The sequence below is a fragment of the Lynx rufus genome, unplaced genomic scaffold, assembly GCF_022079265.1.
Source record: "Lynx rufus isolate CCGP_SWC_20201006 ecotype Redwood Valley unplaced genomic scaffold, mLynRuf1.p SCAF_4, whole genome shotgun sequence".
Classification (NCBI taxonomy): Eukaryota; Metazoa; Chordata; class Mammalia; order Carnivora; family Felidae; genus Lynx; species Lynx rufus.
In genome coordinates this window covers 50,970,707-51,249,506 of record NW_025814856.1, presented here as the reverse complement: position 1 = coordinate 51,249,506, position 278,800 = coordinate 50,970,707, and the positions used below count along the sequence as shown (strand labels likewise).

At 46.9% G+C, this 278,800-nt stretch overlaps 15 protein-coding genes, 1 long non-coding RNA gene and 1 pseudogene across 50 annotated transcripts; 5 read left to right on the top strand and 12 right to left on the bottom strand.

The window, feature by feature from the left end:
- The first annotated feature begins 9,780 nt into the window (after positions 1-9,780).
- PRRT3 (proline rich transmembrane protein 3) lies at positions 9,781-14,327 on the top strand. The gene is made up of 3 exons (XM_047097659.1): positions 9,781-10,807; positions 11,019-11,174; positions 11,756-14,327. Exons 1-3 carry the CDS (start codon positions 9,781-9,783, stop codon positions 13,519-13,521), a joined length of 2,949 nt encoding a protein of 982 aa, XP_046953615.1. The 3' UTR covers positions 13,522-14,327.
- Positions 14,328-14,442: 115 nt separating this feature from the next.
- Positions 14,443-23,555, bottom strand: CRELD1 (cysteine rich with EGF like domains 1). The gene is made up of 11 exons (XM_047096927.1): positions 23,483-23,555; positions 22,761-22,954; positions 22,446-22,528; positions 19,032-19,142; positions 18,612-18,703; positions 17,725-17,901; positions 17,545-17,640; positions 16,537-16,620; positions 16,235-16,330; positions 15,886-16,020; positions 14,443-15,076 (listed from the first exon to the last, which is right to left on the bottom strand). The coding sequence occupies exons 1-11, from the start codon at positions 23,553-23,555 to the stop codon at positions 14,862-14,864; spliced, it is 1,356 nt and encodes a 451-aa protein (XP_046952883.1). The 3' UTR covers positions 14,443-14,861.
- Positions 23,556-23,741: 186 nt separating this feature from the next.
- Positions 23,742-35,260, bottom strand: IL17RC (interleukin 17 receptor C). Of its 2 annotated transcripts, XM_047097368.1 has the most exons (19): positions 34,981-35,260; positions 34,671-34,692; positions 34,327-34,479; positions 33,956-34,030; positions 33,755-33,864; positions 32,443-32,554; positions 32,076-32,120; positions 30,422-30,561; positions 30,139-30,198; positions 28,165-28,219; positions 27,897-28,078; positions 27,758-27,808; positions 27,025-27,070; positions 26,732-26,853; positions 26,407-26,466; positions 25,801-25,849; positions 24,642-24,737; positions 24,498-24,536; positions 23,742-24,404 (listed from the first exon to the last, which is right to left on the bottom strand). In XM_047097368.1, the coding sequence occupies exons 1-19, from the start codon at positions 35,083-35,085 to the stop codon at positions 23,785-23,787; spliced, it is 2,142 nt and encodes a 713-aa protein (XP_046953324.1). In that variant the 5' UTR covers positions 35,086-35,260; the 3' UTR covers positions 23,742-23,784. The 2 variants fall into 2 exon arrangements, with proteins under 2 accessions (XP_046953324.1, XP_046953325.1); XM_047097369.1 differs by lacking the exon at positions 24,498-24,536.
- A 187-nt stretch (positions 35,261-35,447) lies between these two features.
- IL17RE (interleukin 17 receptor E) lies at positions 35,448-46,703 on the bottom strand. Its single transcript, XM_047097474.1, has 16 exons — positions 46,527-46,703; positions 46,168-46,183; positions 45,473-45,595; positions 44,744-44,841; positions 44,337-44,520; positions 44,103-44,242; positions 43,172-43,240; positions 42,206-42,272; positions 40,796-40,971; positions 40,663-40,710; positions 40,535-40,580; positions 40,216-40,364; positions 38,403-38,471; positions 37,855-37,906; positions 37,673-37,771; positions 35,448-37,162 (listed from the first exon to the last, which is right to left on the bottom strand). The coding sequence occupies exons 1-16, from the start codon at positions 46,653-46,655 to the stop codon at positions 36,567-36,569; spliced, it is 2,061 nt and encodes a 686-aa protein (XP_046953430.1). The 5' UTR covers positions 46,656-46,703; the 3' UTR covers positions 35,448-36,566.
- Positions 46,704-52,449: 5,746 nt separating this feature from the next.
- JAGN1 (jagunal homolog 1) lies at positions 52,450-55,236 on the bottom strand. The gene is made up of 2 exons (XM_047097103.1): positions 55,018-55,236; positions 52,450-53,392 (listed from the first exon to the last, which is right to left on the bottom strand). Exons 1-2 carry the CDS (start codon positions 55,104-55,106, stop codon positions 52,930-52,932), a joined length of 552 nt encoding a protein of 183 aa, XP_046953059.1. The 5' UTR covers positions 55,107-55,236; the 3' UTR covers positions 52,450-52,929.
- Positions 55,237-67,770: 12,534 nt separating this feature from the next.
- CIDEC (cell death inducing DFFA like effector c) lies at positions 67,771-77,410 on the top strand. 2 transcript variants are annotated; one of them, XM_047096263.1, is made up of 5 exons: positions 67,771-67,847; positions 68,746-68,905; positions 74,006-74,164; positions 74,270-74,457; positions 77,248-77,410. In XM_047096263.1, exons 1-5 carry the CDS (start codon positions 67,795-67,797, stop codon positions 77,408-77,410), a joined length of 723 nt encoding a protein of 240 aa, XP_046952219.1. In that variant the 5' UTR covers positions 67,771-67,794. The 2 variants fall into 2 exon arrangements, with proteins under 2 accessions (XP_046952219.1, XP_046952218.1); XM_047096262.1 differs by having other exon boundaries at positions 67,795-67,847; positions 68,746-68,932.
- LOC124524179 (uncharacterized) lies at positions 74,861-82,002 on the bottom strand. The gene is made up of 4 exons (XR_006965168.1): positions 81,909-82,002; positions 81,036-81,270; positions 80,560-80,644; positions 74,861-75,713 (listed from the first exon to the last, which is right to left on the bottom strand). It is a non-coding gene; the product is annotated as an uncharacterized LOC124524179 (long non-coding RNA).
- A 144-nt stretch (positions 82,003-82,146) lies between these two features.
- RPUSD3 (RNA pseudouridine synthase D3) lies at positions 82,147-89,362 on the top strand. The gene is made up of 9 exons (XM_047095015.1): positions 82,147-82,271; positions 82,595-82,734; positions 83,599-83,643; positions 83,785-83,884; positions 84,612-84,719; positions 84,801-84,885; positions 85,111-85,234; positions 87,588-87,727; positions 88,536-89,362. Exons 1-9 carry the CDS (start codon positions 82,147-82,149, stop codon positions 88,725-88,727), a joined length of 1,059 nt encoding a protein of 352 aa, XP_046950971.1. The 3' UTR covers positions 88,728-89,362.
- Positions 89,025-116,570, bottom strand: TTLL3 (tubulin tyrosine ligase like 3). 9 transcript variants are annotated; one of them, XM_047095004.1, is made up of 14 exons: positions 115,306-116,570; positions 115,069-115,160; positions 112,894-113,301; positions 111,658-111,786; positions 110,408-110,522; positions 109,573-109,671; positions 108,127-108,322; positions 104,765-104,913; positions 101,053-101,296; positions 99,467-99,902; positions 92,392-92,827; positions 91,468-91,691; positions 91,169-91,262; positions 89,025-90,306 (listed from the first exon to the last, which is right to left on the bottom strand). In XM_047095004.1, the coding sequence occupies exons 1-14, from the start codon at positions 115,769-115,771 to the stop codon at positions 90,296-90,298; spliced, it is 3,099 nt and encodes a 1,032-aa protein (XP_046950960.1). In that variant the 5' UTR covers positions 115,772-116,570; the 3' UTR covers positions 89,025-90,295. The 9 variants fall into 9 exon arrangements, with proteins under 9 accessions (XP_046950960.1, XP_046950964.1, XP_046950961.1 ...); XM_047095005.1 differs by lacking the exon at positions 89,025-90,306 and having other exon boundaries at positions 90,969-91,262; positions 112,894-112,991; positions 113,133-113,301; XM_047095006.1 differs by lacking the exon at positions 89,025-90,306 and having other exon boundaries at positions 90,969-91,262; positions 112,894-112,991; positions 113,133-113,298.
- A 1,425-nt stretch (positions 116,571-117,995) lies between these two features.
- ARPC4 (actin related protein 2/3 complex subunit 4) lies at positions 117,996-128,780 on the bottom strand. Of its 2 annotated transcripts, none has more exons than XM_047095020.1 (6): positions 128,766-128,780; positions 125,617-125,735; positions 124,288-124,399; positions 123,000-123,095; positions 121,854-122,024; positions 117,996-119,709 (listed from the first exon to the last, which is right to left on the bottom strand). In XM_047095020.1, the coding sequence occupies exons 1-6, from the start codon at positions 128,766-128,768 to the stop codon at positions 119,704-119,706; spliced, it is 507 nt and encodes a 168-aa protein (XP_046950976.1). In that variant the 5' UTR covers positions 128,769-128,780; the 3' UTR covers positions 117,996-119,703. The 2 variants fall into 2 exon arrangements, with proteins under 2 accessions (XP_046950976.1, XP_046950975.1); XM_047095019.1 differs by lacking the exon at positions 128,766-128,780 and adding an exon at positions 125,865-126,765.
- OGG1 (8-oxoguanine DNA glycosylase) lies at positions 124,343-169,476 on the bottom strand. Of its 4 annotated transcripts, XR_006964942.1 has the most exons (11): positions 169,029-169,476; positions 168,295-168,542; positions 167,562-167,741; positions 165,932-166,113; positions 164,544-164,694; positions 155,193-155,380; positions 154,653-154,743; positions 144,381-144,474; positions 125,617-125,735; positions 124,520-124,694; positions 124,343-124,399 (listed from the first exon to the last, which is right to left on the bottom strand). XR_006964942.1 is itself a non-coding variant. In XM_047095016.1 (7 exons), exons 1-7 carry the CDS (start codon positions 169,133-169,135, stop codon positions 164,008-164,010), a joined length of 1,005 nt encoding a protein of 334 aa, XP_046950972.1. In that variant the 5' UTR covers positions 169,136-169,473; the 3' UTR covers positions 163,770-164,007. The 4 variants fall into 4 exon arrangements, 3 of the variants coding, with proteins under 3 accessions (XP_046950972.1, XP_046950974.1, XP_046950973.1); XM_047095016.1 differs by lacking the exons at positions 124,343-124,399; positions 124,520-124,694; positions 125,617-125,735; ... (1 more) ...; positions 154,653-154,743; positions 155,193-155,380 and adding exons at positions 163,770-164,094; positions 164,354-164,403 and having other exon boundaries at positions 169,029-169,473; XM_047095018.1 differs by lacking the exons at positions 124,343-124,399; positions 124,520-124,694; positions 125,617-125,735; ... (2 more) ...; positions 155,193-155,380; positions 164,544-164,694 and adding an exon at positions 164,350-164,403 and having other exon boundaries at positions 169,029-169,474.
- TADA3 (transcriptional adaptor 3) lies at positions 129,194-141,437 on the top strand. 2 transcript variants are annotated; one of them, XM_047095011.1, is made up of 9 exons: positions 129,194-129,508; positions 130,648-130,880; positions 132,207-132,457; positions 132,577-132,682; positions 134,206-134,347; positions 134,441-134,544; positions 135,756-135,865; positions 138,425-138,610; positions 140,951-141,437. In XM_047095011.1, exons 2-9 carry the CDS (start codon positions 130,674-130,676, stop codon positions 141,141-141,143), a joined length of 1,299 nt encoding a protein of 432 aa, XP_046950967.1. In that variant the 5' UTR covers positions 129,194-129,508; positions 130,648-130,673; the 3' UTR covers positions 141,144-141,437. The 2 variants fall into 2 exon arrangements, with proteins under 2 accessions (XP_046950967.1, XP_046950966.1); XM_047095010.1 differs by having other exon boundaries at positions 129,194-129,682.
- Positions 152,851-163,837, top strand: CAMK1 (calcium/calmodulin dependent protein kinase I). 3 transcript variants are annotated; one of them, XM_047095014.1, is made up of 12 exons: positions 152,851-152,954; positions 154,999-155,113; positions 156,874-157,005; positions 158,737-158,811; positions 158,897-159,035; positions 159,865-159,991; positions 160,086-160,161; positions 160,833-160,945; positions 161,495-161,573; positions 161,670-161,757; positions 163,336-163,453; positions 163,557-163,837. In XM_047095014.1, exons 2-12 carry the CDS (start codon positions 155,031-155,033, stop codon positions 163,637-163,639), a joined length of 1,113 nt encoding a protein of 370 aa, XP_046950970.1. In that variant the 5' UTR covers positions 152,851-152,954; positions 154,999-155,030; the 3' UTR covers positions 163,640-163,837. The 3 variants fall into 3 exon arrangements, with proteins under 3 accessions (XP_046950970.1, XP_046950968.1, XP_046950969.1); XM_047095012.1 differs by having other exon boundaries at positions 163,336-163,837; XM_047095013.1 differs by lacking the exon at positions 152,851-152,954 and adding an exon at positions 153,969-154,351 and having other exon boundaries at positions 163,336-163,837.
- A 1,709-nt stretch (positions 169,477-171,185) lies between the features above and the next one.
- BRPF1 (bromodomain and PHD finger containing 1) lies at positions 171,186-186,781 on the bottom strand. Of its 10 annotated transcripts, none has more exons than XM_047095615.1 (14): positions 186,467-186,779; positions 183,963-184,571; positions 179,495-180,454; positions 178,528-178,690; positions 177,978-178,109; positions 177,424-177,570; positions 176,335-176,644; positions 175,683-176,006; positions 175,079-175,363; positions 174,434-174,581; positions 173,494-173,630; positions 173,273-173,391; positions 172,774-172,928; positions 171,186-172,036 (listed from the first exon to the last, which is right to left on the bottom strand). In XM_047095615.1, exons 2-14 carry the CDS (start codon positions 184,559-184,561, stop codon positions 171,853-171,855), a joined length of 3,663 nt encoding a protein of 1,220 aa, XP_046951571.1. In that variant the 5' UTR covers positions 184,562-184,571; positions 186,467-186,779; the 3' UTR covers positions 171,186-171,852. The 10 variants fall into 10 exon arrangements, with proteins under 10 accessions (XP_046951571.1, XP_046951572.1, XP_046951573.1 ...); XM_047095616.1 differs by having other exon boundaries at positions 175,683-176,003; XM_047095617.1 differs by having other exon boundaries at positions 177,442-177,570.
- A 1,933-nt stretch (positions 186,782-188,714) lies between these two features.
- On the bottom strand, positions 188,715-207,360 carry CPNE9 (copine family member 9). Of its 2 annotated transcripts, XM_047095621.1 has the most exons (20): positions 207,285-207,360; positions 206,714-206,754; positions 206,557-206,603; positions 206,355-206,458; positions 205,839-205,875; positions 205,260-205,336; positions 201,729-201,792; positions 201,509-201,612; positions 201,156-201,260; positions 199,427-199,468; positions 199,050-199,125; positions 198,888-198,941; positions 198,430-198,491; positions 197,666-197,712; positions 196,632-196,813; positions 196,240-196,367; positions 191,799-191,901; positions 191,146-191,203; positions 190,690-190,763; positions 188,715-189,115 (listed from the first exon to the last, which is right to left on the bottom strand). In XM_047095621.1, the coding sequence occupies exons 1-20, from the start codon at positions 207,350-207,352 to the stop codon at positions 188,930-188,932; spliced, it is 1,659 nt and encodes a 552-aa protein (XP_046951577.1). In that variant the 5' UTR covers positions 207,353-207,360; the 3' UTR covers positions 188,715-188,929. The 2 variants fall into 2 exon arrangements, with proteins under 2 accessions (XP_046951577.1, XP_046951578.1); XM_047095622.1 differs by lacking the exons at positions 198,430-198,491; positions 201,156-201,260; positions 201,509-201,612; ... (5 more) ...; positions 206,714-206,754; positions 207,285-207,360 and having other exon boundaries at positions 199,427-199,441.
- Positions 207,361-208,668: 1,308 nt separating this feature from the next.
- MTMR14 (myotubularin related protein 14) lies at positions 208,669-253,482 on the bottom strand. 8 transcript variants are annotated; one of them, XM_047097581.1, is made up of 19 exons: positions 253,213-253,482; positions 250,925-251,073; positions 245,788-245,896; positions 239,248-239,323; positions 238,909-238,969; positions 237,278-237,400; positions 235,909-235,982; positions 231,757-231,827; positions 230,873-230,947; positions 226,269-226,335; positions 224,920-225,005; positions 224,562-224,638; positions 224,262-224,298; positions 221,491-221,561; positions 220,677-220,735; positions 220,365-220,503; positions 219,439-219,615; positions 212,175-212,330; positions 208,669-209,266 (listed from the first exon to the last, which is right to left on the bottom strand). In XM_047097581.1, exons 1-19 carry the CDS (start codon positions 253,366-253,368, stop codon positions 209,083-209,085), a joined length of 1,947 nt encoding a protein of 648 aa, XP_046953537.1. In that variant the 5' UTR covers positions 253,369-253,482; the 3' UTR covers positions 208,669-209,082. The 8 variants fall into 8 exon arrangements, with proteins under 8 accessions (XP_046953537.1, XP_046953538.1, XP_046953539.1 ...); XM_047097582.1 differs by having other exon boundaries at positions 237,278-237,397; XM_047097585.1 differs by having other exon boundaries at positions 209,177-209,266; positions 212,175-212,325.
- Positions 240,116-241,820, bottom strand: LOC124525004 (60S ribosomal protein L13a-like; annotated as a pseudogene).
- Positions 253,483-278,800: the final 25,318 nt, after the last annotated feature.

Below are 278,800 nucleotides of genomic sequence, written 5' to 3'. Positions count from 1 at the left end.
CAAACATATCCAAAAGAGGGAAGAACACATAATGATGTACCTATCACCGTGTTTTACTAAGTGTCAATATTTTGCCAATCTTTCATGTATCTCCCAAACCCATTTTTCTTTTCTGGAGTGTTTTAAAAGTAAATCCCATATTTCACACGTAAATATTTTAGTAAGTGGAGTGCCTGCGTGGCTTAGTCTGTTAAGCATTTGACTCTTGATTTTGGCTCAGGTCATGATCTCATGGTTGTGGGATCAAGCCCTGCGTCAGGCTCTGCACTTAGTGTGGAGCCCGCTTGGGATTCTCTCTCTCTGCCTCTCCCCTACTTGCTCTTTCTCTCTGTCTCTCAAAATAAATATATAAATGTTAGGAAATATATATTTTAGTAAGGATGTCTAACAGATAAGGAATTTTTTAAATATAACCCACAGTACCATTATCTTACCTAATTAGACATTCTTTAGTATGTCCTAAAGCCCAATCGTGTTCAAATTTCCTGTTATCTTAAAATGTCTTTGTACAATTGGTTTGAATGAGGATCCCCAAAAGGCCCCCATGTAGCATTTGATTTCTGTGTCTCATAACTCTTATTTTTTTTCTTTTAACTCTCTTTTAAATAGGTGCCCCTCCTCATCCATTTTTCAAGCCACTTATTTGTTCTGTAGAATTCTGTGAGTCTTTAAAAAAAATTTTTTTTCATGTTTATTGTTTTTGAGAGAGAGACAGAGCACAAGCAGGAGAGGGGCAGAGAGAGAGGGAGACACAGAATCTGAAGCAGCTTCCGGGCTCTGAGCTGTCAGCACAGAGCCCAACACGGGATCGAACTCACAAATCGAGAGATCATAACCTGAGCCAAAGTCAGACACTCAACCAACTGAACCACCCAGGCACCCCTGTGAGTCTTTTTTAAAGTATTCCTATCTAGGGGCGCCTGGGTGGCTCAGTCAGTTAAGTGCCTGACTTCGGCTCAGGTCATGATCTCACAGTTCCCATGTCCAGCTCTGTGCTGACAGTTCAGAGCCTGTAGCCTGCTTCGGATTCTGTGTCTCCCTCTCTCTCTGCCCCTCCCCTACTCGTGCTCTGTCTCTCTCAAGAATAAATAAACATTTAAAAAAGTAAACTATTCCTATCTCGATGGGAAATCAAATCTTCAGATTGTTTTTCACTTCAAGAAAAGATTAAGGAGACTAAACTAGTGATAGATGCATAGATGCATATTTTTAAACAAACAAAAAAACAAGCAATACCCCTGGAAAACAACATCTAACAAAGGAATTGTAATCACAGTACACTTCTTGAGTCAGCTTGATTCATTGTTTCATGGTTCTAGTATTGTAAATGCAGAAGAATAATGACATTAACAAAAGCAGTACAGAAAAACATAGAAATGTGGAAAGCTAAATCTTCATATTCCTTAGTGGTAATCAATAGATGAAAGTCTAAATCTGAAAAAAAAAATAACATGAGCAGTACAAGTCTGGCACTTAGATAATAGATATAAAAACCAGAAGAGGGCCGTCTGGGTGGCTCAGTCAGTTAAGTGCACGACTTTGGCTCAGGTCATGATCTCATGGTTCGTGAGTTCGAGCCCTATGTGGAGCTCTGTGGCTGACAGCTCAGAGTCTTTTTTTTTTTTTTTTTAATTTTTTTTTTCAACGTTTATTTATTTTTGGGACAGAGAGAGACAGAGCACGAACGGGGGAGGGGCAGAGAGAGAGAGGGAGACACAGAATCGGAAACAGGCTCCAGGCTCTGAGCCATCAGCCCAGAGCCCGACGCGGGGCTCGAACTCACGGAGCGCGAGATCGTGACCTGGCTGAAGTCGGACGCTTAACCGACTGCGCCACCCAGGCGCCCCATGACAGCTCAGAGTCTTAAGCCTGCTTTGGATTCTGTGTCTCTCTTCTCTCTCTCTCTCTCTCTCTCTCTCTCTCTCTCTCTCTCTCTCTGCCCCTTCCCTGCTTATGCTCTGTCTCTCTGTCTCTCTCTCAAAAATAAATAAACATTAAAAAAAATTTTTTTTAAGTAAGAAATAATCAGAAATATCAGAAAGAGTTGACAGGAATTGGAAGTGAGAGGGAATGGGCTAGGAAACAGTTGGTTTTAAAGTGTATACCAGATTATCATATTTATTCACACCAAAAATAACTTTTTAAAAGTTTCACTCAGCTGATATCACTGGAGGCTAAAATCTGAAAAAGAATGAGTTAAGACTCCAGAAACACTTGTGGCTTAATTTGGCAAATTCTGTGAAGGAGTGTAACTCTCCACCCAACCCTCTGAGTTCACAGCACAGAGAAGGTTCATCTGGCTGCACCTTCTCCCACCTGTTCTGTCTTTTTGCTGGTGCCTGCCAGAGTGACCAGCCAGAATGAAAATGCCAGCCAACTGTCCTGGACATTGTCTAAGCAGGAGACTTCATCATTGCCAGCCACATCACCTTTGCCTTTTCCTCCTCTCTCCCCTTCCTTAGGAGCCTCTAAGGTACTTTTCAGTGGCTGCTCCCAACAACTCCCAACTTTGTTGGAAGATCCTTCAAAAGAGATGTACTGGAGTCTATTTTCATAGCCCAACACAGCAGGGCCACTTGGAAGGGCTGGGATGTTCATCTCCCTCCCATCTACCTCTCTGAGGTACTTCCTCAGGGATAGGATGGTGCCATCAGTATTAAGAGCACCGGTTCTAGGGGCGCCTGCATGGCTCAGTCAATTAAGCATCCGGCTCTTGATTTTGGCTTAGGTCATGATCTCATGGTTCGAGTCCCGTGTCTCTCTCCCTCCTCTCTCTGCCCCTTCCCCCACTCATGCATACACACATGCCCTCACTCTCTCTCTCTCAAAATAAATAAACGTCAAATAGAAAAAAAAAGGGGGGGTGCCTGGGTGGCTCAGTCGGTTAAGCGTCCGACTTCGGCTCAGGTCATGATCTCACAGTTTGTGAGTTTGAGCCCCGCATCAGGCTCTGTGCTGACAGCTTAGAGCCTGGAGCCTGCTCAAATTCTATGTCTCCCTCTCTCTCTGCCCCTACCCCGCTCATGCTCTGTCTCTCTCTCTCTGTCAAAAATAAATAAACATTAAAAACATTTTTTAAAAAATAGCACTGGTTCTAAAATCAGACATATAGCTTGGTCTCTTATGTGCTGTGTGACTTTGAACAAATTACTTAAGCTCTCTTGAGTTTCAGCTTGCCAGCTGTAAAACGGAGAGCATAATAATACATAGGTTCTTGTAAGGACTTAAAAAGAATAACACGTGTAATAAGGTCTTCATGGCCAATTAAGTGCTTCACAAATGGAGCTATTAACCATCTCCCAGATACTTGAATCATCCCCCACCTATCCCTGCCATCCCAGAGTCTCCAGGATGATGCTGACAGCTCCTTTTGGAGCCAGGATACTCCCCACCCATACCTGTGCTCCCCATGTTCCCCATTTATACTTATCTCCACCCCCAGCCAGTCTCCCCTTTCCATAGAATCAGTTTACATCTTGGCCTCTGGCCAAAGGGATCATAATCTCACTTGCCTTTGTGTAGAATCTCAAATCCCCTACCAATAGATGGTTTGGAAACAATGAGATTGGGGCTCCTGCCTCCAAAGAGAGCACTCAGGGAGCAGTTGGCTGGTCTTTTGTGGATTGTAGGATTGGGCACTATCAGGCCAGCAAGACTGCAGGGATGAATGGGTAGTCCTACTTGGGGGAAACTGAGGAAGGGAACAAGGCCAGCTCTGAACCTGCTGAAGGAATCTCAACATCTCCAAAGAAATCTCACCAGAGAGTTCACAGGAAGCAATGACAGGAGGGATTTGGACCCCTCAGCTTCTGTAGTGGGCCCCTAGAACTACCTTCCCCTTAAGACTGCCCATGGGGGAAAAAACACAGTTTCCTCAAAGGAAGTTAGGATGCTGTCAGGAAGAGAGATGGATCTTGGACAATGCGTTAAAAAATGCCAATTATCTATTATGTATAGAATCAGGATCCAGATAACTTCTCACAAGATCAGAACAACTGGCTAGATCTAACAAGAAAAAAATAAACAAGAAACAAATGTGAAGTCTTACCCTGAGGGTCAAGAAACCAACTGCACACAAAGAGGTGGGGAGGACCTAGTAGACTGATACTGGGCAACAAAGTGATGTGGCTGCCAGAAACATTAATTCAGTGTGAGGTCATATTAATGGAAGAGGAGAATCTGGGAAAGGGAGGTGAAAGTCCAGCTTTGTCACCAACTGGGTTCAGTTCTAAGAGTTATACTTTAAGGGGGACATTGTTGACCTGGTAAGAAGCCAACAGAGGAAGATGTCAGAATGCTGAGAGCCCAGAATCCTGTCCTTTGAAGAAAGGCTGAAAGAACCTCATTCTAGAGGAATGAGAGGTGCCTTTACAATTCTGAAGGGGTTCCCACAAAGAAAATAGTAGAGCTGGTTGGATGATCAGGTGAACTGGGAAAAGCCCAGTTTTTCTCCTAGAGTCAGTTAGAGCAGCTGGATTCTGGGGGCACCTGGGTGGCTCAGTCAGTTGAGCACCACACTCTTGATTTTGGCTCAGGAAGTTATCCCAGGGTTGTGGGAGCCTGTCTGCCTCGCTCTCTGCCCCTCCCCGACTCAGGCCCAGAAGAAGGAGAAGAAGAAGGAGGAGGAGGAGGACAAGGAGGAGGAGAAGAAGGGGAAGAAGAAGGAGAAAAGCTGAATTCGGATTCCACCATTTACCAGCTCTTAGGGACTGAACACTCTTCAAACTGCAACATGTCAGACACAACTGAGGGCTGAGTGTTGCTATTCTGTGAGAGCCAAAGGTAGGCAAACACCGGGAGGAAAATTTCAGCTCGATGCTAGGAAGAATTTTTTTCTTTTTTATTTTATTTATTGTTATTTTTATTTTAGAGAGAGAAAGTGCAAGCAGGGCAGAGAGGCAGAGGGAGAGACAGAATATTAAACAGGCCCCAAGCTCAGTACTGAGCCCTATGTGGGGATCAATCCCATGACCCTGGGGTCATGACCTGAGCCAAAATCAAGAGTTGGATGTTCAATCGACTGAGCCACCCAGGTGCCCCTCTTTCTTTCTTTTTTAAGTGATATTTAGCATTCCTATCTCTGATCACAAAAGAAATACATGGTTGTGTAGAATATTGGTAAACAGAAAAGCAAAATTAAATAAAAATCACATCAACTACTATTTACCTGCTAATAATTAGGGATAGGATAGGTAGGATAGGTACACAGATAACATGGATGATAGATAGATACATCCAGGTAGATATTAACAAAAATGGGATCATACAAATAATTATCTGAGAGAACAGAGTATCGCCACATAAAGATGTATGTATTGGTATGTAAGGATGTTTATTGCAGTATTGTTTCTAGTAGAAAAGAAGTAGCTGTAAACCAGCTAAATACTGTTCAGTAGGAGAATGTTGGGAATGTGCGTAAATGACAGTGCATCCACACCATGCAGCACTCCACAGCTAGTTGAACAAAGGGTGGAGCTAATAAGTATGCATTGCCTTCAGAATGTTTCCAACATATATTGCTTAAGGCCAAAAGAAAGTTAGAGGATAATATGCGTAGTATGATCCCATTTTTGTGAGAAGAATAGCATGCACATACATGTTTTTATAAGTAAAGGAAACAACATGATGCTAACAGTGGGTACACCTGGGGAGGCAGACTTGAAGAGGCCACAAATAAGACATTGAATGTGTTCTTTGAACATTTCTGTGTTGACTTGGGACAATCAGCCTACATGATTTTTACATAGAATGACTGAAATTTAAATAAATAAACAATAATCTACCCTGGAAATTTCTCCATGGCATTAAAGATTTTACATCATATTAACGACCACACGTATTCCTTGTGTAAATTTCTCTTAATGTTACTGAACCCGATGGTGGACATTGAGTACATCAGGAGCTGTCCAAAGAGGGACCAGGGGCATTCTGACAGTGTCTATCAAGACCTGAAAATGTGCAGACTCCTAGATCTAACCATACCTCACGTAGGAGATTATCCGACAGGCACACTAGTGCTTGTGCCCCAAGATGTCTACCCAAGAATGGCCCCTGCCTTATTATTCCTGCCAGCAAGAGGCTAGAAACAATCTACATCTCCAACCTCAGGACTGGATAAATTAAAAGTATAGGCTGAGTGCATGCTTCAATTCTCAACAGCAGATACAAGAAATGAAATGGATCTGTAGAAATTTACATGGAAAATGTGCCAGCACATATTCCACCGTGAAGAGAAGAAAGGCAAGTTACAGAACAGTATGTACAGTATGATCTCATTTCTATTTAAAACGTATATGTGACTGTGCATTGAAAAAGATCTGAAGGATAAACAGCAAGCTGTAAGTAGGATTTACCTCTAGGTATGTATGTATGTATGTATGTATGTATATATGTATGTATATATATATGTATGTGTGTGTGTATATATGTATATATATGTATGTGTGTGTGTATATATGTGTATATATATATATATATATATATATATATATCCCTATAAGGATATAGGTATACAGGTATAAAGACAGTGAGCTCCACGAGGTGTGCAAACCAGGATTGGCTGTCCCTTATTCAGGGATGCTGCGGAAGGGAACCTCGGTTCCCCTCTTAGCCCTGAGAATCTCCGAGAGAGGGGAGGTCAGGACGGGGAGCAGAATCCACCCCTAAGGGGAAAGGGTTAAGTGGGGATGGCTTTCCTGTGGGCGGGCTCGGCAATCGGCAGCGCCGGGCTCTGTTAGCCAAGTCTGAGCATCGCGGAGGATGCGGCGCGGGGAGCGGCTGCAGGGACGCGCGCAAGGTGAACGCGGGGGCTGCCGGCTAGGCGCCCAGGTGAGGAGCTGGCCGAGGGAGGGGGCGGTGACGGGGCCCAGGCAGGGAGCATGGACTGCAGCCCCCTTTCTGGGCGCGAGCGGCAAGGCCTGCACCAGCGCCCACCCCCACCCGGGACACTGCGGGAAGGCGCGGAGCCAGGGGAGAGGAGCCGGAGGAGGAGAGGTAACCCGAGATGGACCAGGTCCTGGAGGCTGCCCTGCGGCGGCCCTCGCCCTGCCCCCAGGCGGGCCTCTCTCCAGTCCCTAGGGCAGAGAGATACCCCCTACCCTTTACCCCATCCCCCCAAGAATCTGTCCTGTAGCGGGAACCCAGGACTGGGCAGCCTCCTCCGTGCCCATAAATGCCTACATCTCATTTGAATTGCGGGCGGTTGAGCAGATGGCATATGCTTATCTCTGAAGGCCTAACTCAACTACCTCCTCTGAAAAGCTTTTGGACCCCCTGTGCAAAATGAGCCATTGCAGGTCTCACAACACCTAGTGTGGCCATTCGCTGGCTGTGTGACATTGGGTGATTTGCGAAACCTCTCTGAACCTTGGTTTCATCCTCTATGAAATGGGTATACCCACACCTGCTTGTGTTGAGAGGGTTGGGTGAGATGGAGGACAGGCAGCTAATCTTAGCGCAGGAGCCTTACTGGGTAAGTGCTCAACACAGGAGCACTATTATTAACCAGGACATGTGTCAGTGGCTGTTCAGTCCTTCCTCCTCAGCTACCCACCCCCCCCCCCCCAATCCTGACACTGCAACTGAGGCTTCTCTTTGGGTCCCCAGCACCCAGCTAGGAGCAGAGCAGAGTGAATGCTTGAGAAATTAACAGGACTTTAAGGCAGAGTCTAGTTTGGGGGATCTTTGAACCCCCTGAAATTGTCCACAACTTTGGATGAACCTTGGCATTTTTCTGGAGAGAGCACCTGGAACTTTCATTGGTTTCTCAAGGGGTCTGTGAGCCACCAAAGATGAGGAGCCAGGGAGTCTTCCCAGAGAAGAAAGGAGCAGGGCTTCTGCCCCTAAACACACCCAAGCCTCTCCTCTCTCACAGTTGCTGTGCCCTGGCCCTGCAGTCTTCTGGCCACCTTCCTGCCTCCCTGGCTTAACTAGGGACTCAAGAAGAGGAAACTTGAGGGTGTATCTACCCAGGGCCAGGCATATGCAGGGGGCCTGAGGCAAGAAATAAAGATGCAAAAGCAGCCCTTGAAAAGCCCCAGGCCAGTGGAGGAGACCTGAGATTGCATTGGATTGACCTGGATGATAGGAAGGGGTGGAGGTGGTGTCAGGGAAAGAAATGTCTAAGCTGAAACAAGCCACTATTATTATCTTACCTGGATTTCTGCACTGGCCTCTCTCCCCCTTTTCAGTACACTTAATTGGACCTTTTTGCTTCCATGCTTAACATCTGCATTGGCTTCCTGTGATACTTAGAATAAAATCCAGGTGCCTTATTGTGGCTTACAAGGGCCCTTGTGATCTAGCCCCACCTTCTTGATCTTATCTCCCTTCCCTCCTTTCTCCTTCCTTTGCTCTGCTCCAGCCACACTAGCCTTTTCATTTCCTGAATTCACCTCATTCATTCTGCTTCAAGGCCTTTTGCACTTTCTGTTCCCTTTGCCAAATACTTTTCCCTCGTTATCTTCAAATGGCTGGCTCCTTCTCATCAGCATCTAGCTTAGATGTCACCTCTCAGAGGTCTTCCTGCTGTACCCCCTGTGTAAAGTAGCCCCCATCAATCTCTTAACCTGTTTTATTTTCTTCAGCGCTCATCTTATTTAAAATTATTCATTGTCTGCCTTTTACCCTAGAATGCCAGCTCAGTGAGGGCAGGAATCTTGTCAGTCTTTTCACTGCTTTATCCCCAGGGCCTGGCAGATAGTATGTGCTCACATATTTTGTTGAAATAGGTCAGGGGGCTGGTGGAAAGAAAGCTTTCTGGACAAAGGGAAAAGTAAAAGGTCTCTAATGCTTATTAAACTCCTATTATGGGCCTGGCCTATATAATGTGTTTTGTTAGGCAAGTCCTTTGAATTAGGTACTTTTCTTATACCCATTTTACTGATGGGAAAACCATGATTTGCAGAGGTGAAGTGACTCACCCAGGAAATAGCAAAGCTGGGATTCAAACCCAGATCTCTCCTCAAAGGCAGGGACATGTTCCTCTCCCTCTTCACTGCTCTGATATTTGAGCCAGGCCTTCAAGAATAGGGTTTCAGGGGCACCTGGGTAGCTCAGTCAATTGAGCATCCAACTTTGGTTCAGGTCATGATCTCATGGTTCATGAGTTCAAGCCCCACATCAGGCTCTGTGATGACAGCTCAGCTCTGTGAGTCTTCAGATTCTGTCTCTCTCTCTCTCTCTCTCTCTCTCTCTCTCTCTCTCTCTCTCTCTGCCCCTCCCCCACTCATGCTCTGTCTCCCTCTTTCTAATAAATAAGTAAACATTTAAAAAAAAAAAAAAAAGAGGATTTCAGCTAGTGAAGAAGAAGGGAGAGGGCAGTCCAGGCTGAGGGGACAGCAGGAGCAAAGGATTGGGGCATTGGACAGCCCAGTGGTTGTTGAAGGGGATGAGCAGCCTGGTGTAGCCTTGGAAGGCTAAGAGAGAAGCTTATATTATTTCCTGAGGGTGATGGGGAGCCACCAAAGGTTTTGAAGTAGGGCAAGTGGCATGACCAGAGATACATTTTTAAAAGGTCACTCTGGGCAGCATGAAGGGGTTGAACAGGAAGGGGTTGGGGAAAGGGGAGCTCTCTTTCTTTCTTTCTTTCTTTCTCTCTTTCTCTCTTTCTTTCTTTCTCTCTTTCTTTCTTTCTTTCTTTCTTTCTTTCTTGCCACCACCCGCCTTGGGACAGCTATGGATGCTCCCAATGCTCACATGTCATCCCCCTTCTCCTTTTTTTAGGCTCATCCAGTGAGGACTGGAAGTTGAGTGTTCTAGGCCCACACATCAGAGTGGACCATGGCCCCCAGCCCATGGGGCCGTGTATGTGGCCCCCTACTGCTGATGCTGCTGCTCTCCCTGGGGCCTGGCCCTGCTCTGGGCCGGCGCCTTCCCAAGCCACTTGAGGACTCGGAACCACACCTGATCCTAGGAGATGACCCCCAGGGCCCTATGGGCACAGAGCCCCATGCCCTCGACTTCCTCTGGCAGAAGTCCAGAGATGAGAGCCCCTGGAACTCCAATATCCCCCAGGTCCCTGCCGAGGAAGCACCTGAGGCGCCCGCAGATTCTCCCCTTGGCCCAGCCCTGCACGGACCTAAAGCAGCCCATAGGGCTCAGAGAGAAGGACTCCCAGTAACTGATGATCTCCAGATGGCTCGAGGGCCAAGTTCTCATGGCTGGACAGGACCTCCTGACTCACAGGAGCCTATGGAGCAAGAAGCACCAGCCCCCCATCCAGTGGGTCTCCCCCATCTCACTTTCATCCCCATAACTCCCAGACTCCAACTCAGGATAGCTACAGTTTCTCCCTCCCCAGGGCCAGAGGAATCTGGAGGCCAAATGGGACAACAACCACCTAAAGATGAGGGTCTGGTGGCCGAAGCCAAGATCAGAGTCTCAGAGATATCCCCCTTAGACCACCAGGGCCCTTCCCAGACTCTTGCCCCCAACTTGGGCACTACCAAGATGCCAGTGCTGGAAGAACAGGGTGGGGACGAGGAGGACTTCCAGGAGGCAGCTCAAAGCCCCCTCTTCACCCAACAAGATCCAGCAGCCCCTCATGTTGGTTTGGTATCTCCAGCTGAGGTGGCATCCTCTCAGGAGCCTGGGCCCCAGCCAGACCTGGCATTGGCCAAAAGCCTTCCTCCTACTGAGGAGCTACCACTTGAGCTCCCCAAGAAGGCTGGAGGTGGGGAGACCTGGGAAGTCAGTCTTCCAAGTCCCTCACCCAAAGAGGCTGATCTTTCTGATGTGAGGAGCTCACCAAGACCCCAGCCCTCAGGTCCCCCAGCCACAGAGACTCCTGACGTGCAACCTAAGCCAGGTGGGTATCAAAGTGGAGGTTTCCCAGTAGGGCTGGGAGGGGACGGTGTTCCAGCATAGCTGGATGCCCCAGTTTCTATGTGACCTCTGGTCTCTCGGGGTCCCATTTTCCTCATTCTGGCAAATGAGCGTGATTGTGCCTCCCTTTGGGGGGACTAGACTTTGGGGACCACTGCATAGTCAGGCAGTGATAACTGCTTTTGTTATTTCAGAGATAGCAGCAATGAATGGAGCAGACCCCATCTCCCCCCAGCGGGTGAGAGGAGCACTGGAGACCCCAGGTACCCCCAAGTCCCTCATCCCTGGCCCCTTGGACCCTGGCCCAACTACAAATCGAACAGAGAGCCCTGTGGGGGCCCTGCAGCCAGGTGAGGGGATGACTAGGGGTTTGGGGGAGAGTGGGTACTCTGTCTAATAATTAAAAACCGAGGTACATGGGGGGAGTGAATGGGAACAAACACTTCCTTAAAGGAACTGGCCAGGACTTCCTTCAAAAACTTAAGGATAATAAACTAATGCTGGGTACTCTGGGACAAGTCATTTGCCCTTTGGGGATAGAATATTCATAAATGTAACTTGGATATATTTAGTGCAGTGTCTCCAACTCCCACAAATCACTGGAGGAGCTTTTAAAAAACTCCAATACCCAGGCCCCATCCCAAGGAATTCTGATTCAGTTCGTCTCCAGGTGATTCTAATATGCAGCCAATGTTGAGAACTGCTGGTATGTTATTAATAAAAGTGATAGGTCATGTCGTTTAACATTACTGGGTGTTGGGCACTATGCTAAACATTTAATCTTCCCCACAATCCAATGAGGTAGGTGCTATTACCATCCCCATTTCACAGATGTGCTTAGAAAAGTGAAATAACTTGCCCACCACACTAGAGAATGTGGGAAATCAAAAGCACTTTTCAAAGGGTTATTCTGATATTGTTATTATTGCAGATGAAGCCGAGGAGTGGCCGGGGCGCCCCCAAAGCCATCCCCCAGCACCCCCAGTCCAGGCCCCCTCGACGTCACGCCGGGGCCTCATTCGGGTCACTACGCAGCGCGCCCTGGGCCAGCCACCCCCTCCGGAGCCCTCAGCCAGCTCCATGGCATCAGCCCCAGCCACCAGCCCCCCGGCCAATGCCACCGCCCCTCCCCTGCGCTGGGGTCCCCTGCGGCGGGTGCTGAGCTTTTCCTGGGAGCTGCACGTCTATGGGGTGGGGGTGCTCTTCCTGTTGCCCGCGTTGTTGGCACTGGCCTCACTGGCAGCTGCCCCTGCGGGGCCCCGGCTGGCTCTGGTGGCAGCAGTGCTGGTGCTCATAGCGTCGGGGCTTCGATCTGCCTACATGCTCGCGGACCCATACGGCTCTCAGGCACGGCTGGGCTTACGCACCGGCCTGGTCCTCTACAACCTGCCCTTCCCCTTGCTGCTCACTGCGCTGGCGGCCCTGACCCTACTCGGGCTGGGCGCGGGGCTGCCACAGCAGCTGCAAAACCCGCTCCTGCTGGGAGCGTTGGCGTTGGCGCACGGCGTGGGGTTGCTGACTACTGACCTGTTGTCAGTGAGGCCTGCGTTCAACCTCCTGGCTCAGGGCTTGTCTTGTGCCTGGGGCGCAGCCGTGGCTCTGGGCACACTCTGTCTGTGCCGTCGCCGCCTGCTGGACGGGCCGCGGGGCTGGGATGCCAGCCCGGGCCCGCGGCTGCTGGCCGTGGCCGGCGCGCTGGGGCTGCTGGCCAGTGGCTTGCAACTGGCAGCGGCGCTCTGGCTATACCCGGGCCCAGGTCGGGTGGGTCGCTTTTCGTGGGCCTGGTGGGGCGTCCACTTCTGGCTGCGCCTGCTGGAGCTGACATGGGCCCTCACCCTTGCGCTAGCCGCTGTAGCCGCCGCGCGGCCCAGGCCGCCCACAGAGCATGCTTGCTGGGCTAAGTTGCTGCGCCTGGCGTGCCCCACGCCCTCGGGCAAGAGCGAGGTGCCTGAGCGACCAAACAACTGCTATGCGGGGCCTAGTGGTGTGGGTGCAGGCAGCTTGGACATAAGCAAGAGCCTCATCCGCAACCCAGCAGAGGGTGGGCCGCCTGCCACGCCCAGTTCAGGCGCCTGGGGGTCGGCTGCGTCGTTGGGCCGCGGTCCCCAGGGTGGCCCTGGACTGTCCCGCAGCAGCGTGGGGCCGGCGCCGTCGATGAGCGAGCTGGACCTGCGGCCGCCATCACCCATCAACTTGAGCCGCAGCATCGACGCCGCGCTCTTCCGAGAGCACTTGGTGCGAGATAGCGTTTTCCGGCGCTGTGGCCTGCGCGGTCTGTCCTCCCCGCCGCCCGGGGGCGCGCTGCGGCCGCGCCGGGGCAGCCACCCCGACGCCGAGCTCGAGGGCGCAGGCTCTTCACTCCTGAGGGGCCGCTGCCGGTCTCTCAGCGACGTGCGCGTGCGCGGCCCGGTCCCACCACATGTAGCGGATGAACCTGACAGGGCGGTTTCTGGCAGCTCCATGGACAGCTTCTCCCGGGGCTCGCTCAAGATCAGCTGGAACCCGTGGCGTCACGGGCTGTCGTCGGTGGACAGTCTGCCCCTGGATGAGCTGCCCAGCACGGTGCAGCTACTGCCTGCCCCAGCCCCTGCTCCTGCCCCCACCCCCTCGCGGTCCGGGGAACCTCAGAGTGAGGTCCAGCCTCGCTGCAAGCCCGGAGACTCCCGCAGCGCCTCCAGTGACACCATCGAGCTCTGAGGGGTCCAGAGATGCAGGACCGGGGCCCTACCCTCGATGGCCATATGGCTTGGCCAACTGGGACAACTGAACATTTGAAAAACTGGCATTCCCGGGTTTCCATCTAACTACAGCCCCTGGCAACATTGGGGCATGAACCTAACTGCCCCCATTTTTTGTTTTTTAAATATCTATTTTTTTCAGTGGGTATTTTGCACAGAGGCTGTGACTTATGCGGAATACAGGGTGGACATGCATGGATTTGGGTGTGGGATATGGGGTCCAGGTACCCCCAAACACCCCTCCAGACTCCGTAGTGTGGAGATGAGGTTTGCTTGCCCAGACTGACTGTCCTCTTTGTGCCAAAGAAATAAACCCTTAGGACTTGGCTCATGCCTCCCTCTGGCCATGCCAGGATCCCGTTCAGAGAAGAGGTAGCAGTCCCCACCCCCGACCCCCAGCAATCCCAAGTCCCCTATATGTTGGGGAGGGGAGGACCCAGAAAGGAAAGGTACCCCACTGTGGGAAGCCTTAAGAATAACGGCTACAGAACATCTATCTGTTGTACACAGTTTTCAGCTCTTCGTATTTATCATCTTCCTTAATTCTATTAAGACTGAGTGGAAAGCATTATCATGCCCATTTTATAGATGGGAAGAGTGAAGATCAGAGACAAAAGCAATTTGTCCAGGGTCCTTTGGCAAATGATAGCTGGCAATGAACCCAGAAACCTCCACTCCAAAGCCTGGTTCCTCCATCCCCTTCTCCTAACACTACTTCAGGGCCAAGCCCCTCTGTCCTCCTTATACTGCTCCTCCATCATGGTAGCCCTCAATTTCCCAGGGTTTTAGAAAATTTCCCCAAGGGTGGGGTGGGGGGGGCTCGCAGTAGCTCAGGCCAACCCATAGGGAGGAGGCAGGTAGTGAGACTGAAGTTTCTCCATTTTCCAAGACCTTTATTTCCTGAGATGAATAAATAATCAGCAGCTGAGGGGCAGGGGTACAGAACAGGAGCTGGCAGCATGCAGCTGGCAGGAGGAGGCTATGATGGGCCCACCCCTGGAGGGAATTCCCCCCTCATCCTGGACAGGGGCCAAAGCCCACTAGCAGCCACCACAAGGAGATACTTTTTTAAAAATTCACACACATTGTGAAGCCTACCCAGTTCCCCCAGGCCAAGATCTCATGGCATCCATATTTAGGGCTACTTTTTCACCCCAAGGGTCTCACCTGCCTAGGTGTGAGGTGTGGTATTTACCCTGCTCAAAAATAAAGCAAGCTGCCTCAAGTGTCCAGGCAGGAAAGAGGCCTGACTTCTGGGGGCAGCCTGGATAGGAGGAGATCCTGCAAATGTGGCAAGGATTATCTGCCCTTGATGAAGCCCTCCAGCACACGGTCGCTGCGCTCTGACAACCAGTAGCCAGTCATGGCCGCCACAGCCCCAATGAAGATGGCGGTAAACACCAAGTCACCCTTGGCAGCTAGTGTGGCCAGTGCACAGATGATGACACCGAAGAACATCTGCTGCAGCACCACCAGCTCATCCTCTGTCATCTCCGAGAAGAAGCCTGCTGACTCTGTGAGGAACAAGAGAAGCACCTGTCACTCCCCCGCTGTTCCTGGAGCTTCCCACGTACCTCATCATTGCTGCCACATGGTTGCCCAGCAAGCCGGCACATGATGTCATTTACTGCTGAGAACAACTCCAACGGGCAGTTATTGTCCCTGTCTCAATAAATGGGAAACTGAGGTTCAGAGCGGTGAAGAGGTTTGCCCAAGATCATGTGGTGGACAAGTCTGGAGACAGTCTGTGTACCAGCCCGGCTCCAGAGCCAGACTGCATGGATTTGACTCGCAGCTCTGCAACCTGCTTGTCATGTGGTCCTGGGCAAGTTATTTCATCTGTCGGCATCCTAGTTTCCACCCTGTAAAGTGAGGATGAGAATAATACGAACAGCACTGGACCTATTATAGAAGCGAAATAACTTAATACATGCCAACAGGCTTGGAACAGTGTCAACACATGGTAAGAGCTGTGAAGTAGTCACCATCGTCATCATTGTGGTTGTCCTTCATCTCAGAACAACAGCCTGCAACAGCTGTCAGCAGCCCAGGGTAAGGACTGGCCCCAATGGACAGATAAGAAGGGAGGTAGGGGGGATTTGACACCAAGTGCCATATTCTTTCTGCCTTGGGAGGTGTGAGGCCGCTAAAAGTCAGCCTGGGGATCAGATGTAGGGTTTGGGTCTCAGTGCAGCCTTATGGGGGATGGGTGGCAGTGGGGATGGGGCAGGGCCTATGGCTGCCTGGAGAAGGGGCTTGCCTGCCCTCCCCCTGGATGAGGACCTCCCTTCCTCAGGTTTCTGGGGGCCACTACAGGGCTCACCTGGGATCTGCTCCTTCACACAGACGCCCTCCATCTGTTTGTAGCCCTCGGCACAGACACAGCGATAACTGCCCTCGGTGTTCTCGCACTGCTCGTTCTCTCCTGGACACACCTCTGTCTCACATTCGTCCACATCTTGAGGGAGGGTGAGGCGGGGTCAGACCCCCACTGCCAGGGTCCCACATATGGCAGCCCTGACTCCATCTCATTCATATCCGGACACCCCTTTGCCCTTGCCCAAACAACATTCCACCCTTCCTTCCCCTGCCCTGTCCACATTCCAGCTCTTCTCAATTTGTGGTGGGCAAGGCACTTCACGGTGTCTGTGCCCCACTGGCAGGAGACTCACCGAGACACTTGGAGCCCACCTGCTGGTAGCCAGGGCTGCATTTCTTACAGCGGCCTGGCCCTGCCCCCATGCAGCCCAGGCAGGCCTTGGCACAGTCTGGAGAAGGGATAGGAGAGAAGAGGGTGAGAGCTGCCCTTAGGCCGGAGGCGGGTTGTGGAGGGGGGGGAAGCCTTGCTCCAGAAGAGGTCTGAGGTGGGGGGGGGCGGTTTCTGGTGCCTGAGAAGGCAGAAACTTGGGGGAAAGGGCACGGAGCAGCCCCTTCTACCCTTCCCACACTCCTTCCTTACAGGATCAGTACTTACCTCGGCACTCATAGGAGCCCTCTGTGTTCACACAGAACTGGTTGGATCCACAGCTGGCTCGTTCCGTGCCACACTCATCGATGTCTGCAGGGAAACAGGCAGGATACGGATTTCAATCCCTATCGCACTAACAGGGAAGCTGAGGCCAAGGTTGTTGGGGAAGGGACCTGCTCAGACTCAAATAGCTTGGCAGAGACTGCCGGCTGTGTGCCAACACGAAGGCAGAGGTGCAGTAGGACTTCGGGCCGCCCAACTAAAGATGACATTTTCCAATCTGCCTTGCAGCTAAGTGTGGCCTAATGATTGAGTTCTGGCCAACAGGATGTAAACAGAAATGATATGCTCCACTTTTAGCTTGGCCTTAAAACAACAGAAGTGGACTCTTCCATGCATTTTCTTCCCTTTCTCACTTCCTGAGTGTTGGTCATGGAACATGGAGGTACCTCAAGCAACAAAAACATCACAAGGGGATGACCACACTTTAAGACAGAAAGTATCTGGGTCCTTGAATGCTTGTAACAGGTGGAACTTCCTTGCCAGCCTGGACCACTTGTTTTAAGACTGTGGTATAAGATAAAAATAAACCTCTATATTCTTTAAGTCATAGTCTTTGGTGACCTTTCTGTTGTAGCAGCTTAGCCTTTACCCTCGTTTATATAAATAGCTACAGAGACCAAAACCAAGTCTTGAACCCAGGCTTCCTGACCCCAGGTTAAGTATCTTCATTTCCCTGGCTAACTCTTCCTCAATTTTCAAGACTTGGCCTAAGGGATACCACCTGCAAGAAGCCTTTCCTGATTCCCCACCTCTACAGAGCTGGATCAGGGGCATCTCCAACTGTACAAAGATCGGTCTGTACTCTAGGTTACTTTTCTGCCTTCCCGAACAGGTTGAGATCACCATGAAGTTGGGAACTGTGGTGGTCTAGCCCAGAGATGTGTGTGCTGATGGGGACCAAGTCCAGGCTGCTGCTTTCCTCCCCAGACCTAGGGCTAGGGCCTCACTCACCTACACACTTGAGGTGATGCAGTGCCCAGCCCTTCTTGCACTGTAAACAGTTGGACTCCTCAGGTCCCGAGCAGCGGGCACAGGGGCCAAAACAAGCTGGGTGAGAAGGGGGAAGTGTGAGGGTAGGCAGGCAGGTAACCCATCTGCCCTTGCCCAGCCCTGTGCCTCTTGGCTACCTACCCGAACATACCAGATGGCTGGCGTTGCGCTCTGCCTCAAAGTAGCCGAGGCCACATTGGCCACAAGCCTCGCCCCCATAGCCGGCCTGGCAGTCACAGTGCCCGCTGCCCCCTCGAGTCCCTTCCCCTTCACACCGCCCGTGGCCACCGCAGGGCTTTTCTGCACCCCCAGGACAGGCTGTGGGCAGATACCAAACCGGGTGAGATCATAAACACAATCGTGAATACGATTATTTCCCCATACCATTAGATATTTTTGGAGAGCAAACTCAATTTTAATGGCAACATAATATTTCATCATAAACTATATGAAATTTACTTAACCAATACCCCACTGTGGAACAGGTTATTTATAAATCTTTTCTCTTATAAAGACTGAATTATCATCTTAGTCACTCTCCCTTTGTTGTTGTTGTTGTTGTTTTTTGTTTTATTTTTTATTCTTTGTGTCACTTAGTCTTTTATCTGAATCTTCCAGACTTTTCTAAAAGGGGCTGGTAGTAGGTTTAGCTCCTCCCTCAGGACTGTGTGATGACAATGGGGGCTTCAAAGCAGCACCCGCCTGTCCCTAGGAAGATCGCCTTAGTCCAGGGGATGGGGCCTGGTCTGATCCATGCATGGGAAATGGGGGGGTGGGTGGGGCCATTTCTCACATACATGAAAAAAACCATAGTCCCATCTGACTCAGTCTAGCCCACTTATCTTTTTTCAGAGCCGTTCCCCACTGATTTGCTCATCTCAACAGCTCTCAAAGGCAGATGAGAACGAAGGTCCAGAGAAGTTATGAGGGCAACCTGAGCTCACACAGCCAGCTATGCGGTAGAGTCAGGACTGGATCCCTGACCTTGGCAGTCCCCTCATCCCCCAAGAGGAGCTTGAAAAACTCACGGAGGCAGGAGGGCCCGAAGGTGCCAGAGGGGCAGCAGAGCTTCAGGGAATCTGAGCAGAGCCACTGGAAGAGGTCTGGGGCTTCCTGCTGCCTGAGGGGGTTAGCGGGTGGGGATGATAGTGAGGGGGGTTGAGACAGTGTCAGAGGTGCTATCCACCCCCCACCCTCCCAAAGAACCTGTGATACAACCCTTCTTGGATATAAGACCCATAACACTACCCAACCAAGACCCTCTCCCCATTTGGCAGAGGGGTAAATTGAAGCTCAGACTGAGAACTTGGGTACCCCCCCAAGTCCTTAGCAGACCTAGGTTTGCAAAAAGGAGTCAAACCAGGACACAGGCCCCAGCATGCACCCCCCTCTTTTACCACCAGGTCCTGCCTATGGCTCCCTCCCTGGGAAGCCCCCCAGTAACTCACTTGTGAAACCACCAGCTCTCCACCAGCTCCTCACTCAGCTCTAGCAGGCGGTGGCACTCAAAGTCCGATTTGCTGCACACATTCTCGAGCACCTCTACCAGGCGGGTCTCACTGACCGGACAGGGCAGGGATCGTATGAATATGTTCTACCCCATCCACCACCCTCCTTAAGGTCTCCTCTCCCCCCACCCTCATGCCATGACAATGTCAAATGAAAGGCCATAGGGCATAATGGAAGGGGTACTGATTAGCGAGTCAGACAGACCTGGGTTTGAATTTAGTTGAGTGACCTTGGGCAAGTCACTTAACCTCTCCTGAACCTCTCTTTTCTCATCTGAAAAATGGAAACAATACCTGCCCTGCACGTTTGTTGTAAGATATCTCAGTTCCTGCATTTTCACAATGGAAGATAATACCCTTGCTGCGTATATGTGATTAAAAATACATCATGTAACAAGTGTTGGCAGGATGTGGAGAAATTGGAACCCTCCTACGTTGAAGGTGAATGGTGAAGGTGAATGGAATGAAAGATGGTGTAGCCACTGTGGAAAACAGTTTGGCACTTCCTCAATAAGTTTAACATGCAATTACCATATGAATCAGTAATTCCACTCTTGGTTATATACCCAAAAGAATGTTTGTTCAAACAAACACTTGTACACAAATGTTTGTAGCAATACTATACACAGCAGCCAAAAGGTAGAAACAACTTGGGGCGCCTGGGTGGCTCAGTCAGTTAAGCGTCTGACTTCAGCTCAGATCATGATCTTACGGTTCGTGGGTTCAAGCCCCGTGTCAGGTTCTATGCTGACAGCTCAGAGCCTGGAGCCTACTTTGGATTCTGTGTCTCCCTCTCTCTTGCTCGTCCCCAGCTCGTGCTCTGTCTCTGTCTCTCTCTCAAAAATAAACATTTAAAAAAAAAAAAAAAGGTAGAAACAACCCAAATATTCATTAACTGAAGAATGGATAAACAAAATGTAGTATCCATACAATGAAATTTTATTAAGTTTTAAAAAGGGGTGCTTGGATGGCTCAATTGGTTAAGTGTCTGAGTCTTGATTTCGGCTCAGGTCATGATCTCATGGTTCATAAGTTTGAGCCCCACACTGGGTTCTGCACTAACATTGTGGAGTCTGCTTGTGATTCTCTCTCTCTGCCCCTCCCCAGCTTGCTCTCTCTCTCTCTCAAAAATAAGTAAATAACTTTAAAACATCATGATAAGTGAAAGAAGCCAGACATAAATGGGTTCCAATGGAATCAGCAATCCAATGGATACAGACAGCAGAGTAATGGTTGCCAGGGGCTGGGGGAAGGGGAGAACAGGGAGTGATTGCTTAACAGGTACAGAGTTCCTTTCTGGAGTGATAAAAGTGGCCTGGAACTAGAGAGTGGTAAAGACTGCAAAACACTATAAATGTACAAAATGTCTCTAGTGGTAAATTTTATGTTATATATACTTTACTGTAATAAAAAAAATTTTTTTAATATGTATACACACACACATATTATGTATATATATATATTATGTATTTAAAGGGTCTGGCATGTGCCTGGCATATAGGAGGAGACGACTTAAAAAACAAAACACAAACAAACAAAAAACAGGAGCCACTATACAGCCAAAAGTGCTCTTCAGGTTATCTTGCCCAATCTCATTCCTAAATGAGGAAACTGAGGCCCCTGAAGGGAAAGGAAAATGACCAATGTTACATGATAACAAAACCTTTTGTTTCTAGTGGGCATCACCGTTTAATCCTTACCACAATCCTATGAGATAGTCAAAGCAAGTATTAACATCCCCATTTTACAGATGAGGAAACTGAGGCTCACAGAGGTTAAGTGACCTTCCCTAGGATACACAGGGTCACAACTGACATCCAAGTCTGTCTAACTCCAAGTCTTTGCTGATTTCTTCTCTTCAACTTGACTTTTTTTTGTTTATGTATTTATTTTGAGAGAGGGAGAACAAGTGCACATGAGTGGAGGAGGAGCAGAGAGAGAGAGGAGAGAGAATCCCAAGCAGGCTCTGCACAGAGCCTGACACGGGGCTTGATCTCACCATGAGATCATGACCTGAGCTGAAACCAAGAGTTGGATGTTTAACCGACTAAGCCACCCAGGTGCCCCTCAACTTGACTTTGAAAAGTGGGAAGGCCTAGGACTCAGGCCTTTCATTCATTATAGTCTCAACTCATTCCATGGTTTTATAATACTGACTATATGCTGATGACTCCCAAATTCATATTTCTAACTCCTACATTTCCCCTGATTTCCCCACAGCTAAATCTAACTCTACTTGGCTGTTTAACAGACCTCCCAGCCCAATATGTTCAAAGAGAACACCTGATTCCACCCCTCCTCTAAATCTGGTCCTGCCTCAGTTTTACCTATACCGTAGAACAGCCGCACTATTCACCCAGTTGCTCAGTCCCAAAACCTAAGGACTTTTTATTCTACTTTTTCTCTCATACCCCATAATGATTCCATCATCAAACCCTATCAGTCCATCTGCAAAATATACCCAGAATCTGACCCGTTCTCACCATGTCCACCACTAGATTCCACACTAGCTCATGCTGCTGTCACACTTAAGACCAGCCTCCCAAATGTTCTCCCTGCTTTCTCCACTCTGGTCCCTACAGTCTTTTTGCTACATCGCAGTGAGTGATCTTTTAAAGGTATAAATAAGACCACATCACTTCCCTGCTCCAAACCTTCCAATGGCTTACCATTACACTCAGAATAAAATCTAACTCCGTTCTGTGACCTTCAAGGCCCTCTGGCTTCACGTTGTACCATTCTCTCTTCTGCTCACTCCCCCCCAGCCTCTTCTCAAATACATCAAGCTCAGTCCCACTCTGTCTAAATCCCTTCCCCGACTGTCACATAGCTTGCTTCTTTACTTCAGATTTCTATTTAAATTTTTTTTAACGTTTATTTATTTTTTTGAGACAGGGAGAGACAGCATGAACGGGGTAGGGTCAGAGAGAGAGGGAGACACAGAATCTGAAACAGGCTCCAGGCTCTGAGCTGTCAGCACAGACCCTGACGCGGGGCTCGAATTCACGGACCGCGAGATCATGACCTGAGCCGAAGTCGGATGCTTAACCGTCTGAGCCACCCAAGCGCCCCCTTCAGGTTTCTGTTTAAATGTCACACCTTGAACATCACACCTCCCACCATTCTGTAGTCTATTCTTTCCCTGATATGACATTATCTATTTACTTATTCACTGTCTCCTCTACTAGAATGTAAGCTCCTTAACAATGGGTTTTTGCATGCCTTATCTACTGCTGTACTATAGATGTTCAGTGATATTTGTTGAATAAGGACTCCCCAAGAGTCTCCAGGCCCCCACCAGTAGAGCAGAGATTGGGAGGTGAGGTGTACAAACCCACCTCTCCAGCCCCTTACCTGTCTTTGTATTTGGACAACTTCTCTTCCTCCCAGGCAGTATTTCCACCTCCGAAGTTGTCCCGGATTGTTCTCTCCAGGCCCTGGAAATGGAGAACATTAGTAATGGCTAAGTACAGTGCCTGACACATTCTAGCACTTTGGTATTTCACTCACCAGGGAACTGAGGCAGAGAGGCAAACTGCCCAAGGCTATATACAACTAGTAAGCAACCAAGCTAGTACCTGACTCATGCAGACTTGCATCCCAGAACTCCTCTCGACCCCTGCGCTATAATGGTTAGGCCGCCCCCCACGAGGCTGCTCATGCACCCACCTTGTTGAAGCTGTCGACCAGTCCACGGCAGGTATGACATGGATGGAGCTCAGTTGGGGGAGAGGACTGGGGAGACAGAGAGGGCTGGAGCCAGACGGGGCCTGGGAGGCTAAGGAAGAGACTTAGGCCCCAGAGCAGAGGTGGGACCAGGCCTCTGGGGGGCAGTGAGGCCATCTCTGACCCAGGCTGGGAACCTGTAGATAGAGGGAATGGGGATGACTCACTGGAGGAGCCAGGTGAGAAAGAAAAGGGTTGGCTCTGAGGTGCCGCGGGTCTGGGAGCCCAGATGTGTGTTATTATAAGAAAAAGAGGCTAGACTCGGGGGTTCGGCTGGGGGAGGGGAGGTGGTGAGGAAGGAGCCTATTCTGCAATTCCAAGACGGTAATAAGTTATCCTTGTCACGGTGGGAGAGGTGGCCTGAGTCCTTGGCAAAGGAGAAGTCAACTCATTGTTTTCAGGCCTGAATATGGGATCTTAGGCCAGGATCAGCAGAATTAGGGAGAATGGGTCAGAGTCCAAGTAATAGGAGAGTAGAGGCCGGATGGGCGGTCTTGGGGGGAGGAGTCCGGAACGGAACCCGGGTCTTGTGGGGAGGAGCCCGGATCCGGATATGAAGAAAGGGGGTCAGGTTAGCGGCCCGCAGGCTGCAAAGACGCGGCCCACTAGTCGACAGGGGACTATCCAGATCCGCATAGGCTGCGGGGGAGGGAGAGATGACCCACCCAGCCCGCGGGAGCCGACGGCTGAGTCTCCCCAACGCCACCGCAGCCGCTGGCTGCGTAAGACGTGCAGCATCCGCCAGCTCCGCAGTCTGGGGGGCGGGGCCTACCCACAGCCAATGGTGGCGGCCCATGTGCCATTGCGTCATCCCACGTCAGCCAACCGGAGGCGGCGCCGGGCTGCACCTGTCCGGGTGTTAAAGGGCCGCCGGTGTGCTGATCGGCTAGTGGCGCGGTCACAGACACATGCCGGAGGCACGGATAGAAAAATAGCGTCTGCCTTTATTCAAGTTGTCTCCCCTGCCTCACGTGCCATCCCTCGTCCCGTCCTCAGGGTCCCCGGGATCCCCGGGAGCCTTAAGCAGCTGGTCTAGGGCAGGCTGCAGGGCCTGAGACACTAGCCTCGCCCTCTCCCTCAGCAGCCCCGGGCGGGGGTCGCCGGGTTCCTGCAGGGTCCCCAGGAAGCCGGGCAGCTGGGAGGGCAGGGAGAAGACTGGCACGCTGCGGAAAAGGGCAGGCACGGCATCTGAGTGGAGCAGTCCTTCGAAGTAGGCCCCGACGTAGCGGCCAGGCGCCCGGCCCTGCAGAAAGTCAGGCAGCACGCAGCTGAGCGAGGCGGCAAAGGCGTCGTGCGGGCCCTGCGGGGCAGGAGTCGAAGCCCCGTCCTGCAGCCACTCCCGGCACAGCACCACGGCCCCAGGTGAGAAGAGCAGCACCACCACGCCGCCCTCCTGAAGGGTCTGGCGCCTCTGCGCGTGGAACCAGGCCAGGGGTCCCTGCGCGCTCAGTTCACGACGGCTCCACAGGTCCACGGCCACGCGCAACGGCAGCTGGCACAGCGCCGACGCCAGGGCGCTCACTAAGCGCTCGAAGCCAGAGTCCTCCGCCGAGTAGAGGAGCAGAGCCGCACGGCCCCTGGTGGCAGCTACCAGAAAAATCGAGGGGAAGGGAAGACGTGAGACGGCCCGAGGCCGGCCCGCTAGGGGCGGCCCCCCGCCTGGCACTTGCTCACACTTACGCCCCGCGCGGATGTCCTCCTTCAAGAGCCTCAGCCACCCTGTTAGGGGAGAGGGGCGGGGAAGCCCATGAACTCGGCTGCCACCTTCTCAAGGGGAACTCCCAGCCCTGTCTCTGGGGAGTGCGGAAGCCCGGAAGCGCTCACCTTTCACTTGGTCCTTTCTGAAAAGGAAGAGAAGGAAAAGCACAGCGACAAAGAGTAGGCAGGCCAGCCACACCAGAGCCCAGCGCTGGTGAACGTCTAGGAGACCCAGGGGAGAGGACAGGCTAGTTAGATACCATACACTTTCACCCCAGTTCACAAAGGAGAAAAACTCAAAGATTTAAAAGATCTCAGGGGCTGCGATATGTGACTGACGGACTCAGAGAAATGGAAAGATTTGCCCGAAGTCCACAGCATGTAGTGTCAGAATCAATATATGAACATAGATCCATCTATTTGGGTGACCTTGGAAAAGTCATTTCATCTTCTGCCTCAGTTTCCACCTTTGTAAAACTGGGTTAACACTAGTACTTATTTCATAAAGTTGTTGTGAGGACTACATATATTAATACTCACAAAGCACTTACAATGCTGGGCATAGTAGGTGTTCAAATGTCAGCTAAGATTGTCTCCTAAGCCTAGTGTTGCTGGACCCTTGACCTCACTCTCTTGATGACTCCACCAACCTTCCAAACGGTGTCCCTGACCTCTTTTTTTGCCTCCAGTTCATTCACTACATGGCAGCCCCAGAGACCTTTTTAAAATACAAATTTGATTATAGCCTTTCAGGAAGCTCCCATTGCTCTTAACATAAAATCCAATTCCTTACATCAGCTCCCAAAGCCCTAGATGACCCTTGCATCCTTGTGATAGAGGTCTGCCCCTCAAGACCCTCTAGCCACAATGGCCACCTTGAAGTTCCTCAAAAAAGCATTTTTCCCCCACTTCACTCAGCTCAGCCTTCAGAACAGGTCAACCTTTTCCCGGCCTCACCCCATCTAAGTCAGGTCCTCATTATTTGCATTCATGGTTTTAGATATTTTATAGCAAATGCTTCAATAACTCACATTTACTAAATGTAAGTGATTGTTTAGCTAATGTCTTTCTAGCTTTCTATGGCTGCGGTGGGGGCAGGGATTGTGCCTTTTTGGTGATGCTAGACTCTCTGTGAGCTCTCATCTTGGCTTTTGAATGAAGGAAGGAGTGTCCCTCTGATTGATCTGAGCCAGGGAAAGACAGGCCATTGCATGTGCTGCCCCTAAGATTGTCTAGATTCCAGCTCCTGGTACGGAGGGGGAAGGGCAATTCTTGTAATACTCACACTTGTCCATGGAGCAGGCCCACAGTGCCCTCAGGTCATCATCCCACAGCTGTAAGACAAACAAAACCAAGACCATGGCCCCACAACACAAGTTCTGGCCAGCCTGATCTCCAAATTTCCAGCTTCAGCTATGCATATTTCACACACACACACACACACACACACACACACACACACACACACACTGTAGTTCCCCACAAGCCTCTCTTCTCTGCCTTTGATCATGCTATGCCTACTGCCTGGACTATTGCCTTCCTCCTTGCCAGATCTGGCACAATGTCCCTTCCTTGAAGCTTTCCATGGAACCCAATGCTTAGCACATATGAATTTGGTTATCTGTTTTCTGGTTTCTAGCCAGCAGTGAGCAACTTGGGAACAGGAACTATGCTTCTTCAACTCTTGGCTTCCCTAGGGCTGGACACACATAAGCACAAATAGATGGTGAGTGGGTACTAGGGGGACAGTGAGGAGGCCCTTACCTAGGAAGAGTGAGAGTTTCCCTGGTGCCCTCTGTGAGGCACAGGAAGAGATGGAAGAAGTTAAATACAGAGTTTTAGGCCCATTGCCCTTGGGCATTGGAGCAGGGCCCTCCTGCCACCTACTCACCTGCAGACACTGGCCTGACTGCAGATCTTGTAGTAATTGTGCTCCAAGGCGAGCTGCCCTCTGCCAAGACAAAAGGGGACTATCACCTAGGGGTACCACATTTAGGAGACCACCAAGCTGCAGCTGAGCAGAATAGTGAGGGAATGGGGCATGGAGATTACTAAGAGGCCTCTGAGAACAGGAACTAGTTCTGAATCACCCCCACATTCCCAGACACCAGCACAGGGCCGGAACCGAGGAGGGGAAATTGAATATTGTGAAAATTTGAGGCCAGGCTTGAGATAGAACTGGAAAGGTGCATGGAGGAGGGTCCCCTAGCCCTCACCGTGGAGGCCCTGCTAAGTAGTGGGGTGCAGCCACTGGGTTCCAAGGCACAGAGTGATCTGTTGTTGTGGGGGTCTCGTGTCTCCACCAACAGCATATCATCCTTGAGGGGCCCAAGGGAGTCTAGAAAGGGTAAGAGCCCAGTCTTGAGTGAAACCCAAACTTGCTGGAGCCTGCCACTTGCCCCCCCCCCGCCCATTCCTGTGCCTGACCTTCACCCCCCAACAGTTGGCACTTCCAGGCTTCATCCCTATTACAGTGGCCCTGCCCCAGCCTTCTCCAGGCTTCACTCACCAACCCACAAGCACTCTTGCAGCTGCAGCTTCTCCCAGCTGCTCACCTGCTTAGAAGGGGCCAAGGTTAGGAGCACAGGAAAAAGCGAGAGCCAAGGCCATAAAGGGTAGGACAGTAAGGGGAGGCCTGTCATGTGGGGGGGGGGGTCTGCACTCTGGACCTAATCTTAGGTAGATCAGGGTTCAAGGCTGGATGATTAGCAAATACTTCATTTTTCTCAGCCTTAGCCTTGTGAGAGTGTCTGTGCTAAAGGGCCTTATGACCCTAAATTAGCTCTTTTCATGTCTTTATACATTCCCTTCTCATCTAACCACCTTCACCAAGAGACCTCATCTGACTGCTCCACTTGAAATTGCAACCCCTACCCTCCTTTATCCTTCCCCACCCTTCCCATAGTATTTAGATACAATTTTAACATAGTGTATAGGTCTATTGTCTGCCTTTCTCCATTAGAACATAAGCTCTACAGGGTGGGAACATGTATTGGTTTTAGCCACTACTATGAAGTATTTACTATTATCATCCCCATTAAACAGACTGACATTCATTCAGAGAGGTAAAGTGACTTGCCCAGAGTCCCATGGCACTGCTAAAATCAATACTGGAACTCCCAGAAGTAACTACTTTGTTCCAGTGACTCAAGGATAAAGTGGGTCCAGAAGACAGTGAATTATCTGGGGGGGTCCACTCTGGGTCCTGCCCCTAGCCCAGAGCTCTTATGCCCCCTTCTTACCTGGACACAGAGGTTGGGGTGGACATTCAGCAACGGCAATTCAAGTGCCTTCTGTGGAAAAAGAGTAATAGGTGGGGTCAGGAAATATGCACCCCTGGGCTTCCACTTCCTTCCAGGAGCCTCCCACAGCTTCACTTACGTTTACAGTGACATTTGCTGGTGGCAGCGGCGGGACCAGCGACTGGCAGGGGCCCCCGCCTGGTGCCTGCCAACACAGAGTGGCCTCAGCAGGCAGCGAGCAGGGTGCATCTAGCCGCCAGCCCCTCGGGGGCAGCAGCTGCAGCCGGGCTGCACGCCAGAGGTTCCGATGTGCCCGGGGGTCTGCAAGGAGAGGGCGGGGTCACTGGGCACCCAGAACTCATCCACCTGCACTGTTACCACCATGGCCCCAGCCCCAGTTTGCTCACCTTCCCTAAAGGGGCAGATGCTTGTCCTGACAGAGTCGGGCTCTAGCGGCCACACCTGGAAAAGAAACTGGGTTCTACAAGTCAGTTCAACTGAGCTGACCCTCCAGGAGCCTAGCCTCTGCTATGCACTGGGGATGCATTCATTCAACTGATATTTCATAAACACTCGTCCAGTGTTTTTGCCCTTTGCAAAGTCCTAGAGTTGCACACATTTATTCTTCCAGCAAGCTCTATGCCAATTATCTGGCAACATTTTCATTCAACAGACTTTTAGTGAATATCTACTATGTGTCTTAGCACTGTGGTAGGCACTAGGGACATTGATAATTAAATCCATGATCACTTTGTGTGAACCTACTATGTGCCAGGTGGTATGGTAGGTGTTAAGGATACATTCATTTATTCTTTCAGAATAAAATATATATATACTCTTCTGTAGAAAAACAGTAAGGCGTATGGTCAGGAAATATGGCCCCCCGGGCTTCTACTTCCTTCCAGGAGCGCATAAATATGTGTGTGTGTGTGTGTGTGTGTGTGTGTGTGTGTGTGTGTGTATTTTTTTTTTTTTTTTTTAGTAAACTCTACCTGAAGTGTGGGGCTTGAACTCTCAACCCTGAAATCAAGAGTCACATGCTGTATCAACTAAGCCCGCCAGGCACCCCATTTCTTTTAATAGACTTTTAAAGCATATCTATTCTTTGCTTAGCCCTGTGCTAAGATATAGAGATAATACATTAATTTACTCAGCACACTTTTAATTAAGACCACCCATATGTAGCAGGCATTGTGCTTGGCAGTAAGGACGTTTATATCACAGCAAATGTTTCATGAACGTCTGTTATGTGTCCTATCACAGTGCTAGTTAGAGAGTTTCATTCATTCATTCCTTTAACAGGCTTAATTAGCACCCAATACATGCCAGGCATTGTGCAAGGCTCTGGGGGAGTTCCTAAATTTGAATTAGGTACTATTTCCTTACCTTCAAGGAAATTATAAATTCTCAGTTGTAGTAAGGATAAGACATGTATGTATATATTAATAAATTGATCCCTCATTTATTGAGCATCTGTTATATGCAAGAAGAAATGAAACAGGTGCCCAAATAAGAAAGGAAGTGACAAATGGACAAGGAAAGACAAGTGCAAGAAGACTGGAAGATAGGAGAGGCCAGGGAATTGAGGTAAAGCTCTGGGAAAGAGGTGGCACTTGAGTTGGAAGGATTTGATTATACAGAAAAGAAGGGGGCGGGGCATTTCAGGTAGAGGGAATGACAGACATTAATGTCAGAGGTAAAACAGATGGGACCTGATGACCATTTAGACATAGAATCAGATATCTTTCAGAGGAAAGAGGGGCACCAAGCTGGTTCAGTGGGTAGAGCATGTGACTCTTGATCTCAGGGTTGTAAGTTCGAGGCCCACGCTGGGTGTAGAGATTACTTAAAAATAAAATCTTAAAAAAAAAGAAGAAGAAGAAGAGGGAAGAGCCAACATACAGAAGCCTGGATACTTCCTTTTATAAGAGTCCTATGAAGTTGGTATTTTTAGTCCTGTTTTACAGACAAAAAATGGGCTCAGAGAGGTGAAGTGACTTGCATGAGGTCACACAGCTAGCAAATGGCAAGAGTCAGGATTCAAATCAGTCTGAGTTCACAGCACATTCTCTACCTCCAGGGGAGCACAAAGAGACAATTGGAAGAGTAGGGGAAGGCTTCAAGGAGGAGGTGACATTTGAATGGGGCCATGAAGCATAAGTAGGAGTCCTGTGGATAGAGGATCAGGAAAAGCATCCAGAGTCTGCAACAGGCAGAAGACAGGACAGCAAAGGTCAGGAGAGGGCTAGTCACCCTAGGGAGCAATAGTTCCCACCTCAAAGAAGAGAGTGGAGGGTGGTAAGACAAGGAAGGTAAGGGGCACCCCCCTCATTAATTCTCCAGTACCCTTCCCCTGGCATCTAGCTGGACTCTTCTCTTACCTGAATACAAAGGCAGGGAAATAGATCTGTATGGTTCAAGGTAATGGTTTGTGGCCCAGTCTGTGGGACAAGCAGAAGGGGGAAAGTTGGAGAGATGAGGAGGAGGAAGGCTGGAGGCCAAAGTCGAGGAAACCAGGCAAGTAGCTATTCCCCCACCAATATTCCTTGCTTTGGGTGGGGGTCACTGTGTTGTATTCAAGGGTCCCTTTTGATAATGCACTCACATCCTTAGCATGGGCATCAGCCTAGAGTGGGAATGGACTTAGGGACAGGGAGGCCTCACCAGGTTTCTGTGCCACCAGGGTTTTGTAGGACCCTGGACCTGGTTCCAGTACAGCGAGAGGCCAAAGCGCTGATCCTCAGAGACGTCCAGCACCAAGTGCACATCATCACCATCGGCAGACACATTGAGCCAGGGCAGGGCTGTGCAGGAGGCAAAGAGACAGAGACCTCCATCACCTCTTTTACATACCCAAGCCTGGTCACACCCCTTTGACTGACCCTTTGGAGTTCCTTCAAATTCCTGAGACTGGAAGGCCCCTAGAGGGCAGAGCCTGTGTCCTCATCTCAGACCAGACTTTGTCCCCAGCAGCCAGCCCAGTATCTTGACACACTCTTCTCCCTCTGCAGCCAGAATGATCCTGTAACCACTGTAGGATAAATCATTCTCTGCTCAGAACCTTCTGATGACCCCCCAAATTACTTCCAGAGTAAAAGCGAGAGTCTTTATAACGGCTTGCAAGACCTTACACAATTTGGCTGCCCTGACCACTCTAACTTATTTCCTAGTACTCTTGTCCTTAATTAATCTAGTGCAGACACCCTGCCCTCTCTACTTAAACACACCAGATACACTCCTGCTTCCAGGCTCTTTGTACTGGCTGTTCCCTCTGCATGTGGAACCCTTTTCCCTCAGACACCCATATGGCTCCTTCCATAACTTCTTTGGGTCTTTTTTCACTTGAGTGAGGCTAACCCTGACTGCTGCAACCCCCAACCTCCTTATCCTCCTTTCCCCTCCCCAAATGTTCTCCAAAACACTAATCAAGCTAACTTACTGCATATTTCACATTTCCTTGTGTTTATTGTGTCCTCCATCACCCCTACCTTGACCCTGACTCCCAGCTAGAATGTCAGCTCTGTGAAGGCAGGGATCTTTGTCAGTTTAGTTTACCAATTAATCTCCAGTGCCTAGGACTATTCCTTGGGCAGAGTAATCACACAATAAATATCTGCTGAATAAGTGAATCATTGCTGAATGAATGAAGATATGAAATGCATGATGTGTATCTGTGGCCTCAAAGCTCTGGTGCTGAGTAGTTTCTAATGAATTACCAAAGAGACAGGCCAAACTTAAGTTAAGGAGCCAAAAGGGAAATAAAATTGAAAAAATTTAAGAGCTCAAGAACATCACTGCTTATAGCTTGACGTGGGTGGTAGTTATGCAAGTGTATACATATGTAAAAATTAAGTGAACTGGACTTTAAAATTAGTGCTCTTTACATACTTTTCTGTATGTATGTTATACCCCAGTTCAAAAAAAAAAAATGAACAAAGCAAAAACAAAATTCAAGTAGTACCTGGGAAAAACCATCAGAGCCTTGACTTTCTTAGCCCTTATTTTATGGCTTAACATTATTGTTATCTTGATATATGGTGTGTATGTGGGGGGAGGGTACCATAATCTTGACAACATTTTGGGCCTCTAGATGTCCCTGGTACTAATAAATAAATTTGTCATAAGGGAGATTCATCTTCATAGTCCCAATGCCTGGCACAGAGTAGGAGCTACTGCAGTTCATGTGTGATGAATTAAATGAGCTCTGTGAGCATTTGGACTGTGGCAAGCCCAGACCTGAAGCCACCTCCAAGGGTCCCTCACACACCAGACCCTGTCCCTCCCTCCTTCCAGCCCCGTTGGCCATAGTCCATCATACCCCAGCAGCTCTGGATGCTGTCCCGGACTTCCAGCCCCTTGCAGTCTGGGGAGAGATCACAGAAAAGCCACCGGTGGGGTTGGGGGCCAAAGAAAGAAGAGGAGTGGTCTGACCCATGGGGAGCACTGGGAAGGGCTCCCTTCCCCTAAATACCACCCCATCTATCCAGGGCCCAAAGCACCTTCCTCAAACACTGGGAAGCAGTATCACCTGGGGAGAGGAGACAAGAGGGATAGACCCTGGGGAGGATAGGAGCTCAGACACCTGCCTGAGAACAGATGGGACAAGGAAGGGGATAAAAGCAGAATGGCAGTGGCCAGACAAGAAAGAGACTGGGGGCAGTGGGGCAGGACCTGGAGCCACTTACCAGGCAAATGCTGGGTGAGGTTGAGTTCCTTCTGGTACCTGGGCTGAGTGTAGGACCAGATTCGCACCTCAGCCCCCAGAGCAGCCTCGAAGCAGTCAAATACTACAGAACCCTGTGAGGAGAGGGGTGGCAGAAGGCTGGTGGTATAGGGCTCAGAATACAGGCCAAGGGCTCTGAGCTCCTGTCCATGGACCACTCCACTCATCCCTTTCCCCAACCAATGATGCTATACTGTATAGCCTGAAATTCTCCCATTACCATTTCCTTTAAAGGCCCTCAATTCTAAACTAAAAAAAAAAAAAAAAAGGCTCCCAGTTCTAAAGCACACCCCCTCAGTAGGGGTGTCAGCAGGGCAGGCATAAGGGCCCTAGCTATTTGAGTCCCTGTGCCCAACCCTGCTGTCCTGCATCACATGGTCAAAGCTAAGATGATCAGAAACCCCTTCTCACACCCAGTGCCTCAGGGGTCCTCATGACTGCCCATTGAGGTGGGCCAGCAGATGTTCTCCGATTCTATAACTTTCCAGGCAAGAGGATATTGGCTGGGAGCTGGGGGCTGGAGGGGAAGTCAAAAGGCTTGAGTGATTTGGCCCGGGGTGGAGATATATCTTCCAAACACATGTGGCCTCCTGAGGTAGGAAGAAGCTCCAACACCCTGCACCACAGTATGTACACGGAGCAGACATGGTACAGCAGGAAGTCCAAGAACTAGATCCAGCCCACAGACTTCCTCTCTCCAAGCCTCAGTTTCTCTCTCTGGAAAATGAGGGTAATAATAATGCCTTGCTCATGGGTGTTTTTTTTTTTTTTTATAAGTTTATTTATTTTGAGAGAGAGAAAGAGAGAGCAGGTGAGCACGGGAAGGGTAGAGAGAAGAAGAGAGAGAATCCCGAGCAGGCTCCGCGCTGTCAGCACAGAGCCCAACATGGGCCTCGATCCCACAAACTGAACCATGAGATCATGACCTGAGCCAAAATCAAGAGTCAGACGTTTAACCAACTGAGCCACCTAGGCACCCCCATGGGTACTTTTAAGGAGTACACAAGAAAGGGAAAATTAAACTTCCTGAGACCCTTTACTGCTGGGCATTACATCAGGTGTTTTACACATACCAACTCATCTATTTCTCACAACAGCCATATGAAGTAGGACTATTCTTATTCCCATTGTACAGACTGGAACACTGAGGCACAAAGGGCTGAAAGGGCTTGCCCACAGCCTTGCCATCAGCAAACAGAGCTAACGCACATGACAGCGCCTCATAGATGTCATATTTAGAAGATGGCTATTGGTATTATCATTATTTTGCATACCACAGACTGACCAGGCTGCACAAGGGCAGCAGGCACTTGCACCTCCAGTAGGACGCAGCGGGCGGTGGGGTAGGCCTGGAAGGAGAGCACGACTTGGGCCTGGAGAAAGGCTGTGAGCAACAGGGCAGGGGTTTGGTCAGGCCCAGGTGTCATGGGCAAGGCCGTGGCAAGGGGCAGTTGGGCCAGCCATCTTCTCCTCACCGTTTCTAGACTCCTCAAGCTCTGGATCAGCTGCTCCTCCAAACTTTTCCTCACCTTTAGGCTCTTCCCAGTGCCCTAGAAGGGCCCAAGAGCAAGACCCAGCTCAGGCCCCAGCTCTGGGCTGGCTTTGGGCTTGGCTTCATTCCAGAAAGCCCAGTGCTGAGAAGCAGGGGCCAGGCCTGGGGGGGAGGGAGGGGGGGCGGGGGGGGTGGATAGACAGAGAGACCAGGCTGACATGGGGATCCTTTGGCCAGTGCTCTCCAGGAGAACACTGAGGATGCACAGGACTGCCTGCCAGACTCCCCAGTCCTTGTGCCCATCCCAGACACACTCACATGGGAACACACACAGTTATGGGATGACATGCTCACCATGCACAGCCAAGTGGATGGCCACACGCACACAGAGGTCACAGTCAGTCTCCTGGTAGCACCTCAGCACCAGCTCTGTCTGCAGGCGTGTGGGCACCAGCACAGGGCCTGGGGCAGACACGATGCTCCCAGGTAGGCAGAGCACGTCACCATCTGTGCATAAAGGGCAGACTGAGAGCTAAAGCTGTTCAGAATCCATAGGGTAGTTGTACCTGACACCCCCAGAGGGCCAAGGGGCTTTGGGCTCTTCCTGGGCTTAAGGTGGGTGGTGAAAGGCATGGGACTGGAACATCCCTTCCGCCAACCTGGGCAGTTCTTTTATTTCTAAAAGTAGGGCTACTCACCCCAGAGGTGGCAGGAAAGGCCCTGAGGAGAAGGTAAAGACGAGTTAGAGTTTATGCCACCGAATGTAGCCATTTTTCCCTGCCTGAGATCCCTGCCCACCTTTCCGGGGCTCCTTGTTCAAGTCCCTTCCAGGAGAAGACAAACTCAACGCTTGCCCCCTCCCCATTCTTCTCTTAACCCATCAGCACCAGACAGACCAGCCAGGGCAGTTCTGGCAGTAGTGACAGTGACAGGAGCCAGGCTAGGGCCCCAATGGGCCGCAGACTGAACCCTGAGCCTTCCCCAACACTCCCAGTGCCCCAGACTTACCGGAGAGCAGCGAGCAGTATCCTGAGGTCCCACAAGCCTCTCCAAAGAGAGGACCATGGGGCTTCGGCCCAGTGCCAAAGACAGCAGGAACCAGGGCACAGGCATCTTCCAGGTGCCAGAAGGCACCAAGGCCCGAGGCCCTGTCCTGCCCCCCCCAGAGGGGGGGGCAGACACGGTACCTTTATTCCCACTCAGCCCCAGGAGGGGCTGGAATCCCTCCTCAGCCTGGGGTCCCAGTGCGGGCTTGAGCACTCCCTCTCCTGGGAGTCCAGAATCCCGTCCCAGACCCAGCCAGAGTGCTTTCGTTTTGGCTCCCGGCAGGCAGCTGGCTGTTCCCGCCCCGCCCTGTCCCTCCCACCAACACCAGGCCTAGGAGCCAGCAGCCTTGGACTGGGGTGGTGGCCTCACCTCCTTCTTTCCCTCTCCTCCTCCTCCTCCCCCTCCTCCTCCCCCTCCTCCTCCTCCTCTGACACCTAGCTGGGAGGGGCCCCTGAAGAGTCACAGCTGAGTAAGGGAGCTCTTACTCACCCTGGGAGTCCCTAAGGAAGAGGGCCTGGGCAATCTTAGGGCATTTCCACTTGCCACGTGAATCTGGGATTTTGGTGCCTATTGAATCTCCTCATACTGGGCACTCCAGGTCCCTTCTCACGTACTCCCTGGGACTAAGTGACCCTTTGTGGGACAGGAGCTCTAAAGGCAGGGACAAAGAGCACCAGAAAGTGGGCTTTTCACCACTTCCTGGCCTCTGCTCAAGTGTGGTATGGAGGAAAGGAACTCAGAGCCAGGCAGACAGGGGGCCCCATTTGTGCTGTTGTCATGGGCTGGCTACATGACAAATGGACCTTCCTGAACCTGTTCACAGTGAGAATTTCCAGGTCCTCCTTTGCCTTTTCAGAGGCATTGCTTGTGAGAATGTGAAATATGTGGTTGTAGGTGTGGACACGCAGGGTTTGGGCCCACAAACTGATGCATAACAACCCCCAGGCAGGGCTGTGCTGACCCTCCCTCCAACTCAGCATCCTGAGCACAGTAGAGAAGCACATTGTGTCTCTTAGCTTATCCATTATATTCACCTTTATTTATTTTTCTTGATCTTAGTCACACCTGTGTCCTGGCCACTCAAGGCTGAAACCTCTTTCCCTGATCAGGCTCTCTCTCTCCCTCCACCCTCCTCTGGGCTGGGCTCCAGTCTGGGAAAGCAGTATCCTGGCTCAGAAAGGGCTTTTCTCCCACCCCCTGAAGTCACCCCTCGCTCAGAACTGCCATAGCTCCTGCCTCCTCTACCCCTGTCCCACAACCTCTCCAGCCTGGACTGGTTCATGTGCAAAATATTCTTTCCGGAATTTTGAAGAGAAGTGGGAAGATTCCCCCACCCCCACAGGACTGGGGTCGGTGGAGCCCTCAGTAAAGACCAACTCTCCCTGCTGGTTCTGAAAGGGTAATCCTAAGGAAGAAGCCAGGCACACGTGGGGAAGGGGCTGGGACAGTGAGGGAGGTGCTCTGCTCCCAGGTTGGCAGACAGCGTAAGGATTTTTGGCCAGTAGTCCCGAGGTGGCACCCCAAAGATTCAAGGGTAGAAGGCTCATTCAGGGGTTCCAGCCAGTACCCCTACGCCTGTCTCTGCTCAGCCTCAGTTGGCAAAATTTGGCGGCCTCCCGTTCCAGCCGTCGGCACAGCTCCAGGCGACCCTGCAGGCACGGACGAGCCCCGAGGCGGCCCCAGCTGGCGGCTTCGGTGGAAGGTAGCGCATCTAACGCCTGCAGCAGCCGCGGCAGGTCGCGCAGCAGGCGGTAGCGTGGCAGGGCGCGCAGTGGCGGGGGAATGTCGCCCTTGGCGCAGAGGCGACTGAAGTAAGCGAGCAGCAGCAGCGGGCGCGGGGCCGCGCGGAGCAGGGCGCGCAGGGGCGCTGCGCCGGAATCCGGACCACCGGCCAGACTGGGGTCGGCACTGCTCCACAGCAGCAGCACGGTGCCCTGCTCCTGCGCCACGCGCGCCCGCGCCGCCCACAGCCACGGCAGCGGGCCCACGCGCGCTACGCGCGTAGCCTCCCACAGGTCCACGATCACGTCGCACCCGCCGCCCAGCGCTGCCCGAAGCAGTTCAGCCAGTGCTCCCACCAGGCGCAGCTGCGCCTCTGACTCCGCCGCGTGCAGCAGCAACACCGGCCGCGCGTGGCTCGGGCCTGGGGGCGGGAGCAGATGAACAAGGTGGGGGGGGGGTAAGAGACACCCCAGCACTTCCCCTCCCCCACTCGCCGCCTTGGGGCTACATCATAGGGTGCCTAGGAACTAGTATGATGTAGGAACCTAGTTCCTTATCTACGCTGTGGATGGGTACCCAAGGCAACTTTAGCCTATACTGTGCCTTTGGGCTAATAAGATGAAAGCTCCCTAGAAGGGGCCAAGTCTAGGTGCCAGGTTTGGCAGGTGCAGAGCAAGCTGGATTTCCGCCCCAATAGTCTCGTGCGCAGAGACTCTTAACAGTAACCACCTGCAGAGGGACCTTTGTTCTGCCTTAACCATTCCTGACCACTAGGGGGCCTGAGGCTCCCCACCCTGGGTAGCAGAGAGCTTGGTGCAGCAGCACGGACCTGACTATCCGAGAAGGGAGTCTAAGCAGGGGAAGGGTGGGGGGCAACCAGCCTAGACGTTGTGCAGATCTGAATCCTCAGGTTACCCCCGAGTGTGCTTACCTGACAGTGGGCGCCGGCGAGTGAGGACCAGAACAATGCCCGAGAGGGTGGTGAGTGCCAGCAGTGCCAGGATCAAGAGCCCCAGGTGTCTATGAGAGACTGAGTCAAGCAGCGTGAGGCCAAGCCAGGGTCCTCAGTGCCCATCCTCCTTCTTACCCCACCCCACTCTCCCAAGAACTTACCATCCGGACACAAAAGATGCTTCCAGGAAAACTGAACATCTGACCTCCACACCTGAAGGCACAGAGCCCCCCCATCCCTGTAAGCCAGGGTGGCCCCTCCTCCCAGGGGAAGTTGAATGGGGACAGAAGGGGAGTTCCCCTGGATAGGGAATTTCTCCAGCACAGGGTGTGTTTGGTCCAGCCCTGGCTGGGCACACAACAGGTCAAGAGTGGCAAACTCAAAAAATAAACTCAAAGTTGGCCAGGGTGTCCATGAGGACCTGGAGGGCACAGGCCCTGAATGAAGTAATCAGATGCCACTGAGCTCAAGCCCATTGTCACCATGCCTGAATGTGGACACAGTACCAGGTTTTCTGATTTTCGAGGAGAAGCCAGAAATCAGCCTTTTAAAATATGAACTCTCCAATATTTAAATGGTGGCAACTAATTCCAATTTCAAACACCATGTTGGCCAAACCAAACATTTTTGCAGACTGGATTTGCCCCATGTGCCCCCTGAAGAGTAGATGCTAAGGGGGAATGTGCAGAGTGAGGGTAAGATTCCTTACCAGGACACAGCTCCCTGGCTTCAGGAAGGGAATGATAAGGTCTAGCGTCACTGGGCTTGACCCCTGAGTCTGTGGGAACAAAGAACAGAATGACTATCCCCATAGAGTCACATCTGGCTCTGTCCAGTCTGAGTCTTAGCCCATGCTCTTCCTCCTTTGTACTCCCCTCTACCCCCACCCAAATCCTACCCAGGCTTAAGGCCAAGTGCCACTGCTGACAAAAAAGTCTTCCCCCTGCTTCATTCTCAGATCCTGCTGTGATCATTCCTGGATCTGAACCACTGAACAGATACATATTAATCAGGCGATCAGGCATTCATCAACAAACATACTATGGGTGCCTACTCTGTGTCAAGCCCTGAGGAAAGAAGACACAGATGTCATCTCTGTCCTCCAGCAGCTCACAAACCAAGGAGGCTAATTATACCCTGCCTCCCTTCTCTGTCCCACATGTCTGAGGGGATGGCTTGTCCATGGGAAAGAACCTAAGTTGTGAAGTCAGAAGACCACAATTTTAAAAAGTGAGGCTTAACTCTTGCCTTTGTGGTTCCTAGCTGTGTGATCTTTGCATGGAGATAGGTTACCTCTCTCCCTGACCCTCAGTTTCTTCATTTATATATGAGGACTAGTAATCTTTATTTTACCAGGTTATTGAGAGCATCACATGTGAGTGTGCATGTGAACACCCTCTATCTTCCACAGTGTAGTGTGTATTCATTTAGTACTGAACTCCTTAGGGGCAGAGACTGTGTAAAATACTTTTCTTGTAGCTCCCAGAGTCTAATACAGGGTAGATACAGAGAAGGGATGTAATAAATACATGTTAAACTGGACAGAATTGATTGCCATCTGTTTACAGGCAGGGTATGGCTCCACCCTACATTCTGGGTGCTGGTTAGGGAGTTGACCAGAGTCTCCATCTTTTGGAAACTCTCTCCACCTCCAACCCCTGTACCACCTCTGTCCTAGACCCCATTCGCCAGCCAGATGTCAGCAGATGCTGACACAGTGACTCTCAAACCACGGCTGAACTCAGTGAAGGTGCTCTTTCCCCAGCTCACAGAGAGAGATGAGTCCATGGCTTTAGCACTCAATCTTAGGTTATCCCATGTGACTTTGTCTTAAATCTTAAGCATGGCTTGGTGTTAAATCTTAAACATTTGCTACCATCTGTCTGCCTGGGAGCCCTCATAGAATACAAAACAAGTAACCAAGCTGCAAGTGAGCATTTAAGAAAGAATTGGAAAAAGCTGACCATGCTTAGTCAGATTGGTGCTATGGTTTGGGGGATATATTTTATTATGGTTTTTATTTTAGATCCTCAGAAGAAAGTCTGCTAGTCAAACTGTTCTCAGTTCACATAATAGAGTTAAATCTGTCAGTGGTTTACAGTATTCTGCAAAAAGGACTTTAGCTTCCAGGGACTCTGTCTCCCAAGACAGTCAGGGAACTTCTGCCAAGTGCCTTGTGGAGGCAAGCAGGAACACAGGGGAAGAGGACAGGGGTTTCCAGAGAGGGCATTGGTATAAAATGTGGCAGCAGATTGACCAGGTCAGAAGACAGCTGGATGTAAGAGGGTCAGCCTCTTGCCTCTGCTTATTCCCTGGAAGTTCAGAAACTAAATGGATTAGACACTGCCCCATTAAAGACCCTGCTGACTGGCAGAGAAACCAGCCAACAAAGGCTGATCAAGTAAACAAATAATCACATGATGTAAGTCAGAGATTTGCTTGCCTCCACCTGCTGTGCTCCTAGCAACACGACCTTGGGTGGGGGTGGGGGTGGGGGACAAACCCTGGCTACTAGGCCATACCTGGCTAATGCTATACACAGGGGGCACCAAGCTGTCCTGCCCCAAGCCTGGATGGCTCCAGGCAGCACTGAAGGTGGCGTGCATCCTCGAGGAGAAGTGAAGGACCAGCTGCTGGGCCTGGGTATCCATGCTCACATTCCAGGATGGGGCTGCCAGGGTGGGAAAGAGCATAATACAAGACATTCTGTTTGTAGGAAGTGGTAGGAGCTGGGTTGTGGTTGATAGAGAAGTCAGGGCAGGGCTAGAGTCTGGCTTGGTCACAGTTGGGTAAGGGTTAAGTGGTGGAAGGGGGTCCCAAAAGGGTCATTTATTGGCTCACCAGTCCCGCGGGGGCATTCAACGTGGCTGCTATTTCCAAAAGAGAACTGAGAAATCCAAGAATGGCAAGTCAGCAAGCTCTAGGCACCACCCATACCCTTCCCCATCCCCTGTCACCCATGCTTGTACCTTGAAGCAGAGCTGGGGGTGCAAGTCTACTCCCTCCAAAACATACCACTGTGGTAGGAGAAGGGAGTTAGTCAGGGAGCAGAGCCCTGGGCCCCAGCCCTGCCCACTCAAGTCCTGGGCAGGCCTGTCTCACCCCCTGTGACTCTCGAGCCGTGGCATTGGGGAGGTCTTCACAGAGGGTATGCCAGCCCTGCCTCTGGCAGAGGGAGGCCTCCAGCTTCAGTGGGCAGCGGAGTGTTAGAGCCATGACCATCTGACTGTGCTGGCTGTAGTCAGTAAAGTACACTGACTTCCAGAAGTCCGAGCCATCTGGGTAGGCGGCAGGCAGGGGCAGAGAGTGAGGCCTGGGGAGGCCTAGGCCCTGCTTCAGCTTCAGCCTCACTTTGCACCCCAATCCCCAGAGCTGCAGGGGATGACTTTTTGAAGACAGCCAGCAGAGTTGCTGGAATGTCTAGGTACCCAATAAATGAGCACGCCTTCTCCAGACCTTTTATGACCTTTTCTACTTAAACTGTCTCCTCTCCTTCCTGTGCCTCCATTCTGGCCAGCTCCCTGCTGCTACCCAAACTCAAAATCCATATATTTTTGCTTAGGTTCCTCTTAGAACCAGGAATGTTCCCCTCCCTATTCTCCTTTTGAAATCCTGCCCACAGATTTCCTTTTGACATCCTGCCCATGGGGATCCTGCTTGGGTGAGCATCAGTTGGTTGAGCATCCAACTTTGGCTCAGTTGTGGTCTCATGGTTTGTGAGTTCAAGCCCTACATTCAGCTCTCTGCTGTCAGCATGGAGACTGCTTCGAATCCTCTGTCTCCCTCTCTCTTTGCACCTCCCCCACTTGTTCTCTCTTTCTCTATTAAAAATAAATAAACATTAAAAAAAATAAAATCCTTCCCATTTTCTGAGCCCACCTCAGGTGTCATCTTCTATAAGAGACCTTCTCTGCTCAGACAGCCTGCATGGGATTCTCCCTTTCCTGAGTTCATGATCTACAGCCTAATCCTTAATTATAACAATGGCTTGGACTGTAGGCTGCTTTGTGCTTCTCATTTATTATGTTTCAGGGTCCTGTCTCTTTAACTTGGGGATAATAACATATATACAGCATTTTAGACATCACCAACCACTTTCACATAAATATTGAATTCAAGATTCATTTCCTCAACAGTTGGAAAGTAAGGCAGGGAAGGTATCACTACTTTACTGACGAAGAAACTGAGACTCAGAGAATAAGTGGTATGTGACCCCAAGATTTCTGGTCCATCCTCTTAGGACACCACCTGCTGGGTCTCATATTTCTGAACCTCTCACAGTGCCTAGTACAATGTTCAATACTGATATATTGGCAGGCTGATTGGTAGATGTGATAGCCCTTTTCCCCCACCAACTCCATGGAAAGTGCCTGCATGGCTTCTGGGGCTTCCTCCACAGCATAGGTACAAAGTGTATGTGTGTGTGTGTGTGTGTGTGTGTGTGTGTGTGTGTGTGTGTAAGAGAGAGAGAGAGGCTGTGAATACACAAGAGTGCATATGTACAGCACTTACAGGCTTCAGGCCAGTTCTGGAAGGGGCATTTTTTGCACCTCACAGTGTCCTCTTGCAGGTAGGATGCCTGCGGGGACAGGGGAGAGCAGTCAGGGAAGGTCATAGGAATGGCTTTTCCTGTGTCACTCATATCTGAAACTCATTCTGGCTTGACCCTTCCCTGATGCAAGCTGCCTGAGCTGGCAGAGCATGGATGAGGGGAAGCAGGGCAGCGTATGGGCAAGGGTAAGTGGTGTGTGACCAGAGTACAGGAGCAAGACCAGGAAGTATGGGGCTGGGGTTGAGTCCTCTTCTCCCTGGAGAGCAGAACCTATCCTCCCCAGAAGAGGAGAGGTCCATGTTCCTCCACTTTTGGCTTCCCTGGCTTCTGCCCTCAGTGATTCCCAAGGTGTCCGGTGCACTGTGTGGACCCCTTCCCCTGGACTGCCCAAACACCCTGGCTGTTGCTTTCTGCCTCAGGTACCTGCCTGAACCTTCCCTTTTGTCTCCTCCTGGTTAACAAGGTCCCCTGAGTTTTCTGTTTAGTTCAAATAAATCTTAACGCCAGGCACCTCAGCTTCATAAGGATTGGAGAGCTGCTATGGAGAGCTTATGGGGACAAGACTTTTGGAGCCACATGAAACCTTGCAGTGGCCACATGTGCCTCCACTGTGACTCTTCAGAACACACAGCGAAGGCAACTGTGTATTCTGTCTCTGTGGGATGAGGCCAGTCTGAACCAGGGAAAGCTGGGTTTGGGTAGGACTAAGTTGGAATCACCCCCCAAAATGTCCCATGTTCAGCAGGACACTTCCATCTCTGACCCAGTGTGTGGCTCACAGTCAGGTTGGTAGCAGTCTTCCCAAGCATCTCATCAATACCCAGTCTTTTTAAGGCCTGACTTACTGGAGATATGCTTGACCAACTGTGCCTCTAGGAGTCCTAGGATTGGAGCCATGGACAACCCATACATTTTCCTCTGCTCACCTCTATGCACAGACACGGCAGAAAGAATTCATAAGGCAGGTCTACAGCATGGCCCCCAGACACAATTTTCTGTTGACAAAGCAGCAAAAGGAGTGAAGAGGTGCCTGCTGAAAGAGTTTAGGCACCCTGGACAAGGGCAGCAGGAAGCTGGGACCTTGGCCAACACCCCCCACTTTTCCTCTTATAGGAGAGTTATTTCTTTCACCAAGAAACTTCCTCCCAGGGAGGAGGAAGGTCCCTGCTCTGTAGTCTATTTGCTCTGGGTATCTCAATATATGGAGTGGGGAAAGGGAGGAAATAGGGAAAGGATTATACATTTCTGGAGACCCTACTCTATGCCAGGTAGGTGCTAGAAGCATTAACTCGATTAATTAAATGCCAGCATCTAAAATGATCTTTGTTTTTATAAATGAAGAGAGCTGAGGGAATCAGAGGTATAGCCTCATTCCCTGCAAATGATACCAAGTGCATACAAGGGCATCCACAACAACTGGGGGTTCAAGTGGGGTATCAGGGCCCAGGTTGAGTGAATGGGGAACAACTCATTCTCTGAGGCGCAGCAACAAAAGGAAGGAGATGGAAGGGTACCAAGACAGATGTGACCACTTCCTGGCGGGGGGGGGGGGTATTGAAAAGCCTTCTTAGTGCAACCTGAATCTCATTAACGGTCTTCTCACTGGGGATAAATGCCATATTCATTTCTCTGCTAGGCGTTCATGGCTGCTCCAGGTGTCTCTGTCTGCCCTTTCCCGTCTGCATTTTCTGTCTAATCCAAAGAAGGCTTAATGCTAGGCACTTCAGAAATGTAGTAAGGTCATAAACGATTACTGTCCCTCTCTGGGCCTCAGTCTCCCCATGTATACAACAGAGAGGTCCTTTTTGCTGCAGTGCTGTGTGATCTGGTTTTTCAAAGGGAGACAACACTCCAAACCTGGGCCTCGAAGGGACTGCTCAGCTCCTCGCATTCTAGTGCCCACTGGTGACAAAGACGCACGCTGACCTCGGGTCCCGGGGGAATGGTCACTCGAATAGCCCGTGCCTCAGGCAACAATTCAAAGGAGAACTCGGGCCCTGGGGAGAAGGAGAACTGGTAGTCTTGTCTCTTGGCCTTAGCGCAGTCACCATTACTTGGCTGCACCCATCTCTGGTCATACCCCATGCCTACCTCCATGCCTTTGTGAGCTGGGTCTGGGGAGACCTTCCATTGCCTTTGCATATGAAGGTTGGGTCCTTTTAGAGCGTGATCCCTTGTGAGAGATGTCTGGGAAGGGGACAGCAATGTGATGACCCTTCTCAGACAGGCAACAGCTATTCAGCAGCTTCCTCTGTAGGCAGAGAACAGGGTTGGCCTTAGGCCAGGAATCGGGCTTCTATTACTGCTTCTGGAACCTGGGGTACCACAGGCAAGTTGCTCAACCTTTAGACCTCAGTTTCCCTAACTGTGTAACAGACAGAATAGTCTACTTCATCACCATGTTCTCTATCTCTCATGTGGCTAGAGAACAAAATGAAAGACCAGAAAGGAAAGGGCTGTGGGGTATAAGGCAGGGCTGGAACTGGCAGGGGGAGTACCTGAGCAGATGCTGGCATCTTGTGTCTCCTACAGAACTGGAACTTGTATGACTTTTTGTATTTCTGCACCAGGAAGTGGATCCAGCCCCCCTGGAGGTCTGCGCAGGAAAGGACACATTGACTGTCCAGCCCTTCACTGCCCCTCCCCTACCTGGAAGTGTGGCCTGATGTTATTTGGAAGTCATTTGAGATCATGGAGGGTAATGATATCAAACTTCTTTAGTCCTAAAAATTATGATATAGTCAAAAAAGGATTAATTCCTTAGGTAGAGAAAAAGCTATATATATGCAAAGATGTCCACTGTAGCATTATTTACAGCAGTGAAAAATTAGAAACTGCCAATTGTTAAACAGTGTCTGGGCATTTAGTATGTGCCAGGCACTAAGCTAGGCAATTAAAATACAGACTTGAATTAAGAAAGATCTTACTTTGTGAATAGAAGGTAATAATAGGAAACTCACAGAACTAAAACACTTTAATGCCAAGAATTGGTACCAGTGGAAAGGAGAAACACCTTCACAAAATGATAAAAGTGAACCCATGAATATCAGTCATGCTATGCTGTTTTAGGATGACCTGTCTCTGTTGAGGTTGACAATAGGACAGACATCTGTTCTAGGATGATAAGTCCCACTTTCCTCAGCCTGCCACACCCCGCCCCCCGCCCCCCGCCAATGCTCCTAATTCCCATCTCCACTGAGAAGGGCCCAAAGGGCTATTTCTCATACCTGAAGGATTTGACATCAGATGCAGGTGCAAATAGCAGGCGGGGAGCCAGAGCTGAGCACACCAGGACTTTAGAGACACAGGAAGGGCCAACTGAGTATGGCAAGGAATATGAGCAGACCTTCCTGGGAAGGATGATAAGAAAATCAAATGATAGGGTCCAAGAAGGTCCCTCTTGCCTCAGACAAGTTGCACTTGAGACTGAGATGTGTGGCTTTGAGCAAGTGACGGATCTCTCTAAGCCTCAGCTTCCTCATTCATAAAGTAGGACTGTTGTCAAGATCAAGTAAGATAATATGTGGGAAAATGATTTGTAAACCAGAATGTACCATAAGATATGAAGGAGTGTTGTATCTCCGACAGGAATGAGGGATCAGTTAAGGGAGAGAGATTATCCTCTGTCTCTCATTTAATCCTCCCCTCAGCCCAGGGGCAACAGTTTTCATGGTACCATCATTTCTACCGCACTGCTCTACCCCTCAGAAATGGAGAGTCAGAGGGACTAAGGGCACTGCTTGCAGCCACATGTGGAGTATGTGGTGGAACTGCAATGCAAATCCAGGCTTGTCTTGATTCTAAACCCCGTGATTTTTCCTTGTTATGCTACTTCCCAATTTGGGAACAAAAATGACTAGCTCATTAGGGATCTGGAACAAAAGGGACAAAGAAGAGAATCAGGGCAGGGAATGAGACTCACCAGTGAGTGCGTCTTCCTGAAGGCACAGGGCCCAGTAAGGGTAAGAAAAGAGAGAAGAATTATTAGTAGAGATTCCCATGGGGGGCATTCTCCCTGAGGTCTTTGGTTCAAATCACCTAATTCTAAGGTCCATAAGCTAATAGCCCATCCACTCTAGCTCTTTTCTTTCTAGCTCAACCCTGCCCAGGCGCTCAGCACACCAGAACCTTGGCTACCCCTTTGAGACCATATAAACGACACACTGGGGCTGTCACCAGGGCAGAGGGGCTTGGGAGGCAGAAGAGGACAGGCCGAAGAGTGGGGACCTTTACCAGCCTGTGGCAGGCAGCTGTCCCCACTGGGCAGTGGGGGTATCTTACCATGTGGGAGGCCAGCAGACAGTGGGTGCTCCAGTGCAGAAGATAGGGGCAGCCAATCCCAGAGGAGGCAGAGAGGCCAATGAGCAGCAGGAGAGGCAGGAGCAGGGCTGCCAGTCTGGGGCTCCCCATGGACTTCCGTGGGGTCAGAGCCCCCAGAACATGGCTGCACAGCCTGAAGGATGGCAGGGACTTGCTGTTCAGTAGCAGAGAGTTCAGGGAGCAGGAGCCCTTGCCTCAGCCTGCCACTGCCCCGCCCTGCCCCAAAGCTCCTCCTCGATCCTAGATCCTAACCAGCCAGCCAGGCCACATTCCTTCCCCTAGCGGAGGGCCGGAGGGACGCTTGCTCGCGCCACCCCCCCACCCCCCCACCCCCCGCCCCCTGCCCCAAATCCTACTGCCCCCACCTGGAGGGCAAGGGGCTCCTGCTCTGGCATAGAAATAACAGGAAAGAGGCCAGCACAGGGTTAGGAGGATGGAGGGCTGTACCTATTTCTTAACCCCTCCTACTGCCGCAACACCCGCCCACTACCGCTCTTGGACTTGGGAGCTTCCTTGGAGACATGCTACATCCCCTCACTTAGAGAATCAATAGAGCTATTAAGCACTGTTCTGCAATGGGGCCTGGAGACAATGGTGACGAAGGCACCACTTAGAGTTGAACCGAACAACAAAAAGTCATTACAGGATGCATATAAATCGCACATGCTCCCATACTCCTCCGGCTCCCTACCTGGGTGACCCTCAGGACTATAGACTAGCTTCCTCTCTCCACCCAGCTCTTCTGGGCAAAGGGCTCCAAGCCAAAGGGACCTCCAGCTTCAAGGATCCTCTAATCAGTACTGCCTGTTCAGGAAGCCCCAGAACTCATAGCTGAGCCCTGGAGCTGAGGGAGCAGGCCCCACACACTGACCTGGTTTTCTGTGGTTTCTGATGCTGACGAGGCTCCAGGCTTTGTGGGGACCCTCCCTATCATCCCACAGCTTCCTCCTGCTCATGGAGCATTTGAACTGCTTTAGTCCTCATTTTGGTGACACACATAGAAAGCAAGTTTGGGGCACACCTACAGGGTTAAGTCATCTTGAGATTGTAGCCTGACTATAACCTTCTTTAGGCCAATTCTAAGTCTTCAGGTCCACAGTCTGAAGACCCATTGTACTCATTATCCTAAAAATACCCTCTAACTTTTGAGTTCCTCAGAAGATAAGGACCCTTTCCTATTAGTTAAGTTCTCCAATGCACAGCAGTGGATGTCAAGAAATACGTGCTTTGGGCGTTCCTGGGTAGCTCAGTCAGTTGACTCTTGATTTTGGCTCAGGTCATAGTCTCGCCTTTGTGAGTTCCAGCCCTGTGTCCACAGCCCTGTGTTCCAGCCCACTTTGAGTGCAGAGCCTGCTTGGGATTCTCTCTTTCCCTTTCTCTCTGTCCCTCCCCTGTTTTTTTTTTTTCTCTCTCTCTCTCTCTCTCTCTCTCAAAAATGAATAAACTTAAAGAAAAAGAGAAATAGGTGTTTTGTAGTTGAATAAATATAAATAATACATTTAAGTAGCATTTATCTGCTTCACATTTCACAAGCACTTTCATATTTGATCCTCCTAATCACTTCATGAGAGAGGTAAGTGAGAATTATTCTTTTCATTTCATAAAAAGAGAACATTTCAGGGGCACCTGGGTGGCTCAGTTGGTTAAGCGCCTGACTTCGGCTCAGGTCATGATCTCGCAGTTTGTGGGTTCAAGCCCTGCGTTGGGCTCTGTGCTGACAGCTCAGCGCCTGGAGCCTGTTTCCGATTCTGTGTCTCCCTCTCTCTCTGTCCCTCCCCTGGTCACACTCTGTCTCTCTCTCTCTCAAAAATAAATAAACACTAAAAAGAATTAAAAAAAGAGAGAGAGAGAACACTTCATAAAAAGGAAACAGAAAGAAGAGTGATTTTGTCAAGGTCAAGGTTTCTAGCCCAGGGAGCTCCAATTCTGCCAGCCTCCCACAGTTCATTTCATTTTCTACCATCCTGTAGTCTTTCTTCCTACTGCCTCATCTCCCTCTGCTCCTGGGAACCTAAAAGAGTTTGCATGGCAAGGATCTGTTTTTTGGCCTTGGAGCCCATCACTGCAAAAACAGATTAGTTAAGGGGCACCTGGGTGGCTCAGTCGGTTAAGCATCCAACTTCGGCTCAGGTCATGATCTCACAGTTCAAGAATTTGAGTCCCTTGTTGGGCTCTGTGCTGACATCTCGGAGCCTGGAGCTTGCTTCAGATTCTGTCTCCCTCTCTCTCTGCCCCTCCCCCACTTGTGCCTTCTCAAAAATAAACAACAAAATAATATTTAAACAAAAATAAATTTAAAAATCCGATTAGTTAAGATACGAAGGAAGAAAAATGTGGTCTGGCCATACTAAGGATAGGTTAAGTAGTTTTCCCCCTCAATTTTTACCGAAACCAAAGTGGTTTAGATCTACATAACTAATGCAATTTGCAACGCTAAGGGCATAAAGTAAGAGACTTGGTTCTATTCTAGAATACTTTTCTTTCTTAACCTCATATCTTCTGCTCTGTCACAGTGAAAATATTTCCTTAATTTCTCCCTGACCCTGGCTGAAGTATGGTAGGAGAAGCAGAAAAGAAACAAAAGGACCCACATTCACACATACAAAGGAAAAAAAGAATAGAAAGGGAAGAACACAAGCACCTAGAAAAGGAAAAAGAATAAAGATGAGTAAGAAAGATAGAAGAGAGAAAAGAAGGTGTGTTTTATTTATTGTCTGCTAGTTTGCCTATTGACTGAAGAGTCTGTTCCAAAAATGATTTAAAGTAAAAAGCACAGAAGGTGAGTTCCAACACATCCTGGGAAAGAGTAGGGAATCAGTTCAAGATTTGCTAAACTCTTACTATCAGGCTCTGGGCCATATCTCATTTTATGAGTACTACAAGCCTTGAGGTCAGTCTTATTAAACCATTTTACCGACTGGAAAACACTAGGAAGATTACGTAATTTGCCCAAATACAAAAATGGAGAGCTGGGACTCACCACCCTATCTTTCTGGCTCTTTCTGCCAGAACACACTGCTTGGGGAGATCTGTGGGAAGTCAGAGGGTTTCTGGGCCCTACGGTCCATGGAAATACTAGATTTAGCAATGTGATGTAGTTAGTAGGGTTAACAATGTGAAGGAAGGATTTGGAAACAACAGGTCTTATGACAGTGAATTAGTGGTCAGACTTCCAGATGAGCAGAGATTGTTTGGCAAGTGTCAACACAGGAGTAACTGGCTGGAAATAAGAGGTAGCCAACTAGAGTAAAAGCCAACTGTAGCACAGAGGCCCTGTCCTCTTGCAAGATGGCTGAGCCTGCCTCATCTGTGGTTTGTGTCTGAAGGAGCAGACCCCAGACTTCATGCTCTAATAACCTTTACTTGGGGACCAAGCTAGCAGCTGAGGAAGTCTTGGCAGGCCCATGAACATGCTCAGAGTACACTGTGGGGGCCGTGGACAGCTGTTTTTCTTGAGCCTTACTCTTATATGGACTCTTGTCAGACCATGCAGCAGCACCTCCAGGCTCTTTCTGTAATGGCTGATTCTTAAAGTCTGTTGGGGCAACTGTGCCTACTACCGTTAGGACACCTTGGATAAGAGGGGCCAACCCATTAGACAAATGTAAACCAAGAGTGGACAAGTGTCCCTTCCTCATTTCTGCTGTTCCAGAAGGGATCAACCTCTAGAATTCCAAGGCAAGAAATTATGCCTAACAGAGAGGTAGGGACCCCCAGTGTGAGAAAGGGAAGTTAACAATGCTCTTCAAGGAAAGGGAACTGGATATTTATTAAGCACCTGCTATGTATTTTATTTAATCCTCACAATCCCGGTAGCTACTATGATTCCCACGTGTCAGATCAAAATCAGAGACTCAAGTATCTTGCTCAAGGCAAAAGGTAGAATTCCAACCTAAGTCAATCTAATATCAGAAACTGTTCACTCCACTACACCACACTGCCTTTCTCATGGACCAGATGCTCTCTAAGGGTCCCTCCAACGCCTATATTCTAGATGTACAAACATTAGGGAATTACCATTCCTTACATTTATATACTGTTACATAGTTCACAAAACATCTTCATAATACTTCATTTGTCTTCAAAACAATCCTGTGAAATATGCAGTGTTGATCCTAGCCATAGGACTAGGTGTGCTGGTACTTGAACCCATCTTCCACCATCCAATATAGTGTTGTTTCCATTAACTCAAGATCTCTTTCAAAGGGGATCTTGTTTGCTTTGGGGAATGCTACAACCTTGAGGCAGGAAAAAAAAAGGACTGGAAAAGCAGATTCCCAATAACCCAACAAGCAGAAAACAAAAATAAACCAAATGGCTTTTTCCCCCATTCACAGCCATTTCCATAATAGGTCTTCAAAAGCACTCTAAGACTATAAAATGTCATTCCAATAATCAGAGAAAATTTTAACATTATTTATTTTTGAAAGTTTTCACTTAAAAGTTTTTATTTGCATCCCAATTCTTTGAAAATAAGCAATTTGTGCCTGATGCACATAATTCCATTACCCACACATTTCCATCTGCTTTCCTTCACTCTCCAAATTCTACTCCTGCCGCAGTCTAATTTTTTCCTCTATGCAATACATCCTGACTTCACTCTACAGTAGGTCAAGTTACTTCATTCAACAGAGTACACACTATGTGTCAGGTACTGAGCAAGGGGTGAGGAAAAGACATGTAAACAAGTAATTCTGTCAATAAGAGGTAAAATAAAAATGCCATGTGGATTCAAAGAAAGAACTCTTTACTTCTCAGATTGAAGCAACCAGAAGGCTCCAGAATTACCATATAAACTGAATCTTGAAGGATAGGCAATAAAGGCATATGAAGGTATAAAGGGGACATATTTAAGCAAACTGGGAAAACATGAAAGCAATATGAGGACTCATGAGGTTGCACTGACTGAGAAAGACTGCGTGAGAGTATTGGGAGATAATGCAAGACTGGTACACTGGAATCACATCTTGGGAATGTCAAGAGATGGAAGTATTTTGATTGTTCAAAAAATAATGGCACAATGTAGACTTGATGATGATCTAGAGCTGTGCTCTTGGTGTACTCGCTTGCACCACAGGGATGCAGGAAGAGGTGTGGGTATGAGGTGGAAGACAAGGAGCTAAGTTTGGTACATACTGAGTTTGAGACGACAATCAGAACATGTAGAGAAAAAGCTTTTGCAGAAGTACTACCAGTATCTAAGAGTGAGAGAGTGTATACCTAATATTTATGGAATAAAACAATGAGTTAAAAAGATGACTAGAACTCTGGAGAGGGCAGAGATCTGCCATTAGAGACCTGAACATCATCCAGAAACGATAATAAAGTCAAGTGGACAAGAACAAAGGGACACACATCTTTCCTGCAATAAATATTTACTGTATGTCAGACTTTTAGGTGTGAAAAGAGCCTTTAGTTCACAGGTCTCTTTCCCATTTCCATTTTTAACTTATCTGTTCCATGCCATCAGATCCCGTGCTCATTAGTTGTTTCACATGTATATCATGCTTCACCCAGATTGCAAGCTCCCTTACATGCAGGGATACTTTAAAAATCTTTTGGATGCCATAATATATTATTAGACACATAACTGACGATCTGTTAACAGTGAATGATAAACATGAATATCCAACCAAAAGAACCCATAACCCAAGCAGGATAAATGAGACTGGACCATTTTACAGGTGGAGATTAAATGTACGGCCCATGGTAGTTTCTGGTAATCAGTTGCAGGGCTGCTACTATGACTTATGTTCCCTATGCCCACTTCACTTCTCTATGGCTATTTCCAGGTTTCTCAGGAAACTACCTACCTCCTAGGGCCTAAGGCCACTCAAGCAACATACCTTTCACACTCTGTCAAATCCCAACACAAGGCACAGGGTGGACAAGGCAGTTCTAACTTTATTGAAGTTCTTTTCACTAAAATGCCACAGCCTGCAGGGGGAGCCTCGCAAATGTTTCCTGCCCCACAATCTATAGATTGAAGTAGAATTTGATTTATTCCCTATCTCCTTCAGTCTTGGTGGCTAAGGGGTAATTGATGAAAGTGGAGAGAATGACCAAGAGGCAAGGATGAGGCTCGGTCTTAAAGAAAACCCCAGAAGGGCTTCAACTTCAACAAGTTTGTTCTACAGTTGTTGATCACCCAGTTCCAGCCAACCAGGAATAAGTTAAATATAGTTTTGCCACCTTAGCTGATGGCAACAGGAGGGGCTTTCCAGAACGTGGACTGCGTTTGCACTAGCTGCCAACATCACAGCTGACAAAATCACCAAAGATTTCAGAGCAGCTCCTCTACTTCTCACTCCACTCAATGGGAGGCCCAGGCTTCAACCCCACAGAGCAGTCCATCAGGCAGGCTTCATTTACGCTTCTTCTCCTGTGTGCTGGTGAACCAAGAGTCTAGGAGCTTCTTGCTGTAGTATAACTGCCAGGCATGCACTTGGACTGCCAGCACCAACACCAGGTACATGACAGAGACGGCAGAAAAACCAAAGAGGAAGCGGTAAGCCTTTCCATGGCGGTAGAGCTGCTGTGCAGCAGGGAACATCTCCATGCTGCCATAAATGAGAGGAGCTATGGAAAAGAGCCCCATGCTGATCATGGAGAGCACCAGGTAGCTAATGTTGTTTCGAGGGAAGGAGAAGAGGCCCAAGAGAGAGGGCACAATGCTCAGCAAATACGGATATTCCCACTGATAGGGCATGGCCACCTGGTCATGCGACAATAGCCTCAGGTGTCCCACACTCATCTTGGCAACCAGCAGCAGCCATATGACCAGATGCACGTAGATCAGCTTCTTGATTTCATACTTGAGGGTCACACTGTGGGGTAGAGCAGAGGAAGAAGCACCTTTCATTCAAAATTTTCTGACCACCAACTATATGCCAGGCAACTATAACAGAACACTGGGATACAAACATGAATAAGATACAGCCCCTGCCTGGAGGCTTGGGGAACAGGAACAAAAGAAAAAATAATAGGAAAATGAAGTGGAAGAGGTCTAGTAAATATATATTGCAAGATATATGAGATCACAGGAAGGAGTAATCAGTTCAGCTTAGGATGGGATGTCTGAGAAGGGGCGTGGGAGGAGAGTGATATTTGAGCTCTGAAGGGTGGGTGGAGCTGTACATACCATTAAGAGGTAATAACTTGCAGGCAAAAAGACATTAGCACTGTGTTCCAGGAAAGCAGGTGGTGCAGCAGGAATACTTTGCAGTGGGAAGGGGAGTAGCAGGATATGAAGTTGCAAAGACTATGAGTCACATAAAAGGCAAAAGAGTAACTCAGAGCTGTGTATTTAGAGAGATGATTTTAACTGCACCACAGGAATATAGCCTAGAAGAAGGAGATAATGGCAGTGAGGAAATCAACTCAGGCTGCTCATTATTTCCCCAGCTAGAGTAGATTTTATATCCAAAGGAAGCACACATATTTCTCTTATTCTTCTAATTATCTCAGGTCCTAAATGTGTCCTCTTCACACCCCTGAGGGCAGTTTCTGCTCTGAACAGTCATCAAAACACTGGTTCGGGTTGTGATATCTCTTGGGCAGGGTCCAAGGATTAACAATGAAAGTAGAGTCCAAAAAGCTTGTCATTCTTCAAAACTCTGGAAGGATGTGAAAAACATTCTGGGAGAGTTTGATGGATTTAAGGAAAGAAAATCAATTTTTCCAGGTTTTTATTTTAAAAGTATTCATTATAGAAAATGATAGAAAATGTGGAAAGGTAGGGGTAAAAAAATCAGTCACCTGTAGACTTCGTGCTCCATGAAGGCAGGGACCAATTTTGTCTTTTTTAAAAGAAACTTTTTTATTGAAGGTATAACATGCATACAAAGACCATATCTGTTTTTGCTTATTACTGTATCCTCAGTGCCTAGCACAATGCCTGATGGGTAGAAACTCAATAAAGATTTGTTGAATAAACGAATGTAAAAACACCCCTTACAGGGGAATGTTCATAAAATTCATTCTAGGCAAGTAAACGGTGGACTCTATGGTCCACATTCCCCAAAACGGCCCGAAAAAGAACAGCTACCATGTATTGGACAGACTCTCTACACGAATTACTAGCTCACTAAATTCTTCACCAAAACTTAAATAGATTACTTTTCCTTTCACAGATAAGGAAACTGAAGTTCAATTAAAAATTGGGTGTCCGAGGTCACAGGAGCCAGGGTCGGAAGACTCAGGAGCCTAGAGGGTAGGGACTGGACCCTCCCAAGGCAAAGGGAAGATCATGGGGTGGCGTTTATGGCAGCAGTGGGGCTTCCCGAAATTGGGGACAGGCCCTAGGCCAACATGCGAGGAGGGGACTTGGCAGGTGCGCACTGGCGGGATGGGGGTTGGAAGTAAGACCCCGAGGCCGGCCGGCGTCTCTTCCCAAGCCCTACGGGTTCCGGCTGGAGAGAAGGGCTCCGTGCTTCCAACCTCACTTTCATACCTCATCTGGTAGTGCATGGCGACGCGCTCCCGGTGCTGAAAGTCGCTGCCGTCGGTACCGGCCGCTCGCGGGCCTGCCCGAGATGCCATTATCCCCGCCCCAAATCCCGGAGCCCCTTACACCGACCCTCGCCGCAACTACCGGGCCAAGAACCCTAAACACCCGGTTACCACAGCCTCCACTCGCCACCCTAACAGCCGCGCGGTTCTGTGGGGACAACTTCCGGCTTCTCTGTCTCAGGAGGACCGACTCTGTGGTCACGTCCTCGCGCACGCGCACGCTCTCTGGACCAGGCCCCATCCTGACTTTGCCCTTTTGGAGTGCGGAAGCAGTTAAGCGGCACGGAAGGCATCTTTTTTCCATCTTTCTGCACCGTATCTTCTAGATTATCAAACACGTTCACCTTTTAAACTCTAATATGAGTTTAAGACAGCAATGTCTCCACTTCACAGATGGGGAAATGATACTTTAAAAAGGTTATGAAACTGTCCCCAAAGCACACATCATTGACACATGGATTACTTAATCATTGCAAAGAGAAAATGGTAACTTTATAGTGGAAAAACCTGGGGTGTACCCCTTAACCAAGTAAAGTTAACTTGAACAGTAATAAGACAAACTGACATCCTGTTACGTTGAGAACACAGCATCACTTCTGTGATCTTTCTGGCAAAAATACTTAATCTGAATCTAATCATGAAGAGATGATAGATTAAATTTAAGGATATACTATAAGATAACTAGATTGTATTTTTTAAAATGTGAAGGCTATGAAAGAAAAAGAAAATCGTGTCTTTTTTTAATGTTTATTTTGGAGAGAGCATGAGCGGGGGAGGGGCAGAGAGAGGGGGAGGATCTAAAGCAGGCTCTGTCTTGACAGCAGAGAGCCAGATGCAGGGCTCCATCTCACAAACCATGACATCATGACCTGTGCCAAAGTTGCATGCTTAACAGGCTGAGCCACCCAGATGCTCCAGAAAATTGTGTTTCTTAAATAGTAAGACTTGAAAGTTGAAACGACCACTCAATCCAAGGGCTGCAGAATGGATGAAACAGGCATGAAAACATTTATCTCCTTACACATCTCTAGCAGAGTTCTTGGATGAGCATTGTCAATGAGCAGTAACATTTAGAAAAAAATGTTTGAGAGAGAGTGAGCATGGGGGGGGGGGGGAAGGAGAGAGAGAATCCCAAGCAGTCTCTCACTAACAGAACAGAGCTTGACATAGGGCTTGATCCCTATGACCTAGGCTGAAACCAAGAATCAGAAATCCAACCAATTGGGGCGCCTGGGTGGCGCAGTCGGTTAAGTGTCCGACTTCAGCCAGGTCACGATCTCGCGGTCCGTGAGTTCGAGCCCCGCGTCGGGCTCTGGGCTGATGGCTCGGAGCCTGGAGCCTGTTTCCGATTCTGTGTCTCCCTCTCTCTCTGCCCCTCCCCCGTTCATGCTCTGTCTCTCTCTGTCCCAAAAATAAATAAACGTTGAAAAAAATTAAAAAAAAAAAAAAAAAAGAAATCCAACCAACTGATCAACCCAGGCGCCCTGAGTAGTAATATTTTGAAAGGAATTTTTTTTTCTGAGCAGTAGGTCTCAACCAGCTTAAAATATTCAGTAAAGCACATTACAAACATCCATGTTATCATCCAGGATTTGTTGTTCCATTTATAGAGCACAGTCAATAGATTCAGTATAATTTTTAAGGGTCCTGGAACTTTTGGGGTGGTAAGTGAGCACTGACTTCAACTTAAAGTCACCACCTGCATTAGCCCCTAACAAGAGACGCAGCCTGTCCTTTGAAGCTTTAATGCCAGGCATTGACTTCTCTCCAGCTATAAAAGTCCTAGATGGCATCTTCTTCTAATAGAAAGCTGTTTCATCTACATTGAAAATCTGTTGCTTAGCATAACCACCTTAATTAATTATCTCAACTAGATCTTTTGGATAACTTGCTGCAGCTTCTACCTGCTGTTTTACCTTGCACTTTTATGTTACAGAGATTCCTTAAGCCTCATGGACCAACCTCTGCTAGCTTCACACTTTTCTTCTGAAGCTTCCACACCTGTCTTAGCCTTCATAGAATTGAAGAGAATTATGGCCTTGCTCTCAGTTAGGCTTTGGCTTAAGGAAATGTTGTGGCTGGTTTGATCTTTTATCTAGACTACTAAAACTTTATATCAGTAATAAGCCTGTTTCACTTTCTTATCATTCGTGTGTTCACTGGAGTAGCACTTTTACTTTCCTCCAAGAACTTTTCCTTTGCATTCACAATTTGGCTGTTTGGTGCAAGAGGCCTAGCTTTCAGCTTACCTTGACTTTCAACATGCCTTCCTCACTAAGCTGAATCATTTTTCGCTTTTGATTTAAAGTAAGAGACTTGTGATTCTTCCTTTCACCTGAACCCTCAGAGGCCACTGTAGGATTATTTATTGGTCTAATTTCAATCTTCCTGTGTCTTAGGAAATAGGTAGGCCTGAGGAGAGGGAAGGAGATGGGGAGAGAAATGGCCAGTTGGTGTAGCAGTCACAACGCACACACTTGTCGGTGAAGTTCTCTTTCTTATATAGGCATGGTTCATGGTGCACGCAAGCAATTATAATAGTAACATCAAAGATCACTGATCACAGATCACCATAACAAATATAATAATAATGAAAAAGTTTGAAATATTGTGAAAATTAACAAAATGTGACCCAGAGACATGAAGTGAACAAATGATGCTGGAAAAATGGTGCTGATAGAGTTGCTCAACACAGGGTTGCCACAAACCTTCAATTTATGAAAAATGCAATATCTGCAAAGTTCAGTAAAGTGAAGCACAATAAAGTAAAGCACAATGAGGTAAATTATGCCTGTATCTGTCCCCTCTCCCTATACTCTCTAGAATGTCTTTTCTTGCCCTATGGAAATCCTGCTGACCCTTTAGAATCTATCTCATTACTCCAGCAAAAATCACCTGCTCCCACATCAGTTCCCATGGTTCTTGCCCAGTATGTTGCAGTGTCTGTTAAGCCTGGTCTAGGACCATCTGTGATAGAATCACCTGGGATTCTTATTAAAAACATGTATTTCTGGGTCTTACCCTTACCCAAATAAATCATTCTTCAGAGTTGGGCCTGTGATTCTTTATTTTTAATGTGAAATGTTGACTAGATAATGCATTTATGTGGTCTAGAAATCAAACAATATAAATAAATTTATGCACAATGAGCACATGAAAAGATGGTTGGCACCACTAGTCATTAGGGAAATGCATTTCCAAACCTCTATCAAATACCACTTCACACCCACTAAGATGGCTAAAAAAAGACAGACAATAGCAAGTGTTGCCATGGATGTGGAAGAACTGGAACCCTCAAATATTGCTAGTAGGAATGTAAAATGGTACAGCTACTTTGGAAAAATAGTTTGGCAGTACCTCAAAAAATTAAATATAGAGTTACTGTATGGCCCAGCAATTCCATTTCCAGATATATACCCATGAGAAGTGAGAACATACATCCACACAAAAATTTGCACACAAATGTTCATAGCAGTATTATTTAACAGTAGTCAAAAAGTGGAAACAACCCTATGTTCAACAACTGATGAATGGATAAAAATGTAGTGTGTTCATAAATGGAATATTATTTGGCAGTGAAGAAGGATACATTCTACTACATGGGTGAACCTTGAAAATATTATGCTCAGTGAAACGCTAGTCATAAAAGACCTCATATTGTATGATCCCATTTATATGAAATATCCAGAATTGGCAAAGCCATAAGACCAAAAGTAAAGTAGTGCTTAACAGAAGGAAACAGGAAGTAATTGTAATAGGTATGCAGTTTCTTTTTGAGAGTGATAAAAATATTCTAGAATCATAGGTGTGTGAGCCCTGCATTGGTTTCTCTGCTGTCAGCACAGAGCCCACATCAGATCCTCTGTTTCCCTGTCTGTCCTTCCCCTGCTCGTGTGTGCTCTGTCTCTCAAAACTTAATAAACATAAACAATATTCTAGAATTATGTAGTAATGATCATTGGACAACTTTGTGAATATACTAAAAACCTTTGAATTGTACACCTTTTTAAAAAATATTTATTTTTGAAAGAGTGCAAGTGGGGGAGGAGCGGGGGGGTGGGACAGAGGATCTGAAGCGGGCTGTGCGCTGACAGCAGCAAGCCCGCTGTGGGGCTTGAACTCATAAATCAGAAATCATGACCTGAGCCAAAGTTGGATGCTCCACTGACTGAGTCACGCAGGTACCCCGAGTTGTACACGTTAAAAGGGAAAACTTTATGGTATGGAAATTATATCTCAATAAAGCTGTTATTTTAAAAATACAAATGTATTTTAAAATACAAAAACCTGGATGGTTTAGTTGGTTAAGCATCTGACTTTGGCTCAGCTCATGATCTCATGGTTCATGGGTTCAAGATCCACATCAGGCTCTCTGTTGTCAGCACAGAGCCTGCTTCAGATCCTCTGTCCTCCTATCTCTCTGCCCGCCCCACCCCACCCCACCCCCGCCCCACATACACACAATGGTTCTCTCTCTCTTTCTCTCAAAATAAATAAATAAACTTAAAAAGTGTACAAATGGTCAGAAGGGAAGGGCAATGATTGAAAAGCATGATCATTTAGATCAGTGATTTGTGACTGCTTTTGTGCAGCAGTCTTCCTTGGAAGCCTGGGGATCCCTACTCAGAATGAAGTTAAAAAAAATTTTTTTATACATTTATTTATTTTTGAGAGACAGAGCACAAGTTGGGGGAGGGGCAGAGAGAGAAGGAGGCACAGAATCCGAAGCAGGCTCCAGGCTCTGAGACATCAGCACAGAGCCCGATGCGGAGCTCGAACTCCGTGAGATAAGGACCTGAGCTGAAGTAGGACGTTTAATGTTTAACCAACTGAGCCACCCAGGCGCCCCCAAAATGAAGTTTTTAAATGCACAAAATAAAATATATAAGATTACAAAGAAAGCAAATTGTATCAAAATGAAGTTCTCCAATTTTTAAAACATGTACAGCAGTGAAAACTCCTACCCTCAACTCTGCTCCACATCTTCCCAGGTCTCAACCCAGTCCACCTGACTCTACCCGACAAAGGAAACATTTTGTGTTCATTTTAAAGTTACTGTATGTATTTCCAGAGTTTAAGCACATACAACCAAATGTAAAGTCATATTCTTATTTTACCCTTTTTAAAATACAGAGGCACTGTATTATACACACTATGAAAGACCTTGGTTTTTATTTTCACTTAATAATATATCTTGGAAGGCGCCTGGGTAGCTCAGTCAGTTAAGTGACCGACTTCGGCTCAGGTCATGATCTCGTGATTAGTGAGTTCAAGCCTCACATCGGGTTCTGTGCTGACAGCTCAGAGCCTGGAGCCAGCTTAGATTCTGTCTCCCTCTCTTTCTGCCCCTCCTCTGCTTGCACTCTGTCTCTCTCTCTCTCTTTCAAAGATAAATAAACATTAAAAATTAAAAAAAAAACAATAGATCAAATTAAAAAAAAACAATAGATCTTGGAGATTTTGCCCAGATCATTCTCACTTATTTTTTTTTGTAGCTTCCTAGTGTTATTCCATTATATGAATATAAGATAATTTATTTAACCTGCCTCTCTTGTAGGATTTTTGTATCATTTCCAATATTTTTCTATTACAAACAGCTTCAGTTAATAACCTTATGCACATTTCATTCATGGGCAAGTAGATCTATAGTCTGGAATCCCAGAAGTGTTATTGCTGGGTCAAAGAATATATGGTGACTGTAATTTTGATAGATCTGACCATATTGCCTCCCATAGCGGTTAGACCAATTACATTCTCACCAACAATGTGTTAATCTGTCTGACTCCTTGCTTCCCCACAGCTTTGCCAACATTTGCTAGTCTGATGGGGGAAGAATTGCATCTCTGAGTACTTTTGTGTTGTATTTCTATTTATTTTTTTTTAATTCTATACATGGGATTAAAATGTCTTTTCATATGTTTAAAGGTCATTTGTATTTCATTTCCCTAAACTACGTTCATATCTTTTGCCCATTTTCTACCGTGTTTTTGGTCTTAGTTTATATATAGATAGACGAGGAAGGAGAGAAAGAGAGAGAGAGGAGATCAGCATCTTGCCTATATTAGTTGCGATATAGCTTTCTTTTTTTATGTCTTTTGACTCTGCTCAGGTATGACAAGTTGAACATGCAGAATACTTTTTAAATGTAGTTGAATGCATAATCTTTAATGACTTCTCAGTTTTGAGTCATAGGTACAGTCCTTCTCCACTCCAAGGCATCACAAATGATTTCTAGGCACTTCAGAGTTTGAGAACTGCTCAGATATTTGCCTCTCCCACTGGAATGTAAGCTCCCCAGACAGGGACAAGAACTGAGTCATCTGTGTCCTCAGCAGCCCATAGTGCCTGGCTTAGTATAAATGCTCAAGAAAATGCTTGTTGAATAAATAAATGCCAACGGGCTCCAAACCATCCTCTTCTCCTGAGCACTGTGAAGAATTCTCAGGTCCATGGAGCCATCCTCCACCTTAAGGCAGATGCTCTTGGGCTTTACCTTGTGACTATCTTTTTCTATAAATTTTTTTTTAACATTTATTCATTTTTTGAGAGAGAGAGGGAGAGAGAGAGTCAGAGTGTGAGCGGGGAAGGGGCAGAGAAAGAGGGGAGACAGAATCTGAAGCAGGCTCCAGGCTCTGAGCTGTCAGCACAGAACCCAGTGTGGGGCTTGAACTCGTGAACCATGAGATCATGGCCTGAGCCGAAGTTGGAAGCTCAACTGACTAAGCCACCCAGGTGCCCCTGTGGTTATCTTTTTCTTATCTGTGTCTGCTTTCCATGATACACAGGGATTCATCAGGGCCAGACTGCTTCTGAGTCATCCATTGGCCTACCATGGGACAACTAATCACATGTTAGACATTCAATAAATGTTTGAGGTATGAATGTCCAAAGGAGGGGCCCAATCCATTTCCCAGTACAAACTACTGTTTGTACTTTTCTTCCAACTCTTGGACTGTCTTTTTTTTTTTTAACATTTATTTTTGAGCCAGGGTGGAGGGCAGTGCGGAGAGATAGTGGTGGGGAGGGCTACAGAAAGAGGGAGACAGAGGATCTCAAGTGGACTCTATGCTGATGGCAGTGAGCCCGATGTGGGGCTCAAATTCATGAAACATAAGATCATGACCTGAAATTTAAGATACAAAATAGATGAATATAGGGAAGAAATCAAAAATAATATAAAAACAGGGAGAGGGACAAAACATAAGAGACTCTTAAATACAGAGAACAGAGGTTTGCTGGAGGGGTTGTAGTTGAGGAGATGGGCTAAATGGGTAAGGGGAATTAAGGAATCTATTCCTGAAATCATTGTTGCACTATATTCTAACTAACTTGGATGTAAATTAAAAAATAAATAAATTATTAAAAAAAAGAAAGATCACGACCTGAGCTGAAGTCAGATGCTTAACCTAGTGAGCCCATCCAGGCACCCCGACTCTTGGACTGCCTTAAAGTTTAGTGACCCATGCTCCTGTCTCCTCACCCTGCTCATTCCCTTTGCAAATCCTTTACACTGATGTTTCCTTTGCCTCGAATGTTCCACCAGGACTTCAAACAGATTGGTTCTTATCAGTAGGATTTAGCTTGAAGTTCACCTCCTCTGAGGCTTTGCCTAAACCCAGAGACCAATGTAACTTGCCAGCCATTTGTTATCATACCACTTTATTGAACATCATTATCTGAAATTCTTCTGTTTATTTTGCATATTCATACATGGTCTGAGTGCCCCTTGACCCTGGGAATGTCCACTCCTTGAAGCATGGGACAAGACTATCTTCTTCCCTGCTGCATTCTCAGCTCCTGGGAGGACTGGCATATAGTAAGTGCCTAATAAATATTTGCTAAATGAACGAATGAATTACTGATGGCTGTCTGGGAGCTCCTCTAGGAAAGGATTTCGATAATAATAATAATAATAATAATAATGATTTATTGAGCCTGAAGGATGCACTAAGTTTAAGTTTTTTAATTTATTTTGAGAGAGAGAGTGAGTATACGTGTGAGAAGGGGAGGGGCAGAGAGAGAGAGAGGGAGAGAGAAAATCCCAAGCAGGCTCCATGATGTCAGTGAGGAGCCTGACACGGGGCTCAAACTCATGAACCATGAGATCATGACCTGAGCCCAGATCAAGAGTAGGTCGCTTAACTGACTGAGCCACCCAGGCACCCCAGGAGCTATCTTTAATTCCCATTTATCAGATCCAACTGAAGCCTAGAAGAGTTACATCACACAGCTAATGCTAGACCTCTAGTTCTCAGAGTGGGGTTCCTGAGGAGTCACACCCTCAAGATCACCTGGGAATCTGTTAGAAGTGCAGTTTCTTAGGCTCCACCCCAGTCATACTGAGTTGGAAACTCTGGGATGGGGTCTAGCAATCTGAATTTTAACAAACTCTGGGTGATGATACACAATGTGAACACTTTTTTAATTTAATTTTTTATTTTATTTTATTTTGTAAGTTTATTTATTTATAAACTTAAAGGGGAGAGGAGAGAGAAAGGGAGAGAGAGAATCCCAAGCAGCTCCATGCCCAGCGCAGAGCCCTACGTGGAGACATGGGGCTCGATCCCACTACCCTGAGATCATGACCTGAGCGAAAAGCAAGAGTCACTCAACCTACTGTGCCACCCAGGAACACCTGAACTCTTTTTTTAAAAAGTCTTATGAATCACTTATAAAAGTAGCAACAAACAAACAAATAAACAGCTTTATGGAGATATAATTCACATACCACACAATTCACCCACTCTAGTGATCAAGTCAATAGTTTTTAGTACATTTTCAGTTTGTGCAACTATCATTAAAATAGACAGTGACTAGGGGTGCCTGGGTAGCTCAGTTGGTTAAGCATCTGACTTCGGCTCAGGTCATGACCTCACGGTTCATGAGTTCGAGGCCCACATCAGGCTCTGTGCTGACAGCTCAGAGCCTGGAGCCTGCTTCAGATTCTGTGTCTCCCTCTCTCTCTGCCCCTCCCCTGCTTGTTCTCTGTATCTCTCAAAAATAAATAAACATCAAGAAAATTTTTTAAATAGACGGTAATTAGATTAATTTATTAGAACACTTTTATCTCTCCTGAAAGAAACTCCACTACTCCCCATTAGAATCATTCCCCATCCCCCTTCCTCCCCAGCTCTAAGCAGCCACTAATTTATTTTCTGTCTTTATAATTTTGTCTATTCTGGACATTTCATACAACAGGAATCATGCAAATATGTATGTGGCCTTTGTGATTGGCTTCTTTCACTTTGCATGTTTTCAAAGTTTATCCACGTAGTAGCATGTATCCTTTTTGACAAATAATATTACATTATGGATATGCCATATTTTGTTTTGTTTCAAGTTTTTATTTAAATTCTAGTTAGTTAACATATAGTGTAATACTGGTTTCAGGAGCAGAATCTAGTGATTCATCACTTAAACATAACACCAACGCTCATCATAACAAGGGCTCTCCTTTGTGCCCATCACCCATTTAGTCCATCCTCCACCCACCTCCCCTCCAGCAACCTTCAGTTTGTTTTCTATAGTTAAGAGTCTCTCATGGAGCACTTGGGTGGCTTCGTTGGTTAAGTGTCTGACTTTGGCTCAGGTCATGATCTCATGGTTCGTGAGTTCCAGCCCCCAGTCAGACTCTGCGCTGACAGCTTGGAGCCTGCTTTGGATTCTCTGTCTCCCTCTCTCTCTCTGCCCTTCCCCCACTCATACTCTGTCTCTCTCAAAAACAAATAAACATTAGGGGCGCCTGGGTGGCTCAGTGGATTGAGCATCAGACTCCGGCTCAGGTCATGATCTCACCTCACGGTTCGTGGGTTTTAGCCCCGCATCAGGCTCTGTGCTGACAGCTCAGAGCCTGCAGCCTGCTTCGGATTCTGTGTCTCCCTCTCTCTCTGCCCCTAACCCACTTGCATTCTGTCTCTGTCTCTCTCAAAAATAAATAAACATTAAAAAAATTTTTTTAACAAATAAACATTAAAAAAAAAGAGTCTCTTATGGTTTGTCAGATATGCTACATTTTTATATTTTTTACATTTTATATTTTTATTGATAAAATCCATTCACCAATTCATGAACATTTGAGTTGTTTCTACCTTTTGGCTATTATAAACAATGCTATGAACACTCGTGTATAAGTTTTGGTGTGGACATACGTTTTCATTTCTCTTGAATACATATATATATGGAAAGAGGAGTTGTGTCTGTGGCAAGCAGCACAGAACAGAGAGGAGAGCATGGGAAAGTGAATAACTTCTCTCTATATATTTATATGGACCAATGTGGAAGACACAAAGACTTGTACTCATGTTAGTTGCCCTCCCAGCACGTGCATGATCTCTTCTGCTGCCCTCAGGTTCCGTGATGCTCCCTTCCCAGCCCTCAGTCGCTGACTCAGCTGCTCTCCCATAGTTGGTTATTTTTTATTTGGGGCTTTAGCCATGTATAGGGAGGGGAGGGTGTTCTTTCCAACCTCAGGTCCCAACTGTCTTCACATTATTAACTCCATGTGCCCTCCTCCAATAAAACTAGCTAGTTGGGTGTGGTTATTTTATATATATAAAATAAAGATTGAATGAGATACAATGAATATATATAGGAGTAGGATTGCTGGGTCAAGGGTAAGACCTTATACTCTTAACCACTACACATTTCAGCTAGCTTTAGTCTCTACTATTATTATTATTATTATTATTTTGTAGTTTATTTATTTTTGAGAGAGAGAGTGCAAGCGGGGGAGGGGCAGAGAGAGATGGAGATAGAGGATCCAAAGCAGGTTCTGTGCTAACAGCAATGAGCCAGATACGGGGCTCGAACTCATGAGCCATGAGATCATGACCTCAGCCAAAGTGGGACACTCAATTGAGTGTCCACCCAGGCACCCCTCTACTATTATTCATTAATAATATTACAACACCAATACTCACTTCTACCTATTATGTGTCTCTGTTGCAAAGCCCTTTACTTTTATTATCACAAATCCTCACCTCAATCCACTAACACAGGAATGATTATCCCTGTTGTACAGGTGAGAGAAATGGGTTCACAGAAGTGAGATAATTGGTCTACACTCAGTGAACTCAAGTGGAGCTGGGAACACAACTCACATCTGCCTGTTTTCTGTGCCCTCTGTGACTGATATCACGTCCTGAGCCTGGCCCACTGCTTACAAAACATGCCTTTTCCCCTCCTTTCGGGCCTTTTCTGGAAGTTAGGCTGGCCCGAAATCCCAAGGGAAAGAACTGCACACTCATTCCCCTGCTCTTTTCCCCAGCTGGGGCTGAAGACCAGGGGAGGGGCTTCCCTGGGACCTGGAAATAAAATGGAGGGAGGGCTGGGCTGGGCTAGGCAGTGTCTTAAGGAAGTAAGGAAGCTGTGAGGGGGGAGGTAAGTTTTTGGGTTCTTGATGGGGCAGCTCCTGGAGAGCAGGTGAAGTGAACTTGGCAGAGTTTGGCTTTGGACGGGGAGTGAGGAGTGAGGCTGAAGCAAACGGACTTAGGTAGTGCTAGTTGGGGGGTTCACAGATAGGGCTGGTCTAGAGAATCCCCAAGTTGTCAGAAGGAAAGACTGATTTTACCTGACTGGGGAGGGGGCTCTTTGTTCCATGACCACTCCTTAAGCCCCTTGCACTGTGTCAGGCCCTCTCTGAGCTGGGAATAGGGAGAACATCTCAGGGAGAGGCACCCAAGGATCAGTGGGGGGAAGGCAGAAACAGACAATGAGGCACACTTGACTAGGAAGTAGGAAGGGCAAGATGAAGAGGAGACTGTGTGAGCCATCTAAAATGGCTTTCCAAAGAGTGGAATATAGGGAAATTGGGGTTTCAAGGTTGCATATGTTTAGCCCTGGGCCAGAGGAGTATGTTGCAGGTGGAAGGAGCTGTCTCCACAGACAGTTGGAGCTTGAAAGAGCTGAAGCAGAGAGGTTTAGGAGAGAAAGTGTCAGGTGAGCCCAGGGCTATCAGATAGCTGGATCTCTACTGTGCAGTCTGGTTGCCAGTAGCTATAAGCCACAGTGGCTATTTCAATTTAAATTAGTTAACATTAACTAAAGTTAAAAATCTAGCTCCTCATTTGTACTGGCCACATTTCCAGTGTTCAATAGCCACATGAAGCTCGCAGCTCTGGGACTGGGGAGAAAGGATATAGAACACATCTATCATCCATCGTCACAGAAAATCCCTCTGGCCAATGGAAAGCCTCAGGAGGGGTTCAAGGACACACGAAAGAGAGAGTGGGCTTAGACTGGGCTGCCTGGCCTGTGTGAGCCTGGCCCGTGAGGTCTCTGGACTGTAGGTGAGGAAACAATCCCCAGAAGACGGAGGTGGTGTGACTCACCTCCTGCCAGCGTAGCATGAACTCTGCTCCCAGGGGCAGGAACTAACCAGATAGGGCCTCTTCAGACCCAATTGGGGATCCCTGATCAGTGTGACCAGAGACAGGGTCGGAGAAACATGGAGTGAGTAGTCCTGGGGAGAAAGGAGGAGCTGCCGAGTGGGGCCGAGCCTGGGTCCAGAGGGGCTTTCCAGTTTGGTCCCAGTTGGCAAGCATGGGATTGGACAGGAGGGCTGGGAAGGCATGTGTGAGTTGAGAGGAGAGACCAGAGTGGAGGTTCACTGGATGGAGGTGAGGCTGCACTGTGTCGAATGATGAAAGGGACCTTCTGTTCCCACCCTAACTAGCTTTTCTATTTCGTTCTCAGGCCCAACACTATCCAGGTGACAAGGATGGAATATGCCATGAAGTCCCTCAGCCTTCTCTACCCCAAGTCCTTCTCCAGGTGAGGAGAGCCAAGGGTAGAAACAAAGGGGAGCTATCTGTGAGCTATAAGGCAGACCTTCTCAAACTTCAACAAGCTCCTAAGTCACCAGGGCATCTTGTTAAAATGTAGATATTAATTTAGGAGGTCTGGAGTAGGACCCAGATTTTGCACTTTTGACAAGCCCTCAGGTGACTTTAAGGTTGGTATCCTCTGCCCACACTGCTACCACATATTGAGTAGAAAAAGGTAGACACTGTGCTTGGACCTTCATTCTTGATCTCATTTAAACCTCATCACAACTTTGGGAAGTGGGGATTATTACACCAAATTAATAGATGGGGACACTGAGGCACAGAAGGGGTGCTCTTCATCACCTAACAAATGGGTAGTAGAACCAAGATTCAAACTTGGGTCTGACTCCAAAACCGAGGTTCCCCCTCTACTCTTCTGGTTCTACGTCATGTATATCAGAATTCAAAACTATCTTACATTGACCTCAGCTTTGCCACTTCATTTCACTTTACGGGTGGGAAGAAAGAGGCCAAGAGAGGAAAGTTGGTATTGGGGAACGTGGGATGGGTCTCCTATCACCTTGCTACTCATCATGGTCAGTGTCAACCAACAGCATCAATGCCACTCCGAAACTTATTAGACATATAGAATCCCAGCTTCCACCCGGACCTCCTGAATCAAAATCAGGTCTCTTGAAGACTTAATATGATCACTGAAGTTTGAGATGCATTGATCTAACAGGACTTTTAGTGATACCGGTAAGTCTTAGAGCAAGCCTGGTGGGTGATAGAGGAAGAAGAATATGATGAGCTCAACCTACAGGGGTAGGGGAGTGAGTTCCCTGAGAGGGGTGAGGGCTGGGAGGCAGCAGGCTGCTCATTCTGATGCTCCAAATTGCCCGCAGGCATGTGGCAGTGAGCACCTGCACCTCAATGGTGACCCAGCAGCTACTGACCGAGTCCAGCCTGGAAGCCCCCAAGGCCCGGCCCTGCAGAGTAAGCACTGCTGACCGGAGTGTGCGGAAGGGCATCATGGCGCACAGTCTCAAGGACCTCCTCCACAAGGTGAGGGACAGGACTACCCTCAGCACAGTCCAACCACTGGGACTGTGGCTGAGTGCTGGCCCTGCTGGCTTCCTCTGTCCTCTGAGTCATGAGCTGGGACTTCAGCAGGGATGGAGTTCATAGGTTAGATGGTGAGATTTCCTTTCTGATGCCCACTCTAATGAGTTGGTAATGCCTGCCTGGAGTGCTGTCCAATGGATTAATGATGTCTGTCTGGTGACAAGGGGAGGGCAGTATATTGCAGCAGAATACCTATAGGATTGCCATCCTATATCTACAACAGTAGATCAGTGGCATTTTCAGAGCATATTTTTCTTTTTTTTTTATTTTTTAATGTTTATTTACGTTTTGAGGCAGAGTGCGTGCAAGCTGGCAAGGGGCAGAGAGGGAGGGAGAGAGAAATCCCAAGCAGACTCCACACTGTCAGTGCAGAGCCCAACATGGGGCCGAACTCACAAACTGTGAGATCACGACCTGAGCTGAAACCAAGAGTTGGAGCCACCAGGCGCCCCTGAGGCATATTTTTCTTACTGGAAAGACCCTTAGGTTCTCTTTTCCATTGTACACATGCCTGGAAGTTGGGGAAATAGGTAAGATTTTAGAGATTCTCTTCCCCATTTCCTCCCTTCAGCCAGGGCAGTTCTTCCATCCATCTCCTACACTGGCTTTCCATGGCAGGCTTTGTTAACCGCTGTGGAAGACTCTTCAAACTATTGATCAGGTAAGCTTCTAGAGCAGGAAACAAAAGACACACAGCTCTCATGGATGGTAGTAACAGCCGCCAAGAATGACACCCTTCCCCGTTTCCATGTTCCCTCTCTACTAGGCTGGGGGTAACTTCTCCCCAGCCTCTCCTATAGCCTCATCTAATCTTGCTCTTTATTAGTCTTGTGCCTCACTGCCTCATTAGCTTATGCACTCTAGGGGATGTCCCAGTTGCCTGGCACAGATTACACATTTGGATTAGGCTTCTGATTACTACAGTCTGTTTAACATATAGAAATCATAGCTTACCTAAGCCTCTATTCTGGAGTCCCTCCCCTGTTTCTGTGAATTAGGTCTGTTCTTCTTCATGGGAGCCAATCTCCCCTCTCTTGTGAGGCTTGTGGCTGTGACACACCAATTTTTTATGCCCTGAATCAAAAGGACTTTTTCACACTTGAGTCTAGACTTGGTAGTGTTTTTTCACCTGAGGGCTGGGGACCACTTCCAGTGCTAAAATGGACTTGTCACACATGGCTTCCCAGAATGCACGCCCTGGGACTGATTAGGTCATGAGTGAAGCTGAGGTGTTGTCATTTTAAGCAGTTGCTTCAGGAGATTCTTATAGCCACTGAGTTTGGGGATCCCAAGTCAGAATCCTAACTCCAAAGGATGCAAGGAAAAACAAGAGTGAGTGTCCATCTTTCCAAGATGGAACACAGGTCAGAAGTGAATCTTACTAATGGAGCAGAGAGGACATCAGCCTATCTGGACTGCTTTTCCAAGTTTGGCAATATAAAGAAAGGAGCAGAGAGTGAGGGAAAAAGGGTAAGGTGATATGGTTGGCAGTGACCAGAGTATAAGTCCCTTATTGGCCATGGAAAAGAACAGAGGGATTTCATTTTAAAAGATAACAATAAGCCTTTGAAAGATTTTTAGTTTATTATTATTTTTTTAACGTTTATTTATTTTTGAGAGAGAGAGAGAGAGGAGGGGCAGAGAAATAGGGGGATAGAGCATCCAAAGCAGGCTCAGCGCTGACAGCAGAGAGCTGGATGAGGGGTTCGAACTCATGAACCGTGAGATCATGACTGGAGCCGAAATCAAGATTCAGACACTCAGCCGACTGAGCCACCCAGGTGCCCCTCAAAATTAATTTTAACAAATCTTCCAAAGGGGCACCTGGGTGGCTCAGTCAGTTGAGCGTCCAATCTTGATTTTGGCTCAGGTCAGGATCTCACAGAAGACTTAATGTTAAGATGGCAATACTTCCCAAATTCATCTGCAGATTCAGTGCAATCCCCATCAAATTCCAGCTACTCTTTTTACAGATATTGACAAGCTTATCCTAAAACTTACATAGAATTATTTCTATGAACCAGAACCAAAATAGCTAAAACAATCTTGGAAAAAGACAAACTTGGAAGACTCACACTTCCTGATTCCAAAACTTACTACAAAGCTACAGTAATCAACTCTGTGGTATTGACATAAGGAAAGACGCTCTATTAGTTTTCTAGGGCTTCCATGGCAAAGTATCACAGACTGATACTTAACAGAAATTTATTTTCTCTCAAATCTGGGGGCTGGAAGTCTGAGATCAAGGTGCTGTCAGGGTTGGTTTATTCTAAGGCCTCTGTTCTTGACTTATAGATGGCTGTCTTCATGTTTACATGGTCTTTCTCTGAGTATGTCTCTGTATCCTAAACTCCCCTTCTTATAAGAATACCAGTAATATTGGGTTAGGGCCCATCTTAATGACATCATTTTAATTACCTCTTTAAAGACTCTATCTACAAAGACAGCCAGATTCTGAAATCCTGTGACTTAGGATTTCAATATGTGAATTTGGGAGCTCATAATACATACAAATCAATAGAATGGAATTGAAACTCCAGAAATAAGCCCATGTATCAATGGACAATTGATTTTTTGACAGAAGAAAGAATAGTCTTTTCAATAAATAGTGCTAGGACAATGGAATATCCACATGCAAAATAATGAAGTTGCATCCCTACCTCATGCCATGAACAAAATTAAGTCAAAATGTATCAAAGAGTTAAAACTATAAAACTCTTAGAAGTAAACAGGTGTAAGTCTTCATGACTGGTTTCTTAGATAAGGCATCGAAGCACAAGCAATCAGAGGAAAAAAATCAATCTTCATCAACATTAAACACTTCCGTGTATCAATATGTGTTATTAACAAAATTAAAAGACAACCTACAGAATGGGAGAAAATATTTGCAAATCTCATATATGATAAGGATCTAATATCAAGAATACATAAAGAACTTCTATAACTCAACAATAAAAAGATAACCCAATTAAAAATTGGCCAAAAAAACAGGGTGCCTGGGTGGCTCAGTTGGTAAAGCATCCAACTTAGGCTCAGGTCATGATCTTGCGGTTTGTGAGTTCAAGCCCCACGTCGGGCTCTGTGCTGATGCCTCAGAGCCTGGAACCTGTTTCGAATTCTGTGTCTCCCCCTCTTTCTGCCCCTCCCATGGTCATGCTCTGTCTCTCAACAATAAATAAACGTTAAAAAATTTTAATAAAAAAATTGGCCAAAAAAATGGAATAGACTTTTCTCTAAGAAAATATATAAATGGGGTGCCTGGGTGGCTCAGTCAGTTAAGCGTCTGACTCTTGATTTCAGCTCAGGTCATGATCTCACAGTTCGTGAGTTAGAGCCTCATGTCAGGCTCTGCACTGACAGCACAGAGCCTTTTTGGGATCCTCTCTCTCTACCTCTCCTCTCTCTCTCTCTCTCAAATATAAACATTAAAAAATTAAAGATAATATATAAATGGCTAATAACATATGAAAAGATGTCCAACATCATTAGTCATTAGGGAATTCAAATCAAATCTGCTTCATACCCACTAGAATGGCTAAAATAATGGACAGACATTCCCTCTCTCTCTGCCCCTCCCCTGCTCATATTCTCTCTCTCTCTCTCAAAAATAAATAAACATTAAATAAGTAAATAAATAAATAAAGGACAGACAATAACAAGTACCAATGAAGATGTGAAGAAATTGGAATCTTCACACATTGCTAGTCGGAATATAAACTGATATAGCTGCTTTGGACAATAGTTTTGCAGCTCCTCAAAAAGTTAAACATACAGTTAATTATGTGACTCAGCATTTCCAGTCCTAGGTATATACCCAGGAAAACTGAAAACATATGTTCACTCGCAAACCCATACATGAATACTCATAACAGCAGTATTCATAATACTCAAAAAATGGAAACAACCCAAATGTCTATGTTAACTGATGAATGGATTAAAAATGAGATATACCTATATAGTAGAATATAATTTGGCCAGAAAAAGAAATGAATCATGTTACAACATAGATGAACCTTGAAAACATACTGAGGAAAAGAAGCTAGTCTAAAAAGACCACATATTATATATGATTCCATTTATATGAAATGTCCAGAATAGGCAAATTCATAGAGACAGACAGTAGAGGTTGTCATGGGCTGGGGGATGGGGAATGACTGCTAATGGGTACTGGGTTTCTTTTGGGGTGATGAAAATGTTCTGAAATCAGATAGTAGTGATGGTTGTACAACTTGGTGAATATTCTAAAACACAATGAATTGTATACTTTTTAAGTTTACTCATTTATTATTTTGAGAGAGAGAGCATGAGCGGGGGAGAGGCAGAGAGAGAGGGAGAGAGAGAGAATCCCAAGCAGGCTCCACACCATCAGCACAGAGCCTGATGTGGGGCTTGAAACCACAAACCACAAGATCAGGACCCCAGCTGAAACCAAGATTCTGAGCCTTAGCCGACTGAGTCACCCAGGCACCCCATTAATTGTATACTTTAAAAGGGTGAATTTGGGGGTACCTGTGTGGCTCAATCAGTTAAGTGTCTGACTTAGGCTCAGGTCATGATCTCGCAGTTCATGGGTTCAAGCCCCACATTGGACTCTGTGCTGACAGCTCAGAGCCTGGAGACTGCTTTGGATTCTGTGTTTCCCTCTCTGTCTGCCCCTCCCCTGCTCGCCCTTTGTTTCTCTCTCTCTCTCTTAAAAATAAATATTAAAAAAATTTTTTAAGGTGAAATTTATGATACATGAATTATATTCATGTATATTATATTATATTCTCAATAAAAAATTACATATGTGATTCCCATTATATTTTTTTGGACAGCACTGTTCCAGAACATAACCATGAAGCCAGGTACCAAGAAGGACCATAATACAGAATCTTTGGATTGTGATTCCCACAGCAAGAGCCTGGATTCCAGGTCTTTTTCCCATAGATCCTTATCCACTTGCTCTTTCCCTGGCAGCTGAGATGATGTAATATGGATTTTCCTCATGCTCTGTGGCTGTATGGGGATGGCAGAAACATCACTGATCTTATTCTCCAGGTCCGGGACACCCTGATGCTGGCAGACAAGCCCTTCTTCCTGGTGCTGGAGGAAGATGGTACAATTGTTGAGACAGAAGAGTATTTCCAAGCCCTGGGGGATGACACAGTGTTCATGGTCCTCCAGAAGGGGCAGAAATGGCAGCCCCCATCAGAGAAGGTGAGGTTCCCACCTGTGTGGTAGGGAGAACATTGGGAGTCTGGGAGAAGTCCTTTTTTGGGGTGTGGGGGGTAGGTTGCCAACCACAGGCTTCTCTTGATACAGAGTACTAGGTACCAACTCTCCCTCTCCCGTAAGCCCGGCAAGAAGATTGATGTGGCCCGTGTAACCTTTGACCTATACAAGATGAACCCACAGGACTTCATTGGTTGCCTGAATGTGAAGGCCACTCTGTATGGCACCTACTCCCTTTCCTATGACCTGCACTGCTACCGGGCCAAACGCATCATGAAGTGAGTGAATTGGGATTAGCTGGGGATAGGGTGGGTATTCAGCAATGAGAGAGTCCCTCTCTGTTCACATGGACCTCAGCTTTCTAGGGCCTTGGACTAGTGTTGATGCTGACAAAGCATGGCAGCATTTTCGGGAACTTTATGGCTGAACTGGTGCTTTAGCAGATGCCAAAGGGGTACACATATCTCCTCCAGGTGGAACTGGGATACATTATTTTTCTAATTACCTTCCACCATAACAACTTATTTTTTCACCTAAAATAGTAAGTTTTCCTAAGTAGTCTTCTAATTGGTTTTTAAAAAGTGAACACATGTCAAAGATTTTATTGAACTCTTTAATTAAGGGGAGAACCAGGAAGAAGTTACAATCAGTTCAAAGGAGAATTCAATATACACAGCTCCATCAAGACAGATAAATTCACAGATACAAAACTGGATTTTTCCATGGGGGTGGGAGGGATGAAATAACTGTTCTTCCATAGATGGAATTAACTTGCAAGTCTGTGGACAATACTCATTTGTATTGATGAATGAACTTCTTTCAAACTTTCTACTTTACTGTGGAAGTCTAATCAAGTAACATGGGAAGCATGAGAATATGTTAAATCATAAGACAAATACTGTTAGGTACAAGTACTGTTAGGGTGATGTTTCCCAATTTCAGCTGCTCCACTGGTGTTCTAATGAATTCCTACCCCATCAGGCAGATGCAGCCACTGATGCAGAGGCATCCAACGATGCCAAAGCCACAAAGCTAGGGAGTAGCAGAGCATGGCTTCTTGCGAGTTTCTTCTGACAGATTCTAGTCCTCCCCAATTGCTTCATTTAGCATCTACTGAGCACACACTGTGTGCCTGGCCCTATGTGGTAAGCTTAAGACCCAGAGATAAACAAGATGTCAGAACAAGCTCCATTGTTGCCCCCAGTACCTTGATGAATGCCGGCACATAGCAGTAATTCGAATGAATGATAACGCGTATGATCCTTGTTCTTAGAGGCCTTCTGAGAAATCCTGCTCAGGGTCCCCAGAGCTCTGTCAGAACACACGTAGCTAGAGCACACTAGACCTTTTGGCTTTCTCAGTTAATTCTGTGCAAATCCAGTCTGCAGATGAGGGACCTGAAGCCTTGCCAGAGATGACATTCAGTGACAGGCTTGAGCCTAGTTCTGTGGCTAGAAATCCCATATTCCTCCTACACCATATCATGCCCCATCTTGATCTGGGCTTGCTGCCGGTAGTTTGCAGATTTCAAAACCTAGAATAGAAGCTTCAGCCTTTAAATTCAGTGCATTTAGGGGAAATAAGACTCTCAGACCTGAACCCAAAAAAACAAAACAAGCTGAAGTAGGTGTGGTGACTTAATGGTGTCAGCTTTTTATTATTTTTTTAATAATAGTTTTATATTTATTTTATTTTTTTATAATAGTTTTATTTTTGTTGTTCTGTTTTAAAATACACGTAACATAAAATTTACCATTGTAACTGGTTTAAAGTGTACAATTCAGTGGCATTAAGTACATTCACAATGTTGTGCAACGGTTACCACTATCAATTTCCAGAACTTTTTCATCATCCCAAACTGAAATTCTGTCCCTGTTAAACACCAACTTTCCACTCCCCCTTCCCCCAGCCCCTGGTAACCTGTGTTCTACTTTCTTTTTCTTTTATGTGTGTGTGTGGGGGGGGGTTCTACTTTCTATCTTGTTAAGTTGCCTAGTCTAGAGATCTTACACAGTACTTGCTCTTTTGTGACTGGTTTCTTTCACTGAGCATAATGTTTTCAAGGTCCATCCATGTGGTAGTCTGTGTCAGAATTTCCCTCCTATTTATGGCTGGACAGCTGGTTTTAAGCCTTAGTACTCTAATTTGAGAAATGGGTATACTTCTCAGGTATAGCCTTTAACATTTTGAAGAATTTTCATGTGTAGATGTTTAGAGTTCTGATCATCTTTGTCTCCCTATACCTTAACCATAAGTTCATTTATTGAATGAAGGTTAACAGTTTGTAAGTTTTAATACCAGCCAGAAAGTCTTTATTTTCCTTTTGTTTTCCCCTCCCTGATCTCCCCTAGGACTAAACACCCCTAGTGACTCTTCCTCGTCTATCTCTTTTAAATAGATTTGGACAAGAACTTGGTTGAAGTAGTTAAGCATTCCACCAGCTACTCTTGACCACACGTTTACCCTACTCATCTACCTATTAGGCTCCACATTAAGTGACTTAGGTTATTTCAACCTCAGAACGCTGTGAGGGATCAAAATAGTATGATCTTATTTTATGGTTGGGGAAGCAGAAGCTCAGAACTATAGCAGTTTGCCAACCTTCACACAGCTGATAAGACTGGATTAGAACTCTGGCCTATTTGACTCAAATTCTGTTCTCATTACACTGCAATACCAAGCATGAAGATCTTCATGTCCAGCGCTCTGAACATTAGCTAGACTACACATGACTTGGAAAGGTCTCAGAGTCTAGAACAGACGTCATGAAGGACAGAGCCATGGGATGGAGATTAATCTGGCTGGCCTAAAGCAGTATTACAAAAATTAAAGGTCTTATTAAATGAGGGTGAATTTTCCATGAGAAAATAGGGAGGTGACGGACATCTCAGTTAAGGCATGATTGCAGGCAATGTCTGTAGACCCTTTCCCATTTGCTAAGGGAAGGCAGCATCTGTTCCTGTTGACACATCACTCTACAATTTATGAAATTATGGAGGTAGCATTTAGAGGCTGTAGGGAGGGGTTTTCTTTGTGTTTTGACTCTAGTGCCTTTTTCTTCCACCCAGGGAAGCTCTTCGTTGGGCCCTCTTCAGCATGCAGGCCACAGGCCATGTGCTACTTGGCACATCGTGTTATATGCAGCAGTTCCTGGATGCCACAGAGGGAGGGCAGCCCCCTGAGGGCAAAGCCCCATCGCTCATCCCATCCTGTCTGAAGATGCTGCAGTGAAGGCCCAAGTCCTTGGAGGCATTCCCCAGAGAAGGAATAGACGGGGGGCCCCCATGCTCAGCTAGTAGCACCTACAAACCCAGTTAGGCAGCTTCTTATCTTGCCACACCTTCCTCACCTCCCAGGACCTCGAATGAAGAAGGCTTCCCAAGGGAAAAGGTCAGAAATCTGGGATAGGCCGGGAAAGGAGAACTGAGCGTTCTTAGCCTGGCCCAGCTACTTCCTGTCCAGGGTAGTTTAGCTGACCAAGACGGGTCACCAGCAGGCTAGCATGAGGTCTGCCCCTCAGCTACCTGTTTTCACATGCTCTACTTTCATCGCGCTCCCCACCTCCTGGTCCCTCAGCCCTGATACTCCTGAGTGAACTGTCAAGTCCACTAGTGTATGTTACTAGAGAGTTTGCATTAAATTATTTATGCTAATACATCTTTGCCTGTGTTCTTTGGGGGTGAGGGTGGGGTTCTGCCTGGAAGGTTGGAAAGGTCTAAGGGAGGAGAGGAATCTACTGTCAAACCATTCTTCAAAATGTGGGGTTATAGGTACAGGACTTTTTCTGCCAAAAAAAAAAAAAAAAAAAAAAGAATTGCAGTTGATTCTGGAACTAATGTCTGCTTCATCAGAGACTTGAGCAGACCACATAACCAAAACAGTAAAGGAAAATTTCCAGAATAAATCTGCCTATCAGAAGGGCTTTGAGTGACAGGGTGGGACTAAGGCACTCTTCTAATTTCTCAGTATTACATTTTATTACACCCTTTTAAGTGTTTAGGTGGGAACATACTAATCAGGCTGTACCAGAACCCTCCATCAACGCTCTCCGTAGCTTGCCAGATAGTTTACCTTTCATGTTCAGCACTGTCAACTTCAGGATTTCAAAATAAGCTGTTCTGTAGCCACAAAAAATATTAGTTTCTCTTCAGTGTGAGCTGGCATTTTTCCACAATAGGGCAACTCAAACAAGATAAGCATGAAAGGCAAAGTTTGCAGGTGACTATGCTTTAGTCTATGACTCTCACATTCAAAAATGTGTCATTTATGACCCTGAATATAAAGCCTAGATGGGTTTATTAAGTACAAAGGCCTGTGTTGCCAAAGCTAGAGTCTGGAGAGTTATTGCTGGCAGCTGATCCAAACCTGCAGCCATGTGTGGGAGGGGTGCAGAGCTAACAGGAAAATAGTTTCTATTCTGGGCTTTCCTGCTCTTGCATTTATGGCTAGAGGCCTGGCTCAGTGCTGTCCTGGCTCTGCAGGGTAGGCCTTTCCATGTGGAGGCACCATGTTCATACAAGCACATGCAGAGGCTACAACCAACTTGCCCTTCTTCTTTTCTTCTTTTTTTAACATTAATGTATTTATGTATTTAATTAAAAACATTTTTTCTAATGTTTATTTTTGAGAGAGACAGAGTAAGAGTGGGGAAGGGACAGAGAGAGAGGGAGACACAGAATCTGAAGCAGGCTCCAGGCTCTGAGCTGTCAGCACAGAGCCCAATGTGGGGCTCGAACTCACAAACTGTGAGATCAACACCTGAGCCGAAGTCAGACACTTAACCGACTGAGCCACCCAGGCACCCCTATTTAATTTTTAAGTAAACGCTACACCTAATGCCCAATCTGGGGCTTGAACTCACAACCCTGATATCAAGAGTTGCATGCTCTACTGCTTGAGCCAGCCAAGTGTCCTTTTTTTTTTTAATCTTTTTTTAATTTTTTTTTAAGTAAGCTACCTGCCCCTCTGGTGAATTTAGTCATAAGCCGAGTTGGGCTAAGGGTGGCAGAAGTTTGGAATGTGTCCAATCTTTCCTCCTCCTAAGACTCAGAGTTTCACAAGTAAGTTTTGAGTGACTGACCACAGTCTCTTGGCATTGAGCCCTCTCAGCTCAGGGAATATTAGGTTCTTTCTTTTCCTCCAGGAACCTGGAGACTAATGGAGTTATACCAGCTGTGGGCAGTGAACAGGAGAGGGCAGTCTTTGATGAGGCTAGTGTATATGAAAGAAAAATTCCAGAGAGCACGGGACCTCAGAGAGCCTGAGGCCAGTCCAAGTGGGAAAACGGCCTCTCCCATGGCCAAGTGCCCTCAGTGGAGGAGAGGTCTGTTGCAGTTAAGGCACACCGTGTACCAGCCCCTGGGCCTTAGTCTTTCCACTTTTGCTCAAGCTGGTACTTATTATGAAAGCACAGGAGGCCTTTCAGAAGAGGGTTTTTAAAATGCTGTGGGGCCTTATGACAAAGCACAGTACTGTCTGAGCCCAAAACAAGATAAAAACCACTTGCACTCTTGCCAAATGTCTTGTCAGTTCTGTCTCTATTCGGGTACATCTATTCAAAAAGTGATTATTTAAATCTTTGAATTAAAAATAAAAAGATAAGTTTCTTGAGGTATAATTTACATAAAATGAATTTTCCCCTTTTAAGGTATAGACAATTAAGTTTGGGTTTGTTTGTTTTTTAGTTTTGGCAAATTCATACTGTTATGTAACCACCATTTCTAGCATGCCAAAAAGTTCCCTTATGCTCTACTTCCCAACCTCTACTCACCCGACCCTTGACTCTTTTCTGCCAATATAGCTTGCCTCCTTTTCTAAAATGTCATGTAAGTAGAATCATATAGCCTTTAAAAAAATTCATTTCTACTGTTTTCTTTTTTTTTTAATTTTTTTTCATGTATTTATTTATTTTTGAGAGACAGAGCACAAGCGGTGGATGGGCACAGAGAGAAGGAGACACAGAATCTGAAGCAGGCTCCAGGCTCTGAGCTGTCAGCACAGAGCCCGACTAGGGGCTCGAACTCACAACAGCAAGATCATGACCTGAGCCGAAATCAGACGCTCACCCAACTGAGCCACCCAGGTGCCCTGTGTTTTCTTTTTCTTTTTTTTTTTTTTAAGTAGCCTTCATGTCTACCCTGGAGCCCAGCATGGGGCTCGAACTCACAACCCTGAGATCGAGACCTGAGCTGAGATCAACAGACAGATGCTTAACTGACTGAGACACCTAGGTGCTCCCCCATCTACCTAATTTTACTTAAAATTATTTGTGGGGGGGCACCTGGCTGGCATTTAAAATATTTTACGAATCATACAGTCTTTCATATCTGGCTTAGATTTTTAAACCAGCAAAACATATCAACAAGATTAAAAAAACTTACACAATTCCAAAGGGTAAAATCATTATTCATCTTCTCACCCCTGATTCCTTCTCCAGAGGCAAACACCATCTCGTTTTTGTGTGTCCTTTCAGAAATGTAAAGGCATAAAATGTAATACATATATGTGAATCACACACACATATGCATATTCTAGTCACACTTGTCCTCCCTTTTCCTTTTTTGCTTTAATATATTTTGGAAACTGATTCACATAAGCAGATACAGACATACACATTCCTTAATCAACGGCTGCATAGTATGGATATGCTACAACTGACTTAGCCACTCCTCTGTTGATGTTCAGTCTTTTCCTGAACAATGAATTGAAAGTTACAGTTTTTTTAGTAAATAAATAATAAGCTGCATGTAAGTTTTGTATAGGTGTAATTATAGGATAAAACCCATGTTCTTTGTTTTTCACTTAACATCTTATTTCTCCTGTTGTTCCCTGCCTCTGCCTCCCTTCTTCCCAGTACCTGTTCCTCCTGGTGCATTTCTAGTTCTTCACAACCCTTCTGTCACCACACATGCTGGAACTTGCTCTCTGATTTCACTCAGCTCCTCTCCTTTTACTCTCTCAGCATCTGCACAGGGTTTAGCAAGGTGGGCTGTGGTGTGCTGTGTGTGCTGTGATCTGTGTCCACGGGGTGAACTTCTTGTTGTCAGGGCTTGCCTTGTTGATCCCTGATTCCAGCTCAGAGATGCCAGGGCCTGGTATAGAGTTAGCGTTAAAAAAATGTTGAATTGGTGATATATTAGATTTATGTCCCCTACAGAGCTAATCATAGGACAATTTATGTCTTCAGTTTTGAGATTTGTTTTGATTTTGTTTTGATAAATAATGCTGTAGTGAATCTCATTCTCCCTCAGGCCCTTTTCTTCTTTTGGATTGATTATGCACCAGGCTGTTCTTCCAAGCAGGCTTACTGGACCAAAGGGGACTTTTTTTTCCCCCTCAATTCGCCTTACAAAATTGGGCACAGTGGTATTTTGTTTTAAGATTTTAATTTAGGGGTGCCTGTGTGGCTCAGTCGGTTAAACATTGGACTTGGGCTCAGGTCATGATCTCTCAGTACACGAGTTTGGGCCCCGCATCGGGCTCTGGGCTGACAGCCTGGAGCCAGCTTCAGATGCTGTGTCTCCCTGTCTCTCTGTGTCCCTCCTCCGCTTGCGCTCTTCTCTCTCAAAAAAAAAAAAAGACATTAAAAAAAGATTTTAATTTTAATTAATCTCCACACCCAAAGTGGGGATCAAAAATCCTATGCTCTACCTACTGGGCCAGCCAGGCGCCCCACAGGTGGTTTTTTGAAGTCAGAAGCTCCTATGAATTGGAATGGTAATCAGAGTACCTTAATCTTTCGTTCCTGTTTTGTCCTAAGACAAGTCCTGTGATCGCGAGTAAATTCCTTAGCTGCTCTGTGCCTCAGTTTCCTCAAAAGCATAGACCGGGAGAAAAACATTTTCTGCCTGCAGGAAGGCAAAGCTCCGCCTTCTCACGCCTCTGAGCCAGCCGACTCGCTAGTCGTATTGACAGGCATTCTGACCAATCAGTACGCTGTGGGAGAGCGGGTCGGCCCTTCTCCACACATGCGCACTGTCCTTGCTCGGGAGATGGGTGGCTGCAGTGTTTTGGGCCGGATCTGGGGTGTATGGCGGCGGCGGCCAGGGGTGCGCGCAGTGCCCAAGGCCCCAGGCTTTGGCACCGAAGCCGGGTGATTACCCCTTCTCCCGCCGCTTCGTGTGGGTGGGACGGTGGGGCCGGGGTAAAGTGTGTGTGGTATCTGGACTTAGGTAGGCATGGGTTCTAATCCCGCCACTATTGTGTGACCGACCCTAAACTACTCACTTGGTTTCTCTGAGTTTCAGTTTCCTCCTCTGTAAAATGGGGCCAGATGTGCCTGAACTTGCGGGAATCTCACCCCAGGCATTCTGAGGCATTTGTAGGAGGTGGCAGTATATAAGGTGTGGGGAGATAAGAATGGATACCTCTCAGGAAACGAGTGATCCCTCCTACTGCGTACTCTACCTTTTTCAGACACCGGCTGCGACCCCGAGGCTCCAGCAAACGGTCGAGGCCCTTGGGGGGCCAGCCATTCCCGGGGCTGCTGCAGCTAGAGAACCTCAGTCGGGAGGAGCTGGTTGATGTGCTGAGGGCTGCAATAGTGGACCAGAAAGGTGAGGGGTGGGAGGGGCAGCTGCACACAGACTCTGGAGGGGAGCCTGCTGCTCAGAGCCTTCTAGGGGCTGACAGGGCTCCCTGCTAAAGTCTTTGGGGTCATATCCTCGTGTTGCCTCCCACTGGTGGTATGACCTGGAACAGGCCTCATAATCTGTCTGAGCCTCAGCATCGTGGGGATGGGGGTGAGAGGGTGCAAATAACTAGAGAGTCTTCAACATAGTAGGCACTTGGTAATAGGAATTGCCATAGTAAATTGTTTACCGATGGACAAAACACAGGCTTTGGAGTCAGATCGAGGCTCTGTAATCAGCTTACTGTGTGGCTGTAGGAAAATAATTTCTCTGAGCCTCAGTCTCCATTCAGTGATTTGTTAATTCTCTCAACTGTTTATTGAGTAGAGGCTTTGTTCCAGGCACTGTTCTAGGCACAGGTATACAGTGCTGAACAAGATAAATATGGTTCCTGCTCCCAGGGAGCTAATATTTTAGTGGCAGAAATGGATTCATCAGGAAATAAGTGAACAAAGTACTTACTAGTGATCAGTGCTATGAATAAAACAGGGTATTATGACCATGTGGCAGACATTAGGTTGGGGAGTCAGGCCTCTCTGTGGTGGCAACATTTGAGCCGAGATGATATGAAAGAGTCAGACATGTGAAAATCTGGGACAGCAAGTATAAAAGCCTAAGGTGGCAACTAGCTTAGCATATGCGAAGGACAGAAGTTCAGTTTAGGGTGTAGTTGATAACTCAGGTCTGAGAGTTGTAGTGGGGTCACAAGATAAGATGAATTGAGAAAGTACTTTATAAACTCTAACTGCTGCTTTTGTGTTGCTCATGCTCGTGTAATATATGTTTTAGGACCTCTAGTGACATTGAATAAGCCACCGGGTCTACCAGTGACAGGTACGGGCAGGGGATGGGGATGTAGTGAAAGAGGGTTTGAAGGTTCTGAGGGAGGGGATACTGAAGAGAACGGGTCAGTGGGATAAAGCCAAAGGCCTCTGAGAGCAACTTGTACTTTTCCTTCCTTTTTTGTCCCCCCAGGAAAACCAGGAGAGTTGACATTGTTCTCAGTGCTGCCAGAGCTGAGCCAGTCCCTGGGGCTTGGGGATCAGGAGCTCCAGGTTGTGCAAGCATCTGGGAAGTAAGTGATGGTGGGGGCGGTGATAGGAATGTAGGAGGACAGGTATCCATCTTGGGTGAGGGAACACTTGCTTGGGAGTAGGTCGAGACATTTTCCACAGGCTGGTTTGGGAGCACAGAGGAAGGATGCAAGGAAAAGGAGGGAGTGAACAGATCTGGGTTCAAATCCATACGCACAAACTGTGATCACAGGCAAAGCATGAAAAGTCACTGAGCCTCAGTTCCCTTAATAATAAAATATAGCTAATCATACCTATGCTCAGCATGCAGTCACTTCTCCAATACCATAATCATGGCAGGCATTGCTCGTTGACCCATGATATTCTTTCCTCTAAAACTGCTATCAACTAGAGCCGGTACTTGGATGAAATATTTCTGAAATTCCACAAACTCGTAGGCTTGTGGGGAATTTAATTATTTATGAGCTATTATACACAGAATTCCTACTGTAATGCCTGGCACATTGTAGACATTCAGCAGTGGGGGTAATTGTTAGGACATTTGGCTCTGAGCTCCTTGGGGACCAGGGCAAAATGAGCACATTAAATTATGTAGTCTTAGTATCAAACATGAGAAAGTCTTTCTTGTTTCTCAGGAGGAGGTCTTGAGTTATAGTTCTGGTGTGATTGCTTTGCCTTAAGCAGGCCAGTGTGCCTTCCCAAGCATGCTCCCTTTTTTGGGGGTGAGCCCAAGGGACTTCAATTTTGTGATTTATCCTCTTTCTCCAGAGAGACCTCTGGGCTTGTACTCCTCTCCAGTTGTCCTCAGACAGCCAGCCGCCTCCAAAAGTTCTTCATCTACTCACGGAGAGCCCAGAGGCCCACAGCCACCTACTGGTGAGTGGTGCTGGGAGGCTCCCATGGCAGTAGGGAGGTCCTGGCAAGCCACTCTGTGACCTCTTCCTGCCTCTTTCTTAGTGCTGTCACTGATGGGATCCCAGCTACTTCTGAGGGGAAGATCCAAGCAGCTTTGAAACTGGAACACGTTGATGGCGTTGATCTTGTGAGTCATGGTCTGGCAGGGAGCAGAAGGGGACTCTCCAAATATATTATCCCTACAGAGGAATCAAGGGTAGAGACTTGGGGGGGGGGCTGGCTCTCCTGTCCCCTAAAACAGGCAAGTAACCACTACTTATACTATGGCCCTGTCTATTAGCAGCATCGAGGGTCTGGGCTTAGGTGCCAGGTGTGTGTGAAGCTTGTTCATTCTTGGGGGCTGACACCACAGGTAATTCCAGTGAAGTCCCCATCCCGAAAAGACTTCCAAGAAGGTGTCAAGAGGACCCTCAGCCACTTCCATGTGGTGGCCATGGGCTCTGGCTGTGCCTTGGTCCAACTGCAGCCACTGACAGGTGGGTCTGGAGCCCCAGCCAGCCTTCGTACCTCTATTTGGCTGGAGGAGGCAAGGGGGATGGAAAGAAGGTGGTGGTGTTAATGGAAGCCTGGGGAGCATTTGAGGGACCCCAGGGGTAGGTAATCAGGCCCATCTGGAGGAGGTAGCACTTCTGTCAGTCTGGTGGTCATTCCTTTGTAGCTCATCTTATTATTTTTTTCATACTGATCTCAGGATCTTTTCTTTGTCTTTGGTGTTCTGTGGTTTCACGATGCCAAATCTGATAGGTATGTGGGTTTAGTTTTATTTATCTTGCTTGGGATTCACCTGAATCTGAACATTAATATATTTCATCCATCCTGGAATGTTCTTTCTCTCTTCCAGTGTTGCACCTCTTGCATTTTCTCTATTCTCTTCCTTTTGTATGCCTAAGAGATGTGTCTGACCTTCTCATTCTCCTTGCTTGGTCTCTTTTCTTTCATATTTTTCATTTCTTAATCCTTGTTGCAGTCTGGGTAATTTCTTTAGCTCTGTCTTCTAGGTGAATAGTTTTCTCTTCAATTGGATCTAATCTGCCAGTTCAGCCTATCCATTGGCTGTATTTTTCACTTCTAGAAGTTCTATTTGGTTGTTTTACAAATAAAAATGGCCTTTAAAAATATATAGCATCTTTTTTTTCTCAATTGTTATTTTTTGTCTTTAACCATGTTAAACACACTTGTATGTTGTATTTCTATATTTTCATTGTGTAAGATTCTGGAGGGTCTAATCCTGTGATGTTTCATGCTGACGCTAATACTTGGTGAATGGTTTTCTCATTGCTCTGTGATTTAGGATTGTGAATTCAAGTTCAGCTAGGCCTTTATCTTTGGAAGTCTTTTGTTGCCTCACTGTAGATAAGCCCCTCGGGAGAGGTTCTGCCTTTGCTTCTGTCAAATGCCCCACGGTTGTCACTAGTTCAGGATCTCTCTAAATATTGTCTCTGTTGGAAGTTCACAGATCACTCAAGTAGTGTTAATTTGAGCCCCACACCTGTGTGAGAGCAGGCTCATGGTTGCGAATTCTCAGGGGAAACTTTCTCATTCCCCACTTATCTACCGTTGACTGGCTTTTGCTCCTAGTCCACCCCATCACTGGAGATGTAGCCCCTCTAGTATTTCATTTGGGTACTAAGGCCTCACCCCTGGCCCCTGGGTAGCTACTTAACCCCAAGGGCCCTGGATACTCAAGATTGGCAGTATCCCTAGAATAGGTGAAACGTTGGCTCTGTGTGCTCTGGATTTGTTTTCCCCTGGTTTTGGTCTTGGGATCTTACTTTCCTATATGCCCAGATGCATATTTAAAAGGATGATTGTTCTATTTTTCTGGTGTTTCTAGGTGGTTTATAGCAAGAGGGTTTTTAAACTTTTTTTTAAGTTTATTTGGTTTGAGAGAGAGAGTGTGAGAGGGGCAGAGAGAGAATTCCAAGCAGGCTCTGCACTGTCATATATGGGGCTTGAACCCATGAACTGTGAGATCATGACCTGAGCCAAAATCAAGAGTTGGATGCTTAACTAACTGAACCACCCAGGCACCCAGCAAAAGGGTTTTTAGATTATCCAGTCCACCATATTGCCGGACATGGAAGCAGAGTATAGCTCCTGGGTTTGAATCCTAGCTTATGGTGGTAGGCAAGTCACTTCTCTTTGAGCTTCAGTTTTCCTATGTGTAAGATGGGAATGATGATAGGATCTGCTTTATAGGGCTGTCATGAGGATTAAATAAGTTTACATAAGTAAAGCATTTTGTACCATGCCTAGCACACAGCCCCCCAATTCTGTATTTGTCAAGGTACTTTTGGTTGTCAGTTTCCCAAAAACTTGTTCAAATTGGTGTCAGCCAAAAACAGGGAATGTATTGGTTCATACAACTTAAGTTTAGGTGTTCCTGGATCAAGAGGCTCAGAGGACGTCCTCTGGAAGCTGTTTCTCCATTTCTTCTTGCCTTGGGCATGTCAGCTTCTTTCTCCCACAGGCTATCCTGTGGTGAAGGTAGAGATAGCCAGGGCTCCAGCAGCTCCTGACCTGCACCCCACCAGTTTAGCACCCTCAAAGGAAAGAGCATTCCTTGTTTCCAGTAGCTTCAGCAGTAAATTCAGGGTTGTATCTCTTCACAAGCAAATCCCACAGGCCAGGTGGATTGATAGGACTGTCCTGACCTGGTCTTTCACCCTGCTCTGGAGGTAGGAGCAGTAGCATTGACGTCACTGAAACCACATGATCTGGGAATGGGAGCGGAGTGGTGTTGTTTTCCCAGAGGAAAGGGGGAGTGATGAACCTGGGTGGGGCAGATAGAGCAGCTGCCCACCCTGTCATCTCTCTCTTGTCCCCCAGTGTTCCCCAGTCAGCTCCAGGTACACATGGTACTACAGCTCTGCCCTGTGCTCGGGGATCACACATACTCTGCCCGCGTGGGCACTGTCCTGGGTCAGCGCTTTCTACTGCCAGCAGAGAGCACCAAGCCCCAAAGACAGGTACCCAAGCCTACCTACCTGCCATTTCGGGGGGTGGGCAGCACCTTCAGACATTAGGTATGAAATTTGGGACTGAGGTAGCCCTCTTGGCTTCCAAGGCTATCTGTAGCCCTATCTTGCTGTGTGGCCCTGAGCAAGTAACATCCCCTCTCTTGGGCCTCATTCTGCCACCCATCTGTTCAATAAGGAAATTTAACTTATTGAAGGGCCAGTTTCTCAAGGCCCTTCTAAGTCAGCTGTCCTTTGGGTCTCTTTGGTATAAGGGGTAAAAGTAGTGGTGTATGTGTGCGTGTGTTAGGGTAACTATCTGCTTTAACAGAGTAACCCCAAAGTGCCAGAGTCTTAGCACAGTAATTTCCCTCCACATTAAATATAATTAAGGGGGTGAGGTGGGTGAGCTTTACTCCAAGCAGTCACTCAGGACCCAGGCCATTGCTATGCAGCCAGATGAAGGGAAACAGGACAGTGTGGGTTCACGTGGGAGGTGTTCGTGGGCCAAGTCTGGAAGTGGCATATGCTTGCACTCCTGTTCCATTGACTAAAACTATCATATGGCCTCACCAAACTGCAAGAGGGACTCAGAAATGTTTACCTGTGTGCACAGGTGGAAACTGATTTAGTGAACCCTACCCAGTCTCTGCCATAGCGTGATTCTGTGTGTGTGTGTGTGTGTAGAGGAAGTGAATAACAAATTATGGACATGGAGCGGGGGAGGGAGGGAAGGAGGAAGTCTTTGCCTTACTCACATTTTGGTTAAAGCTGTTGGAACTCAACCTGGCTGAACGCTGACATGCCTCTCCCACCCCAGGTCCCGGATGAAGCCCTCCTCAGACACCTCTGCCTGACCCCCTCCCAGGCTGCCCAACTGCCCTTGCATCTCCACCTGCATTGTCTCCATCTTCCAGGCATGAGGCCCGGGGAGGCCCCCATGAAGCTTCTGGCACCCTTGCCCTCTTATTTCTCCAGGACCCTACGGTGCTTGGGGCTCCACCAACAATAATGCTCCTTCTGTTCCTTTTGTTTCTGCTGGAAAGCAGTGGGGATGGGGTGGGAGATGAACCTACGATGAGGCCTGAGGAGAATGAGGTCAGTACTCAACATGCAGTAAGGCCTCGCTTTAAGATCCTGGGCTCTGCATTCGGACACACCTAAGATCAAAGCCTGCCTAGGCCACCTGCTGCATGGTGTTAGGCAAATGACTTCATCTCTTTGGACGTGCATTAATAAAAGTACCTACCTCATAGTATGGTTTTGAAGATTTGCTAAGAAAGTGAGTATCATGGAGCACGCTTTCTGCTGAGTTCAATATGTGGTCTTTTTATTTGGGTGTTTCTGTCCCAATTCTAGCTGGGAGGAAATGTTTGGTTTTTTTAATTGTGATAACATACACATAGCAAAATTTACCATTTTAACCATTTTTAAGTGAACAGTTCAGTGGCATTAGGTACATTTACACTGTTGTGCAATCATCACATCATCTTACAGAACTGAAGCTCTGCCCCATTAAACACTGACTTCCCATCCGCTAGTAGCCCCCATTCTCCTTTGTCCCTATGAATCTGACTACTCTGGGGACTTCATATTGAAATGAAGATCTCAGATCTTTTATAGTAAAAAACTGAAATATATCAAACATACAACGAGTACATAAACATCTCTGTGATTTAAAGAATTACAAAGTGACACCCATATAACCACCACTCAGGGCACGAAACAGAAACATGCCTCTTATTCCTTATTAGGGCAGTAGTTCTCAACCCTGGTCCCACAGTAGAACCCCCTCCTCCTCCCTCTCAGGAAGCTTTAAAAAAGCGCTGTACCCTCCCTGTGATTCTGCACCCCAAAGATACCAATTTAAGCAGTCTGGGCCGGAGATCCTGGCATCAATCTTTTAAGTTCCCCAAGGGGTTCTATTGTTCATCCTAGGTTGGAAACCCTATCCTGACATGGGAGTTTCCCTTGCTTGTCTTGTTAAGGTTTTCCACATACATATGCATCCCTAAACAATACACTTCGTTTTGCCCGACTTTGGTGTTTCCATAAATGGAGTCATGCTGTGTATGTTCTTTTGTGATTTGTTCTTGTTCCATGCTGTGAAATGCATCTGTGATGTATGGTGTGGGTTTGAATTCCACTGCATGGCGACACCAGTCTATCCATTCTACTGTTAACAGGTCATTCGACTATTGGCACAACAGTGGTGTAAACTCACTTGTATGCATTTCCTGGTTCGGTTATGCAAGAGTTGCTGGATCAGAGTATATGTATCTCCACTTGACTAGTCTTGTTAGTTTCCTAGGACTGCTATAACAAATTACCACACCCGAGTGGCTTAAAACAACAGAAATCAATTTTGTCATAGATCTGTCTGGAGGCCAGTCTGAAATCAAGTTGTCAACAGGGCTGTGCCCTCTGACGCCTCTAGGGGTGAATCCTTCCTTTCCTCTTTCAGCTTCTGGTGGCTCCAAGCCTTGACTTGTGGCTGTATCACGCCAGCCTGCCTCCATCTTCACACGGCCTTCCAGTGTCTGTGTCTTCTGACTCTTATAAAGACACTTGTCATTGGATTTAGGGCCCACCTGGATAATCCAGAGTACTCTCATCTCAAGATCTTTAACTTAATCACATTGACAAAGGCTTTTTTTCCAAATAAAGTTATTCACAGTTTCCCAGCAGATATATCTTTGGGTGTAGGGAAGACTACCATTCAACCCACTACAACTAAGAAATACTAAAATACTACTGATATTTCCTTTTTAGGCAACCATGGCCCCTTGCTAAGGAAGGGACAGACCCACTCCCTCTGGAGAAGGGCTGGGTTTAGGCAAGGTTCATCCTTCTTTCATCTTACGTTATAAATCTAACACCCTTAGATGTCACTCTGCTGCTAGCCCAGCTTCTCCCCTGGGCTTGGAGACTGGGGATCTCCCAGTGGTGACCAGTCTGGCAGTGTGTCCTAGTTTTCTCACTGCCATATGATCTTGGGCAAGCCATGTCTGTCATTCAGATTCATCTATAAGTTTCCTCATCTATAAAGTGAGGCTTATCCCCCCATCCAAAGGTCAGAGATGTCAGGGAGTCCCCGAATAGGAAGCCCCATATCTGTCGCTAGTGAGGGAATTCTGGCCCTTGCTTTGTGGAAGGTTGCTGATGGCCTGTAGCTCTCACTCTGGACCTTGGGGTACAGGGCCTTAGCCTACCCTCTCTTCAACCTCCAATAGGAATGGAGCCAAGCCCAGGATACTTCACTTGCTCCTTTTTATTTGGCACTGCATCCAGGATAGGGGCAGTGAGGATCAAAGCAAGGGCTTCTGTAGCCTCACGTCCCCCATGCTCCCTAGACCCTGGTATGCACTGATCAAGGACAGGGGTCCTGGAAGTCTGTCTTCATGAGGCATGTCTCAGCCTTGGGTCTGTCACAGAGTCTGGCCTTGAACTTGCCTTTGGCCTTGATCTTTCTGTGGGTGCTAGGAAGATTTCCAACTTCGAAGGGTAGAGGCCACAAGGAACTTCCAGGACAGGGACCACGAAGGTGCTGGGGAGCAACAGCCTCGGTGTGAAAGGGGGGAAGAGGGAGGAAGAGATGATCAGGAAATCTGTTCAGGAAGGGGGTTCTGAGGAAAAAAGCCCTTCCCTTGGGGCTCCAGCTAGTCAGGGAGCTGCCCTTGCCTGTGCCCTCCAGCCCTGGCCCCAGTATTCAGCACTGCCCACTAGGGTGTGAGTCACGGCTCAAGGCCCACCTTTCTTGGTTTCAGGACGCTGGATGCCAACTTGAGCTCAGGGTTAGGTGGAAAGGAAATCAAAACCTTGGCGGTAGGTAGAGTCATCAAGGCCTTGCCTGTGGTTGACAGGGCCTTAGAGCCCACCAACTTGCTGCGCTGCAGTCTGAGGACCCGCCCCTGGGATCGGAGCACATGAGAAGGCAGCCCGGCCTTGGTGTGAAGGCTGGGGAAGTGGTAAGGGGCTGTGGGAGCAAGAGGGGCCGTGAGGGCCTGGGGAGGCCCCAAGGCTGATCAGCAGCCCCTCAAGGTGTGCGTGGAGGGTGGAGAGTGGGGGAAGAGGAGGGTTGGGGTGTGAGATGGCAAATGGAGCCCTCCCAGTTCCTCCTCCAGAGGCCATGGGAAGAACACAGGGTTTAGAGCCCAACAGACCTGGGTCTGCATCCCAGCTCTGCCCCTTCTGAGATGTGCAACCTCAGGCAGCTTCCTTAAACTTCCTGATACCTTGGCTGGAAAATGGGGATAATAGCACCTACCTCGCTAGGTTGTAAGTACTAAAGGAGCTGGTTGGGTAGCGGCACAGTGTAAGTTGTTAAGTGCTGAACAACTATTAGCTCCTTTCCCCCAGGGGCAACTTTGCGTGGAGGCAATGGCAGAATACCGCTGCAGGAAAAGCTTGGGCTCTGAAGAGAGATGGACCTGGGACTGAGTCCTGAAATCTGTGAATAAGTACCACTACCTTGCAGGGTGACTATTTTGGAGGGAATGATACTCATTTGGTCACACATTTTTAGAAAATACTTTGTAAGTGATGGCTTTTACTTGCTACTGGTGTCTTTTTGGTGGGGCTACGGCGGGGTTGCAAATCTAGGTGGTTAGGAGGGGCTTGGAGAGCAGGAAGAAATTGCCTTGGGACCTTGGGGTGTTTTGGGGGAATGGTCTTACCCAGGGCTTGGGGGTTCTTCAGACTCAATGGCAATCTGTTCAAGGGATGGGGTTGCCTGTCCCCACTAGCAAAGGTCATGGTGAAAATGCAGCCCATCCTGGTGCTGGGGGGTTCCCACTTCCGGAGATTGGGGTAGACCAGGGCCGAGGCACATTTCGCCTTGCCTTTCTTCCCCTTTCCGGGGGCCGAGGTGGTGGCAGTGGAGTCTGGCTTCTCAGTGTGCCCCAGGCTCCTGGCCCCAGCAACCTTCCTAGGAGCTGACCTGTGAGTAACAGTCCCCAAATCCTTGCCTTCCCCAGAGGCTCGCTGGGTCAGCAGGTGAGGGAGTGCTGGGCGGACCCCCATCTGCCGGTGACACATTGCCAGGGGCTTCTTGATGGTGGAGCCCTCTACTAGGAGTCGGATACCCACATACTGGGGTACCTCCACGGCAGGCTGTGGGAAAGAAGAGGAGATGAGGCCTGTTCAGACAGTGGTGCTGGAATCCTAGGCCCAGAAGGAATCAGGACAGAGATGGATGGAATTAATTTCTGGGTTGAGAAACAGGGAGCCCATCTCTGTTCTCTAAAGGGTCTGGCTCGAGAAGCCTGAATCAGTACCTAGAAAGTCACAGAACCCCTGGGATTAGTAACCCTGTGGAGTCAGGGAGTCTTAGTCATGCCTCTATTAGGACCCCCTACCCTTTGCCCTCCTAAGCTCTCCCAACCCCTGCTGGAATGTGTAGGGTTCTGCTCCATAAGCCACTGCTGATGGACAGCTTCCTGAGTTAAGCCAGATTCTCTGCAGACAGAATTTGAGTTATGTCACCCAGATAGCTAAGAGGCTTGGAGCCTGCCTATAGCCTTACATGAACCTATTATGGGGAAGGAGAAACTGAGAGCATTAATGAAGGCATTCTATTGAGAGAATGAAGTAGCAAATTTGCAGAAGGAGGCAGAGAAAGAGTTCCAGAAGAGGAGCCTCTGTACAATGTTCAGTTCTGATTAAGCCAGCCATACATCCTGCAGCTGGGCTCCAGGACAGCCTCCCTGTGTCTTGCTAATGACCCGTTTTTAACCTTGAGCTAGTGTGAGGTGTTTTCTGTGTCAACAAAAGATCCTCATTAGAATCTATCAGAATCACTTGCAGCTTGTAAAAAATACAAATATCAGAGTTCCTACAAAGCCCCATTAATCAAAACTGGGTATCAAAATAAGTCAGTGAAAAGGATGACAGGAAAATGTGTCATGTGCACCTAAGTATCACTTTACAAAGTAACCGATCATTGCAAAGGGGAGGATGCAACATACAATGGAGAGATGTGGTAGCTACCACCTTAACCCCATGGTCAGACTTAGCATCACTAATCACGAGACACACCAACAGTGTGTGCTTTGTGATACTATATGAGGTACCCAGCATCACGTCTCAAGTGTTCTTGCCAAAAATGTCTAACCTGAACCTTACCAAGCTGTTTGGCCCAACTTCTAGTTTATAGGACACTGAGATAACAGAAGAACAAGCTAAATAGCATCACAAAGAAACAATCAGACAAATCCAGAATGTGGGACAGTTCTACAAAACAACCAACCTGGTCCCTTCAAAAGATCCCAACTATTGGGGGTGGGAGAAAACAGTGCTGCTGCTCTAGATTAAAAGAGATTAAAGAATACCAAAAAGAACAAAAGCCTGTAATAAATTTAACCAAGGAAATGAAAGGCCTGTACACTAAAAGCTAAGATACTGATGAAAAAACCTGAAGACACAAATAAATTGAAAGACATTCTGTGCTGATGAATTGGAAGAATTAACATTATTAAAATATCCATACTACTCAAAGCAATCCACAGACTTAATGCAATCTCTGTCAAAATGCCAAAGGAATTTTTCACAAAAAGAAAAAATCCTAAAACTTACATGGAACCACAAAAGACTCTGCATAGCTAAAACAATGTTTTTTTTGTGTTTTTTTTTTTTTTAAAGATTTTTATTTTTAAGTAATCTCTACACCCAGTGTGGGGCTTAAACTTACAACTCCAAGATCAGGAGTCACACACTCTACCAACTGAGCCAGCCAGGTGCCCCCAAAACAATCTTGAGAAAGAAGAACAAAAGCTGGAAGCATCACACTTACGGACTACAAACTATATTACAAAGCAATAGTAATCAAACAGTATGGTACTGGCATAAAAAAAGACACATAGGTCAATTGAACAGAATACAGAGCTGCCCAGAAATAATCACACATAAATGGTGAATTAATTTATGACAAAGAAGGCATAAAAATATTCAATGGGGAAAGGGCAGTCTCTTCGATAAATGGTGTTGGGAAAACTGGACAGCCACATGCAAAAGGATGAACCTGGACCACTACCTTGTAACACACAAACAAACCAACTCAAAATGGATTAAAGTGAATTTAAGACCTGAAACTATAAAATTCCTAGAAGAAACCATAGGCAGTAAGCTCCTTGACATGGGTCTTGGCAATGATTTTTTGGATTTGACATCAAAAGCAAAGGCAACAAAAGCAAAAATAAACATGTGGGACTACATCTAACTAAAAAGCTTCTGAACAGCAAAGGAAACTATCAACAAAGGGAAAAGGCAACCTACCCAATGGGAGAAAATATTTGCAAATCATATGTCTGATAAGGGGCTAGTATCCAAAATATACAAAGAACTCATACAACTCAATGGCAAAGACAAATAGTCTTATTTAAAAATGGGCAGAGGATCTGAACAGACATTTTTCCCAAAGATGACAAAGAGATGGCCAACAGATACGTGAAAAGGTGTTCCAAGTCATAATCAGCAGGGAAATCCAAATCAAAACCATACTGGGATATCACCTCACACCTGTTAGAATGGCTATTATCAAAAAGATAAGAAATGGGGCGCCTGGGTGGCGCAGTCGGTTAAGCGTCCGACTTCAGCCAGGTCACGATCTCGCGGTCCGTGAGTTTGAGCCCCGCGTCGGGCTCTGGGCTGATGGCTCAGAGCCTGGAGCCTGTTTCCGATTCTGTGTCTCCCTCTCTCTCTGCCCCTCCCCCATTCATGCTCTGTCTCTCTCTGTCCCAAAAATAAATAAACGTTGAAAAAAAAAAAAAAAAAAAGATAAGAAATAAGTATTGGTGAGGATGTGGAGAAAAGGGAACACTTGTATGCTGTTAGTGGGAATATAAATTGGTGCAGCCACTGTCAAAATAAATAAACTTAAAAAAATTTTTTTTATAAATAAGAATTAAAACAGTATTGAGGTTCCTCAAAAAAATTAAAAATAGAACTGTGATATGATCCAGCAATTCCACTTCTGGGTATTTATCTGACGCAAACAAAAACATTACTAACTTGAAAAAGTATCGGCACCTTCATGTTCACTGCAGTATTATTTACAATATCCAAGACATAGAAACAACCTAAGTGTCCATCAATGGATGAATGAATAAAGAAAATATGACTATCTACTATCATGGAATATTCTTCAGCTATAAAAAGAAGGAAATCTTGCCATTTGTACAACATGGATGGGCTTTGAGGGCAGAAATTATGCTAAGTGAATTAAATCAGAGAGAAAGACAAATATCTCATGATGTAAATTATATGTGGGATCTAAAATAAAAAAAAAAAAGAGAGAGAGAAACAAAACCCCGGAATTCACAGAGACAGAGAACAGATTAGTAGTTGCCACAGGCAGTGAGCAAAATGGATGAAGGGGGTCAAAAGTTACAAATGTCCAGTTATAAAATAAGTAAGCCATGGATGTATAGTTAATAATACTATATCGCATACTGGAAAGTTGCTAAGAGAGTAGACCTCCTAAGTTTTCATCAGAAGAAAATAAAACCATCACTATGTGTGGTAATGGATATTAACTAGACTTATTGTGGTGATCATTTCACAATATATATAAATATCAAATCATTCATTATGTTGTATATTTGAATGTAATATTGCATGTCAATTACATGTACGTAATAAAAAAAACTTCAGACAGATCTAAGTCCTTTAAAGCAGCTACAGATCTTTTAAGCATCCCAAGGGCATACCTTTATGTCTTATGTTTAAGTCTTTAACACATTTTGAGTTAAACAGGGCTGTAGGCACTCTCTGTTAACAGTAGGGCTTCTATAATTGTGAGGGCTGTTGTCCTACAGTAGCCTCACAGAGAGAAGAGCTATCTAAGAATTGTGGATATGGCTTTTGTATAATAGAATAGATTATAACTTCATACATAAGAAACCCACAAAGTTTTAAAATATATGCACTTGGACTGAATGGGACAAACACAATATGAAATCAAAGAGGCTTCTATACTCCCACACTTCTATGAGCAGGTAACAGACTAAGAACTATTGAGGTTGTTCATGGGAAAGGATGATTTAGGACTGAACTGAGATCCCAGTGGATGAAAGCAACAGCCACAGAGAATTCCTAGGAAGTAATGATGGTCCAAATAGCAAAACTGGAAATATGTGCGAGGCTAGATTTCAGAGTGGCTATGGACCAATGCTTCCTATGTACTTCCTACTCTGCCTCTCCTTTTTGAGTGAGGGAATCTATAAAAGGAAAAAAGGAGGACAAAGTAAGACAAACACAACCAATGCAAACAGTGAATCCTCATCACATGTTGGTTTAAAATAACAAAAACAGGGGCTCCTGGGCAGCTCCGTCAGTTGAGCAACTGACTCTTGATTTTGGCTCAGGTCATGATTTCATGGTTGGTCGGTTGGTCATGAGATGGAGCCCCACATCGGGCTCAATGTGGGGCATGGAGACTCTCTCTCTCTCTCCCTGCCCCTCCCCAACATGTGTATGTGCGTGCTCTCTCTCTCAAAATAAATAAACTTAAAAAAATTTTTTTTATAAATAAAAATTAAAAACAAAAACAAAAAAAGCTATGAAAGATTTTCGGGACAACTAGGACATCTGAAAAATGCAGATGTGTAGTCCCTAAGCCAGACGTTTCAGAACAGTCTCTGGGGGTGGGGCTTCCTGACTCCTGTACATTTGGAAAGCTTGCCAGGTGATTTTGGCCTGTGAACCAGCATTTGGGAACCATTGTGCTAGAATGTTCCCTTCCCCTTTGGTTTTGTCTTATTTTCCTGCCCTTATATTTGTTTTTTGAAACCAATATGCCAATATTAATTTATGATCAGTAACTGTGACAAAGACCAGGACACCTGGGTCATGTAATCAGCATGTTCTCTACCTGTGGCCAAACTCTGATAGAAGCCAAATCCTTTTTTTTTTTTTAATGTTTATTTATTTGGGAGAGGCAGTATGAGTGGGAAACAGGCAGAAAGAGAGGGAGAAAGAGAATCCCAAGCAGGTTCTACACTCAGCACTCAGTGCGGAGCCTGATGCAGAGCTCGATTCTTCAACAGCCAGTTCATGACCTGAGCCCAAATCAAGGGTCAGACGTTTAACCAACTGAGCCACCCAGGTGCCCCAATAGAAGCCGAATCCTAATCAGAACGATACTTAGAATTAGGATATTGAATTTAACTACCATGAGAAATTGCAGAGTTCAGCAACCCTTGAAATTGGTTTTCTGACTGATTTTTAAAAACTGTATTCTATTCCAATAAGTGGACTCAAATCTCTTTCTGGAACAAGGTGAGTAAAATTATTATACAAGGAATAAAATAATAACAACAATAATAACAGCAGCAGCTTCCACTAACTGACTCTTACTGTATGTCCAGGCATTATAAGTGATGCCGTCTATCATGAGACACCTGAGGACCTTATTAGGTAGTAATAATAGCTAAAACATGTAGCATTTATGATGTTCAAGTGCTGTTCTGAAGGGCTTTACCTATGTCCTCATTTAATTATCACAACCTTATGAGGTAGGGATTATGTTCAGTCCTGCTTTACAGACGGGGAAACGGAGAACCCTAGGGGTTAGGGAATTGTTCAAAGTCACACAGCTCATAGTTATTGAGCAAAGATTTGAAGCCATGGAGGTTTTGCTTTTAACATTTTGCTATATGCATCTCTAGAAACATGATCCACATGTATATTTTTGTTGTTGTATTACAATTAATTATTTTTGTTTTAATTCCAGTGTAGTTAACACAGTGTTGTATTAGTTTCAGGTATACAATATAGCAATTCAGCAATTCCACATATTACTCAATGCTCGTCAAGATGAGTGTACTCTTAGGGGCGCCTGGGTGGCTCAGTCAGTTGGGCATCTGACTTTGGCTCAGGTCATGATCTCGCAGTTCGTGAGTTCGAGCCCCGCGTCCGGCTCTGTGCTGACAGCTCAGAGCCTGGAGCCTGCTTCGGATTCTGTGTCTCTCCCTCTCTCTGCCCCTAAGCCAATCACACTCTGTCTCTGTCTCTCTCAAAAATAAATAAACATTAAAAAAAAAAAAAAGATAAGTGTATTCTTAATCCTCTTCACCTATTTCACTCATTCCACCCCTCCCTCCCACCCCTGGTAACCATCAGTTTGTTCTCTATAGTTAAGAGTCTGGTTTTAGGTTTGTCTTCCCCCCCACCCCCTTTCTTTATTTGTTTTGTTTCTTAAATTCCACATGAGTGAAATTATATGGTATCTGTCTTTCTCTTCTTGGGTTATTTCACTTAGCATTATGCTCTCTAGATCGATCTATCCATGTTGTTGCCAATGACAAGATTTCATTTTTATGGCTGAATAATATTCCACTGTATATACCACATTTTTTTTATCCATTCATCTATCAATAGACACTTAGGCTACTTCCATAATTTGGCCATTGTAAATAATGCTGCAATAAACATACGGTGCATTTATCCCTTCAAATTAGTGATTTTGTATTCTTTGGGTAAATACCCACTAGTGCAATTACTGGATCATAAGGATGATCCACACATATTAACTCATTTTCACCCTCCCAAACCCTATGAGAAAGATGGTAACAGCATCTTGATTTTACAGATGAGAAAATGGAGGCTCAAGGAAAAGTGGCTGTACTGAGTCACTATGGCAGGACCAGAACTTGAACTGGGACTGTCTGACTACAGTGCCCTGTGCTTCACTACAGGGATGCGTGGAAGAGGGGACAGACTCCCTGGGGTCTTGCCTAGGCCCAGCAGCCTCACCTGCTTGTAGATGAGCTCGAAGGCTCCCGTGTCGCAGTTGCGGTCTAGCCGCCGGTCAATAACCACACGCAGGGTGTCAGCTTGCACACCTGCACAGAGCCGGGCGGTGACAGCCGTGGAGGGGGCCATGGTGGGGCTGGCATTGATCTCAATGAGCCAGGGCTGGAAGTCCTCACCAAACACAAAGTCAGCACCGTAAAGCTCGAAGCTGGCCTTCCGGCACTGCACAGTATCCTGGGAGGTCTGTAGGGCATGGATCACAGCAGCCTTCATGCCAGGCACGATGATGGTGGACCAAGCGTTTGGGGCCCCCATCTCCTGCAGGTGGGCCTGGAACTTCTGGCTTGACCACATGTTGTCTGAGGGCAGCAGCGGGTGTCGATGGCATGAATTCTCCAGGTGCTTCTGGATGGAGTTGTTGCACAGGTGCACTGAGCTGGGGCAGAAAGCAGAAAGCTGAGGTCTGGCTCCCTGTGCCTCTCCCACCCAAATGCGGGGAGGGCAGGCAAACCCTGGAACCAGCCCTGGGCCACCCTGGACTGTTCACCTTGAGATAGGGCTCAGCTAGGGTAGACAAGAAGGACAAAGATCTGGGTGCCACCACAATCTTCTAGGGCCAGAACCAGTCTTATCCCTTTGAGGGCACTACCTATGGGGCCACAGTATTATGTACATTAGTCCCAGTTAACCCTTCCAGCTCCTGGAAGGTAAGGTGGGTTAGAAGTATGGGCCCTGTAGTCAAACTGCTCAAGTCCCACCTTCACCACCGACTAGTTGTGAGATCTTTTCACCCAAGTGCTCCTTCACATCTGTCAAATGGGGTAGTAACAGTACCCACTTCACTGGGTTTTCATGAATGACTGAGATAATATACATGAAACACTTAGCACCTGTCACATAGGCAGCATTCAGTAACCGACAGCTATGAGTTTCATAATACTGCCTCCATTCTTCAGATGTGAGAAAAGAAGCATAAAGAGGTTTCACTTGGCCAAAGTCACACAGCCTAGAAGCTGCAGAGATGGAATCTGAACCCAGGACTCAACGAGACTTTCTCTCAGCCCCCAAGTTAATACTGCGACTTGACTCTCTGCTCTCGCATTTCTCCTGAACCCCCTGACCCTGCTCTACAGTCTTTTTTTAATAACATGTATCATTTTATTACCTATTAGATAATTCTACTTATTACATTCATTGCTTATCTATGAGTAACAGCATTAAAATGATGCCTTATAAGCATAAGATACTTAACATTACTTGTTCTAAAAACGATAAAATTAAGACGACCATTTTCTACTTAGAGTGGCAAAAATAATCAATAGCGTTGGGTAGGACATGGGCAGACACATTTCATACATATCCAGCTTATGTGCGGGAATGTGAACTCTTCAGAGCTGGGCTCTTGTTTTGTTCACTGCTGTATCTCAAATGCTAAAACACACTTGGTAGGTATCTGTTGGATGGATAGGAGACCTGCCTGTGTGCAGTCTGTGTGTGGAGCCCAGCATTGTACTGGGGAACCACCTGTTGCTTGTCAGCTCCCCAGCTAGACAGGAAGCTCACAGGAAACAAGGGATGGGGCTCACTTGTCCAGGTTCTTCAAGGAGAAGGGCTGTGTGGAGAAGCGAATGTAGCTGTCACGGTAGAACCACACGGTAAGTGGGTTCCAGTCAGTCACCAGGAACCACTGTCTCAGGTCAAACTTGGTGCCAAAGATGAGCAGGGGACGCTCAATATACTTCTGTACCACCCACTTGCCATCCTTCATCATCATGGGGTTGCCGTCTACCAGCTTCAGCATCTCCTCCAAGTGGTCCATACACATGATGCCTATGGGGGAAACAGGGTGGTCAGGGATCAGGTCAGGCTTGGGCTAGAAGGGCCAGGGGACCATGGAACTGATAGGGCCAAGTACGTAAGAGTGCTTCTCCAGAACCCTGTTCTCTTTGGCAAAGCTGAGAATCTGCTAAAGATTAAAAAAATTGGGCGGGGAAGGGGGGGAACACCTGGGTGGCTCAGTCAGTTAAGTGTCCAGCTTCAACTCAGTTCATGATCTCACAATCCGTGAGTTCGAGCCCCACATGGGGCTCTGTACTGACAGCTCAGAGCCTAGAGCCTGCTTCAAAGTCTGTGTCTCCCTTTCTCTCTGCCCCTCCCTGACTCACGCTCTGTCTCTCTGTCTCTTCCAAAAAAATAAACATTTTCAACGTTTTTTTTTTGTTTTTGTTTTTTTTTTTTTTTGGGACAGACAGAGACAGAGCATGAACGGGGGAGGGGCAGAGAGAGAGGGAGACACAGAATCGGAAACAGGCTCCAGGCTCTGAGCCATCAGCCCAGAGCCCGACGCGGGGCTCGAACTCACAGACCGCAAGATCGTGACCTGGCTGAAGTCGGACGCTTAACCGACTGCGCCACCCAGGCGCCCCCATATTGGGCTTTTTAAAATACCATATGCACATATGACTTTGATTAGTTTTTTCCCAATAATTAACAGAATATAAAACATAAAAGCAGGCAGTACAAAGGGTACACAATTAAAAATACTTCTTTCCCAGAGGCAGCCAACTGTTGCTTCCAGGTCCAATGGATATCCTTCCAAGTTATGGAAGATTTTACGTGTCTCAGTTTGATAAGATTCTATACATCTAACTAAACATGTTAAGGATTCAGAATAGTTCTTGGCCCATGGTGAGCATTCAGTAAATGTTAACTCCTATCACTATTATTAGTTACCTGTAGAATAAATTTCTAGCTGTAGATATGTTGGCTCCAAGGATATGTACATTTTTTCATTTTTATATTACCAAAGATGTTCTACCAGTCTGCACTCCCAGCAAAGTATATGAGATTATGTATTTTCCCACATCCTACCCAACACTACTGATTATTTTGGCCATTCTCTTAGGTAGAAAATAATTGCCTTATCTTAATTTTATCTCTTTTATGCAAGTGACATTAAGTATCTTATACTTAAAAGGCATCATTTCAATGCTGATACATATCAGAATCACATTGCAAACATACATACTCACAAGTCAATCTCATTCCTTCATTGTTTGGCACCCAAAGCAGACTGATCACCTGCCAATGGCACAGAATAACTTGTGTCTAGTTCCCAAACCAGATCCTTTCTCAAATGGCCAGAATGATCACCAAGATTCCCAAGAATACAACGCCTTGTATAACCAAAAATTAAGGCTATTCATGTCCACTGACCCAGCAATTTCATTTTTAAGAATTTATCCTAAGCCCAAAAGATATTTGCACAGGATGTTTATCATAGTGCTGCTTGTAACAGCAGTCAATCAACAATAAATAGGAAAAAAACTGGCAGCCATCTAAATATCCATCAGAAATGGATTAGGTAAATCCATGACAGTGCATCTAAGCAAGAGTGAAGTATGCAACTGTGAAACAGAATGAGATAAGAGAGTACATACTGTACTTTTATGTAACATCTAAAACTAGGCAACACTAATCTATAGTATTATAAATCAGAATAGGGGTTACCATTTTGTGGACATAGAGACTAAGAGGGGTCCAGGAGGGACCCTCTAGGGTACAGGTATTTTATTTCATAATCTGGGTACTTTCCACAAGTGTGTTCACTTTGTGACAATTTGTCGAGTTGTATGCTCACACCTTTTCATTGGAATATCACATGTGCATTTCAGTTAAGCTTTTCTAAAAAATGGAGATACAACTTTGAAATTTGGTGCTAAGTACATGGGGATTCACTGTGTTATTCTCTCTAGTTTTGTGTATCCTGAATGTGTACATAACAGTAAGCTAAAAACAAGAAAAAAAGAAAAAGCAGATCTAGATGTACTAAAATGAAGTCCAAAACTTATTAAGAAAAAGAAAGATGCAAAAAAGAGATGAGTTATACTAACTGACATGGAAAGATATAATAAATGAGAAAAGAAGGCTACAGAATAATATGGTGTTTAAAACAGGGGAGCCTGGATGGCCCAGTCAGTTGACCATCCAACTTTAGCTCAGGTCATGATCTCCTGGCTCATGAGTTCAAGCCCCACATCGGGCTTTGTGCCGACAGCTCAGAGCCTGGAGCCTGCTTCAGAATCTGTGACTCCCTCTCTCTCTGCCCCTCTCCTGCTCATGCTCTGTCTCTGTCTCTCAATAAATAAATAAATGTTAAAAAAAATTATTTTAATAAAACAACACACACACGCGCACACACACGCACCCTCCCTCACTCTCTTCCTCCCCAAATGCAGGGAAGGAAGTATAGAAAGAAACACACCAAAAGGTTAATAGTAGTTATCTCAGTGAAATCAAGAGTGGCTTTTGCTTTCTTTTTTCTATATTTCTGTATTGTCTAATCTTTTTTTAATAATAAATACATATTTTTATAATTAGAAAAAAACAACACAAGTATTTTCAAGGTAGGAAAAGAAAAGACCAAGATGCTGGTTTTGAAGTGACATGGGGATGTCACTCAGTGTCTGGACTGTAACAGCTTCACCTGGACATGAACAAACTCAGTATCTGGAGGATCTGGTGCAAAAGTCTGTTTTCCACATCTCATGAGTCCTTAACCAGTTTTTTAAGGCTGGGCTAATGCATCACCCCAACTTGTTGGCTCCCCTATTATAATTCCATTCATGTTGGGCTGAGCAGACAGGATAAAAAATAATAGCACATATACAGCAGTTACTATGTAAAAGCACATATTATATTCACTTATCCTCTGGAGTAGGTAATATTGGCTCCATTTACCGAATGATGAAATGAGGTAGAACAGAGGTTGACTCTCCTGCCCCAAGTCTTACAGACAGTAGGAGGCAGAGCTTGGGTTTGACCTGATGTAGTCTGGCTCTCAGCATCCATACTTTAACCACTGTGCTATACTTCACAAGGATGCACTGGTCAAATCAGAGAGCCCATAGATGACAGACCACTGCACATGAGTATCACCAGACACACCTAAAGCATTAACCCAACTCTGAGGGCAGGAGAGAAGATGACATCGTCATCACAGCAGCCAACGTTTGTGGGGCGATTACTCTGTGCCAGGCACCATGCTGAAATTTAGCCACAATACCTCATTTAATCCTCACCTCACAGGAGGTTATTATCATCCCTTACAGATGAAGTAACCGAGGTTCAGAGAGGTGATGTAACTTACTCAAGATCACACAGGCTATTAGTAGCAAAGCTGGGATTCAAACCCAGGCAGTTTGGGTCCAACACAGCCTGCACTACTAACCTCCCTAGCCTCTAGTTAGAGACGCAAGCTGTAGGGTGCTGTTGCAGGAAGCAGGGGCTGACTCCCACCTCGTCCTCGGGACTTGGCTCCCGGCTTCACGATCCAGATGTTGCGATCTCCTTCCATGTCTATCTGCGGCACCACGGCCCGCAGCTGCTGCAGGATGTCCTCACAGCGCTGGATCTGAGTGTCGAGGTGCCTGAGCTCTGCCCCCTCGCTGTGGGGAGATGATGGGACTTGGGCAGGGCTGGGTCTGGGGGCAGCCTGGTGGACAAGGCAAGAGGAAACACAAGCCCCCTGGCCATGGTCCAACCAGCCTAGGTCATACCCTCCCCCGAGAGAGCCAGATAGGTCTCCTCCAAACCTCCATCCCACCCTCAAGCTGCCCCCCAAATTCTAACTGGCCTAGGGTGCCATCTGAGAATGCTAGAATATGAAAGGGGGATATTCCACTTATTACACGCCCTCCTACTCCAACATTCCACCTTCTGCCACCTACCTTCTGTTACAATAGAACTGCCTTCAGCTGAATTTAATCACACCAGCATCTGATGATGAGGCACTGCTATGTGCCAGGCATGGTGCCAGGGGTTTCACATATATTATCACTAATCTTCTCTATGGCCCTGCCAGGGAAGTATTACTGTGTAAACTGAAGCTGGGAGAGTTCAGAGACTTGCCCAAGGCCTCATATTGAGTTAAGTGGCTGAGTCAGGATGCAAATGCTGTCCTGTATGATCCCTCCACCCACAGATGCTTTTTGGGGTTCATATTCCTCCAAACCTGGACCTAACACCAGTTGATAGGTGGGTCCCTTCCTGGTCTAATTCTTCCTAAGCACATCTGTATCACACATCTTGGCTTGTTTCTCGTCTCATCATCTACGCTTATTTGGTTATTGTGTCTGTCTCCCTCCCCTGGAATCCAAGCTCCATGAGAGCAGGAACATTTTTTACAGTCACTATTCTGCTGTATTCCCATCCCCCAGCAGTACACCTTTTAGGTACTCCCCAAGTCTGTTGAGTGGATGAATGGTTGCCTGCCTCAGCAACTGGGCTGTGCAGATAAGAGTTCATGGACAAAGACAGACTCTGTTCTCTACAAGACACAAATGTACTGAACTAAACCAAGTCATGAAATACCCTAGATGGCAGCCTCATCCACACTTTCCCATTCCTTTTCTTCTGACTGAATAGGAAGGAAGCTTCCACTAGATGCTAATGCCTTTTTACATCTTAGCCTTATGAATGTCTGCAGCCTTGAAGAACTTATACCTCTTTTAACAATGAGGCAGCAGCACCCAATGGGGAAGCACCAGAAGCAGAGACAGCCAAATGGTGGGGGCTAGGCATGGCCTCTTAGGAAAATTCACACTCAAGTCCTAAATCTTCTATTTCCAGAGGGTTTGCTGGAAACTTTTCTGTGGGCCATGGCATAGGGAATCTGCTTAATAAACCTGTGATTTGGCCCAGGGAAGTGTCATATGATGGTGGCAAGGGCATGTGTCATTTGAAAAAGTACATTAGACATAACAATACCATTTTTATATTTAACAACAAACAACAAAAAAGCAACTGGTGTTTTTGTGGGAAGTCAACCTTGATAAAAGCCTGGCTGGTGAGCCATGTATGTGTTTTTAAAAAGTTGAAAACAGGGGCTCCTGGGTGGCTCAGTCAGTTAAGCAACCGGCTCATGGTTTCAGCTCAGGTCATGATCTCACAGTTTCTGAGTTTGAGTCCCACATTAGGCTCTGCACTGGCAGTGCGGAGCCTGCTTGGGATTCTCTCCCTTTTCCTCTCTCTCTCTCTCTCTGCTCCTCCCCTACTTGTGCTCTCTCTCTCTCTCTCTCACTCAAAATAAATAAACTTAAAAAAAAAAAAGCAGTTGAAAACATAGCCATAAGTACTGCATAAATTAATGAATGCTAACTATCCATAACTTCAGTGAGTGAACCACTTAACAGCATTTATATTTGACTGAGGCAGCCATGTACCCCAAAACCTTTTTTTTTTTTTTTTAAGGTAGGCTCTATGCCTATCATGGGACTTGAACTCATGACTCTGAGATCAGGAGTTGCATGCTCCACCAACTGAGCCAGCCAGGCACCCTTATATGATGTAATATTTTACATAATCCCAACTTTTGAGAAGTGCCTAAGGCTCTTTAGAACTTACCTCACATCTAGAAATACAAAGGACTCATGTTCTAATGTTCTTAGTCTTGAGAATTCTTAGTTTAAGAAGGAGGGGCTTTTTCTGATACTTCTCTGGTAGTTAAGGTAGTATAGGGTCACCTAGTTTTTAATTTCTAACATTTAAAACAGATACAAATGAATTATTTATCAATAATGAAGGTTTGCTCAGTATGTCATTCATTCTAAGTTCATTTATTAATTCTTTAGTCTCCCCTATCAAAATCAGTAAGTCTGCCCATTCCTTTCTATTAAAACCACCCCAGCTGAGGCCCTTAGCACTCCCACCTGACTTGCTGCAGCCTCCCCACCTGAGCTGTACACCCACTGAGGGCAGGGACTACACTTCATTTTTGGAGACTGGCACAATGCTGGGCACACAGGAAGCGCTCAATAAATGCTGGGTGCCCTCCTGCCTTGGGGGCGCTTCTCCCTTCCTCTCTCCTGCACACCTCTGCTGAATCGAATTCCTGTCTCAACTCAACTCCCTTCCTCTGATTAAGAACTTTTTCCCAAAGTGTGTTCTGAGAACACAACCCCTCAGGATGCTTGGGGTAGGGCGGGGGCTGGGGTCACAAAAGTACAGGATATAGTGCACAGTCTGTCTCTTGGAGGTTGACATCACCCACAGGTTCTGAAAAGTCTTGCATCAAGGAAGCCTAAATTCATTAACTTTGTTTAACCTGATGTTTTCCAAATGCAACTGACCACAAAAGCCTTTCTTTCATCAAATCGATTTAGGTCCCACAGAGCTAAGCATCCTATGGAGCATCCTTTGGGAAACACTGGCCTCCAGGATAAATCCCAAATGACTTGACAGACTCTCATTTTGTGAAAGAATCCTGGGAGTTACACTGAGTGCATAACACAAATTATCCTGTCTAATCCTACCTTGGAGGCAGACATTATTTTGCATGTGAAAAGTAAAGCTCAGAGAGATGACCTTTGCCAAGGCCAAAGAGCTTGGAAGGTGCTAAAAGTCAGGACTATCTGACAGCACAGGCCATGATCTCAGTAATTATGGCACGTCAACCAAGATTCAGGAAGAATGATTTGGGACCTGTCATGAAGGCAGTGGGAGCCCCCGAGGGTTCTTGAACAGTAGAGGCAGGGCAAACAAAAGTGGGAGGCCTGGGGAGGAGAGAGTCTATCTCTGAGCTTCAGCTCAGAACACAGAAGCCCCCTGAGGGCCAGGGGGAACCTGCCCAGACCCCGCAGCCCTGCGGCAGAGGTACTCACTGGACCACTTGGTAATAGCGCTGGAGGAAGAGGGACCAGCCCTCGGGGCTGAGGTACAGTGGCGCCTCCAGGCCCTTGTCGATGTCCATGTGAGCCAGGTTGCTAAGGTGCTCCTCACAGGCACACAAAGCCTCATCCACAAACTCTGGGGACACTGTCGCTGGCTTTTTCTCCTGTTTCTTGGGCTGCTTGTCTCCTGAAGACAGAAAGGGGCCTGTCACTATCTGACACGCAAGGCACATAACCTGACATATGCCACAGCCTCCAATGCTCTAAGGCCTGTCATTTGCCTTAGGCCCAGTATACACCTGTACCCTATACTGTCCTGGGACTTGTCACTTACCTGAGGCTTTGTTCTAAATTCACCTGTGACCCTAGTACTCACCCTTGGCCCCACTGTTCCAGGACCTGTTATTCACTTGAGGTTCTACCCTAAATGCCCCAAAGCCTCTCAGGATATAGCCCCAGCACACACCTGTAGCCTCTCTGTTCCTGGGACCTCTGACACACATAAGGCCCTTGTGTCCCTGATCCTGGCACACAAGTCTTCTTTTCACCTGACACACCCAGGAGACAGCAATGGAGAGAACTCTTTCTGGAAGAGGCAGGAATTTTCCTCTATCCAGTACAGCTGCCCCCTACTTTCCTGAATCCATGGCTGATAGGCCCTTGGATAATAGGATGGACACTCAGAGGTAGGAACTAAGTTCAGAGACAGAAAGGGCAGGCTATGGGTTGAGCCAACATGCAGTAAGGGATTCTCTGTGTACCCCTGCCCCCTGCCACAAGGGACAAGGGGTCCTCAGACCACATAAAAGTACATGGTTTCACTGCTTCTTCCTCATCCGAGACCTGAGCTCCCCACAGGCAGGGATGGACCATGTCTTCTTAGTCTGTCCTCTCTATACTGCTTGGCCACATGCCAGGCCCATGGGATGGCTGGATGATGCAGTGGATTAATTAACAAGTGGATCAGAAGACAGGTGGGTGATTGGGAAAGAAGAACAGATGAGTGGGTGGAGTGGAGGATACATGGATGGTGGATAGGAGAATGGAAAAGCAGGTGGGTAGATAGGTAGATGAGTTTGTGGCAGGATGGGAAGGAAGGTAGGTAGAGGAGAGGATGGATCAATAAGGAGTGTGGAGCTGAGAGAAGGTAGGTGAATGAGTAGATCAACAGTGTGGAAATGAATGATAAATGGATGGGCAGGTGAATGTGAGCTCAGTGGGTGGGGGTGGGGGACTAGGCAGGTAGACAGGTGAGTAGATGGATGGATGGACAAGTGGGTGGGTACATGTATGGATGGTGGGTGGGAAGAAGAAAGATGATGGGGAGGGGCAGATGGATGTGGCTAATACATAGACAGATGTGTAGATGAACACATGGATGGATGGGTGGAAGGATAAATGAAACAGGTAGGGAGTGGAGGTAACCATAGTACTTACCTGGGGCCTCTTCCTCTTCTGCCTGGATAGAGAACGACTTCCATTCGGACTTCACCACCAGCTTGAGAACGTTGCGGGCAGCTGTCAGCCAGAAGTCCTCTGCTCCCGGGGCAGGGGATACCCTGCTCAGCCCCTAGGCTCAGGCCTGTTCTGGTTCCGGAACCTGATCATAACCTGCCCCATTTTGGATCCAGAACCTAACTTCTGACTCTAGACTCTGGGGTTAGAACCTGGCTCCTGTTGCAGTTGTAGATCCAGGCCTAGAATCTGATGTGGCATATATACTGCCTTCAGAATCTTGCCTAGACCTGTTGTCTCATTTTCCCCTTCTGTTCCTTCCGATACACTTTTGATACTTATTCTAGCCTGAGAACCAGACCTGAGCCCAAAACCTATGTCAGATTTGGAGATGAATTTAAACCTAGCATCTAATCTGAACCCAAATTCTGACCTGAACTTGGAACATGTTCTGAAGTCGGAAACTACTCTGCCTTAGAAGTCCAAAGTCCACAGCCTTTTCTAGATTTGGAACCCAATCTACCCAGTGGAATTTGCCACAGGCCTGGAATATACAGTGGACTCTAAACTCAACCAATCGACCAACTCTGAGAACCTGCTTTAGAATACAAATTAAGCTATCTGAGCTCTTCTGGAGGTCTGGGTTGACCAAGCTAGGAAGTTCATTATGGGAGTCACATTAGGGAAGATAAGGATTGGAAATGGAGAAGGAAGTCAGCTGGAGTGAATGAGAGCATCTAAAGATAGGCCTTTTGCTCTCTAACACGAACCAGGGTTTTAGCCTGGGGGTCCAGGAATGGGGCTGGCATCTCCTTACCTATGAAGGCCTTTTTGTCATCCTCAGCACCCAGGCGGTAGCAGCGTGGAAAGAAGGAGTCAGCATCAGCCTCATCAAACCACGGCAAATTCCGGAGATTGAGACACAGACCCACCTATGAAGTTAGCCACTGAGGGGGCACAGTGGGACTTTCCCAGAGCACCTCAAGGGACTTCCCACATTCGCCACATGCCCAGACAGCTCAGGGAGACCCTGCTTAAATGTTCTCAGAGCCTCTGCTGCACTTGATAGGCCTGACTCACTCATCCATTTCCTTATGTATGCCCATGCAGTTTGCTCTGCCAAGAATGCCCTATATCCTTCTTATCCATCCTTCACATTCTTTTTTTTTTTTTAAGTTTATTTATTTTGAGAGAGAGAGAGAGGGAAAAAGAGAGAGCATGAGCAGGAAAGGGGCAGAGGGAGAGAGAGCAGAGCCATCAGCACTGTGAGATCAAGCCTGAGCCAAAATGAAGAGTTGGATGCTTAACCCACTAGGCCACCCAAGTGTCCCCATCCTTTCACATTCTTAAAGACCTGCCTCCTTTAGGATATCTTCCCAGCCCGCACCAATAACATACTAGTAGGTTCTAATAATAAAGCTCTTCATTCTTGCCAGAACCCTACAAAATAGGTGGTATTGGTATTCTCAGCACCTGGGTGGCCCAGTGGGTTGGGCATCTGACTTCAGCTCAGGTCATGATCTCCCAGTTCATGGGTTTAAGCCCTGAATCTGGCTCTGTGCTGACAGCTTAGAGCCTGGAGCCTGCTTCATATTCTGTGTCTCCCTCTCCTTCTTCCCCTCCCCTGCTTATGTTCTCTCTCTCTCAAAAATGGATGAAGAATAAAAATTAAAATTAAAAATAAAAAAATAAACAAGAGGAAACTGAGGCTCAGAGAGGTGAAAACACTTGTTAATAAACCCAGGTAAGATCGAATGGATCCATCAGCCAGATACCCCTTGCTTAACTGGTAAGGGGTCTCTTGTTTACAGTCATTGGATTTGGTGTTTTCTTGGCTCCAGATGCCGTTTGGATCCCGGAATCAATCTTAGTCATTATGTGTACATTTGCCAGATATGCTGCAGGGGTTGGATTTGAACCCAGGCCTGCCTGACTCCAAATCTCACTGAACTATATACCTCTCCACCTCCTAAGAACTCTTACTGACAAGGAAAGCAGGGAGTGGGGTTGCCAGCCCAAGGACTAGTCGGTTAGAAGCTGCTATGCCCTCTCCGCTGGGGAACCCACCTTTGTGGTAAAGGAGCCAGCCCGGGCATAGTGGTTTATCATCTGATCCTTGGAGAGGATTTGACAGTCCAACACGTCCCGCCGAGTGGTCCAGATGAAATAGGGGATCTCGTTCCGAACCATGCGGGACTGGGGAGAGCAGAGGAGAGGGGGGAGGCTGGTATTTCTCAGCACAAGGCCTGAGAAACTGCTCCTCACTCTGTTGAGCCTGTGTGTGTGGGTGTGTTTGTATGTGTGCGTGGGTGAATGGAAGAAGAGTATGCTTCCAAGGTGGCCTCTAGCCCACACCCCATCTTGGTATAAGGTAAAAAGAGACATCTCTTCCTCCAGGGCACATACTTGTGAGCAGAAAGCAGGCTGGCTGGCAGAACTCCTTTTGTCAGGTGCCCCTAGGCAGTGACTGAGCCACACAACCGAATGCCACACCTTTGTTTTGGCCCATGGCTATCAGTGACAGGACAGTGACTCCAAGCTGATGGGCACAGAGTGTGTGACAAAGACTCTCTCAGGACTCTACCTCCTTCATCCTTCCCACAATTCTGGGAGGTAGAATTACTAACAGGCAATGACATCATGTGTCGGGCCCTGTTCTAAGTGCCTTTTTTTTTTTTAAGTGGTTTTCCTATCAATTCATTTAATGCTCATAAGAACCCCACGAAGTAGGTGCTATTGTTATCCCCATTTCACAGATGAGGGAACTGAGGCACAAGCAGGGTAAGTGACTTATCTAAGAGCTCACAGGCTCGAGCCACATGAAACTGCCAGTGTTCAACTTTTTCTGACATAAAAAAATGACAATTTGGTATAGTTCAGCTTATTAAGTGGTGGTGCCAAGATTTAAAGCCAAGTGTCCTCACTTCAACACAGAGGTGTCCTCACCTCCATACCATCATATCAGCACCTTTCAGAGCTTTTTAGGCACTTCCTTCCAGCCTTCGCTTGCCAAGGGCAGAGAAAGGATGTGAAATAAGGGGGTTTTATTTGGAAGGGGGAATTACTAGGTGGGCAGGTTATGCTGGCTTATAACCTAGCAGAGTTCTGATCCCAGGCCAGCCTTGTCTGAGCCCCACTGTGTCCCTCACCACTCTGCTGGCGCATCCAGGCTTTATAGAAGCAGTTTTTACTATAGATGAGGAAACTGAAGCCCAGAGAAGGAAAGGACTTCTCTGAGGTGACCTAGCTGGACTCTACTGCTCTCCCTCTAAGTCCCTCACTGCCAGCCCCCGGGGCCCTCACCATCAGAGCATGTGTTCCATCTAGATCATCAAATTCCAGTAAATCATCAAAGTCAAACAGCTGTGGTGGCTGAAATGCCTCGTCCTCATCTTCATCCTCTGTGGATGCAGAGCCCAGGCCTGGTGAGGCCCCTGTCCCTGCTCCATAGGCCCATACCAAAGTCTCAACCCTGGGATAGAGGGAACCAAAGGAAAGGGACTCAGGAGGGGCAGCCTGTGGAAAGGGAGGGAATGGCTCACCACCCTCAGTGGTGTCACTATCACCCATTACTGAGCTATCCAGATCCTTCTGGGGTGGCGGCAGGGTGGTGCCTGAGTGATGGACCATCTTCTTCTCCACCCAGCCTCTCCGGCGCAAGAGGCACCGTATCACTGGGTAGCGGCCTTGGATCATAAAGATCTTCTTCTGCTGTAAGTTGAGAGAAGGATACTTATTCAGTGAGTATCATCCAAGTGCCAGACATATGAGATATAGTAGTGAACCAGACAGTTCTGGTTTCTGCCTTCAGGAAATGTTTATGTTCTAATAGGAGAGACAAATTATAAACACATAGAGAAATAAATATGCATAGTAATAATTATAATGGTAATAGCTAACAATTATTGAGCACCTACTATGCACTGCTTAGCTTATATGTATTATTAATAATATGTATTCTTAATAGATGCTATTATCCCCATTTAAGTGGTTATGAAACAGAGACATAGGTTGAATAGTTTGGCCACAGAGTAATTAAGTGAAAAAGCATTTAAATCCAGGTTGGCTGCTTCCCAAAACTGGATGCTCAACAGGGACCTAGAGAGACTAGAAATACGTACATGGGAACGGTAAGAAGGAGTGTACAGAACTAGGCAAACGGCAGTTCAGGCAGAGGGAAAAGCATGTACAAAGATCTTGAGGCCGAACAGAGATCAGAAGAAACTGGAAGGAAGCCAGGGAGGATACGGTGTGGAAAATGAGGGCAGAGCTCCTAAGGAAGCAGGTAGTGGTAGCTTCAGGAGACTGAGGAAGGCCTGCAGGCCTTGAACAGACTTGAATTTTATATTGAGGGTAGCATGAAGCAATAAAGGCAAAGTGAGGACATGATATGCTTGGAGGCTTTATAAGTTTGGCTTGCTGCTATACAGAGAACAGATGGAGGGGAAAGGGGTAGGTAGGAGAGGGGACCAGGGAGACCAGTTAGAAGGCTGTCGTGGTTTGGGCAGGAGAAAAATCACAATAGCATTCTAGAATGAGGGTGAAGATGTGGAGAAGGTGACAGAGTGGAGACTCGCTTTGGAAATAGACATGACTGGTTTTGCTCATGGGGTTAGATGTGTAGTAGGTAAGCAGGGTGCCTGGCTGGCTCAGTCAGTACAGCACTCAACTCTTGATCTCAGGGTCGTGAGTTCCAGCCCCATGCTAGGCAGAGAGTTTACTTAAAAACAAAAACAAGAACAAAACATGGTTATCTAGATGTGTGGGTGAACAAACAGAAAGATCATATTTCTGGCTTGAGAACTCGGAGACAGGAAGACCGGAGATTAGGGAGGATGACACGTTTAGGCAGGAAAATCAAGAATATGGTTTGGGGCATGGGTATGAAATGCTTCTAAATTCTCTCTGGGTGGATATGTCAAGTAGGGGGATGGATCTAAGGAGTGTGGAGTCAAAAGAGAGACAAGGGTATGTAGAGGGCACAGCATGTTGACCGGACCCAAAGCCAAGAAGATCGGTGTGGAGAGAGATCCAAGGAACCAGGAAAGCCCTGTAGAGCCTTCAAAGGCTGAAAATTAGCAGCCAGGGAGGGAGAAAGGAAAACTAGGGGTGTGCAGACAGCCAAGGGGGAAGGGTATGTGGGGCAGCAGTGTAGAGTGACACAAGGTACCAGACCAAGATTAAGACAGAAAGGGGGCTGCTGGATTTGGCTCCTTGGAGGTCAGAGTGACTGGGACGGATGGGAGTGGGTTAAGGCTAGAAACCAGAGGCTAAGAGCTGAGTGGTGAATCCCAGGTAAATAAGTTAGACAATTCCACAAGAAGGGGTACTGAAGAATTGGGAATATTTTAAGATGGGTGTGGGATCAAGGTTTTTGGTTTTGTTCGTTTGTTTTTAAAGAATGAAGGAATACAGTTAGGAGAGGCAGATTAAGCCATTCTCAGGGCCCTTTCTAGACACCCCCCAGCCCCCTCCGACCTTGACAGCTCTCTCCACGTGGATCCTGGCGTTTCTGAGCCGGCCCATGTGGTGAGACGCCTTGGAGAATCCTTGCCAGAGGACAAGGGAACCTGCAAAAAGATGCGGAGTGGGCATGGGGCAGCCTGGGAGCTCGGCCTAGCGTCTCTCCGGGCCTCCCGACGCCCACACTCCTTTCTCCACCCTTCATCCGTATACCCACACTCCGCACTTCTCCCGACCCCTCATTCCCCCCACCCCAAGTCATCTCGTCCTCTCCACCACCTCCGACCAGGATAGGCAGGCCGCAACGGGCCTCATCCTCCTGTGACTGGGCATCATCCAGGGCCGAGGTGTGCGGGGACCTGAAACGGCAGAGATCCTCGGTGCTCTGCGCGTGGATGCCGTAGGCCGGCAACTCGAACGCGCGGCTTAGGCCGCGCGCAGCGGCGGGGCTCCCGGCCCCGCGTTTGCGGCCTGCGCGAGCCCCCTCGGGACGGGCGGAGGCAGGCCCAGGTCCCGGCGGCTTCTCGGGAGGCTGGAACTCGGTGTGGTGCGCACACGGCCATGGGGCGGAGGTTCTGGTGCGTGACTCCGTAGGCTGCGGCTTCCGCCGCCAGCTGCACACCGGGCCGCCCTCCCGGCAGAACCAGGCAGCAGAACTCCGGGGCGCGGCCCCCAGCTCCCCCACGCTCAGAAGCAGGGAGGCGCCGGGGCCCTGCATGCGCCGCTCACGGCAAGCGCTGTCCCGGCGCTCGAGAGCCCGCCTCCCCTCTGCACACCGCCTCTACTCAGGGGAGGGCCCAGCGGAGGCTGGAGAGAAGCCCTCAGTTCCGAGGCCCCGCCCTCTGTTTGCTGTCGCCCTGGAAACCATTCCCCGGGCACAATCAGGGCTCAGGTAGTGGGTTGCGGACTCCCTCCAGCGGGCTAAAATACGGACCTCACCGAAGGTGGAAGCACAGAGCACCGCACTGCCAGTTAACTTCAGGGTCATGGTTCCTGTGGTTTGGGTCATTCCACAGTATTTATAGAGAGCAACCGTGATATGCAGGCAGCAAGCTAGGTGCTGGAGACTGGAAGAAGAAACTAGAGGTGACCCCTGACCTCATGGGGGTTACAGCCCAGTGGAGGGAAAACAAAATAGCAAGCAACAAAGAAATAAAACAGCTGTAGGTATGATAAGGGCAATCAACAAGCAGTAAACTGAAACCAGGAAGGGGATAAAGTTTAGAGAAGGCAAAGATGTCCTCTCTGAAGAGGTGACATTTAAGCTGAAGACTACACAACGCCAAGGAGGTCAGGAGTTGGCTAGGGAAGAGAAAAGGAATAGTATTCCAGGGAGAGGAAAGTCTCAGCAACAGCCCCGAGGAGGTTAAGAACCTTCCCTGGGAACTAAAAGGCAACCAGTGTGGCTGGAGCCTAGTGAAACTGGATCAGATCTACAGAGCAATAGGGGCGCCTGGGTGGCGCAGTCGGTTAAGCGTCCGACTTCAGCCAGGTCACGATCTCGCGGTCCGTGAGTTCGAGCCCCGCGTCGGGCTCTGGGCTGATGGCTCGGAGCCTGGAGCCTGTTTCCGATTCTGTGTCTCCCTCTCTCTCTGCCCCTCCCCCGTTCATGCTCTGTCTCTCTCTGTCCCAAAAATAAATAAACGTTGAAAAAAAAAATTAAAAAAAAAAAAAAGATCTACAGAGCAAGGCGGATGGGCCTAGGGTAAGGTCCTTGGGGATTGATCTGAAAGCCAGGGCAGTATATGGGAGAAACAATGGGAAAGTACAGAGTGCAGCACAATCTCCCCCTTGCCCCCACCCCACACCACCAACTCAGAAATAGGAAAACAGATTATTGTTTGAGTCAACCACAGAAAAAATGTAACAGCCACAGCCCTCCAGACTGCAAAGACTTAATAACCTTTTTGGAGGTTGTGGCAAAGTATGATCTTCCAAAGTCACAGGTGACATAAATAAGGCTCCAAAATGTTAATTCGCCTAAAATCACACAGGACAGCCAGCAATGGAACTCAGGTCTGACTCCAAAACCCCACTCTTATTTAACGTAAGTACACATTATCACTCAGATGGGTTACCTATTAGGCACAAAAGTACCAAAGGAGCAATTTGAGGTACAAACTCCAGCAGTGCTCATTCAAGCAGAGTCCAAGTAAGAGTACTCGGGTCTAAGAACCCAGCTTTGTTAACTACGGGGCAGATCTACCAGTACAATGAAGGTGGATCCTCAACCTCACTGTCCAGCCAACCTCAACCTGAGATCACTCTTCCCAACCTCCCTTGGTTGGAGACTGGGCTTCCCAAAAGGAATGCCCCCAGAAGGTGGCAGGCTGTTGGCGACCATCCAGTCTGTTCTTTCTCCTCAGCCTCAAACCTGGTTTTAGGGGCTCTGGACCCTGGGAGATGGATCTGTGAGAAATGGCTGGCTCACCTTGGCAATGCTGTCCTGTGAGGGTTGTGTGAGCAGCTGCCATACTCTAGTGAAAATCCAGCTTCACCATGAGCATCTTTAACATTTACTGCAAAGCTAGAACATAGCCATGTGCCCCAGAGGAGGGCACACCTAATTCTGTAAGGCAGCAGTTGGGGAGGTCACAGAGGTAATGTCATAAAAGGGATGATAGCTGTTCAGGTTACTCCCACCTCTAACCCTCTTCCCTTTAACATTACCTCAAGACTTCTTTGGTGATTTGGAAGAAACTCTTTTGAAAGCTCAGCTCAAAGGCTAACCCTTCAAAAACTTTTCCCAAACCTCCTCCCCTTCCATAAATACACCCACTGTAGACTGCCAGATTTGTTTGTGAATATGAAAACACTTCAATACACCAATTTAACACTTAGTTTTCAGTACCCATCCCCCAACTCTCTCGAACAGGCATAAGGTCTCTCCCCCACCACCTCCATGCCTAGCACAATGAAAATTATCAGTTTAGATACTGTGCTGGTGGAATGATCAGCTATCATTTATTTAGTGCCTATTTGAAAAGTACTGTGTCAGATTGTTTACATTATCTCCACTTTATAGATTAAGAAACTGAAGCACAGAATAAATAGAACTCACACAAATTCAGTCTTGAGAGTCAGGACTCAAACACAAGTGTTTGTTGTTGTTTCTTAACTTCAAGCAGTCACCAAAGTCTAGTGCTGTCCGATAGAACTTTCTCCAACAATGGAAATGTCACGCATGTACTCTCTGACATGGTAGGAAGTAGTCGTTTGTAGTTATTGAGCCCCTGAAATGTCTCTGGTGGGACTGAGGAAGTGAATTTTAAGCTTTACCTAATTGTAGTAAGTTAAACAGCCACACATGGCTAGTGATTACAGATAGAGGCAGAAGCCTTGGATTTGAAGTCTACCCTCTTGCTCACTAGCTGGGAGATTTGGGCAAGCTGCTACATCTCAAGGAACCTTGGATTCCTTAGTCATAAAATGGAATTATTATCTCTCTGAGGTTACCTTTTAGCCCAACTGAGCTCTTTATATGAAAAGGACCAAAGCTCTGTATAGGCAGAGAGCAGTTTCAGAAACGTGTGGTGCTTGGACTATAATGGGGTCTCTGGGTGCGGGCCCTTGGCACAACATAATGTCGGCCAATCAGGAGACTACCTCTGATGGGGACCCCAGGCCTAAGTACCAGCTATGTGGTCTTGGGAAGAAAATGCCCCACCTCCCCTCCTTTCATACACAAGTGCACAGACCTCATGCAGCCCCAAAGGGGCAAGAAGAGACTTTAATCAGGGGAGCAGGGGGGATCCACCAGAATAAGAAAAGGTACAGCGAGCGTGGGAGCAGAGGAGCCAGAGCAGGCAGGAAAGGCCCAGCTCAGGAAGCTCTGGAGGACTCACCTCTCCACCTCTAGCACAGGCACTGCACTGACAGACAAGGCGAAACAGTGGCCCCTCTCAACTGGGAGGGCACAAAGTGGCCCCTACGGCCAGAGGTACCTGGCTTTCGGGGTCCAGCTCCTGGACATGGCTGGTGGCCACCAGTTCAGCCCTTGTCCTCAACCAGTGCTGGGTGGCCATTTTCAGGTAGAGCTCAGAAAGCTGGCAGAGGGTCCCCACAACTTCTACTGGGACCAAGGAGGCTCAGGAATAAGACAGCAAGGGAAAAGAACTGGAGTCTGAAACCTTCCTCCTTCCCTCCCTCCCTCCCTCCCCACCTGGGGCTTGGGGAGGGGGTGATTGGGAAAGGGAGACAATAGTCGCCTTCTGGCTCCAGGCCCGCCCAGACCCACAGCGACCAATATGGTACAATCACTGGGACCAGTCACAGCCACTGGAGGTGGAGGTTGTTTGTTTAAAAAAAAAAAAAAAAAAAAGACAAAAAGGTTTCAGTCTCCTACAAGCACAGAATTTAAGTTTCAAGACGTTAAAAAAAATCTGTCCCAGCCCAGGGGACTGAACATCAGAAGCCAGCCTGACCAGGCACCTGTGGCCTTGGGGCAGGTCCACTGCTGCTTTGTTGCCCAGCTAGCAAGCACACCACCCACCTCCCGCATCTAATGCCCACCCCGACCCAGCTCCCCCGCTCTGCCGCTGCTGCTTGCTGCTGCTGCCTCCGCCGCCGCTCTAGGGAGTAACTCCAGGATGCCTTTGCAGAGACACGGGGGAGTCTGAGGGGGAAGGCCTCAAGATCCAGCCAGATGGTTTAAAACTGTCAAGAGAACCAAGAGGCAGTGAATGGTGGTTATTACAGTATGTATCTTGGCAGGCCTGCTCTGGGGAGGTGGGCTGATCTGAGAGCTGCCACTGTGCTCAGATTTCTGGGGGAAAGGGCTGGGTCCCAGGACACCTTGGGGGCGTGCTCTAATTCAGTCAGCCTTCAGCAGTGACTTTCAGGGCACTAGCCTTAAACCCAGCACTAAACACGGCAGAGAAATTAAGGGTGAGGTGGGCTTTTCCCCAGCTCCCCTTAGCCCTGTCATGGAGGCTGCTATAAAGCTGTCACAGTGCCTCACTTGGTGAACTGAGGTTGCCTTCTTTAGAGATGAGAGGCCTAAATGCAAGCGCCTGAGGACTCAGGGGGCCAGAAGAGCAGAGTAGAAGGACCCAGGATCTGGTACTTAGTGCCAAGCTCAGGGTGGATCTCCAACCATAACAGGCCCTTGAAATGTTTTCTGACCTCAGGTATCCTTCATGGTACCCAGAACGGCCCTGGACATTTTACAGACCAGAAGCTGTGGTCCAAGTGGCCCACAAACTGAACCCAGCCCAATAATGAGCAATCTCTGGCCCATAAAGTATTTTTAAAAGATAGGAATTAGTTTACAACCTTGAAAATATGCAAGATGTTGCATACAAATCCAGACTTGGGGATTCTTTTGACAAGCTAGAAGATGAAACCATAATGAACAGGAGCTCTGTGGTAGCGGTCCTCTCCAGATAAGACATATGCTTACCAGGTTCCCAATAGCCCACTTCACTCACACACATTATTACCTGCCTGACCCCTGCATGCACTTGAGTATGTGACCCCTGCCAAGTGCCATGGTACTATCTTTGATTTTTGAATCTGAAAACCAAGCTCCAAGTCCTGGTTTCTTGTCTTACTAGCTGAGGGTCCTGGATAGGTGATTTGACTTCCAAAGCCCAGTTCACTCATCTATAAAATAGGGATGACACCTGACTCAAAGATTGTTTCAGGGATTAAACAACAGAAATGCAATTGTTATGATTAAATGACTCTTGAATGAATAAGCCAAATAATAAATTGGGACAAGAACTATTTTCTTTCGTAGTTGAACCTAAAGGCCTCCTGGTGCATTTGCCATAAAACTCTGGTGCTACAACACTTGGAAAGCTTACTGTGAACCAGGTGATCTGCTCTGTATATACTTCCTCATTTAATGCTCAACCATACTGAAAAGTACGTATTAACAGTCTCATTTCACAGCTTAGGAAACTGAGGCTTTGTTGAGAGGTTCAGGAACATGCCCAAGTAGGCAGCAAGGCCGGACTCACACAAAGTCTGTGTGATCTGAACAAGCACACTGCTCTGCATGCACAGGGCAGCTACTTTGTACACTGGCTACCCTCCGTATAATTAAAGCCCAGGGGAAGCAGGCGTAATTTCCATTTTTAGGAATCTGAATTCCTTCTGGGCTGGATCTGTATGCACTGCTAGGAGTAAACACTTAATCTACCATCTAGGGATCATAGTTGACTCTGAGCAGAACATGTCAACAAACCAAAGACTGGTTGGAAGAAGAAAAAAAAAAAAGGCAGGATATCTTGAATATCTAAATTAGAGCAACTGTGTCATCAGCTCATCAGTGTAAACAATTCCTCCTCTTCAGAGGACTACTGTCCTTTCAGTTAGTTAGGAAGACACAAACAAATGAGAGATCTCGAGGACTGAAGCCATGAAAGTAATCATGACTATAAGCCTGAGAAACAGACACTGAAGGAAAATATTTAAGTCTGTCTGAGAAGTGGAATTACACTATGATGAACTGCCCTATATTCCTGGAAAATTCCCATGTGGGTTTAACTTGCCTCACCTGGGGTTTGAACTAGATACAGAGAAGGACTGTGTACATTTTGAGAGCGTCTAAGTCTCCATGAGAGACTAAGAGAGGTGTCCTGGAGACACTCACATACAGAAAATGCCCTGCAGCTCACAAAGATGACCCTCAGGTCCTCCAGCCCCAAGGCACCTGGCTGACGTGCCACCCACCAGAAGGTCCTAGAGGCCTCAGGAAATACAAACTGCTGGCACCACTTTACCACCAGATTCTAAGTTCTCAACCCATGGCACCTCCTCCCTCTGTAGAGACACCAGTAAGTCCTCCCACTTACATTCTTGAGGAACTCCTCAGCCACAATGCGTGCACGAGCATTGACCGACAGCTTCATCTCACTGATTTCCTTGTCGATCTCTTCCATGAAGTGGATCACAAAGTCCACCAACTTGTGTTTGTACATCTGCTCTGTGTGGAAGTTGGTGATCAGAAAACTGATGTCATATCCCTGGGGAAGGAAGACAGTAGGAAGGAGGAAGAGAAAAAACAGGAGAGAATTAGCTTTCCAGGGCACTTAGTTGACCATGTCCTCTAAGGTCACTCAGCTATATGCTTCCTACTGGCTGCAATCTTCTCCCAAGTCACATGTCCTTCAGGCAGCAGCCCACCTGCTCTGCTAGGGTATCTATGCTGGGTCCAAGGAACGGACCCCAGGTGAGAATTTTGTGTCAAGCACCCCTGGAAAGCTGTTTGTGATACAAACAGCTGCATGCAGAATGAGTCATGGAAGAATGAAGGAACTTGAAATCTTCTAAACAGAAGAATCTAATCAACCAGAGAGAAGAGACACTATGGGATAAGGATGGGATTGGTTGTGTGTGGAGGAGCAATCTTATTTGTTCTGGGTGGCCACAGAGATTAGATCTAGGAGCAGGAAGAAACATTTTATTTTTTTTATTTTTATTTTTATTTATTTTTTTAGGAAGAGAGATTTTAGCTCAGGATGAGGACGAGGTTGGCCAACACATCTGACGGTACATGCGGCTCTGCATGGTAGCTGCTCAGTCACTGGGGATATTTTAAGTTGATTTGGCAGAGAATCTGTGGAAAGTACTCAAGTACAAAGTCAGGCAACAACTGAGCCAATGTCAACTGTGGCCTTAAGAGACAATGATTTAGTGGTGGCAGAGCTCAGAAAGGATTTGATTCATCGTGCCCTTTCTGCCATTAAGGCTCTAGGAAGATGAGCAATGCATCTCATATTTTTTGCCTTTCCCATGATTGAGGTGGGCCCAACTTCTCTTAAGCTTCTAATCCCTCTTACTCCCACTCCAGCCAAAATGAAGGCCCACTCTCAACTCAGGGAGCGGTTGTCCTGCAGTTGGAGAAGCAATCCAGGTTCTGTGAACAATCCCTGGCCAGTGACAGCAGACTTGGTGGAAGAACCTTGGGTATTATGAACATGTGGGTCATATAGTCTCACCTCCACTGGCTTCCTTCGAAGGATAAAGAAGTTCTCTGCTCGCATCATCATGAAGCGCATGAACTTATGGCATAAAATCTTCTCGATCTCATCAGCCTAGTAAGAGTGAAGGATAAACAGGTCTCCCTAAATCTGACATCCTAGGCTAACAGAAACCTGTAGCCCTGATCTTCTGACCTCAATTTCTCCTAGGCTTGCTGCAAGCAGTGGGGTTTGCCATTGGGAGCAAACACTGCCTGAATTGTGGGGCACCTGGTTGCCAACTGAATGTCTATTACATGAGAGCGTCTTCAGCTTAACAGGGCATTATCACAGTCTCACTTTCGCCCATTCCAGAGAGGTAATTCTGGCAAACCCGAGGTTTTTATCCGCTCCTTCTAGAATTCATACCTACATTCTGAGCAGCCTCTTCCTCACCTGCCCATTTCACCAGTGCTGCATTTTCCAAAGTCTATGACATATACCATGTGGGGCTATCAGAAATAAATTTAGGTGATCTCCACTTTAATAGCAATGGACATCAAAACTCCCCAAAGTTTTTCTCTGCTGAATTCTCATTATTTCTAATGGAAGAATTTTGCAACTAGGTGCTGGTATGCCCTGAACACCTCCCAACACTTGTTAATCTCCCTTTTTAACAGAGCAGGCCCCCAAGGACAGAGTTTTCTGTAGGCAACAGTATCTAGTCTAAATAATAGCTTTGTTTTCTTTCCATGAACTTATTTTTGTGGAGTTCCCTCTACTTGTCAAGTGATGTTGCTTTTCTACTACAGCACGAAGTTTCGTTTTCAAACAAATTTAAATAAAAGTAAGTCAATTTAAGGAAATCCATTAAACAAATAACTGGCCGGATGATACATAAATATGGCAATAATTATAAGGGTGATAGGAATATCACATACTTGTGAAACATCACCTGAGAAAACGTAAGAAATTACACTTTGTTCTTTATCCTAAATCTCTTTTTCAGAGGTTATAGCTATTAAATTGATACTGGTACTATTTATTTTTCTGAACTGGACTTATTCTCCCTTTCTTATAAATGATTCTTGACTTCACACTAAACTGTCAATGGCCTTGGCTGCTATGTTTCCTGACTTGTAATCCAGAGCAAGGCCTAGAAGGGTTGCTCCGTCTACTCTACTGACCTGCTGAATTTGGCAAATCATTCCCTAGGTACAGTCAAGAAAATAGAGCCTGGGTTTCTTTGCACCTTGAATCTAGCACAGCTCTCTCAGATGAGGATCCCTGGCCTCCTGAGGAGGCAGGGGCTCAGTGGTGAGCTCACCTGTTTCACAGCAATGCTGACCCGGACAGAGTTGATGGAGCCCTCAATCAGAACCTTTTCCTTCTCATTCCTGCTGATGGTCACAGGTTGCAATAGGAGCTCTTTGCTACTCCTGAAACACAATGTCACAGAGGCCTCTGTACTATAGAGGAACAGAATGCTCAAGGAGACCCCACAGCAGGACCTGGAATCTCTATCTGAGACCATAGAGTCCAAGGAAGAGGAGACTCACAAGTAGGGGTGCTCCAAGATGGGGGCCAGCGAGCGTGTTCTCCAACAGAAGGAGCAAGGCTCTGGAGTCAGGGCGAAAAGGTTTTGAAATCCAGTCTCCTCTGTTACTTTCCTTGGACAAGTTACCCTGTTGGAATCTCAATTTCCTCATCTGTAAATGACTGATTCCTATTTCACTGGCGAGGATTGAGAGAGATCAAAAAGGGTCAATTGTCTAACAGAGTGCGGGGCACATGGTAGGAGCTTTACAAATGACAGCTCTTATTTTAATAACTACAGGCAAACCCATACACCATTTAGGGAATGAGAAGAGAGAGGCTGCCTTAGGGATAAAAGGGCAAGCTAAAAACAAAACACAGTTTGGTCTCCTTTAATTATCAATTCACGAATGATTCACTTATTTGGCATCAAGACCCCTCTCAGCTCAGTTCCCATTTTGATGCCTCTGAATCTACAGTTATGTGTACTGGCAATTAAAATGCCTAGTGGAAAACATATGTTAAGTAAAACAACATGACACATGCTAACATCTTTTCAGTATTTTTAAATTCAAGTCATTTCAACTTGGTGTGGTAACACTGCTTATCTCAGTTATGTATGTCTCAGATTAAACTTTAAAGGGAAACAGAATATTTAACAAAACATAAATCAGATAAGAGAAAATAACCCAAAATACGGAATATCTGAAATAAATGATGAGTCCAGGGAGGCAGGGAAACACAGCCCTTGAACTTTAAATTACAAAAGAATGGAGATGGGATCTTAGATAACAAAATTCTCCACCCTCTCCTTAAACTGGGTTCAGTAATGCCACAGGAGATACTTGACCAACAGCCCCACTCTGAGACTCACACCTTGTGCCAAGCAATCTTGGTTCCAGAGGAGTTTCTCCCCTGGGTTTTGTCCTGCCAACCCACTGACCCTATTTTCCGAACTGTGAATCGGGAACCATTGTTCATCTGGCAACAAGACAAAATAAGTGAACTGCAGAAGTGTAGCTGTCTCCAACTCCAGGGTGCGACTTTGTGGTAGCCTCCAGACAACTGCCATCTCTGGGGCTGAGCCCATCATCCCCACCCTGACCTTTCTCTGCCCTACCTGACTTCCACCTCGGGCTTGTTGTGTCGTTCCACAACCTGGGAGGAGAAATTCTCCAGGCAGAGGGCAGCCTGCAGCGTGGCCCGCACGGCACTCAGGTAGGGGCGGAGAGTGGCAGTCTGTAAGAAAAAACCAAAGGGAGGATCAGAGTCTGTCTCTGCAAACCCACTGCCCACTGCCCACTGCCACCGCCCCCCCCCCCCCCGCCCCACACTAGCTACAAAGGAGCCAGACGGTACTGATAGTACCTGCCTTTCAGCCCACATGAACCAAACAGAGTAAGCCTTCAAGGTGCGTTTCATTCTAAGTCTAGAGCAGTGGTTCTCAACAGGAAACCATTTTTCTTGCCAGGAGACATTCAGCAATGTCAGGACATTTTTCACTGACAGGACTGGGGGTGGAGTGGGAGAGCTACTGGCAATGAGTAGAGACCAGGCATACTGCTAAACATCCTACAATGCACAAAAAAGAATTATTCAACTCCAAACAGTGCTGAGGTTGAGAAACTCTGGTCGAGAGGCATGCAGGTGAAGGACTATTCTCAATCTGTCTTTTGAGCCAACAATGGATGTTTACTGTGTGCCAGGCACTGATCCAGATGCTAAGAATTTAAAGACCACCTCTACCTTTAAGGGTGGGGGAAAAAATAAAACATAAAGACAATCTCTACCTTTAAATAGCTCCACTGGGTAGAGGAAACAGAAAATGTGACTATGATATAAAGGAGGATGAAATGTGACATAATTAGACTTACAAATTACATTTCCAGAAGAAACTGGTTTGGAGGTGAAGATGAAAATAGGATTAGAATGATTTTACAACAAGGAAAAGTAGACTAAGGACATTCCCAGTAGAGGGATCAGCTTCTACCTACACTGGCCTATCTTCAGTTTCTTGTATTAACTAAGTTCTTTCTCACCTCAGGGCTTTACACAGGCTGATCCATCTACCTGCAGGCTTTTTTTCCCCTCTCGACCTACGTCAGCCCTTAGATCTTGGCTTATTTAGAGAAGGCCTCTTCCTTCTTTACAGAGGCCTTTCTTGACTTCCCCCTTGATAGCATTTATTATAATCTGCAATGACACATCTTTTATATTTATTTAATATAAATAAATTAATATTAAAGATAATATAAATATTTATCTTTTATATTTATTTAATAAGGTGATTTCTTCTTCACTAGACTTTAAGCTTCCTGGTCTCCTTTACTGAAATCTATATTCCTTGCACCTTGCTCAGTACCTAACAAATGCAGTGTCTTACTCCTTTTCTAAACAATATTATGGAAATAGCATAAACAAGGTTAAAATAACACAAAAGAGCATTAAGAGTTCCAGAAGTAGCGATGAGTACAGTGTTGCTGTATACAGGAAGCATTTTTTTCCTTTTTAACTAAGTAGGCTTTAGGCCCAGCATGAAGCCCAATGTGGTGCTTGAACTTACAACCCTAAGATCAAGACCTAAGCTGAGATCAAGAGATGCTTAACCTACTAAGTCACCCAGGTGCCCCTAGGGGAAGCATTTTAGGTTCAGCAGATGAGGCTGCAATGGTAGCCTAGAGATTCATGGCTAATTTCAAATGCCAGACTGTTGAGCTTAGCCTTTCTTTTAGGTAGTAAGGAACTGTTGGGGCTTTCTGAGGAGGAAGTTACATGACTACAGTTGCATGGGGGCTCTGCAGAGAATGGACTGGAGAGGGAAGTGAGACAAAAGGCAAAGAGAGTTATTCAAGCAGCAGTGATGAGAACCTGGACTGGGGCGGTGGACAGGACAAGCAGAGAGTCCTCACAAGAGTTGGACTGACATAAGATGTAGAGGATAATGGAATCAAAAAGCACTTCCCACCAAACCATGGTTCACCCATTTGATGAAACACTACTCAGCAATAAATAGTATAGGAAAAATTCCTGATACACGCAACATAGATGAATCTCAAGTGCGCTATGTTAAGAAACCACATTAAAAAGCCCACACACTGAAGAATTCCTTTTATATGACAATATGGAAAAGGAATACTATAGGAGAAAAAAAAATCAGTGCTGGAATGAGAAGATAAGACTGATAACAGAGGGACGTGAGGGAGTTTTTTGAGGAAACATTCTGCTGTCTTGATCGCAGTACTTACATGATCGTGTTTGTCAAAAGTGATAAATCTAAAAAGGATAATTTTTAAGGGGCAAGCCTCATGACACCTACCCTTATACAAATAAAACGCATTCTCATGTAATAACTCAATAAAGCTGACTTTGAGAAAATCCAGGTTTCTAACTGAGGTAAGAAGACACAAAGTCACAGCACCACAGAAAGAAAAGCAAGTTTAGGAGAAAAAATGGGTCTTGATCTGGAGGTCTACTATGAACGTGTTATCAAGATTTCCAGGCAAACCTTAAAAGAGAGCGAGGAAGGCAGATTCAAGAGTCACCAGAACACACAAGGTCACCAAAGCCAAGAAACTAGATAGGTACCACTAGGAAAAATGTAAAGAGGAAGGTGGTGAGCCAGTCTCAACTCCCAGGTACACCCACATTTATCAAAGGGGAGTATTTCCAGGAAGGGAGGGATCAGTAGTATCAGAGCTCACGGACTACGGTAAGGCTAACACGGGTTGAGTTCTGACCAGGAAGAGGTCTGGGTGGCGACAGCATAAGAGATACTTCGGTGAGGTAGAAGGAAAGCAGGGGATAAGGAGAAGAGTGGGATACGGAAGTGTAGACACTTCCTTTGAGAAACTTGGGTCAAGCAGGCAGGAGAGAACAGGACAGTGTATTTAGTGAAGTTCTATTCTAGGTGAGGAGGCAACCTTACTCTATGCCTCAGCTCCCCTACTGTGGGCAATGAGGCCTACTACGTGTCTTCGAGGCGCTATCACCAGCCCCACTTCCGGCGTCCTCCATGCCTCACAATTCCCCACCTGCATCAAAACCCAGACCATGAAGCTGCAAGGCCTGCTTCTTACGAGAGCGTCCCCCGCTCGCCCCTTCCTCACTTTGGCTCCCGCCCCGCCCTCTTTCTCCCAGCCTCATCGCGCCCCCACACCCCACAGCATCCCTCGGCCCCGGGCCTCTCCGTTGCAAAGCCGCATCTCCCCCAGACCCAGAGCTTTGAGGCAAAACAGCAGGGGTCCCTGGCCCGGGGCCCGGCTCTCTCACCATCGCGGGCGCTGGCTGGGCCGGAAAGCGGAAGTGCGGAAGTGGCCAGCCCCGCGACGCCAGCCCTTTCGCGAGACGCGCAGCCTCAGTCTCCGCCCGGACTTCCGGAAGGTACCATCTATGCTCCGAGCGGAGAAGGGGGAGCCTAGGAGCACTTGGTGCTTTTGAAGTTTCTCCGCTAGGACTGCCTCGGTATTTTTAGACTCCTGAAGCTTCAGATCAATACTCAAGCCTATCCCGTTATGAGTGTAGCTCTCGCTTGTGACTTTGTCCTTCTTGTCGTCTTTGCTGTCTTTCCCCATAGTCAGGCAATGGTGCAGCCCGGCCTCAGGTTGGGCACCATATTAGGACAAGGCGAGGCAGAGGAGCTCTTCGTTCCTTCCGGTTCCGCGCCCCTATCTTTTCTCTGGGCCCCTCCTACCTGCAGCCCCTGGGGCACGGCGGAACTAACTGCCGGGCTAAGATCCCAGCTGCCGAGCCCCGCCCCCAGCCTCCGGCTGTTCCCCAGAGTAGGCCCGAGGCATACCCCCGCCCCCATCCCACCTGCAGTGGGCTCGCTCGCGGCCTGCAAACCCTTCCCCGCAAGCCATATTGGGCTCTCCCTCGCGTCTCCCACCCGCGCGTCTTCTGCAGGGGGCCCGCCCCTAGCCAGTTCCGGGGCGGTTGCTCCCACCAACCGGAACTCCCCAACCCCTCCCGCGGCCTGGGGGCCGTAGGAGGCTGCAGGAGGCTGCAGTGAGGAGGTAGAGGGGGCAGGGGCCGCGTTAGGGGGTCCCTGGAGGACGGGGACCCTGAAGGCGAGTCACTGGGGCGACCCACGGGAGGGGCCAGACATTAAACAGGCTCACTTCTGTGTCAGGCACTGAACTGGGCTCTTGACGAGCATCCTCTCTTAATCCTCAGAACATCCCAGGGAGGTAGGTACTATTGTGATCCCCATTTTACAAATTCAGACTTCTTATGGGGAAACAGACTCAGATTTCTTTTGTCCCCATTTTGTAGATGGGAAAATCGAGACTCAGGAAGATTAAAAAACAAAATCAGAGCTATGTAAATAGGAAATGGTAAAAGGCTGGGCTTGAACCCAGGTATGTCCTGTTTATCAGCCCACATTCTTTTTTTTTTTTTTTTTAACTTCTTAATGTTTATTTTTGAGGGAGACACACAGAGCACGAGAGGGGGAGGGGCAGAGAGAGAGAGAGGGAGAGGGAGAGAGAGACACAGAATCCGAGGCAGGTTCCAGGCTCCAAGCTGTCAGAACAGTGCCCAACCTGGGTCTTGAACCATGACCCGGGAGATCATGACCAGAATCAAAGTCAGACGCTTAACCAACTGAGCTACCCAGGCACCCCTTACCATCCCACATTCTTAACCACTGTCAGGGGCAAAGAGAAGGGACAAAGATGGAAGGGGTGAGACAAGGAGAGGCTGGGAGGCACAGAGAACATTAACATTGTAAGAATGGATGTTTGGAGTTCAGGGGCTTAGCAGAACCCAAGTGGAGAACAGAAGAGCATCAGAAAGACAGGGCATAGTATATCATGGTAATTAGTGACACAGACTCAAAACTACCTGGATTCAGATTGCATCTTGGTAAACTTGGGCAGGTAAAATCCTTGGAGTCTGAGTTTCCTTATCTGTAAAGTGTAGGTCACCATTGTCCCTGCTTATGGGGTTGGGTGAGGAATTGATGAGAAACCAGTAAAACGTCTGCCCTTAGCTTAATGCACAGTAAGGGCTCTCTGAGTAGGAGCTGTGCCATTGACCTTGTCAATAGGGTACTGAAGCCTGGCTTTCCCCTTGAAACTGTCCCTAGATGGAAGGAGCTCTTAGACTTTTCTTGTCCCATTTTATCTCCTATCCATGGCTCTCTTCTCTCCAGTTCCACAGGGTCCCGTATCCTGGGCCATGAGTGAACTGAAGGACTGCCCCTTGCAGTTCCATGACTTCAAGTCTGTGGACCACCTGAAGGTTTGTCCACGCTACACGGCAGTGCTGGCCCGCTCTGAGGATGATGGCATCGGCATTGAGGAGCTGGACACTCTGCAGCTGGAGCTTGAGACCCTACTTTCCTCTGCCAGCCGGCGCCTACGGGTTCTCGAGGCTGAAACCCAGGTGATACCCTACAGAGAGGATATCACCAGGGTGGACTGTGACAAGTTATGGGATGGGTCATTGAGTTAGCCCCACCAGCTGAGGCCTTGAGATACAGGAGCTTAGAGGGGTGAGGAGAGACCTAAACTGGGCTCGGGTGACATGTAGAATACACAAGAATGTGCACAATCCTCATAAATTTCAAGATTTCTAATTTACTGACCTCTGAACCCCCATTATGTTTTGGGTGCTAGTCATTAGAAGTAATTATTAGGACACTTCTGGTCTTCAGGGAGTTTGCCAACTAAAGGGAAAGGGAGGTCAGACAAATACAGGTGATGTTGGTTATGGTTAGAAGTACTAAAGGAACAGGACTGAGGAGACCTGTATTTGAATCCTGGCCTAAGCACTTGCTAGTGTTGCTGTTTCCTAGCTGTATGATTTTGGGACAGTTGCCTCCTATCTCTGAGCATCAGTTCCAAATCTGCAAACAGGGATGAATCATAGGAGGTGCCTCAGAGCTTTTGTGAAGATTAAAAGAGATACTTTTGCAAAACATCGGTTGATGTCTGACACTGAGTATTTCAAATGTTATTTGGTACTACTCTGATCATTTCTGTTGACAACATAAATATCCCCTCAGCCCCGTGGGCCAGATACTATGCCAGATCCTGGGGAACAGAGATAGTTAAGATAAGTTTTCTGGTCTCCAGTAGCTTATAGTCTAGTTGAAAAGACAAGGTATCCTGTTCATTCCAGGTTGACCAAACAACACAATTGGGCCTGCAGTGGAGGTACAAAGTGTCAGAGACACAAAGAGGCCTTTTTAATTGGAGCTCAAAGGATGAATAGTTAACTTGTGATCCCTGGAAGTGCACTGAAGCTTTTTGATCAGGGCTGTGGCATAATCAGTTGTATTATAGCTTCTAAAAAGCTGGGTAACTGATGTCGAGAAGGCTTCCCAGTTGTGGTGACATTTGAAGTGAAGGTTTGCTGGGAGGCTTGTTTGCATTCCCCTGAAAGTTACCACCAGCATATTCCAGTGCTAACATGCACTAGGGCATGATCATTTGACCTAAACACTGTAAGTGGTTTGGGTGATACAGAGGTTAGTCAATACAGACAAATGAATGGAATGATGACAAGTATATGAATAAAGTTCTGTGAGGCAGGCACAGAAAAGGAGCTGAGTTTTGAAGGATGCTTAGGAGTTTACTAAACAGGAGATGGGTAAATAAAAAGACCTTGGAGTCTTCTCAAGTTCTAGATCCTAATTCTTCACTAGGAGAAAGAATTGTCCTCTCATTTCCTTTCTCCCTCTCAGTGACAGCCCTCTGTAAATTTCAGATCCTCACTGACTGGCAAGATAAGAAAGGTGATCGCCGATTCCTGAAGCTGGGTCGAGACCACGAGCTTGGAGCTCCCCCCAAACATGGGAAGCCGAAGAAGCAGAAACTGGAAGGAAAAGCGGGACATGGGCCTGGCCCTGGCCCCGGACGGCCCAAATCCAAAAACCTTCAGCCCAAGATCCAGGAATATGAATTCACTGATGACCCAATTGACGTGCCACGGATCCCCAAGAATGATGCGCCCAACAGGTTCCGGGCCAGAGAACATAGAGGGGCCTTTGGATTCAAATAGTAAAGGCTGTGGAGGGGTCTGGGACTGAGGCTGGTGGGACAGGAGGTTCCCATTCAGGATCTGCTTCTCCCTGCAGGTTCTGGGCTTCGGTGGAGCCCTACTGTGCTGATATTACCAGTGAGGAGGTACGCACACTAGAAGAACTACTGAAACCACCAGAAGATGAAGCTGAACATTACAAGGTAGAAAGATTGGACCTTAGTAGACATGGTGACAAACTAGAGCATTCGAGAAGTGCCTCAAAATCAAAGATCCCAAAGTCATGTATCTTCTTCCTTCCCCCACCCTGCCCAACCTCCTATCTAACGCATTAACCCACCCAGGCACCCTGGCTCTAATTGTCAGCTTTCTTCTTGCATTATTTCCTCTCTATACCCTCCAAATGATCACCACATACATCCTAATGGATCTCCTTCAGTGAGGCTGTTCTTTGTACCAACATCTCCATCCCCTCTGCTTTTTTTTTTTTTAACGTTTGTTTCTTTTTGAGAGAGAGAGACAGAATGCGAGTGGGGAAGGGGCAGAGAGAGAGGGAGACACAGAATCTGAAGCAGACTCCAGGCTCAGAGCTGTCAGCACAGAGCCTCAGTCGGAGCTTGAACTCAGGAATGGTGAGATCATGACCTGAGTTAAAGTCAAACGCTTCACCAGCTGAGCCACCCAGGTGCCCCTCTGCTTTGATTCAAGACTTCATCAGTTTTTGTCCAAGTGGTGTCAAGACAGTTCCCTGTCTCCAAAGGGACTTTTTTTTTCTTTCTGTAGTATGTAAAAGTTAGGTTTCTTATGATTGTAAATAAAACAGTTTCCATCAAAGAAAATGTAGAAAATAAGAGAAGTGTTTGGGAGAACTCTCCCATAGTCCAGCTGTCATGATCAGATGTGACACAGCCCTGTTCCCAGGCCTCCTCTGGCTCCTCTTTGGCACAAGATCAATTCCAAGTAGTTTGGTCCTTGGTGACACAGACCCACCACCCGTCTCCAGTTTCCTCAGTCATTCCCCCTCCTCACTGCTGCATTTACCAGCCCCGACAAGCACCTTACCCTCACTCTAGGCCCACACAGGATCCTTGCTGGTCTCTGGGCCTCTGTACATGCTCCTCCTTTTCCCTTGGCAAACTAGCTCATCCTTCAAAGCACTGATCTCCTCTTATCTCCACCAAAATGCCTTTGCAGATTGCTTGCAGAAAATTTCTCTTTTATGTGCCACAGCACCTTGACCTACCTCTAGCACGTCAGTTCTTTGAATTTTTAAAAAACTTACTTGAAAAAAAAATTTATTTGAAAAGGTAGTCCATATAGGCAGTAGTAAATTCAAGTAATACAAAAGACAATTTCCTCTCCTGACCCTAAGCTTCCTAGTTCTTTCTAGGGACAATAGCTGTGACTTGAGATGGTCCATGTACACATACCATTCTGCACCTGTATCTTGGAAATTTTCCATACTGGCCCCTGTGTGTGTCTTAGTTCATTATGTACCTGTCTCCCTTACCAGACTGTGAGCATATAGATTTTTATCTCCTTTGTTTCTTCCCATCTACGCAAAGCATAGGCTTCGGCCCCGGGGTAGGTACTTGGAGACAGATAAGTGAAGGAACGAATCATGAGCTTTTTGGCAGTGCCCCAAATGCGCAGAGAGCCCCTACCAACCCCAGGCATGGCTTGCCAGTGTTTACCCTTTTTGGGCCGGGTGGCATCTCACCACCAGATCCCACCCTTGGGGAAGCACTACTCCCAACGCTGGGCACAGGAGGACCTGCTGGAGGAACAGAAGGATGGGGCCCGGGCAGCAGCCGTGGCAGACAAGAAGAAAGGCCTTATGGGGCCACTGACCGAACTGGACACTAAAGGTAGGCCCCTCGCCTTCCTACCCACACCAGGCCAGGACTTGAGTTCCCAGAAGAACTCAGCCCACCTGTGTACCACTTCTCTGTCTACTTCAGATGTGGATGCCCTGCTGAAGAAATCTGAGGCCCAGCATGAACAGCCCGAAGATGGGTGCCCCTTTGGTGCTCTGACACAGCGCCTCCTACAGGCCCTGGTGGAGGTGAGCATCCTAACTCAAGACAGAATTATGCATGCTTTCTGTTTTAATGTTTTATTTTCTTTTGAAGTATATCACATATTTATAAAGGTGCAGAGATATTACATGTATAAATTGGTAAATTTTCATATATGAGCACACATGTATGTATAGCCTAACAGAAACAAAGCTTGCCAATATCCTACACAAGACTCTCTTGTGTCCACTCCCCCAGTCTGTAACCTCTCCCAGAAGTAGCCACTATACCACAGTTACTTTTGCTGAATGTTGGCTAAGGGCTGACCCCGTGCAAGGGGCTTTCCACGCATCCTTTTGTTGAGGCAAGGACAGTGGTTTGCTCCGTGTTACATACTAGAAGATTGAGGCTCAGAAAAAGGAACTGTTTGCTTGGAGTCATGCAGCTAATAAACAGAAGCAGGATTCAAACCCCAGATACAGAGTCCCTTTCTTTATGCCCACTATCTGGCCTTAGGCACATCCTTTCACCTCCCTGAGCCTTAGTTTTCTCCCTGGCTTAAACACAGTAGTGTTTTTCTCTCCCGTGTAACAGTCTGGGCTATGTGTTCCAGGTTGGCTGAGGTGGGGGACGGGAGAGATCTCAGCCCCACCCCATCAGACAAGGACCCCATCTGTGATGGTTTTGCCACCCTAAACCTGCTCTGCACAAGGTCATTCTGGGTATGATTACTACTCCAAGCCCACAGAAAAAGAGCAAGGAAGAATGTGTGAAGGAAGGTTTATGGGGTTTATGGCCATGACTGGCTGTGGCTCTTATCTCTTCTGATCGCTTTCCACTGGAGAGAGTTTGTCACATGGCCACATCTGACCACAAGGAAGTCTGGGAAATGTAGTGTAGCTGGACAGCCAGCAGCCTCTGTCACAACATGCTTAACATACATTCCAAACGCTTAACAAACCTTGGCTCTTCTCTTTACTGTTGTTGAGTGTTTTCTCATTGCTCTTGTGTGTTGTCTTCTTTTGGTATCAGTATAAAAGAGGCATTTCTAAAATGATCAGGGCTTCCTGGAATCAGTTTGGGAAGGCTTCCAGAGCGATGGGAGCAATGAAAGAATATTTCTGGTCTGTGAAGACTGAAGACTCTGACTGTAGGTCAGGGAGGAGCAAGAAAATGGAAATATTACAGCTCTTACTCTCTCCCTCCCATTTCTTTTTTTTTTTTTTTTTTTTTCTGTCCCACTTCCGTGTTCTTCTAGGAAAATATTATTTCCCCTATGGAGGACTCTCCTATTCCTGACATGTCTGGGAAAGAATCAGGGGCTGACGGGGCAAGCACCTCTCCCCGCAATCAGAACAAGCCCTTCAGGTGAGTGACAACCCTGTCCACATTCCTACTATCTGGTCCCTGCTTCTGTTGACTTCTTTTATCCTAACATGGGAAGGTCTTCATTAAGAGGGAGGTTGAGGGCATTTAGATGAAGCCCAATGAAAGTTTCACATGTGCATGCTGGCCCAGCATTTCTGCATGCACAGACTTAAATACAGGTTGTTCATCATAGCCCTGTTTATACCACAAACAACCTAAATGTCCAACTGAAAGGGATTGTTTGGCTAAATTGATATAACTCCATATGATGAAATTACTTATAACTACTAATCGTTTTTGAGAAACACAGTTAATTGACATGAAAAAAGGTAAACACTAAAGTGCTAAGTGAAGAAAAAGTTGTAGCACAATACAGTTTGATCCTGTTTTTACTCAGCATATATTTACTTCATTTTTTTTTTTTCAACGTTTATTTATTTTTGGGACAGAGAGAGACAGAGCATGAACGGGGGAGGGGCAGAGAGAGAGGGAGACACAGAATCGGAAACAGGCTCCAGGCTCTGAGCCATCAGCCCAGAGCCCGACGTGGGGTTCGAACTCCCGGACCGCGAGATCGTGACCTGGCTGAAGTCGGACGCTTAACCGACTGCGCCACCCAGGCGCCCCTACTCAGTATATATTTAAATGTGTGTATATAGAAAACTAGAATAATATAAAAGATAGGAAATGATATGAGACAAAATCTGGGATATAGATAGTAAATAAATATTATATAACAAAATATAAACATATTTAAAAATTTTTTAAGTTCATTTATCTTGAGAGAAAGAGTACAAGCAGGGGAGGACCAGAGAGAAAGAGAGAGAGAGAGAATCTGAAGCAGGCTCCACAGTGACAGCATGGAGCCGATGCAAGGCTCAAGTTTACTAGCCACAAATTCGTGACTTAAGTGAAACCAAGAGTCAGACACTTAACTGACTGAGCCACCCAGGCACCCCTAATAAAACACAGTTTTATATGTGGAATGTTAATAATAGCAAAATAACAGTAATGTGTATAATAGTGATGTAAATAATAGTGGTTCTCTCTGAGTTGTTAGCATTATAGGTTTTTCCAGATTTTTTTACAGTTCACATGTGTTGGCCTATGTTTGAAATAAGACCATGTGTGTCTCTCTGTATTTTTTCCAAAATATTGAGAAAAAATTGACATACGTCCTTGTATAAATTTAAGGTATACATGTACAATGTACAAAATATGTACATGGTCTGATTTTACATGTGTAAATTACGTGTGTTGTGAAATGATCACCACAACATGTTCAGCTGACATCCACCTTCTCATAGACACGATAAAAAGAAAAGAAAAATTCTGTGATGAGAACTCTTAGGATTTACACTCTTTTTTTTTTTTTTTTTTTAATTTATTTTGAGAGAGACATTGGGAGCAGGGGAGGGGCAGAGAGAAGGAGAGAGAGAATCTCAAGCAGGCTCCACACTGTCAGTGCAGAGCCTGATGTGGGGCTCAAGCTCACGAACCATGAGATCATGACCTGAGCCAAAACCAAGAGTTGGATGCCTAACTGACTGAGCCACCCAGGCACTCCAGGATTTACACTCTTAACAACTTTGTATATAACATACAACAGTGTCAGCTACAGTCATGTTATATCCCAGTGTTTATTCATAACTAGAAGTTTGTACCTTTTGACCACCTTCCCCCAATTCCCTTCCCCCCACCCTCCTCCTCTGGTAATGAAAAGTCTGATTTCTTTCTATGAACTTTTTTTTTTTAGATTTCACATATAAGTGGGATCATACTGTATTTGTCTTTCTCTGACTTATTTCACTTAGCATAATGCATTCAGAATCTATCCATGTTGTCACAAATGGTAGGATTTCCTTGTTTTTATAAGGCTGAATAACAGTCTATTGAATGTGTGCATTGTGTGTGTGTGTGTGTGTGTGTATATATACATTCCACAACTTTTTTATTCATTCATCCATTGATGGACATTTAGGTTGCTTCCATATCTTGACTATTGTAAATAATGCACCCCCAGTGAACATGGGGGTGCAAGATAACCTTAACTAGGGATGTTGAGCATCTTTTCACGTATCTACTGGTGTTTTGTATATCTTCTTTGGAGAAATGTCTGTTCAGGATCTTTGCCCATTTGTTAATTGGGCAGGTTTATTGCTTTTGAGTTATATGAGTTCTTTATTTTTGATATTAACTAATCAGATATATGGTTTACAATATCTTTTCCTGTTCCATAAGTTGTCTCTCCACTTTGTTGATGATTTCTTTTGCTGTGCAGAAGCAATTTGTAGTTTGATGTAGTCCCACTTGTTTTTTATTTTATTGCCTGTGCTTTAGGTGTCACAGCCAAAAAGTCATTGCCAAGACCCATGTCAAGGAGCTTTACTCCTAGGTTTTCTAGGAGTTTCAGGGTTCCAGCTCGTAACATTTTCTCTATATTTTTATACCTAGATAGATAGGGAGTGCCCAAAGAGAAAGGAATGTGTCACTAGCCTTGGGAACCTTTCGGGTCCCCCCTCTAAGCTGGCTCTTGAGCTAAGCGCTACCTTCCTGTAGTGTACCACATACCAAGTCCCTGGAGAGCCGCATCAAGGAGGAGCTGATCGCCCAGGGTCTGCTGGAGTCTGAGGACCGCCCCGCAGAGGACTCGGAAGATGAGGTCCTCGCAGAGCTGCGCAAACGGCAGGCCGAGCTGAAGGCGCTCAGTGCCCACAACCGCACCAAAAAGCATGACCTGCTGAGGTTAGTGTGGACGGGATGCACGGGCCTGGGAGTGGCTGAGAAGGCTTTGGTCGCTGCTGGTCACCTTCTGGGCGCTTTACAATAGGCTTCCCTGGGAGGGCCTCTAAATCACCAGGAGAGCCTTGATTGAAAAAAATATTGCCAGATACCACAGACTCTAAGGCTTAGACATCTGTGATTTATTTATTTACCTACTTATAATTGTGGTGAAAGAAACACATAAAATTGACTCTGTACCATTTTAAAAAGTACAGTTCAGTGGTATTACCTATATTCACATTGTCGCATGGTTTATTTTTTTAATCTTTTCGTGCTTATCTTCTTTTCCTCTAACATTTTTATGAAAAATTTCATAAACACAGAACATCTGAAGGAGTTGTATGGTAAACGCCAATATACTCTGTACCTAGATTTATCAACTGTTAACATTTTGTTAGACATCCATGAATATTATTGGCTCTTCACTGGAAATTGCCTTGTTTTAGGATCAGTTCTTTAAGAAATTAGTCAGAATGTCTTTCATTTCATTTTGACTCCCATCCATCTTGCCCTGCATTGGTCATGACAAAAGTATAGGTGATCTCTGGAGGGAGATTATGGTAGTTGTTGCCCTTTTTGAGGGAGGTAGAGAAGTCGTCCAACTGAGTCTCCTTGCTTCTCACGGGCAGGTGTATGTCTTTGCCTCACAGAGCCACAACAGGGCAGGGCACACACATTTGGCCAGCTCTGCCTGTCTCTTACACATTGTACTGGGGGCTAGGAAGAGGGACAGCAAAGGGCTTGTGGTCTACAAGTGGGTAATTGGTAAAGAGGTGCACCATTAAAAGGAGAGGGAACTGCTTGGTGACAAACTGCTAAGGGAGTGCTTAAGGATAAGGGTTACTGAGTGCCTGCTGTGTGCCAGGGACTTTATCCTCCTGTTTAATCTGGACTACAGTCCAGGGGTAGGTGGTATTTCACCTCTTTACTAGATGAGGAAGTGAAGGGCCAATGAAGTGAGTACTCTGCTGAAGGTCACACAGCCAGTCAACAACCAAGCTGCAACTTGAGCCCAAGGCTGAATGCAAAGCCTCTTTCTAGTTCCCTTTCATGCAAGGACAAGAAGAGGAAAAATAACAGGTGAAAGAGATACTGAGTGGGGTGGAGAGGAGAGAAAGATTGAGCGGGAGAAACAAAGATGTGCAGATGTAGAAGTAGTGGACACTGGGGTGCTTGGGTGGCTCAGTCAAGCGTTCAACTCTTGATTTCGGTTCAGGTCATGATCTTGCGGTCACAAGATTGAGCCCCACGTCCAGCTAAGTGTGGAGGCTGCTTGGGACTCTCTCTCTCTCCCTATTTCTCTGCCTCACCCCCACTCGAGTGCGCATGCGCTCTCTCGCTCTCTAAATAAATAAATAAATAAATAAATAAATAAACAAACAAACAAACAAACTTCTGGAGCACCTGGGTGGCTCAGCTGGTTAAGTGTACAACTCAGCTCAGGTCATGATCTCACAGTTTGTGGGTTCAAGCCCCGCGTCGGGCTCTGTGCTGACAGCTCAGATGGTGCTTTGGATTCTGTGTCTCCCTCTCTCTCTGCCCCTCCCCCAGTCATGCTCTATCTCTCTCTGTCTCAAGAATAAATAAAACATTAAAAATAAACAAATAAACAAACTTCTAAAAAAGGTAGTGGACAGTGAAAGAACTAGCTTGGGTTGTTAGAAGCCTAGAATCCAGTCCTCAGCTCTGCTATTGACCAGCTCCAGGGCCTTAAGCAAGGTATCTCCTACCCTGAGCAGCAGCTTCCCCTTCTGGAAAATTAACACATTGGACTAGATCACATCTCTAAGCCACCGTCCAGTTCCACCGTGGAATTGATAGGTCAGATTTCATTTACAGGGGTTGGTTTGGCATCTCACCCACTCAGGCTGCCTAGACCCTTAGGTTGCTCTGGAATTTGGATACTGAAGTCAGCAGGTCTTCTGCTAACACTAGAATACCTTTTAAAGATGATTGCGTGGAGCCAGCCTGCCTTAGTTCAGATCTCCTACTCACTAGCTGTAGGATTTAGGAGTGTTTTTTATTCTCCTTGACCTCTTTCATCACTGGTAATATCAGAATAATAGTACCTACCTCACAAGGCTGTTATGAGGATTAACTGTGCTGACATATTTGAAGGGCTTAAGGTAGTAACTAGCACATAGTGTCGTAGAAGTGTGGGTCAGTAACTTTGCTTTTTGGTATGAAACAGCCCACAGGAGTGCCATCCTGGGGTCGTAGGTGGGTTCAGTCTGGAAGAGGGAGAGGGACCCCACTATGGAGGTGGGCTTCCCATGACACCTTGGTTGGCTGGTCCTACAGGCTGGCAAAGGAGGAAGTAAGCCGGCAGGAGCTGAGACAGCGGGTCCGCATGGCAGACAATGAGGTCATGGATGCCTTCCGGAAGATCATGGCTGCCCGGCAGAAGAAGCGGACCCCCACCAAGAAGGAGAAGGACCAGGCTTGGAAGACTCTGAAGGAACGTGAGAGCATCCTAAAGCTGCTGGATGGGTAGCCTTCACCCCTGCCTGGGGGAAGGAGGGCTAGGGAGCCCACTTCTTTCCTTGGCCTGCCGGAACCCTAGGCCTGTGACTGCCTGTTAATGTCAAATGATGACAGTCTGTAGAGGTCTGTGGCCCTTCCCTGAAGTCGTTGGTCTAGCTCTGTACAACCAGGACATGGGAGGCCCTGTTGGGCTGGCCTGAGGCCCACTCTGTGCTTCCCCATCTTTACTATCCCCCACTCCCTCCCCTCTTTCCCTCAAGGACTTCTCCCTTGTGGTTTTGTAAAGTGCAAACCTAAAAGTAAAGTGACTGCTGTGGTTTTTTTTTTTTTTTTTTTAAAGTATCCCAAATCTTTGAATGTCTGTTAACTACAGGTTAGAAAAGAACTGGTGTGAAAGAAAGAAAAAAAAAGAAAAGAACTGGTGTGGGTGGCAGGGGAGGGCATGCTTGGTGGCTCTCAGCCTTTGGACACTCACCCAAGTCATTCATTCAGGAAGAGCTCTCAGGGTACTTGTGGCTGCAAGTAACAATACCCTCAGCTCCAAGTGGATTCATAACCAGGAAATGTGTTGGTTTGGGGCTTGGTGGTCCTGGGGCAGGATGGCCTCCAGGGTTGGCCAACCCAGCATCTCAACAGGGCCATGAAGGGTCCAGGTTATCTCTGTACTGCCTTCTATGATGTCAGCTTTTGCCTAAACTGAATTTTCTTCCAGCTGTGCAGCCAGTAGCAGTCAACATCCAGCACAAGAGAGGGCAGGAAGGAGCCAACTGGTTTCACTGACCCACCCAAAAGCAAGAAGCCTTTCCCAAATACCCTTATGTCTCGCTGGCCCAAACAAACTCTCACATGCCTATTCCTGAACCAGTCACTGTGGCAAGGGATGACTCTGATGGGTTTTAACTAGTGAGAGTGGAGTCTGCTTCCCCACCAAGCCCAAGGCAATGGGGAAAGATGGGGGAACTCAATAAAGATCTGAGTAGGAATGGGGAAATGGATGCTGGATAGGCCACCAATAATGTCTCTTCTACAGCCCGGGAAGGAAACAAGGTATAGGCGATAGAGATGAATAAATGTGCTCTCATCCCTGTCTCAAGTTGGTCCCAGATTAGTCAGGGAGTCAGAAAATATTTGTAAATTTACTGTGGGAAGGTTGAGGTCTACACAGGACAAGGGAGGGGACAGTTCCCTGAGGAAGTGACCTGTGAACTGAGCCATAAAGAAGGATGGCAAGGACAGGCAACATTCTTGTATGCTCAGCACTACTGTTAGACCTGCCGCTTCCCCATTCCATATGGCTCTTGTGGAACTGTCAAACTAGGATGGATACATGACCCCAACTTGGCCAGTCACAGCACCCTATTCTTTATCCATGATAATTGGTCTAAAGAACGGACATCTGACTTGAACTGGGCCAATCAGAGGCCTTCCATAAGCTTGTTCTGATGCTGAGAGAAGAGGATTTCTCTTCTTTTGGATCAAAAGCCTTAGAATGTAAGTTTAGACCACCTGGTGACCCACTTTCTTGCCATGGGGAAGAACCTGCCTGAGAATAAAGCCAACTCAGAAGAGCAGAGCCAGGAGATGGAGAAGGAGATAAAGTTTTAATGATGTAGCTGGAGCCCTAGATCTCCCATTGGACCTTCCAATTACATCAGTCCACAAATGCTTCTTTAGGCTTAAGCTAGGTCGCTTTGGTGTTTCATCACTTGTCAACTAAAAAAGGGCCTGACTAATCAAAGTGGACTTTGGCAAGAAGGAAGGCTGGAGTGGAGTTCTGAGAGAGGACAGCATGAGGGCCTGCCTCCCACTAGGTGCAGAGCCTAGCTGCTGTTTTTCAGTGACTCATTGTTCGCAGATTGCTTAGAACCTTCTCAGAAAAGACACCTAACACTTAATTTCATTAATGAATTTGATTAGTGAATTAGCGATAAAATTAAGTACTCAGTAAATGTTAGCTCTGTACCAGGCACTGTTCTAAACTTGTTAAGTTACAAATCTCAGCTACCCTACACGGTGGGTACTAATATCATCCCGTTCACAGATGAGGAAAACAAGCCTAGGTGATCAGCAATTAATAAATCATCATTGAGGCAAGATTCAAACTCAAGTCCATTTGACTTGCAGACACAGACTCTTCATTATAGAACTCACTGGGGCCCCACTCCCTTATGGCCGATATGAATGATACTCCTAGGTTTGGGCACTGCAGAACCTGTGCAGCTTGCAGATCCCCTGCTTAACCATTCACTTCCGTGTTCATTAAGCCAGACCTCCCCAGAGAAGCATCACTGGTAAAGAGTTCCAGGAGCAGAGACCATTTTATGGAGGAGGTAGGATGACAGTCAGATCCCCAAATTGGGTAAAATTGTGAGAGAGGAAGGCAGGTATTATAAATAGGACGAAGAACCCCAGAATTCTGACTGGGCCTGGTTCATTAGGGAAAAGACTTTGAAGGATCAGTTGCGAGAACACTATTCTCTGTCGCACACCTACTATCTGCCTAGTACTGCACTGGGCCCTCTACTGGCATGTTTTGATGCTCACCACACACCTACAAGGTGAATAGAACTATTTCCACCCTGCAGAGGAGGACAATGAAGCTCAAAGAGGTGCAATGCCTTCTGAAACTATACAGCTGTGGTGCAGGAAATGCTCAGCACCATCGCTGAGTTGACAACCACAGTGGGCCAGGGAGTCCCTTCTAATGGCCACATCCGTGTCTGCTGGAGCCAAAGGAGACTTCCTTTATGGGGGTTGGAGGAAGCTGGGTTCCCCATGGTGGGGGAGAGAGTAGTTCTAGCACCTCAAACCTAATATTTTAATTTGAAACAACCCTGACACCTTATCACTTGTCTGGTGAAAAAGCCTTTTGTATCTTGGCCCTGAAAGGCATCCACCATCATTGTTTCTCCACAGTCCCAAATGTCTTATAACTTTTGGAAACACCAGCGTGCATGAGAATAGGGAGGATTGAATGGAGGTTAAGCCCTGATGTCAGGAAATGACCCAGTGTGAGTCCCCAGCCCCTGCCAGCTCCTGAACACTCTGGGGGATTGGCTTGATGGATACTGGGTCCCAGTTAAATCTTGCTAAGAAGTAAGTGACGGCTGTAACTTTGTACTAATGTGGTCAGGGAGTAATTTCCCTTTCTCCTCCAGAGCTCAGGACTTAATGGAGACAACCAAACACAAATGGACCATAACTCACCTGTTCATGTATTAACTCATCATTTCTTCTTTTCACTCACCTCCTTTGTTCATTCACTCCATCTACTTGCCTCCCTTTCCTCATTCGTACTCCTGTTTCCTCACTCAGTGACCTTGTTGCCATGGCTGAGAGCTCTGTGAAGAACAATAATAGAAGAATGTACAAAGTCTGCAGGGACCTAGGGCACAGAATGACTTAACAACAGTTTAGAGGGTCAGGAAAGGATTCAGAGAGGATGTGGAAAGGAAGTTGCCAGGCAGAAGACATTGCAGACAAAAGGAACAGCAAGGCACAAAGGTGTGAACAGCTGGCCCGCTTAGAGAGAGGTGAGAACTGCACTGTGACTGGAGCCTTGGGTGTGTGGAGGGGGAAGGGAAGGATAAGAAATGAAGCTGGAAAGTAGGTTGAGAACAGGCTGGCTGTGAATAGCAGGTTAAGGGGCATGGGATTTAGTCTCAAGTTCAGTGGTTCTCAAAGTGTGGTCCTGGGGGCACCTAGCTGGGTCAGTCGGTAAAGCATGCGACTCTTGCTCTAGGGGTTGTGAGTTCGAGCCCCACATTGGGAGTACAGATTACTTATAAATGAAATCTTTAAAAAAACAAAAGTGTGGTCCTTGAGCCAGCAGCATCAGCATCACCTGGGAACTTACTAAAGATGCAAATTCTCAGGTCCTAGACCCACTGAATCAGAAGCTCTGCCGGGGGCTTCAGACATCTCTGTTTTAACGTACTCTCCAGGTGATTCCTGATGCATGTTAAAGTTTGAGAATGACTTTTCTAGGTACTAGGGATTCAGGGTTGGTGTGTGAGCAGGGGAGTGCCATAATAGCACTCTGAATTGGAAAGCACTTTGAGAGCAGCATGGAAGCCCGACTGATTAGAGGGGGTGAGAGTGAAATTAGGGCAGGCTGGAGTGTAATCATGTGCAAAAAATACATCCGAGATGGTGGATGCCACAGAAGCTGGTAGATATCCTTCAAAATCTATTCTATAGTTAATAGGATTCCTGATTTTTAGTGGGACATAGCACCTCAAGGACTAAATATCCCAGCTTCTCTTGAAGTTAGATATGATCATGTGATTTAAATTTTGGCCAATAGGATGTGAATGGAAGAGACGTGTGTAACTATGAGGTCATGAGTCCCAAGGCATGTGCCCCCCATGTTCCCATTTGTCCCTGGCTGGGATGAGACTTGGTGGCAAGCCATCTTGAAACATGTAGTCAGGGGCGCCTGGGTGGCTCAGTCAGTTAAGCGTCTGACTTTGGCTCAGGTCATGATCTCGCGATTCGTGAGTTTGAGCCCCGCATCAGGCTCTGTGCTGACAGCCTGGAGCCTGTTTCAGATTCTGTCTCTGTCTCTCTCTGCCCCTCCCCTGCTCATGCTCTGTCTCTCTCTGTCTCAAAAATAAATGAAAACATTAAAAAAAAATTAAAAAAAAAAAAGAAACATGTGGTCAAAGACAACACCATGGGAACTCTGGAGCAGCAAGATAAGAAGAAGCCAGGATCCCTCCTACCTTGAGTCATACCAGCCTGGTATGACTACTTATGGCCAGATTGCTATACACTTCCATTTTATTTAAGTCACAACTATTCTCCGTGTCTATTAGAGAAATCAAACTAATATTTTAGCTGCTACAGTGGGCCAAGTATGCTTTTCAAAGTATACCTTGGGGCACCTGGGTGGATCAGTCGGTTAAACATCTATCTCTTGATTTCAGCTCTCAGGGTCATGAGATCAAGTCCTGTGTCTAGCCCTGGGTTGAGTTCCTCGCTGGGTGTGGAGCCTGCTTAAGATTCTTTTGTTTCCTCTCCCTCTGCCCTTCCCCCTCCTTGCACAAGTGGTGCGCCCTGTGCGCGCGCGCACACACACTCTCTCTCTCTCTGGAAAAAAAAAACTATACCTGACTCCTTCCCTTTTTTCTCCCTTTCTTTTTAAAGTTTGTGTATTTTGAGAGAGACAGAGACAGAGCGGGCATGTGCATGAATGGGGGAAGGGCAGAGAGATGGAGAGAGAGAACCCCAAGCAGGCCCCTCACTGTCAGTGAAGAGCCTGACATAGGTCTCGAACCCATGAACCATGAGATCATGACCTGAGCAGAAACCAAGAGTCAACGCTTAACCTGCTGAGCCACCCAGGCACCCCTCCTTGCTTTCTTTTTTCCCTTCCTTCCTTCCTTCCTTCCTTCCTTCCTTCTTCTCAAAAGAATTTGAGAAAACTTACGATTGAGGATGTGTACAATGAGTTTCATGAAATACAAATATAAAATTAAGCCCATCAGTTTTAATGGAACTGCTGTCATTAAGCATCAGATTTAGCTCTAAGCTTCCTGGCAGCCAAGACAAAAATGGCGATAAGATGAATCAGTCTCTTCCTTTGATATCAGAGGAAAGGGCATCTTCCAATTTTCCTGACAGAAAAATCCAATAATTTCTCATGCTGAGGAAACTTCTCCACTGGAGTCATATACTGATAATATTCTCTATAAATTTGACAACAATGGAGATTGAGTTTCACATGGTGATTTCTTATCACAACCTTTGATGAAAGCTCAGGCCATATTGTTACAAGACAGCTCTGGGAGGATACTTTTGCAAGATATGTGACTTCTCGTATTTATTTGCTCTTCTCAATGATTCTACATCAGAGCAGGTAAGACCATTACCCTGTTTTACAGATAAGAAAACTAGGAAACAGAAAGGGGAAGAGCCAGATCAGATAGCTGGTGGGGAACCAGTTTTGTAAGCCAGTTTTGTAGACTCTAGGGCCCTATTCTAAGTGTCCCTCTCTGGACCTGCCAACACCACCGCACACAAAACTATACATTGAGGGGTGCCTGGGTAGCTCAGTTGGTTAAGCATCCAACTTTGGCTTAGGTCATGATCTTTCGGTTTGTAAGTTTGAACCCCAAATCAGGATCTGCACTGGTGGTGCAGAGCCTGTTTGGGATTCTCGTTCTCTCTCCCTCTCTCTCTCTGTCCCTCCGCCCAACTCTCTCTCAAGATAAATAAGTAAACTTAAAAAATTATAGGTTGATTATCAAAGAAAAGCACAAGAATCATTGCCCCAGAATATGCCTGTGTTAACCAAGACAAAGCAGTCAGATCTGGTAAACATTAGAGGGACCTCTGAGCCTGCTGAGATGGGCTGCTCCTGACTGCATGAGAAAATAGGGATGGGCACCATGAGGGCAGAAAGGAAATCCCAAATTTGGAGCCTGAATGGAACATGTGGGGCTTCAAGGATGGAAGGAAAAATAATATTAAAAGCAGCTGTCCCAGGGCAGTTGATAGCTATAAAAGGAGAAAAAAAAAAAAACTCTCTTTCTGTCTCATTTCTTACACCTATTATGCACCAGGTACATACTGGGGATCCAAGTGACAATGAGGGAACTAGCCTAGTGGCTGAAAGTCACTTTCTGTCTCATTCTCAAAATAACCCTACAAAGTAGGTATGCTTATCAGTATGATTATGCCATGTTATAGATGCAGAAACTGAGGCTCAGAGCCATGAAATGATTTGTCCAAGATCCCACAGCTGGTAAGGGTTACAGAGTTTGAACCCTGGTCTGTCTGACCCCAAACTTTTATTAATGTGCCATCACTGTTTCAATAGTAGGAGAGAAAAATGTTGATGGATGTGACATTTAAATCTTCTCTATTTCTTTGTTATTTTTTATCTTTTCTTAAAATTTTTATTTATTTATTTTTGAAAGAGAGGGCGTGCATGTGGGGGAGGGACAGAGAGAGAGGGAGAAAGAGAATCCCAAACAGGCTCTGCACTGACAGTGCAGACCCCTACATGGGACTCGATCCCACAAACCATGAGATCATGACCTGAGCCAAAATCAAGAGTCAGACACTTAATTGACGGAGCCACCTAGGCACCTGTTTGTTATTTTTTAAATAAAATTTTAAAATTTGACCACCAAGTTGGTACATACCAACCGTCTCCTGGCATACTTTTTTTAAAAAGTGACTTTTTAATTATAAAGTTAATATTACTCAGGGCACCTGGGTGTCTCAGTCGGTTGAGTGTCTGACTTTTGATTTCGGGTCATTATCTCACAGTTTATGAGTTTGAGCCCCCACACTGGCAGCATGGAGCCTGCTTGAGATTCTCTCTCTCTCTCTCTCTCTCTCTCTCTCTCTCTCTCTGCCCCTCCCCCCCTCAAAATAAATAAACTTAAAAAAAATAAAGTTAATATTACTCAACAAAGTTTGGAGAATATAGACATGTAGAGAGAAGTAAAAGAAACAAAACAAAATCAGATGATTTTTTGACCATTGTTAACATTTATGGTGTTCCTCTCCACTCTGCTATGAATAACATACATTTTGCATTTTACACTGAAGTTCCCAAACTGTATACCTGTTTAACATTACAAGCATTTTCATCCTTTTATTTTTTTAAGTAGGCTCCATGCCCAACGTAGGGGTTGAACTCACAACCGTAAGATCAAGAGGTGCATTCTCTGCTGACCAAGCCAGCCAGGTGCCTCTGTCCTTTTATTAAGTAGGTTGCATTACCATCGATTTAAGAACTGTGAAATATTACATCCCATAGGCATACCTTATGTTTTTTAACTGTTCCGTTCTTGGTGATTTCTTCTAAATTTTGCTGTTGGAAAATATTTCTTCAAGTATCTTGGAGCATATAGCTTTGTCCTAATTTAGGACTATTTCCCTGAAATTAATTCCCAGAAGAGAAATGCCTGGGTCAAAAGGCCTGGACGTTACTGAAGCCTTTGATGCATATTGCCAAACGGCTTTCCGAAAGATTTTAGCAAGTCATTTTCCCACCAGAAATACAGAAGTATCCATTGCTCACACTGACAATATTTCAGTGTCACTAGTTTTTTAAACTTCAGAATTGAAAGGCTATTAATGGCCTTTTAGTTTGCACTGCTTTGATTACTTGTGAGGTAGAAAATGTCCCATGTTTATTGCGTTTTATCTGTCTCCACTGACCAGTTATTGGGTCTGTTTGTTATCAATGTTCAGTGTTCTTCACATAATAGAAAATATTAACCCATTGTCTATAAAACATTTCCTCAGTCTGAAGTTTGCCTTTTAATGCTGGGTATGATTTTGGAGTAGGGTAAGGTTTTGTTTGTTTGTTTCCAGCAATAGAAGTTAAAGAATGTTTTTTGGGGGGCGCCTGTGTAACTCGGTTGGTTAAGCCTCTGGCTCTTGATTTCGGCTCAGATTATGATCTCACAGTTCGTGGACAGAACCCCGCATTTGGTTCTGTGCTGATGCACGGAGACTGCTTGGGATTCTCTCTCTTCCCTTTCCCCGCTCACATGCTTGTGTTCACTCTCTCTCTCAAAATAAGTAAATAAACATTAAAAAAAAGAAAACACTCTTTAAAAAAAAAGAATGTTTTTCTGTTTTGCACATAACCTTGTCCATCTTTTCCATAGGAATTCTTCCATTCTCTCTAATCTTAGAAAACCTTTCAGCCCTCCAATGGCTTATTTTCTGTGTGCGAGAACTGATGGACGTGTCTGAGCTGTTTGGTCATCTTTTTTTAATAACAAAGGAGAGAAGAGGATTTTTTCCTTTTTTCCTTCATCTATTTGACTGTCCTTGACTTTTTGTTTTAGTACCATGAGATATGCTCATTGGGGGTTGGGACTGTAGGAGGAAATGTGTATGTAAATACATGCATCCCAAAAAGTCTGGAGGAATAGGTACCAAAAAATACTAATACTAGTTATTTCTGATTGATGGGAGCAGGGCTGGGATAGATGTGTTATTCATGCCTGCCCAGCATCTTTATTTCCTTTTGGCAAGACACGCCTCTTCACCCCTTGACTCTGGTGTGGCTGCCCATGACAGTACATTTACCCAATACAGTACTTCATTTCCCTTGCAATAGTTTGTCTGGGGCCAAGGGGTAGGCATGTTACTCTAGCAGAATTCATCAGAGTCCTTCCCTGAGACTCATATATGAAAACTGGGTCGAGCTTTCCTGCTGGGTTGCACTGGAAAGCTGAGTCTACCTCACACCACATTTCCTGCCAGGCAGAGCTCACTCTGCAGAGGAAGGGAAGCCAACGTGCAGAGAAAATGAGACAAGGAGAGATAAAGAAAGCAAATGCTGGGGCGCCTGGGTGGCTCAGCCAGTTAAGCGTCTGACTTCGGCTCAGGTCATGATCACACGGTCTGTGAGTTTGAGCCCCGAGTCGGGCTCTATGCTGACAGCTCAGAGCCTGGAGCCTGTTTCAGATTCTGAGTCTCCCTCTCTCTCTGACCCTCCCCCGTTCATGCTCTGTCTCTCTCTGTCTCAAAAATAAATAAACGTTAAAAAAGATAATAATAATAAAAAAAAGAAAGCAAATGCTATGAGCCCTGTGTCTCCAGTTCCAGTCTCCAAGACCCTGATCCATGTTGTTTTTCCCTCAATCTTGCAGTCAGCTATTGTGAGCCACAGGTCCCTCTTTGGTGAAGCTGGCTTAGGTTAGGATTCTGCTACTTAGCAAGTGAAAGAATCTGATCAGTGACAAGGATGGTCTTTGTGTGTTTTTAGTATCTTATGTAATTATTTGCTTAGTAGAAATATTTTTTTAAAAAGACAGAGAATGTATTTGTTAAAAAAGGAAAGCGTAAGTGCCCTCAGACATGTTCAAAAGCAGGCAACGTGTAAAACAGAGCATAAAAGGTGTACAAGTCCTCGAAAGGACAGAGGCCACCTTATCACCTCAGAAATGTTGTCAATGAGATAAACAGGAATTTGTAGTGAAATAATTCTAGATCAGTGGGTGTATTGGTGGTCTAGGGGAGAGTAGGGCCTCAGCCCTGGGTAGGAGATATGTTTTCCCATGAACTAGGAAGTCTGAGATACTGAGATTCAGGACAGGGAAACTGACCTGTGCCCCCTGCCCCTGGACAATCAGGTCCCTTCTCTGAGCCTCAGTTTACACTAAGTCTAGCTCTCATATCTGAACCCCTATGGTATTCCAAGCATTTCACATTTATTATCTCATAGAATTCTCAGTTGGTCACATATTCCCATATTCCAAATGGAAAAATTGAGGCTCAGAGAGGTGAAATGTGACTCAGATAAGTCAGTCCCTTTTTTTCTTTAATGTTTATTTATTTTGAGAGAGAGAGAGAGAGAGAGGCAGAGGGGCATAGAGAGAGAGGGAGAGAAAGAATCCCAACTGATTGGGGATTGATTGATCCCATGAACCTTGAGATCATGATCTGAGCAGAAATCAAGAGTCAGACACTTAATGGACTGAGACACCCAGGCACCCCCAGATAAATCAGTCTTTAAAGCCTTTCTAGGAACCTCAGCCATCATCCTCTCTCATCTGTAAAATGGGCAAAAATGGGCATAATACATCAACCACCCCTGATCTAGTCCCAGGGAAAAGAGAAGTAAAAGCCAGCTGAAATTGAGTTGGGGTCAGAATCGTCCTCTCCCCAAGTCCTGCTGGAAAATGCACAAGTTTGGGGCGGTGGGAGGTGATGGAGGAAGAGTGGGGGTCGAAGCATGTGCCTCCTCTGACTGGCCCCAGTCCAGCCCCACCCACACTTCCTTTGAGTTGCTGCCTCGCTCACCCTGCACCAAATTTCTTCCCAAGGAAAACCTTGCGCAAGAGGACCTTGGTCAGGTCCCTTGGCCCCCTGCCGAAGTCCCAGGAGCAGTTTGTGCTCCACCCCCCTCTCCAAACCTGGCGCCTAGCCATCAACCCCAGGAACCCAGCCAGTCACGTGGCGCTTTGGTCTCTGGCTTGCTTCCTCTGGGATCCTGATTTAACTCCCTCTCCTCCCTTTCCCCTCCCAGTCCCAAGCCCTCAGGGCACCACACCTATTTTGAGGGGCAGGTGCAGGGGACTGGAACTTCAGATCAGCCTCCCAAAGGAAGGGACTTCGGTTCTGTTTTTCTGCCTGTCAGCTGGGGACCCCACCCTACGACTGTCTCTATTCTCTTCACTGTTTACTCTTGCTTTCCCCTTTCTCTATGCCCTCCATCACCACCACCCCCCCACCCCTCACCCCCCAACCCGCGTCAGTCTCCTGAGCCCTTTTGAGGGCCTGATTCCCTTCTGGGCACTGGGGGAAAGGGGACGGTGAGAAGAAAGGGGAGACAGAACCCAAGATTCCCAAGGGAGCTTCCAGGACTAGTCTGAAACTCCACAAGGCGACAGGGTGGAACTGGCCAGACTCTGGCATCACACAGACCTGGATTCAAATTTAATTTTGCCTCTGACCAACTGTTGATTTTGAACCCTTCATCTCTCTGGACCTCAGTTGTCCCCTCTGTGAAATGGGGGCCCTACGGAGAGGAAGGGAGGGAAAAGTCCAGAAGAGGAGCCGACCTGAACTAGGGGCTTCCCCTCCAACCGCCGCGCCCCTTCCCCAGCCCGGGAGCGCAGCTGTGCCTCCCAGTCCCTCGTCCCTCCGCCGCAGGCTCCTCCTCCACTGACATCAGAGCCGCAGGCGGGCGGAGGGAGCCAGCAGAGCCCGAGCCGAGCTTCAGCGAGGGAGCGAGCGGGCGGGCGGGCCAGGCGCGGAGCGGCGGCAGACAGCAGCCGGCAGCCAGAGCTCAGCGGCAGCCACTTCGGGCCTTCCAGCCAGCCCCGCGGCGGGGCAGCCGCAGGTACAGCCCGGGGGCCAACCCGCCTGTGCTCCTGGGATCCGAGGAGGGGCGGCTGGACCCACCAGCCGCTGGATCCTCTCCCCCAGGGATGGGATAGCTGCCTAAGGGGGCTAGACTCTGGATGGGCAGGGCAGGGCAGGGCCTTTCTCTCCTACCTCTGCCCCCAGGCCCCGCAGGTGCCAGGCGGCCGGTGGGGAACTGAGTGGGTAATGTCGGAAGGTGGGAAGGGTGTGCGTGTGGGTGCGCCTGCGTTCAGATGGGTCTGAATGTGGAAGGACTGGGCATTGGAGCTATAAATATGTGGGGCCGCGTTGGGGTGTGCTAATGTCTTAGCACAGGCGTGTGCATCAGATACGGAGCTACAGTGTAAGGGTATCCTTATGGGTGGGGATATCTGGGAATCTGTTTTTGTTGCAGATGTGTGTCCAGGTGTTGTGCATGCTAGCCTCTGGCTCAAGGGTGGTAAGAGTGGAGGCTATATGTGTATTGAGGATGTTTGAAGTTAGGTATGTAAGGAGTTGGGGTTCAGTTTGGAACATAGGAGCTTTTAGGGTGTATAGAAACAGGATGAAGGGTATGAGTGTATCTGGGATGTCTGGTACATAGGTGAGGAATATGTGTGTGTGTGTGTGTGAGAGAGAGAGAGAGAGAGAGAGAGATGTGGTCTGAGTGTGTGCACATGTGTGTTTTTGGGGTGTAAGAGGGATCTGTGGGAGGGATGTTGGGATGTGAGGATGTCAGGGGGAGTGTATCTTTGGACATGTGTGCTGATGCCTGGGTACACATGTATGATCAGGTGTTGGGGTATCTGGGGATGGAATGTACTGAATCTGGGGCAGGTATTGTGGGTGGAGCTTGGTGTGGTGTGTCCAGGTGCAGAGATATGTGTGGAACTAGAAGGGTTGTATTTGCCAGGCCTCCAAGTGGGCTTTAAAACTGTGTTTCTAGAGCCTACCATCATATCTCCTTTCCTAGAAGTTTCTGCCCCTGGGATGGGTGGCTAGGACCCCCTGGAAACAAGGTCCTATCCAAGGAGTGGGGTCTCACACCAGGGACTCTAGTCAGGACACCTTCCTTTCATTCTCCCACAGGGGAAACAGGAAGTGCCCTCCTTGAGGTCACAGAGCATACTGGGTCTGAATGGGCTCCAGTCTGGCTGCATATTGGAAGGACAAGCTGAGAGTGGCCCTGTCAAAGTCCTTGGCACTCAGCAAGCTTAACTGGGCCCCAGCCAGTCATCATTTGGGCAACTTTGGACCCAGTCCATATCTGTCTCCAACCTCAGTCTCCCTATTCTCCATCTGATAAATGGGGAGAGAACTCCCTGCTGACAGAGGTCTCTGAAGAAAGGTACAGGCTGGAGCAGGGTCAGAAGAAGCCAGGAGGGGACAGACTGGGTAGGACCATTTCTCAGGCTTCTGGGACCCAAACAGGGAGCCAGAAGGGAGAGGGGGTATAATAGGTGGCCTGGGGAGCTCCAGCTGTGGCTGCTGTTGCCGTGGTAACAGTGCAGAAGGAGCTATTTAAAAACGTGGCTGAGATATTGCTGGAAGCCCAGGCTGCCGGAAACCTGATTTCCGAGAGACTGGGTGGAAGAAGAAAGAGGAAGGAGAGGAGACACCCCAGCAATTCCCAGGGTGGGGCTGGGACATTCCTGGTTCTGGAGACAGGGGGAACCCTCCAGGGCTGTGCACTTACTTGTACAAGCTGCTCTGGGGTCTTCTCTGCTGTTCTCCTGGAGGTCAGCGTCCTCCTGAGTGTTTTGATTTGGAGAGGGAGAAACCTGGAGCTGAATAAATGAACAAATGACTTTGTTGAAAAAAGAATTCTGCTGCCACCTTGAAGGATTTTCCTTTAGGCATGAGGATTTGTTGGGTGAACAAAAGACTAGTGAGTGAGTGAGTTTGCTGAATAACTTTGTCGAATGAATGAATCAAGGAATGAATACATGCAGGCTGAATGACTGAATGGGGCCTCAATTCCCTAAGTCCCAACATAGAAGGCTGGGCCCTACTGAGTCTTTTCCCTTCATTTCCCTTCTCAGGAGCCCTGGCTGTGGCCAGGGGGCAGTGGGCCATGCCGGGGGCAGTGGACGGCCCCAGCTGGAAGCAGGTGGAGGACATTAGGGACATTTACGACTTCCGTGATGTTCTGGGAACGTGAGTCTCAGGGCAGGCAAGCGGGGGTGGAGGGGGAGGCTGTCTGTGAGCCGGGGTGTGGGGTTGGGAAGGTCCTTACTCTTGGGCCTGGCTGGCTAGGGCGACTGCATCCAGGGTGGTACTTCCTCTGGTCAGTTTATCACTGCTTCCTGTTTGCTATAGTCCAGGCCCTGCAGCGGCCTTGCCATGGCCCAGTCTGGCTCATCTTTTCACTTCTGGTTGACAGTGGGTGGAACAGAGGCTGCTCTTGGCTGCAGCTCTGGGTTCCTGTGAAGAGAACAAAGTAGGGGAGAATGAAGGAGCCAGTCTTTCCAATGTTTGGCCAAGAGCTGGGGATTTTGGCCTAGGTTTAGGAAACGAAGCTGGGCATGGCTCTGTTCTCAGTGGTGGGAATCCAGAAATAACTCAAACCTGATCTTTTCCCCTCAAGTTGATCCTAAACATGTGATGGAAGTACACCCAGGGAAAATGACAACAGGGTATATGATGTGTTCCTGTTAAAGTCAGGAATGAGGACTTTGTAGAGCTCAGAGTGGTAGCTACTGCCTAGAGCTAGGGACTGAAGGATGTGTAGAAGTGCACTTATCAGAGAGGGAGAAGGGCATTCCAGCCAGAAGGAAGAGCCTAAGCAAAGGCTGAGAAGCATGTTATGTGTGGAAAGAGGTGAAGAATGATAGAGTTGTAATCAGAGGCTAGCGGAAGAGTGGAAGATGCTTCTCTCTGTGAAGAGAGAACAGGTCATGTAAGACCTTGAAAGCCAAGCTATGGGGGCTGGACTTTATCTCATGGACCATAGGAAGACATTTAAGATATTTTGATGGGTTTGCAATTCAGGATAGTCACTCTGGCCAAAGCATGGAGGGTAAATTGGAAAGGGACATGACTAGAAACCAGCATTGAGGATATCACAGTCACTAGTTATTCTGATGATTGAGATTTTGCCATGAGAGATGCTTTTCTTTGACTTAGACTTCTTATCCCAGGCAACACAAATAGTCCTAGAAAGAAGATGCTAGGAAATCTTCCTTCATCAGTGAACTTTAGTACATGAGTTTGTTCTTTTCTAACTAACTTGTAAAATATTGCTTCTCAACAATCAGTGAGCATACAGATCATCTGAGGATCTTGTTAAAAATACAGATTCTGATTTAGTAAGTCTGAGGTTAAGGCCTGAGATTCTGCACTTCTAAAAAGTCCCCAGGTGATGCTGATGGTTCTTCAAATTTATAAAAGGTGTTAAGTAAACCATGACTGAAATTGTAGCAGAAAAAGAAATGAATCAATTTTGCATGGATCAAAATGCCCAGGGCATAAACTTCAGGCATGGCTGGATCCAGGGGTTCACATGATGTTATCAGGAAATTATCTTTGTCACCAGGAAATTTCTTAGCTCTGATTTCATTTGTGTTGCCTTCATTCTCAAGCAGGCCCTCCTCAAGTGGTGGCAAAGATAACCACCAAAAGCTCCAGGGTTGCATCTTATCAGCTTGGAAGGAAAAAGAGCACCTTATTCTCAAAGTGCCAGTAACCCGGCTTGCATCACGTGACCCAATTACTGTAGCCAAGGATAGACTATTCTGATTGGCCAGCTGTGGGTCACGTGACCACCTCAGGGACCAGGGGTTGGAAGAGTGATGTAGGGAGGCTCATCTCATCTTCATGGTCCACAGGTGGTCATGATACCCATAGGGGTATGAAGGAAGGGCCGAAGGGAAGCTAAGGTTCCAGTTCCTCACCTCATGAATCCCCTTTCTTTGCAGGGGGGCCTTCTCAGAGGTAATCCTGGCAGAAGATAAAAGAACTCACAAGCTGGTGGCCATCAAATGCATCGCCAAGAAGGCTCTGGAGGGCAAGGAGGGCAGCATGGAGAACGAGATCGCTGTCCTGCACAAGTGCGTGGACCACACTGTCTCTGTGTGGGTTGACCCTGCCTTGACTCCTCCTATTCTCTTCCTACCTCTGCTTTGGGCAAATCATTTAACCTGTGAGCCTCAAATTGCTCATTTATAAAATGGGGTAATAATCTCCACTTGGTAGGATTGTGGAGCACTTTAGAGGTCCCTTTATTTCAGGTGTCTGCTGCAACAGCTAATGCCACTGCTTGTTTATAGTGGCTTAACTTGTTCATTCAGATCTAAAAGTCAATCCTTGAATGTAGCTTGGACCATCGCATCTCAAATGGTGTTACTGAAGACCTACCTCAATTCCTCATACGTATTAAAGCCACTCAGGAAGTTCAAAAATACCTGTCTCACAGCCCCTGACTAAATCAATAACCAACTGTCTATGATTTGCTTATACTTGTGTGTAACCTGCTGCCCTCACTAGAAAGCTTATGGAGAACCTTCACTTCTATCCTCTCACCTGAGTTTTCCAACCACCCTGGTCAGGGATTAACTGGTCATTTCCACTATTGGGTGTGGGAGGGGGCCTGAGGTCCAGAGAGGGTAAGGGATTTGCCCAAGGTCACAGAGCAACTTTGTGGCAGAGCCATGGCCCCTGTCAAGCTCAGTCACCATCATCGGTTCATTTATTGAGCATTCACTGTGTGCCAGACATTGTGCCAAGATTCTTACCTGCATTTTCTCATGTGATCCTCACTCCAACTCTTTGAGGGAAGTACTGTCACTGGCTTCATATTATAGATAAGGAAACAGGCTTAATATTCAATGAATAAGTGAGCACTTACTCTACACCCGGTGTGGGAGGAACAATGGTAACATAAAGCCCCTCGTCTCCTGGAGCTGGCATTCTGGTGGGGGAGGCTGATAAACTTATAAACACAGACACTTTTTATTTTATTTTTTAATTAATTAATTAATTAATTATTATTATTATTATTATTATTTTTAAGGTAGGCTCCATGCCCAGTGTGGAGCCCAATGTGGGGCTTGAACTCAAAACCCTGAGACCAAGGCCTGAGCTGAGATCAAGAGTCAGATGCTTGGGGTGCCTAGGTGGCTCAGTCAGTTAAGCTTCTGACTTTTTTTTAAACGTTTATTTATTTTTGAGAGACAGAGTATGAGCAGGGGAGGGGCAGAGAGAGAGGGAGATACAGAACCTGAAGCAGGCTCCAGGCTCTGAGCTGAAGTTGGACGCTTGACCAACTGAGCCACTCCAAGCTTCTGACTCTTGATCTCAGCTCAGGTCATGATCTCATGGTTCACGAGTGTGAGTCTGTGCTGTCAACACAGAGCCTGCGTGGAATTCTTTCTCTCCTCTCTTTCCACCCCCTCCCCCGCACGTGCACACTCTCTCTCTCTCTCTCAAAATAAATAAAAACAAAGAATCACTTGCTTAACTGGCTGAACCACCCAGGCACCCAGAAACATGTTAAAATCATATATTGATCAGTGTTGTGAGGTAAAAAGATTTGTCCCCAAATAGCACATAGTGGAGGCAGGTTAGACCGAGGTGTGTCTGATGCCAGAGCCCAGTGTTTATCTCTCTGTGCTCTCCTACCTTCCATTACATCATAATAAATCATGGTGAATCAGCTTTTCCTTTTGGGACCCAGAACCCTGGTTTGTCCTGCCTAGGTCTACAGTGGTGGTTCTTCAAGGTGAGTGTAGGAAAGTGGCTGAGCTATCCTCAGCTCTGAACCACCTCATTTCTCCTTTCAGGATCAAGCACCCCAACATTGTAGCCCTGGATGACATCTATGAGAGTGGGGGCCACCTCTACCTCATCATGCAGCTGTGAGTGGCCTCACCCCTTGCTCACATCTCTCCCCGCCGCCCCTCCCTAGCTTCTCTGGCCAGACTGCCCTGTCCTCGGCTGCAGGGTGTCCGGTGGAGAACTGTTTGACCGCATTGTGGAGAAAGGCTTCTACACGGAGCGGGATGCCAGCCGCCTCATCTTCCAGGTGCTGGACGCCGTCAAGTACCTGCACGACCTGGGCATCGTACACCGAGATCTCAAGGTGGGGTGCAAGGGTGTGTGGTGAGCTGGGGTGCCGAGTGCAGCCTCCACATACCCCTCACTGTGTGATCTGGGGCAACTCTTACCCCATCCCTGAGCCTCGGCTTCCCATCTGCAAAATGCACCCTGTAAACCCTAAACTGCCTCCTCCCATTCCAGTTTGGATGCTCAAATGGACACCCAGGTGAATGGTGCTGCTATTTTATCCAAATAGTGCCTTGGTCTTTTTTTGATAATAAAAGTCCCACTTTGCTCTTTGTAGAAAACTTGGATGGGACAGCAAACATAAAGAAGGAAGCCAGAAGCCCCTATGAAACCCTACACCTCAGAGACTATGATGGGGTTCACATTTTGTAGTACATCTCCTCCAGTCTAGAAGAGCGCTGGGGTGAGACAGATCTGGACTTGAATTCTGTCCCTGCTACTCCCTAACTGTAGGTTCTCAGGCAAGTCCCTTTGCCTCTCAAGGCATCAGTTTTCTGACCTGTAAAGTGGGATTAGGCAGACTGGCCTGATAGGGATGTGGTAAGGATGAAATCAAGCACTAGCACAAGATCTGGCACAAAGTAGGTGCTTGAAAATTCTTTAGGGCCTCACAATACAAATCTGGCTTATGGAAAACTCCCACTCACATTCCCAAGTCCCTTGTCTTTTCTGGCCCTTGTCTTTTACTTTTAACTTCCTTGAGTTTCTTGTGCCTCCAACCAAGATGGCAGCTGTGAAGCCATAGTGGCTTTTGGGGTGATGTCTTTGAGGTGGGGCTTGGAGAAGCAGAAGGTTCTGCCAGCCTCTGGCCATCTCTACCTCTTCCTTCCCCTCCACCTTCCAAGCCAGAGAATCTGCTGTACTACAGCCTGGATGAAGACTCCAAGATCATGATTTCTGACTTTGGCCTCTCCAAGATGGAGGACCCTGGCAGTGTGCTCTCCACAGCTTGCGGGACCCCAGGATATGTGGGTATGGAGCACCCTGGGCGGGGGCCATGGATAGGGGAGAAATCAGAAGCTGCAGGGCAGAGATCTGTCACCACCATGTCTCCTTCCTTCCATAGCTCCTGAGGTCCTGGCCCAGAAGCCCTACAGCAAGGCAGTGGATTGCTGGTCCATTGGGGTCATTGCCTACATTCTGTGAGTAGGGTCTTGGCCATTGGGGCATGTGGCTCTAGCATTCTCCTCTCCCCTACTTTGCCCTCTCTCTCCTCTCTGCTATTTCTTCCTGCCATCCAAGTGTATACCTACCTATTAATGACTAATATTATTTCATTCAACACATACTATGTTTCTGGCACTGTGCTAAGTACTGGGGATTTAAGAGAAGAAAACAAAGTGCCTGCCCTGAGAGAGCAAAAATTCTAGTACAGTAGACAGACAATAAACAAGTAAATCTATAAAATGCCAGGTAGTAAAATACTATGAAGAAAAATCAAGCAGGGTTAGGGAGATGGGGATGGATGCCATTTTAGGTAAGGAGGTCAGGAAAAAAGGCATTTCTTAGGCTATCTCCTGGATGAAGTGAGGGAGACAGACATTTGAGGTGTGGGGGAAGACATTCGAGGTGTGGGGGCAGAGGGAACAGCAAATGCAAGGCCCTGAGGAAGGAAAGACGGTAGCAAATTAAGAAACAGGCCAGTGTAGCTGGACAGGAGTGAACAAGGCACAGAGGGGCAGATTTCCCCTTTGTAAAAGGGGGAACTGCTTCCTGTGGATGTTGCCTGGCTCTTGAGACTACCTCAAAGCTCCATATTGGAGCCAATGGGTACACTGAAAGTGGAAATGAGGAGGAGTTTCTCCCTGCCCAGGCTCTGCGGTTATCCCCCCTTCTATGACGAGAATGATGCCAAACTCTTTGAACAGATTTTGAAGGCCGAGTACGAATTTGACTCTCCTTACTGGGACGACATCTCTGACTCTGGTATTTGATGCTTTGCCATCTTCCCCTGGGCCCTACCTCTGGTCAGACTCCCCAGCCCCAAACTAAGAGCTGTCTTTGAGACCAGACACCAAGCACCCCAGGTGCTTCCCTCTGCCTGGCCCCAGGCTGAGAAACTTGTAGGCATTCGTTCAGTCTTCAAAACTAGTATTTTTGAAAATACCACACCCAATGACTTCGTTATGCCTGAAATACCACCATAGAAGTTTTCATATGTTCTTTTGTACCTCTTACTAGGAGGCAAAACTGTGAAGCCATTGTTGGTCACTTACACATCAGTGTGAATATACTGAGCAGAATCTTTTTTAAGAACAAGTTTTTTTTAAGGGAAAAAGGAGAGAACTGGAAGGCTGGGGTGGGTGGGGGGAGCTTAGAGACTAAGAGTACAGGTGGGGTCGGGCGGTACATACACAGATCTGGCCTCTTGTCTTGCTTGGATGCCAGGCCAGACCCAAGGGGGTGGGTTTTGTGTTGGGGGTATCCACAGGTACCATCATACTATTTCTCTTTGCTGTTTTCTTGGGGATTCAGCCAAAGACTTCATCCGGCACTTGATGGAGAAGGATCCAGAAAAGAGGTTCACCTGTGAGCAGGCCTTGCAGCACCCGTGGTGAGAGCTCCAATAAGCTGCAGGCTGGGGTGGGGTCTGGGGCCCCCAAACCTGTCTTTGCCTTCATAGACAACCCTCCACACACCCCTATCCTAGGATTGCAGGAGATACGGCTCTAGATAAGAATATTCACCAGTCGGTGAGCGAACAGATCAAGAAGAACTTTGCCAAGAGCAAGTGGAAGGTGAGCCCATGTCCCTAGTCCTGGGTCCCAGCCTCCCCAGACGTCCTCCCCACCTCTCTCCAGGCCTCAGCTCACACAGCATCTAGCACCATGTCACAGTAACTGCTCAGGGACACTTACAAGAACTTCATTCATTCATTCATTCAACACTCCTTGACACTCTATCCCAGTGAGTCCCTGACTGCCAAGAACAGTATAATTCTTTTTTACTGTTTGTTTGTTTATTTATTTATTTATTTATTTATTTAGAGAGAGAGAGAGAGAGACTGCGAGTGGGAGAAGGACAGAGAGAGGGAGGAGAGAGAATCCCAAGCAGCCTCCATGCTCAGTGTGGAGACTGATTCGGGGCAAGATCCCATGAGCCATGAGATCTTGACCTGAGCCAAAATCAAGAACTGGATGCTTAACCAACTGCACCACCCTGGAACACTATAATTCTTAAAGAGACATCTACTCCAACCTATGGGGTCCTGGAAGGGACATATGATGGCCTGATAGACCTGTCAGACCTGACAGCTGAGTAGGAATTAGCCAGGTACAACAGAACAATGTCTGAGGCGGAGAGGACCAGTATGCAGAAGTCCAGGGGCAAGAGAGTGAGTATGTCCATTCAGGGAAGTGCAAGTAGTAAGTCTGGATGGAATGGAGGGGCTGTGGGGCAACAGCCCAGACTGGAGATGGAAGTAGAGGCCTTGAGTGCCACAGTGGAGAACTAACTTGGTCCTGAGGACACTGAGGAGACCCAGGATTTTTAGCAGTAACCTGCCCTCTGGAAAGGGCTCTCAGCATGCAGAGAGAGGTATGGAGTCAAGGCTGGGAGACCCCTTAGAAGGTTGTGGCAGAGACGTGGGCAGGAGACAGTGAGGGCTTGGACCAGAGAACAGGGGATGGCTCAGGAGTCCTTTAGGAGGTAGAATTGACAAGAAGTGATGGTAGAAGAGATGTTGGCAGAGAGAGGAGATGTCAAAGGCTGGCCCAAGATTTTGGTTGGGGAAAAGGTGAATGGTGGTACTGTTAACTGAGATGGGGATCCCAGGGGCACACAACTGTCTTGGGGTGGATGACTATGGTTTTGGACATGGTGAATATGAAGGATGTGTGGGACACCTTCGTAGATATGTTAAATAGAGAATGATACACATACTGGGGTAAGTTATTTAACCTGTCTGTGCCTCAGTTTTCTCCTCTGGCAATGGTGACGCTAATAGTATCCACCTCAAAGACCTTTGTGAAGATTAAATGAATTGCCAAATAAAGTGCTTAGAACAGTGCCTGACACATACTGCTATTTTAAGTGCTTGCTATGATGTGAATATGAATTTATACATAAAGGGTTGTATATACTTGTTCATGTATACACATCACACACACACACACACATATATGCATGTATCTGTGTAAATATATAACGTGGCTGAATGTAATTTAATAAAGCCTTGTAGAGGTTTCAGGGAGTTTTAGGGGATCAACCAATAACACCTGAATGAAAATGACAAAACCACCCCATGAATCTCACTGCCAGACCCTGTCCCATGATCTCCAGCTCTCAAAAGTCCCTTCTTCCCCTTCTCCCCACAGCAAGCCTTCAATGCCACGGCCGTGGTGCGGCATATGAGAAAGCTACAGCTGGGCACCAGCCAGGAGGGGCAGGGACCAACGGCGAGCCATGGGGAGCTGCTGACACCAGCAGCTGGGGGTGAGGACCAGTGCTCTGTGGAAGGGCATGGGTGGGAAGAGACATACAGGCTGGAGTGGAGGGTCTGCTCCTACGACCAATCTTGTTCTCTCTCCCCATGTAGGGCCAGCGTCTGGCTGCTGCTGTCGAGATGGCTGTGTGGAGCCGGGCTCAGAAATGTCCCCTACTCTGCCCCCCCAGCTCTAGGGCCCCAGATCCAGGGTCCAGATCCTTTGTGTGGGAGGGGTTGGGGCAGCCTGCTCCCCTTCCCTCTCTGAATTGGAGTTACCCAGCCTCACTGCCTTCCCACCCCTTTCCCTATCACTCCTCCACTGCATTTTCCATACAAATGTTTCTATTTTATTGTTCTTTCTTGTAATAAAGGGAAGAGATAAAAACATAGTAGCTCTGTCTCACCAGATAACCTCCACCCCACAATGTTGTGCAAACTACTTAATGTGAGGGTACCTGGCCCCTGAGGTAGCTGCAAGAAGCCCTCTTCCCAACATGAGACTGGATGGGGAAGAGAGGTGGGGAAAGGTATTTGGGGTATCCCTTTGTCCAGTGCCCCCCACCTAGCCTTCAAGGCCTGTAGATCTCCTGCGCTTTGCTGGTGGCTCCTGAGCTCGGTGGAGTTGGCGCAGGTCAGCACTGAACAGCACCTGGGGACAGTGGGGAAGGACACTGCATGGGGTCAGGGTACACGGGGTCAGGACTGATGGGGCCAGTGGCAGTGTGGAGAGGTATACAGGCAGCAGGGCCAGGGCAAGGAACATCCACTAGAGTCAGGACTGGGGTGGGTAAAGAGTCCAGTAGGGTCACCTGAAATGGTGGTGGTGGAAGGGTCTACTGGGTCAGGATGGGGGCAGGAGTCTTATGGGGTCTGGGCTGGAGGAGGAGAGGGAGCCTCAGAACACTTACTGCTTGGGCCCAGCCAGCATAAGGTCCCCACAGGCTCCGGAAAAAGTTTCCTATGCCAGAAGTGAAAAGGTGAAATTAATTGGCCTTCCTACTTATTCCCTATCCACAGGAGTGGGATTTTACAGAGAGGTATGAAAAGTTTCTAACACCTCAGCCCGCTGCTAGCCCCAGCATCCCACTCTCTCCTTACCCAGTTCCTTGTTAGCCTGGGGGCTTGGACCCTTGGCCTGGGACATGGTGGGGTGCCAGCTGTAGTCACGCTGGGCAATCTGCCACATGTGGATATCCACGGGCACGGCCTGGGGCTTGTCTAGGGCCATCAAGCAGATGCAGTCAGCGACCTTTAAGAGACAAAGAGTGAGCCACAGAGGAGGAAAGGCAGGATCCAACCAGCATCCTATTTCTAGTCCCAAAGTTGGCTGCTTCCTCCTCCACTCTGAGGTTACTATTATTTTATATTTTCCATCAATACACACTCTCTTTTAATAATTTTAAAAATAGATATGATGAGGGGTGCCTGGATGGCTCAGTTGGTTGAGAGTCCTACTTGTCTCAGGTCATGATCTCACGGTTCATGAGTCTGAAACCCATATTGGGCTCTGTGCTGACAGTTCGGAACCTGGAGCCTGCTTCGGATTCTGTGTCTCCCTCTCTCTCTGCCCCTTCCCAGCTGATGCTCTGTCTGTCTGTCTGTCTCTCTCTCTCAAAAATAAGTAAACATTAAAAATTTTTTTTTAAAATAGGTATGATGCGAGTGCCACTGTGTAAACATCTATGTAGGCCAGGTCCTCATCATAACCTGGGAAGAAGGCAGTTACTACATCTATTCTGCAGACAAAAAAGTGAGATTCCGAAAGATGAAGTGACTTGGCCAAGGTTACATGGCTAGGAAGAGGCATAACCAAGATTTAATGTTAGGTTGAGGTTCTTTAAAAAAACTTAAAAAAAAAAAAAGTTTTTTAAACAAAACTCTATTTTTTAAACTATAGAGAAGTATAAAGAAGAAAACAATAAATGCCAAATTCCCAATCATCTTACTGCTAGCTAACCTTGTTGATATTAAACAAAAAGATTTAGAAGTACGTAAGATTTCAAGATAAAAACAACATGAAAAGGAGAAACATCTTCTGATTTGTCTTCCCAAATGTAACCACTCTTAAGCTTCCAATGATTCCTTCTGGAAAATTCTGCATACATAGAGCAGTGTATATGTGCATTGGAACAAATGGCCTTTCTAAATAATGCACTCAAGGGACAATGTCATTTTTTTTTAAAGTCTATTTATTTATTTATTTTAAAAAGTAATCTCTACACCCAGTGTGGGGCTTGAATTCATGACCCTCAGATCAAGAGTTGCATGCTCTTCTGACTGAGCCAGCCAGGTGCCCTGGGACAATATCCTTTATACTCTTTCTGCACTTTGCATTTTCTCTAATAAAACATCTGCTTGTATCCTTTCTCCTTTTTGCCCTGCCTCCAGAGGCCAAGCATGTACCCAGCTCTCAGGCCTGCCTTGTCTCCTTCTCTGCTACTCTCTGCGTGGATGGTGAGGGTAGCTCCTGCCCCCTGGGACATTACCTTGGTGCCCACCCCAGGCAAGGTGCAGAGGGCCTTGTGGGCCTCCTCGTAGGGGGCCTTGTGCAGCTGCTGCAGCCAGGGCAACCCGCCCTGTTCTTCTAGGATGGCTCGGGCACTGGCATTCACGTAGCGGGCACGATACCCCAGGCCCAGCTTCCTGAGCTGAGCTTCTACCTCTGGCCCTGTGGGTGAATGGGGAAGAAAGCAGGGGTCAGGGATCCTCAAGTCTTTCCTGTCTTCAGGCTAGTGTGTGAGGCCTCTACCCCCTACAGGAATGCTTTCCCTAAGCACCTCTCTCCCACCTCATCACCCTCTGTGAGACCCCAGGACACTTGCATATTCAAAAGAAAGGGTTAAAGCCTGAGTTTGCTCCTCTGCAAATATTTTCTGAGCACCTACTACCCAGTGTTGGTCACTGGAGCAGGGACTAAGAAGGACTTGCTGCCCTGGAGGAACTCCCCAGTTATCCTTTCCAAAGTGCATTTACACCCATGATCTAAAATAATGGTCATAATAACAATAACAGCTTCTATTATCAAGTGCTGGGTATTATGCATGGGCAAAGTACTTTAGGTACATTATCATGCTTTTCTCAAGGAACCGGACAACAGTATGGCTATTTTCCCAATTTTACAGATGGAGAAAATAAGAACTTAGAAGAGGTTAATAACTTGTTCAAAAAAGGACATGGTGGAGATGGGATCCTGTACCCAGGTCTGGGAAACCAATGCCTGTGCTCTTAGCCTATTAGAGCACCCTGCCTCACAACTGCTTTACTCACCACTCAAACCCTTCTGGATAGAAACTGTTATTCCCATCCTACAAACAAGAGAAGCTTCAATAGGTAAATGAATTCTTTTGGTCTTATGACTACTAAGCTGGGAGCTGAGACCCAAGACTGGGTTTCTTTTTTTCCCCCCAATACTGGGTTTCTAAGCACCAAAAACATTCTCTTTTCTCTAGGTATCCTGTCTCCTTGCTATGCAGTCCCTAAGCACTTCTTCTAGCTTTATTCTCACATCTACCAACTGATATACTTGCTTCTGTAAAATACTTCCCTCACAAGGCTGGTATAAAGAACATATATGTTCTTGGATGCAAAATTGTTGGGTTCACTGTAGAGTTAGCAACTTTAATTTTCTGCATACTTCCTGTATGTCAAATACTGTACTATGTGCAGTATGTGTATTTCTTTACTTAACCCTTGTGGCAACTCTGATAGGTAAGTGCCATTATTCTCCCATTCCACAGATGAAGAAACTGAAACACAGAGTGATTAAATAATGTGCTCCAGGTCATATAGGTAGATGTCAAATGCCAAAAGAATTCAGATGTAGGTATTCTCCAGAAGAGTGGTCTTAACCCCATACTACTGTATACTATGTGTTTTTTAAATTTTTTATGAAGCAGTGAACCTATGGGGTAAAAAGCACAGGCTAGTGAGGTGCTGATGTTTCAAGGACAGACAGGGAGGATGAAGCAGGGCTGATCAGACCAGGCAAGATGGTTCTGGATCAGGAGGGTGTTTGGGAAGGCAGGAAGCTTTGAGATGGGAGATGGGGACCAGGGGAGAACCGAACAGACCCTGAAAGCTATTGGAGGGTCTGAGCGCAGGGACCCACCTACTCACCAGCCAGGGCCTGCAGGCTGGGGAAGCCATGGTAGGTGACATCATCCAGCTGGATGAGCTGAGGTCCGAAAGCCTGGCAGAGGCGTTCTACCATGCCGGTTATGCGAGCAATGTTGTTGTTGGAGGAACAGATGAAGGAGAAAAGGCACTCGACGGGGTCCTGTTGCAGAAGTCGAACACCTGGAGACCAGAAAGGTAGGCGGTAGGATACAGACCTGGTGTCAGGAGTGGCCTCTTCCCACCCTCAGATCCTAGGCACTGAAGATCTAGGAGGATCTAGGGGAATGAGGGAAAGCGTTGATAGAGAAAACAACACCAGAGCGCTCATTCCTCATAGGTCGGGGTTATCTTTACATTCCAGGGATAAAGAAGCCACAGTGTAAACACAACGAGCGTGGGGATTTGTGTCCATGGGGATTTGTGTCCGTTTTGTTCACATAGCAGATGCTCTGCAAATATTTACAGAATGAATGAGGTCACCTGTCCCAGGTCACACAGCCAGGATTTGGCTCAATATCCTGTCACCACACTATGGTAATCAGCAAAACAATAATAGTAATAATAATTACTATGTGTCAGGCACTATTCTAAGCAAAACTTTACACGTATTAGCTCCTTCAATCCTCATAAAATCTTATGAGGTGGATTATAGTTCCCATTTTACAGATGGTGAAACTGCATAATTTAACCAAATTACAAGAACTCCAACCCCTGTCCCAATCCTTGTACTCACCTTGGAATTTGTGAGCCACCTCTTGAAAGTGGGGGTCCACGGAACTCCAGTGGTGATATAGTTGAGCCAGGCTGACATCCAGCTGGAAGTACTGGTGCACAGTCTTTAGCTCTTCTGGTGTGGGCCTGCCAACCCAACCCTTGTCCCCTCGGTACACAGTACAGTAGATCTGCTCCTCAGTCTGGGTCAGTGTCCATACTTGGTTCCCCAGCACGCCAGTCCAGTGCGCAGGGTTTTGCTCCCTCCACCTGAGCCCCCAGGCACACAGCAACTCTGGTACTCAGTTTTCCTTCTTGTACCCTTTAGGGCCCTCCCATCCTACAACAGCTCCATACACAACACTGACTTAGGAAATGCAAAGTCGTTTGATTCTCACAACACGGCACTGACCTTTTTTTGGTTTCTTTTGTTAAAGTTTATTTATTTTGAGAGCGAGTGTGTGTGTGTGTGTGTGTGTGTGTGTGTGTGTGTGTGCGCGCGCGCGCTTGCACTTACGCGGGCAAGGGGCAGAGAGAGGGGGGAAAGAGAATCCCAAGCAGGCTCCACGCTGTCAGCGCAGCGCCCAGGCACCCGCATTGCACTGGCTTTTTACCTCCACCTTAGAAAGGAGATAAACAGGCTCACCACCCGCGTCTGCTTCCTCTTCTGCACCCTGAGGTTTCTTCCATCACCCCCAAAATTCCTTTACATTCCAGAACTGCAGTGTTGAGGGGCCAAGAATCAGGGTCACTCACCGGAAGGACTGTCCGGAAGCCAGAACCAGGTCCAGGCGCAGTTCCGAGCGTGGACAGGGGATGGAGGCCCACAGGGCCGGGAAAGAGGCTAGAGTACGATGTCTCATGCTCCAGAGCAAAAAGGACCCAGCTAACAATTCCACGCCAGGCTCCGCCCCATAATGGCCCCGCCTACTCAGTACCAGCTCCACTCATCGCCAAAAGACAGTGACCACACAGTCAGCACTCTTTAAGGCCTTGCCCACTAAGCCCTAGCCTCTAAAGGTTTATTGAAGGCCCGCCCAATTTCATTTAATTCCTCCACTCCCTGCAGGCCCCGCCCCTTACAGTCCACCAGGGCACCAACCCTCCTGACCTTTCCCGTTATGAATGCTCTCCCGGCCACGCCTCCCGGCGCGCACCACTGCGCTCAGAGCTGCCGCGACTTCGGCAAGCGCGCGCAAACGCACTCTTCCGGCTTCTCCAGGGAGCCGACTTCGCTCTCACCGGAAGTAGGATGCAAGCCTGGCTTATTGGATCCGGAGGTAGCCAATCCGCGCAGAAGAGGCACCAATGAGAATAGGGTGTGACGGCGGATGGGCGGGTCTCTCTGAGGGGCCGCAGCGGTTGGCGCGCGCTGGGCTCGCTGCCCGCTCTCGGCCTTGCCTTTGGGGTTGTCTGCACTGGGCACGCAAGGGTGTCCGATCCCCGCGCCCCGCCGACCGGTCGCAGAATGCGCCCTCAGGCCCCAATCCGCACTGCCAGATCTCCTCGGAACCCTGGGGTTCCTCATGGCTTGCTCGTCCGCAGAGCCAAATCCTGTCCCCCACCACCCCCAGAGAGCCTTTCTCCACCGAACCTCTCCAGTCAGATATTCGCCCTCCTGACTGAGAATTGGACCCCAACACAGCTCGGGCCCCTCCGAGCGGCCGAGACGTCTCCACAGCGTCCGCCGCTTGAGGATTGAGTCTTCGCGCTCGCCCGCTAAGCCGCTCCCCTCCAAGGCCTCGCCGAGCCTCGACTCCAGTCAGGTCTCTTCAGAGTTCACTCCGTCAGAGACCTTCGTCCTCCGACTGCCGCGCCCCGCGCTACCCAGCCGCTCCACCCAGCTGCTCCCTTCAGTCGCAGGGCATTCCTTAAAAAACAGTGCTCCATCATCTCACACCCTGTGCCCACTGGGGCTTGTGGGCCCGAGGCAGCCCGTCTGCCTCTTCCAGTTTCCAGGGCGGGCTGCCTGGGCCCAAGAAAGATGTGTTATGTAATTTCTTCCCTTCTGGAGGAAGACCGTAAGCAAGGACCTAGGAGACATGAACTTTATCTGGGCCACTTTTCACCTCATAGCGCTGTGATCTGAGGTTACTGTGTTTCAGTGAGTAGACCGCAAATTCCTTAAGGGCAAGATTTGTGACCCACCCGCAGTACCTAGTAGGGAGGAGCATCACGTGCATGGTTATCATCAGACAAATGCTATTTTTGTCTGTTCCACTCCAAAGCTGCAAGGCCCTGGGCAACTACCTCCTGTGGCTGTCTCCTCTCTAGGTGTGCCAGCCCACAGGTGTCCCATACTTGGAAAGCATTCCTGCAGTAACTGAATGAATCATCGGTAAAGGAGATGCCAAAGTTGGGAATGAATGCAGAGCAATCCTCTACATACCTGCTACGTCCCCAGTTAAACGGGAAGGTCACAGCTATGGGGACTCCGAAGCACTTGGGACTAACCTACTGGCAAAGGACTTGAAGCCTCTGAAATTCATGAAGGAGACGTAGACTTCTTCTAGCAGTTAGTTCTGAATACTGGCTAAAGAGCCAGCTTTGTAGACAGAGACCGGAGTTCAAATCCTAGCTCTGCGCCTTCCTAGTTGTGGGAACTTAGGCAAGTTACTTAATTTTTCTAAACCTCAGTATCTTTGTGGAGATAACCACCTTATTAACTTTCCCTATAGTTTTTGCAAGGATTACATAAAATTGTGTATCTAAAAGTGCTTAGAAAAAGGCTTGCCGCCCAGTGAGTGCCTGGGAAATGGGAGCTATCATATTATCCTGGCTGTTGTCTTACAAATGCAGCATGCACAGCAACCAGCAACCTCTTGAGCCCAATTATTTACCATCCCGGAGGGACAACCTCCCTTTTTATCTTTTTGCCCTGGCAGAAGGCAAGAACCCAAGAATTCCAGACTATTTATTTTCTAAGAATCAATATATTTTCTTCCTTTGAAATAAATACAAACCAGTTTGAAAGGTGGGGGCATCTATGGGAAAAAGGGAAGTGGGGACAGGCCCCAGTCTTTTTTAGTACCAAATGACTCTGGCGCGACCCGGAAACGCAGTTACAAATGAGAATAATTTAAATTCTCCGCTAATTACAGTATTTACAACAGCAGGGGAGGGGGGTCACCTAGTGCCCCTCTTCCGGGCTGGACAGACATCAATCCCACTGCTAGGCTGGGCAGATGCCCGTTCACCTCACCACCTGCAAGGGCCTCAGGCCACTAGGCAGTTAGATTCTCCTGGCATGAGCAGAGCAGACAGAGGTGGTGGGATGGCCTGTTTTATGCAGTGTCCTAACCTTGGCCCACCACCCTGCACTACAATGCTGAGGTCTCTGGGGCTCTCTGGCCAGTGAGACCTCCCCTCTCCATGCGCAGAGCCGCCGTGGGCCCTTGGAGTGTTCTGTACAGTCCAGCTGCACTCAGGGCGGGAGGGACCTCCCCCACCCAGCTTCCCCTGAGACTGGCCCCAAGACCAGGAATGAGTCAGTGCAGAGGCCGGTGCCACTCCAGGACAGTGAGCAAAGGGGGAGGAGAGAGGTGGCAGGGCACTGTAGGTTGGGCTGTGCTGGGCATTATCAGTCACTATCACTGGTCTCGCTGCTCTGCTCGCCCTGCACCTTGCTGCGGTGCTGCAGAGCCCGGTGGTAAGCAATCTGCACTGATTTCCGGATGTTGGATTTGCGGCCCTCCAGCATCTTTTCCTTGTCGAGGTCCTGGTTCACGCCCAGAGGAACCAGCTTAGTCCTTGGCAGCCACTGCCTGTAGGACGAGGTGAGGATCACATAAGTCATCTCTGGGAAAGCAACAAGCATCAGCCTTCATCACTCCTTCACTCATTCAAAAACACCTCCTGAGTGCCCACTCTGGGCCCGGTTCTGGTGGGTAATGGGGTTACAGAGTCTAAGAGAAACAGTCCCTGCCCTCAAGGAACTGCTCATAGTCTAGTGATGAAAAGCACCCACTCAACAGTCACATTACGGGGTAACCACAGGGTATTTACGAGTGCAAAAAGGGGCCATGACCTAACCTGAAATAGGTACCCTGTCCCATAGGCTTCAGGCAGACTTTACTGACATTAAATATCCTTTGCACACAATACACAAAAAACACTGCATTACATACATGTGACAGAACAGAGATTTAAGATCCTGAATGTTTATGTCTATTTTATCCTCATCTTGTCACCATGGAGGCAGAGACAGGAAAACTAAGTCTAGAAGCCACCTGATTCTGGGTGGGGAGCACATTTGTCACAGTCACTGATGCCCCTCTAGCTTCTAGCTACAGCTGTTTGTCAGCTGTTGCCCACTCAGTCTCTCAGACTCATGGTCAACACAACCCTCACAACCCTTCTGCTCAAAGATCTAAGTCCCTCCCCCACTGATCTGTGATAGCCCAGTCTGTCTGTTGCTGGAGTTTCCTGGCAGCCTACCCACATACCCAGGGTTGCATCTGTGGCTGTATGAGTCACAGCAACTGCTCCCCTCCTCCCTTACCAGGTTCGCTTGTTGTCAAAGAAGAGGACGAGGTAGAGATGCTCTCGGGCTTCCTGGGTCATCTGTTCCCCAAGTTTCAGCACCTCCAGGGGGGGCACAGGGATAGGAACCCCATGATGGAACATACCTTCCCGGGGCATCTTTGGATCAATTATCTGAGGGTGTAATAAGACCTTTGTTTGGTTCAGTTCCCTTCTTCCCCAAAACTTACTCTATACAAGAATTGGGAAACTACCTCTGAAGTTGGGACACAGAAAGATTATCATGCCACAAGGCTGCAATGCTGACCCTTGGCTTCTCATAATGAACTATTCCAGATTCCAAGATGCAAAGGGAAAGAAAAGGGAGAGATGGAAAAACTAACCAGGAACTTGTTAAGTATCTATCGCCAAAGACCCTTGTTCTCTACAGCTCAGCAGAGAGTAAGTAAAGTCTGCTAATTGTGTCTACGATCTGGGGTTGGGAGGCAAGGGGTATGATAAGAAAAGGGGAAGCCTACCAGAGCTGGGTATGATGGATACCCTCGGCATTTGGCCCACACCAGGTCCAGAGCATCCAGTGGGGAGTCCTCATCCTCTGACAGCCAGCCAGCTCCCCGTCCCAGACTCTTCCTCACCACTTCACAGGAATGGGAGAGAGGGAGCAGATCAGCAGCCAGGGGGCTGGCAAGGCCCTGATACTGGGCCCCCGGCTTCCCTGGCTTTGGGTGAGGGTACTTACTGCTGTGGCCCACGCCGCGGCCAGTGCCCACGGAGTAGGCCTCGTTCTCAGTGCCTGAGGTATCTTCACTGCTGTCTTCCGGGAATGTGCCCCGAGAGAAGGAGGGCTTGCCCCGGCCCTGTTTTGAGGGTGTTGTGCTGTGGACAAGACAAGAACTCAGCTTAAAGGAGGGTAGAGTGGGTAATGACACAGTAGTTGTCCTCTTTTTAAACCCCCAGGTCTAAGAATTTTGGAAAACTGAGGCTACTTGAAAAATTTCAAACTCAAAAGCCCTTGGGGGCTTGGCAATAGTGTGACTGACATGGGCTGGATTTAACAGTGGTGGTGATGAGTGCATCCCCTGGCTAGATTTGCCAGATCGGATTTTTTTTTTTTTTAATTTTTTTTTTTTTTTTCCAACGTTTATTTATTTTGGGACAGAGAGAGACAGAGCATGAATGGGGGAGGGGCAGAGAGAGAGGGAGACACAGAATCGGAAACAGGCTCCAGGCTCTGAGCCATCAGCCCAGAGCCTGACGCGGGGCTCGAACTCACGGACCTCGAGATCGTGACCTGGCTGAAGTCGGACGCTTAACCGGCTGCGCCACCCAGGCGCCCCCAGATCGGATTTTTAAAGAGAATACAGACACTAGGAATTTTATGTGGCAGTACTGGATTCCTTTTTTTTTTTTAAACGCCATGCTGGCCAAACAAAATATGTCTGCAGGCCAAATCCAGGCCACAAGGCATCAGTTTACGCTCTCTGCTCTACTACATCAGCTTAACCCAGGATGGTTCCCACTATTCCATTATGGTGACGTTCTTAGGTATGCCATTTATTTCGCAGAGAACCTTGGGTCTGAGCCATCTTAATCTAGACTGAAGTGGCTGCCATGCTATTTCCCAGAGGGAAACTTCAAAGGGCATCCTGGAGGCAGATCTTGATCTGGAGGGCTGGTACCTGGTTCGGTCTGAGGCAGCGCTGCTGCTGCTACTGCTGCTAGACTCAGAGTCGGAGCTGCTCCGGGGAAGGCTGCAGTCATTACGATATACCAAGAAACTCTTCTTCACTGGCTGATTTCCACCGCTGAAGCCATTAGCTGGTAAGTCTTGGTTGGGGGGAGGGGGAGGAGGGAAGGAATCGGTCAGGAAGATGTAGATGAGAGATGGCATGGGGGTAAGAGGGACTAGGAGCTCGGCTTTCCCTTCTGTGCTGGAAAATTCCTCCAACTTTGGCCAGCAGAGCCAGTTCTGGGCAGTGTCTGCCACAGTTGGCCATAGTCCTGCCCCACCCGTCACACTGCCCTTGGCAGTTACTGGCCTTAAGACACAAATGGCTTAAAGGGCAGGAAATCCCCAAGGAGGATGAGAAGAGAAAAGGTGAAGTGATATAATGGAGAGGGTCCTGGATGGGAATCTAGCTGGGTCAGTGTTTCTGGACTTCAGTTTCCCCATCTGTAAAATGAGGGGACTGAATTAAAGGATCCCTAAGGGCCCTTCTAGCTCTGATATATTATGGGCAAATGAAGGGACAGGTGGGAGTTATGTTGGGAATGATGGCAACTTTGCTCACTCTCTCGGGGGGCTGGGTGATGGTGAGGCTCACCCATTGGGGGGTCTTCTGTGGATTTATCACTGTCGCTGTCTGAGCTCGAACTGGGCCGGGGGCTCCTACCCCGCTTGCGCTGACGTAGGGAGCCCATGATGGGGAGCTGGGGGGGCCCCACAGGACTGCCTCCGTGGCTGGGGGTCATCTGGCTCTCCCGGTTTTTGGGGGGCCGGCCCGGCCTCTTGGGCGGTCCAGCTGTCTTCGGGTTCTTTTTGGAGAACAGAACTGAGGTTCTCCTGCCCACCTCATGTGCGGGGGTTGAGGACATGTTGGGACCCAGGCCTGGAGCAGAGAAAGAGAGAAGGAGAGTTGGTGAGGGGCCTGATGTGGGAAGGGTAGATACCCAGGGTATGCCCTGGGCCTATAGGACTGTTACTCCAGCTAGAGTTGGGAGATGATCTGGGGGGTTGTGGAATTGGGAACATTGTCCCTTATACCAATAGCCAGAGAGGCAGCTAAGAGGCCCCTGAATGGGGAATGAGGGAGAAAGTACAGCTAGCTGTGTAGGAGGGACCTCTGCCTGGGGGATGGCAGTGGCTGAGTGTGTGCTACAGAGTCAAGTCTAGCTGGCTTTGGGGTCCACCTTGCTAGGGGTTCAGACCTTTGGTTGTCTCCTGGCTGCTGCTCTCTTCGGCGGCACTGTCTGTCTGCCCGTCCTTGTCACATGCTGCTGGGTGGGGTGTCAGGCTGCCCCGGCTGGAGGGGCCATGACGCTCAGGCCCATCCCTTCCAGTTTCCCGCTGGTGGGCAAGCTTCCGCCGCAGTGCCGTCATCTCTTTCTTGATCATCTTTGCACGCCGTGAACGACTCACACTCTGCTTGCTGGCATTCACCTCATCCAGCCGCTCCAGCAACAACTTCAGCTGCTCTTCCACTGGCAGGTGCTTCTGGTTCTCTAGCAGGATCAGCCGCTCTTCCTCTGCTGCTAGGAGTGGACACAGGGGGTGGGGAAAGGTCAAACTTAGGGTAGGCCTCTGGGCCCCCTGAACCTGAGCAGGCAACAAGAAACCCACTCTTTTCCCTTTGGCTTCTCACCAGGAACAGCTGTAAAACAGCAGCACCAAGATGTGGAAGGGTAGGCACTGCTATCCATTCACCCCGTCTGGCTTCTTGGGGAGCATTCCTGGGGATAGTTTGCCACTGCTCAGGCTAGCTACTTCCTGCCTACACTGCCTGTTCCCAGTAGGGGACTTTTGGAAAGCCATTCATCCCTGGCATTGGGCTCTATGTGTGTAGCATGATTTATCACCCACCATCTTCAGTGTGCTGTGGGGCCTCATCTCCAGCCAGGCTGTGGGGGATATGCATGCCCGTCTCAAAGTCAATGCCCATTTTTTCTGCCTGGCGCCGGGCCTGGCGGAGCACAGCGCCACCCTGTTCTCGGAGCCGCACTGCTGCCCGGTAGAAGATGGTGTCCTTGGCGTTATACTTGAGGCAGTTGCTGACGATAAGGTTGAAGTCCTCCTCAAAATCATCAAAGTTCAGGTAGCGGTAAGCCTCCAAGTTCTGCTTCATGGTGAAAAAGTCCATGGGCTTTTTGATGTGGTCTAGGTAGTCAGGTACCTGGGAGAGCAGGGTAGGCGTGGCTAAGTGGAGATATGCTCCTCATTAGCCCTGAACCCTTGCTCCTAACACCCCCACCCCCTGAAAAGCATCCAGCAACCTCCTCCCACCACAGTTAGAGGCAGGCATATAGCACAGGGGAAAGGAAAGCTGGATTCTAGTCTTGACTTTACCAGTCACAAGCTGTGTGACCATGGCAAGTCTCTTAACCTCTTTGGGCCTTCTTTTTCCTCACCTGGAAAATGGTGATGAAATTACAGTCAAATCTACCTCCTAGAGCCAAGAGGCTTCAGTAAGAAAATGGCTAGGGCAATCATTTGGAAATAACACCACTTTGCATTCCTATAGCTCTTTTACTTATCATTAAGACTTATAAGGAGGCTACTGCCTCGGGCCTCTCGTTTTATACCTTTTAGAGAGAAGAGTCTGCCAGTCAGGACCTAGGGCTTCAGAGCTGGTTCTTTAGGTGCTGAGCCTTCTAAAGTCTCCGTTCTAGGGTTCAGCACCCCGAAAGTGTCTTCCTGCCCTGGGATTATTCATTTGGCAGACTCAGTCCCTGCCTCTGGGGAAGGAGTGCAGATTGCCTCCCATTCTGGGCCCTTGGGGTGTGACAGGGACAAGACAGAGTCCAGGTGATGCATGTGGCTCCAGTTATCCTGGAGCCCCAGAGCCACCAGCCCCTCTCTTCACAGTCCCCTCCTAGTCCCTGGCCCAGACCTGCAGCAGGGGTCCAACTGGGAGAGGAACAGAAAGGTGGAGTGAGGGGAAGGGATTCTTACTTCGTCCAATTCGGTTACCTCAGACAGAGGGACCGGCTCGCTGAAGATGTTGCCTGTGTCCTTTTCTTGGAGCTGCTCCAAGGTTTTGCGAAGGAGGATGAGGAAGGGGGTCAGCTGCATCTCCATGGCGATCTGCTGGACCTTGATCTGACACACATAAAGGCCCGATCAGCCAGGCCCAGGCCAGTCCCTTGGAAGAGGTCTGAAGGGATGGTAGCAGCTGGTTTGGGAAACTGCCTTCCTTCTCTCCTGCCCACAGCTGACACACTCAGGTCTACTTTCTACAAGGCCCCACCTGGTGAAACCTTCCCTGACTACTCTGGCCTTTTTCTTCCTTGAACTCCCAGTGCCAGCTACCTGTATCACATAATTGAGGGTCCCGTTCATCCTCTTCTGTGACATGCTGCTTGCAGTGAGCTGGAGAACACACTGGGCACCATTGAGACCTGACTCCAGCATCAGCCCTATTGCTTCCTGGCCAGGGGACAAAGGCTTTTCCTTGTCCCAGGAATGTTTTCTCCTCTGAAAAACAGACTTGACCCAGGAGCACTCACCGTCTCCCTTTTGAGTTTCTCCCGCTTGCGGATCAGCTCCACCAGCAGCCGAGCTCGCTCCAGGTCGTGCCGGAGGCGCTGCCAGGACTTGAGCTGTTCTTTGAGGGCCCAGTTCTTATCCTCAGAATCTCTCTGTAGAGGCAAGAAGGGGATTGGTAGATGATAAGGAAGCCAGAAGAAACGCCAGAGGGAAGAAGAGCCCAGGAAGCTTGGGTCAATGTCAGGTAAAACTGAAGGAGGTTGCACAGTAATTTACTGGCAGCCTCACTAGCTAAAGTGGGAATTCCTGTACTTATGTGTCCCCTAGATCTGGCACAGAATCAATGGTTGGTATATGCTTGTTGAATGAATGCATGAAGGAACACACAGGAACAGTGCCCTTTTAACGTGCAGACAATCTGTAAGGATCTCATCCTGAGTTTGGTTTGAGGGCTACTTTAAAGGAGGAAATAGCCTAAGCTCTCGGACACTGAAAACTATTATCACATATCTCAGTCCTTTATGTCCCTGGCCCCAGTTCCCAGAGCCCATAGGGAATCTGACACGGTACCCCGACTTGGTCACAATTCCTCTGAGACTGCAGATGTGTCTGCAGGCGACGTAGCAGCGGGACTCCATTTCGTGACTGTCGTTTCAGCGTCCAGTAGCTGTGTAGCCTCTGCATGAACTGGCTCTTCCTTTGGATGGTCAGGCGGTTGGTGATTTTACTGAGCCTGCGAAGCAGGGAATAAAGAGAAAAACCTGTTGGGCCATTATTTTCTTAAGCAGAACAGGTGTCTCTGGCTGGTGAGAATTCCTGAATGGAGTTGAATCTGGAGTAAGTCTATTGTCAAAAAGGCCCGTGACACTTGGCTTAATGCAAAGAAGAGCAAACAGTACCAGACAGGAAGCCAAATTCCCAGCATGAAGCCAGATCCCTGACCCTGTTCACGAAGTTGGGTGAACTCATATGAGGAGTTTGGCCTCTAAGACTGCTCTTGTCACAGAAGCCCAGAGTACTATTTGACTCTGGGATACCCTGCTCAGCCTGAGCCTTGGAAGGTTTTAGGATAAAGTATAATTGTAGAGCAGTACACTAGAGGAAATTAACTAGACAGCACAAGAGAAAGTTAAAAATAACTGATGATGGCAGCCGTCATTTGGATTCATTTGTGGTAGTGACCACTTCACAACTCCTTCCCCCTTTTTCCTTCCATTTCTCCGTTCAGGGTGAGAGTATTTCTGCCACTGTGGCTGATAGCTACTACGTCCTCTTTCTTCCTACTTAAACCAGACCATAAAATGAAGGGCAGCTGAAAACATGTTAGGTCTGACAGATAAAAGCTGAAATTTCTGGCTCCTAAGATAAAAGTCTGGTGACCTGCTAGGGGTAACTTCTTTTGGAATCTGGTGCTTTGTTTTGACCTTCTTTGTAGCTTCTAATAAGAGAACCCAACCCTGTCACTCCACTCGGGGCTATCAGTCTCTAGGAGGGCTTCTTCTTCCCTTGCCAGCCTATCCATCTGCTCCCCACATACCTGTGTGGTGGGATGCAGGGCACCGACACCACAGGTGCTGCGGCCCGTTTCTCTGCCAGGATCTTCCGTGCCTTCTTCATCTTGATCCGGGACTTGGCCTTGGCCTTCTTGACCTTCTCTGAGCTCCAACTCTTACCCTCATCCTCCTCCTCATCCTCATCCTCCTCACCCTCACTGTGGGACAGGGCAGGCAAGCGGCGTGCTGAACCTGGGGGTGTGTGGATGTCACAGTAGGCCGTCTTGCGGACGCTGAAAGAAGTGCCATTGGCACCTGTCTCTCGCACAGGCTCCATCTTCATGTAAAGGCCAGCCTGCTGGGCACATGTCACGTGGAAGGCTGTGTAGCAGTTGGCCTTGTGGCACTGAATGCATGCCCCTGAGCCCCGCTGTTTGCAAATATAGCAGGTCAGCTTCCAGCGAGCTGGTGGGATGTGCTCGATGCTGTCGATAGGCTCCAGGAAGACTGTGTTGGCAAAGCAGACTTCAGGGATCCACAGGGCACACACCACATGGGCCCAGCGCCCGTCATCTGTCTGCTTGAAGGCACCACCCTTGTTGGGGCACAGGGCACAGTCCACAGCCCGGGAGGGTGACTGTAGGCAGCGGCGGCACAGCCACTGGCCCTCAGGGATGTAGGGGACACCATAGCACTCTTGGTGCACAGCCAGGTTGCACATGTCACAGAATAGGATGACATTGCTGTTCTGGCACTCACCATCATTGCAGATACAGCACACAGCATCCTCATCCACTAGTGCATTGGGGTCACCTTTATTGTGGCTTTCAAAGTAGGACTCCTTCTCCAGCCGGTCCATTAGGTACTCAAAGATCTCCTGCGGGATGGGACTCACACCCTCTGTCTTCCGCCGCTCATTCATGATATCCAGCCAGATGTAGTCCTCCTCGTCCATGTCATACTCTACTTCCTCGTCCAGCTCCTCTGCCGACTTCTCAATGTACCTGCAGTGCACATAGGCAGCTCAGCATCATATAGTTGAGATTTCCTTCCCCTAAAGAAAATGGGTTACAATTGCTGGACGCTTACACATTGCCAGGTCTGTGCCTTTACTTATGCTGTCTCATTCCATCCTCACCTTAACCCCAGGTGCTGTAATCATTCCTGTTTTGCAGAAAAGGAAACCTAAGGTTTGGGGAGTTAATTCACCTGTTCTGGCTCCCTTGGGAGAAAGTGGTAGAGCTGGGGTGTGAACCCAGGCCTGCTGACTCCAAAGCTTGTGTACTAGCTACTATACCACCTCCTCTGGGGTACAGAGGCTCAACCAAACTCCTGAAGGGAGGAGGGTAGGGCAGCTAGGACCTACCGGGTTGGTTGGGATGATGGTGCAGAGTTAGGAGAAGAAAGGTCCGCAAGTATCACTTGCAAATTATATATATGTTTTAGTACCAACTGGCAGCAACCTGAATGGAGTTGCCATGGGTCTTATGTCAGCTAATGCAGCTCAGGGCTCCCTCAAACTCTTCGTATTGTGTTTGTTTTTTGCATAGCCTTGGAAGATAACAGAATAGCTAAGATTTACTGAGCATTTACTATGAGCCAAGCATTGTACTGTTACCACATTGATTCTCACCACAGCCATAGCATCAGTGTTCATATTGCCCTTATTTTGAGGATGAGGAAAATGAAGCTTTGAGAAGTTAATTAACTGTCTAACACAGATAGGTCCTACAACCAGGAAGTGGCAGAACTAGAATTCAGACTCTACCCTACACACTCATTGGGCCAGCCAGACGAGCTGAGGGCCACTCCAGGTGCCTGGCATACAGAGCAGGCTCCCCATGCCCCTGCTATGCCCTAGACGGCCTGGACTCTGGTACTGTAAAGCTACAGGTCTGGATGATGGTGCAGAGTTAGGAGAAGAAAGGTCCGCAAGTATCACTTGCAAATTATATATATGTTTTATATATGTTTTACAATGGAAAGAATGGGGCTTTGGTTTCTGAAAACATGGATTTAAATCCTGGCTCTGCCACTCTGATCTTCAAGACATCACTGGTCCTTCCTGAACTCAGTTTTATTGATAAAAGAATGAGGATGCTACTATTTACTCCCAAAGACACTTGTCAGGATTAAATGGAATTTAAAAAAATGAATGGGCTAACTGAAGTGGCACATAGCAGGCCCTAAATAAATGTTAGTTTCTGTCCCTCCACTCCCCTCTCCACAAGAGAAATGGAGCTCTGGGTGCTAGAGTAGGCCAGAAGAGCATAGGCTTGGGAGCCATGCTCTGTATGACAGCAGGCAAATAAGGTGATCTCCCTGGGCCTCTGTTTCCTCATCTATAAAGTGGTGATGCTAACCTGTACCTATTTCACACAGCTGTTGTGAGCATTAAATGAGTTAATACAGATAAGGTATTTAGAACAGTTCCTGGCATGATGCAAGTACTCAATAAACCTTGGCTTTATTATTAGCTTTTGTATAGCCCTGAGCTATCTTGCCTTGTATTATAACTATTTATGTGTCTAACTCCTCCACTACAGGCTAGAGGCAAGGACCATGTCTGATTCACCACACAGAAATAGGCACAGTTGTTCATTTCAAAGGCATTTTGAGGGTGGAATGGAGGAAACTAAAATACTGTATCTATAGGAAGCAGTTTCTTTCTTAGCCCTTTACCCCAAATGACTGCAATGTCCTCATCCTTGAAAAAGGGTGTGGCTTAGAGATTGTATGAACTATCCAGCCCCTGCTAGGCCTTGGCACTTGTTCTCAACCTTTGCTCTGCCATAACATATGTGACATTATGCGATGGTATATAACACACTCCCACAGTGCACCTAGATTACAGGCTGTGGCACAGATAATGTAGGCTGCATGTCATGTACAATTCCTGGCACACCAGCCTACACTCCACCCTCTTTTCTCCTTAAGAAAGCATATATTAGATGCAAGCAAGAGAAATTGGTGTTGTTAGAGAGATGACCTCAAATCTTCTCGAATTTATATATAAAAAATATCATTTGCAAAACTTGGACAGTTCTACTAACAGTAGTAATAAATGACATGCAACACACCTCCCAGCTGATCACAGTGTACCAGCTGAGAATTGCTGCCCTGGAGAACAGATTTGATCCCCAGGAATAAGGAGTGAATCTGAGCAGAGGGAGGAAGAAATGGAGTGGAAGGAACTGGTTTGGATTGCCTATCAGAGCAGAGAAGGCTGAAGAGCCCTTAGGAGAAAAGGCTGGCCCGAACAAGGGTTTGTATGTTGGGCGGTGAGCCTAACAGTCACTGCTAACATAAAAGAGAGGCAGTGCAAAGCCAGAAGGAGAAGGAGGTGAAGCTGGGCTAGATGGATGAAAGACAGGAAGAGGAGACTGTATAACGTGTGAACAAGGGAGGGACCAAAGTGACATACCGGGCCAAATCACTGGAGTGCCCACAGACTTGATTTTAAAGAACGGAGATTCAGCATACCATCACACGGACTGCACTTTTGGTAAAAAAACCACCTTTCATATAAAAACCTTTACAAGTCCTTCTCAGAGATTAGGCCTTCTGATTAGTTGACACCAAATACTGCTCCTTATCTGAATGCCCTCTTTGCCTTGGATGCCAAGACTCAGAGAGAAGGTTTATACTTGATTTTTCTCCCATCCTCCAGCTAAGGTTTCTGTACATAGCTCCACCACCAAATTGCCCCCACCCCTTCATTTCTTACCTTGTGTTAAAGGAATTTAGCCTTATGCCTGTAACTTTGTTAGAGCCACCATGACTAATTTTGCAAGGAAGTGGGGTTCCAAGAAACAGTTAAGTGAAATAAATACTAGGGCCAATGGAGGAGCACAAACCATAGGTGATAAAAATATTGCTTACACATATTAAAGGATGGGTGACAGTAACAGAATGGTGGGAAAATTACCTCTGCAAATTTGCAAATTGCTTTAGGGACCTTATGAAATCAGTGTGCTTAGTCTTCTACCTCTAGGCCGGCAGAGGAATATTATACCTGCTCTGCAGATGGGGTCATTAGAAAACCAGAAGCCAGACAACTTTCTCAAGGTTACACAGTGATGGAGTGGAGAGGGTCAGGAACCAGACACATGATTTTTTGATATAGTGAAAACTGCAGATTTGGAGTCAGAGGAACCTGGATTTGAATCCCAGTTCCACTATCTACTGGCATGTGACTTTCGGTAAGTCTGGCCCCCTTTCTGGACTGTGCATTCCTCATCTGTGAAATGAGAACGATACCTACCTGAGAGAATTGTGAGAATAAAATAAAGGAGTGACTGCAAAGTACCCAGTGCAGGGCCTGGCATGTGGCAGTATATAGTAAGTGCCACCATCATTAGCTGGGGCACGTTCCTCTCACCGCCCTGGCAGGACCAGTGTGCTTCTGCTATCCTTTATCTCTGCCACTCTCCTATCTGCTGCCTGTTACGTCTCAGCTCCTGAGCCCTGCCTGACCAGTTTTCCAGAGTTGGGAGGTGGAGGTGGCCTTACCGGTAATAGGAAGTCGGCCGGGGTGGGGCATCGGGGGTGTCCTGCTCCAACTCCCGGTATACCACCTCTGGCAGCTTGGGAGTGGTGCTCACAGAAGCATTATGGTGGTGGTGATGGTTGGAGTCCTTGCGCTTTTCCTTGTTCTTATGCTTGCCTGACTTGGGAGTAGCAGCTGGTGTCTCGGTGTTCTCCTTGTTGCTACCAGTCTCAGGAGCCTCCTCAGGGGCCTCCTCATCCTCTGACACCACATCCAGGTTGTCAAAGATGCTGATGCGGTGGACTCGGCCGTGCAGGTCCACCTCCACCATGCGCTGGGCCTGCGCGTAGCTCATCACCTCACGGCCGGGTGACTGGGATACCTCTGAGGGGCTGGGCGACTGCTTGTTGGCTGGGCGTGATTGGCGCCCCTTCTTTTTGTGCTTGCGGAGTGGAGTCTGCTGCGGGGGTGGTGGGTTGTCGTGGTCATAGTGATATAGGTGGTACTCAATACCACTGTAACTCTTGTAGACCTTACGGCAGGTCTCCACGGGGCACTCATATGGTGGCTTAGTTGCCCGCAAGTTGTGGCAGAAAGTCTTCACATCAAAGTCCACCCCCATGCTGTCACATCTAGAATGTACAGATCAGTTAGCACAGGCCTGGGGAAGAGTTCCTGGTCATCCACTACTCTCTCCAGCCCTCCCCTTCTCCCCAAAGGTCCTGGCCAGCCCACCTTTACAGTGACTCCAAATGCCATCACCTCCATACCATGGGCAGTCTGGGCCTCATTGCCTCCTGCCTGGTCATCCTGCCCCATATCTCAACTATTCTAGCTTAACTTCATATAATGTGGCCAGAGTGATCTTTTACCAAGTAGCAACAGCCATGTAATCTTTTGATTAAAAGCTTCCTGATGCTCCCCACTTATTTCAGGATAATATCCAAATTTCCTATGATGATATTCAAGGTACCCCTTTCATTGGCCCTAGTCCTCCTTTCCAGACTCTTCTTTTCACTAGTTACAGCTGTGCTTCTGTCTACCCTGGGCAATTTGCCATTCCCTGAATGTTATAACCTCTCATTCCTGCAAGATTTGAAATGGTTTCCATCCTGATTGGTGAGCTCCTACTCATTCTTCAAAACCCAACTCAAATGTCACTTCTTCTGTTACGATTTGTCTTTCCCACGGAGGGCTGTGTTTCCATAGCATTCCATTGTCATCTCCACCAAGGCACTTACCACACTGGAAGTTCTTTGTCTCCTCCCACTAGACCAGGTGCTATACAGTGCAGACATCAGAGAGCCTACCCACCTCTATATATTCCCAGGACCTGGCATGTAGTGGACACTCAGTTTTTGGCAAATGAATAAAGAACTTGTTTAATGAATACTGAATGACGGGATCATCAGATCATCTGACAGATGAAGGCTAGTGTTAACCCATGTAGAAGTTTGAATGGATAGCCAATGATTTAATCCTGGTCACCAGCAGAAATCATTGCATTACAGAAAGAAGCAATTCATTTCTGAGGTGTTTAGGGGAAGCCTATGCCCTGGCCCTGGCTCTGGGAGTGATAACCAGGTACTTAAGAGTACAAACAAGAGCATGACAATCTAGGCACATTCAGTTCCATGCTGGTCCTTAGGGCCTTCCCTTCCTCCTCTCCAATGTTCCTGGGTGAGTAGTGACAGCAGATGGCACCAGCCCCCAGGAAGCCCAACGTGGTCAGAGACTGCCCCAATTTCTCCAGGCCTAGCTGACTTCAACAATTCAGCTAGGGTGTTGGCATCATTCCAGGCAAAGCCACCCTGAGCTCCTAGACAAACGGTGACATCTCTTGGCTTCTCTCCTGTGACTTAGCCAAGCCAAGTGGGCTGCTCCAGCCTCTCTGTCAGTGCCCCTGACTTCTACATCGGTAAAACTACTCCCTCTACTCCAACTCACTTTTACTTCCTACCTGCAGCTGTGTCTTTAAACACAAACCAATCAGAGGAACAGGCAAGCTCTTCTCTTTCAATGATGGGTCGGTCCCTGGTGTATCCTGCATCTCTGTCGCCCTGGCTCCCAAAGTAGCACAGAGCCCCCGGCAGATGTCCCATTGGGACTGGGCGGCAGGGCACACGGGGTGGAGACAAGAACTCAGACTGGAAGCCCGTGAGGAAGACCCAGAGCCCACAGAGGTATGGCGGCAGAGTTCAGGGGGCTGGAGGAAGTAGGGGGCGGGGGCCGGAGGGATCAGGCCGGGCCCAGGCGGTGCCCTCAGCCCTCTCCCGGATGCGGCGACGTTTCCCTTTTGTCGAAGTGTAACATGTTAAACAAGGCTCCCCTCCTGCCATTGGCCCAGGGAGCCCTGGAGGATACTCTGTTGCCCTGGGACGCAGGCTGGGAGTTAATGCACTGTCAGTTCTCCCGGCTCGAGTGGCCCAAGAGGCCCTCGGACCGGGCAGCTCAGTGCACGCCCCACGAAAGTAGTCTAGCCTTTCCCCGCTGGCCACTCCCGCCCTGGTCCCAGGCCCGCACTCACCGGCCACCTCGAGTCCGGGCTCATTGCCGGGGGCGCCCGCCGGGGCTCCGACCCCAGTTGGGGAGGCCGGCGGGGAAAGACGGGCCGGGGAGAGAGAGCCCCAACTCCGGAGACCGCAGACCTCGCCACCCCGGCACCCTGCCGCCCCACGCTCTGGCCCCGGCTCCCCGGGATTCCCGCGCTGACCCCTGCCGCTCCCGGTCCCGCCGGCGCCCTGGTGTCTCAACTCCGTCGGCCGCCGCCGGTTTCGAGAGCCTCTAGGTTGTCCGGCCTCGGGACCCGGCACGGCCGGAACAATGGAAGACCCCGGAGGCAGCGCGGGGACGGCGGCGGCGGAGACCGTGGCGGCAAAGGCAGTGGCAGCGGCGGCGGCAGCAGCGGCGGCGACGGCGTCTGCGCAGGGTAAACGCGGCGCCTCGGCGCTGTCGATCTGCACTTTCGCCACAGATCCCCGCCCGCCTGCTGAGTCTTGAGAGGCCTTTCTCTGAGACTCGGAAGGGCCCGTAGGCACTCCACATGACTTCTGTAGCACCTCCACCTTAGAGTTGAGTTCCTGTAAGCCGAAGTCGCGGTATTTCAGATCCGGAGTGGTCGGGCCGTTTGTGGCGAATCTGCGGACACGGACGATGAGCGCGGGGCTGGGCTTGAGGAGCCCGCCCTTCTCCCTTCCCCCTCTGCCTCCTCCCTCCCTCCTGCTGGCGCCGCGGCTGCAGTGGGGACCTGGCCTTGGTCTCCGAGAAAGGCGGCGAGGCGGGGCCGGAGCCACGGGGCGGGGCTGGGGGCAGGGCCGGGAGCAAGAAGGACGCTGGCTGGAGCCTAAGAAAGGACTCGGAGTTATGGGTAGAGGTGGGGCGGGTCTGGAAGAGAATAAACCAGTCCAAGGGGCGGAGTTTGCGGGGAGTGGGCGGGGACATCTGTAAAGCGGGCCTCAGTAAGGAGAATAGGGGCTGAACAACGGTGAAAGGGTGGGGCTAAACAGAAGAGTGGGCCTCAGGAAAGAAAGGGCGGGGCTTTATATGGACCTGGAAGGTGTTGGGTTGGGGAGAAAGGACAGAACTGGGAAAAAACGACGCGAGACTGAAGTAAAAGGGCGGGGCTTGGAAAAGGTAAAGGGGCGGGGCTAGAGGGAAGGGGCGGGGCCAGGTTAGGGTTACCGGGCGTGGCCAAAGGAAAGGGAAGGAGCTTGGGAAAGGCAAAGGAGCAGGACTGAAGGGAAAGTGTGGGTATGAAGGCAGGGGCCGAATCTGGGGAGGTGTAGAAGGCTGGTGGAATGTGAAAGGGCTTGTGTATGGTAAACTGGGAACCCCTTAGGGTGGGCGGAAAATGCATCATGGCTATGGGTGGGGGGTTGGAAGACTGTCAAAACAGACAGCTGGTTTTAATGTGACTGGGCCACTTAGTAGCCATATGAACTTAGACATGTTGTTAAGTTCTTCCTACTTTAAATTCCTTATTTATAAAAGGGAGATCGAAAACTATTGTCAGTTCTTGGGGACTTTGGGGAACTTGGGCGCTGGGAGGAGTCCACTTGTTAAGCAGTACTTGCTCTTCAGTTTTGCCATCCAAAGAACAGCATCGAAAGGGTCTTCCAGGGTTTGGGGGCAAAGCCCAAAGCAAATGGAAGTTTCTGTTTTATCTTAATGCAAACCTTGCATTCAACTCACTATAATGTATGTGTTTTTCATGTACAATGTTTTTTGAAAAATATCCTAATACAATTGACACTGCAGGAAGATGTTTGCTGGTGAAGATCTTGGGATCTGGAGTCGAACTGATGAGTTCTCTTCAATAAGTGAACCTCTCTGAGTCTCCATTTCCTGATGTGTAAAACGGAGATAAAGTATAGTGCTTACCTCACAGGATTGTTGTGAGGATTCAATAAGAATATGCTTGTAAATCACCTAGATATGTAGTGAATTCTCAAAATATTAGCTGTTTTTATTATCCTTATTAAAAGATTCAGAATAAATTGATCAAAGCAGAGTTAGAGTCATTGTAAAGCTGACCCTTTTTGAGGTCAGGAACCCCACTGAAAACCTGACAAAAGCTATGGGCCTCTCCTCAAAAAAACATGCACACATACAAAGTTTCACTCATTTTTTAAAATGTGTTATTTTTGAGAGAGAGAGAGAGAGAGAGAGTGAGAGCAGGTGAGGGATGAACTGAAGCTATTTTTGCTCACTTCTTTTGGTGTGGCCCCAGGACCTGGGTCCCCTAGTCTCCTTCCCCAAGAACCATGAGACAAAGGTGGAGTAAAGATCAGCTTTATTATTGGCATGAAGGCAGGGAGGTGGTGATAGTGCCAGGCCCTTCTGTGGGTGAGGGGGCAGAGGGCTCAACCAGCCAGCACTGATCCCCCAAGCTAGACTCACTGAGGTCCAGGGCTCCAAGTGCCTCTGGCTTTCAGCAAAAGCAGTGGGTGGGCAGGCAGGCAGACTGCTAGTTATTGAATAAGTGGGCTCCTCAGGGCTGTTCTGGAGCTGGGGTTGGGCTGGAGTTGGCAGGAGGTGGAGGGCGAGGCTGGATATCCCTGGTGCGCATATAGGACAGCAGCTGCTCTGGGATTTCGGCCAGCACGTCCTTGGCTAGTCGGGCCATACTCAGCACCTGGTTTCCGGACCGGTCAACATAGTCTCGGAAGGGGACGAACTGGGACAGGCACAGACAGTCAGGTGTGGGTAATGGCCAGGGAAGAGAGGAGTGGGAAGGGAAGCAGTAAGGGGGTTTCCTCCTTGACCCCTAACATCTCTTTCCAAATATCACATTAGCTCTTTCCCTCTATCTTGGACAGCTTTCCACATTTACTTTCTCCCCACCTCCTTTTTTTCTCACCTTCTATTTACCATCAGCCTGATCCAGTTTAGCTTCATGCAGTACTGACACTGCTTTTGCTAATGTAATAGTCCCTCTGTTCCCAAATCAGTCCAGTGGGCAATAATTGTCAGTCCTCATCTTGCTTGACTTCTCTTTAGCTTTTCATTACATTTGACCATAATCTTCCAAAACACATTCCACTCTGGGCATACCACACTTTTCTGGATTTTCTTGTTCTTTTCTGGATGCTCCTTTCCCCAACCCCATTCCTCTAGGTCTACCTGATCTCTAAACCTGGTCACGTCTCTCAGTTCTCTTCCAGGGTGATCTCATACACTTCAATGACTTTCAAAACTGTTCTCTGACTCCCAAATTTATACATCCATCCCTGGCCTCTTTGTTAAGGTCCAGAGCCATGTACTTAATTGCCCATATTATTATATACATTCACTTGTCTTAGATACCTCAAACCCTAAGTGTTCACAACTGAATTCTGGCCCTTTCTGCCAAATCTTTTCCTCCTCCAGGTTTCCCCTTCCCAATCAATGAGACTATCACTGACTTAGTTGCTCAAGCTAGAAAACAGAGTCATCCTTGAAGCCCTCCTCACTCCCCATCACCATTTAATCAAAGCATAAACTCCTGTAAAATTTTCTTAATCTTTTGAACCTGCTTCTTTCCATCCTCACTGCTTCCATTCCTGTCCAGATCCCTATCCTCCCCTCTACTACTTCAGAGACTTCCTTACTAACAGTACCCGCTGCAGTCAACCCTCCATGCAACAGAGATCCCCTTAATGCAAGTCTGACCATCTCAGTCCCCTATGTCAAATCCTCCAAGAACTTTCCAATTTTTTAGAACAAAACTCCAAATCATCACCATGACCGGCAAGACCTTGGCTCCCTCTTCTTCACACTTACTGGGATCCTGCCACCCTGGCCTCCTGTGTTTTCCATGTTTGGGCTAATTCTGCTGAGCCTCAGGGCCTTTGCATGTGCTGCTCCTCTACCCTCCTTTAGGTTTCAGCTCAAATGTCATTTCCTTATAGAAGCCTTTCCTGACTATCCTACTAAGTCAGTCCCTGTTATAAGCTCTCATGGTGGCATTTGCTGTTCCTCTGGAGCACTTATCATAGTCTAATGAGATATTTAACTGTTGTGATTATTATTGGTTACCTCCACTAGAGGGCATGGGCTTTGGGGATATCCTATACTATGGATCCACAATGGCTATAGCAACCTGCCTATTCCTCAAAAAGAATATGTTCAATGAAGGCAGGAAGGCTGAAAGCGTAACGGGAAGAAAGGTAGGTGAATAAGAAAGCAGTAAGGGAGAGTGGCTGCCAGCTTAGCCTCTCCTTCTCACTGTGCCTTTTGGCTCCATGACTTCCTCTCCCCGGTCAGGTCTACCTGAACGATGTCCCGCTCTGCATAGCGTCCCCTAGAGGACACGCGCACGTCATCACCATCCAGCTCTTCCATTGCTACAGAAAAGACACCTCTCAGCTGATTGCCCTTTCCCACACCAACCCATACTACCCCCCTTCCCTGTTAGCTCACTTTGGAGTCATCATGAGAATATTTAATAGTTGTATTAAAGTCCTAACAAATATTAGGCATTGTTATGGAATTGTTATTATGCCTTCCCATGCATTCTATCCTCCCAGGAACCCCAGGAGGGAAATATTCGTATCAACAGCCTCAGTTATAATAAGGAAATATGTACAGAGAAGGTCTGTCACTTGGTCAAGGTCTAACACAAGCATCCATCTTATCTTTTTTGTAAGGTGGGCCTGGGTGCCCAGATCCTCCCCTATTTTCCCCAGTTCTTGGTCTCACTCATGGACACCCTTCCGTCCTACTCACCTTCAAACATGGCTGGTCCCACACCAACAATAATGATAGACATGGGCAGTGAGGAGGCCTGTGAGGGAAGAGTTGAATGGTTGGGGTGAACAGTCATAATGATGGAGGTGACTGTTGGGGACAATTCTCTGTGCATGTATCATGTTTCTGCACATCTTGCAAGCAGAGGCAGTGATTTCCTTTGTTCAAGATTATCTTTTCAAGGATGTCTGCATATCAAATAGCCTTGAAAGATATAGTGTCTTCCTTTGGAGCAAAGGGCAGATTTGTGTACTATTCAGTTTATAATAAAGTATCTCACACTGGAACAAAGGGCAGATATGCTTACTGCCCATTATGAAAGATTCAGATACCCTAAACTCAGGGTTTCTATCCTAGAATGTCTCCCATTGTGGGTGCAGCTGTCATTTGTTCCTCTTAATATGATCTTGTGGGAATTGGGACCTAGATTCAGAGCAAATGCTGATAATTGAGCTACTGCTATCGCTGAGAATAACAAAGTCCTTTGTCTCTGATCCAGGAGTCTTGTGTCTTTTGCCAGCATCCATGAAACTGGTAGACTAATTTGTTAGCTTGCAAGTAGGATAAAATCTCAACTCCTTCACAGTTATTAACAGTGACCCTCCCTGGCAAGCCCTCCTCCTTAAACTCACACTGACAATGGCCTCCTTGGTCTGCGTCATGTCAGAGATGACCCCGTCAGTGATGATGAGCAGAACGTAGTACTGGGAACCATCAGAGATCTTGGCTGCAGCCCTGGTTGAGAGTCCAAGATCAGAATCCAGCTGAAAGTCCAAAGAGGCCAAGAGAACTCCCTACCCCTAAAATTTCCACAGCCAGTGTGTAAGCAGTGGGTAAGGACTGTGGTTTCTAAAGCCCATGCTCCTTCTCAAGACCTGGATGCCTGCCTGACATCCCTCTAGTAACATTTATGGAGAACTTATTATGGTAGGTACTGTGTTATGATAGGCACCAGAGGTACACAATGAGAAAAAACAAATTCATCCCAGCCCTCTCAAGGGAGGGCATTAATCCCAGAGTCACAGAAATAGGTATAAAATTACACTTGTGATAAGTACTGTGATGGAAAGGGACATTGCTATGACAGTATCTAGTAGGGGATCCTGACATGGTCCAGGAGGTCAGTGAAAGCTTCTTTAAGGAAACAATGTTTGAGGGTGAAGGAGAGGTTAAGTGAAGGAGGGGGATCATTCCAGGCAGAGGGAACAGCATAGACAAGGGCCCTGTGATGGGACTAAAGGAAGCCCACCCTGTCTGGAGCCCAGAAAGTGAGGGAAGCAGAGTGGACCTTGTGGCTGAGATGGGGCAGGGGCCAGACTACACAGGGCTTTGACAGCTCATAGAAAGATTTTAGGGCAAGACCAAAGGCTGAAGGCTGCCTTTCTTCCCTTTCTCACTCATTTCTTCTTTCTTCCTTCTCCCCTCTGCTGGCCACCTCCCATTGCCTATGCTTCTGGGTCCTTAGCCAGTCTAAAAACTGCTCCAAGCTTCTTTTCCTTCTCTCACCATCAATCTTTGAATCCAAGATTTTTCTATGTGAAAAGGACTTCAGAAATCATTTAGTCCAGTCCACTTATTTTACATATAAGAAGAATGAGACCTTTGGAGAGCACAAAGGTTCTGTGTGGGTTGGAAAGGACCGAATTACACTATCCAATAAGGTAGCCCCTAGCCACATGTGGCCATTGAAATTTAATTAAGTTAAAAAGAATTAAATTTTAGGTTCCTTTTTTACCCAAGCTACATCTCAAATGCTCAATAAAAGAACCCAACTAAACCTAAAGCCCTGAGCTCTTGATTCCTTCACTCTCCATTCCAGGCCTGTTTTTTGGATGCTCCTCCATATACACTGTATATTCTGGTCATAAATACACTGTTCATTGTTTCCTGATCTTGCCCCTTTATGACTCTGGGCTTTTCACATGTGGTTCCTCCTGCCAGGCCTACTCTGTATTCTCTTATAAAAACTCCAACTTGCCAAGCTGAGCAGTCCTCTCCAAAAGTAGATCTCTCAGACTAGGTTATACCCTCCTCTCCCTCTGCCTTCTAGGATACTGTCAACCAAGATGGGCTGTCAGCCCTTCCACATGGGTTTTCACACCCATGAGGGTACCAGCATGTGTAGGGAGAACCCAAGGCTACAGGATACCTAGAACATCCATTCTACTGTATGATCTGGTGCATAAAGCTAGATGACTGTAAATACACTTATAACGCCTTTTTTTGTAGGTGCCTGGGTGGTTCAGTTGGTTAAGTGTCTGACTCTTGATTCCAGCTCAGGTCATGATCTCATAGTTTGTGAGATGGAGCCCTGCATCAGGCTCTGTGCTGACAGCGCTCAGAGCCTGCTTGGGATTCTCTTTCCCTCTCTCTCCAGACCCTCGTAGGGATGCCCTACTCGTAGGCATGCTTTCCCTCTTGCTCTCTCAAAATAAATAAATAAACACTAAAAAACCCCACCTCCCCCCATCCAAATTAAAGCAAACATGGACACAACAAGAAGAGAATGTAAAATTTGCACGAATTAAGATAAACATGTTGTCTTCAAAGACATTTTCAGCCAGGTTGCTTTCAGCTGTGCCCCTAAGATTCCCCTGGGGGAAGCAATTGCTTGCCTTTGTCAACAGGCAACTTGCTGGAAAAGTCTGGGAAGCTCTGGCCTACGGAAAGTAATGATTTATTTATATTTCTGTCTCCTGCACCAGGGTGGGAGCTCCTAAGGGCAGAGACTAGATCTGATTCATCTGTGAGTCTCCAGTGCACCAGCAGAGAACTGAGAATACAGCAAATGCCCTTTTAATAGTAATAATGACAATAGTAGTAACAGTAATAGCTTACACTTATAGCAGTTATGTGGCGGGCACTAAGCGCTTGACGTATATTAGTTTAGTTAGCCCTCACAACAATCCTATGATATTTCAATTTTTTAAGTGTTTTATTTTAGAGAGAGAGAGAGAGCATGAGTGGGAGAGAGGGGCAGAGGGAGAGAGAGAATCTTAAGCAGGCTCCATGCAGAGCCTGACACAGGGCTCTGTCCCACAACCCTGGGATCATGAACTGAACCAAAATCAAGAATTGGATGCTCAACTGACTGAGCCACTCAGGTGCCCCCCTACCATGATATTACTATTATTATTCTCATTTTACAATGGAGCAAATAGGCATAGAGAGGTTCAGGGTCTTGCTCAAAGTCATACAGCTAGTGAGTGGTAGAGCAGGTGTACCAAATTAGCTAGTTTGGCTTCACAGCCCACATTCATGCTACATTGACTCTTTATTGAATGTTTATTGAATGAATGAATGAATAAATTAGTGAACTAAGATAATATTAAAAAAATCTGTTTAATAACAACAAAAATATGCTGAGGCTCCAATATTAAGTGAAAAAAATCAGTAGTGAAATATTACATGTAATTTTTTAAACTTTATTTATTTTTTTAGTAATCTCTACACCCAGCCTGAGACTCAAACTCATGGCCCTGAACAAGAGTTGCATGCTCTTCTGACTGAGCCAGTCAGGTTCCCCAACATATAATTTGACTGCATTTATGGATTCATAAGGAAAATCCTGTCAAGAACTACATATACATCCACATTCCCATGGGAAGTATTTTGGATGATTTCTTATTTCATTTCTCCATCCTTGAAATTTTCTACAGCAATGTTACGTTGCTTTCATAATTAAAAGAAACTATTATCCTCACTATGAATCACATAAACAATCTTTATTAGGGAAAAGGGAAGTGTATAGACATAAATATCCCTGAAATCCTTCCATTTGTATTCTCTTTCTCTTTTTTTTTTTTTTTTTTTTTTTTTGGTTAATCTTTTCACTTTCAAGCTTTCTGAGGTACTTTGTTTTAGCTGGGTCTCCTCTATTCAGCATATCATAGAGTTTACTTATTATTTTTTAGCCATTCAGAGAGTCTTTTTCTTTTAAGGGGTGAACTTACCCAATTTTTAAAAAAATGTTTGAGAGAGAGAGAGTGTGTGCGAGTGGAGGGAGCGGGAGAGAGAGAAGAGAGAGAGAGAGAGAATTCCAAGCAGGCTCCATGCTGTCACCACAGAGCCCAAAGCGGGGCTCAGTCTCACAAACCATGAAATCATGACGTGAGCCGAAACCAAGAGTCAGACGCTTAACTGTCTGAGCCACCCAGGTGGCCCCCCAATTTATGTTTAATGGTATATGTTTGGTTTTAGTTCTGTCATTTTATTTTATTTGCATTTTAAAAAGTGATTTGTGATCTCAGGGTTTTGTTTTTATTCTGAAAATTTGGAGTTACTCTTTTATTTTTAGAAGTTACTTTCCCATTTTTTAATCTACCATTTATTGAGCACTTACTATGGGCCAGACACTGTGCTAATAATTCTTACTTTGTTATCTAATTTTAACCTCCCAATATTCCTATCAAGAAGGTGCTATTGTTAGCCATTATTCTGGGCCATTTACAGGGAGAAAATGGGGACTTAGGCTAAGCTGCTTAAGGTCACATGGTTAGTGAGTGGTGGAGCCAGGATCACTCCCAGGTCTGATGCCAAAGCTTGTGTCTTAACCATTGTGCTATAGGACCATCTCTCTTTTCCCCAAACTTGAGGGCTGAGTTGTTGTTCCCAGAGAATGGAGTTGGGGTAATTTGTTGACACTGTCTGTGCATCCTCTTTACTGCAGAATAAGGCATTTACCTCTTTATTTTATATATTTTTAAATGTTAATTTATTTATTTTGAGAGAGAGAGAGTGCACGTGTACACGTGTGTGGGAGGAGCAGAGAGAAAGGAAGAGAGAGAGAATCCCAAGCAGGCTCTGGGATGTTAGTGCAGAGCCCAATGGGGGCTCAATCTCATGAACCCATGAGATCACGACCTGAGCCAAAATCGATAGTTGGATGCTTAACTGACTGAGCCACCCGGGAGCCCTAGCATTTACCTCTTTATACTAGAGCCTGGCCAACACTGAAACTTGTATCCTTTCCCCAAAGCCCAGGTTAAGCCAAGAGTGGTCTTGACTCTCCTTGGGAAGTCAGTCCCCTATTTGGGTCCCCTCATTCCCCCCAAACCCACCCAATTCCCTTACCTGGCTACCTGGTTGATGACAGGAGCAAAGTAGGTGGGCCCATAGAGCTGGACTGTGCGCAGGCTCTGGAAGTAGCTCTCCAGCACGCCCTCGATGCCTGCACAGTTGGGGTCCTCATCATTGTTGTTCTGTCAGGGAAGATGCCTTGCTGGGCTGAGCCATGCAGGGTATACCCAGGAGTACTCTGATCCCAGCTCACTCCTTTTTCCTATTACTCTCATGCTCCCCTCCAAACTCCAACCCTGCTCCCCTCCCTTCTCTGCCACCCTCTCATGGTTTCCTGGTCCTCTGCAGGTACTTGACCCTTAGAAGAAATATGAAGAGAAGAAAATCACCAACATGAGTGGGCCAGAGGCCAGGGCATGGAGTTTAGGCTCTGGTCTATACTATACCAGGGGGAACTGGTGGGAGATCCGTCCTTCTGGAGGCAGCTTGGCTCCAAAGCCATAGGCTGGGAAGAGCTTGTCACTGTCATAGTCCTGGATGATTTCTCCCACTGCCTTGAGGGCCATGGCGTAGGCGCTGAGTTGGTAGGGACTCATGTAGTGCAGGGAGGTGGGCTGCAGAGGATTCCCTGTAGGGACAAAGGACCCCCAGCCTCATGGTCACCTTGATCACTTATGTATTCACCTGTCTGTGTATATATCCAACCACCTATCCATTCACCCACCCCTTGTACTCCCTCGTTATTATGCCCAAATCATCCATATGTTCGTTTATCCATCTGTCCACCTACCAACCCCTCTATCTATCCATCACTTTATCCACTTATCCACACATCCATTCTCCGATCCACCAGATATAAATCCATCTTTCAATCTACCAATCCATCTCTTCTATCTGCCTTTCCATTCTCTTATTCAATATACACCCAAATATCACCCATCCATTCATTCCTATTCATTCCATTCATTCTGTCTTCATATGGATTCATCCACCTGTGCACTCATTCATTGCCCTATCTACTTACCTGTTATTTCTCCAATGTAAACATCTGTCCATTTGTCCACCCGTGTACCCATTCATGCATCTACTTGTCCAACCTATTGTACTCACTCCGTAACCCATCTACCTACTTGGTTTGTTCATCTGTTTGCCCACCCAGTCATTACTCAGCCATTTATCTCTTCATTTCTCCTTACACCCCTATTATCTCCCATCCATTAATGTACTCATCCACTTTTGAGGTATCTCTTCTTTCAACTTTTTTGATTCATTTACCCACTTATTTTCCTGTACCCTCTGCCCTCCCTGCCATTACACTGAATAATCTCCCCCCAAAACTCCTGTCCCAACCTGGTTGGGCTTTGCCTCAAGCCTGGGCTTCCTGGGTAGGTGAACTTTTATCTCCAGGTGAGAATCCAGGCCAATCCCTAATGACTTCCTTAGAATTCCTCCACACCCCATTCTCCCATCCATGCCTCACCATTAGAAGCTGTGAAGTCAATGGCAACTGTGAAGTTCAGCTGTGTCCTGTCGGGGAAGTAGATGGATTGAGAAGTGAGGGATTAATACTTATTATACCAGGATTTCTCAAACACTAGTGTGCATATGAATCACCTGAGGATAGTGCTAAAATGCAGATTCTGATATGGATGGTCTGGGTGGAGCCTGAAATTCTACATTTCTAACAAACTCCCAGGTGATGCAGATGCTGCTGGCCCATGGAGCACATTCTGGGTAGTAGAATTAAATGTCTACTGTGTGATAAGTTTATGTAATTTATGTAATTTAACTTAACCCTTACTATAGCCTTGAAGTAGTAATTAATATCTCCATTTTGCATAGGAGAAAAGTGAGGTTCAGAGAAGCAAAGCACTTTACCCAGGTCTGCCTACCACTACTGAACCAAGTGGAATGTGCTCTTTAGTCTGTTTGGGTTTTCCCTCTCTCTTGGCCTCTCCTTCTTGCCTGGCTATGATTTTTATCTGGATCCCAGTCAGGTTACTGGGGTCATCTTTGAAGACCACTGGTCTGGCATCTTCTCAGGGGGTACTGGAAGCTAGGCATGAAAGGCAGCTCCATGAAGAGAACTAAGATGGGCAACACTATGCATTTTACAGAGCACTTTATAGTTTGCCAAGTGTTTAAAAGTTTATTTCCATGGACCCTAAACATTCATATATTAAAAAACTGAGGCTTAGAATTGGGAGTAACTCAATGCTGAACAGAACTTGGCCTGTGACTCACCCTCCCTTGATGTAATCAACAAAAGTGAATTCAGAATCCACAGAGAAGGAGAGCAGCGTCACCTGTGGGACAGAGAGGCAGCCCTGCCACTGTGGAGTGGGCAGTTGGGTAGCAGAAGGCAGAGAGGCACATGATTCCACCTCCTGCCCCACACCCCCCACCCTGTCCAATTTCTAAAATGGCAAAAAAGAGGAAGCTGTCAGAAATAGATTTGGATTTACAAAAGTGTATTAAATTGGGGAATACAACTTAAGTTAAAAAAAATTCTGCAACAGCAAAGTTCAAACAATTTTTCTCAAGTGAGAAAACAAAAGATAAGCTTAAGTGGTGCTATCTTGTGCCCAACATTACTATATTCAAGTAATCTGTGCCCAATGCCTTCCTGTACCCCCAACATTTGTCTGTGGGAATGGAAGCAGAAGGATCTAGGGAGGTCTAGAGCTTTAGGGAGCACTCACAGTTCCTGAGTTGACATATTTCTTCTTCTTACATTTCTTCCGAGGGTTAAGTACCTGAGTGAAAAAGATAACAGTGATGGCGGGAAATAGAGAAAGAGAGCTATAGACTGAGAACACTGGGATGGAGGGACTGGGAAACCTGGACAAGGCTGGAGTTCTCACCTCATACACTGTGAACTGGTTCTGGGCCTTGCTCAGCTCCCGGTAGCTGGTGGTGAACTCACCAATGAAGTCATGGCTGCAGGGAGGCCAGGGGTGGGTGAGCAACGGCTACCGTTGGCTTGGAGCCAGCCCTGAAAGTAGTCTTTTGTTCCCACTATCCCCTCTCTCTACTTGAGCTGCAGGGCACTGGGGTTGGGGCCATAAGAGAGGCCAAGTTAAGGGGAAAGAGGGAAGAGGTGTACTCAAGGTCTTGGCATCTATTATTACCACTCACGACTCACAAGGCCACTTTGGGTTCCTGGTGAATGTACTACGTATTATAGGAAGGTCTTTGAATTAACTACAGGAGAAGACAGTACTATGTGGGGCAGTTCTACCTTCCATCCCGGTCCCAGTCATACACATCAATCTTCACTGTTCTGAAATGCAGGAGATAAATATAGGTTAGGTGTGTACAATAAATCCTAGATGCACCCCCACTTACTTAACCATAAACAAATCATCCTCCAATATGCCCATCTGTTTTTCCTTCAGCTATCCTCCCATTAGTCCATCCATCCTACTTATTCATTCATCAGCCCATGCACATACCCAGCTATCTACTGCCACTGCCACTGTTTCTTTTACTGCTATTTGTACTGCTATTTCTATTTTTTTAATGTTGATTAGTTTTGAGAGAGAGAGAGAGAGAGAGAGAGAGAGAGAGAGAGAGAAAGAGAGAGCACTAGTGGGAGAGGGGCAGAGAGAGAGGGAGACAGAGGATCCAAAAAGCTGGCTTTGTGATGACAGCAGAGAGCCCGACGTGGGGCCTGCACTCATGAGCTATGAGATCATGACCTGAGCCGAGGTTGGATGTTTAACTGACTGAGCCACCCAGGCACCCTTGGTGTTACTCTTCTTTACTATTTGTTGAGTGTTACTATATTCTAGGCATTGTTATCAGTACTTTCATTGATTGTCTCATTTAATTTAACAACCATCCTATAAAGTACTATTATTCTTATTTTTAGATAAGAGGTACAAAAGACAAAAACTTGACTAAGGACCATAACTAGTAAGTGATTAAGCTGAAACTTAAAACTCAAACATCTTAAAAAAAAAACAAAAAACAACAACAACAAAAAAAAAAACAAAAAAAAAACCCTCAAACATCTTGGTTCCAAACACTTTGTTCCTAACTACTATGCCTGAGTCCTCCTGTATGTCCATATATCTGTTACAGTCCAGACAACCATCTATCTATCCATCTAGACATCCACTTACCCATTCATTTGCCAATCTAATTACCTATTAACACCTATCTTTATCTACCCATATAACTATACATCCAGGCTTTCACTGACTTACTGATGTATGCAAGCATCCGTCTGTCCATTCATATATCTAACTAAACACCCAACCATCTGATGTCTGTCCATCTGATCATCCATTCATCTATATAGCCATACATTTATGTACCCATCCATCCTTCCACCCACCCACTTTCTTGTCTTCATACTGTCCATTTATTAGCTTGTATGGTCAGCCTATCCACCTACTTATTAATCAGACAATTTATCCAATGATCCTTCCATCCATCTACCATCCATTCATCAATCCACCTTTCACTGTTTGTTCTCCTGCTTTTTTAGTCATCCCTCTGCCTCTCTAGTCATGTAACAATCTCTCATATCCCATCCATCTACTCATTCATCCTTAATCCATCCATCATCTATTCATCCACTGATCTGCCCATCATTCCACTTATCCATTTATCTGTTATCCACTCATTCATCTCCCACTATACTGACACACCAAGCCTCTTACACACCCATCCATATACCCATCCATCCATTCACCAGCTTACCCACCCATCCAACCATCCATCCGTGTATCTGGTTTTTCATTTGTTCATTTGTCCTTTCATCTACCCATCCACCCATCCATCCTCCTGTCCATCTATGTGGCCATCCATTTGCTTCCCCATTTACCTATCTCCATGCCCCAAACTCTGTATTGCCAAACAGGATCCTCCAAAACTATTGTTACTTCTGCCATCATTCTGGGGCCAGGAACCCCATTCTCATACCCTTGTTCCCTTAATCCTTAGCTTACGCTGAAGCAGACCTGTCATAGTCTCCATTGCACAGTGCCCGCACAGGGATGCTGAAGGGTTGCCACACAGGATTCAGTGTGTTTTTCACAACCTCCGTCTTGTGGCAGATGGTGAACCTGGAGAGGAGCAAGAGGACTGGAGCCTGCATTGGGGGTAGGACTGAGCCCAGAGATAGGTCCTCATACTCTTGGAGATTCCTGGGATTTCCCCACTTGTTAAACACATTTTGTCCTCTGCCTTGAGTGAATTCTGGGCTCAGGACCCAGTGGAGTCTAAGATGCCCCACATCTAGCCTAAGAGCCATAATGGGCCCATGGCCACAGCTGGGGAGGGGTAGGTGCCACTGGAGAAAGCATTGACTCACGTGCCATCCTCATTGCTCCTATAGAACACAAGGAAGGGATCTGATTTCCCAAAGAAATCCTTCTTGTCCAGCTTGTTTGCACACAGCTGCATGGTGGCAATGTCCTAGGGATGAAGTTTGGCTTGTTGACATCCAAATTGTTCATAGCTTCAAACAGTCCACTAAAGGGGGTTTGGGAGAGAAGGGAGCCTTGTGGGTCTAGCATATGGCCCTTACTGACCCGACAATTGCTAAGCTCCTCTGCAGTCAGCAATATGGTCCCACACTTCTTGCCTGGTACACCCCTGGAAGCAGAAAAGTCCTCTTTGTGAGGGGAGGGAGAGTAGGCAATGAAGATTGGGGAAACCAATCTGGGAGTGAGTGGGCCAGGGATTCAATATGCAATTTTCTGACAGTCCCCTAAATGTATCCCCTTTTGTCCTGGGTTTTTCCTGGTGGGGAAGGCCCTGCCTTTGATTGGGAAGAGGGTCTAAGGTCTGTAAGGAAGGGGCTGCTGTGGCCTAGGTGGACATGTTATAATGGTAGCTTAGGAAAGACATAGGATTTAGAATCCTGAGTAGGTTATTTCCCCTTTTTTGGTCCTAGTTTCCTCCGCTATGAAATGGGAATAATTCCCACCTCTCAGGGCTATGAAAAGATCTGAATGAGTACATGGAAGGACAAGCAATTGGGAGGCTTTATTGATATTGAAGGTGGTGATACTTCTCAAAGCAGACCTTGGTATCTACCATATGCCAGGCACTGTGCTAGGTATGAATTGGCCGGATGGTACTCTCCAGTTCTGGTAGACTCTGCCCTCAGAGAGCTGCCAGTGGAATGTCAAAGCTGACAGGCAAGTAGAGTGTGATGTAGCAGTCCTGAATGAGGGAGAGGAATTTCTATCCAGACCTGGGCAAAGGGCTGTTCTGTTAGATCAAAGATGGTGTGATTTCTGAAGAGTGAAATAAATGTGAAGAGTGAAATAAAAAAGACAAAGGCAGCCTTATCCTCTCCTGACCCAAGAAGGGATCCTTCCATGCGTCCTGGGCACATACCAGGACACACCCATCCCCATTTGCCTTGGGTATCCAAGTGATCAGGGGCCTTGCTGATATGGGCCTGTGAACCCTAATTCCCCAAAGGGATCCAAAGTATGCAGAGAGAAATCTAGGTCAGGAGTGTCCTGGGTGTAAGTCCTGACTCCAACTTGCTATGTGATTTTCATCGTTTTTAACATGAATGTTGAACCATTTGTTTGGCTCTTTCGATCTTTGACTCTTTGTGCTTTAAAAAGACAGAGTGTGAGGAATACAGGGACTCTTCACCTACACATCCAGGACCAAGTCTCTGATCCTCAGCTTTCTCTCTGTTCTTTGCCTCCTTAATGTTTTCCCTCATCCCCTTGACCCAGTGTGAATTCCAGTCAGTGATTATAATAATCACTCCCCTGCATTCTACCCCTTATCCATTGCTCTTCTGTCACTTCAATATACTTATTTGGCAGAACCACAGCCCTAGTTAAATACAATTCTCTGCCTAAGCCATGCTGCACCCGTGCAACTAAATGTGGTCAGAGGAAAACACAAATCTTGCTAACTGATCTCATTTCTTCTTTTACATTTTATTTATTTATTTATTTTAAGTAATCTCTCCACCCAACATGGGGTTTGAACTCATGACCCTGAGATCAAGGGTCACGTGCTCTACTGAGCCAGCCAGGTGTCCCTAACTGGTCTCATTTTAAAGCATGACCACAAACCTCAAGAGGGTCCTTAATCATACTTCACTCGCCAGTTCTGCTAGATGGCAGTTTCACTCCTCTTCTCTCCTCAAACCTGGAAAGCCTCCTCCTCCCCCATCCTCACTCAGCCCATGACCTTGTTTCCTACTTCACTGACAAGACTGAAGCAACCAGATGAGAATGTCCACGGACCTCCCACCACACCTACCTTGCCTCCAGTATCTTCACCCACGCAACTGTTGCTATAAATGACTATCCATGTGCCTATTTATCCCTCCACTGTGTGCTACATTCCACACACTCTTGCCGGTGCATGGACAGCATTCCAGTAATTCTCTCCTTTTTAAGTTATGTCTATTTTTCAGTTTCTATTGGATCCTTCCCATTAACATACAAATGTAGTATAATTTTTCTCATGTTAAAAAATGCAAACCTATTCTGACCTCACTTCCTTTGCTAACCACTCCTCCTTTTCTCTTCTCCTCTTTGCAGCAAAACCTCTTAAAAGATTCCTTGACTCTCATTCCTGTCTTCCATTCTCTTTTAAACCTCTCCAACCAGGCTGTCACCCCCACCTCTTCCTTCAGAACTTCTGATCTGGAGCAGCATTTAACATGGCTTGTCACTCTCTCCTCAATACACACCTTCACGTTGCCTCCAGGATAATACCCCCTTCTCTTGGTCCTCCTCTTACTTCCTTAATGCTCCTTCTTAGTCTCCTTTTTTAACCATCTCATTTATGGCAACTCCATTCTTCTAGGTGTTCAGGCCAAAGGCCTTGGTGTCATCCTTGACTCCCCTTTTCCTCTCACATTCATATTCAATCTGTCAGGAATCATGATGGCTCCCCTTTCAAGTTGTATCCAGAATCTGACCACTTCCCTCCTTCACTGCTACTTTCCTGGATTACTGTAATAGTCTTCCAATAGGAGCCCTGCTACTACCTTTGTCCACCCAAGGTTTATTCTCAATCCAGCACCAGCTTCATTCTTTGAAAACATGGTCAGATCATGTCGCTTCTCTCCTCAGAGCCTTCCAGTAACTCCCAACTCAGAATAAAAGCTAGTCTTTACAGTGGCTACAAGGCCCTAAACTGTTAACTCTCCAATCTCACCTCCTCTTCCTCCTTGCTCACTTGGCTACCGCCACACTGGCCTCCTTACTGCTCTCTGAACATATCAGGCTTTTGCACTGGCAACTTCCTCTGCTTTCCACCTCCAGATATCTGCATGGCTCACTTCCTTACTTCCTCCTGGTCATTGCTCTGAAGTTACCCCTCCATAAAGCCTACTCAAGCGCTCTGTTGAATATTGCAAGTCCCACCCACCCAGCATTTCCGATCCTCCTAATTCTGCTCTACTTTGCCTTTTTTCCATAGCACTTAAGGTCTTCTAATATATAATTTACTTATTTATTATGTCTATTTTATACAGTTTCTCCCCCTCTTCTATAATATAAGCTTCTTGAGGGTAGGAACCTTTGTTTTGTTCACTATTTCAACCCAAGCCCCTTGAACAGTGGCTGACATAGAGTATATGCCCAGTAGTATTTATGGAATGGATAAGTTCCTGGTGCCTAGCACAGGGTGTGGCATACAAAACATGCTAATAAATACTTAGTAAGTGAATGTAATGGAAATTCCAGGGGACTTGATTTAGTGAGGGGAAGCTTCCTGGAGGAAAAGAGCTTGGAAGTGGACCTGAAAGGTAGAATCAGACTTAGAAAAAGTGAGGAGAGAGGGACAGAGTGAGGAGAGAGAGAGAGAGAGAGAGAGAGAGAGAGAGAGAGAGAGGTTGAGAACAAGACAAGACATGTCTTGCCTGAGACTGACTTGAACAAAGCCCTGGGTAGAGATTGGTCTTTCCTGGGTGGGGGTGGGGTGGGGGAGTGGGGGAGGAGGTGATGGGGAACCACTGAAAGCTCCCAACCAGGGAGAATTCCAGCCTCCACTGCTATTGGGTCAGCAGCATCTTTGGGAGGAAAATTTGGAGGCACCCACCCTTCCCCAGCACCCCTTCTGGTTCAGCTCACGTGAGGGGTCGCTCTACACGGCTGCCCTGGCCTCCGATCACCTCTCCCAGAGCCAGGAACGCTTGTCCAAGGAAATCCTGCACCAGGACATGGAGTCAAGAAGGCCGGGAGGGGCCAGGGTTGCAGAGTCCCAGCCCAGCCCTGGTGATACTGCTGCTTGGACGAGGGTGTTCCAAGGTGGCAGAATGCTAGAAGTATTGTCCTGTCTGTGCTTTAAAGGAGGAGTCCCCAGGCCAGCTTTGCTGCTTGGTCCTGCTGCCAGTTTAAACTGCTCTCCACAATGCCATCCCACACTTCACCTTCCATTCCACACCCCCGCCCCATCCCACAGCCAGCCCCGTTCAGCCTCACCTTCTGTATGTCCGAGAGGTGGCGGAGAAGGAAGAGGAACAGTGAGTAAAAGGCACAGGCGGGACACCATGAGGCAGGAGCAGGAAAGGAGGGCCAGGAGGGTGGGTTTGGGGCCAAGAGGGTAGAGTTGGGGTTGAGGGATAGGAGAATTCTAAGGAGGGTCATTTAACACACTGAGTGCCTCCTGTGTGCCTGGCCAGGCCACCAGGGGATGCTCTGCTCGCTCACCGTTTTGGAGATGTTGGTTTTGGAGTCAACATTGTACCTGGGAAGAGAGTGCAACCAGCATAAGGCGGGGCTGGTGGGAGAGAACTGGGAAAAGGGGTCAGGTTTTGAATACTGGTTAAAATTTTGGGTGGAAGGAGGGAGTGACCTTGCATCCGAATTCAATCTGGATCTCCTTTAGGGCATCACGGTCACAGAATCAGGCCTGGGGCAAGGCCAAGACTGGGACCTGGTGGGGGTGGAGTCATATCACCGGCTGGAGGGGCCTAGATGGAGCCTGAGCTAAATTAGGGAGCAAAGCTTTGGGCCCAACCGGGTCTGGGGAATGGATTTTACCTAAGGGCAGAACCAAGCTAGACCTGGGGACTGAGCTAAAACTAAGGTAGAGGCCTTCAGAGTGGGATCCGATGGCCTGGTGGAGGAACCAGGCCAGGAGTCTGGCCGGGGAGGGGTCTGCCAGAATTTCTCCTGGATCCAGGTTGGGGAGCGGTCCAATCCCGGATTCTGGGCAGGGCTTACACATCAAAGCGCAGATTTTGTTTTTCCTCAAAGAAGTAGTCGAGGACAAATTTGCGCACGAAGTCTGGGTTTAACGTGTTGTCGATCACCTCTGTCCGTCCGAACTGGATAGGGGGTGGAGGGAGAGTCAGCATGGCTCCTGCAAGGGGGCAGGTGATTCCCCGGGGGCTGCTCTTGGCTGGGAGAGGGCTCTAGGACTCACCTCTCGCCATTCCTGGCTCGCCCGGCTCTGCGTGTAAAGCACCACCACTGCAGGCAAGGGTGGAGGTGGGGAGGGATGTCAGATTGGCTTGAACCCCTCCCCGCCCCTCAGTCGCGCCCAGACCCCAGTTCCCCCTCCCGTCCCTGGCGCCTCCTACTGGGATCGGACTTGGAGAAGGTGTCTAGGTCCAGCAGATTCCTAGAGAAAGAGACAGACGGAAAGAGGGTGGGTCATATTGGAGCCCAGTGCCTGGACTCTGCCCCGGTTGGACTCTGCCCTCAGTTCGGAACCCCGGGGAGGCATGGGGCTCAAATCGCATCTCCCTCCCTCATTACTGGTGGGTGGGGACGTGAGGGGGAAGGGAGGCCCCCCCTTGTCAGCACCCTGGACAGCACCGGAAATATCACCTCAAGACCCGTGGTGTATGCATCCACACTGTCTTAAAGGGCCCAGGAAAGAGGGTCAGACCCAGAACTTTGTCCTCCTGAGGCCCAGATCCTACTGGATCCCCGTGACCCGTCCCTTGAACCCGGAGGCTGAACCCTCTTTTGCGGGTGGAGCTGTCTAAAGAAACCCCCTCCCCGAACCTGCCAGCGACTCCCCTAAGTCTGAATCAGATTTTCCGGCCCTGAAATCTTCTTTCCCCCGGGGTCTAGCTCTTGGCGCCGAGCCCCACAGCCGATTGGGGCAGGGATAGTGCCTACGCCCTCCCCAGCGTGGCCGCTCACCGGCAGGACACGGTAATTTCAATCTTGGTGGCCGGGACGCTGCGCTCAGAGGCTCCGCTGAGAGACATGGCTGGTCGAGTGGCTGGAACCGCGGGAAGCTGTAAGACAGGGGCCGCCGGGGCTAGGTGCGGCGGCAGCGGCGGGGCCGGCCCCTGTGCCGCCGCGGCGGCGGCGCGGCTGCACTCTTTCCAGCCCTGCTTGCACTCCCGCCTGTCGCGCCTTGACTGTGGCCGCCGGCGGCAGTGACTCCAGATGGCTACATAGCCCCGCCCGGCCTTGCGGGTGGCCCCCGCCCCATTGGAGCAGCCTCGAGCCTGCCGGGAACCTAACCCCGACCCCAAGTCCAGCTCATACCTTGGGAGTCCCTCCCAGCGCATTTCTCCCTGGCGAAACCCAAAAACCCTTTGAGAGCTGTCCGCGGTGCTGAATGGTTTGGGGCACCTGGTGGGCGCTGGGGACGTTTCCTCTTCCTGAACTGCTCCCTGAACAATCTGCTTCTCCCCCTTCCCACTTCCGCCCTGCTTTGGTCTCCGGATAGGAGGACGGTACATTTGTTCTTACTAGCTGTGTGACCTTGGGCAAGTTACTCAACGTCTCTGTGGCCCAGTCTCATTACAATAGTACCTACTTGGTGTGATGTAAAATTTTGAGATAATCCTTAGCTCAGGGGATTGTACACAGTAAATATTCAAAATATGTTCACTGCTATTATTTCCCTCCTCTGGGCAGTCACACTGATGACCTCTTTTGTGTGAAGAGACAGAGCTCAGTAAATGGCTGTTAGAGCCCTATGAAAAGCCCTTTGCCCATGTCTTTGAAACCTGACTTCATGGTATTAGAGATGCAGACATACTGTGGGGATGCAATCTACTCTATCTAGGTCACACTGCAGATGAGAGTGGTAGTCAGCCAGGTCCATTCTCCCCACATCAATTACTGTCTCCAAAGCCCCAGAAGCCAGTCCCTCCACCAGTCAGGGCTCCGTAAGGCAGGGGCTGCTAGTCACCTGTACCAGGACTGTGCTGCCTGCAGAACTTGTTAAAAACGAAAGATCCTCCACCCCTACCCATTCCTAGCTAATTGAAGGTCTCAGCAACCCCGTCTAAATTCCTCTAGTACTTGGGGAATCTGTGTGAATAGGCTTCCTACATGACTAGGGTCCATTGATGTCTGAGAATCACTGCTCCCACTTTAACCACCTGTGACTACATGTCCTCATCTCACTGAGATTTTCATGGGTCAGGAGTTAAGAGGCACAACCCTGTCTTCAGTTGTCTTTCTGCTTTACCTGCCCCCCACCCCAATCCCTTCCTGCACAAGGAAGAACAGTAAGAACCTTCCAAATAACCCCACAAAGACAGCAATCAAATGAGAATGCAAGAGAGCAGTTGTTCAAAAAGATTTTATTTTGTGATCTGTGTCAAACTGCCTCATTCTCAGTGCAGGTGATCCCCTCCTCTCCAGGAAACAAGAATGGGAAGAGGGAAGTCTTTCGTGAGGTCTCAGCCTTCACAAGGCCCCAGGGAACTTCCCCACAGTTCTGAGAGTTGATGGGAATCCCAACAAAGACTAGAGTGGGTGAAAGGCAGTGACAAGAGGGGTGGTGATCACCAGTGAGGAAGCTGGGGGTTGGAGAACCCTGTCCTTGGCCCTGCTTGGCTTTGGGGCTGCCATGTGTATGATGGAGAAGGAGTGAGAAGATTTCCCCCTATCTTGAAGCACCCCTTGTCCAGGCATGGCTTTGATTCTGCTCAGGGCTCAGGTGAGAGGAGCAGGAAATTGTTGTGGGCTGGTTACTTCATAAGGTGCTGCTGCTGGTGCCCCGGAGTCCAACGCCACGGACAAACTGCTCCAGCAGGCCTCCGATGGCACCAGAGGGACTGGGGGCTGCTGCTCGAAGCCCCACTGTGCTGCTGTATGTGGCCAAGAAAGCTGAGCGTACTTCCTGCAGCCGAGTCTCCCGCTCACTGAGGGCTGCAAGCCTATGAGGACGGAGGGAAGGAGGGAGAATGAGTGCGTTACCCTGGGGCAGAGTCCAACATCCTCATGATTATACCACACCACCTATCCTTCTGCATGTGAAAGTTCAAGGCCAGCATCTGTCCTGTGGCCATACTACCTCTGGGGTTCAGGCCACAAATATTTGGCCTTGTTCCCCTCAGCTGTCAGGCTACTGTTCCTGCCTAGAAGCTGCATGTTTTATTGGTGCACTGGGGAGGAGGGGAAGGTAAGCAGGAGGGAGTTAGCCCCAACTGTTGGCTCCTGTTCCTCAGTAAGAGTAATGTGAGGCACACATCATAGACCTAAGGAGAGACCACAAGATGAGGCACCAGGCCTTGGCTGACCAACGGCCTCAGCTTTCTTGAGGCCAGGACCTGGAGCATCCTGGGAGAGAGCTGTTGGCAGTGTTCTGGAGAGGCCCTCAACTGAAAGCCCCTGAGGCTCTACCTACATCTTCAGTCACTGTGATCCCCAGGCAAACTGCTAGGAGGGTGCTGGCTTTTCTGGCAGGATTCCTGTTCTGCTTCCATCTGCTTTTCTTTCAGTGTCCTCTACAAACACTGATCACAGGTGGAAGACAGGAAGCCTCTCCTCTCTCCCTGCCCTGTAACTATAAGTCAAGAAGGGGAACAAGTTAAAAAAAAAAAAAAAAAAAGGAAGGGAACAAGTACGTGAAAACTCAGGCCTATCAAAGAATGAAGCTACCTGACACTTTGAAAGGTCTCTAATAGAAGAGAGTACCAGCCACACCCAACCTATGGATTAAAAGGTATGCAGTCTAGGGGTGGGAGGGACATGGAATCAGAGGAAAGGTCAGGAACTCACGTGGTGTTCACTGTAACTGTCCCCTGGAGGGCTTTTTCCAGGGGTCAGACTTCTATGACATGAGCCCTTATGTTCCCATCCACCTAAAAATCACAACTAGCCCTGACCACTAACTTATACCAAAATTTCCCCTAAGAGACCAATCCCTGCATAATCCCTCCCAGGAATTTGTCAGAAGTAGCAGCAATGTCTCCAATTCTCAAGCCCAAATGACTTGCACCCTGGGGCCTGGGGGAAACAGATGGGAGGTATGAAGATAAATGACAGTCCTAGGGTAGGTATGGGGAGAAGAGACCTAGGGAAAGTACACTGGTGGGAGTGGTATATATGAGTGGGTGAGTGTGAGAGAGAGACAGAGAAAGGAGCAGCAGGTTCTAGGGTGAAGGAAAGTGAAGTAGCTCTTGCAGCAGCACTAAGAAAATGGAGCTGATACTGTATTCCTGCAATACCGTGAACAACTCCCAAGTTTCTCTTGGCACTTGGGGGAGATGTGTGGCCCTAGATCTCCTTTACTTTTTAATTAGGTGTCCTATAGGCTGGAGGCCATGTGTTCTTCAGCTTTTCTTTACAGCATATAACCGGGAGAGATTCAGATTAGTCTGTATTCACATGGAATATCCAAAGGTCTATATGTGTGCATTCTTACTGCCCCTTATTTCTGGGAGGCAGAAGGGGGAGAGATCAGCCTGTTTAGAGATAAGAAAGCTGGAGCCCAGAGAGAACATGTGATCTACTTGAGGATACACAGCAGGCAATAGGTAGGCAGGCAGAGACACTCTAGTGCCAGTCCCTCTCAAGAGATGAACTAGCAGACTCAGAGAAGTCAGGGCTGACACCCAATGACATAGCTGGTAAACAAAGCAGCTAGGAGTTGGACTAAATTCTCTGATAACAAAGCCCAAGCACTAAATCCACATACTGTGTGACTTCACCAGGAATCAACCCTGACCCCACCTCTACACTGCAATTTTGGAAGCCATGAGATAACTCAGAACCTAGCCTTCCCCTGGGAACCACCCAGACCCTGAGGGTTGGCTAGGACATCAGAGAGCTACCCAAGGTATAAATTGTAGGATCTGGGGCTGGAACTCTCATCTGTTCCAAATCACTGTTTCAGTGGTTAATGCCAGTTAAGTGAGGGGTGCTAACAAGCAGGGGCAGAGATGTCTGCTTCTTCTAGGGAGGGCTCTTGGGCCAATTCCATCCTAGAATCCTAAGATCCAGTCTCTGCCCACCTTCAGCAGGGATTGATCCTTCGTAACTGCCCAGGGCAACTCGCCTCCGGCCAGTCAGCACTAGTGGGTATGAGCAGGATTCTGGTGGTGATGATGAATCCCCAGCACCTGAAGTTCATTCAGCCCATCGCGGGGAGGGGCAGGCCCTGCTTTCCAGGCCACCAGGGGCTCTCCTCTGCCGGACCCATGAAGCAGTAGAGCAGGCAGGGGGCAGCCACTCAGGCAGATACACTATAAGAGTTGGAAGCCCAGTACTGGAGGCTTAAAGGAAGAGGATTTTACAGGCTTGGGATTTAGTATCCCCGTCCAATTCTCTTTCCTGACCAGAGGCAAAAACAGAAGACAAAAGGGGGGAAGGGAATGGCAAGAAACTCTTGATTCTGCTTGGAGGAGCACAGCCCTCGCGCTAACCTAACTCCATTCTGGCTCTGGTCTCCACCATACACCTACTCTCACTACCCCACTGTTCTGATTTCAAAGGATTCGCATGTCAGGCAAAGCCTTGGACAGAAATAGAACCTTCTATAGTTACAGTCCAGCCAGCTTTCCCTCAGGGTGTGCCCTGAGACACCCATGGATGAGTTTTGGAAGCTGGGGCATATGAACACACTCTGTAGCACACTTCCTGCGCAGCCCATAAGGCCTCTTTCATACCTCAGGAGTCCAGGAGCAGTGAGGTGTACTTAGCTGAGCCACTGGGGAGGGGCAGGGATCCCAGGCCAGCTCCCTGGGGCCAGCTGCTGCCTCACTCCTAACCAACACTCTTGACTGCTCACCAGCTTCTGACATGGGCAGGGGAGCATCCTGCCTTCTCAAGCAAGACACTTACAGACAACTGTTAGGGAGCTCATCCGGGAAGCTGAAAGGGAGAGAGGAGTCTGTGTGCAGGACAGCCCGTTCCTGAATACTGCCACAGCCTGTTACCATCTGCCAGCTGCCAAAGTCTGTGGAGAGAGAGGATCCGGGCAGGGGATGGTCCACTGATCTGGGGCAGAGAGGAGAGAGAGGGGAGATGATGCACAGTCAGTCAATATGCCTGACAGGGGTGGCCCTGGAGGGGTGGGAGGCAGCTATGGTGGTCCTGGGTCATAGCCATAAGGCTCTGTTGGTGGAGCTTCTGTAACATCAAGCACTTTCTTCAAAAGTACAAAAACAGCTGGATAGGTTGTGATGGAGAAAGAAGAGTATAGACCGTAAGACAGATCAGCTGTGAGGATAATGCTTTGTGCAAAGACAGAAGCAGAAGAACAAGAGCAAAGCAGAATGAGAAGAGGTGAGCCAGCAATCAAAGCCTCAGGTTAGGGCATGCCTGCCCTGGTGGCTGACAGAGCAAGTACAATCTCAACAGCACCAAATGGAGGGGAGAGCGGGAAAGCAAGCCTGGACGCCCCCAGAACAAGGGATGTAGGATCACCTCTTACTCCCAGCATGCAGATTGGCAAGGTGGGCAAGGCAGAACCCAGGAGCCACTGAGGTCTTATCAGAGTGATGCAAGAAAAAGCGTCTTGGGGACAGTGGAGGGTGGTGACCTAGATTATTGAAGAATAAGGTGATGGGAGCCTTGAGCTACCCCTGCCCCCCTTTCTCTGCAGCACCTTCCAGAAGCCATAGTTTGTATTCAGAGGCATCAACCCAGCAAACGCACTGGCTATGCCCAGAGGGAAGGGATGAATCAGGCAGGCAACTTGACAGCTTCATCAGGCCTTTTTCAGATAGAGGAGCGGTGTGCAGGGAGAGGAAAGTTGTATTGGGCATCTGCTGCCACCACCTTCTCGCTGAGAGCTAGCCTCTCTCTACTGTCTCAGGGCAGTAGTCCAGCCAGTGGAAGTGGAGGGGGAGGGGAGGAGATAATAAGACATCAAACAAGGCTCTTTCATCGGCTACCCCAGGTCTCCATCCCCAAGGGTACATCAATTTTGATGTCTGATCCTTTATTCAAGAATAGCAGAAGATGCTTCTTATAGAGACCCAGAAAGAGAGAAGCATGCATAGTGGTGTAGGGTGTGGGGAACGGAGAAGGACCTTCATCGAACTTGGCCCACCCAGTTAGCTGGCATCAGGGTCTCCTAGTTTGAGGCAACAGCCCTCATAAGTGGCCAGCACAGGCTCATCCTCAAGCAGCTGCCACCTAAGTGATGCTCTGGCCAGGTACTGCATCTCTGGTAATCCTTAACCATCTTTATCTAACAGAGAGAAAAATGGCGGTTCAGACAGGTGAAGACATTTGCTCAAGGTCCCATAGCCAGTGAATGCAAGAAGAGCTTTTTGAAGGCAAGTTTGATAACAGATTTGTCCTACAACAGAACCACCTTGAGACCAGAGAAAACAGATGGTTTTCTACGTTAAAGCTGCCATGAATAGGAACCCCCTGCAACACAGAGACTTCCACATTCATCATTCCTGCTAAACCCTGGAAGGTTTGTGACAGCAGCATTAGGGATGAGAACAGGACGTGGTCTGCTACCTGGTGGAAGCCCCTCGTGCCCTAGAAAGAAGTGTTTCCTTGTTTCTAGATGGAGAAACTTGGTAGGGCTCAAGCAGTCTGTAAATCAAAGAGACAGCTGCCCAGGAGAGGGTAGACCACATGCCACAGTCTGGTATTTTCTCTCTGCTTCCTCCAGGTTATCCTGGGCCTTCAGTCAGCATAACTCCCCTCAGGTCAGCATGGCTCCACAAATCTATCTCATCTACTGTTCAAACTTCAGGGCAGAGTTTCTCTTCCAGTTTTAGCAGTCTGTAGGAAAACAACTGCTAAACACCAGAGTTTTGAGGGGACAGATGGGATGCTGAGTAGGATGGGGCACTCCTGAAAACACGTAAGTTTCTCTTGCTCGTGGCCCCCCTCCCTGGGCTATCAGAAACTCACACTACCAATGGAAAAATGACAGGAACATGGAATGTGAGGATTCCTGGTCCCCTAAGCTAGGCACTTCCTTTTACTCCCCCTGTGTCCAGCAGTTAGCACCTCCCAGGCAAGAACCACGTTTGGAGTGGCCAAGGGATAGCTGTGGAATGAAGTAGGTAGCACACATAGCAATAGGGGGACATAAAGCCATCTCAACAAGCAACCATCTTTTGCATCTTGTACAAGAGTGAGCACACAGGCTGCAGATGAATCTTCCTACTTGAGGCTTTTGTCAAAGGAAGGGTTGCAAAGCAACTGTTCAGCTCCTGGGTTTAAGAGCAAGGGACTATGCTAAGCAGAGAGGTGCTCTTAAGTGCCAGATTAGCTGGGTGGAGGGGACACCTAAAGATGAAAGCAAATAGTCACTAGAACAAGTGACTGCACCTCCTGAGTAATAAAAAGGAAAACTTTCAAGACGGTCTCAGTACCTAGGTATGTTAACCAGCTTTATCAAGACTCCACACTCTTCTGCCCTGGTTCTTTACTCAAGCACAAAGCAGCAGAAAAAGAAGTCTGAGTTCTAGCTCTTCCAATCTCCTGCCTACAGGACCAGAGGGAACATGGGGCCAAGCTATTCTCAAACTGGAGAATTGTGGAGCCAATGATTCTTCCAAGGTCATGTGTCCACATCCCTGAAGCTCAGAGGGCTCCTGTCTCTGCCCAGGAGACTAGAGCCACAACTCCCATCTTTCCCCACCTCCCATCTTTCCCCACCTCCTGTCAGGCACCCAGTGTGGGCAGGACTCAGGCAGGTATCTTTTAGACAGTCCTTTTTGGAAGGAGGTACAAGAATATCCATACAAGCAGAGCTGGCCCCAACCCACACAGCTGAGGCAAGAATGAACAGGTCTGGCCTGAGTGCATGGCCTGGCCTTTTACCTAGCAGCCTAGTGCCCTGACATGGCCTGTATGCCATCAGATATGTGAATAAGGACAGGTCCTTTACCACAACTGTTTACTGAGCATTTATGGAAAGGATGAGTATTTACTATGTGCTAGATACTACGCTCCATTATCTAATTAAAAATTTTTTTTTCTTAACGTTTATTTATTATTGAGAGACAGAGAGAGACTGAGCGTGAGCAGGGGAGGAGCAGAGAGAGAGGGAGACACAGAATCTGAAGCAGGCTCCAGGCTCTGGAGCTGTCAGCACAGAGCCCGACGCGGGGCTCGAACTCACAAACCACGAGATCATGACCTGAGCCGAAGTCAGACGCTCAACCGACTGAGCCACCCAGGCGCCCCTCCGTTATGTAATTTAAACCCAAACTTAGGTAAGCCAGGATCATTACTTGAACTTTAAAGGTGGAATGAAAAAACTGAGCTCAGCAGGGAAGTGATTTTTCCAAGTTACAAATAGCTGGCGGACAAAGCTGGGACTAGCCTAAGCCAGCCTCATGATACACTGATCTTCCTTCCTGATAAAGGGTGGGAGGGACTTCAGGGATTGGTTCAGGGATGGGCACATCATTTCCAACTGGAATAAAGCACAGAGCTTCTGATCCATGATTAGAAAAGAGGTCCTTTTGTGATTCCTGGATGTGACAAAGGAAGCAGGGTGTCCTAGAAGTGGCTGTTCACCATTAGGGAAGCTGTCAAGGCAGAGCTAGCATGTAGAAGAAGGGAAGGGTAAAGAACCACAAGAAAATGGAGCTGGAGCCTTGAACAGACTACACCGAAAGGTCATTTTTCCACTGGACTTTTCCATAAGAACCAAGTTTTCCTTTATTGTTTAAATCTATTGAGATGGGTTTTCTGTTAATTGCCTCTGGAAGCACCTGAAATGATGCTGATGCAGAAGGCTTGAAGGTACACAGCTAGGAAGAACCTGGGTGTTGCCCATCTAAACCTCTCATTACACAGATGAAAAACAGAAGCCCAAAGTCCTCAAGTGACATGTCTGAAGTCATGCAGGGAATGACTATCTGAGCCAAGACCTAAAATCCCAAACTTTGAGAAGGCCTGGATGTCACCTCTAATCTACACTTATGCCCTACCAACCCTCAAGCCTCCAGATGATGGTTCCAGAGCCTCTGCCTAACTGAATGCTTCCAGGAATGGGGAAGCATCAGTTTTCCCCAACCCACACTTTAAACAAACATCATTGTGTGTGTGTGTGTGTGTGTGTGTGTGTGTGTGTGTGTGTGTGAGAGAGAGAGAGAGAGAGAGACAGAGAGACAGAGAGAGAGAGAGAGAAAAGGAAGGAAGGAATGAAACTGCATTCCTGCAGCAGCCCAAGAAATCTTTTATGGCTCTAAGTGTCCTTTTCTGGGTCTTAAGCTGGCAATGCCCTCTCACCACTCATCCTTGGTTTGGAGCTATGGTCCCATGCAAGACAATGTTAAACATGAGACAGGAACCCTATGTGTTGCAGAAAGCAATCTGGTTTCTCTGCCTCATTAAACACAGCCCAGGACAGAGCTCAATGGTTATACTGAGCAGTTGGTATGTGGTGAAAGATGGGGAAAGAGCAGCTAGCTGGGCAACAGAAGTTGGTTCCTATGTTTCCACTTAGCTATTCAACCAGGCTGCTGGGTGTCCCTTAGCCAAGTTAATCTGCTCTTTAGGCAGCTTGGCTTCAAGCTGGGCTCAGTGGTGGCACCATCCCTCCTCAGGCGTGGACAGTGCTGTGCTAGCAACCCCCCACCCCTAAAGATGTCTGACTCAGGAGCAGAGACCAAGGCCACATGGGGCTGAGCCATTTAGTAACCAGGACCTTGGGAGGCACATGAGTTCAGAGCAGTGGTCTTGCCTCCTCTCAGCCCCCAGCCCTGTAGCTGATGAGAGATTTAACAACAGTCCAGAAATGCAGCTCAATCAGAAGCTGCTGCATGGCAACTAATCATGCAAAAGAGCCACAAGTCTTCTCAGAGAGGAGTACAGTGTTGGGGCTGGGTAAGAATTAGCACCCCACAGAACTTTCTTCCCAGCACAACGCCTACTTCTTAACTGTGAACAAAGCTTCGCTGACTCTTTTCATAGGAAAATCCTGCTTTAAGAGACAATTCGGAGCATATGAAACCCAGAGAATTCACATCATGAGGGAAATTTCAGCTGTCACAGATAGGGGTTCTTTCCATGCAGTTCCCCCTGCTGCATTAAAAAGCTGATTGGCTGTTGTTACCTAAGAGAGGCAGGCAGGGAAGCTAATGACAGGATCCCTCAGGCACTTTAAGATAAAAGAGACTAAATTAATTTTAATGTTAATGGAAATACATAATTAGAATGCTCCAAATCTGAATAATCTAGTCTTTCAAAACCTCTGGCAAACAGGCTCCCAGTCCAGAACCTTGTTGCCTGGCCAGACCAGCTGGGCTCCAAGCAGGCATTCCCAGAATAGACTGGCAGAGCCAAACACCTCAAAGCAGCCCTGCCCACGCCTCTCCAAGGCCTTGTGCCCCACTTTGGCCCAGCTATCCCAGTCTCGACTATGCCAAGCACACAGGGCTGTGAGGCCAGAGGACTCCCCCAGCCCTCCGGTCTCCTTAGGGAGGGGCCTTTGTAGCTCTCCTGGGCCAACCCTCAGAGTCTGAGCCACCCAGTGCAGGCAAAAACCACTGTGACGCTGACGAAAACTATCACAAGATTGAGAAGTAGGATTTCTTGGCAAGAAGAAGGGGTAATAAAAAGCTAGGGTGTGGGAAGAGGTGATGGAGTGCCACCTCAGCGGGAGCCCCTAGCAGCTGGATAGTTGAGACTGGAGCAGGACCTGAGAGGATAGGAGGAATCTTCTGGTCTCTTTCCCAATTGTCTAGCAATGCTGCACAGGCAGGAAGGGAGGTAGGGACAGTGAGTAAGAGTTCCAGCCCAGAACTGAGAGGGTTATGTAGAGCCACCGCAGCCCTCGAACAGGCCTGAGGAAAGCTGGGCGTGCAGACAAGGGTGCCATGGCAGCGGGCACACAGGACAAGAACGCGCACAGGCCTGTGACTTGTCTGCCCAGTCACACTCTGGCCCCCACTCTGCTCAGCCACCTTCACCAAACCTCCTGTGGGGTCAAAGGAATTATAATCTGTTTAGTGGATGCAGCTACAGCCCTGGCAGACATGTGAGTGCTCTGGGTCCTCTAAAGGTGAGCACGGGGGACTCCTTGGGCCCGTGCACTCTGCGGGGCTCCTACTAGCCTACAGCTGACCTTCTCTGCCTGTGTGGAGAAGGGCACCCTTCCTCCACTGCCTGCCTTTGCCCAAGGAGAAAATCCAGAGGATGGTGATGGGAAGAGGGTTCCAGAAATTTCAGGTCTTTCCTTGTACATGCCTGTGACTTTGGGGCTTGGTTTCCTTACTGTTAACATGCATGCTGGTAAGACCTGAAACTTTTGGAGCAGTTCATTTCAGAGCTGGGCTCGAATCTGGGCTAGACTCTAAGGCTCATGCTCTTTATGCTAAATGCCCCTTTCTCCTTGGAATTTCTTAAGGACCTCTTAAGCCACACCCTGCTTTGTTCTCTCCAGAAGGGCCAGACATTCTCAAGACTTTAAAGAACAAAGCAACTCACAGGATCCTTTCCCTGTGTGTATGACATGGAAAATATGGCAATGCTAGGAAATGCTTTCCCCAAGTGCCAGGCCATCCCTCAGTCCTAAGTGCCTACCTACCCAGTGCTCAGCTTCAATCTCTTATAGGAAACATTATTTCTGCAGCATGCTCCAGCCACACTTGTCCATCTGGCTGAGCACTTCTCAGATGTAGAGTCTCCCAAGGTTCACCCGAGCCACACACATCTAGCCTAGCTCACTACTGTCTATTCTCCTCACCGCTCCTCCAACTCAGACATGGAATATGAGGACCAAAAAGGACTTTGAGGATCTGGGTCCATCTCTTGAAACAGAATGTGAGGGCCCAGGGGCTGAGACCTGCCAAAGGCAATAGGTGGAGGCAGCCCTAAACCCCTGCTCATCACACTGTAACCAGTACAGCTTCTGGATTCCCTATCTGCCAGGGCTCTGGGAAGGAGTCTTCAATCGGTGCTGCAGACTAGCTCTTACCCAAACACTAACACATCCTCCAAATAGGGGTGGGCCTGCAAGCCTGGCCAACCCCTCTGGCCTCCTGGGTACACTGCTGACCAGGCTGCATGCCAAGGAACCACCTGAGACACCAGCTCAGGGGCTGAAACCCCACTCTCCAGGCTTATTAAGAGGGGAGGGCTAACTACCTCTACCATTAGGGGCTTTGGAGCTCCTCACCTGGGTTTGGGGACCTCCAGGGGACTGCTACCCATCCTGAAAAAGTCAGAATGGTTCGAGGATGAGGAGCTGGAAGACTTGGCTTCCCCCAGCCCCTGGTGGGAAGGCAGGCGGTCCTCTGAGGGCTGTGACCGGTTCCAGAGCACACTCTGTGGAGAGGATGAGTGGCTCTTCCTCCTGCAGTAGAAAGAGTAGGGCTGTTGGCCAAGGGGCCACCCCAGGCAAGCCCTCTGCCCACTTTTACCAAATCTCAGGGCCCGGTCCTTCCTTCTACTGGGAAAATGCCACATAAGAATGGGTATACATTAGTATTCCCTCAGGCTTGGCTTATGGGCAGCAAGAGCTGGGTCTTCAGAGGGACTGTGACATCCAAATAATGCTGGCCTACTGGCCTCAGAGCACATGCTAGATTTGTAACTAATAGCTCAGAAACTGCCCCTCCTTCCAAATGTTATGCAAAATTTTGAGTCATTTGTCTAGAGACAGTCATCAGATTCTCAGAGGAGTTTACCCTCCAACAAGTCCCCAATTCCCAACCATCATTTTGTAGTCCCTTCTCATTTTCTTCTTTTCTCTACTTGCCCCCCCCCCCCCGCCCCCCGCAACCTCCCAGGCAAATGATACAAGGGAGCTCCTCCAGGGAGTTTTCTTAACACCAGCCTCCCCTCACCCCACCCTGTCTGCCCAGCCCGGCAGCTTCTTTCTTCATCTCACAGAGAGCCCCAGTCCTTTATGTTCCTGGGCCACCACGGACAGTGCCCCTCACCAACCAGATGGCTGGCCTCTGAGGTCCAGGAGAGACAGCAGGACAGGGAGCTGTGCTTTCAGCCCTACTGTCGGGGGTCCCTTTTGTTCTTGGGGCTCCCTGGAGCTGGTGGCCCTGGGCCACAGCTGTGAGCAAGCTTAGTTCCAGCCTGGCCCCTCACCAAGCTGCCTGAGTCTGTGCTCCTGCAGGGACCAGCTCCACGGCCTCATAGGTGAAACTCCCGGCGGCTCCTGGGGAGCTCTCCATGACCAGAGAGAAGTCACTGCCAAGGCTGGTGGTGCTGCCACGGTCCTTTCGTCCTGAAAGAAGCAAGTGCCATCAGTCAGCACATTATCTTCTCACACTACTGGTCCCCCACTTCTTCCATACCATACAGCTGGAAAGAGAAGTTTCTAGAACAAACAGTTCCTGTGTGGTCTATACTAAGAAATATGCACAGAGGAAGGGAAACCTGCTGGGGCCTGTAACTCACTCAGCATACAGATATCTTCCAGAGTGAAGCCTGCATCCCGGGCTGGTAAACTCTTCCTCCTGTAAACAGAAACCAGAATAGTGAATTACATTCGGGGCCGGGGGCTCTTTTGTCATCCCCATGCCCAGCATGCTGCTTGCCCGGGAAAGAAGCTCCAACTCACTGACAACTCAATGAGACATGTCCTACCTAGAGTGTTGCAAAACATCAAGCCACTTCTGAGAGGCCAGCAAAGTCTGACTCCTTCCTTTCACCTTGTCCCCCCAGAGTTCAATCTGGTCCAACACACCTAGGAGCTTGGATTTGGAAGGCAAGTGAATTCAGAAAAGATACCAACTCTCACAGAGGTCGTAAGGCAACTGCCAGACAAGACTCCTGTGCTTCCCAGGCTGGAGGCAGATTGTTCCACAATGGTGGGCTGCACAGCGACGCAGACACACCACTGGGAAGCCCAGGGAAGGGCAGGCAGAAGAATTTGCCTCAGCCAGAGACTGGGGTGTCGGGAGTCCTCCTGTGCTTCGGCTGGCTTTTCCCTGCAGCAGTGTGCCCTTAGTCACCAGAGACCACTCCTTGGTCCGAAAGCCCTTCTGCTAGTATAACTGCAGGCAGACCCCAGCCCTGCCTCACAGGCAGAAGAGCCTCTTCCCTGACTAGATGTCACCAGGGATCCCTACCCTGGCCTCAGAGGTCAGCTTGCCAAGCAGGCAGGGAAGCCAGGCAAGGCTAAGACAGTGAGTGACACCCTGCCTACCCTTCCCAGAATGGTCCTTCCCAGAGCGCCCTGCCCAGAGTGAGAGAAAAGCCTTCTCCTCACCTCTGTGTCTTCAGAGCAGAGAACTCCTCAGAGATGATATGCTTCAAAAAATTGAAGCAGAAGAAGAAAATCTGAAGAAACCAAAAAGCAATACACATGAGAAGACAGCTTTCTCCAAGGAAGAGAATCTAGCAGCCAGCCACCTGGTCAGCCTGCTGACAGTTAACAGCCCTGCCTCGGGGACCCTGATGGATACTCTGCTCTATAAACAGTACAGGTGGGAAAGGGCTTAGCAGACCGGGCAGATGTGCCTGGGCGGAGCCAAGGAAGGTTTCATACATGGGTAAGCCACGGAGTTTTCCAACCGCCTTCAAATTCAACATGCATGTTCTCAAGCTACTGAAAAGGATAAAGAGAATGGCAGCTTTCCCCCTCAGCCTCTTCTAAGAATCCCAAAGAGAGAGGCTAACCAAGAAGAACAGCTGGGAGAGAGATTATTTGGGGGTGAGATTAATGGACAACATGGGAACATAATGGAAGGGAAAGGGATCAGATTTTGTAGGGGAAACACCCAGATATAGTAGTTCAAAACGACCAGGGTTCAGGGACAGCCATGATCTGGCTCAGAATCTGAGATGGGCACAGGCAGGAAGAGCTTCTGACCTCTAGCTGCATCCCCACCACTCTGGGAAAATTCCCTCTCTTCCTTTCCAGCTAGTGCCCTAGTCAAATGGGCCTCCGTGAAGTGCACAAAGGCAGTCTCTGGGGGCGGGGCGCCTGGGTGGCTCAGTTGGTTGAGCAGCTGACTCTTGATTTCCACTCAGGTCCTGATCTCACGGTTCATGAGTTCGAGCCCCTTGTCAGGCTCTGCCCTGAGGTGACAGTGCAGAGCCTGCTTGGGATTCTCTCTCTCCCCCTCTCTCTGCCCCTCCCCTCTGCTTGCATACGCATGCGCGCTCTCTCTCAAAATAAACAAATGTTTAAAAAAAGGCAGTCTCTGCACTTTTTAAATAAACTCCACAGTGACTCCGAAAGGTGTGGCCCATCAAACCCTCACTCAGATAAACACCCACACACTATCCCAGAACCCCAGACGATTTTCTCAAACAAACAACCCCCACCCCCACCACCACAAAGGGAGGGCAGGTACCCAGGTGGGGTCAGTATGAAAATGTGTGTTACATAAAATTAAATAGGTGTCTTCACCACAGACTCTTTTTTAAAGTCTTTAATATGCCAGTACGCTGTGAACCTCGAGGGCTGGAGACAAGGACAGAGTGCTGTTTAAGAGGCCCCTAGGTTTTGTTTTTTTGTTTGTTTTAAAGCATCAGTGTCTGGAGTGTCTGGTTGGGGTAAGGGAAAAGCCCAGGCATGCTTGGGTGGCTCAGTTGGTTGAGCATCTGACTTCAGCTCAGGTCATGATTTCACGGTCCATGAGTTTGAGCCCCACATCGGGCTCTGTGCTGCAGCTTGGAGCCTGGAGCCTCCTTCAGATTCTGTGTCTCCCTCTCTCTTTGCCCCTCCTCCACTCATGCTCTGTCTCTCAAAAATGAATAAATGTTAAAACATTTAAAAAAAAAAAAGCCCACACCCTGAAAACTGACCCTCCCAGCTGAGAAGACCCTCTTGTTTATGCTGAGAGATGGCCAGGGTCTGAATCCAGACCCTGCTGGGCTCAGCCTCATCCACTGTCCAGTTTCTGAAGGCAGAATCTGCTTTCCTTTGGGGGTGAGGGAGATGGTGTGGTGTGCAGAATGCTCTGGAGCACCAGTGAGTCTCAAAATGACAGGCTGCAAAGGGGCTTTATGTGCCAATTTCAATGCCAAAGTCACCGCCTCTGACAGAGTTCATGGAGGCCTCTGAGGAACAGGCTTATGAGCTCTGCAGCCCTGGCAGATGCGATAAGCACTCAGAAGAAGAGATCTGGAAGGGGAGAGGAGCCGCTGAGAGGGAGGAACAAAAGGAGGAGGCACAAGATAAGATGCTTGGAAAGAAGGCAGCCTCAGGAGGGTGAGAAAGACGTTTCAGGAAAAGGGGGGTGGGTGGACAGGGGGCAGAAAAGAAAGCGCTAACGCTGTGTGACAGCTCCCACACTGGGCACCTAGACTCATTCTCTTTGTGAGGCAGCACAATTAACACCAGGAGACCCAAGGTTAATCACATTACTCAAGGTCACCAGGTAATAGGTGGGAAAACCAGGGTTCAAACTCGGGTCTGACTCCCAGTCTGTGCGCTGGGAAAACAGGCTGAAAAACAAGCCCACCAAAGAGGCAAAGACTGCAAAAAGCAGAAAAGGATGGGGTGTGGAGACAACAGAGAGGGAAAGAAGGGACGGCACCCAGAGAGTAAGGGAACCCTGGAGCCCTGCTGGCTGTGCCTGGTCTGGGCCTGGGGTGGTGGTGAGCAGTTGGGCAAGACTCTGCTTAGTCGGATGGCCCTGGGGCTTCAAAGCTGCTGAGTGGGTGTGATGAGGAAAAGAGACAGGAAAGAGCCTCTGGGTTGTAGCTGTAGGGCTGAGGGGCCAAGGAAAAGCTTGTAACTTGGTTCCATAACTGAGTGCAGAAAACAAGGTCACCCATAAGAAAAATGGGAGCAAAAGCAAGGGGAAGAGAACTGACAGATGAGGTGATTGCAGCCATGTGGGCAAATGTCTTATCTCTACCTTAGGGAGAAGAACAGAGGGTCAGGACTGGGGCTATAGTGCTGGTGCTTTTCAGGCCGTGCTGCCCGATCCCTACACAATGGAGCAAGGAACTGCTCCCTCTGTGTGGACACCAAACAGAAGTCACGCTAATGGTCTCAGGGCCCAGGTGTTTACTCATAGTACCCACCTCCTCTCCTTTGCTGAGCCGATCTACCAACATGTGCCTGAAACAAGAAGGTGAGGAGGTCAAAGAGAGCAGCGCCATGACAGGAGGTCAAACGGGGACTGGAGTCACAGTGGGGAGACCCTGGCTTTGGCACTACAACCTCAGGTGGGGCCTAACAAGCACCTTCAGGCTTCCCCAAAGAGGAGGGAGTGTCTTCACCTCTAGCCCTGTCACACAAGCCACCACACCCAAATACACTTGGAAACGCAGTTCCCAAGGCACTGCCCCCACCCAACAACCTGACATTCCCCAAAGGCTTACCCGAAGAGGAACCAGTCGTAGGCCACAGTCAGGTAGAGGATCTCAGCAGGCTTTAGGGATGTGTGGATAAGCCCATCCTGGAAGAAACCAGAGAGACTGCCAAGTTTAGAAAGGTGACCCCCACGATAAAGCCCCCTCCTTGTCTCAGAAGCTGAACTGCAACCACAGACGCAGTGACAACCAGGCTGCCCCAAAGCCCCAAGAACAGTGTTGAACCCAGCACTTGCGCTCAACACTTGGGGTCCCTCACTCCAAATCTCGATTTTCTGGAGACAGTCCTAATTCTCCCAAAGGGTAGATCTTGGTAGATGGCCTCTGAAAGCTCCCTGACTCCACAGCCCAGCCCATCCATACTCACAGCCCACAAGGAAAGGCGCAGGAGAGAGATGAAGAGTGGTGTCCGGTCCCAGCCCGAGATACAGTGTACCAGCAGCCCGCTGTCATCTACTCAGGAACCACACAACAGGAGGCCCAGAAGAAAAGCACATGAGTGGATGAGTAGGGGACATGCTCCCGCCCTGGCCTAGTGTCAGAAAGCCAGGCTAGCCCTACTCTCCTTCTTCCTGGTGGGCCTCTCCAAGATTCGTCTCCAACCTAGTTCTGGAAAGGGGTGGGTGATAGGCACTTGTCTCTGTACACAGCATTTCTTCTTTCTTGTGGCTATCTTTCTAGGTACTTCTTAGAAAGCAATGCTGCCCAAGCAGGTCTTTTAGGTGAGGCTGGTCTGCAACTCCCCACCTGGGGCCCTACAGGTACTCTGGGGGAAGACAATTCTTCACTGTGCAGGGCTTTCCCAGGAACTACAGGACATTTGGGATCCTTGGTTAAGGACCCACTAAATGCTAGCAGGCTTTCTCCAATTCCTACAACAGCCACCTCTCCAGAGGTCCCCTTGAGGGGCAGTACTGCCCAGGTAGAGAACCACTGCCTAATTCCAGAGGCTGGTATGACTTTTTTGTACACCTGGCCACAGTGACTGGTTCAAGGATGGGCACTTGACCCAAACTGGGCCAATGAGCATGAGCTCTGGGACAGAGGCTCGCTCTCTCTTCAGGGGAGGTAAGATGGCAGGATACAAGTCAAGAATGGGTGCCAGCCATGAAGCTAACCAGAAACAAGGAGAGTGGGTTTGAGAAACAAGGCGATTCTTTGTGACATTTCTTAGGCACCTGGCTCTGCTGTGGGGCTTTCTTGGTTATATAAGCTAACACGTTTTTACTTGTTTGAGCAAGAGCAACCCCACAGAAGTCTTGACTGGTATCAATGAGTCCACCAGCCCACCCTAGAGACACTGAGCATGACAGACCCAACCAATCACAACAGCCAAGCCGCCTGGAGTACCATCCGGAGAACAGGCCCTCTAGGGACTTTTGTGTGTGCCAGTAAGAAACCAGGACTGATTTTTCTCTCATCTTTCTGAATTAGAAGAGGCATTTCTGACCCCACACACAACACTGATGATCAAAGATCAGCTGCCCTTAGTGTAGAAACACTGTGTGTAGTTCAGATGGTAAGGAGTGCACAATGTAGTTTTCTAAGGTTTTGAGGAAGAGGAACAAAGATGCCAATGGACAGGGAAATCCCCAAATCCTTTTCCCATAAAGCAAAAGGTAGGTGTGTGACCCCAACCAACATGTTCACAGTATCATGACCTGGGAATACCCAGAAGGTCCAATGGCTTGAGAGTTCACACAGAGGCAGACTCACCGTCGCTGTTAATTATGGAAAGCAGCAGTTTCAGGTAGTTTTGTGTTTGTTGCACCAGGTCCCAACTCTGTTGAAGAATGATAAAAGGTCTCTTGGTATTGATATTTAACTCAGGGAATTCAACGGATTTGAAAAATAAAATCCAACAGTTATTCTGAGGCAACAAGACCCAGGATCTTGGTCACTGTCCACAGGCCCTAAATCCCAGATAATCTGACATTTCACTCCCCACTCCAAGAGCTCTCTCCCTGCACCCTTACCCTGTGGGCCACCATCACCCTGTGCTCTAACACGATGTGATGGTGAGGGATGGGAAGCCACGCAGGGGCCTGGGCAACTCACAGCCCCACACCCAGCAGCAGCTACACGTTAGCCTCCTCTAAGCCCTGGGCTCCCAGCACGGCTGTCCACGGAGTTGGTGGCAGCAAACAAAGAGCCCAAGCCTATGACCACTGCTACCAAATGCAAAGAGCCATTCTTTCACCCATGATCACATCAGAGAAAATACCAACTGTCTCATCGACCATGTGGCTTTCATGTTTTACTGCTATTCACTGCAAACTCTGTCCTTTGATGAATAATAAGTATAGTCTGTTTGGCAGACAAGATCTTTTAATACAGGAGGTCCATGAGGTGGGAGATGAAATATAAGAAAAACTGCAAAGAGATGGGAACTTCTGTTCTAGCCCAAGCAAAAGGTCCAGACCAAACGCTCTGAGAAACAGTCTACTGGAATCTGGAATTCCATGGGAGGGCCTGACCCGATTCTGAGTGCCCGCTCCCCTAGCTGGGGGAAGCCTCCTAACACAACTACGTATCATTGTTCTGGGGCTGTGTGGAGAGGGCAGCAAGTGCCAGTGAGAAAGCACTTCCTGGGGGAGGGTGAACATGGCACCTGTAACCATAATGGTTTTCCCAGGAATTTAAAACAGGCTCATTTACCTGACCCTCCACAGCCTCTGGAGAGCTCTGACCCACTTTCAGCAGCTCTTGAGACGGTCGCTTGCAGCACTGCACTAATAAAGTTGCTACCCGTAGCAACACAGGGGTCTTGTCACTCATCTGGCTCAACCTGTCATACACACCATTGCCAACAGACTTCCTCTGAGCTGTTGATTCTTGTGGGTGAGGAAAAGCAGGAGGGGGAAGGGAGGAGGCAGGAGCTATGCAACAGCACAAAGTCCGGGGAGGTCAGGTAAGCCGGGGAAGACTGCAGCAGCCAGAAGGCAGGAAGTGACCCAGGGCTGTAGCCTGCAGAGCTCCGGTAACTACGGTGGCTACCGGAAGGGGATACCAATGACCAGGGAGAGGCAGCAGATTCACTGTGCCCAGTGCTGGGGTAGGAACCAGAGGCTGGAGTGGGGGGGGGGGGGGGCTCTGGGTTGGTAGAGGCCCAAAGTCCTATAGCTAATCTGAGCTGGGGCAGAACCCAGCCCTGCCAGACTGGGAGAGTCACCTTTGCAGTCACGTGCTATATACTACGGGGACTCTCTTCCTAAGCGCTCCATGAAAAAGTCTCTGGGGATAGAGCGGAGCACCATGCCACTGCTTATGTGTCTATCCTTGGAATACTCTTCCCCATGGCTGGCAAACTCGTACTCATCCTTCAAAAGCCCACCCCTGTTATGTTCTATTGAGTCTTCAGCAGCCATAGATCAATACCTCTGCTGCCCAGGTGACGGTTATGTTTTGCCTCTTTTCCTAGACTGAGCCTAGTGAGGGCGGAGGCTGTTTTGGAATCCTTTGCATCCTCAAGGCTTAGTGCTTTGGGATGAGGAGTAGAATGTTACCTCTCTATTCATGGTCAGGCTCCAGCTTGAGGAGAAGCAGGCACTGGAAGGGGCCTTGCAGCCCAGAAACAATGAGCACACCTCTAAGGAATTCAATCTGGTTATGTGGAGGGCAGCAACACCAAAACATGTACTGCCAGAAGTGTTCCCACACTTGTGAACACGAACTGAGGGCCCCTCCCTGGCAAACAGCAGGGTCCATGATGGCCTGGGCCCTAACAGGGCTGCAGGAGAGGGAAGACAAGGAGAACTGCTGCCAGTGTGCTGACTAAAAGGCACCTGTAGGATCCTGCAGGACCATGTAACCAGCCAGCAAGTTGAGCGTAGCATGATCCATGGGGATCAGGAGGGAAGTTTCCTGAAGGTGGTGACATCCATATAAGAGGGAAGGGAAAGGAGACAAGTGTTTCTGTCAGAGGGAACAGCATGCGCAGACCAGGAGAACACTCTTCTCTAAGGGGCTAAAAGGAGGCCAGTGTGACTGGAGGAGAAGAGGGAGAGGACGGCTAGTCACCAGAACGAGGCTGAACTGTGTGGAGCTGAGCAGCCCACATAAGGGTCACTGGACTGTACTCTGAGGAAAATGGGAAAGTCAGTGGCACATTCTAAGGAAGGGGTGACAATAATGACCTTTGACCATCATTTGAGTACTGCTATCTGCCAGGCCCTACTCAAGTGCTTTACGTTCACGATTTCTAGTCCCGCCTCAGGGTGGCCCCATTCAGATGCGAGATGCCAGGAGATGACGGGGCCTGGACTAGGCTTAGTGGTACAACAGATGGAGGCAAGGTCTGGAGAGTTTCACCAGGGGCAGAGATTTATAGAACCGATGACCCTGGCAATGGAGGTGGGAGGAAAAACCCCCAAGTTTCAACTTTGAGTATCTGGGTAAGTGGTGGACGGCCGGGAGATGCTGTGGGTTGTAGCCAATTCCATTTCAGGAATCCTGAGTTTAGGGTGTTGCCTGAAAGGACACTTGTAAGAGGTGATGTAGGTGTGGATCCCCAAGAAAGGCCTGGCCCAGAGTTCCGGGCGTGGTGACCTAGCAGGGGGTAACAGAGTGGATGGCAGACAAGATCACCTGGGGAGGTAAGGAGGAGTAACAGGGAGTCCTGACACTCGTGCTGAAGGGGCAGACAGGGCAGAGCCTACATGTGGACTGAGGAAGAGGATGGTAGGAGGGCCAGTGAGACTCAGGGTCTGAGCAATACTGGAGAGGCAGGCATCGCGGGAAAATGCCCTGCCCGCCTACTTTTTATGCCCAGGATTTTATTAGTGTTCACTCTCTCGAGTTAACAAGCTAGCAGCCTACTTCTTAATTATCATCATTAAAGTTGGTCTGGCATTTCAGTTAAGAGGCCACTTTCACACTGTGATCATACTTGAACCTCGCCACAACTCTGAAACAGGCGCTGTCAGCTCCACTTGTAGAGGACAGTGAGGCCACTTGCTCAAAGCCACGAAGCGGTGAGAGAAGGGCCGGGTGAGCTGCAGCCTGGATCCAATGCCTCCACCTACTAAGCAGAGCTCCTCCTCAGATGCACAGGACTCCTTCCTGAACAGACATACACCCCTGGCAGTATCAACACATCAAACCCGTACATTCGCACCTTATTTGTTTAAGTAAGTAGTTCAACAGACCCAGTTTGTGCCCAAGGAGAAACAACAGTGCCAGAAAAGAGAGTAAGGGTGGCCCGGGGTAGGGCCTATCCGGCACCTCTGCATACAACAAATTTAGAAGGAAACGTGTGGGTTCCTTTGGCCACTCAGTCTGTCTAGGACAACAGAGCCCACGGTGATATGGGAGTACACAGCTGCCTACCAGGTGAGCTGGGCCTCTCAGACAGAGGGAGATCTGAAGGCTGGATGGGAACTGGCCAGACCTGGGAGCACAGAAAAAAGGGAGGGAAACAGAATGTTTTCTGGGTATTCACTGGCTTGGCCTTTCCGGCTCTAGGCTCCATGCCAGTTTCTGTGCTGGGGATGCACAAGCTATGGCTTCCCATCCTCCTGAAGCTCAGTCTATTGGAGACGGAGAAGCAGGTCTCTAAATCGGTGACTACAGCTCAGTGGAAAATTCCATAACAGACATACTGAGGGTAAAAGGGGATGCAGATACAGGCATCCAACCCTCTGGGGAGAGGGGAGAGGAGGTACATCAGGGAAGTCTTCCTGGAGTAGACACTGGAGCAGAATCCTAAAGGTACTGTGTCATCCAGATAAGAGGAGGTGACGAAGTGGCAGCCAGGTAGAAGGAACAGACGCAGGGAAGGCAGTGGCAAGAGCAAGGATAGTGGTCTCGGCTGAAGCAAGTGGCAAGGACACTGCTGATGGCCTTTGGGGCTTCTACAGTGGGCTAAACATCGTAGAGAGAGGGATCCATGGAGACTGGGGCTCCATCCATGGTGAGAGGGGAGACAGCACAATGGAAATAATTTTAAAGTTTCTATAATCAAACGAGGTCAGACAGCTCTGCACTTCCTCTGGCAGAACATGCATTTAAAAGGAAAAATGAAAAACAGTCGCTAAAGACCAGAGCTGGAAAAGCAGACTCCATGAGGTCCTCTGGAAACAGAACCTGCTGGTGGATGTACATCTTTGAGTGAGTCATGATCAGAAAGCTTTGATTTTCTGGGCCAAGAGCAAATCAGGAGAGAGTTAAATGGATAATCAGTTCCTTCTTTCCCAGGCTGTGAGAAGTCAGAGGGCACGAGTCAGACCTTCTGGTATCTGCATGAAGGACTTCTGGGGCCAGTACCAGGGCTCCCCTGTACCCCTCCCCTAGCCCACCCTGCTCGAGTTGGACCCCCTCACCTGATACTGGCTCCAGTCAATGTTCAGAGAGCAAGTCAGGAAATCGGGGATGCTCAGTGGGGCATCGACGTAGTCCTGGGGACAGAAAGACACCTGTGAGATGCAGGCCGGCCACCAGAAGAAGCCATGGTGACAGGGAAGGTCATGGCCCTGAAGCTGTGTCTACCAGAGTCTGGCCTTCCACAGTGCTTGCCTTCTCCAGGCCAGATGCCTATGCTACCCAGCAAGTGACAGTTTTAAAATCAAAGGGACCAGATTAGTGCTTCCAAGTGGAGCTTTTCAGTGGGCCATTCTAGTGTCTGCTGCTGAGACAGACATGATGAATCTGTATTCAGCATCCAGCAGCCTCCTGTGGCCTGCTCCCGCTGACTGGGAAAGGAAGAGAATGCTGGTCCCACTTTTTACACAGATGATGGAACAGACAGGAAAGAGATTTCCTATTTTGTCCCTGAAAAATCCTTTGAAGAAACAAATTACAGGGGAACAAGAAAGTATATATAAAAAAATATATGAAAGTATGTATGAAAATACGTATATATATAAACATATACATACAAAGAAAAGAGGGAGGGAAAATAATGATACTCATCCATGGAAGAGAAGAAAAAGGAAAAGGGTAGTTGTTTTCTCCAAGAAGACTGCAAGCTGTTCTCCAGGTCTCCCTTTGCAAAGAGATGTTAAGATCGGGGCGCCTGAGTGGCTCAGTCGGTTGAGTAACTGACTCTTGGGTTTCAGCTCAGGTCATGAACTCAAAGTTCATGAGATGGCGCCCCACATTGGGCTCTGTGCTTTTGATTCTTTTCTTCTGCCCCTCCCCTGCGCTCTCTCTCAAAATAAATAAACATTTAAAAAAATGTTAAGTTGATAAATGTTACTGCTCATACCTGCTTCCAGTTAAAAATGAGCCCTTCAGCCATGTAATCTCGATCCTTATATTCCTTGAAAAATTCACAGCCTGGAAAAGAAGGGCAGAGTTAAGATATTACCCTTGCTAATCCAGTTTCCTGAGAGGCCCTTGAGTGCTGAAGGACCAAGGTGACCACCAGCTCACACACTTCTCCGTGCTGGTGAGCCCCACCTGAGGCCACAGCTGATACGTGTGGGGACTAGCACGGGCAGGTGACAGCTAGGGAATGAGTCTCCAGTACTCCTTTGGTTTCTGACTACAAGCCTTCCTGATGAGGTACTGCCTGCCTGCACACCTCTTTGTATCTCTCTCCACCTGGGCTCCGTGGTTATTGGTCACTTCTCCCTACTTCTAGGTCCCTTTGTCCTACACGTCCCTGAAGCGCCAACAGCCGGCAAACAAAGCATGGCTTACAATCTGAGTGCCAGCAGCACTTTCTGCAGCCACTTATCTAGTTACTGAGGGTCACTCTCTCTAACACCGACATCACAGGCCTCCAGGGACATACTGGAAAAGACCACGGACAGTGCCTGAAACGTGACAGGTACTCACGAGACATTTCCATTTCCAACAAACCTGGCCAAGAGGTACTTTTCTGAAACGTTCTCTAGAGAAATTGGAAGAAACCACGCCAGGGTAGGCCCTCAGGAATATAGAGAGGAACAGTGGAGAGAAAGGGCTTCAGCAACATTCTCAGTTTCAAATCTTAGCCTTTCACTCAGCTCTGTGACTGCAAACAGCCTTGATTTTTTCATTTGTATAATGGTTCGAGATGAAATGAAACAATATATATAAAACACCTAGGAAGCACTGGTGCGAATGGCTTTCAGATGACAGCGCACTGTTATTATGACTATGCCACTGTGAGAAGAGCCCACAGTGCCAGCCCTGCAGCTTATACTCAACTGCCTGGCTCACAGAGAATGAGGCTTGCTTGTATGCCACGGCACAGTAAGCATTCTGGGGCTGCTGTGGCTCCAAGCCACAAGAGTGGGAGAAGGCACTCTGAGGTAGCTTCTTGAAGTAATTCTCACTTCCTCAACCAGAACCAATACAAACTCTGGAGCGCACACGCCTCCGGCCACAGGTGCAAGTCTGCTGAGGTCCCCAAAGGCAATCCAACAGTTGTCTGAATTGTGTGGAGGTGGCCACAGGCCAAAAAAACTCACATGGAACTTCCCCAGCTACTCTTGGGCCAAGTTCCTGTGGGAGGCCACCCCAGGGAGGACAGAAAGGGTTCCTTCAGAGAGGAAAGTCTGGAGACACGGCCCATGCTCTCTGCACTCTAATCCCTCAGGCCTCGCTGCTGACTGAGAAGTCAGGAAACAATCCTCAGCTCTAACACTCCAGCCTATTCCAGGATGCTTCACTGGCAGAAAGGAGAAATATAAATATCAGACAGAGGCCCTGGAATTATGAGCCCAGGTTTAGAAAAGACACCAATTATCTGAGCTTCTTTGAAGGATTGTTTTCCCAAACTCGACCTGCTCAAATCAATACTGCAGGCTCTAGGCTGAGCTCTGGCCAGCCTGTGATGCAGAGGCAATTTCATGGGAGAAATGGATGGAATTAAAATAGATTCAGTCCCCAAGGCAATGCCTGACATTCATTACCTGCACAGACTTCCAAACCCACTGAAAGTCAAGAAGAATGGGACCAAAAGCGGGGGTGAGAAGAGCCACTCACTCAAGGCGAAAACCAATCAGACTTGTGCTGTGGAGTTTTCAGTCTATTTTGGTGTCCTGAAGGAAGTGTTTCCAGAACACTTCTCCTGTTCAAGGGCCAGTCCAAGCCCAAGTTACTTGGACAGAGCTAGAAATGACAGCATCGGACTTCCTGTGTGGCCTCACAGTCATTAGAGGACTCAGCTGAGATGCCTCGAACAGCTACAAATTGCAGTTTGTGACTGGGTTTTGTCAATGGTTAACTATTTCTTTTCCTTGAGACGAAGTAATTCAGGCTTGTAAAGAAATTCAAGAACACAAGTATAGCAGGTAAAAAGTGCTTCTCCTGCTCCTCACCTGGGTGTGTGGTAGCATCCTCCCCACCTCTGGCTTTTTGGTTTCTGTTGGTCCCTCTCTCCTTCCCTCCCACAAACACACACACCCAATTGCCAGATGTAGTATGTAAACACTTTGGCAAGAACAGGGGGAAAAAATCCACAGGTTGTATCGTCTTACCATTTTGGCATATTTCTTCCTCACCCTTTCATGTAACCACATTTCCCCTTCTACTGCTGACGTACTATACAATTTTGTGTCCTGCTGGGCATCTTAAGCATCTTTCTATGAGTATGCAATATTTCTATGACTATGTCATCGTCACTCTGACTAAGGAGAATGTTTCTTGCATTCTGCTGGTATAAACAGACAGCGGGATGAACACCCCCAGGCCCACGTTAGCTGCATTTGTGGTCTGTTGAATAACTGCATCGAAGGGTGTTAGCGTTTCGGGAGTCTGGTAACAGGTTGCCTCACTACAGCAGAAAGGATACTGTGCTCCAGTTCTGAAGCAGTCGTATGTAAACTTTTACCAAAACTATTTTTTCTAAACCCAGCTCTACTGAGAAATGAAATATAAAAAAAGAAAGTGATGCTTGGTTCCTCACACAGCTTTCCTGTTGAACAGAATACTTCGGTCTGTGGACCCCAAGACATCTCTTGGGAGTCAAAAGCTAGGTCTGAAAATGAGCTTTAGAGCTAACGGCCCCAGCGGCAGACACTCTGGGTAGGACACTTCTGTCACAATGTGGCTCTGATACTGTCAAGCCCACAGCAGCATCATGACGGTTTGCATCTACCCAAAGTGGCTTTCAAGAAGAGGAACTTCCCTGAGCCTCTCCTCCACGTACCCATGATTTAGCCTGCTGTTTACTGAGGACCTGCCGGGGATGGGTCCAGCACTTCACTATGAAACAAGCACCATTCTCTTCATTTTATGGACAGGATGAAGCCAGTGATAAGTAGGGTTAAGGGACTTGTTCAAGGACACACAGTACTATGGCTGGCACTCACGCCCCACCCTGCATGGCACTAACCACTAAGCTGGCAGAGAAGAGTGAAGTGACACTCCAGGGGAGGCCACTGTGAGAGTGCCAAGCTATCACAGGTTGTGGCTTGGATACCACCAGCTCACACCAGTGAGGATACCCTCTCCCACCAAGTACTAGATTAACTTGTCATTCTAATGAGAAGACCTGGCTGAAGAGCAACCTGCCATCATGGGCCACCTTGCTATTGGCTATGTGGCTCCAATAAGAGGAGACAAGGTCCAGTGCAGGACTGAAGGCAGATGCTGATACTGAGAAGTAGGCGAGACATTTCAAGGAGAAAGAGTACACTTGCTGCTGTCTTGTGCGGACATTAGGGCTCTCTGGCCTCCCTTGCTGGACAAGCAGGTACTGTCAGAAAGCTTAAATGTTACCAGCTGGACCAGTACAGCTTTAGCGTCCAGTGCACACAATACTGCCCTGGCCACAGGTTGTATGCAGATCTGTGCACCAGAGACAAATGCAGCCAGCTCTGTGTACACCAAAGTGCCTTATAACATGGTGAGGCCACCAACAGTGTAAAACTGGAGACAGAGCAATTATGTTCTTTATCACCAGAAGGACCTCACCTGGGGCAATTCCCATAAATAACTTGATCACCCTAAGACAGACATTCAAAGGTTCACATCCACACGGGCCAGTGCAGTGTGATTAGCTGCTGACACAGAGCACTAGTAACGTTGTTCTATGCTGAAATAGTAGTTTACCTGCACAGGGCACTTTGACACACACGATCTCATCTAAGCTTCACAACAAAACCTTGAGTTAAGCCTTTCCAAGTTCCAAATGACATCTGAGAAAACCTGAGGCTTGGAGAAGTGAAGTAACTCGCTCAAGGTTGTAGAGTAGTACCTGAGCCAGGACTCAATCCCTGGAGTGGAAAGTGCCTTCCGGGACAGTGTCCTACCCTAAGTGTGAGAGCTTAAGAGTGAGACTCACAGTGTCCTATGCTGATCAATGTAAGATGTTCCAGGAAAGATCCCGGGTGCCTATGTACCTAAGTGTAGAAGGCCTGCAAATGGCCTCTGACAGCTCCTGGTCCTAGGAAACCTGTCACTTGACTAGAAAAGAGCTCCCTACCTGGATACGGGATGGAGAGGAGAGTGAAGTCGGCATAGCGCTGGGCTTTGTCCACCTTCTCGGAGGAGGTTACACTACAAGACAGGACACAATGTGTTATGGCATCACAACACATACGCACCATTCCCCAATGAGCAATTACAACATCAAATGAACCTCTTGCTAAACTACTCTTCAGGGGTGCCTGGGTGACTCAGTCAGTTGTACGTCTTGATTTCGTCTCAGGTCACAATCTCATGGTAAATGAGTTCAAGCCCCGCATAGGGGGCTCTGTGCTGACAGCATGGAGCCTGCTTGGGATTCTGTCTCCCTCTGTCTCTGCCCTTACCCCGCTTGCAGTCTCTTTCTCAAAAATAAATAAATAAATAAATAAACATAAAAAACAAACAAGCAAACCCACAACTACTCTTCAGAATCAGGAATGATTTCCTTCAGCAGTGCTTACTTTGAACAATCGAGAAATATAACTTCTCTGCCCCCTACTCCAACTTCTCAAGCAAGAGAGGTTTTACTCTCTAGTTCGACAGCAACCATAAGCAGAACAAGCTTCCCACTAAGCCCCACAAATGAGGACAGCACAGCTGCCCTGACCCAGCATGGGGAGTCAGCCAAGAGCAAGCAACTGAGACACTGTGCAAAGGGGCCTTTTGAGAGACTCTGGCCTCTTTGGTGTTCTCCAATATTCACTGATGACACTCCTAAACAGGATGGACAAATGGCATCTGACAGGGAAAGACTTAGGGCATTATGACAGATGAAGGGAAGAAGGGCAAAGGGAATGTTCAGGCACCTACAGAATGCTAAGTTGTAAGGCCTCAGTATGCCCTACTTTGTAGGACAAACTCAACATCAGTAAGAGTCAATATTATGAAAAAAAGTGTTGGGAAAAACTACAGTCTCATCACCTCATTATTTTCAAATGTTCTCTCCTATCAGATATCAAGATTTAGTCTATATGTGAAATAAAAATTGGGCACATGCTGATTTTTGTTGTTGTTCCATTTAGAAAGAGAGTCTAATCCACCAGAGATGGTGAGAGCTTGGAACCAAGGCAAAAACCTTCAAGAGTATTTAAGAGAAGGAGGCAGCACAGCACAGGTTAGAGACTCATGGTGCCTCAGTTATTATCTGCATGACCTTGAGCAAGTTACTTAACCTCTCTGTGCTTCAGTTTCTCACCTGGAAGAGAGGGGTAGTAGAGTCTGCCTTGCAAGAACGTTTGAAGATACAGCTAGAAGATGTACAGAGAGCCCTCAGCATGCGGCCCAGCGTGTGGTGAGCCTTTGGTCACTGCTATATACCATCACTGACCTGAAAAGCTGTGAACACATCACTTCTGCCCATTTCGCAGCAGGTGCCCTGTACTTACTTCATACCAAACTTCACCTTCTTGTTCTCCACCATCAGGTCACAGATGTATTTGACTGACAGGTACCGAAGCAGCTTGATGTCATAGCCTCTGACCTTATCAAAAAGATGTGTGTCGGAACTTCTGAAACAAAGAGCCAGGGGGAGAAGATGTACTACACATTTGTTCAGAGAAGTTTGGGGGGTGGGGGGTAGGGAGCGTGTTCAAGGAGGTATAGATGTCATTGGCAAGAACTTCTATTTCCCTTCTCCAGAAGACAGAGGGAGGGCCAAGACAGGACAACTGGTTTCAGGGAAGGTGACTTTCTAAGAGATTACTCTGCTCTCTGGGACTCATTTCAAAGGGGAGCAATTGGCAGCCAAAAACCGGGAAAGGGCTTTTGGGCACTACTTGACATTAAGCCAGAAGACTCAAGATAATCTCTGAGTTCTAAAAAGCAGCAAGCTGGTGGCTGATAGAGTCTTTGAGCTTCCATTAGAGTTTATCTCCCTCCACCCACCCTTTTTCCCATTTATGATCATTTTTAGCCACAGGATTTTCTCATAATGTAACAGGGTGAAATGCGTGTTGGGAGATGGACTTTTGAGAGTTATTTTATCAACTGATCGTGGAATAGTAGCAGGTGAATTCCCTCTACTTAGCAGGTCTAAGAAGCAGAGAGATAAAATTTTTCCTAATCCTCCAGGCTGTCTTTTGATCAGTCATACAGATAAAGGCAAAAGTGGAACAAGTAAATAGTCCCCATTAATTTTTTAATGCCCACTGCTTTGCTGTACACAGCAGTCTCCTCGCCAAGAACAGCGTATGCTATGGAAGGCGGCCTGGCTGAGGCCGAGGTCGTCTGATCCCAGGGGAAGAGCCAAACATTCTTGAGCACAAGCCAGGGTTGCTGCTCTTGGAACTAACAGGCAGAACTGGGCATAGTGAGATGAGTTTTCATGCACCAAGCCATGATTTGGGGCAGCTGATCTTACTAGGGTGCTTGTGTGCATTCCAGAGATGTTTGACACCAGTTAAAGACTTTCCACGGGTACAGACCATGCAAAGGAGCTTTTCCAAAACATCCTTGGGTGTCATTTTCTAAAATCATTTGGAAAGGAGGCAGGAAGAATGTGAACCAACCCATTTCCTCTCTTTAAGGGGGTCTAAAAGAGTTCTTTGTATCAAGCTCTATTATGGCATCAATAACAACTTGATGAACTGTGGGACGTCTAGTCTCTGAGTCTCCCACATGGGGACCACAGCCCTTGCCCTGTGCCTTGGCACCAGGTGTGCTGTGTGTTATCTGGCAGGTTGGCTGTCAGCACCCTGGCCACCCCCTGGAAACCATGGGGCTTGAAGACACACACAGATGTCTGAACACTGTCTCAGACCTGTGGACCCTGGGGCTGGGATATTATGTAGGATGGAGAGAGACTCCTCAGGCATTCGATAAAATCAGCTCTGGTGGAAGCTATGGGATGGACCTTAACAACTCTATTTCAGGGGCATGGATTTAGCAGTGGCAGGAGTGAACCAATGCACTCACCTGTACCAGTGGTGATTATACACCATCGGTATGAAAATGGCCACTAATGGTCACTGACCCCATCCCCAATATAAGCCCAGACCCATAACAACCTGGCACTGACCGAAGAGCGCAGTCCTCCTCTGTGATGTCCTCTGCATCTGCCCAGGCATCATCTGCACCTCCTGCCAGAGAAACCTGTCAGCACCAAGGCTGTTGCACGGGGCTCCTCCCAGGGGCTTCTGGACCAGGCTCCTCCCACCCTGCTCCAGCTCTACATGTCTGTCAGCCCAGATGCCCCATATGCCTGGCAGTCTACTTTACCCCAGCATCTCCCTGAGTGAAGACCAGGCCCCTGGTCTTTCCAGAGCTTACTCGAACTCTCTACCTATGCCACTGTGGCATGGGTGGCTATTCTCTATAACTTGGTTCTTGTTCTTAGAGGATGTGGCTCAACATTTACCTGAGAAAATATAGTTGTAGCCAGTGCGTCCATATAGCTCCCCCCATCCAGCCAGGGTAGCTGACCTGCAAATGTGCTGGGAGAGAAACAACATTTTCAGATGCTTTTCTGGGTTTTTTTGTTCTTGTTTTTCTCAGCTTTATCGAGATAGAACTGACATACAGTATTTGTGTCAAAGTGTACAACATGCTGATTTGACACACATGTATTATTAAACCATTACCACCATAGCATTAACATCTCTATCACGTCATACAATTAACATACAATCTTTTTTTGTGGTGAAAACACAAGATCACCTCTCTTTACAATGTTCAAGCATGTAACACAATATTAATAACTATAATCATTCTGTTGTACATTAGGTCTGCAAGTTTGCACCCTCTGGCCAACAGGTCAAGATATTTTTCTCAGGTGTGCACAGTCGGAGGAACTCCTGGGACTCCTCAGATTTTTCTAGGCCCGTTTTCTGAGTCCAGGAGCACTCCCCAAAGTCTTATGAGCTTCGAGGCCACGGTAGTCAGTCTAAAGTACGCCCGGAATTTTTAATCTACATCCTCTGTCAAGAGGGATATCTCTTCCAAACAGGTGGCACCAAAGCATAACTAAGGGTAAATGGCTAGATTTAGTGGCAGTCACATGTGTAGGTTTTGATGTTGCTGCATATGGATGTGTGCTGGGCTTGGCAATGAAACGTTTACACTATCTTCTTTTTTTTTTTTTTTAATTTTTAAAAAATGTTTATTTTTGAGACAGAAAGAGACAGAGCATGAGTGAGGGAGGGGCAGAGAGACAGACAGGGAGACACAGAATCTGAAGCAGGCTCCAGGCTCTGAGCTGTCAGCACAGAGCCCGAGGCAGGGCTCGAACTCACGAACTGCGAGATCATGACCTGAGCCGAAGTCGGACGCGTAACTGAGCCACCCAGGCGCCCTACACTATCATCTCACTAAATTTTCACAATGAGCCCATGAGGCAGATGTGGCAGGTGGCATGCACTGTTGCTGCTTCACAGAAGAAAGGCACAGAGAGGTGAAGTGATGTGTAAGGTCATACCATGAGGGGCAAGCTGGGATTTCATCTAGACCCACCTACCTCCAAACCCTGCATGCTGAGCAGCATATGGAACTGTTCAGTGCAGGGGTGAGCAACCTTTGAAGCAGGTGGGTCAATTAAGGGAGAAATGTGGGGGGGAAATTTTTTTTTTAAAGAAATTACATCTCTTTCCTCCTTATCAAGGAAACGTAGTAGCTGTAACTGCATATGCAAGCACCCCCAAGTTTCACTAAAGGCTGGGAGTGGCAGTGAGGGGATAGGAGATCACACCAGAGAGAGGGGCGGCTATTTGACAGAGGGGTGAGGTTCATTCCTGAATGGGTTACACAGACTGGCAATGTAAAACGCGTCCTTGGAAGACTGTGAAAATACTGCCTGAAGGCTTCTGCTCTGTTAGATAATGGGAAAGAAACAGTTATGTAGCTATAAGGAAAGGGCTGTGGGTGGGAGCGACCAGGTCACCTTCTGGCTCTCTAGAGGTAGTGGCAGGCTGAGAGAGAGGGCAGGTAACAGAAAAGCAACCTGGATGCCACCTGAGGAAGGTGGGGTGGTTTTTTAGGGCTGGGGACAAGAGATTTGCGGGAAGGCTGTCCTGGAAGCCTGCAACTAAGGACCTGGGCCTGAGCAGGATGCACTCCCATGGGGGCTGCTTCATTCTTTCTGGGTCCACAAGCATTTTGAAAATCTGATGAAAATGAGCAACTGTCTCCAGAAAAAAATGTACATACCACAGTTCACATTTTAGAGGTTCCTAGACTCTCCCAAGTCCGTCCACGGACCCATCTCTAGATCCTACTAAGAGTCCCTGCTCTTCAGGGACCATCCCAGTAAGCAGAAGCAGGGAAGTGGAGAACTGGAGCAGGGAAGAGCCAATCCCCAGCTTTAGAACCCACAAAACTCTCACGGTAAGTAGGGAGGGCACATTCAACTTGACAGTTTTTTGTTTTTGTTTTTTGAGGCATCAACAGTCATTTTTATTACGCTCAGATCAGAAGTCTGTGGGTCTTGAGGACCTCTGTAGATCTGTTGATTTTCTTCTCCAGGTTCTTTCCAGCCTGTTTCTGTAGCTTCAGGAGCTGCTTTTTCATCCAGCAATGGATGTTGGCCTTCTCCTTCCTCTTCTCTTCCGGGGTGGTAGTTACTGCCCAGTACTTCCAGCCAACCTCGTGAGCCAGAAGCCCCAGGTAAGCAAACTTTCATGTAGGCTTCAGACACACAACCTTGAGGGCAGCAAGAACCACCACCTGCTTTTTCTTGTCATAGGGTGGCGGGATCCCATCCAACACCTTGAGGCAGTCCAGGGCGGCCTGGCCTTGGCTGGTCTTGTGGAGCAGCATGCCTCACGCTGTCCACCCAAAGATCCATTTTGGTGCTCTGAAGTGGTAGGGGCCACAGGGTGGGTTGGTGTTCCTCGGCTTGTGGAGAAAGGCCAGGTACTTCAACTTGTTTCTGTAGAAATTGCCAGAAATGCTGATGTCTTCACAGGGCACAACAATGACCTTCAACCCCAACAGCATCTGCCTGGCCACAATGGCCACCAGCCGGCCCAGGAGACAGTGTCGGCCACTGAGCACCAGGACCTGCCTTCAGCAGCCACTTGGGAAAGCTTGTTGGCATTTGAACAGCATGTGTTCTCATGCCTGCCCTCCCCCCATCACCTAAGTTGCTTGCACCAAATCTCACTCTTTGCATATTTTCTGTTAAATCTTTTCAGAGCACGCACACACTGTCTTTGGCTCCTGAGTTTTGAGACTGTTTCTTGAACTCTTTTCAAGGTTCAGATACCTCTTTCTGTCCCAGTTCTCCCATACTCTTAGATCTGTCCTTGCCTTTTCGGTAAGTCAGGCAGTCAGATCTGGGCTCAGAGGACTCATCAGACTGAAGAGAGAGGGTGAGCTGGCTAACTCCCCAAGTGAGGCACCAACCCCCTCTGAAGAAAGGTCCTGAGGTGGACCCTGGCAGAAGCTGTACTGCATTGCAGATTCTAACCCCTGACTCCTACTGCTCAGCCTCATGGCTCCAATCCATGACCCCGCCATTTCTGCACTTTAAGCTTGACTGAGAAATCAGGATGCACTGTGAATGCCCTCCATTGGTCTAATTATGAATGGCCTCTAATTCTGCACAAGGAACATCACTCTGTAGGATTTGTTCATCTCGTAACCAACTCTGGCACAGGGAAAAAAGTGGCAGACCTTTGTTCCCCATCTCTTACGGGAGGAAACAAAGAGAAAGATGACGTGTCCTAATTTTCACTGTCTAAAAGCCAGATACAAGTGCTGGGGGAAAAAATGGCATGGGAGAACATCTTACCCTTAAATGCTTGAACTGTCTTTAAAAAATTTTGATAATGAATCTTATTTAACCCATTTATATTCAAATATTACAACATATAATCACTTTAAAAACCATTAATATTTTACTTTTTTTGTACTAAATCTTCAAAACCTGATCTGTAGTTTACACTTTCAGCACATCTAAACTAGAATGCTTTACTTTTAGCAATTTTTTCACTAATTAAAAGAAATTTTTTAAGTAATCTCTATGCTCATGACCCTGAGACAAGAGTTACATGGTCTACAGACTGAGCTAGTCAGATGCCCCTTTACTTTTAGCATTTAAAGAGAAAAGCAGTCCTGCCCCCAAATAGTGTTGTTTAACCAAAAAAATTTATTATTGTTTCAGCTATAAATTGACTGAAATAAAATCAAATGTTTAGCTCTTTAGTGGCACTAGCCACACTGAACTGAGTTTTGAAGAAGCAAGCACTTCTTAATATACCTGCCTTCCCGAACCCAGCAGAGAAGTAACAAACACTGCCATCACTGCACTAGTTACCAAGAGCCTGCTGTGTGCCACAAATCCAAGGATGAGATCCCATTCTCTTACCTTTCCTAACCTTGCTCTCAACTGCCTGTCCACTTGCCTGCCACTCACTGAGCTCCACAAGGACAAGGACCGCCTTATTCATCTCTGTCACCCTAGACACTAGCACAGGGCCCACTCTTGCTTTATCCAAGAGTAGTAGCTAAGCTTGCACTTACAAGCCAGGTTGGTACTTTGCTAGGTGCTGGAAGGACGAGAGTCAGACACAGCCCCTGTCCTCAAAGGGATTAAGGCAGAAAGGAAATTACAGACATTCAAACACACAAGCAGAACAAAGCACACTGTAGGGAGGCATAAAGTGAGTGAACACCGATTGTGTCAGGGGAAGCCAAAGGGTATGAAACGGTATCACGCCGCCTGGACAAGAAGGTGTAATAGGAGAAGAAACCGGGATTAATGGCAAAGCCCTCATAAACATTTACGAATGCCAAGGACTCCTTGGAATAATCCTTCTACTCACTGCCCTTCCTCTGAAATCAGGTGGTTTAGGGCTCTTTTCTCATAGACTTGTCTAGTCTGTAAGTGCAAACAATCTGCCATTCAGCAACCCCACTTGTTCAGCTGTTCAGTGTGGCATTTCCAAAACACATTCAGGAAAGTTCCTTACTCATGGTCTGCAGACAAATGAGAAACACCAGACTTGACAAAGCTACACAGGTCTCTCAGCTACAAGATGTCTCAGAGCCTTTGTTATATTAATGTACATGTACCAACATACTTTATGAATTTGGAGCCTGGAGGCTAGGCCAAATCTACTATCACTGTGTGACAGAGAATGCTTTTCACAAGCATATCCTTAAAATACTGTTCTCTGGGGGGGCGCCTGGGTGGCTCAGTTGGTTGAGTGTCCGACTTCGGCTCAGGTCATGATCTCGCAGTTTGTGAGTTCGAGCCCCGCATCGGGCTCTGTGCAGACAGCTCAGAGACTGGAGCCTGCTTCGGATTCTGTTTCTCCCTCTCTCTCTGCCCCTTCCCCACTCATGCTCTGTCTCTCTCTCTCAAAAATGAATAAATGTTAAAAAAAAAATTTTTTTTAAATAAATAAATAAATAAATAAATTACTGTTCTCTGGAACACACTTTGGGAAACACTGGTTTGAGTATTACCTATATAATTTCTAGTGACAAGCACTATGCTCCACAGAGCGGTGGTCTTTAAACTGGAGTTCAGTAACTTGCAGGAAGATGCCAACTTCCCAAAGGGGGAAGGGGCACAAAAAGCTGTAAGGTGATCAACTTCAGGAGCTTCCATACAAGCTTTCCCTAAAATATACCTTCCCAAGGAAGCCTTCATTCAAGTCCCCTTTCCTAACCCCCTTTCACATTTGCCCTTCTCCCATTTTACAAAAGAAAGGCACAAAGGGGTCCAAACAAGGCTCACATCTCTCCTCCTCGCTGCCCTGGCACTCAACCACCCACTGGATAACCACAGCTGGACTCTGCAAGACACTGGGACTGCAACATGTGCCCTCAAGTATCTGCCCACTGAATAAAGAGACTGCGTTTGCTCCCCTCCCCTCCTTCAGGCTCTCCCTACTTCAGTCCGCTCCTCCTAGACTAATCCTCCTGAAAAAGCTACTTTCATCCTGTATTTCCCTGTTCAAAAATCACACTGCTCTCCTGGCAAATGCAAGCACCATGGTCAGCATTTGGCCTCCTGCAATCAGTCCCTTCCATGCTCTGGCCTGGCATGAACCTTCCACTTCAGTGAGGGAGGCATCCTGGCCCCTCTAGTTCCTGTCTCCATGCCTTTTCCCATGTTGCATCACTTGCTCAGAAAACCCTCCCACCCATCTGCCGGCTAGCATTGTTTTTCCTCTGGTGCTCTCAAGCTATGTCCTGCTCTCTAAATGAGGCTATCAGTGGCTCAATCCACACTGCTAGCCCTGTGTTTCTCTTACACCACACCGCAGGGCCCTAAATTTCAGTGTGGAAGCCTGAGGGAACTCCAGGTAAGTTCAACCCCCCAGCTCTCTTGGTAAACTTGGCGAAGTTATTTAATCCCTTTGTTTCATCTGCAAAACGAGACCATCCATTACATTAAAGGATTATGAAAAGACAGGTAAAATGAGACCACACTGGGGACCCAAATTAACAACCATCACTAGAGTATAAGCTCCATAAGGGTAAAGACTGTTTACACACTGATGTATCTTATGGCTTGAAACATAATACACATTCAATAAACACTTAGTAAATTATATGATTGAAAGAACGAACACATAACAATGTATTAACTTACTTGATCTAATCTACCCCATAAACCTGTGATGTAGGTATGACTGTCATTCCTACTTCTACAGACGAGGAAACTGAGGCCTTGTATAGAAAGAAGAGAGCCAGGATCTGAACCTAGGCAGTCTCCAAAACACAGGGTGGGGTACTCTGGTGTGACTATCCCTTCCCTACAGAGACTACCGTGAAAGGTGGTGTAAGAATTGGTCTGTTTTCTCTGGGCTGCTTTGCACAGCACCAGGCACCCAGTAATTACCTAACACTGGGCTGGCAAATGCCAAGAACAAGACAACCCTACACTTTGCATTAAGCCAGTTACCCTGAAGAAGGTCTCAGAGAGTGTGAGGCTATGGTACGTTCTTACCTTGCCCTTGAACAGGATCACCGGGCACACAAACCGTCCTCTGCACCTGGCTGTCTTGCTACGGTTGACGAGGTCTTGCAACTTGCTCACTTGCACGGTGCTCTGAAACCTAATGCACAGGCAAGAGACAGGTCAGGCTGGTTTCTAAGTGGGCATTTTGTGTGTGTGTGTGTGTGTGTGTGTGTGTGTGTGTGTTTTCACAAAGACCCCATGAGAGGTCTGCATATGTGTGTGTCAATACTCATTTGGAATTTAGTAAATGCTTTAATCCCTAAATTCTAGATCACAGATAAATTTTTTTCAGGAAAAGAAAAAAAATGCTGTATTATAGGTATTAAAATTTAAGTCATCCTGATTTTAGAAGCTTTAAGATGAAAAAACAGTGAGCTACTTTGAAGACATGGGATACAAAACAGAAACACACAGCAAACTGGGTGTTGACCATGTCTAAAGTACACTTTTTTCCTCCCATAATAGGACAACAGGTGCCCTGGGGAGTGTATGGAAATCATAGCGCCATTTTTGTGAACTTTCAGGGGGCAGGGTAAGCTGAAGGCTCACATCTCACATGGTGATAAGCTTCTGAAACTTCCTCAACATCCCAATTGTCTCTAACAGTCCAAACAGCAAACAGGGCAGGTAATGTTGGAGCAATGGAAGTAAAAAGAAGCTATGTGTGGCATGGAGAAATAAAGTAGTTAATCCAGTGGGTGTGGTAAGGGAACTTCCAAAACAGGAGTCAGGTTGAGAGATAAGCTCTGGCAAGGCACACCCATGTCAAATCAGTAGACCCGTAAAAAAAAAAAAAAGGGTCTCCTCTTAAAGACTCACCTACCCATCTTGAGCAAAACACTCCACATCAGCCAGTCAGAGCTTCTGGTTGCACAAGAAATGAGAGGCAGGAAAGTTAAAGAGTGGGAAGCTAAGTAGATCAAGTGAGCAGAAGGGAGGGAAGACACTCCTGTTCCCTCCTTACAAGGGCTGCACTTCCAGGTCAAGTCCTAGAGGGCATTTAATTCCTTCTATGTCCTAATCCTTCTAGGCACCCATGTTACTGCACACGGCACACACATACAAATAACCGTTTCCGAATGCGTAAGTTCAATGCCTCCTACACATCTGTGGTATCTTTTTAGGCCTATATGGATGTTGTAGGGATTAATAAAGTCTTTTAGAAATACTGCTGATTTTTTAGTAGTCTTCATAGATCTATTCACAAGACATAGTTACTAAAAAAATAACTACTATCAAGTGGGGGTCTGAAATTGAAGTTAAAAAGGGGTTTTCAGATAAAAACCTGGACCAACAGTTTGATGATCTTGGAAGACAACAAGGGGGTAAAGGAACAGAATTTACACTTCCCATGGCGTATTCTTCTGTAAGGTCTGATTTAAGATGTTACTTTTGTAATTTTTTTTTCCCTTTTTGAAGAAAGGAAGAAAGGAAACTTGAAGAGGCTGGCGTGTTCTTCAAGCTGTGTGTAGGGTGGCACTGGCCCCCCACCAGGCCCCAGAAAATTCATGGCTCACTGAAAACCAGTTCTGCCACTTCCCCTCACTCAGTTTCTCTATGAAATAAAAAGGCACCTCAGTACAAAATAATCTAATTGAACTTAGGTGCCAGGAAAATACGAAACAGAGAGCACATATAATACTGTCCACAACAGTCTTCCTCTCACGTTCTGGTGGCCTCAGGCCATTTTCACAGATCTGGTCAGCACCATCTATTGCAACAGAATCTCACTTAGTCACAACAGCAGCTCCCTCTGAGTTCTAAATGCCTTGAAACTGCATTGGATTCTCCCAGGTTGAGACCATCCGTTCCACAAACTCCACAAAACCAAGATGGAGAACATGCCAGTATTTCCCTCGTAGGGGCTCTGGGCAGTCGTTTAATGTAGAAGCAGGCATACTTTTTTTCTGGTTAGGCTAGGTGGTTTATTTTGCTGGTTCTCCTACTCAAAGAACTGATTCAGTTTCTGTTCTCAGTGGTTCCTGTTTTTATTTTTATTATCTCTTGGCCTTAGGATCTTTTTCTTACAGTGCTAAGCAGTGAGCTGTGTCTGGCACATGATACTCAGAACTGAGTGAATAAATGTTGGCTTGTATATTTATGTTGGTCTTGTGGGACTGAGCTATCAACCTGTGCAATCTGATGCTATCTCTGGGTAGACAGTGGCAGAATTGAGCTGAATTATAGGACACCCAACTGGTATCCAAGAATTGGTGGTGTGGGGGAGCCTCCAGCCCCTTCCACATGGGAATTAGGTACAGAACTTAACCACCATCCCCCAAGGCCTCATCTGTACATCCCCTAATTCCGTCTCTTGTTACACTGTCATTGCTTATTTATTGGTCTTTGTTACCCACAAGACCTAGGAGGAGGGACTTCATCTATCTGGCAGGGCTTCCACTGCATCCCTGGGGACTGCCACATGGCAGCAGCTCAAGGAGTTCTTGTTGACAAACACATGTCTTGGCTGTTCAGAGATCCCTGTCCAGGCTTCTATTCCCAGATGATGGGCTAAACCGGGGAGGGGGATTAACAGAACTAAACTGCTTCCTGAATCCAGTTCTATCCTGTGTAATGGGGTCTAATTAGTGTCATATTAACACCAAAGCCAGGTATCTAAAAAAACAAAAAATTCTGCTTCCTCTCATCTGAATGTGCATGTACTGCCTTCTCTTCAACAGCACTGCCCACTCAGAATTACTTCAAGGCCTTAGAAGGAGTAAAAAGTAAAACAAACTCCAGTAACTCCTTGAGGGTTATGAATATACCACCACGGCCCTGGCCTAGAAGGGGCAACCCTGCTGGTGGAAGAAGTGTGGTGGTGACAGAAAGAAAAGGCAGACAGATGGACACAGCAGAGTGAGGAAGACACAGATTTTAAACCCATCCTGCTTACCACTTCTGTGATCTCAGGGAAAGGCAAGTTACTTCTCTGGGTTTTAACTTTCTCTTCCGTACAATGAATGGGAAGTGATACTACCTACTTCACTGAGTAGGTGCAGGACTTGAGTGAGCTACTGTGTGGAACCCTAACACCTGCCAAACAGTAGGCACTCAACACACATTATTAGTTTCCTCTTCTTTAAAGGCTAGACTGAGTCAGCACTGAACTGGTTTCCTTCCAGGAAAAGCTTCTGTGAGGTCACCAAGACTGAGTTCCTTAATGTACTGCTACTACAGGGTGGTCTGGTATCACCTGGCAGCTGGTGAGAAAATGCAGGAGCTCAGGCCCCAGTCAGACCTACTGAATCAGATTTTGCATTATAACTAAAGCCACAGGTAATTCACTCAGAGTCTGCTTGGAGAAGCACCATCCTGACTACAACTGAGCTTAATATCAGAATGCCATCAGGGCACCAAGGTAAAACCACCAGCCAAAAGTGAAGGCGGTGGAGAGGAGGGCGAGGGCAAGGAAAAAGAGATCTTGTTCAGAAACTTTAGCGTAAGGGTTTATAGATGGTGAGTCTACCTAATTCTGAAAGAAGTTATGAAGAGACAGAAACCATGTATAACAGAGCCATCACAAAGCCCAAATCTTTAGGCTCAGAGATCCCTGGGGTTCTTAAGCTACACAACTGGGGATATGATACAGTTTCTATCATCTACATACAATCTGTTTTTCTAACACATTCATTTTTCTTAGTGAACCCCACCACAACGTCGTGAGACGGCACACTTAGTAGACATTACGTTTTACAGATAAGGAAACTAAGGTTTAGTCTTTAAACTCCTCTGACCTGGTTGTTCTGCTTGAAAGCCTTCTCTGACTCCCTGTGGCATATAGCAGTGGCTCTCAGGCTACAGCATATGTAAGATTCATCTAGGGAGCTAAGAATGTAGATTCTGGAAATCCTGATTCAGGGGCCCCAAAATCTATGATTTTAGGGGATACTAACATAATAAAAACCACTAACACCCACAAGTCCACACTCCTTGGCCTGAGGATCAAGACCATATAAAAATTGGTCCTTTAGGACTTGTCAGGACTGCGACTCATCCTTCTAATTCCAGCTGAAGAGGCTCTCTACCATGGGGTCTTCCCAAACACACACATTCCAGGCAGAATTAACCATTCTCCCTGGTTTGTCTGCAGAAGCACTTCTCAAACTTTAATGTGCATCCAAATCACTAGGGCATCTCATTAGGCTGTGATTTTGATTCAGTGGCTCTGGGGCCAAAGATTCAGAGTCTCCAGCCAGTTCCTGGGTGCACTGAAGGGACACATTGAATAGCGAGGGCCTGCCACACTGCACAGCATGACTCTACTGTAGCATTCATCATAATATCGCACCTACAGGGCCGTGCTTTCACAGATCCTGTGAACAACAGTTCCTGGATTCTCTTAAAATCAGCAGCAAGCACGGAAACTAGGGGAACAAACTTAGAGATCAACATAAAGCATTTCCTGGAGCCTCCAGGCTGTGATTATTTATTAGTGTCAAACAGCCTACAGGTTGTATCTTGTGGCAGGTGCCTTATATATCTGTTTTTGTTTCACCTGTTGTTACCCCACAGAAAGCACTCAGGCCTTGGTAGGGCCTCAGTGAACAGTAGCTCTTATTTCTGATTCTTACAATAAACACGTCAGGCTTGTAATAGCCCCACTTATCATCAGGGATTGCACTAGCCACTTTCTAAACAGAGGCAGAGACTTGCCGATGAGAAAATGAAGAGACAAAAAGATTAAATAATTTGCTCAAGATAGTTATACAGCCAGTGTGTAACTCAAGCAGTCTGACTACAGACTTCAGGCTCTTAAGCTCTACATATGGTTAAGTGCTCTTAAGAACTTTGACACAGCATACCTCCCACCCATACTCTCTTAAAAAAAGGATACTAGGGTTCAGAAAGGTGAGGTGTGAAATAAGCTGTCTTAAGTCAGTGAGCGCTAGGTAGGGGAGAAATAGTCCACTACTGTGACTTGCAACCACTCACTCTATGCCATACTACTTTGTCAGTCTAACTTATCAAACCCTGAATGAACCAAAGACACCAAGAAGGCTTCAAACCTGAGGAAAGTGAGTCTACCCCGCCCAGCTCCCCACCCAGTCGCAAACTTCCTGACTCAGTGGATGAGCTGTCAGAGCCTCCCCAGACAGGCACACTCTAGTTACATGATGCTCACGTGTCTTTCTCCTTCTCAGAACTTTCATACTCCAGGAACACGATGTGCTGGGGGTAGTGGCCACAGATATCCCCATTCACATTTTGGATCACACTGTAACAGTAGTCTCGGCCAAACAGCTCCAGACATCTCTTCTCAATGCGCTCAACCTGCACAGAGGAGGACACCTGAGCATAAAGAATATTCTGGGATTCTGAGTATGAGAATTAGACAGTTCATGACCTGGACAGGTCACTGGGAATGACATGTGCCTCAGTGATTATTATTCAATGCCTGGAAGAGACACTTTGCTGGGACACAGGCCCTGATGTGTATTTCATTAATCTATATGCAGTATGCTTTGGGAGGGTCTCTAAGCCCCTCAGTGTTGCAGTGAAACTGTTAAGCATTCCAAGGAAAGGATTACAGTTTTCATGAGATTTTCAAGGGGGTCCACAATCCATAAAATATAAAGAACTCTTGCTCTAGGTTACTTTAGCACTAACCCATTTTCTTCCCTTGGCTCCAGATTATTCCCCATTCTACAGCCACAGACAAGTACCTAGACATTCTAGTTGTTGTAATGAGTAAAAGCTACACACAAGGCTATCTCCCTACACTCTATTTTATTTGTCAAATAGAAGGAGGAGCTTCTCTTAAAACTGTTCTTGTTTAGTTTGGGGAAAGGTCCACTAGAAAAAAGGCATAAGACATGTAATATCTTGAGAAGTCAACAAGAGATCAGGAATCTTGGAGAGGCTTTAAGGCCAGATGTCGTGACAGTCAGGTCTAATTCATAACCACTCTAATCTTCAGGGGTATAAGATGGAAGAGGAAAAAACTCACAGTGGCTTAGATGAGGAATTCTCAAATTTTAAGATACATGAGGATCATGATGAAACCTATTTAAAAATGTAAATTCCAAGTTGCCACCCTCAGAAATTCTGACTCAGTAGAAATAGATGGGAGCAAGGAACCTTTATTTTTAACAATGCTGAAAGGGGCACCTGGTGGCTCAGTTAAGTGTCCGACTCTTGATTTTGGCTCAGGTAATGATCCCAGGGTCGTGGATAAAGTCCCACATCCAGCTCTGTGCTGACAGCATGGAGCCTGCTTGGGATTCTCTCTCCCTCCTTCTGTGCTCCTCTCCCACTCGTGCTCGCACTCAACTTTCTCTCTCAAAAATAAATAAACTTTAAGAAAATAAAGTAAAAAATAACTCACAGACCAAAGTTTATTTATCCAAATGAAAACAATTAAAAAAAACAAACAGGGACACCTGGGCGGTTGTCAGTTAAATGTCTGACTTCAGTTCAGGTCATGATCTCATGGTTCGTAGGTTTGAGCCCCGCATGCAGCTCTGTGCTGACAATGTAGAGCCTGCTTGGGATTCTCTCTCTCTCTGCCCCTACCCTCATTTGCATGCTCTCTCTCAAAATAAATAAAGTTAAAAACAAACAAAGAATGCTGAAACAGGTGGTCCTCAGGCTAAGCTCTGAAAAACACTTTGTTGTTTGGAGAGTGGGGAAGTCCCATCATTACTGAAGTCTCCCCTAGGTTACTCCAGAGAACAGAATGATGCCAAGTGCAGTATGCTCCAGCGGTTCCCTAAGTTCCATGGCTCAGAATGGAACAGAACCCACTAGAAAGCCTGATATTAAACTTACCAACAGCACGTGGGGAATAAGAGGAGGATTCCCAAGATTCCTGTTTGACTGTCAAACAGTACCTAGGATGGGAATGGCCTTACTAGACTGGATGCCTTCCAGATCTGGCAATAAGGAGACTAAAGGGAATCCCAAGGGGAGAAAAAAGAGGAACTGAGACTGGCTTCTGATAAAGGAATAGAGACAGTGTGGGCTGTTTTCCTGCTAGGGGAAGTAAAGGGATGAGCTTAAGTCTAAAGTCACGCTAAGCCTGTATAAGGAAGCAACACACCCGGTTCTTGTCTCGGTTCCACTCTGACCTCTGACCAGGAGAAATCCTCTAGACCATTTAAACCTGGGGGCTTTTGTACCCACATCTGATACACGGGAACAACCCTCCTCACCTTCCCCTCTCTAATCTCTGAACATGATCCCTCAGCTCTGACCTCCAAACCCCTTGTTTCAAACCAAAGGACGTCCTTTCTTGGCTTATTGTGTGACCAGTTCCTTCTTTTCCGGTTTTTAAACCCGACCCTTACTATCCAGGTCCAGATCCCGGGAACTTCCCGCTCTCCTTCCTCTGATCCCTGACCTCAGCCTTTCCGTCTGTAACTTCTCAAACCTAGGAACTTCTCTTTGTGCTTATCACACCTTGGAACTCACCTTTGAGCCGCCCGTCCCGCTACAGTCCTTGGCCCGGTACTGAGTCCGGGAGAATTCCTCCAGCAGCTCCCCGAGCCCTGGCTCCTGAGGCGGCGGGTTGCCCGAAGAAGCCGAGGGCCCCGCTGAGGCGGCAGCGGCTGCCCTAGCGCCGGCCATGGCCCAGCCCTGCTTCCCCTTCAGCACCCCACGACCCCTCAGCGCGCCTCAGCCCTGCCCATGGCACCTGGAGGCACCAACTCCGAAACCTCCCGAACAGCCTCAGCCACCGCCTTCCCTTTCCACTTCCGGCCCCGCCCCACCCTGCCGGATGTTTACTTCGGCCCTGGCCAATCCGAGCCCGGGACTCGCGCCCTGCCCCGTGATTACCGGCCCACCTCCAAATGCGGAGCGATCCAAGTGGTCTAGGGAGAGGTAGCCGGGGCAACTCGTAGATCCCTCTTGCTCCGCCCCTCGGGGTTTCCCCTGGGGAAGCCGGGCTAAACCACCGAGGCTGCGGGAGGGGTGTTAGTACGGGAACGAGGAGGAAGGAACTATGGGAAAGAAGAGGAAGACTGGAATAAACCATTGCAGGAAGAGGAAGAGGGAACGCTTGAAGGCAACTGGTTAGTGTTGGCAATCATAGTAATAATAGTAAGTAATAATAAAACAGCATTTCATAAGGCACTTCTTTTTGCACTGCTCCTCAAAACGTCCCTGTGATTATAATGCTCCTATAGTCAACCCATTTTATCAAAGGAAACGGGAGTCATAACTGTGTTAAAATTGTATAATTGAAAAGCACCATATTCTTTTTTCTTTTTTTGTTAATGGAATATTTGAAACATTCAAAGAAGTGGCGAGAATAGTATAATGACCCCCTCATGTATTCATTCGTCAGTTTCAGCAATAATCAACATAAACCAAACGATTGCTTAATCAATCTTTCCTCATTCAGTAGAATAATTTTGTAGCAAATCTCATTACTTCATGGGTGAATAGTTCATCTCTATACAGAGATTATACTATACTATACATAGTATTCATCTCTAACAGATTATCACTGTTACAAAATGATTTTTTTTGAGGGGGCATCTGGGTGGCTCAGTGGGTTAAGTGTCTGACTTCAGCTCAGGTCAGGATTTCGTGGTTCGCAGGTTCAAGCCCTGCATCATTGGGCTGCTGACACCTCAGAGCCTGGAGCCTTCTTCAGATTCTGTGCCCCCCTCTCTCTCTCTCTGCCCCTTTCCTGCTCACACTTTGTCTCTCTCTCAAAAATAAACATTTAAAAATTTTTAAAAATTGATTTTTTATTTTTTTTATTTTTTTAACGTTTATTCATTTTTGAGAGACACAGACAGAATGTGAATGGGGGAGGGGCAGGGAGAGAGGGAGGCACAGAATCCCAAGCAGGCTCCAGGCTCTGAGCTGTCAGCACAGAGCCCGATGTGGGGACCAATCCCACGAGCTGTGAAATCATGACCCCAGCCGAAGTCGGAAGCCCAACCGACCCAGTCACCCAGGCGTCCCCAAAAAATGATTTTTTAAAAAAGACAACTTAGGTGTGTTAAAAAAACAAAATTCAACGAAGTAAATTTGGCGTTATTCAACCATTCATGAACCTGGCAGCATACCAGGTAGCAAGTAGAAAGGCGCTCAGGGGAACTGTACAAAATGGAAGGATTTTATAGTCAGAAGGAAGATGGGGCAAGGAAGTTAAAAGAGTGGAACATTTCAGCCAAGTTTACCTTTCCTTAGGGGAAGACAAAGGGTCTTATCGTGCAGATTACCTCACTAGTGCTGACTAGGAAATTGCCGAATAATTGGTTCAAAATTCCACCCCTGGGAGAAGCTGAAACTCCAACTAGGTTAGGCTTTAAGTCTTGATGATGCTAAGCAAAACTGACTCCATTTGGGGGCTTATTGTTTCTTTTTAACCGGTAATACAAACTGTATTTAGTACCTCATGAAGCTGTAGTCTCTGTTCCCAAGGTCCAGAAAACTGCAAAATGGGGCAGGAGGCAGGAAGACTTTATAGGATAAAGAATAAGTAACAAGGAAGAGAAAAAATAGAAAATAAATAAGAAAGAAGGAAGGAAGTATAGAGCCCAGAGTTGGCTGGTAGCCGGGGCACAGGGATGCAAGGGCACCTGTCTCTGGGGGTCCTAAACAGACCAGGTTTATCCACTCACTGCTGACAAAATCTAAAGGCAGAGCAATGAGTAGTAGTGAAACAAGAGAGGAATTTATTTCATTGAGGGGAAGACAGCGGACTAGCATCTCAAAGATCTCAAAGACTCTCGAAGTGCTGAAAGTATTTCCAGGTTTATATAAGGAAAATGTGGGACAAAGTTCGGTGGGTACCTAAGGCAGTAAAGGTGTGGTCAAGCATTGCCATGGGATCTGGCTGGCTCAGGGTACTCCTTATTGCTTCAGGAGGTAGTTTTGGTTCCCATAAGTGGATACTTTGTCTGCAGGGTCTTTTGCTTGAGTTGTGTAATAAGCTGGAAAGAAGAATTTAATCAATTAGAAAGTTTGAAGTCAAAATGGAGAGAGTTGAAGTCCTCTTTCAGGTTTGGCATTTGGGGATTGACTAAATCTAATGTGTTTCTGGTCAAGCAGAGTATTTACAGGGACATGAAAGTTATCTGAGTTTCAGTTTGTTAACCTGGTACCCCAGGCAGGAATGACTGTACCTTGGGCCTAAAAATTGATTCCCCCTTCCCCTTTTTTGATCATTCCCTTGAATGGTTTGACTTAAAAAAAAAAAATCAGTATTAGTGTGACTCTTAGTTACCATTGTCTCTACAGGTCTCAGTATAATATACACAAGAGATGATGTCAGGATTGTATTCTTGGAACTGGTTTCATCCTTCTGTTCTCTGTTGTCATTCCAGTTGGAGAGAGATCATTTGGTGGATGACCAATGGCTGCACACATGCATTTAAAACTTTGAGAGAATGTAGCGTGTAGGGAGACAATAGTAATTATTACCAGCCAAACAATATTCATGATCCAAAGCAGCTAGCATATTGAGGATACTTCTTTTTTTTTTTAATTTTTAAATTTATTTATTTATTTTGAGAGAGACAAGGGTAGGGGCAGAGAAGAGGGAGAGAGAGAATCCCAAGCAGGCTCCACACCATCAGCACAGAACCCAATGTGAGACCCAATGCAGGGCCCGAACCCACGAACTGCAAGATCATGACCTGAGCCAAGATGAAGAGTGGGACACTTAACTGACTGAGCCACCCAGGCACCCCTGAAGATACTTCTTTAAGCCAGTTGACTTGTTTACGTATTTTGTCTATTTCACATGTCTCCACTTCCCCAGAGGTGTTTATCTAGCAACATTGTTGCGGAGAAACTGAGGCGTTGGAAATCAGGAAGAAGTTTGTCACAAGCAGAAAGAACTATATAGGATTACCAGCAGCATAGCAAATCCAACAATTGATTTACCTTCCTTTATAATGGCCTGAGATGTGTGCACAGTCGCATTGTCTTTACAGGCCAGGAGAAGGTAAAAGGTGAAGAAAAGAATCAAAATGTAGAGGCTGCTTTTAGGCAAACAGACTTGAAAACCGGAATGTAGAAATGGCCCACGGTGACCCCCTGGCTGAGTACAGACTGGCCCATCAGAGGACCCACTTCAAAAGATCCATAGACCCTAACTACGCAATGGGCTACTTACTACCAGACACAGTTAAACAAAAATGGGAAAATTCCATAGATCACCAGACCTCCTCACCTTCCTCCTTTAAAAACAATCCCCGGGGGGCGCCTGGGTGGCGCAGTCGGTTGAGCGTCCGACTTCAGCCAGGTCACGATCTCGCGGTCCGGGAGTTCGAGCCCCGCGTCAGGCTCTGGGCTGATGGCTCAGAGCCTGGAGCCTGTTTCTGATTCTGTGTCTCCCTCTCTCTCTGCCCCTCCCCCGTTCATGCTCTGTCTCTCTCTGTCTCAAAAATAAATAAACGTTGAAAAAAAAATTTAAAAAAAAAAATAAAAAATAAAAAAAAATAATAAAAACAATCCCCACCCACTGTCTCATTGTAGACAGTCTCTCCTCTGCTGTCCTACCTGATGCTTCCTTGTGGTGTATTCAATAAACTTTTATCTCCTTTGTTTTGCCTTGAGTTAATCCTTTCATGACCAGTACAACCAACTTCCACCTGATTGTTGCCCTACATTTGGGGGAGCCATCTGATCCAAGACAGACACCATAATAAAGACCTTTATACTGTAAGAATTAGGAAAAGAATGGTCAGAAAGGGAAGGAGGAATGGAAAGAAATGTCTTAGATCCTGATGCAGTTTTGGAGTGGTGGGGGGCCAGAGCTGACGGCCAAGAAAGAATTCTTGAGATGTCTTTGGTGCAAAAAGGTGATATTATTAAAGCGTGGGGTCAGGACCCATGGGTAGAAAGAGCCGCACTGGGGTTGTGAGGAGTGACTGATTATATATACTATGGACTTGGAGTTCCTAGAAAAATGTTATTCTCTGCCTGTCTCAAGTACTTGTCAATGGGCTACAGGTTATAAAGTAATTTAATTTCACCTACCATTTCCTTCTTGCCTTTGTTCCTCACATCACTATGAAGGGGAGGGTAATGTTGGGACTCCAGGAAACTGAGTCTATGGGTTTCTGGAAGTTAGGCTATTGGTAAGATTGCCTTTTTCTCATAATATACTAAGACTGATGGAGGGTCAGGTCCTGTTTGACTGTGATCTCTTATCAGTTAATCATTTGTCTTCTCCTTCTCTTAGCTTTAGGGCAGCCAGGAGTGCCTGAGAAATGCCACACTATCCCCCCCTGGGGTGGGGGAAGGAGGTCAGCTTACCTTATGCTCCCTCATCAATCTAACTTCTTGGGAGAAAGCAGTCTACCTTGATTTCAGCTACTTCTCCTCCTAGTCAATTTGATTTTGAGGTCTTTAGCATTCACACAGGACCAAATGTCAGATGTGGCCTTCTTCAGTTGTGAAATATGCACCCAACTTTTGATACCTGTGAGAAGTAAGAGAGATGATTAGCTTTCAGAAATACCAAATAAAAACTGTGCTGTCTAGTTACTAGTAGGTTTACAACCTATTGGAAATATGTATAAACCCCACCCACCACAATGAAGTCCCAAGCCCTTAGACACTTCACCTCCTGGTCCTTTTCCCCCTCTCTGTTTCATGGGCTTATTTTTGTTGGCTTTGCAATGGGCATCTGCGAAAGAACAAAGGGAGGAGTCTCTGCATCACCTCAGGGAATATACATTTATTCCAATCATACAGCTTTTTGCCTTACATGGGCATAGGTGACATCTGGGTAAGGCTGTAAACCTCTGTAGTATCAGCCAATAATGAACCAGAGGAGGGACTTGCATACTAGGAAATAAATTGTCTGCTGTAACTTCCCTGAGTGTGCCTATCCACCAGACACCGCTCTTGCAAGAACATTGATTAAAACCTCACTTCACTGTGCTCCGAGTCTTTGCATCCCTCCTTTGATTGGGTCGATGGGCTTATTTCTAACAATAATTTGGCAGTGGTGTAAATGGTCAAGAATACTTGGGGCGCCTGGGTGGCTCAGTCGGTTAGGCGGCCGACTTCGGCTCAGGTCATGATCTCGCGGTCCGTGAGTTCGAGCCCCGCGTCAGGCTCTGTGCTGACAGCTCAGAGCCTGGAGCCTGTTTCAGATTCTGTGTCTCCCTCTCTCTGACCCTCCCCCGTTCATGCTTTGTCTCTCTCTGTCTCAAAAATAAATAAACGTTAAAAAAAAATTAAAAAAAAAAAAGAATACTTGGTGGGGTCCTTTCCATGAATCTCACTTCTGCAAAAGCATTAGAGTCCAAATGACAAAAGACTTAAAAATATCCGTGCTTAAAGATCTGAAGATTCTTTTTTTAAGTTTATTCATTTTTGAGAGAGACAGATAGAGTGTGAGCAGGGGAGGGGCAGAGAAGGGAGACACAGAATCCAAAGCAGGATCCAGGCTCTGAGCTTTCAGCACAGAGCCTGACATGGGGCTTAAACTCATGAACTGTGAGATCATGACCTGAGCTGAAGTCAGACGCTTAGCCGACTGAGCCACCCAGGCGCCCCTGATCATTCTTTATTATGATGGAATCAACAAGGAAATTTGGTTATTTCTGGTGAGGGAGCCAAAGGCAAGCTGAGGGCAAAGCACAAGCTAGTAACTGTTTCCTGCTATGGGATATGTGTGATGATCCTCAGGCATTCCTGTCTGCCCAAGAACAAAGGAAACGGAAAAACAAACAGTTAACTCATAGAGATCAGTCATGCAGGAACTGAGTCTCCATCAGTTTACATATGTCTTAGTAAATTACGAGACAAAGGCAATCTTATCAATAGCCTAACCTCCAGAAACCCATAGCATCAGCCTAACATCACCCTTCCCTCCATAGTGATGTAGGAACCAAAGGCAAGAAGAAAATGTAAATAAAATTAAATTTCTTTATAACCTGCAGCCCATTGAAAAATACTTGAGGCAGGCTGAGTGTAACACTTCTCCAGGAACTCCCTACTGTCTTAATGCTTTGCTAGAGGGAAAAACAACCTTAGCTTGACAATAGCTAGGCCTCCAGTATCTTAGGAGCCCTCTTTAGCTCCTAAAGCTCTTGCATATGGAAGTCCTTTCAAAAACTTCCCTTTTGCCTTGACCTCCCCCAAATCCATAGTATATAATCAGTCACTCCTCACAACCCCAGTGCAGTTCTTTCTGTCCATGGGTCCTGTCCCCCTGCTTTAATAAAATCACCTTTTTGCACCAAAGACATCTCAAAAATTCTTTTTTGGCCGTCAGATCCAGACCCCCACCAGCACTCCAAAACCACATCAGTTTCTATGACACAAAACATTTTAAGATGAAACCTGAAATTATAACTGGTAACATTAAACCAGGGCCTATCAGATTTTTAGGAATTTTATACAAGTTCTGGAACACTTATGTTAATAACATACCCATACAAATATAAACTAAGAACATTAAACATCACTTCCTATTTGGCATGCTTACTTTGTTATTTAATAAACCAAATAGGCATTATTAATAAACAAAATTTAATAAACCAAATAAGCATTATTAACATTTCCCTTTTTATAGGGAGGGAGAACAGATCTTTTTTGAGATGTTCCAGAGACCCTCTGAAATTCTCAAAGTTAGTTCAAGGTAAACAACAACAACAACAACAACAACAACTATAACAACTTCATTTAGAATTTTATTTGGGAGAGGTTTGTAAAAGATGATCTGTTTAGGGGCACCTGGGGGCTCAATCAGAGGAGCGTGCAACTCTTGATCTCAGGATCGTGAGTTTGAGCCCTATATTGGTTGTAGAGATGACTTAAATAAGTAAAGATTTTGGGGCGCCTGGGTGGCTCAGTCGGTTGAGCGACCAACTTCAGTTCAGGTCATGATCTCACGGTTTGTGAGTTCGAGCCCTGCGTTGGGCTCTGTGCTGACAGCTCAGAGTCTGGTGCCTGCTTCTGATTCTGTGCCTCCCTCTCTCGCTGCCCCTCCCCGACTCACACTCTGTCTCTCTCAAAAATAAAATAAAACATTTTTAAAAAATTAAAAAAAAAAGAATGGGGCTCAGGAGCCTGGGTTCAAATCCCAGCACCACCAATTCTCAGCTGTGTGACCTTGAGCAAGTCACTTGATCTCTCTGAGCTAATAAAGCACCTGCCTCATAACGTTGTTGGAAGATTTGAATGGCTTACCTATAGAGCATCTGGTACAGTGCCAGGCACACAGTAATTGCTCAGTACACGTGGGAAGAAAAAAAATCAAAGCCTTTCTAAGGGGGCAACTTATTATTATTTTATTTTATTTTATTTAACTTTATTTTACTTTATTGTTTGTTTGCTTGTTTGTTTATTGTAGGCTCCACGCCCAACATGGGGCTTAACTCTGAGGACTCTGAGATCAAGAGTCTGCACCCTGTACCACTGAGCCAGTCAGACCCCCCAGGAGGGAGGCAACTTTTGAACTGAGACCTAAATAATGAGAAAGAATGAGCTGCATGAAGATCTGTGAAGATCCTTCTGGGTGGAGAAACAGCCAGAGAAAAGATCCTGAGGCAGAAGTGAACTTACTGTGTTTGAGAAGGAGAAGGGATGTTTTGGGAGCTGGAGAGGCAAGGCTGAGGGTGAGAAGGGCTGATCAGTGGTAGGAGAGATGGGAACGGTCAGCTCATGAAAGGGTGGGCTTGGAGGCTTAAGCTGGGAATTCAGAATTTATTTAAAGGACAAGGAGGAGCTGCTGGAGAGGTTCCAGCGGGGGGAGGGGGGGTGGTTCGGGGGGTGACATGGACTCTACCTGTTTGGAACAATTATGGTCTGGCTTCCATGTGGAGAATGGATTTGGAGTGAGGGTGAAAGCAGAAAAACCCGCTAGAAGCTTTACCCAGCACATGTGCAGAACCTGGGACAAGAGTATCAATGGAGGACCCTGTACCATGTGTATAAATACTTAACAGTTAAATCAGGTAGGGAAACTGTTTAATGAAACATGTTCTGTCCTCCTACCTTGACACTATACCTTCGTAATGTCAAAATTGAAAAATGTGTATAAAGCCAATTTATATGACTGAAAGCACAATATTGAAGATGGCTGGATTTAATTATTGTGAATTGTATAAGTGTTTTGTTCATAGAATAATAAAATGATACATAATTTATAAATAATTCTGGGGGGCACCTGGGTGGCTCAGTCGGTTAAGCGTCTGACTTTGGCTCAGGTTGTGAGCTCAGAGTTCATGAGTTCAAGCCCCATGTTGTGCTCTGTGCTGACAGCTCAGAACTTGGAGCCTGCTTTGGATTCTGTGTCTCCCTCTTTCTCTGCCCCTTCCCTGCTTGTGCTCTGTCTGTCTTTCTCTCTCTCAAAAATAAATAAACATTAAAAACTTTTTAAATAAAAAAGATAAATAATTTTGTATAGATTCTAGTAATTTTTTTTCTTTCTGTCCATTCAGAAATATCACTAATAATTCTGTCAGGTTTTTCATGTAATGTGTCCTATTGACAGGAGCCCAATTATAGGGTTAAAGATTTATTCAAAATACATGAAATTTGAGTTATTTTCATCCAAAATATAATTTAGGCAAATGTAAAATATTATAATTAAAAATTTTAATTTTTCATGTATGCTTTCTCAAAAGTTCTTTTTCTCCTAAAATATGCAAAATTGTTAAAGTTATAAGGCAAAATATAATTATACTAAGTGAAAGCTAAATTTTAAAATCAAGGGGCACCTGGGTGGTTCAGTTGTTTAAGCATCCACATCTCGATTTCGGCTCCGATCATGTCATGATCTCACGCTTTCTTGAGTTCGAGTCCCGCTTTGGGCTCTGTGCTGTCAGCGCGGAGCCTGCTTGGAATTCTCTGTCTCCCTCTCTCTCTGCCCCACCCTGCTATCTCTCTCTCTCTCTCTCTCTCTCTCTCAAATAAGCATTAAAAAAAACTTTAATCAAAATCATTTGAAGAAATCTGAAATTACTGTTTGAAAATTTGCTAAAGTAACATAATTTGCGACCCTGGTTGCAATACCAGGGTCTGTCTCATTGCCTGTGTGGAGAATCGGTATCACATGTCGTTCACGTTACATCTAGACAAACATGCATGTAAAATTAAGAGTAATAAAATTGTCAGTACTGCAAAATGTTTCTCAGATACCATGTGCAACTCTTGTGAATATAGAAGTAATTTCTGAGCACTTTCGGAACCAGAGAAAGGAACACAGAAAGTAGCAAGTTATGGTCGACTGTGCGGTACAGTGTTTTGCCATGAGAGAATCTATTACATTCATGCTCAGACAAGGGGAAGAATTTGACAAACTAATTGATTTGTCTTCTCTCTTATCCAAATGATTCCACCACTCAAATCCTCCCTACGATCAGAAACTGTCTGTTTTGAATGTAAGCAGTGGCACAAGCTACTGAAAACCATCTGAATGTGGTATTTTTTTTTCTTCAGAGTTATGGACAAACTTGCCCTGAGTCATGAGAGTGGATGTGTAGGATTATAGGCTGAACAGTTCTAGGACTAAGCACCAGCTCGTCAATAACAGAAGGGTCTGTGTGTTCTTTACCCAAGTTTAATGTATGTTTGTGATATATATGCTCCATATATCATATCCATAAAACATGGACCAAGAGCAAGGGTCCCTCTTTCCTGGTTTTAAGGAAATACTGCTATCTAGGAGGCTTTTGTCGTCACCCGGGAGAGGGCTACGAGGAAGGAAGCCTGAAGTCTAGGACAAGGGAACAGTGCCTGGGCCACAACTTCAGATCTGGGGCATAGGAAAGACAGGGAGCAACAGTGACTGCTCCCAGAAAATCCTTAAAGACTAGCAGGTACCACAGAGGCAGGTTCCCTCAAAGGCTCTAACCTTACCATTAGGAGTTTTGCAAACCCTGAGTACAAACAGTTCAACTTAATTTGGAGATAACTGAATGCTCGTGTTTTCCATGATTTTTTAATCAACTAATTGCATAAGCTTGTACAGAGTGCTACTGTGTACCAGGAATTGTGCAGGGCCTGGAAGTTAGTGGTGGGCAAGTTGGGGGAGATCCTTGAGCTTTGCTGTTCGCAACCTTGCAGGGAAGGCAGAGGGTAAACAGTACATCAGTGACTGGAGTGCCAGTGAAGAGCAGTTTAGGTGCTGTGGGAAAGTTTGGCTCTTCTGGAATCTCATCTGCAGAAAATCTGGACCAGGAAGCTGAGTACCTCAGTGGACATCTCTCTTAGGACAGCTGCTCAAATCAAAGAGGGAATTAACTCTCCAGCCAGATTAATTTTTACCCTCAAATTAATATTACTAAGTGGTATCCCCAGAGATACTCTGGCAGAATTTCACTTCTGTTGCTAATCAAGGACCTGTCTGGTGGATTACTTAATAGCATGCCCGACTCTGATTGTTTCTGACTTCAAGATGAATGTCTTAGGCCCAGTTGAAGTCAAGGAAATTGCTTTCCTGATCTTCAGATCTGATCCTTAACAAATAACTGGGATGGGGAGGCAAGAGGAAGAATGGCCCAAAGAAGAGTGTACGGATGAACTTTAGAGCCAGGCAGACCTGCTCGGCTGGGTTTCCAGGCTGTGTGACTTTGAGTGAGTCAACTCCATTCTCTAGGCTTCAGTTTCCTTATCTGTAAAATGAGGGTACTGGCATTTATCTCATTGGGTCATAGAAGGGATTAAAGGTAAAAATGTTTTAAAAGCCTCAACATTTTGCTTTTTCCTTATTGCACAAATAAGTTGGGCTTTCTAAATAGATTTGGTTTCTTGCTAGAGGTTATTGCCAGGAGGTTAGTTAAAATGGTTTGGATTCCTGGGAAAGATTTTTTTTTTAATTAGCCCTATTTCATTCTCTTTATAAAAGTAATACTGAATTTGGGGTGCCTGGGTGGCTCAGTTGGTTAAATGGCTGACTTCCGCTCAGGTCATGATCCCATGGTTTGTGAGGTTGAGCCCTGGGCTGTCTGCTGTCAGCAGGGAGCCTCTTCAGTCCTCTGTCCCCCTCTCTTTCTGCCCATCCCCTGTGTGCTCTCTCTCTCTCTCTCTCTCTCAAAAATAAATATTAAAAAAAAAAGAAAAAGTAATACTGAATTCAACCAATATGGTGAATTGAATTAGTGACAAAATATCTTTTCTCCAAGTTCACACTCACAGAAATGTTTGGATGTGTGGCCTACCAAAAAGCCATTTCCTCCTCTTACTTGTTCTTTTGTCACAACTGAGCTCACCTCCCAGTACAGAGACTGGAAAATGCTCAGATTCACTCTTCCTGTCTCTCTCATGGATAAGATATAGGCAGGTTACCCATTCCTGGCCAATGGGACCTGGGGGAAAGACTGCAAAGGGACTCTGAGAAAAGTCCTCTTCCCTAATAGCAAGGGATGCATGGAAAGAAACTCCCCTTCCTCTTCTCTAGGCAGCGCTATGTCTGCTTCAGCCATCTTACGACCATGGTAAAGAATATTATAGAAGGACAGCAGAGTGGAAAGATGGAAATTTTGGGGTCCTTGATGTCATCGTTGAGTCACAAAGTTAACCTAAGAATACTTAATCTCTGATATACATGTAAAGATGAGAAGAGGGTCAGAATTCCATTCCACCTCCTCGGGATTAGCATCCCAAGCAAAGAAATGATTGATAGATCGATTGATTGATTTAATTTTTTTAATGTTTATTTACTTTTGAGAGACAGAGAGAGACAGAGTGTGAGCAGGGGAGGGGCAGAGAGAGAGAAAGAAAGACACAGAATCTGAAGAGGCTCCAGGCTCTGAACGGTCAGTACAGAGCCCGATGCGGGGCTCAAACTCACAAGCCCTGAGATCATGACCTGAGCCAAAGTTGGATGCTTAACTGATTGAGCCACCCAGGCGCCCCAGAAATGATTTAAAAAATTGGTCTAGGATTGATGATACCCACAGGCCCTGCAGGACAAAGTGTAACATATCTCTGTAGAACATTTCTGTAATCCCTGAATCCATAGTTTGCCTTTTCCAAATGTCATATAGTTGGAATCATACTGTATGTAGTCTTTTCAGATTGGCTTCTTTCACTCCCAGTGCTGTCCATTTAGGGTTCCTCCATGTTTTTTCATGGCTTGGCAGCTCATTTCTTTTTTTAGCACTGAATAATACTCCATTGTCTGGACTTACCAATTTATATATACATTTCTCTGCTGAAGGACATTTTTGGTTGTTTCCAAGTTTGGGAAATTATGAATAAAACTGCTATAAACATCCATGTGCAGGTTTTTGTGTGGACATGTTTTCAACTCCTTTGGGTAAATACCAAAGTGTGTGATTGCTGGATTATTTATTTTTTTTAAGTGTTTATTTATTTTGAGAGAGAGCATGAGCCAGGGTGGGGAGGGGCAGAGAGAGGAGAGAATCCCAAGCAGGTTCTGTGCTGACAGCACAGAGCCTGATGAAATCAAGAGTCGGATGCTTAACTGACTGAGCCACCCAGGTACCCCTAGAGTATTTATGTGAGTCTGCCAAACTGTCTTCCAAAGTGGCAGTACAATTTGCATTCCCACCAGCAATGAATGAGAGTTCCTGCTTTTCCACATCTTCACCAGAAACTTGATAAGGATGCATCTACATCTACATTGGACCAACAGGTCTACAGATGGCTTTGGGTAGCATGAACATTTTAATAATATTAACTCTTCCAATCCGTGAACACGAGATAGCTTTCCATTTATTTGTGTCTTCTTCTATTTTTTTTTTTTTATCAATGTCTTGTAGTTCTGGTGTATATATCTTTCACTTCCTTGGTTAAATTTGTTTTTCAGTATTTTATTGTTTTTAATGTTAAATGGAATTGCATGTTTCTTTTTCAGATAGTTCATTGTTAGTGTATAGAAATGCGACTGAATTTCATATGTTGATTTTGTATCTTGAAAATTTACTGAATTTGCTTATGAGTTCTAACAGTTTTAGAGGCTCTTTGTTTGTTTGTTTGTTTTTAGTAAACTCTGTCCTGAGTGTGGGTCTCGAACTCATGGCCTTGAGATCAAGAGTTGCATGCTCTGCAGACTGACCCAGACAGGTGCCTCAGTTTTTGGAGTCTTTGGTATTTTTTTAAGTTTATTTATTTAGGATTTTTATATATAGAAGATCATGACATCAGCAAACAGATAATTTTACTACTATCTTTCTGATTTGGATGCCCTTTGGTTTTTGTTGTTGTTGTTGTTGTTGTTAAAGTAGGCTTCACGCCCAGTGTGGAGCCCAATGCAAGACTTGAATTCATGACCCAAGATCAAGACCTGAGCTGAGATCAGGAGTCAGATGCTTAACTGACTGAGCCACCCAGACGCCCCTGATTTGGATGCCTTTTATTTACTTTTCTTGCCTAATTGCTCTGACTAGGACTGCCGGTAGTATGGTGAATAGGAGTATTGCAAGTGGGGACAACTGTCTTGTTCTTGATCTTATAGGAAAAGCTTTCAGCCTTTATACCACTGAGTATAATGTTAGCTGTGGGTTAGTCATATATGGACTTTATTATGTTGAGATATGTTCCTCCTATACCCAATTTGTTGAGAGGTTTTAGCATGAACAGATGTTGAATTTGTCAAATGCTTTTTCTGCATCTATTGAGATGATTGTATGATTTTTATCTTTCATTCTATTAATGTGGTATGTCATATTTATTGATTTGCATATGTAGAGTTATCCTTTCATCCCACGGATAAACCCCACGTGATGATTGTGCATGATCCTTTTAATTGTGTTGTTGAATTCAGTTTGCTGATCTTTTGTGGATGATTTTTGCATCTATATTCACCAGGGATATTAACCTACGGTTTACTTTTCAAGTATTATCCTTAGCTGGCTTTGATATCAGGGTAATGCAGGTCTCATAAAATAAGTTTGGTAGCGTTCCCTACTCTTCAGCTTCTTAGATGAATTTAAGAAGGATTGACACTAATTCTTCTTTAAATGTTTGGTAGAATTTAACCACGCAGCCATCTGGTCCTGGACTTTTCTTTATTGGGACATTCTTAATTACTGGTTCAACATCCTTACTCATTATTGGTCTCTTCAGATTTTCTATTTCTTCATGAGTCAGTCTTGGCAGGTTGTATGTTTCTATGAATTTATCCATTTTTTTAGACTGTACAATTTGTTGGCACTTAATTGTTTACAGTAATCTCTTATGATCCTTTGTATTTCTGTGGTATTAGTTATAATGTCTCCTCTTTCATTTCTAGTTTTATTTATTTGAGTCCTCTCTTTTTTTCTTGGTAAGTCTAGCTAAAGGCTTTTCAAATACATTTATCTTTAAAAAAAAAAGTTTAGCTTTGTTGATATTTTCTGTTGCTTTTTAATTCTCTGCTTCATTTACTTCTGCTCTGATCTTTGTTATCCCCTTTCTTCTATCAGCTTTGGGCTTACTTTGTTCTTGTTTTCCTAGTTCCTTGAGGTGTAAAGTTAGGTTGCTTATTTGAGATCTGTCTTTATTTTAATTTTTTATTTTTTTTAACGTTTGTTTATGTTTGAGAAAGAGAGAGAGTGAGCTCATGTGCTGGGGAGGGGCAGAGAGGGAGGAAGACAGAGGATATGAAGCAGGCTCAGGGCTGACAGCAGATGCAGTGCTCGAACTCACAAACCGTGAGATCATGACCTGAGCCGAAGTCGGACGTTTAACCAACTGAGCCATCGAGGTGTCCCGTCTTTATTTTTAATGCAGGTATTTATCATTACAATCTCCCCCTTAGGATTGCTTTTGCTGTATCCCATAAGTCTTGGTATGTTATACTTCCATATTCACGTGTTCAAAAAAATTTTTTTTGTCTCCCTTCCGATTTCATCTTTGACCCACTGGTTGTTGAAATCGCAGCAAAACAACAGAAAAAGCTACTAGAACCAATAAGCCATTCAGGAGGTCATTACATACCTGGTTGCATAAAAAAATCAATTGTATTTCTATATAGTAGCAATGAGCAATCAGAAATGGAAGTGTAAAAAACAGTACCATTTATAATAACACCCAAAGAAGCATGAAATGGATGTAAATATAACAAAAGCAGTATAAAATTTGTATGCTAAACACTACAAAACCACTGATGAAAGAAACCAAAGAAAACTGAGGCAAATGGTAAGATATGCCTTGTTTCCTGATTAGAGGACTCAATATCATTAAGATGTCAATTCTTCCTAAATAGATTTATGGATTCAATACAAGCCATTTTATTTATTTATTTTTCAATATATGAAGTTTATTGTCAAATTGGTTTCCATACAACACCCAGTGCTCATCCCAAAAGGTGCCCTCCTCAATACCCATCACCCACCCTCCCCTCCCTCCCACCCACCATCAACCCTCAGTTTGTTCTGTTTTTAAGAGTCTCTTATGCTTTGGCTCTCTTCCACTCTAACCTCTTTTTTTTTTTCCTTCCCCTCCCCCATGGGTTTCTGTTAAGTTTCTCAGGATCCACATAAGAGTGAAACCACATGGTATCTGTCTTTTTCTCTGTATGGTTTATTTCACTTAGCATAACACTCTCCAGTTCCATCCATGTTGCTACAAAGGGCCATATTTCATTCTTTCTCATTGCCATGTAGTACTCCATTGTGTATATAAACCACAATTTTTTTTATCCATTCATCAGTTGATGGACATTTAGGCTCTTTCCATAATTTGGCTATTGTTGAGAGTGCTGCTATAAACATTGGGGCACAAGTGCCCCTATGCATCAGTACTCCTGTATCCCTTGGGTAAATTCCTAGCAGTGCTATTGCTGGGTCATAGGGTAGGTCTATTTTAAATTTTTTGAGGAACCTCCACACTGTTTTCCAGAGTGGCTGCACCAATTTGCATTCCGACCAACAGTGCAAGAGGGTTCCTGTTTCTCCACATCCTTGCCAGCATCTATAATCTCCTGATTTGTTCATTTTGGCCACTCTGACTGGCGTGAGGTGATATCTGAGTGTGGTTTTGATTTGTATTTCCCTGATGAGGAGCGACGTTGAGCATCTTTTCATGTGCCCATTGGCCATCCGGATGTCTTCTTTAGAGAAGTGTCTATTCATGTTTTCTGCCCATTTCTTCACTGGGTTATTTGTTTTTCGGGTGTGGAGTTTGGTGAACTCTTTATAGATTTTGGATACTAGCCCTCTGTCCGATATGTCATTTGCAAATATCTTTTCCCATTCTGTTGGTTGCCTTTTAGTTTTGTTGGTTGTTCCCTTTGCTGTGCAGAAGCTTTTTATCTTCATAAGGTCCCAGTAGTTCATTTTTGCTTTTAATTCCCTTGCCTTTGGGGATGTGTCAAGTAAGAAATTGCTGTGGCTGAGGTCAGAGAGGTCTTTTCCTGCTTTCTCCTCTAGGGTTTTGATGGTTTCCTGTCTCACATTCAGGTCCTTTATCCATTTTGAGTTTATTTTTGTGAATGGTGTGAGAAAGTGGTCTAGTTTCAATCTTCTGCATGTTGCTTTCCAGTTCTCCCAGCACCATTTGTTAAAGAGACTGTCTTTTTTCCATTGGATATTCTTTCCTGCTTTGTCAAAGATTAGTTGGCTATACATTTGTGGGTCCATTTCTGGGTTCTCTATTCTGTTTCATTGATCTGAATGTCTGTTCTTGTGCCAGTACCATACTGTCTTGATGATTACAGCATTGTAATACAGCTTGAAGCACGGGATTGTGATTCCTCCAGGTTTGGTTTTGTTTTTCAGGATTGCTTTGGCTCTTCGGGGTATTTTCTGGTTCCATACAAATTTTAGGATTGTTTGTTCTAGCTTTGTGAAGAATGCTGGTGTTATTTTGATAAGGATTGCATTGAATATGTAGATTCCTTGGGAAATACTGACATTTTAACAATATTTGTTCTTCCAATCCATGAGCTAATTTCTCCACATTCTTACCAACACTTGTTATTATCTGTCTTTTTAATTTTAGTCACCCTAGTGAGTGTGAGAAGGTATCTCAATGTGGTTCCATTTATTTCTGACAAAAGTGCAAAGATTATTCAGAGGAGAAAAGATGGTCTTTTCAACAAATACTGCCAGGACAATTGAATATCCATATGCAAAAGATGAACCTCAATCCTAACCTCTCATCATAAACAAAAATTAACTCAAACGGGATTATAGACTTACATTAAATGCTAAGACTGTAAAAATTCTGGGAGGAAACAAAGGAATATTTTTGTTACCTAGATCAGGAAAAGATTTCCTACATATTATATAAAAATATAATCCATAAAATTAAAAAAAAAAGATAAATTAGCCTTCTTCACAATTAAGACCATTTGGGGGCACCTGGGTGGCTCAGTCGGTTAAGCGGCTGACTTCAGCTCAGGTCATGATCTCGTGGTCTGTGAGTTCGACCCCGAGTCGGGCTCTGTGCTGACAGCTCGGGGCCTGGAGCCTGTTTCGGATTCTGTGTCTCCCTCTCTCTGACCCTCCCCCGTTCATGCTCTGTCTCTCTCTGTCTCAAAAATAAATAAACGTTAAAAAAAAATTTAAAAAAAATTAAGACCATTTGGGGCGCCTGGGTGGCTCAGTCAGTTAAGTGTCCATCTCTTGATTTTGGCTCAGGTCATGATCCAAGGGTCATGGGATTGAGCCTCACATTGGACTTTGTGCTGAGCATGGAGCCTGATTGAGATTCATTTTCTCTGTCTCTCTCTATCTCTCCCCCTTTGCCCCTGGTCCCTGCTCTCTCTCTCAAAAAAAATAAAATGAAATAAAATAAAATTTAAAGTTAAAAAACATATTTAAAAAAAGGACCTTTGCTCTTCAAAAGATATTGTTAAAAGAATAAAAGATGAGCCACAAATTAGAAGGAAATATTTTCAAAACACATATCTAATAAAGGACTTGTATCCACAATATACAAGGAACTCTCAAAGTTTTATAATGAGATAGCCAATAGCTCAATAGAAAATAGGAAAAAATTTGAACACTTTACCAATGAAGAAAATAAGTACATGAAAAGATGTTCAACATCATAGTTATTAGGGAAATGTAAATTAAAACCATAATGAGATACCCACTCAAATGGCTCAAATTAAGCAAAAAATACCAAGTCCTAGTGAAGATATGGAGCAACTGGATCACTTATACCTTACCAGTGTGAATGCAATATGGTACACTCTGGAAAACTGGCAGTTTCTTATAAAGTCGAATATATAGTTACTATATGACTCCGCAATATCACTTCTAGGTATTTTACCCTAGAGAAATGACAACTTACATTCATAGAAAAATCTGTACACCTATGTTTATAATAGCCTTATTTATAATTGTCAAAATGTGGAAACAATACAGATGGTCCTCAACTGGGTAAATAAATAAATTATGGTTCATCTCTGCAGTGGATCACTACTCAACAATTAAAAGGAACCAATTACTGATACACCCAACAGCATGTTTGAATGGCAAACTGCATTATGCCATGTTAAAGAAGTCATATGCAAAAGGGTATGATTCTGTTTATGTGACATTGTTGAAAAGGCAAAACCAATGGGGATAGAAAACAAACAACTGACTGCCCAAGATTTAGTGTGTGGCAAGGAGCCAATATCAAAGGAACAGTAGGAGATTTTGGGTGATGATGGAACCATTCTGTATTTTTTTAAGTTATTTATTTTGATAGAGATAGAGTGGGGGAGGGCAGAGAGATGGGGAGAGAGAGAGAATCCCAAACAGGCTCTGTGCTGTTAGCACAGAGTCTGACCCTGGGCTTGATCTCATGAATCATGAGATCATGACCTGAACTGAGGTGAAGAGGCAGATGCTCCATCAACTGGGCCACGCAGGCACACTAGAACTGTTCTGTATTTTAATCGTGGCAGAGGTTGCAAACCTGTATGTGTTTGTTAAAACTGAAAAGAGTGAATTTTATTGTATATAAATTATACCTCAGTAAATATTTTAAAAATAACACTTTGGGGGGCTTTAGCTAGATGATGGAACTAAAAATATACAGACAGTGAAGCACCTACCTGAGTGGCTCAGTTGGTTAAGCATCTGACTCTAGATTTCAGCTCAAGTCATGATTTCACAGTCATGGGATCGAGCCCCTCAGTCAGCTACTCCCTACCCTGCACTGGGCATAGAGCCTGCTTATGATTCTCTCTCCCTCTCCCTCTGTCCCTCCCCCCCACCTCTTTCTCAAAAATTTTAATAAAAATAATAGGGGTGCCTGGGTGGCTCAGTCGGTTGAGTGTCAGACTTCAGCTCAGGTCATAATCTTATGGTTCATGAGTTCAAGCCCCACGTCGGGGTCTGTGCTGACAACTCAGAGCCTGCTTTGGATCCTGTGTCTCCATCTCTCTCTCTGCCCCTCCCTGGCTTGCACTTGTGTCTCTCTCAAAATAAATAAACATTAAAAAATTTTTAATAAAAATAATAATAAGTAAAAATGCATGGACAGTGATAACAACGAAGATGGAAGAATATGATTCTAAGTTAAAATATATAATATACATTTATGCCTAGAAGATTATACAGATCTTGATTTACTTTAGATATGATGTCATGTGTGCATATTTTAAAATGTAGCAATGACCCATAGAGTGTAGAAAGAAAATACAGGCATCTCTTGCCTTACATCAGCAATCTATGTTAGAATAAGATGTTTAGGGGCATTTGGCTGGCTCAGTCAGAAGAGAATGCTACTCTTCATCTCAGGGTTGTGAGTTCAAGCCCTGTGTTGGGTATAGTGATAACTTAAAAATAAAATCTCTAATTTTTTTTAAAGTAGGCTTCATGCCCAGCATAGAGCCCAAGGTGGGGTTTGAACTCAAGACTCTGAGATTAAGTCCTGAGCTGAGATCAAGAGTCAGATGCTTAACTAACTGAGCCACCCAGACATCCCCATCATGTTAAGATTTAATATGATTAAAACCATTGCTTCCATGTATTGCTGGCATAAGGACAGACATAAAGACCGATAGAATAGAGAGCCCAGTAATAAACCCTCACACATATGGCCAATTGATTTTCAACAAGGAAGCCAAAACCATTCAATGGGAAGAGGATAGTCATTTCAATAAATGGTACTGGGATAAGTGGATAGTCAGGTGTAAAACAATGAAATTGGATCGTTACCTCATACTATAAACAAAAAATTAACTCAAATGGATCAATGACATAAATGTAAGAGATAAAACTATACAACTATTAGAAGAAAACACAGGGGAAATTTTTATGACAGTAGATTTGGCAATGGTTTCTTGGATATGACACCAAAAGCACAGGCAACAAAAGAAAAAATTGATAAATTGGACTTCATCAAAATTTGAAACATTTGTGTATCAAAAGACACTGTCAAGAGAGTAAAGGGAATAGGAGAAAATATTTGCAAATCATATATCTGATAAGGCGTTAATATTCTGAAAATATAAAGAACTCTTACAACTCAACAACAAACAACCCCCCAAAAAAGTGAGAAAAAAATGTGAAGACATTTCTCTAAAGATAATTGAACAGGGAGGGGCCAAGATGGCGGAACAGCATGCACATTTTTTTTGCATCTCTCATCCTTGAAATATGACCAGATCAACAGTAAACCATCCTGAACACCTAGAAAACGGAATCCGGAGGCAAAGATGTGTGCGCAATTGCAGGTCAGGGAGAGCACAGAGTTCTGATACTAGAAACTGGGTAGCTGGGTGATGCCATTTTCACCCCTCCCATGTATACACATACACAATTACAAGGGCCACAACAATCCACGCCAGTAAGCTAAGTAGTGCAATCTAGTGGAGAATGGAGCTGTTACACTAAGCTCCGCCCAACTGGGCCAACCTCGCTTTTCAGGAACACCACAAATCTCTCTGCCTGCTTAGTTTACGGACTATAAAGTGCTTCATAGTTCAATTTCTAGGGTAAACTGATGTAATTTCAATTGTACTTCAATGTTTGCTGGTCCATCTATTCAATTTTTTTCTTTTCTTATTCTTGAACACAGAAAGCAAATAAATTATTTTTATTTTCCATTTCTATTAAAATTATTTTTCTTTAAATTTTTCTACTATATTTTTTACTTTTTTGTAACTTTTTCAAATTCAATTTTTTTACTTCCATCATTTCATTTTATTCTTTTTCATTGTATTAATGTTTTTAAATTTTCAAACATTTTCCTTTTTTTTCTTTTCTTATCTTTCCCTTTTATCCCTAATCTATCAAGCTCCTTTCAACAAGGCCAGAGCACACCTAGCATCTAGCATCCTTTTACTTGATTTTTTTGTGTTGTTTTTAATTTTTTAATTTTAATTTTTTTTTTACCTTATTGGTTTCTTTTCTTCCTTCAAAATGACGAAACAAAGGAATTGACCCCAAAAGAAATAGCAGGAAGAAACAACAGCCAGGGACTTAATCAACACAGATACAAGCAAAATGTCCAAACCAGAATTTAGAATCATGACAATAGGAATAATAGCTAGGGTTGAAAACAGATTAGAATACCTTTTTGTGGAGATAAAAGCTAGTCAGGATGAAATAAAAAATGCTATAACTGAGCCGCAATCTCGAGTAGATGCCACAGCGGTAAGGATGGATGAGGCAGAACAGCGAATCAGTGATACAGAGGACAAACTCATGGAAAATAATGAAGCAGAAAAAAAGAGGGAGACTAATGCAAAGAGCACGATTTAAGAATTGGAGAAATCAGGGGCGCCTGGGTGGCTCAGTCAGTAAAGCGTCCGACTTTGGCTCAGGTCACGATCTCACGGTCTGTGAGTTCAAGCCCCGTGTCAGGCTCTGGGCTGATGGCTCAGAGCCTGGAGCCTGCTTCTGGTTCTGTGTCTCCCTCTCTCTCTGCCCCTCCCCCGTTCATGCTCTGTCTCTCTCTGTTTCAAAAATAAGTAAACGTTAAAAAAAATTAAAAAAAAAAGAATTGGAGAAATCAGTGACTCCTTAAAAAGGAACAACATCAGAATCATAGGGGTCCCAGAGATGAAGAGAGAGAAAAAGGGGTAGTAGGGTTATGTGAGCAAATCATAGCCGAAAAATTTCCTAAGCTGAGGAAAGACACACACATCAAAACTCGGGCAGCACAGAGGACTCCCATATGTTAACAAGACACATCATAGTCAAATTCATGAAATACTCAGGCAAGGAAAGAATCATGAAAGCAGCAAGGGAAAAAAGTCCTTAACCTACAAGGGAAGAAAGATCAGGTTTGCAGCAGACCTATCCACAGAAACTTGGCAGACCAGATAGGAGTGGCAGGATATATTCAAAGAGCTGAATTGGAAAAATATGCAGCCAGGAATTCTTTATCCATCAAGGCTGTCTGCAAGGAGAGATGAAAAGTTTCCCAGAAAAACAAAAATTAAAGGAGTTCATGACCACTAAACCAGCCCTGCAAGAAATTTTAAGGGGGACACGTGTACCCCAATGTTTATAGCAGCACTATCAACAATACCCAAAGTGTGGAAAGAGCCCAAATGTCCACTGATGGATGAATGGATAAAGATGTGGTATATATATTACTTGGCAATCAAAAAGAATGCCATTTGCAACTATGTGGATGGAACTAGAGGGTATTATGCTAAGCGAAATTAGTCAGTGAGAGAAAGACAAATATCACATGACTTCACTCATATGAGGACTTTAAGAGACGAAATAGATGAACATAAGGGAAGGGAAGCAAAAATAATACAAAAACAGGGAGGGGGACAAAATATAAGAGACTCTTAAATATAGAGAACAAACAGGGTTGCTAGAAGGGTTGTGGGAAGGAGGATGGACTAAATGGGTAAGGGGCTTAAGAAATCTACTCCTGAAATCATTGTTGCACCATGTGCTAACTTAGATATAAATTATAAAAAGTAAATAAATATAGAAAGAAAAAAGCATAAAAAAGAAGATACATGAACAGTCAATAAGCACATGAAAAGATCTTTAACATCCCTAATCATTAGTGAAATGAAGATTAAAACCACAATGAGATACCATTTCATACCAAGTAGAACAATAATTATAAAAACACAAAAACAGAACAGAAAATAAAAAGTACTGGAAAGGATGTGAAGAAATTTAAACACTTGTGCATTGCTGGTGGGAATGTACAATGGTGCACCTGCTATGGAAAACAGCTTTATGGTTTCTCAAAAAGTTAAACATAGAATTACCATATGATCCAGTATTCCACTTCTATGTACATATCCAAAAGAGTTGAAAGCAGGATATTTGTACGCCAATGTTCATAGCAACATTATTCCCAACAGCCCCAAGGTGGAAACAACACAAATGTCCATTAACAGACAAGCAGATAAGGGGCACCTGGCTGGCTCAGTCAGTAGAGCATGCACCTCTTGACCTTGACCTTGGGGTTGTGAGTTTCAGCCCCACATTGGACATAGAGATTACAACAAACAAACGAACAAAAACCCCATAAAAGTGCATAAACAAAATGTGGTATAGAGGTATATACATAAATGGAGTATTAGTCTTACAAAGGAATGAGTTGTTGTGTTTTTGTTTGTTTGTTTTTAATTTTAACTCTGCTAGTGGAGAGCCTGATGCAGGGCTCAAACTCATGAAACTATAACATCATGACCTGAGCTGAAACCAAGTCAGATGCTTAACCAACTGAGCCACCAGGCACCCGTCATAATGGATATCTACTATGATTTTGATTTTTACAAAGGACACTCTAAAAACATAATGAAACAGAAAGACTAAAGGTAAAAGACTATACACCAGGGAAATAATAGCAAAAGGAATGCTAGTATTGATCTAATAACTTAATCTCAATATATGTATAGCAAAAATCAATAGAATCACAAGGAGAAATTAGCAAATCAGCACTCATAATAGAAAAGTTTTTCTACCACATTTAAAAAAATTATTTATTTATTTTTATTTTAGAGAGAGAGAGAGAGAGAAGCACAAGTGATGGAGGGGCAGAGGGAGAGACAGAATCTCAAACAGGATCCACCCCTATGTGGAGCTCAATCTCACGACCGTGAGATCATAACCTGAGCTGAAATCAAGAGTTGGATGCTTAACCAACTGAGCCACCCAGGCACCCCTCTCCAACATTTTTTTAATGAAAAATTTCAGATGTACTGCAAGTTGAAAGACTCGTAGAGTGTATACTCAAATATAGGCATACCTTGGAGATATTGCAGGTTCAGTTCTAGACCACTGCAGTAAAACAAATATTACAAGACAGTCGAATAATTTGGGTTTCCCAGTACATATAAAAATTATGTTTACACTGTACTGTAGATTGTTAAGTGTGAAGTAGCATTAGTTCTAAAATCAATGTACATACTTCAATTAAAAATTTCTTTGTTGCTGGAAAATTCTAACTATCATTGAGCTTTCAGCAGGTTGTAATCTTTTTGCTGGTAGAGTCTTGCCTTCCTGTTGATGGCTACTGACTGATCAGGGTGTTTGTTGAAGTCTGAGATGGCTATGGCAATTTCTTAAAATAAGACCATGAAGTTCACCACATCTATTGACACTTCCTTTCACAAATGATTTCTCTGTAGCTTGTGATGCTGTTTTATAGCATTTTACTCACAGTGGAACTTCTAACAAAATAGGAATCAATACTCTCAAATGCTCCTGCTGCTTTATCAACTAAGTTTATGTAATATTCTGAATTATTTGTTGTTATTTCAAAAATCTTCACTGCAACTTCAATAGGGCTAGATTCCAACACAAGAAACCACTTTCTTTGTTCATCCATAAGAAGCAACTGCTCATCTGTTTAGGTCCTATCATGAAATTGCTGCAATTCAGTCTCATCTTCAGGCTCCACTTCTAATTCTAGTTCTCTTTCTGTTTCCACCACATCTGCAGTGACTTCCTTCCCTGAATTTTTGAACCCTTAAAGTCAGCCATGAGGGCTGGAATCAAATTCTTCTAAACTCCTGTTAATGTTGATGTTTTGACCTTTCCCCGTGAATCATAAATGTTAATGGCATCTAGAATGGTTTCCAGAAGGTTTTCAGTTTACTTTGCCCAGATCCATCAGAAGAATCACTATCTATGGCAGCTGGAGCCTTGTGAAATGTATTTCTTAAGTAATATCACTTGAAAAATTTAATTACCCTTTGATCCATGGAATGCAGAATGGATGTTGTGTTCAAAGGCATAAAAACATTACTCTCATTGTA

Coding starts and splice junctions, on each gene's coding strand:
- PRRT3 (XM_047097659.1), top strand. CDS start 9,781: ATGGCCCCCAGCCCATGGGGCCGTGTATGTGGCCCCCTACTGCTGATG. Junction 10,808..11,018: donor TGACGTGCAACCTAAGCCAG/GTGGGTATCAAA, acceptor TTGTTATTTCAG/AGATAGCAGCAATGAATGGA. Junction 11,175..11,755: donor TGTGGGGGCCCTGCAGCCAG/GTGAGGGGATGA, acceptor TTATTATTGCAG/ATGAAGCCGAGGAGTGGCCG.
- CRELD1 (XM_047096927.1), bottom strand. CDS start 23,555: ATGCTGCACGTCTTACGCAGCCAGCGGCTGCGGTGGCGTTGGGGAGAC. Junction 22,529..22,760: donor TGGTCGACAGCTTCAACAAG/GTGGGTGCATGA, acceptor CTCCATTTCCAG/GGCCTGGAGAGAACAATCCG. Junction 16,021..16,234: donor GGTGGGCTCCAAGTGTCTCG/GTGAGTCTCCTG, acceptor CCCTCCCTCAAG/ATGTGGACGAATGTGAGACA.
- IL17RC (XM_047097368.1), bottom strand. CDS start 35,085: ATGCCTGTGCCCTGGTTCCTGCTGTCTTTGGCACTGGGCCGAAGCCCC. Junction 34,031..34,326: donor CATCCACTTGGCTGTGCATG/GTGAGCATGTCA, acceptor GGGCCCTTCTAG/GGCACTGGGAAGAGCCTAAA. Junction 24,405..24,497: donor GGAGGACATCCGCGCGGGGC/GTAAGTGTGAGC, acceptor TTTTTCTGGTAG/CTGCCACCAGGGGCCGTGCG.
- IL17RE (XM_047097474.1), bottom strand. CDS start 46,655: ATGGGGAGCCCCAGACTGGCAGCCCTGCTCCTGCCTCTCCTGCTGCTC. Junction 40,581..40,662: donor ACCCCCAGCTCTGCTTCAAG/GTACAAGCATGG, acceptor TGGATTTCTCAG/TTCTCTTTTGGAAATAGCAG. Junction 40,365..40,534: donor TGAATGCCCCCGCGGGACTG/GTGAGCCAATAA, acceptor CCACCCTGGCAG/CCCCATCCTGGAATGTGAGC.
- JAGN1 (XM_047097103.1), bottom strand. CDS start 55,106: ATGGCATCTCGGGCAGGCCCGCGAGCGGCCGGTACCGACGGCAGCGAC. Junction 53,393..55,017: donor GCCATGCACTACCAGATGAG/GTATGAAAGTGA, acceptor TCTACCCCACAG/TGTGACCCTCAAGTATGAAA.
- CIDEC (XM_047096262.1), top strand. CDS start 67,795: ATGGAATATGCCATGAAGTCCCTCAGCCTTCTCTACCCCAAGTCCTTC. Junction 67,848..68,745: donor TACCCCAAGTCCTTCTCCAG/GTGAGGAGAGCC, acceptor AATTGCCCGCAG/GCATGTGGCAGTGAGCACCT. Junction 74,458..77,247: donor CGGGCCAAACGCATCATGAA/GTGAGTGAATTG, acceptor TCTTCCACCCAG/GGAAGCTCTTCGTTGGGCCC.
- RPUSD3 (XM_047095015.1), top strand. CDS start 82,147: ATGCGCACTGTCCTTGCTCGGGAGATGGGTGGCTGCAGTGTTTTGGGC. Junction 84,720..84,800: donor AGGCCCACAGCCACCTACTG/GTGAGTGGTGCT, acceptor CCTCTTTCTTAG/TGCTGTCACTGATGGGATCC. Junction 87,728..88,535: donor GCACCAAGCCCCAAAGACAG/GTACCCAAGCCT, acceptor CTCCCACCCCAG/GTCCCGGATGAAGCCCTCCT.
- TTLL3 (XM_047095001.1), bottom strand. CDS start 115,771: ATGCAGGGCCCCGGCGCCTCCCTGCTTCTGAGCGTGGGGGAGCTGGGG. Junction 111,787..112,893: donor ATGGAACACATGCTCTGATG/GTGAGGGCCCCG, acceptor TGCTCTCCCCAG/TCCCGCATGGTTCGGAACGA. Junction 109,672..110,407: donor TGACAAAAAGGCCTTCATAG/GTAAGGAGATGC, acceptor CCCCGGGAGCAG/AGGACTTCTGGCTGACAGCT.
- ARPC4 (XM_047095019.1), bottom strand. CDS start 125,918: ATGAAACGCACCTTGAAGGCTTACTCTGTTTGGTTCATGTGGGCTGAA. Junction 125,736..125,864: donor TCATGTGGGCTGAAAGGCAG/GTACTATCAGTA, acceptor TTTTTCTTACAG/ACTGCCACTCTCCGCCCCTA. Junction 124,400..125,616: donor AAGCCCGAGGTGGAAGTCAG/GTAGGGCAGAGA, acceptor ATTGTGTTTCAG/GAGTAGCAAAGAGCTCCTAT.
- TADA3 (XM_047095011.1), top strand. CDS start 130,674: ATGAGTGAACTGAAGGACTGCCCCTTGCAGTTCCATGACTTCAAGTCT. Junction 134,348..134,440: donor GACCGAACTGGACACTAAAG/GTAGGCCCCTCG, acceptor TGTCTACTTCAG/ATGTGGATGCCCTGCTGAAG. Junction 135,866..138,424: donor AATCAGAACAAGCCCTTCAG/GTGAGTGACAAC, acceptor ACCTTCCTGTAG/TGTACCACATACCAAGTCCC.
- CAMK1 (XM_047095012.1), top strand. CDS start 155,031: ATGCCGGGGGCAGTGGACGGCCCCAGCTGGAAGCAGGTGGAGGACATT. Junction 158,812..158,896: donor CTCTACCTCATCATGCAGCT/GTGAGTGGCCTC, acceptor CCTCGGCTGCAG/GGTGTCCGGTGGAGAACTGT. Junction 161,574..161,669: donor CAGGCCTTGCAGCACCCGTG/GTGAGAGCTCCA, acceptor CCCCTATCCTAG/GATTGCAGGAGATACGGCTC.
- OGG1 (XM_047095016.1), bottom strand. CDS start 169,135: ATGAGACATCGTACTCTAGCCTCTTTCCCGGCCCTGTGGGCCTCCATC. Junction 167,742..168,294: donor GGTGGCTCACAAATTCCAAG/GTGAGTACAAGG, acceptor TCTGGTCTCCAG/GTGTTCGACTTCTGCAACAG. Junction 164,404..164,543: donor CCAGGCTAACAAGGAACTGG/GTAAGGAGAGAG, acceptor CTTCTGGCATAG/GAAACTTTTTCCGGAGCCTG.
- BRPF1 (XM_047095611.1), bottom strand. CDS start 184,561: ATGGGGGTGGACTTTGATGTGAAGACTTTCTGCCACAACTTGCGGGCA. Junction 178,691..179,494: donor CCCTGCATCCCACCACACAG/GTATGTGGGGAG, acceptor CCTGCTTCGCAG/GCTCAGTAAAATCACCAACC. Junction 175,364..175,682: donor CAGCCAGGAGACAACCAAAG/GTCTGAACCCCT, acceptor TCTCTGCTCCAG/GCCTGGGTCCCAACATGTCC.
- CPNE9 (XM_047095621.1), bottom strand. CDS start 207,352: ATGTCTCTCAGCGGAGCCTCTGAGCGCAGCGTCCCGGCCACCAAGATT. Junction 199,126..199,426: donor GACTGGGACCGGGATGGAAG/GTAGAACTGCCC, acceptor GCCTCCCTGCAG/CCATGACTTCATTGGTGAGT. Junction 189,116..190,689: donor CAGAGCGGGACATCGTTCAG/GTAGACCTGACC, acceptor TGCCTGTCCCAG/TTCGTCCCCTTCCGAGACTA.
- MTMR14 (XM_047097581.1), bottom strand. CDS start 253,368: ATGGCCGGCGCTAGGGCAGCCGCTGCCGCCTCAGCGGGGCCCTCGGCT. Junction 245,897..250,924: donor TCTGAGAAGGAGAAAGACAC/GTGAGCATCATG, acceptor CCTGTGCATTAG/GTTTCAGAGCACCGTGCAAG. Junction 225,006..226,268: donor TTCCATAATTAACAGCGACG/GTGAGTCTGCCT, acceptor GTTCCTGAGTAG/ATGACAGCGGGCTGCTGGTA.